The sequence below is a fragment of the Camelus bactrianus genome, chromosome 25 (assembly GCF_048773025.1).
Source record: "Camelus bactrianus isolate YW-2024 breed Bactrian camel chromosome 25, ASM4877302v1, whole genome shotgun sequence".
In the NCBI taxonomy this organism is placed as follows: domain Eukaryota; kingdom Metazoa; phylum Chordata; class Mammalia; order Artiodactyla; family Camelidae; genus Camelus; species Camelus bactrianus.
Window position 1 is genome coordinate 25,649,343 of NC_133563.1, and position 288,358 is coordinate 25,937,700.

Consider the following 288,358-nt stretch of genomic DNA (forward strand, 5'->3'; position numbering starts at 1 on the left):
TGACACTGAATAGGTGACCTCTGAAGACATCCCTCGTTGGCAGGCTGTCACCTGCTTGTCCTGGAGGTGTCTTGTTCTCATCTATGAAGGCTCCTTAAGTAGGGAAGCTTCTGCTCCTTAAGTAGGGAAGCTTCTGAACTATTATTACCCCCATTTTACAGATGAGGAACCTGAGTCTCAGGTGAGCAAGGTGGCTTCCCAAAGCAGCACAGCCTTTAAATGGAGCCACCAACAGCCTCTCCCTGGTCTTTCTTTCTTCTTAGACCTTGCTCTCAATCACTGCATGGAAGGTTCTCTATCGGGAGATGCAGGAGGCATTGGTAATGGTTGGAAGTCTCTGACCAGAAGAAAAGCCTGTGGGATTATCACAGATGAACTAGGATTTCAGAAGGAAGAAAAAATGTGTACACAGTGGTCATTCTCTTATCTACCATACAGGAGAAGGGCAATGGGCCATTTATATTTAAACTGAAAGCACTAAAACATACATCATTTTGTGTTTCATATAAAGCATTCAAATGTACACTGGTTTACTGAGAACTCTTCTTTGCAACTGAGCCACTGATGGGCATTCAGTGTTAACTATTCTTTTGATTTTAAATGCAACACATCTTTAGTCTTTCTAAAGCATATGATGTAGTTTCATAGAAATAAAAAAAGTCTTTCTTTTTGCACTTACAGTTGACAGGCTTATTTAATGTTGAGTTAAAATATGTAATCACAATAGTGAGTATAATAAATATTGACAGATTTGGGAACAAACACAATGCCCTGTTGGAAAACACACGATCCACCAGAAGAGAGGGCTTCCAACCAGTGCCCTACCAGCTACTAGCTTTCAGAGCACCCAAGACCTCCACCAATAGACTTTCTGTAGAAGATGGGCATGTTAGTGAATCTGGCAAATAGGTTTAGTGAGATTCAATTAAAAGAGCTTCTACTGATAGAAATACATACCCAGTGCATATTTGTATGTACCAGACACTTGAAGTGAATGAAACACTTGTGTGGAAATGATTTTGGTTTTCTGATTCTTTTTTTCTTCTGGATCAACCATTTCCAAAGACTGGTTCTAATTTGAATGGGTTCCATAGGATTTTAAAAACAACTTTGATTTTGTTTTCAGTACAGTTAAAAAAAATTAATACTTGGGTTGGGTTCAGAGTTTGGCCAATTAGTGTGTCCATTTTGGTTTGTGAGTCATATTATCCTGGTCTACATTACTCACAGTGAGCAATGATTCAAAGCCAGTGCTTTTTTTCTTCTAGCCTGGAGTCTAAATATGTTTCAGGCCTTTTTGTTCTGAGACATCTTTGTTCTAAGCAATCCTGAAGTTACATTAACGGGGAATGAAAATCATTTACAGGAAGAAATTGACATAAAACCCCACTGTCTCTTGATTCTGACACTAAAGATGGTCTTTCTGTTTCCTTTACATGGTATCGTTGTTGGCTGAACACATTTTGAACTCACTGAAAGCTGGCTACCTTAGGAAAACAAGACATCAGTAATTCTCCTTTAGCCACAAAGGAGCCATGGAGCATTCTCTTTAAAACCTAAGGACAGTTCCTTGGGTACTTGGTAGTGGCGGTCTGAGGACCACTCAACCACGGCCTGCCCTTTCTCCCCAGATCTGGGCACAAACTCAACCATTCAGAATGGAAATACGATCCCTGCAGAGCACCGTGTGGTTTGCTTTGCTTCTTCCCATGGCTCCTCTTTCGAAGAGCTTTCCTCCCACTGTCTTGTCTCCTTGTGATGTTTTCAAGATTTTGAGAATCCCCCTTCTAGCATAAACCATGTGGTTCCATGTGGTACTGAATGAAAGCTGAAGACATTGTATGAACTCATGTCTAACTTAATATAGATACAGGTGGATCTGTGTCTATATCTACATCTGTACATCTATATCCATATCATCTGCCTATATATGTGTGTAAATGTAGGTACGTAGATACATAGGTTGGTATACCCGCTTATATTTCCTAGCTCTGTCCACTAAGTGGGCCTAGAAGCAACGGCACCCCAGTAGCAATGAGCACACCAGTGCCTAGATTTTGGTTTCTAATATCATTCTCCCACAAAAGGACCAAGTCTTCTTGGACAAATGGTAGATTCCAGGGCTAGGGAAAGGACTATGCAAAATGAGCCTGGAGCATCTTACAGTGCCAGAAATGAAAGAAGTACTCAAGAAGCAAAGTGAGGGAATGCGTCAAAGGGACACAGGAACCAACTGAAGGAGCTGCCAATGGACAAAGCTGGAACAATTTGAGCAACAAAAATAAATAGTGTAGTATTGGATTATAACCCAAAGTACAAGATAAATATTCATAAGTCTATACTGATATAAATGAATTATTAAATACATAAATAAATGAAGGAGAACAGACAAGCCTCCTGAACAGAAGAATCCCAAATAATATAGATACTTCCCCTCCAGAAGTGGGAACATAGCTCTCTGCCCCTTAAGTGTGGGCCTTCACAGTGACTTCCTTTCAATGAGTAGAGTGGAGAAACCTGACGAACACTATGTGAGCCAGAAGATCAACCTCAACGTCAACAGTGATGTCACACTGATGGCATGTATCCTTGATATGCTCTGATGGGAGTGGCATTTTACCTCTGTGACCTTCCTGCCCCAAACCCATGACCCTAGTCCAACCACGAGAAGAACATCAGACAAAGCCAAATTGAAGGACATTCTACAAAATACCTGCCCTTTAGTCTTCAACACTATCAAGGTCAACAGAAACAAGGAAAGTCTGAGGAACTGTCACAGTCTAGAGAAACCTAAATACACATAATAACTAAATGTAATGTCATAGTCTTATCAGAACCTGGAACAGAAAAATGGCATTAGGTAAAAACTAAGGAAATGTGAGTAAAATATGAGCTTTACTCAAATATAATGTATCAATATTAGTTCACAGGTTGTGATGAATGTACCATATTAATGGTACATTTGGGAACCTGGGAATGACATGTATGGACACTCTCTGTAATATAATTATGACTTTTCTATAAACCTAAAATTTAGAGAAATAAAATAAATTAAAAAAATTTTAAAGTTTATTTTGAAAAACCCCACGCACCCACCTCCAGCCACTTTTCTTTCTCTTGACCCTATGTCTCTAAACATACTGGTCATCACTCTGTGCCCTGGTCATGCAAGATATTGCAGTGGCACAAACAGGCAGCCTTGACATCTCCCTGAATTCAGTGTGGCAGCTCTTACTTGTTGGCACAGATTGCTGAATACCGTTTCTGGTTTTCTGGCGCCCTTATTTCTTTGCTTATCTAGTTTCTGGGGGCTTATCTGAGGCATTTTTATTGGCTGTTATATGGTCTGAGAAATAGTTAGCAGCCTGGAGGGGTCCTGTGCATTGGTCTTTTGCTGCTGGAGGAGACAGATTCTACATTGCTGGGGCAATGACACATTGCCCTCTGGGTGAGGATGGCAGGATCTTCTAGGGGCTGGTACATCTAACTGTGATTGGGCTGATGTCTTCCGGAAAGCAGCCTGGGTGTCCCTCTTCTGCATCACCATCTATCTCTTTATATATGATAAAACCTCTGTTTCATTTTCTGGACCATCATTCTCATCTCCTTTTTCCTCATAATCTTCACTTTCTAACACTCTCTTTAGAGTTGCAAGGATTGCAATATGAGGTGCCAGGAGGGGCAGAAGCTACATTTTTAGAATAAGAAGCTAGTAACAAGACATTTTGTCCAGGGGAGAGTCTCTTAAATGGTCTCTCATAAGTAGACTAGATTACTTATAGTTCCAGGACCAGGCCATATGGTACCTTTGTGCAAGTGAGCCGAAGGCGCCCTCTCTAGGCCGCTGCAGTCTTGTAGGCAAAATCTGATGGGGGAACTAGGGCTGAATTTCAGGTTCCAAACATTGCCTTGGCCAAGCAGCCTTGTGCAGTAGACAACATACACAACCATTCATTGTGATCCTGAAATGTATGGTAGGTAGTAACCCATTGCCCTCGAGGAAGAGTGTTCAAGGTAATCACTTCTTATGCAGATACCTGGGGACAGGGTACAAATTGTTTTGGGAGTCCCCTGGAAGAAATGGGATTGAAAAGAGTCCAGCCACAGACTGGGTGAAGACATTCACAAGACAGATGTCTGGAAAGGCTTGTATCAGAATATTTAAAGAACTTCTATAACTCAATGATAAAATGGACAACCAAACAAAAATAGTAGGAAAAAGACACTTCATGTAAAAAATATTAAAATGACCAATATGCACAAAAAAGTGCTCAATATTATTAATTTTCAGGAAAATGCAAATTAAGACTATAATAAGATACTACTACCCACATGCTACAATGTCTAAAATTTAAAAAGAGTTCATGCAACAAGTGCTGGTGACGATAAAGAACACTTGATATTCCCATATATTGCAGGTAGGAGTGTGAAATGGTGCAGCCACTTTGCAGAACTATTTAGTAGTTTCTTATAAAGTTAAGCAAACATCTACAGCTCTATGACCCAGCAATACCCCTTCTAGGTACTTACCCAAAGGAAATAAAAACTTATTTCTACAGAAAAAAAAAAAAGAGATCGAATTGGAACTCACCAAATGGAGTGCTGGAATCAGCTCCTATTGGTTCATGGGAGCCAACTGTTAATTTTTCACAAATTTTAGGAGCTGGTTGTTAATCACAGTCATTATTAAAAATTAAATTATGTAAACTTACAAGTAAATTTTATTGATAATAGATGTAATGGATACTCAAAAGGCATTACTTTCTAATTATTTACTACATTTTATTATCATCTCTGCTCTTGAAGTTATTTACATCTATTTTATCCGTGCGATGGAAAGACCGTATACAGGTGTGGTACTCTCGTCTTTTCTGAACCCCGTGTTCAATGACATCAAATCAGTAGCTTGAAATTGGCTATGGTGGGAGTATTTACACCACGGAAATCGGCAAATGCTACAAATCAGCCACCCCTCCCTCAAGACAGCTAATTGTTAAACACTTACCAACACACCATAACCCTTAAATGGGATCCAGTGGGATCCAGTGTGATCCAGTGCTTCTAGAAACTGTCTGATATGGTCACATGATTCTGACTAAGGTCACCTTGTGGGAAAGGACACCAAACTCATCTAAGAAAAACTCAACCACGAGAAAGAAGGTGGGCTGTTCTGGGACTGTGCATGGGTGAAACCACACCCCCTGAACCTGGTCACACTGGGAATCATGAGGAATGTGGAGCTGTGGATAAGAAGAGGTAGAACCTTGGAGCCTGAATGTGGGACTCCCCGACTTGGAATAAAACCCAGACACCTTACTGTGCCCTGTGAAGTCCTGCTGCACCTGGGCCCTGACGACCTTGCCGACCACCACTCTCCATGCCCTCCCTCACCCAGCGTCAACCACACTGGCCACCCAGGGACTGAGACCACCCCACCTCCTTCCCATGTCATCCCGAGTTGCCCAGATCTGTCCTCTACTCTGAAGTCCCCTCCACCTAACATGTGGTCGATTCTCTGTTATTCCTTAGGTCTTGGCTTAATGCTTCCTCCTCTGAGAGGCGGTCCCTGGCTGCTGCGTTTAAAGTGATTCCCTTCCCCCCCTCCCCCCAGCCCCCATCACCACCCATCACATTATCCACTTTATTCCTTTACTGGTTGGTATCATGATCGGTGACCATCTTCTGGCTGGGTTTGGTTATTGGTACGTGTCTCCCCCTAGACAGGAAGCTCTGTGAGGGCAGGACCAGGCGTGGTCGGCTCACCTTTGCACCTTCCGTGCCCAGCACTGGGCCTGGCTTGCAGCGGGTTCTCAGTTCGTGCTTGTTGAATGACTGGAGTAAGAGTGAGCCAGTTGCCCTCCAGCCCCTTGGATTTGATGATCCTGAGTCCTGGTGAGGGAAGGGCCTAGGGTGAAGAGGAGACAAGTGACAGAGGGCAGTTTGCCTCGAGGCTGAGTCCGACCCCAGAAGTCGGGTGGGAGGTGTCACCTATGCAGCAGAGGGTGGTGTGCGGGTAGCGGTGGAGGTGGTACTTTGCTCATCTGATGTCATTAGGGCCCAGGTAGAGTCCCAGCAGCCTGAGCTGGCCCTGGTCTCCTGAAAGGAGAAGAAATAGGAGAGTTGGAGGTCAGAGAAGAGTGAGAAGGAAAGTGGTCAGTGCCTCTCAAAATGATGAGTGGAAAGGGCTCCCTGCCCTGGGCCCCCTCTGCGGGGATGGTGCCTGGCCCTCTGCTGGCCGCAGTCCTCCCTGTGCGGTGACGGATCCACAGGGCCAAGGAGACATACCACCTTACAGCTTGAACCCTCTTCTCTAGACCTTGCCCAGTGGGCCCTGAGCTGGCTTCCAGGCAGGATCAGGACTCTCCCAGGGTCCATGGCAGGGCTGTGGTCAGCACTCGATATGTGGGCATTGTCCTCATGGGCCCTTCACAGTGCAAGACAGCCAGGAAAGGAAAAAGCAGGGGGAGGTGGGCTCAAACCCACAAGTATAGGGGGTGGACCTGGTTGAGAGGAACCACATGGGGCTCCCAGGGCTGCTGGGAGGAGTGAGTAGGGGGCTGGAGCACCTGCAGGTGGTCATGGGACTCCCTTTGCTCCTCAGTGGGAGGAGGGGAGCTCAGCTGCTACCAGGTTCCCACAGGCAGGCGTCCCCGAGTCTACTTTACCTGCCGTGGCTGGCGTGTTGTCACGGGGGTGGGGGGTGAGCAGCGCTCTGGAGCCCAGTCAGGGCCTGGGACAGAATTTCACCGGGAAATGGATGGATGATGAGTTACCACGTGTACCCAGAGGTGGGTGTAATGCAGCTCTGGGGGAGGGATTCAGACCCCCTACCCACCTGCCCAAACATCTGGGTGGCAGGAGCTGGGATTGGAGGAAGAGAGTGGAGTGGGGGACAGGGCTGCACCGTGGGAGGGTGACAAGGCAGGACTGCTGTCACCCCTTCTTCCTTCTACCTTCGTCCTCTCCTTCTTCCCCTCTCTCCACAGGCTGACCCTGCCACCTGAGACTGGGGGCTTAGGGAAAGGGGAGGGGGAGCCTGGGCAGGGCAGGCACTACGGAAGGGAAGAGGAGGAAATTCCTGGTCTGAGCATGAGGGCAGGAAGGGCGGGACCCTCTGGGGACAGGCCAGACGAGAGTTCTCTGGTAAAGCCCCCTTACCTCCCACCAAGCACATAGAAACTGGCTTTTGCTTGTGAGGGTGAGCTAGAGTCAGCAGCTTCAGAGAGAGATGCCTGCTGCCGGGCCTGGTGAAGCTTTGGAGAAAGTATCCATGGGGGTGGGCAAGTGTGGCAAAGAGCCCAGGCATCAGGGTCGGAAGGACTTGGGTTCGGGTTCCGGCCCTGGCACTTCCCGTGTGTGCCCTTGAGCAAGTGACTTTGCATCTCCGTCTTCCTCAGCCTGTTTCCTCACCTGTGATGTCCCTTTTCTCTCTTCTCTGTGTCAGCCATGGCCTTCAACACTCTCAAATGATGGCTGTTTTTAATAGATCTCTTTTCAGTCCATTGGTTTGTTTTCCTGTCCTTACTATAAGCTTAGATCCCACAGACTGCTTATTTTTCTTTCTGTTTTTTAAAAGCAAAGGCCAGCTTTGACAACATGTAAGTAAACATGAGAATGTTTCGTCACTGAGCTGGGCTCTAGGAAACCATTTTGTGTGTCAAAGCTCATAATGACAGCAATGACTTTAGGTATAGAGAAACCAGTCTGTTGAGGACACAAAAATTAACACAACTTCTTAGTTTTTCTGATCACTGTTTTGTAGCCGCTAGAGAGACACATCATGGCATGTTTGGGCTGTATGCTCTATGTTGATGACACCACCAAAGTGATTTCCCAAGACCCAAATCTGATCGTGTTCCTCACTCACTCAAACATCTCTAGTGACCATCATTGCCCAAGGGAGCAAGCCCACGCTTGGAAGGCAAAACTGTGGCTAATGTGATCCAAACATACTCTTCGGCAGCTTCGTCGCCTGCCTTCCCAACCCTCTGCTTCCTTTCACCACATCCCGTGCCCCAGGAGGATGGATTTCACCACCTCTGAGACACATCCTGTTCCCTTATGTTTCAGAGCCTCTACACGTGTCTTTCTTTCTTTGTTTCTCTGGAAAGTTTCTATGCGTTCTTCAAAACCCAGCACAAATGCATCTCTGGGAAGCATTCCCCAGTCCCCCCAGGCAGAGCTGTGTGTTCCCTCGCCTGACTCTTGGGTAGAGAGCTTTACATGCCTGTATGAATGTACTTACAGCGTTGTGTTGAATATTGGAGGCCTCTGTCTACACTGCTGGCCTGGGAATGAATGCCCGAGGTGTGGCCGGTGTTCTCCTCACCTTTGTATCCCCAGAGCCCAGCACAGTGATTGGCAAATAGTAGGAGCTTAAGCAGGTGAATGAATACAGACCCATGACCTTATATGTACATCGTGTTATTTTTCCAAGAAAATCAGTTACTAGTGTGGATTCTGGAGTCAACCAGCCCTGAATTCAAATCTCAGTTCTGTCATTTGTGAATGAATTTAGCCAGATTACTTAATGTCTCAGTTTCCTCAGCTGATAAGTGGGAGTAACATTGACCTCATAGGGATGTTGGGAAGATCAAATACGAAAGTAAGCTACTTAGCAGCTCCAGGTGCAAGTAGTCATCTGATGAACGGTAACTGTAATTGTTGGACCAAGTGTCCGTGTTTTCATCACAGACCCCTTTGTGTGCAGCAACACGTGCCTATGAGGCAAACTGCTTGGAACAGAGATGCTACTGGTGCAGAATCAATCCATTTGAGCGTCAGACCATTAACCTTGATCCTGTTGGCACTGTGCCCAGCCTAGCTGTATTTGAAGATCAGGGAGAAGACTCAAGGGGGTCTAATGTCTAGGGCAGCAAGAAAAACCATTTAAACCAGGTAGTATATCAGTGAATGTTACCCCTCGTTACGTTTTGTATAGGCAAGTCCATTGTTTCCTTGCTGTTCGGTGATTATTAATAAATGTAACTGTTTGCATTTCGCAAATATGTTCAAATTTCACAAGTCATATATTTCCAGGACAAAAGCCAAAATGAATCAACCCAGTCTTTGGAAAAGCTGCTGATGGAGGCATAATCCGCTTCTTTAATTGACATTAAGGATTTGAAATTGAACACACAGAAGGCAAATGAATGAATTGCTTAATTTTGTCTTTCTGGCACTTTAATCATTCCATCATTACCCAGAACATATATACCCCCATGCATATTCTTCTAAATATTCTATTACGAATGCATCGTTTTTTCATCAACTGCAGATTTTATTTGTGCTTGGAAAGCATTCAGTTACCACCCTGAAGGAAAGTTAAGAGGCAGCGCAGATACTTGCTAAGCCAGTATAAGACCTACTCAAGCGTCTTAAAGCTGCTGCCTTTACTTAAACAGCTTGGCCTGGCTGCACAACTCAAGCCGCCAAGGAAATAAACCAGGACCTTTGAGAGGTCTTCATGCTGGCGTCGCATTTGCCAATCTGGCTTGGAAGGGGCTCTTGACAAAGGTGGTTCCTCCTTGTGCTCCTGCCGCATTGACTTGTTTCAGTGCAAGAGGGCCACCAGCAGTTTCCTGAAGTCCCCAGAGGTGTCTGAGCGAACCATGTCGGAGAGAGACTTCTGATACTTCTCTTGGAACTTTGCTTTTATCCCCTGAAGGTCCACCTGGAGGAGAGATGACAGTAGCGATGGGGACATTCATAGCATTTACACCATAAACACAGGCGGCCACTGTTCTGAGCACATTAGTCTCATTTGCTCATTTATGCCTCAAAACTATCCTTAGATTTGGGGGTATTAGTATTCATATTTTGTGGCTGAGAAAAGGGAAGCTGAGTTCAGCTCCCCAAAGGTGGCAGAGGTGTCTGCGTGTCTATGTTCCGGTAAGACTTTATTTAGGGACACTAAACCCTGAATTTCAAATGATTTTTATGGGTTACAAAAATACTATTTTTCTTTTGAGCTTTTTACAGTTATTTTTAAATAATCATTTGCAGGTAGCGGTACTGTTACCAAAGCAGGTGGTGGGCCTGAATTTGATGACTGCAGGTCACGAATTTGATGACTCTTGGTATAACGTTAAGGAAATTGTCAACACAATTGGAAATGAAGGCTTTTTTTTTTTTTTTTTGCCTCCTGTACCCTGATCAGCAAGGATATTAGGGCCAATCAGCAAAATTCCAGTCATTCTCAATTTGTAGGACTTATTTTGAATCTACAGTTGACCCTTGAACAATACAGAAATTAGGAACATTGACCACCCTCTCCATGCAGTAGAAAATTTGCATGCTGCTCTCTCTGCCTCAAAAACAAAGGAATGGATAAATGACTCCCCGAGGGCAGGAGGCTGAAACATCTTGGACAGACTCAGGCCTCAAACCCTAGCTCTTTTGATTCTACATATTGTGATCTCTAATTGAATACAGACTTTCCCCCACACTTCGTTAATTTAAAGAACCATAAAATGTATAGATAAACAAGATTATACTGTATGGCATTGGGAAATATATAACAAGATCTTGTGGTAGCTCACAGCGGAAAAAAAATGTGACAATGAATATATGTATGTTCATGTATAACTGAAAAATTGTGCTCGACACTGGAATTTGACACAACATTGTAAAATGACTGTAACTCAATAAAAAAATGTTAAAAAAATAAAGATCCATAAAATGAAGATACAGGTACTATATTTACTGAAAAAGCATCCTCGGATAAGCGCACCCACACTGTTCAAACCCGTATTGTTCCAGGGTCAGCTGTAATTCCTTGAAAAACTTGAAAAACCTGGGTGCTGGAGGTGGGGAGAGGACTCAGAAGAAAAACAAATAAAAAAGTTGTCCTGCTCGAAAGATTCTTACCACCTAGCAGAGGCGACCTTACCTGCTGCAGAAAAGACACAATTCCGGATGGAACAGAGTAAGTCTCATAAAAGAGGCATGGAGCTCTCCTGCACCAGGAGTTTTGTCTTGTTTTGTTTTTTGTATGCCATTTTTTGGCATTGTTTTGTTTTGTTTGTTTGTTTTAATTTAGACTCTATCTTGCTTTCTAAACAGACCCACAAGCCATTGTTCAGATTTCTGGTTCTTTTTTTCTCCTGCCCCAATTAAAGGGCTGAACAGGAGGTGGTGGAAGAGTGAGGAACTGTCGGAAGGGGATGCTGAGCAGACAGGGGACTAGCGCGGGGCGGGGGTGTCCCCTGCTGCCCTGACTCGTTGGCTGCTTGGCTGGGGGAGGGGCAGCAAGTGGGGAGGGGGTCAGGGCAGGGGTGGGGTGGGGCTCACCAGGGCTCTGTTTCAGGACCAGGAGACTTTGGGGATTAGAGGATCCAGCCAGTGTATGTGGTTGGGTTTGAAGCATTCTGAGGGAATGGCCCCCCGCTGTGGAGATGACCCAGGACATGCGGTCAGGATGGAGATGGGGCGGAACGTTGTGGAATAAACGCTCCACGGCTCACACTGGAGTGAACTGGAGCCGAGGGGCCCTGGAAGCCATCTAGCCCTCTGGGGCCTTCAGAGTCCTTGCCGGGCTCTCTCGCCAGCCTGCTCCTCAGGCCGATCCTGAGCGTCTCAGGATCTGCTCCGGAGACTGGCTGGGGGTGGAGTTACTAAGAGACATGGAGACAGAGAAGGCAGAGACCTGGAGAGATAAGGGAGAGAGAGAGAGACTGGGAGCAACCGAAGAGAAACGAAGAGGGTGGCAGACAGACGAGGGGCGGGAGAGAGGAGGAGAAGGAGAAAGGGGCTTTAGGAGAGAAAGAGAAATATGAATCATGGAGGAGGAGGAGAAAGAGGGGGAGGAGAAATTCCAGGAATAGAAATAAAAATGAAAGCACCGTCTTGTTGCTGAGTTATACTTCAAAACAGTGTCAGATGTTAAGTGTGATTTGTCAAAAAGCTGGGGGGCCGAATTTCGGTTGGTATCTTTCCCCCCTTATTTAACAAGTTTCTGAGGGAAGATGTCTGGTTTTTAAGTGCTCAGTACCACTTCGCTCTCCAAGGCTTCCCTGCTGTGGATGAAATGCCAGTTCCTCTTTTTTCGGTAATGCCTTCTGTCTGGGGCCCTATATTCCAAACCATTCGCTGTGAGTCGTGACAGCTGCTCCCAAACTTCGGCTGCTCCTCTTCCTGTCCCTTTGTCATACTCCTGCTTTCTCTGAGGGGGGCGATATTACTCCCAACGAGGGCAAAGTTTGGTTTTTAGAGGGCAAAACCAAATCTTAAAACTTTTACGAGTGGGGAGGGTCTCACTCAAGTGGTAGAGCGCATGCTCAGCATGAAGGAGCTCCTGGGTTCAATCCCCAGTACCTCCTCTAAAAATAAGAAAATAAATAAACCTAATTACCTACCCCCCCAAAAAAAATTAGAAAGAAAAACCTTTTGCGTAAAATTACCTATATACAAAGGGAACATAAATACGCAGTGTATACAGAGTTAATGTTTCTTCAAGGGGAGTGACAATTAGGAAAAAACTGGGTCTAAAAATGCTTCTTCCTGGGGCGATCCTTAATTTTAAAAACGTTGAGAAACGCTGTCTTGTACTGATGTGTTTTTTGTGTCATACTGTGCTTGTGGGGTGTGTTTGATGAAGTAAAGGCCTCGCTTGGGAGTTGGGAAATCATTTGCTCGTTGTCTCTGCTGCTGGGTGACCTAGCCTGTCACTAACCATTCAGTGTCTCTGGTTTATCCGCCCGGACCAGCCCCTCCGGGTCCCTCCTGCACACTGCCACGGGCTCCCCAGGGCCACAGATGGCAGAAATAGAAGCAGCCATCGTTTTTGTATTTTTATAAAAAGAAGCAGATTGAAGCACAGCACAGTGTCCTCCACAAAGTCTGGGAAGGCAAGGGCTGCCTCTGTTTCACTTTCTTTGTAAATTCACAAAATGGACTTGTGGATGGCGTCCACAGTGGCAACAAACCAGAAGGTGCAGCCCAGCTCCTCGGAGTCAAGCAGGTCTTACCTCCGCCCTGGTCACAATGATGTCAATGAGCGTGTCCTCATCGGTCCCCGCACCCTTCATGGACTTGTACAGACGGTCAGCAAAATAGCCCTGGAGGTCCCGGGCACTCCTCACTGGGCAGGACGAAAGGAAAGAGAACAGGAGGCGTTCATGTTTTGTTGAATAACCCCGAGACCCTTGGAAAGAACAGAGCTGGCCCACAGTGTCACCTGGCTGCCCTTGTAGCTGACTGATTTGTGAGTCAGATTTTTGAAAGGCGTGGACTTCACACTGTTGTGTAACGGGATCTGGAAAATTCCCCTGGGTCAAGGCACCTGGGCTCTTCAACCAGAGCCCTTTCAGACACATGGGAACCTCTCCTGTTCCCTGGAGACTCTTTGGGAGGAGGGTGAATGCTGTGACCATCCTCAGGCTCTCCCTGCAAAGGTCATGACTCTCGCCAGCAGAAATAACTTCTCATCTCTAAGTACAATCTCTGATGATGCTGAAGGCGGGTCTGGAGGGGAAACACAGATTGGCCAGCAACCTTGCTGTCATAAAACTTCATAATCTTGAAGATTCACTCCGTTGGACTGTGGTTTGCTTGCCTGTGCTAAACAACCTTCCTTCCCCTTGCTTTTCCCTGGGTTTGATTTGTGAGCCTCGTCTCTGCATCTTTTCCTGGTTTCCCACAATCTTCTTAGTTCGCGACCTGAGATTTGGGCTTGATGAAAATGTTTGATCCTCTCAACAGAGCATCTTCCTGTGATGCTGCTAATTGTGTGATGCTCTTTTTTGGTCCCGTCCTAACCAGAAAGGAATAAAGCATGACCTAAACCACAGATGAATAAAGTACCAATCAGATGATGGGGTGCATCTCTGCTTCTGGGGCTAAATCATGATTCCTCCCCATTCCTCCCAGGCTCATATGGGTCCATCATGACCAGCACTTTGGGAGATCGAACCCTTCACTGTTTATGTTGTTGACATTTGCCTAGAACACTTAACATTTTTGATGTCAGTGATAAGTAATGAATTCAGCGTAAGTGTACAATGTACATCCTTAATGTGTCCTGTGATGAGAACTCTTGTTTTCTAGGTAATTACCGGTGTGATTGATGCTTACAAGGGAGGGGGAGGAACAGGATTAGGGAAGCAGAGTCTGGGCTGGAGGGTCTGTCTCCTTTGACAGGTCATGCGGCAGCCAGCAGAGTATCAGTGGAAAAGCCCAGATGCAGGTGTCTGAATCCAAAAGTTGCTGGATTGGTGGTGGCTGTGGGGATTGGGGGGAGGGGGAGGCTGGCAATTTGGAAAGTAGCATATTTGAGACTCACTGTGACCCCCAGACTTTCTGAGCTAGTGTCCTCACGGGGTTTTCCCGAGGACCCTCTCCTGTGCATTCATACTGATTGATGCTGAAGACATTGTCTGCCTCATGTTAGTGTGTTCCATCCCTACACAGACAGGTGATTTCTGCCCTGATGTTTCTTCTTCTTGATATTTTAGATAAATCTTAAAGTTTTCTACTGTATACAGTCTGTGCCTCGTTGTTAGCAGCGGCAGGAATCCCCCAAAAGTTCGGAGGGGGTTAGCTCAGGAAGGTGAGGGAATAAAGCTGTTTGTGGCGTGTGGAAGGCGGGGCGGCCAGCCACTTGCTGTCTTCTGCTCCTCCTGGTCTTCAAAGCAGGGCTCCTCAAACGCCAGGGAGCATGAGACGGTCACGTGGGGACCTTGTGAATGTGTGGCTCCTGGACTCCCTTCCTGGAAGTTCTAAGTGCTGACCTGGAGTGGGGCTCCGGAAACTGCATTTTCACACCACTCCCACAGGTGATTCTGATCCAGGAGCTCTGTGGACCCCACTTTGAGAAGTGCTGCTTCAGAGCCTGCAAGCGGTGGGAATCCTTTGGTCTCACAGCACCACCTCCTCAATTTTAGCTGCAGACTGGCATCTTCGTGATTTAGGTGGGAGCAGGGTGCGGAGTGTCTGGAGAATATAGTCATGAAGGCATGTTCCACTCTCTCTGTGGTTCATCTCCAAGGTCTTTTTTAATTTCTTTCATATCTGCTGCTACCGGAGTCACTAACTCCTGCATTTCATGGTCCCCGACTGCAGGGATGAGCCCTTTCCTTGCTCTCTGCCTGCTTTGCTCTGGCTGGTTTTGTTTTTGTCTTTACTGTAGGCTGACCTCTTGATTGGTGTGTGTCCACCATGGACTTGAAGCCTCTTAAGAGCAGGAATCGGACCTATTTACCTCTGATACCCTCACCTGGTGAAACCCCTGGCCCAGGCAGGTGCAAAGTAAATGTTAAAGGGTTGAATGGTTTTATTACCACGATTACTTAATATTAATGAGGATTAATGTTCATCTTCTGACTGAACTCTAGTGCTTTCCTATTCTTTGTTCTGCAAGTACAGGAAGGGTTTGGAGCCTTGTGGCTGGGCCCTGAGTAATCTCTCCTTGTTCTTAAGACACTCATCCTGAAAGCCCTAAGGACAGTTGTCCACGTGTAGCCAGTGTGGGTCAGGAGTGACATCAAGACTGTTTAGGGCTCTGTATTGTATCATAATAGAAGTCCTCCTAATTTGAATGCGAAATGAGGGTGGATTAAAAAAAAAATCAATTGCTGACATTGCTCCAAAAAATCCCATCAAGAAAACAAAACAAAAGAGTTTGGCAGCAAAAGCGCATTTTTTAGCTTCCTGGGGCCTCTTTTTCGGTTCTTCCTCTTCTTCTGGGGATATTCTCTCCATTTCTTGTGCCATTTGGGACAGTGCCCTGGCCTCCTCGCCACAAGGGAGTGGACAATGGACAATGCCTTCATTCCAGGGCTTGCAAAAGGGATAAAGGCGCCTGCCAGGCACAGCCCCGTGCCCATCTCTCTGCTATTTCCTGCCCGGGGGCAACACCTGGAGAGAAGGTCCTGGTGTTTGCTTGGCACGGTCAAGATCTGGTCTCCCTTCCTCTTGCTTTCTAAACAGACCTCATTCATTCCAATGTTGAAGGGAACCAAATGGAAAAGGACACCCTCGAGCCATCAGGCATGTGCAAACACTAGCTCATGGACTGGAACCTGAGTACTTTTGAGTGCATGTTGTGTGAATCACAGGCTGCTCCCTGAGGCTAGATAATGGTCCCAGGCTGTTGACGGATGCTCTCGGGGACCCACGATCTTCGTGGGACTGTAGTGGATGCTGTGGTGTGGCACCCAGATGCCTTTCTCAGAACTGAGTGTTACATGCTGGCTGCTCACAGCTGAGTCCCTTCTCAGGACTTGCTCTCTAGGGAGGGAGCTGCCTTCCCCAAGGTTGCAAATGCTCCCTGGGTGCAGCCAGCCAGCTGCTTGATGTGGGGTGCAAAGGCCTGGCCCCCTTGCCTTCACTTTGGGCATCCTGACTTCCAGGCTCCCTGGGGGACCAGCTGAGCTCCTGCTGCAGCTGCCTCCCATTCCTTCTCTCCTTCCCAATACTGCTTAGATGTGTGATTCCTAGAACCATTCCCTGAAAGCTTCCCGCACGTAAACCTCCATCTTCGAGTCTGGTTCAGGGAGCCCAGCCTAAGTCAGGGGCTTTCCCGGCTCTACTTTACCGAGCGTCAAGTAGGCCTTCTGCAGATCGCCTGACGTCTCCGCTTCGATGGCTTCCTCGATGTCTTTGCCGATGAGCTGGAGAGACAAAGCCCAAATGTTAGCCCGGGTGTTGCTTTTGGCCTTGGCGCACTTGAGGCTCTTTCCACTACAAAAAGCACTAAACTCTTGCAGATTTGGTCATGTGGCTTTAAGGAACTCCTATCTGGCCTCCTCCCTTGCTGGGCTGGGGATGGGGGCCCCCATTCGATTGGGGACTCTCATGGCTGAAGAGTTAGCCCAGATTTGACCCCTAATGGATATGACCCCAGGCAGGACCACTCCCTTGGTCTCAGTTTCCTCCTCTGTAAAATCAAGGAGTAGAAGAAGAATGAATAAATACTGTAACAACTTTGTTTATGTTTATACTGTCCTTGAGTTTCCTGTGTGTTTGTAAACATTCTTTCCATTTCCAATTCTCCAGGAGCCTGGGGTTATAATCACCTCCCACACCTTCCTCGATTGTGGACTGAGAATGGGAACTCAGGCGCCTACAGTCTGGGTGACAGGAGTAGAGGCAGTGAAGCTCAAGGTAAGGGCTTGGTCTGTGTTTCTGACACCAGGGGGCTACATGGTCTGGGAGTGGGGGGCTGACCATGTCAAATGCTGCTTTCCTTCGCTCTGGGGAGACTCCAAATGGCCTTACAGTCACCGCCAGCTCACACATTGTTCTGCACAGCATTACACACTAGGTTTCTTTCCAAATATTTATAGAAGCCGAAGTTCAGAGTAAATTGTGACTAGGCTTTAACACAAGTACCGCCTGGGCCAAGCTCAGGGCAGGCACAGAAAGAGAAAGAACTTTTTTTTATCGGGTTTGGGAAATGCAGTTAAACATTAGAAATACTGAAAATTCTTAGAAATTGTCTTTTCAGGATGTGACACAATTGTGAGTCTATAAATAACAGGGGCCTTTGAGGACACGCTGGTGGAGTTTACATAGTTTATTCTGAAAACGCGGGTAAACAAAATATTCTTTGTGATACAGGCACAATAGATGTGGGGCGAGGAGGGTTCGGATTTACTGAAACCCATTGCTTGATCTCCTCATCGGAGTTGCCCCATCTAGATGTCTGGTGGGTAATGGACCTAGATTCAAAGGGGTGGGGTTGGGGGCTTTCAGTCCTGTCCCTTTCTTAGCTCTTCCGGCCGTTTTGGGGTTTGATGTGGGAGCTCATATTTTGGAGGAAACTGCTCTCACTTTCCCATGAACAGCGTTCTTGTTCTGTAGACTGAGATTGCGTTTCAAGAGGACATTGTATTTACACAAACTAATGTATTACTAAACTAACAAACCAGAAATCCTTACAATAAACCACTTTCTGTTTTTATTGTTAATACTCGGCCAGAATAGTGTCTTAAAACTTTCTGTGGCATCTCGGCCTCCACAACAGATACAAGCAGGAAAGCAGAGCCGTTCTGGGGAGGCGGGAGATGGGTTCCCTTCCCCGGCCCTAGGTGGTAACACCAGGTTTCCGCCCCCTCAGAGTCTCTTGGCTGCCCAACTCCAGGGGGCAGTATTCACCCACTACCATGAGATGGTACCGCGCCTCTTCTCCACCTACCTCCCGCCTCCATCCCCTCCTGGTAGCTACCAAGGCACCTCCAGGGGCTCCACTGAACACAAATGGAAAACAACCCACTGGCCCAAGCTGTTGCCCCTATCTTTGCAAATGGCACGCTTCTCTCCTGCTGGAACACTTAATTTTTAGGGGGCTCTTTGGACAAAATCAGGTTTTCTAATCTCAGCACAAAAACACACGGCCAGGGTGAGTTCTAGACGAGCCCCAAAGGCTTCCAGTTTGCCAGGGAGCCTTGCCTGTGGGGAGATTATTAGAAGAACAAGGGAGACATTTCTTTCTTTTAGAACCAATGCCCTAAATTGACTGCCTCCCCACAGCAGAACCCTGTGCACTCTGGCTTTGGCTACAGCAGTTAAAGGGTTGAAGTTTCTAGAATGGGCTTAGGAACACTTAAAGGGGAGGGGAGAAGTGTGATGAGGAGGCAGTGTGCTGGGTCTGTGGGTATGTGTACATCTGATTTATACACAGCCCTGTTTAGGGAACTTTATAACTCTGTAAGCCTTTCATATTTGTAAATATGGGGATGGTAATAATCTTTCACAATGCAGTGGAGTTGGGGAAGCGTTGCTTGGGCTGGGGTTTCTGAGAGTGTCAGCAGTGAAGATAGGTTTAGGGGGAAATCAAGGGCAAAAACCTGAGTTTTTGTGCCAAAAATTAAAATTCATTTCTATGCGAGGACAACCTGTGCCACGTAATACACTTCAGTGATTTGACCCTAGTCTCGTAGTGCTTTTAGCCAGAGACCATGAGAAAATTTATGGAGCCAGGTTCCCAGGAGCAGGGTGAACTCCAAAACAATCAATGATAAGGATCAAGAAGAATGATGTTGCAGCAAAGCTTTTGGAACAGTTAGTGTTTTAGAGCGGGTTTCATGTAAAGAATCATCAGATCAATAGATTATCTTATTGTCCATTTGAGTTTTAGCTCTGATTTTTGACCCTGTTGGTTCACACAGGGAGACTCCTAACAACTGCCAGTGTTAATTGAGCACCTACTGCATGCTAGGCACAAAATGCTTTGGTTCCGATAGTTCATTTAATCCTTACTAACCCTGAGAAGTAGCTACTATTACTGTTTTACAGTTGTGGAAACTAAGGCACAGAACTCTTAAGAACTTGCCCAGGGTCCTACAGCTAGCATGCAGCCTAGAGCTGACTTCTAAAGCCTTAAAATGCATCAGGATCTGGAAGATTTGTTAAACCACAGACCATGGGACCCCAACCTCAAGGAATCTAATTCAGCAGGTCCAGGGCGGGGATGAAGAATTCTCATCCTAACCGTGTTGTCAAGTGATGCTGCTGCTGCTGTTTCAAGATTAACTTTGAGAACGATCGGCCTAGAGCGTATCCTTGGCCAGACAGTAGTTGACGTACACACGCACACACGCACAGTCACACGTGTGTGTTTCTATAATGACCCCCAAGGACAGCCACCCCAGGATCTCCAACCATGACTCCTCTTGTGGGAAGAGGGTCTGGGTCACGGAGAAGTCTTCCAGCTCCATCTCTACAGCTCCAGGCCTCGAGGCCAGGGGAGTGCGGGGTCAGCTGCCTTTGATCAGGACTCTGGGCACGATTTGAAAGTGGAGGGCCCTAAAGGCTTATATACAGTAATGATAAAATTCCAAAGTTTTATTGTCTTTTCATCTGCTGGCAACACATAGGAAACGCTATTTTGAGTGAGGAGCGGCCAGCTCGGGCTGAGGTAGGCGCTCCGGCTGGGGAATCTTGGAGTTCTCATCCACTCTCTGCTACTGACTTGCTGTGTGGTCCTGATAAGTTACAGATGGCTCCTTACTCACAACAGACTTTCCTTGTCCAGCAGTTGTGGGTAACGATGGCCGTTCAGCTTCCTTTAGAGTCACAGCCCTGTTGTGAAATTGAAATGCGATACAGGGCACAGAACGGCTTTGCATAGTTAAAAGCACTCCACAAACATAAGATGGGAGGACTCCCCCCCTAAATCTGATATTTCACAAAAGGCTTCTTGTGACTAAAGACTGATTTTCAGGGATGGGCTCAACCACAAAGTGCCTAGAAATAGCTACCTCACCTTGTTGGCTTAAAATTATCATTAGATGAAAAACCATTGTATAGAAGTAATTTATACGTATATTTTCAGGAGTGTATCTCTGAGGTCTTATCACATCTGTCTCAGGAGCAGTAGGCATTGGGAACCCAACTGTCAATTGGAATAATAATCACAGAAAACATCTGTATGTGTCCCACATGCCAGATACTGTCTTGAGCCTTTGACACTCATCTTACTTAACTCTTCGAATAACCCCATGAGGATGTGATGGTGAAGATCACGGTCTCTGTTTTACAAATGGGGATGGAGGAGTCTGGTCAGTTGTTAGTGGCAGAACCAGGATTTGAACCTGGACCCTCTGACTCTAGCGCTTTGCTCTTAAACTTGACACCTCTCTGCTTTCCCAGCCTCTGTTGCAAAGCGGGATTTCTCAGCCTCGGCACTACATTGGGGGACGAGTGATTCTTTGTTGTGGGGGGCAGTCCTGTGCATTGTGGGATGTTTAACAGCATCCCTGGCCTTGACCTCTAGATGCCAGTAGCACTGTTCCTCCCAGCACAGCCAGCAGTGATGACCTCGGATGTTTCCAGACATTATCAAATATCCCTTGGGGGCGGTGGGGAGGTGGCCAAAGTCACCCCTGATTGAGAACCACTGTGGTAAAAGACACCTCCTGTGCCTTCCCCCCCAGTTCCATATCCCAGAGCTCAGCTTCTTTTGGAAATAACTTGAGACTGAGTTTCAGTGTGAACTGCACACCCTAGTGCTCAATCACTTACAATTTGATAGGCTTCAAAGGTGGCTCGTAACTGCTTGCGACTCCTCCTGGCCAGGACTTCGTTGAAGGTCAGTTCGTCGCTGCCCCAGCGGCCTTCCCCTGCCTAAAGGGCCAAGTGCAAACATTTTGAAAAAAACTTTTGCAAAGAGACTGAATATGCAGAGCTGTGAACAGCCCTCCCTTACAGGAAACAATAAAATATGCACTGAATAGAAGCCAAATTGATTGACGAAGCAATTTAAACTTCTAGCCCACAAGTATACCTCACATATCTATTTATATTTATACCCTCCCTCGTTCCAAAATGAGTCTAAGTTGGTTAACCCGAGTATAAGAATAGAAACAATTCTTTTAATTTCATGAAGCCTGTGTATCTGAAAAATATTTTAAAGATCATACTTATTTTTCCCAAGTCATTCCAATTCATGTGAAATAAAGAAACATTTGTTGGAAGTAATGTTAACAAAAAAAAAAAAAAGAATTGGCAGAGACTGGCACGTCTGCACACTTACATCATACAATTCTTTGGCATCCTGACCAGCTAGATCTTTGTCCACATTATCTTCTTCATCACGATTAGCCTAGAAAAATCAACACATTGTTATTAACTTGAGCTCTTGTTTGACCACAGAGCACAAAAAGGGAAAGTCCTAGAAAGGGGGTGATTTCAGAGGAGTGGCCTGAAGCTAGACTCAGCCTGGCCAAGTGGCAACGCTGCTCTTTGCTGCCATCTTTTGGGCACAACTGATAAACAGAGTACCTTCTGTGACAATTTTTTCATTTTGTAGAAACCAGGGTCACTGACTGCTAAGCAACCTCATGATGCCCCCTAGAACGAGTCCATTGCAAAGCTAATAAGCTTCCTTCCAAAAATATCAAATTTCACCTCTCGGGGTCCCAGTCCGGAAGAGCCCTGAATGCTGGCCATTGGAAGGCCTTGGAGGTCTAACCTAAGCCCTTCCTGGCAGGCAGAATTCTAAGATGACCCCAGTGGCCCACATCCTTTTGATCCCCTTCCTTTGAGTGTGGGCAAGACCTGTCACTACGGTGAGATATCACTCCTGTGATGATGTTATGCTTATGTGGCAAAGGGGATATTTGCGGATGTAATTAAGATTCCTAAATAGTTGAGTTAATCAAAGGAGGTATATCCTGGGTGGGTCCGACTCAATCGGGTGAGCTCTTAAAATGTCAGAGATGGAAGTCAGAGAGATGCGCTCCCTCTGGCCTGGAAGAAACCAAATTGTCATGCTCTGAACTGTCTATGGGGCCACATGGCGGGGAACTGCAGGTGGCCTCTAGGAGCTGAGAGTGGTCTCTGGTTGACAGCTGGCAAGAAAACAGGGACACCAGTCATGTAGCCATGGGAACAGAACTCTGCCAACAGCCAGGGAGCTTGGAAGAGGACCCCGTGCCTCAGAGGAGATGGCAGCCCTGGCCAATACCTTGATTTCAGCCTGGTGAGACCCCAAGCCAAAGACTCAGCTAACCCATAACAGGACTCATGGCCCATGGAAACTGCTAGATCATAGATCTGTGTTGTTTAGTGGCAGTTTGTTATGCAGCAGGAGGACACTTATATACTCTTCCTGCTACAGCTGAAGTCTAGTCTGTGTGTTCTCTATTGTGAGTCTATCCACACAAAGAGTAATGAAACAGAGGAAATACACAATCTCATAAAGACGGATGTGTCGATGAGAGTGCAGATGCCATCTGGCTGGAGGCCCGGGGGCTGTGTCCCAGCAGGGCCAATTCTGAAAGCTCTGCTTTCCCGGCCAAGCTCCCTGCAGCGGTTTTTATGGACTTAGACTCGAGGTGAATCCTGGAAGTAAGTGCAGAGTTGTGTCGTGAAAATGGCCCTGCTTGGGGTCAGATGGGCTGGTTCTTGCTCCTGGGCTGTGTGTAAACCTGGAGGTTCCTCACTGGCAGAATGAAGTGATGATGCTTAATGAGATAACGCCTTAACAAAAAGGGATTGTAACTGCAAATGACTAGGTGGATTGTTATTATGAGGAAAATCCCCATTGAATCATTTCACAATAGCTGAGCTGACAGAACACAGGTCAAGGATCCCTCCATAACATTTTTAAGAAAAGAAGGGAATGTTTGTCATCTGCATTGCCTTTTTCAGCATTGTCTCATGTTGCCGAGAGCTATTTTCCAAGATCATAAAGCAGGTGAGACCTCTTTACTCTTACCTGTAGCAGGGATACCAGAATTTTTTTTAGGTTTCCACTTGTGTCATCTTTGACATCTGCTTCAAGGCTCTTGTCAAATACTTTAGGGGAAGAGAAATGGGGAGGAGAAGTCAGATTTAGTTTCCCAGAGGTATTTTGGAAGGAACATTCTTTATCTAAAGTCAGAACAAAAGATCACTTACACCTTTGGTAGGCTTCTTTAATGGCAATGATTTCCTAGGAAAGGTAATAAAAAAAAAAAATCAGTAGTCCAGGGCTGGGTTAGTTGATAAGACAGGCAGAGACATGCAAAAGGAAGAGGCAAGAGATTGTCTCTGGTCACAGGATACCTTCCTGACTTCCTCCACAGGGGGCCGTCCCTACAGGTCAAGGATGAGGCCTGGAGCAAGTCCCTGGCTCTGTGAAGGAGTCCTTTCGCATTCTTTCTCCTTAGTTAAAAGTCCATCTATTACAGCTGAGCCAACATCTTACTCAACCTCCTCACTCCCTCTCACTCCGCCACCCCCATCCAAGTAGCCAGAGTTAGAAGTTCAGTGCAAATTTTCCCAAATATTTTGTCTTTGCATTTGTACACATATATATGTGCTACTGAAAATATATAGAATTATTTTATCTGTGTTTAAGAAGTGGAAAACTGTACATATTATTTGTTCTTTGACTTATTTTTTTCACTCAGTACTATATCCTGGAGGTCCAGCCAAGCTTATACAGAATCAGTCACCTAGTTTTTTTTTTTTTTTTTTAATGGATACACAGTGTTCCATCCTACAGTAAGCCCCCGTTTATTTAGCCAGCCTCCGATTGATGGACGTTTTGCCTGTTTCCAATTTTTCTCTATTTCAAACAAGGCTTCACTCAGTAAACAATTTGCTGTGTGCAGGAAGGCAAGTCTCTCTCTAGGGTGTGTGCTGAGAAGAACTATTTCACAGGCACATGTTGGAGTTACTATGGGTTCGCTTCCAGGCCACCCCTATAAAACAGATATCCTAACAAAGCGAGTCACATGAATCTTTCGGTGTCCCAGGGCATATATCAAAGTTATGTTTCCACTATACTGTGGTGTATTAAGTGTGCAGTAGTGTTATGTCTAAAAAATGCTCATGCCTTCGTTAAAAAATACTGTGTTGCTAAAAAATGTTAATTATCATCTGAGACTTCAGAGAGTCGTAATCTTTTTGCTGGAGGAAGTTTGAAATATTGTGAGAATCACCAAAAAGTGGCAGAGACAGAAAGCGAGCAAATGCTGCTGGAAAAGTGGTGCCGATAGACCTGACAGCGAAGGGTTGCCACAAACCTTCCATTTGTAAAAAACAAAAACAAATCATAGTGAAGTGAAGCACAATAAAATAAGATATGGCTGGATATTTCAGTGGCTTGTGTCAAGTCCCCCCCCCCCCGGGAGCGGCCTCAGTTTACACTTGAACCAGCAGCGTATCAGAGCAGGCATGTCCCCCCGCATCTCCCGCAGACTGTCTAAGATGAGAGTCAGCGGGCAGCGACGGGGGGACGGTAGTGGGGGCAACAGAAGGTGAGGAACCAGGCTGATGTTGCTTTGGTGGGTGGGAGGGAGGTGCAAGGCGGGTGTGGGCTGAACACCCGTGATGACACAGCCCCCTCCCCTTTCTCCTCCTTCCAGCCCATTACCAGGATCTGCCTGAACCCGGGGACGGCTCTCTCCCTGCTTTTCTTCTTCTTACTGTCAAATCTATTTGATTGAAGGAAAACAAGATCTTTTTCACTGTTTGGGACCAGGACCTAAAAGAAGCTCAGGCTAAGGGTGAACCACATATGGACAAACGAGATTAGAAAAATAAGGAGTGAATGAACCTTATTGCCAAGGCAGGCTGCTGATGGCCCGGATATTGGATGCTGGGTTCTGGGACTTGGGTGCTTCTGGAAAGGATAGGAATGTTGAGTAAGGAAGTGGTGTGGCTGTTGGACTGAATGGATGCAATCCTCCTGTGCTAACCCTCCTCTGAGGCACAATCCTAAATGGAAACTCCCAAAATGGAGGGGCTTTATTATCCTGTGGGAAGGAAGAAAGTCCAGGGATGCTCAGGAAAGGGGTTTGCAGCTGTCGCATGGAGCACGGCGCAGGCTGAGCAGGAAGAGCCAGCTCGGGTCATCGGCACTCAAGGCTTAAGTCGCACTGTCGCCTCAGAGGGCTGTTACGGTTCTCCTTGCTGCCTGCTCCAGCCACTGCTTCTGTTTCCTACCTGGGGGGCCTCAAGGATGTTGGGCTTTTCTAGCGTTTTCCTTCCTGGACCTTCCCATTCTACGTGATGGGGGTTGTGGAAGAAGGAGGGGTCTCCAAATAATGATTTGTGGACCCTCCCCGATGAATTCCTTGGCCCTTGTGGCTTCTGGAATCAGAGACTTCTGTGGGCTTCTGCTAGGGTCTTAACAAATGCTCTTTTCAGCTCCGGAAATGGTGGCATGTGCCCAAGGGACAAGGGGCGAGGCGAGGTCTGCTGATGGGAGGACACGAAGCCTCTGGGGAGGTGGTGGCAGCCCCAGGGGGCTCACTGGGAGCCCCTCGGCACCACCCACCTCCCTGCCTCATATCTGTGCTCTGTGCTAGAGGCAGCCATGCTTGGACTTCTGATTGCATCACTCATGCCAGTGAACCTGCAAAGTTAGGCTGGGAGAGTAAAGTAGAACTTTCCTCCTGTGTATAAAACTGTGCATCTCTTTAGAAAAATGAAAGCTGGATTGACCCAGCTCTTCTGGAAGGATCTCTTCTGTCAAGCCAGGGGCAGCAACACCAAGACTGACGATTAGAAGACTGGAAGAGGTGCCTCTCCTGCGGGCCAAGAGGACACATCTCTGCCCAGACACTTGCTCACTCTGTGGGTGGAATGCGGGGAGGACGTGCCTTTCTGGGGGCCGTAACCATCTCTGATGGGCATGTGGACCATCTCTCGGGGGCGGGTCCAGGTCCTGGCCAGGACTCACCGTGTTAGTTTTCGTGCACAGGACCTCGATGAGCACCGCCTCGTCCGTGCCCAGGCCCTTCATGGCCTTCCGCAGCTGCCGGGCAGCGTACTCACTGGGGCGGTCCAGAAGGGCCAGAGCTGTCTTCTCGAAGTTTCCACTCAGTTCACCCTTGAGCACCTCCTCCAGGTCCTGTAGGAAGACAGCGAGAGCCTTGACTGGGAAGGACCTGAGAGCAGAGGGACAGATGTCGGCTCTCCCCACTGCATGGCCTCAGGGGCGACAGGACACCTGTTGTGAGCCCCTGGGGCACCATCTAGACAGGAGCTCTGTGGGCTGAGTAACCTGCTCTGGAGGACAGAGGTCACCGACTGCCCAAGGCTGGCAGAGAGGCAGAGAGAAGATCCCCTGCTCAGAGCTGGGGACCCCAGAGCTGAATCACAATAACAACCAGCATTTGCAGAACATCTTAGGGCTCAGGGAGCTTTCTCACTGATCCTCAAAATGACCCTCGTAGGACAGCATTGGCATTACCGACATTGACTGAACCTCAGAAAGATGGAGGACTCACCCCCAAACCCTTGGCTAGAGAGGACTGAAATGCAGGCTTGTGATCTCTAGGAAATCAGATCATTCATTGTCCAAAGTGGGTTGCTTTTGAGAGTGAAAGGGGACACTATGAATAATTGCAGGGGGACAACAGGAATAAAGAAGGACTTTCCTGGGCAAACCAGATGTACAGTCCCTTTGGTATTTTGTTAAATCCTGAAAGAGACGCATGTGGGAAAGAACTCAGATGAGGGGAGGGGAAGTACATGAAATTCTCATCTGCATCCTGTTTTTGGCAAGACCCTCTAATCACAAGTGAACCACCTGCTGCCACCTATCTCCCTCTGACTAGATGGTTGAATGAGGAAAGAGTCAAGAATGGGCGGTCAGTCCAACTGCAGTCATCAACGTCCCAACTTAAATGAGGGACCTCCAAGCAGTTCCTTCACGCAGAGAGACAGCCCCGTGTGGGTCAGACTGGAGGCCAACAGACCAGCTGGCATTTCAGGACCCCAAATTACAGCACTGAGTGGGTCTGGCTACTCTGCACCATGGCCTGATAGCTAACAACATAGTCATAGTAGTTCTGTGACCTCGGACATGTACTGAGTGTCACCAACTGTCAGTTTCCTTCTTTGAAAAATGGGGAGAATGGTAAGACTTACCTCTTAGGATTGTTGGGAGAATTAAATGAGACAATCCATGTAAACACTGAACACAGTGCTGGCACATTTTAAATATTCAGTAAGTCATTATTTATTTTTATTTTTTTAATTATTATTATTATTATTATTATTATTATTATTATTATTATTATTATTATTATTATTATTATTATTATTATTATTATTATTTATTATTATTATTATTATTATTCCATCCTGAATGGAACTTTCAGAGAAAATACAAATCAACCATTTCTCAAATGAACCTCTGAGCTCCAGGCCTGGGAGAAAAACCCAGAAGATTTTTGTCCAAGGCCCTGGGATCTGCAGTCTTAAAAGCAGGTTGTGACATTACTGCCTCCATCCCTGTGGCAGTTGCTGTATCTAACCCTGAGTCTTGTGAAGACGGGCCTCTGGTCAGTACTCTGGTGTGGATCCACCCAAAGACTGGAATTATTTTTTCAGATCAGATGGACATTATATAGAACTGCAGAGAAGAGAAACCCAGCTGCCTGCTCTTACAAACCACAAGCAAAAAAACAAATCCTTGTGTGTTTACATTCTGCTGGGACGCGGGAGCCAGCTCAGGATACCTCGGCTCTAATCCTGGTTTCCTGCTAACTAGCTGTGTCACCTTGGGATGGTTATTCTCTTTGGAGCTCAGCTGACTTGGAGATTTATATCTGGTCATCCCTCACGTCTTCCAGCTTTGTCACGTTATGGTTCTAGATCACCTCTTTGGCAGTCTCGGTTGTCTGAAGAAAGGAAGCAAATGACTGGCAGATGTAGGATCTGCCAAGATTTGTGCGAGAGCGTGACCAGTTTAACAGGGCCCCTTGGTCCTCACTTTGAACCCATTTGCTCTTACTTTACACGGAAGCTTAAGAAGCCTGCCTCTGACTTTCCGTATCAGCAGAACAGAAATAGACATAGCACTTGAGAGGCTGCTGTAGATAGACACGTTGACAAGGATGAAAGTTCAACGTTATTCAATTCAGTTCAATGCAGCTGAACTGAAGCTTCACTTATTTTCATCAGTGTCACCGAGTGACATTGACAAGCCTGATTACGAGGAGAGAAGCAGAAGAAGCTATGAAAGCACAGCTGTCTAGACCGTTTAACATATAAATAAATAGCTCCTCTCATGACAATGGATTTGCCAGGAGTGGAGGCTGGTCCTGGAGACAGAAGACTGGGATTTGAGTCTTGGTTCTTTTTCTTACTGTGTGGTTTTGCAGAAGGCATTTAAAGAGATGAGCTCCACATTTCCTCTCGCTAAAATGGAAACAATCATACCTATCATAGCTTCCCTTTACTGGTATGTGTCAACATCACCTTGCGTGATTTTTCCCCCAGCAGCCTGAGAAGGGAGCAAAATTACTATTTTCATTTTATCTGTGAGGAGACCAAGGCCTGAAGAGACAGTTGCCTATCCAGTGTCAAATAAGTAAGAAAATCCATCTCCATCTCTTTATCTACTTATACATAGTTATTGAGACTGTAAAGGTTTTATACATTTGGATTAGAATGCAACATAATCATTAATATTTACTTTGCAAATAACATTAATTAAGAAAATGTTAAATTGTGTTCATTATATATTAATGAAGAAAATAGAAAGCCTAATGCATTCTTAAAGATTTCTATGCACAGCAACACCATCAGCAATGAAAAGAATGAAAGAAAAGAAACTTAAAGAAAGAAGAAGGATTGATGCTTAATGAAATGGAGGCTTTTTGTTTGGTTGGGTTTTTTTGTTTTGTTTTGTTTTTAGCTTTTGAAACAATCACTTATGAAGAATATATCATTCTTGAAGACACCTGAATAAACAAACAATTCTTATATAAAGACCCACTTGTGAAAACTTAAACTAATTTTCAAATCACTTGCCTATCTATAAGTTAATATGTGGGACTAGATCAAACGAGTGGAAAAAAATGACTGAAGGATTAATAAAAAAGGAAGTCAATTAAAAATAAGTTAAAATATTGATTTTATAGGCTATTAAGTTAACAAAGCAATTTCAGATCTTCTGAAATCAGTTAGATTTTTGAATAGTTGTTTCATTTCATTTCTCTTGGGCTAACTCAATAAAGCTTTATAGAAAAAAAGTTTCTTCTGTATAGCACAGGGGACTATATTCAATATCTGGTAATAACCTTTAATGAAAAAGAATATGAAAATGAATATATGTATGTATATGCATGACTGGGACATTGTACTGTACACCAGAAATTGACACATTGTAACCGACTGTACTTCAATTAAAAAAAAATGAAAAAAGAAAAGACTGTCAAAAAAGTATTAAATAAAAGAGGTTTCAAACTTAAAAAAAAAAAAAAGCTTTAAAGATATTCCTCACTGCCTTGGGAACGTAAAGGAAGCAGAAGAGACAATCATGGTCAAAGCCACGTGCACGCTGGCCCAGGACCCTCAGCGTCACCTTGCCATACGTTGTCTTGTACTTTTGTTTTATTTGCTGCCTCTCATTCGATGTCCTGCTTGATAAGATTTCAATGATGGCGGCTTCATCAGTTCCTAAAATGCAGGAGAAGGAGAGAAAACCACAGTGAGCAAGAAAAAAAACCAGAGGTTTATTTTAGTCCATGTGGGGAAGCCAGGGTGGTGGTCAGAGGCTTTGCTGGAACCTAGATGGACCCTTTGACTTGAATGTCTTGTGCTGAGAACTGTATTCTTTTCACTCACTTGACAAATATCCATTGAGGCCTCACAATGCTTGAAGCACAGTGCTAGGCATTGTAGCAGAAAGAGGAACAAATATGGTCTCCGCCTTAATTTCACTCCTCAGCATATACTCAAGAGAAATGAAAACCTATGTCCATTCAAAACTTGTATTTGAATGCTCTTGGCAGCATCATTCATAATTGTCAAAGATGAAAACAATCTGGATGTCCATCAATGGACACATGGATAAATAAAAGATGCTATAGCCATATAGTGGAATATTACTCAGCCAGAAAAAGGGAATGAAGTCCTGACACTTCCTACAATATGAATGAACCTTAAAAACATTATGATAAGTGAAGGAAGCCAATCACAGAAGACCACATGCTATAATTCTGTTTACATGTAAGTCCAGAATAGGGAAATCTATAAAGACAGAAAGTAGAATAGTGGCTGGGGGTGGAGTAGGCAGAGGGGTGATCACTAAAGAGTAGGAGGTTTCTTTTTAAGGTAATGAAAATGTTCTAAATTGATGGTGGTGATGATTTCACATTTCTGTGAATACATTAAAAACAACAAAATTGAACACTTTAAATGGGTAAATTTTATGGTGTGTGAATTATACCTAAAAAAATGTTAAAAAAAAAACTAAAAAAAAAAATATGGTATGATCCTTGGTCTCCAGGTGCTTAAAATGGAGTAGCAAAGATTAAGATATAAGCCTAAATTGATAGACTGTTAAACCCAGCCATAAACATGCAAATCTCAGGAGAAAATTCCTTACTGGGAGCATGAGAAGCAGTTGTCTCTGAACTCCTTTGAATCACGCTCTTTCTAAAAAGATTTTTTCCCTGCTCAAATTAATACTTGCTCCTTGTAGGCAATTCGATTCATACCAAAATGATAATGAATAAGAAAGAAGGGGAGAGTATCCTTTTCTCAACATGGCGACAGGACTGGAACGATGACCCAGGTGCTGCAGGTGTGGGAGTGAGAAAGACTAATCAGCCAACCCTGAACTGGATTTCTTCAAACTGGATTCAAATCATGGCTCCATCCTTAAACCGTATGACATTGGGCAAGTTGTTAGCTTCTCCAAGCCTCAGTTTTCCCACCTGTAAGATGGGGGTGATAATGAACAAGGCTATTGTGAGAATGAAATGAGAGAATCCAAGGAGGGATTCATGGCGGTCCTGTGAGTGCAAAGGGGTCACGGAACCAAGTGTTCCTGGGCTGCCTTAGATCCTGGTGGGGCTGGTGCTGAGGCCACCCTCCCATGGGCTGTCACCCCAGTGACTGAGCTGGGAGGAGCATCCAAAGGCTTCTGGTCCAAACTCGTATTTACAGATGAGGAAACAAACACAGCTCACAGCCTGTTCTTGGTTCCCACGTGTACCTGACTGTTCCATAGTATTTGAATTCATGGACTCTTCTCTGCTTGAGTGCTTTCCATCTCTCCTCCGTCCCTTCCTTCAGTGCCTCCACCACCCGCGTCTCAGCATCCTCCAGCAGCCCTTCTTCACCTGCCCTTTACGCTCAGCTTCCAGTTCTCCTTGTTAATTGCCGCCACTCTTCCCTCACTCACTTGTGTCCACTGCCCTTTGGCAGATGAATCCTAAATTAGCGCCTCTAGCCCTTTTCCTTGGAGTGCAGATCTTATTTCCTGCTGCCGGTGGCCATCTCCCCATGACAATCCCAAGGCATTTCAGTTTCCCATGTAGCTAAACTGCGCTCATCCTGTCTGTCCTTAAATCCACTCCCCGCCGTGTTAATTTCATCTCAGTGTGTGGCATCATCTGAATTAGAAAATTCAAAGTCACTTTTGAGGGTCCGCCTTTGGCCTCTTTTATTTTCCAATACCAGCCCGTCCCGTCTGTCTCACCTAGGAGACAGCTCTTCCCTCATCATTCCTCCTGCCAGTGCCTAATCTGTCCTCCTTGCCTTTAGTCTCCCTGACACCAGGCTCTGGTCTCTGCAGCCTGCCCTCCATGCTGTCATCAGACCCATCATTTGGAAGGTTGTGTGTATTCATTTCTCTCCCTGACTTAAAAACCACTAGTGGTTCCTCATGATTTCTAGAATTAAGTGATTATTCCTTAATATGGCATTGAGACCCCCTACAGCTTGGTTTCAAACTGTTCTCAACCCATCTCTGCACACACCAGCCCAAGGCTCACTCACCTGACCTCGAACACATTTGTCAGTAGGTAAAGCATTTTTAGAAATTATCAAACATTAATTTTCTGCTCCCTCTGTCCCTTCAGAGTATTGCTTATATATATCTCTAGAATCTTTGCATGTTATATGAGATTTTATAAGATTATATGTATATGATATGTATAATATTGCATGTGCATGACATTCTGAGCCTAGTACCTGGGCCATCTGGAGTGGTCGCTAAACAGTAATGTTCACTGTTAGGTGACACTTCCATCTTCCTTGGGTAAGAGTGTGTTGGGTCTGTTTTGCCCATCAGATCTGCTTTTCTAATGTGTAGGGCTATGCATATGACTGGAGAAATTAAAGGTGATTTTAGGAATGAAAGATGAAAGGCCATTTAAAATTTTAATAGTTATATGTTTATTTTAATGTAAATTTTAAAAACATATATAGAAGTAAGTCATTAAACCCAAGGTTTTGCTGATGTTTTCTGAAGGATAGGGACTAAAAATGAGTTGATTAAAAGAAAAATGTTAGGTCAGTAGTATTCAGATGGACAGAAATCATGGAAGGTGGTAGTTGAATGGTTGAGTTCTGAAAGTATGATAGATTGCAAACTCTGGCAGCAAGGGTTAGGTCTTACTTAGCTTTGAATCCCTTGGCACAGTGAGTTCACAGTATATCATGGCTTCACTTAGTATTTTATAAATAAAGACCTTGCACTGATTTACCCACAAAAAAGTGGTGAGAAGCTGAGCCCCTGTAACTCCAGGCTGGTGTGCGTCCCACCCAGTCCTCTGCCTCTCTTGAGGAGGTCTTGGTGCCTCACACAGAAGGAAAGCTCTTTGAAGGCAGGGTCCCTATTTGTCCTCTGATTCTGTCCCCATTGTGCCCAACCCGCCGTGAGACAAGAGGTGAGATTGGGCGGTACCATGAGTCTCTCGGTGTCTGTGGAAATACCCAAATGTTTTGCCATCAAGTGTGATTTATGTTTAAATAAGACTTCAGGGAGACCAGGGGCCAGATGCACGCAGAGGAACTAAGGAAGGCCTGTGTGATTGTAGGGAGGAGGCGCAAGGACTGCTGGGTAATGCTGGGACCTTGCCTATCACAGGCTGGGAAGAAGGGGTGGGTGCAGTTCTCGACCTTGTACAACAGGGAACCAAGAACTCCCAGGCCCTGGGCTGGTTTTCATGACCTCCCACCCAGGGGTACCCAGCAGTTACTCCAGATTTTTTGACAGAGGAAAACCTCGGGGCTGCGGTCTAGTTGGAGGTCAGGGAGGTTAGCAGATTTGTTTGAAGCTGCATATGTGTTGAACACACACTACTTTTCCTTGGCTTACACATTTATTCAGGGACAGCTTTGGCGGAGGCTGATGGAGATTGCCAGTGGGCTACAGCCGGTTTCCTAACCCCACACCCAAGGTATTGGCTGAATCTGTCGCTACTGGAATTAGAGTTGGGTGAAAGCAGCTGGCTGGTTAAATGGAGATTTGAGGTTTCCCAGAAAAGTACCTCCCCCTGGTCCCCAAATACCCTCTTTGTGATTCCTATCATGAGCCCTGACATCTCCACTATTAGAATTACTTAGGCTAAGGTGTCCTCTCTCTAAAGGCACTTTCCAGAATGCAGATCACACACGGTAGCACTTTAACTTAAGAGGGGAATAGTTCATGGAGATGGACTCTCCCCTAGCAGCCCCCTGGTGTTAGAAGCTGCTTGTGTGGTGGGAGAAATGTAAGCTCTGGAGTGAAAGCTGGGTTGGATTCTGGTTCTGCCACATACCAGCTGAAAGACTCACTTTAGAGCTGTGTGGTGCAATCCCGTAGCAGATGTGGCTAGCAAGCACTTGAAATGGGCCAGTCTGACTTGAGAGGTGCTATCAGTGCAAAATGCTTGCTAGATTTCAAAGACTTAGTATAAAAAATGAGTGTGGACTATCTCAATAATTTTTTATAATAATTACTTGTTGAAATGTTGATATCTTGAGTCAAGTGAAATACAGTATTAAAATTAATTTCACGTGTTTCTTTTTACGTTAAAAAAATGTGGCTTCTGGAAAATTTGAAATTCCGTTTATGGCTTACAGTATATTTCTGTTCGGCAGTGCTATCCTGAGTCTCACCTGTACCCTCTGGCAGATGGAGGTTATGACAATCTGATGGCATAGGTGCTTTGAGAGGCTGACATAGGCTGCGAAATCTGTATCTAGACAATAGTAAAGCTCTGTTTGCATGTTATCTCTTTGTCCATCTTGGTCCTTAGCAATGTGTACATTTCCATGGGAACGGATACCCTGGCAGACCTCCCATCTGACGCTTCTCTTGTATCCCAGCTGTCAGGGAACACCCACTATTATGAGTTGAATTGTGTCGCCCCAAAATACGTTGAAGCCCTAACCCCCAGGACCTTAGAATGTGACCTTATTTGGAAATAGGGTCGTTACAAAAGTAATCAAGTTAAAATGAAATCATTGGGGTGGGATCTAATCCAACATAACTAGTGTCTTTATAAAAAGGGAAAATCTGGACACAGAGACAGACTCAGAGGGAAGATAATGTGAAGAGACACAGGAGAACCACAGTGTGAATTCAGAGGTTTGGGGTGATGTATTCACAAGGCAAGGAATGCCTGCAGCTCCCAGAAGCCAGAAGAGAGACGTGGAACAGGTCCTTCCTTAGTATCTTGAGAGGGAGGATGGCTTGCTGACTCCTTGGTTTCAGACTTCTGGCCTCCAAAACCATGAGACAGTAAATTTCTCTTGTTTTAAGCTGCCTAGTTTGTGGCACTTGGTTATGGCCGCCCTAGGAAACTAGGACACCCATTACCCTCAGCAGTATCTCAAGACTTCAAGAAAGGATTCAGAAAACCTCTCTTCACAGTCTTAAGTTTGGAGATTTCCTGCATTAGACTGTTCCTGGCCCTGCTGGCAGCTTCGCTGCCTTTGAATAGCATGTGCTCCCTAACTTTTGAATGGAGCCGAATTAGTTGAACTTGTACGACCACTCCTACCCAGCTAAGAGATGAGGAACCTGAAGGGACAAGAGATGGGGCAGACGCATTTTGATGCATTTTGACAGACGAGTTGGGAGCAGGAAAAATCTGGGTGATGAGTGTGGGAAGCGGTAGAGGGGGACATGGCTGAAGATAGGGGAGGGGAGAAAAAGGAATGCTGGCAAAGACTTGAAGTGTCGGATGCTGGCCTGGACTCCGGCACCAGCCTCACAGCCCTGTTTGGGAAGACAGAGCCAGGACTTGGGAAGACTGCTCTGCCCCAAGGGTTAGAGAGCTGTGTGCTGCTCCCAGCACAGCCACTAGCTTCGTGTCCCCAGGCTGTTCACTTAGTCTCAAGGTTTAGTTCCACCTTGACAGTTCTGGGAAGATCTAGCTCTTTGATTGCAGTTGGAGAAACAGAGAATTCTAGGATGAGCTCACTTGCAAAAAAACAGTAAGAGTTCATGGCCTACCTCCTTCCGGTTCACTTCCAACACTTATTTCTGTTGTTCCTCTGCATTTCCTCCTCCAGCCTCGCCTACATCATATGTATCCAGTTACTTCCTCGGTGACATTATTTCTTTTTAACCTCATCTCAAAAGGAATTTCTTTTTCTCGTAAAAATCCCTGAATCTGCCCGTTTCTTTCCACGTGGGCTGCTCCTGCCCAGGTCTAGGGCCTCCGCATCTCAGACCTGGAGCCTTACATCGCGTCATCCTGGAAGGAGCCTTCCCACCTCCCGGGTGGTCCATTCGGGGTATTGTGCCAGCCAGGAACCAGGGTCTCAGCCCTGGTTCCCTCTTCTCCCTCACCCCACATCTAGTCCCTGCTACGACCTCATTATTTCATCTCCTCAGTATCTCTCAGATCCACCCATTTACCTGCATCCTCCCCTCTGTCATATCACTCAGCGGAGCTGATACCCAAACAGGATTCCTGGCCTACTCTCGCCTTTTCCAATCAGCATTTGCTGTCCCCAGAGTGACCTTTCTGCTGAGCAGACCAGCCTTTCTGCTTCAAACTTTTCTCTATAGACCCCATTCAAATCCAGAATAACAAACAGCCTGGGCTGTTGCCTCCACCTGGAAGACCTTTAGCTTGGATCCTCACCTTTACTTCCATTCCTCATTCAGGACTCAACACACTGGACTTTCCTGGGACAGGTAGATGCTTCTCCTTCTGTCCCTCCCATTGCCTGTGCTCCTTCTCTGTCCTGTCTCTGCCACCCCACCTGCAAGTTCCAAGAAAGCAGAGGGCTCTGCTCATTGCTATGCCCACAGAGAAGGCACTCAGTATTTATCAGGCGACTTGCTGAATGAATGAATGTTTAAATGCGTGTGGAGAAGTTTGCACCGCATTATGATGGAAGCTGGTCTCTGCAGGGGAGTCAGCTCCATGTGCTGATCAGGTGGGCTGTATGTAGCAGGGACGCATAGAACATCCTCTACTCTGATGCCAGAGTCAACCTATATCTGAATAAGTCAGGAAAATTGAGTAAAAATAAGATTTTTTTTAGACTCTTCTTCCTGGAATGCTTTTAAAAAGGAGAGCAGAGCTGTCTGGGGGTGGCCCAGCAGCAGCCTGAAGGTTGGGGAGAGCCTGGAAATGACTAGATTTCCTTCAAGCTCTTTGAGTCTGCTTCTCAGGTTTATCCAGGGAGCTGTTCCCACTCCCCAACCAAGAAGCAATTTACTGAACAGTGACCTCATTTTGCATTTCACAGTATGTGTGTCATATAAGCAGAACCATTTCCTGTAAACATTTACAATGGTTTGAGGCCCTGGGGCCAGTCCCTAGTGGTTCTGGGAAAGACATTTTAAAAAATGAGAAGAGAAGAAACCTCAGCCGTGACCATGCATCGGACACAGTGGAGTAATTACACAGCAGAGGTCAGAACCGGGGCGATCATCAGCCTCGGGTGTGCCGGAGGGCCTCCGGGCTTTTGCTTTCACAGCAATTTTCTGGGAAGCCACTGAGCGGAGTTTTGGCAGGACAAAGGCTGCTGGATTTGATGCGCCCTCCACTCCACACCCGGGACTCATGTGCCCGGTGAGTGATCACGTAGGGCGTGGGTGGCCAGGCTTCGTTTCCCAGCAGGCGCCAATGACAGCCCTAACCAGCCTCGCAGAGCCCCGGGACCGCTGCCCCATCTCTGGAGGGTGAGGGCCAGTCTCTTCCACTAACTCCGCTGGGCTTCCCAGTCCCTCAGCTCCTCCTTTGGAAATGTAGGTGTCAGGAAGATAGATGAAGTGATGAATGGAGGAGAATCTTGTCCGCCTGGGTGGGTCATTGCTTTTTAGGTGCCCACTGTGTTAGTTTCCTGAGGCTGCTGTATCAATCACCACAAACACAGTGGCTTGAAACAGCAGCCATTTATCCCCCAATGATCCTGGAGGCTAGAAGTCTAAAATCATGGTGTTGGCAGGGCCACGCCCCCTAGTCTCTGGGATAGAACTGATCCCTTGCCTCTTCCAGCTCTGGTAGCTGTTGGCAGTCCTTCATGTTCCTTGGTTTGTGGCTGCATCACCCAAGTCTCTGCCTTCACCTGGCCTTCTCCCTGTGTCCCCTTCTCTTCTGCCTCTTTTAAGGACACTTGTTAAGGAATTTAGGGCCCACCCAGGTATTTCAGGATGATCTTGATATCCTTAACTTAATTACATCTGCAAAGCCCTTTTCCCAAGTAGGTCACAATCCACAGGTTCTGGGCGGACATAAATTTGGTTAGAGGGGCACCATTTGCCTCAGTACGCCCTCAGTGATGGAGAACAAAGGCTACTCAAGGGTGGGTCTACATGCTGCTCAAACAGATTTAATTGGCTTTGTGTAGATTTTGGATCTGAGCAAACAGACACTCCTCAAAGATACTGCTGGTTTGGTTTCAGACCACTGCGATAACGTGAACATCACAACCAAGTGAATCATGAACTTTTTGGTTTCCCAGTGCACATAAAAGTTATGTTTACACTGTACTGTAGCCTATTAAGGGTGCAATAGCATTGCATCTTAAAAAAATGTACGAACCTTCATTTAAAAATACTTTAATCATTAAAAAAATGCTAACCATCTTCTGAGCTTTCAGCAAGTCATAATCTTTTTGCTAGTGGAGGGTTTGAAATATTGCAAGAATTACCAAAATGTGACATAGAAACATGCTGTTGGGAAAATGGCACCAATAGATGTGCTTAACACAAGGTTGCCATAAACTTTCAATTTGTAAAAAAACATAGTATCTGCAAAGTACAATAAAGTGAAATGCAGCAAAACAAGGTGTGTCTGTATTATTCAAAAGGAGGAGATTAGCATAAAATAAGAGCTAATGTACCTATATACATGCATAACTGAATCACTATGCCGTACACTAGGAACTAACTAACGATGTAAACATTGCACATCGACTATACTTCAATTAAAAAAAATTTTTTTTAATGAAAATACTGCTAAAAAAAGAAAGTGCTGGGCACTGTGCTGCTTGCATTATCCTCAGCACCTCCATGTGAGGAGACATTATTAGCCCCATTTTGCAGATGAGAAAACTAAGTTCACAGCACCAGTAAGTGGCCGAGCAGGGGCTCAAACCCGGGTCTGCAGTTCACTCCCCTGCTTAGTGTGACCAGAGAAAGCACTGGGTTCAGGGTCAAGAGATCTGAGTTCCAGGCCCAGTTCTGCGGCTGTGTGGCTTGGGCAGGACTGCTTAACCCCTGTGGATCGCAGATGAACTAGCCCTTGCTCCCCTGTGTGTGGTTCCAGGAGCTGCAGCTTCAGCATCACCTGGGAACTTATTGGAAACGCAAATCTCAGAAACCACTCAGAATCTGCATATGAATAAGCCCCCTGATGACTCAAACATGCAATAGGTTTGAGAAGTAGCTGTGGCCTAGGTAATCTCCATGGCAGCTTTCCCCTTGAAGACCCTGTTTCTGTATTTCTAGGAGGAAGGATGGCAAATCTTTCCCATTTCAGAGAAGATAGTGGATGTTGGGGCCCATACCCTCTCAGGAGTAAGCCATTCTTTTTAGAGGGGCCCTGCTGGGATGGGGGCAGCAGCAGGGCACGGGACCCTGAGTGTCAGTGTCAGGGGTTCTGGGTTAACCAAGACCCAGACCAAGCCGGTACTTAGGAGCCAGGAAGGCATGGACACCAAAGAAACAACAAGGAAATCTGTCAGTTTTATGTTATTTGGAAAAACCAAATTCCATTTTATGGAATAGCATCTTATTATTTTGAATCACATGAGTGGGTGGGGAGTGCACATTATGATGTAGAGGGACTCTGACCTCACTCTGCCCAACACAGTGGATGCACGTGGCTATTGAGGACTCAAAGTGTGGCCGGTCCAGGTTGAAATGTTCTCTAAGTGTAGAACATCTACGGTATTTTGAAGACTTAATATGAAAAAAAGGATGTCATTTAGCTCATGAATAACTTTCATATTGACTACCTGTTGAAATGATATTTTTGATGCAGTATTGAGTTAACTAAAGTATATTATTAAAATTAATTTATGTATTTTTTTCTTGTAAAATTTGGCTTCTCAAAAATTAAAAATGACCTGTATGTCTCACCTTCGAGGCTATTGGACAGCATGGCTCTAGGCATTTAAATCCAGCCCTGGCAGGGCTGGTATATCAATGAGATAGGTACATGATCTTGCAGACAAGTCTTGCCAATGATACAGTTTTGCTTTGGCAAGCTCTTATTACAAGAGGTTGGAATTTTAGACCTTCATCCAAATGGTAGCTTTTCAAGATGGCTCTAGTTTCCAATCACCCCCTCCCCCTCATATCATAACTCTTTGACCTTGGGCAAGTGTTTAGCCTCTGAGCTCAGCGTTCTTATCTGTTAAGTCATTATAACACAACTTTCAGGGTTGCTGGGAGGGTCGCACAAGGTGATGTGTGTGCGGTACCCAGATTAGCACTTGGCATGTAGAAGGTGCTTTCCAACAGTAACCAGCATAAGAGTGGTCCCACCTCGTGGCCACACCCAAAAGGGGCACGAGAACACTGCATGACTTTGGCATTCAGTAGGTGCTCCATCTGTGCTTAGTGATCTCAACACACGTGGTGGCTAAGAACTCGGGGATTTATCACAAACCACAGCTGAATCATTCCCACACCCGCCTCAGCTCCTGTCTCCAACCCACATCCAGATGTCAGGCTCTCACTGGAGAGGCATCAGGGAAACACCTGTGAGGCTGGCTCAGCTGCTCAGGAAAAGTCAGTTATAAACATCCTGACACATCCAGGGAAACGTGTCTCCTGACGGCTGTTGTCCAAACACAAGATTAGCTAGGATGTGAGCAAGGAACAGCTCCTGCCTGCTGAGTTTCCTCTGATGCCCCCAAACCAAGCAACCTAGTTGTGACCATTCATTCCCAGCTCTCTCTCTGATCTATTCAACAATACTTACTATGTATGACTCCCTTCTACCATTCTCCTCCCAGACTGTCTCCAACACCAACTCCTTTGGGACCTCTCCAACATTTCTTGGGCAAGGAAGACTAGTCTATACTTAGAGAGTTCCTTATGCTGAAACAAAATATGTCTTCTTATAACTTCCATCCTGGATCCCAGTTCATTCCTTTGGAGTCACACAAAGAATTTATGGCCGTATTTATATATGGGTATATAGGGGCCATATTTATGGCCATGATACCCATTCCTGGAAAAATAAATCTCCACAGTTCACTTCTAAGTAAAAATCTGGCATCTGTCTTCTTAGAACACTATGCCAAGTGAAAGAAGCCAGACACAAAAGGCCACATACTGCATAATTCCAGTTGCATGAAATGTCCAGAATAGGTGAATCCAAAGAGACAGAAAGTAGACCAGGGATTGCCCGGACCTGAAGGGAGGGAGGAGAGGGTAGTGGCTTTTAATGTATGTGGGGTTCTCTTTTGGGTGATGAAAATGTTCTGGAGCATTCCATTGGATTTCCTCTGACACTTGAATTCAACATGTCTGAAGTATGACCTCCACTTCCACCTCCACTTTATATTCCTTTTCTGGATGAATGATAGTCCCTGTCTCATTCCCCGAGACAGAAACCTGGGGGTTCTTCTTGACTTCTCACTTCCCCTCACACCCCGACTAGTCTGTGACCAGCCCCTGTGGTGTCTGCCCATTAATGCCTCAAATCTTCTCCTTCTTTTCTGTACTCCCTGCCCTTACCAGCCTCATCATCTGTCTCCTGGTCCCCTTCTGACGTCTCCCTACCTCTGTTCCCACCTTCCTCCAGTCAGTTCTCTACGTTACTTTCTAAATGAACTCTTCCTTGATGCCACCTTGTCTCAGAATTAAGTACAAGTTCCTAAACATGCCACACATGACCCCCAAGAGAAGGTGCTTAATAAGCATTTGCTGGTTTGCTGAATGAATATGAGCTGTGTGTTAAAGAGCCCTGAAGGCCCCCATGGTAATGAGAGCTGCCCTAGGCTAGGAAGGTCCGCAGCTGGTGGTCCAGAGCAGGGAATTAATTCCTGCCTGGGCTGAATGCTGGCTCTCCCACTTACTCACTAGCTGTGTGTCTGGACATGTCACCTAACCCCTCTGTATCTCAGTTTAACCTTTTGGAAAATTAGGATTAAATGAGGTTTGCTATTGTCAAATGATGTAATGCATGCAACATGTATGGCAAAAAGAGTTCAATAAATGCTACCTGTTACTGTAAAGCTGCCTTTTCTGTGAAGTCCCAGAACTTAAGATAACATTGAAGGCAGGTGGGTTTGCTCGTTGGCCTCCTCCTCTTCCTCCTCCTCCTTCCTCTCCTACTCAGTGGGGCCCTTGTCTGTACTGGCCACCTCTGCCTTCTTTGCTACTCAAGAGCTATTCCAAATTCTCACCCGAGCTCCATACTCCATTGTCAAACCCATCTCTCTAGCAGATAACCTTGCCTCCCACTCTCTGTGCAATGTCCAGTTACCAGGCATGACCACCTGCAACCTTCTCCTCTTCCCGCACCCATGAGTGTATCTATTCCTGCTCTCCATCCCTCCTCCCCCTCCCACTCGAGGTAAATCCTCCCATCTGAGCTTTGGGCTCCACCTTGTTCCAGGCTTCTGGGATTAGAACCTTCTTTTACAGAGACCGCCTTGGGTTCCAGAGCCTTTTTTCATGGTGCTAGTCCCAGATGCTCCCTCCCTCATCCCACCTTGTTCCTGGGTTTACCTTACTGCTGACCTCTTGCTTAGTCTCCCGTTTGGGCCAAGCACTTACCTTAGGCCTGGATGGAAATGGCTTCTCCAGTGTTGATGTTTGATTCTTGCCCTTGGTCATTGTTTTATCTCCACTTGCTTTACTTCTAGACGTACCTCTCAGGTCCCTGATCCACTTCTCATCAGACCTGATGCCCCACTACCTCCCATGAAAGGCATCAGAGGGTTTAAATGACACCAGATTTGCATGAAAGCACTTCTCATGAAGAGTCCCCCACCTCAAGTTCAAATTAAATGTCATCATATTCCATTTCTAGCTATTATATTGAATCCTGAAAAGCAGTAGAATCTGATTATAACTTTGGGAATTTTTATAAAGGGAACCTTAAAAGTGATCAACTTAGCTTGGAATATACAAGAGAAGTGCGAGGTCATCTTCCTAAGATCATGGGAGAGTTGGACCTGAGATCAAGTTTAATCAACTTCAGAAGTAAATTAGCAAACAAAGTTATCTTTCATACCCATTCCTTTGCAGGCTTTGTTCAGCTTTTTGGCATCTCGATCCGCATCAAAACCCTGATGACTTTTCTCTTTGGCCTAGAGAAAATATTTGAAAAGGTAAGTGGACAATGCAGGCATTTAAGAATTATCTCTGGCTGAAATTGGCAGCTAACTGGAAGACCAAACCGTCATCTAAATGAGGGACCAGATGCCACTTTACATGGGGGTACATGTGGAAATCAGCTGGGGAAACTCTGGCCCTCGAGAGATGGCTGGTACTCCCTGGAGCCAGCTGGACTGGGATGACCACAGAGAATGGGCCCCTCTGTTCTCAAGGACAATCACTCTGGCCAGCTCTGGGAGGAGCGATTTTCACATCAACTCCACCTTTGTGTGTCTGTTTCTGAAACAGAGAGTAACACAGTGGGCCAGTGTCCCTGAATGCTGGTTCTCCGCCTTTGCCATGAGACATGAATATGTCTAGGGAATAGGTGTTGCCGGCCGGAAGCTGAGGGTTCTAGGATCTTATTACTGATTCACTTGTCAACCTGAGCTAAAGCTTTGCCATTCACACAATGAGAGACATGATGTTTAGCTGGTCAGAGCTACCATGTGGACGGAAATAGCAGAGTTATTTGGTTTTTATTCCTCTTTGGGGAGAGAAAGATCTGTATACATAGTAATGTTGCCCATACTTCAGTCATTGGCATAATATTTGCACTAATTTTTCCACAGCTAACGATGTCTGCATCATTATTATTTGCTTATCATTTTTCTTTCAGTTGAATTACTTTGTTTTTACTTAGAGTTATTTTTAAGAAAGAGACTTTCTATTAGCACTGAAGTAGAAAACCAGTGTTGTCTGCTGAAACAAAAGGTAAGCATAAAAATCAAGGCATCACTATTAAAAATTTAAAGACATGAGATTGACTGCAGTTACGCAACCAGTAGCTTTAAACAGACCCTGTGTTTCCTCAGTTCTTTGTCTTTCCCCACAGAGGTTCTCTTTGATGACGTGGGTGACTTACTTTGCATCCTTCAGTGAAAGCTGGTGTAAGTACCACTGTCCGCGCACCCTGATTCCCCTCTCCCTACTTTCATTTCATTGGGTACCTATAGGGAACGAGCGAGCAGTAAGCCACATCGAGCACAGAGGACGAGTTGCATTTATCTGCCTATTTCCTTTGGGGGGATTTCCTCTCTCCTCATTTCATGTGGTCTCACTGGGGCTGTCGGTCACGAGGCTTGAGCCTCCTTGTCCTGCCCTTGGGTGGACACACACCCAGTCACTCTGGCAATAGTGGCTGGTTCAGGAGAGGGGGTGTGATCCAAGCAGAATCAATTAGCCTTTTCCCTTGGTTGACACAGAAATATTGGGAGAGATCCGTTTCTCCCTTCTGAGCTTGCCAAGCTGAGAGAGCGTGAGTCTGGGGCTGTTGGCAGCCATGGTGTTCACTCCATAAAGGAAGCGTGAGTTCAGAATGAAGCAAAATAGAGACAAGAAGACTGGAAATATGGAGAGAGAGAGAGAGGGAGGGAGGGAGGGAGAGAGGAAGATAACGATGGATGGGCTGGAGGAGGGCTTGTGTCTAGGCTTTGGTTAATGGGGAATCATACAATCTTAGAGCCACGGGGACCTTCAGGGCCACCGATCACCCACTGCCATTTGGAACGTGAGTGCAAGGCCAGGTTGAAGTGTCTATTCCTGAAACAACCCGGGAGAGGGAGTCATATTTGTCAAGCAGCTGCCGCGTGCTTGATGACGGCTTCATTTACAGACCTTTCTTCATTATTTATGGGGAAGTGTCATCTGCTTTACAGAGGAGGACGCCTGGCTTCAGACAGGGGAGGGAAGGTGCGGTCTTGTGGGCTGCAGGTTTGCGCCAGCTCAGTTTGTCTCCTAAAGCTCATGCTTTTGGGTCAGTGCACCATCCTGCCTCACACTCTGACTGGGGCCCTCATGTTCAGCAGAGGCACAGCATGTTCCATTTTCCATTTCCAGTCTTTTGTGGGCTGTGAGGAAGCTATCTAGTGCTTCTGAAGGCTTGTGGGCCGGACCAGGGACATCATTTGTGGGGCTCAATGCAAAATGAAAATGTAGGGCTCCTTGTTCAAAAGTGATGAAGAATTTCAAGATGGGGACATCAGAACATTAACCCAAGAGCAGGGCCTTTCTGAGTGTGCGGCCCTTTGCGGCTGCACAGGCTGCACACTGACCAAGCCCTCTCTGCTTTATGATCACATTCTAAAAGGTCTGGTTGGGTGAGTGTGGGAGGGTGGGAAGTAGCAATCTCAAAGGAGTAAATTGTGTCTTTGCTTTTCATCAGGAGTATGATGGGTGGCTCAGAGCAGCAGAAATCTCCTATTAACAGGTTGATTCATAAACTGTTCAGTATTTTAGCCTTATCAGAGCAAAAGTTTGGTGGAACACTTCTTATCTATCCCACTTCATAAATGGTAAGTCAAAACAAAGACAGGGGATCTATGAATGGCTGTTCAGGTTATGCCCAGCCTGAGGGCCCTGGCTTGGGGGCGCTGGGGGCTGGGTACCACTGGGGCTACACTTGCCAAGCTCTGTGCTGGCAGAGCTGCTTCTCCCCTAGAGGGACTTCTCCCTCATTTGGACAAGGATGCTGCCAGGGCTTGCTGAAGCCATGAGGAGACTTGTTTAAGGTCACTTGGCCAGATAACAGCTGAATGGGAACCAGGGCTCAAACCAGGACTGTCTGACTCTGTCGGGTCTGAAATGACATTCCCTCCCGGTTTTAGTAAGATGGCTCCATGATACAAATATCACTGAGTTCTAAGAGTGGAGGGATGGGAAAAGAACCCTCTGGACACATGCAGTTTGTTTATCCAAGGATGAAAAATGAGTAAAAAATAAGCATCATTTAATCCAAAATAATAGTGATGCCCAGGGGCTGCAGTGGCAGAGTGTTGAACCCTGTGAGGAATAAAGATGATGCTGAGATTGAATTTTTTTTCTTTTTTGCTCAACAAATAATGCACCTAACCGCCCCCCTGGCTCCTTCGAGGAATGATTCTTGGCCAAGTTGATTATCTTTCTTTATCGGAAGAGAATTCCGTCTGGTTCCTTGTAACAGTAGGATACTTGATGTCAGAGGGAAAGAATCATGTGCTGTGATTTAAGAAAGAAAGAGACAGAAAGAGAAACCAGTCTGGGAGGAATTTTCCCCTCTGTGTGGCTGGGACTGCCTCTACAATGGATGCATTCATCAGTGGTGCCCAGTGTTGGTGCACGGGGTGTCCTTGGCTTGTTCTGGTGAGCTGGGTAGAACTTCTCCGGAATGTATGCGGAGCGGACGTGACCCCTCGGCTGTTCATTGTTAGTGGGCCAGGCAGCTGACTTGGGGGCCTCGGGCCTTGTTTGCCCACTAGGAGGTTTTGTTTTTGAAACTCAAGGCCACTGAGCAGAACTTCCACAGAAAGCAGGTCTGTAGGAACAGGAGGCAGACACAAAACGGCGGTGCAGGGGACACCAGGATGGGGACAGAGGGTTGAGCGTGTAAGGATTATGGCAAAAACACAGATGCTCCACTTGCTTTCAACTACAAGGCATAATGGAGGTGGGGCAACATTCCTTTTTTTGTTTTGTTTCGATTTGTTTGTTTTGACAGCATTTGCACGGACACTCAGGAGACACATAAGAAAGATACGATGTTAGAGGCTAATAAAACAGACTACGGGAGTCTGGGCTTTGAGCCCACGTGGATCCAAGTTTGAATGTGGTCCTGCCCCCTAGCAGCCAGGTGAACTTGGGCTGTAACCTCTCAGCCACTATTTCCTCCTCTGTGAAACAGGGGTGGTGTCTGCCTTCTGAGATCTGAGGCTTACAGGAGATAACATTTCTAGTGCCAGATATTTAGAGGAGCCTCAGAAATGCTAGTCATTCCTCTGCTTCATTGGACCATGGCTTGTTTTTTTTGTCTGGTAGTGCTATTTAGGTTTTCAAGCCTATTTTGACTTGACAAGTTAAAATATCAATATAAACTTGATATTGTGAGATTCTATCTATCTATCTATCTATCTATCTATCTATCTATCTATCTATCTATCTATCTATCTATCTATCTATCCATCCATCCATCTATCTATCTATCATCTGTCTCATAATGCCCCAGACAACATCATGTTTATAATAGGCAGCTATTGAGGGTGTAATAGTCAACTTTAAGAGCATAGATTTTAGTCCGACTGGGTTTGAATCCCAGCATGACTGCTTGTTACGTTTGTGACCTTGGGCAAGTTTGGGAACCTGTCTGTGCTGTGGCTTCTTTATGGCAAAATACAGATAATAATATCACCTACTTCATAGGTCTCTTGTGAGAGTTTGAATGAAGTCTGTCACGCAAAGCATCTAAAATGAAGCCCAGCAGAGAGCACATGCTCAATAAATGTAAACAATATTTGTGGAAGGCAGATCAGCCAATGACCTTTCCAGAATATTCTAAATTCTTTCCTGCTTGAGAGGTTTTCACCTTGTAAACGGCACTCTTAGGATCTGTTTTTCGTTCATCACCTACAGTTCGGATCCAGAGTTCCAGGCATGCATTTGACCCAGGGCAGTAAAGGTTTTTAAAAATTCAGGCTGTATGGAGTCCGGGTGACCTGGGATGACACCATGACATCACACTTTGACCAGCTTGATAGTTTGCTCCCCCTTGGGAGGGAGGGTCCCTTGGAGATACAGTGCTGGTGCATTGCTGCCCATCGCGCTGGTGTGTCAGGCTCAAAATCACACAAATCTGCCTGACTCTACAAAAGGCACTGCTTGGTGCATGAATACATGGGGAGCGTTCCATCTTACTTTTCCCCCTCCTTCTGGCATGTCTACATGTCACTTTTCTGTGTCTCCATGGGCCTGACTCTAAAACAAGGAAACCAATGATCCATTTTTCTGGAGGGAGGAGGCAGAGAAAATAAACTGAGATTCTGGGAGCCTAGGAAGCAGTGTCACTGGGGCAGAAAGAATGTTGAAAACACCTTCTCCACATGCCGTTTGGATGCAGTCATGTCTGGGATGCGGTAGAAGAGTGCCGGACCACAGTAAGCACCCCGACATGACGTGGGGGGTGCCAGCTGCAGCTCCTTGGCTGTAGGAGGAAGTGTGGCTCCGTGTCAAGTTCTGAAAGGACCTGAGTGGAGGAACAGACACCTGACCAAAGGCTTCTGACCCAGTGCAATTCACGGAAGGCTTAACTCTTATGATTGAAAGGGAGTATTTTCAGAAATTGTCCTCCAGCTCGCAGCAAACTCTGGGGATGCAGTGTGTGAAAAAGTTAGCTGAGGGATATGGTTTGCAAATTGGTTGCTCTATACATTATATAGTAACCAAGACTTTCTAGAACCCAGCCTTGAGTATGCTTCTGTTTAATCCACTGCACTCATCAGTGGGTGTGACCTGGTCAGGTGACCCAATCTTCTATTTGAATAGTATCAAGACTGCAAAAATAAGAATATACTGTCGCATGAGAGACATGTGAATTCGTTAAAAAGCAATACGCAGCAGGCAAATTACACCATCCTCTGAACAGTTCCTCCCTTTTTTCCTGCTTCCTCTCCTCCCTTCTCTTTCTCCTTTTTCTTCTTCCCTTTTCTCCTTCTTCCTCCTTTTCTCCTTCCTCCTCCTTTTTTCCTTCCCTCCTCTTCTTCAACAAACAAGTATTGAAGATCCCTTGTCTGGCAAGTCCCCCCACCACACCTGGTAAGGGGGACTCAATGATCCATGAATTGTAGTCCCTATGCTAAGAGAAATAAACATGGAAATAGACCAATGACAACTGCATTACGATATGGTAAGCACTTCTGCTGCAAATAGCTGAGAGGAGAAAGAGGAATGTTTATGGGGAAGTTGACATTTGTGCTGGTTCTTGAAAAGATAAGTAAGAGTTGGGCAAGCAAAAAAAAAAGAAGGGAAAAGCAGGGCTGGAGGTGGGGAGAGGATATTCCAGAGAGAGCCTACAGCATGATGTTTTCTGGGTCTGTGTGCGTGCGCACTTCCTATGACCTGTCACAGCACTGCTGCAGAACAAACATGATTGATCTAAATGTGACATAAAGACAGAGTGTGGGCTTGGGAGTCAGACCTACTGGGTTCAATTACGCTTTGCCCCTTGCTGGTTGTGTGACCACGGGCAAGCTGACCCATCTCTCTGAGCCTTTGTTGCCTCATCTTCAAAGTGGAGGTGCCCCAGCTCATGGGTGGTGTGCGATTTGGATGCAGTCATGTCTGGGTTGCAGCAGCACAGGGCCGGATTACAGTAAGCACTCAGGTGGTGGCACGTAGGAGGTGGGATGCTGCGTGACGTCAGGCTGTAAGGGTCATTTGTAAACTCTGAAATATTATCAAAATGCAATGGGAGTGGCATGTTAATTGTTTGCCTTCCCAGTGCAGATCCCCAGAAGCCTTGGCTTGCTGCAGTCTGCTTGGTAAATATTTAAAAGTGGTTGCTTGGTATCCAGGCTCTGAGACAGAAAGTCTCTGAGGAAGTGCCGGAGGGCAAAGGGCAGAGGGCTCTCTGTACACTGATCTAAAGAGAACAGCTGTTTGAACTGACTTAGAATCAGGAAGGAGCTGAGGAGACTAAAAACGAGGGCTGGGATTAGAACTAGGGCCTGAGCTTATGAAACAGGAGCAGAATGAAGGCTGTGCTGGGGAGAGCCTCAGACATGCCTGCATTCTCAGCGATGGCAATGACCATCGCAGCTGCTAGTTAATGGCCCCTTGAGTTAACGTTGGCCATTTGGGTTAAACTTGCCTTGCATAGAGTTGGGGAAACTGAGGTCCAGTTTGGGAAAGAGCCTTCTTTCTGGTCACGTTGGTAACCCCCTGCTCCAAGATATCTATGCTTGAACCTGGCATGATGCTATTTCTCTCCTTATCCCTTTCTAAGTCTTGGTTTTCCCATCTGAAAGATGGTAGTAGCAGCATTCATCTCGTGTGCATTGTTATAAGGCTATGTATCAAAATCACTTGGCAGGATGCTCGCATATAGTGAGGGCTTAAAGTTATTTTTGTTACTTCCTTCCATCTTGACCTGATTCCTTCTGAGTGTTGAAGGAGCCCCTGACATGGTGCTTTGTGTGGCAACTTTAAAATAGCTGATTACATAATTTTGTCCTAAATCAGAAGACATTTTGTGCTTGTAGATAAGCAGTAGCGGGAGCTAAGTGTGTAAGAGAAATTTATGGGATAAACATTTAAAACTGAGAATGATAGCCAAATATAAAGCACTTACTATGTGCCAGACACTGGTCCAAACAATTTACATATAACTTACTCAACCTTCACAACAACTCTATGAAGTAGGTATTATTACCTCCTTTTCTGCAGATAAGGAAACCAAAGCACAGAGAGGTTAATTAATTGCCTGAGGTCACACAGCTAGTAAGTGATGGAACTGAAAGCTACACAGTCTGAATCCAGAAACTCTACTATTGACTCCTCATTAACCAATTTTTTTGTCCCTGTAAAAATTATTTATTAAAAAAATTTTCACAGTAGAAAAGCTCATTTCAACCCTTAGAATGCTGTTTTTTATAGAAACACCAGTTGAGACTTGTGACTTGTCTGCTGACCAGGGAAGCCAAGGACCACTTGGATGGCCTTGGGATCAATAAATGTTCTTGATGATGAGACAATAGGAAGTGAAATGAAAAAAATGAAGGCCATTATCACTATTTGCAAGGCAAAACAGACAGCCTCTCCCCAGAGCAAAGTATGTTTGCAGGAGAGGCATATTGTCAAACTCTGCTCCCAATATTCCTTCTGAGTCAAATGGAATCATGCTTTCTGCTTCTTTTCTGTAAACGGGGACTAATACATGCTGTACCCAGCAGAATCTCAGGAAGATAAAATAAGACAGTGTGATTCACTGCAGCATCATTCACGATAGCCAAGATATGTGTCTGTCAAAGAAGATAAAGAGGATGCGATAATATATATATATATATATATATATATATATATATATATATATATATATATACACACATGCATATATTAAAAATGGAATATTAATATCACATATATAATGGAATATTATTCAGCCATGAGAAAGAAGGAAATCCTGCTATTTGTGACAACGTGGATGGAGGTTGCAGGCGTTTTGCTAGCTAAAATAAGTCAAAGAAAGACAAATACTGTATGATATCACTTATATGTGGGAATCTAAAAAAGCTAAACTCATAGAAACAGAGATGAGAATGGTGGTTACAAGGAACTAGGGGAAAAGGGGAGAGGCTGGTCAAAGGGTACAAACTTACAATTATAAGATGAGTAAGTTCTGGGGATCTTATGTGATCTAATCTAATCACAGCATAGTGATTATAGTTAAATAATACTGTAGTATATACTTGAAAGTTGCTAAGAAAGTATCTTAAATGTTCTCACCACAGAAAAGAAATGGTAACCATGTGCCTTGCTGCAGGTGCTAGCTGATGCTATGCTGGTAATCATTTTGCAGTATATAAGTGTATCAAGTCAACACATTGTACACCTGAAACTGACATAATGCTATACGTCAATTATGTTTCAGTGAAGCTGGGGAAAAAAGACAACATAAGAGAGTACTGGGCAGAGAGATTTCATGATGCAGATCGGAGCTGGTCAGGGAGGAGCTGGCTTCTCTGACTTTCTCCAACAGGATCTCAGGACTCTTCCTCCTCCCCTCCCCATCTGACCCCAAATCTTCCAGTTCCCCTTTCCCAAAACATCTTGCCCTTAGTTCCTGGGGATCACAGTTCAAGGACCGCAGTGTGCCAGGGAGTTGAATTTTAGCAGAGGCATTTTGAAGACTGAAAAGGCATGAGGCCAGCAGGGTGGCCAGTTTCTGATGTTTGCTCTTTTTGGGTGACTGCTTTCCAGCCTGAAAAACTGTCAAACACTTTCACAGGTATTTTGTCACTTCACCCTACCTGACAGAGCCCATGCAGAATGACTGCTGATGTGTCTGATCAGCAAGGGGCCCATCAGTGTGAGGTAGGGAAGGAGAGGAGGGATGTTGTGAGTGGATTCCTTCCTTTACTGAGTCCTCAGAGCGCCAAAGAAGCTTGGGGACTGAACACGGAGCTGTGAGCCCCTCCATTTGTTTTTAAACACTTGGTTGCCCATGATTGAGAATGAATCTACTTAAGGAAATTTGCTGAAGCCTTATCTCCTCTCCAAAACTGTTCATGACCATCTTGGAAAGGATTGAGGACTTTCTGCGAGTGGTGGGCTAGTGCCAAGGTGAATACTGTTTGACTACCCAAGATTGAGGGTTTTCTGGGTAATCCTGGGTTTTATATACGTATGTGTACACTGAGGGTTTGTACAAGTAAGAACTCCTAGACTTTATCCAAGGAGCAAAAGATAAAGGGAAGAGGTTTATCATAGATTCTTAGGATAGAAATTCAACCCAAGGTTTTCCAAAAAGGATGACATGGAACATTGAAGGTATTAAAGCCCATTGGATTTCCAAGTGGGAAGAAGTTACTTTTAAAACTTTCTAGATTCTTCTAATTAGTCAGCCTTTGCCTGGTAGTAGTGTGTCTTTCACACTTTTCCAGTTCAAGGGTTGGCAAAATGCAGACTGCAGGCCAAATCCAGCCCATCACCTGTTTTTGTAAATAAAGCTTTATTGGAACATAGCCAACCCACCCATATCCCCTTGATCAGTGGTTGCTTCCACACTACAAGGCAGGGCTGAGTAGTTGCAACAAAGGTTGAATGCCCCATAAAGCCTCAAATAGGTACTTTGCAAACCCCTTCTCTATTACGTGCAAACAGGTCTTTTTATCAAAAACAGGTGACAGAAACTGAGTACTTGGTATTTGGAGATAGTACTTGGTTCAAATTTAATACACTCTTCTTGCTTCCATTTGGTTATCTGTACTTACTTCAACTGACATTGGTTTCCCATTTATGGTACTAACAGAAACTTTCTTTTTAATATAAAACTTTATTAGCGTCAAAAAGATGAGTGGATTTCAAGAAAGTAGTTAATAGAGCTATTAGTAGAACAAGTGGCACATGTCTATTTGTCAACATTCAAGAAGTTCACACTTAAAGTCTGAAGTTTGGGAAACATTATTCAATGTAATTAATCCTCATTTTACAGATAAGCTGAGGCCCAGGTTCCCTTACTTGCTTATGGAAAAAAGTGGACTCCTCTCTCTCTCAGGACAATGTTCTTTTACCTTTAACTGGTCACTCATTTGTACTTTGAAACCAGTTAACATAAATGCAAAGTATTGGACTATTAAAGTTCATGAATTCAGGGCCAGAAAACATCCTGGTGACATTTTCACAGATACGCTCAGTAGACATTGATGGGCAATTTGAAACACAGCAGAGGGGTCATTCACATCTTTAAACATGAATCTTGGGTGATTAGTGGCATATTGTTTCATTAAGTTGATTGCTTCTCGGGCATGGTTTCCTTGAAACAATAAATTTGATAAAAAGTCTTGCTTTTTTTGTTTGTTTTAAATCAAAATCCACTTAAATGCTTGTCAGAGCAAAAAGTTAAATTGTTAAATAGAAAAAAATATATTTTATAGTGTACTCTGTTGGGTATATTAAGCATAGCTTCAATCTTAACAGAATATTTGGTTATTTCACCATATAGTTATTCTTCCATTTTAATTAGGACTCACCATGGTCACTCTAACAGCAAAGCTGATTCCTCCATTACCAGATCCTCTTCCCATTTGGATCTGCTTTCAAGGTCTAGTAACCAAGGAGGTAGACCAGACAGCTAGGAAAGTGTGTTAGGAAGCTTGAGCCTGGCTTAACCTTTGAAGTGTGCTGGAAACTCAGGTTGCTGCTTTTTGCTGTTGAGCCATCCTTTCAGAGATGCCGTTTTAAAGTCACGGGTATGACCACTAAAGGTTTGGCCATCACTCTAAACAGGTACAGATATTTGCATCTTTGTCAAATGAGGTGGAAAATAGAAAAAAATCCCCTTGGATCAGATCTCAGTGTGACTTACTTATGTATGCTGCATGTTCTGAAAATTGAGTGAAAATTTTCAGGTTAAAAAAAAAATCTGCCTCCTAAATTTGGGGTTATTTATATGTTGGTATTTTAAGAACACCTTTTAATGAAGATTGGCATAGTAGGTCATTTTCCAGAAAGACAAACATTCTTAGACTATGCTTTCTGGGTTATATATGTTGATCTGATTTTTACCATCAAAGATGACTCTGGGGTTGGGACCTGGCCTTAAGGAGATCTGAACTTAAGTCTCTTCAAGGTGTTGGGCACCGTTGTTCCTGAAGGTACTGGCAGTATACTCAGAAGTGCAAGCAATGGGATGGGTCTACCATGCCCTGAGCTCTGGGATAAGGAGATGAGGCAGCCTTTTTGGGGGCTACACCCAGAGGTGAGCAAATTGACTCATGATTATTTCGGTCAATATCTTTCCAGATAAGCCCTGTTCATCTAGGCAGGAAAACCAGTTACTCAGCAGCTTTGCTGCTGGGTATTTTTGCAGGGAAGTCCTTTTCATTCTGGCCATTAGAACTTAGTAATTAGCTAACAGTCTTTGGGGGGAAAACTGCTGCCTCTTGGCTGCTGTTGTCAGCAACAGGATGGCAAGGGTCAGTCTTCCAGATGAGCTGGCTTTTATCCTGTGATAAGAAAGGCAATCAAGGAGGGAGAGCCTGGGCCAGAGGGGCAGGAATGCCTGATTGCTGGTGGAAACTCAGCCAGATAAAGACATTGTGGGGACATCTCCTGCCCCCTAGACTCGCTTTCCCATTTAAGGTCTGTGTTTAATGAAGTGGTTCTCAACCAACCAAGAGCGATTTTGCCTCCCTGGGGGACACTTGGCAATGTCTAGAGACACTTTTCATTGTCACAAATAAGGGAATACTAGTGGTATCTAGTCCTAGAGGCCAGGGATTCTGCTAAACATCCTTCAGGGCACAGAACAGCCCCTCACAACGAAGGATGGTCTGGCTCCAAGTGTCAGTAGTGCCAAGATCTAATGTGCTGAGGGTCTACAACCCTCGCCCAGTGGCTGTAACAACTCTGTCAACATGTTACCTTTAAAGGTGCTGAGCTTCTGGTGGTAAATGAACCATAGCTATTGACTAAAGCAAGGTCCTCAATCACAAAGAATGAACTGCCGTGGTTACATAAAAGGGAAATTAGAAGTGGACCGTGGTGTTTTTCTTTCTTTGATTTTGTTTTGGAGGAGCCCAGATGACAGATCTGAAAGATGAGTACTGGGATAAGATAACTAGGAAGAAGAGTTTGAATTGGTCCAAAGTGAGAAGCCTGTCATCACCCCCTGCTTCTTTGTCTGCATCACAGCCTCAGCTGGCAGCCCCAGTTAACTCATTCTTAGGGGCCCTTCAGGACCATGTTGGGCCGGACAACTCAGAGCTTCTACTAGAGGCAGAATAACATGCGCTGTCTCAAAACAAGATTTCGTGTCCTGGGGGAAATGACTGTCAGCTTTGAGGTTGTCCACAGATTGCTTGGGGAGTGAGAGACCTCTGAAGAGTGCTAAACATCCAGATACCCAATTACTGCTGTATTACCTCAACAAAGGTGAACTTGGAGGATAAGGTGGTTATGGGAAGATGACAGCTATTTGTCAACTGTGAAAGGAACCGTGCCTTCAAGAGTTATGAAAAATGAAGCACTTTTCTCATTAGACAAGAATTATCCATTTCCTCCTTCTATTGCCAAAAGCTGTTTTCTTTTTGTTTTGTTCTGTTTTGTTTTGTTTTGTTTTTCAATGAGAGTGTAAATTTGGGGTTCATTGCTTACAGGAAAAAAGGAAGCTCGTGTACTCTGGGATTCTCAAGAGTCAATGCTAAGTGGGCAGATGGAACTGGAAAGAGAAAACCTGGGGGGCTGAGCCGAGCCGTTGCAGCAAGGAACAGCGCTGCAGGCCGTGCGGTAGGGCAGGCCCAGCAGTGTGCGAACACGTTCTGATCTGCTGAAAAGGAAACAGAGTGAAAGAGCTCGATTTGCTTTGGGCAAGTTTTCATCTTAGCCAGGATCAAAACAAGGAATGCCATTCTTTCCCCTGGAAAGAGTTTCAGTATGCTTTGGATCCAGACTTACTATTTCTTTAAAATTCTTTTTAACATTTTTATCTTCCCTTCCACTCCCACCACAATCCAAATCCCGTCAACGGGAGGGTGAATTATTTTACTGCCTTTCTGTCCAATCTTCAAGACTTCATTCTCTTTCTATCTCAGTCCATTCAATAGTAGTCGTCGTCGTCGTCGTAGTAACAGTAGTAATAAAAATAATGGTTATAAGAGAGCAAAACTGATAAAACAATGTCCCTCGACCCAAGGATGGGTAAGGCCAGCCTTGACCACAGTGCTTGTCCAAGGAGTAGATACACACCCAAGCCAGTCAGAATTTTTCCCTGACGTTGGACGTATAGATGCTTAGAGAAAGAAACTCTTTTCCTTGGGGTCATTAATCTGGAGCGACATGAGGGCAGGGAATGCTCTGTGGTGCCTGAATCATCTGTGGCCAGGTCTCCCTCTCGTCAACTTCTTTTGCCTCCCACACCAATGCAAAGAAAAAGTTCATTTTCAGTAGAAGAAAATGAGGCCAAGATGTAGAAAGGAGAGAGAGAGAGTGAGTGAACACTAGCTGACAAGATGACGCCCGTAGCTCTGGGGAAGAGTCATGATCCATCCCTGTCCTCCTCACCTTTGCCAGGGATTGGTCTAGGATGGGCTTTTGACCAGTTCTGGCCAATGGCGTAGAAAGGGATGTCTGCTTGGGGCGTTCCCGAAAGGTTTTCCTCACTGATAGGAGGGTGGTTCAGGAGGAGAAAGACTGTTTCTCCATCCCCTTCCTTCTTGCTTGTGACCCTGTGCTTGCAATGACAAAAGCCACCGTTTGTCCAGCAGTCTGCTAACAAATATACACTAACTTAAAGGCAGAACAAACAAAAACCGAATTTATACTCCCAGATGACCTCAATCCCAGACTTCTCTCTTGAGTCTCAGATCCAGTTACCTGCTGGGCATTGTACCCAGGTGAACCACAGATACCTCAGACTCAACAGATCCTCAAACCAAACTCATCCTCTCACCTTGCAGACCTCCGTTTTGCCTGGCCAGGGACTTGGGAGTCGCTCTGTAGTCCTCCTTACCCTTCATCTCCCGTCTCCCACCACTCAGCCAGCTATCTTGCTCTGACCCTCCATCTGTCCTCTTCTCCCCAATCCCAGTGTCACTGTTTTTGTTGGGGGCAGGGGCTCCTCATCTTTCTCCAGGGCTGCTGCCTTTCAAGTGCTTGCCTTGCCTTTGGTCATGTTTCTTTCCAGACCTTTGTCCTCCAGCTTCCAGCATGGTCCATCCAAAGTGCAGCTCTGATCTCATCACCCCCTTGTCTGAGATCAACTGGGGCTTCTCTATTGCCTAACATAGTGCTTCTCAAAGTGTGGAGCCCAGACCAGCAGCATCAGCACCACCAGGAACTTGTCAGAAATGCACATTCTCAGGCCCTTCTATTGAGTGTCCACTGAATCAGCATGGGGCCCAGCTTTCTGCTTAAACAAGCCTTCCAAAGGAATCTGATATGCAAAGTTTAAAAACAGCTACTAGCCTCGGGTAATAAAACCCAGTTTCCCTGGCATCATGGGTTGATAGTGTCCCCCAAATTCATGTTACTCAGAACCTCCGAATGTGGCCTTATTTGGAAATAGAGTCTTCCCAGATGTAATTAGTTAAGGATCTCAAGATGAGATCATTCTGGTCTTAGAGAGGGTCCTAAATCCAATGACTGGGGTCCTTACTTCAATTAAAAAAAAAAAAAGCAAATAAGCCTGTAAATGAAAAGGAAAAAAAAAAAAAAAGAAGAAGAAGAAGAAGAGGAGGAGAAAACAGAGAGACACAGGTAGGGAATAAGGCCCTCCACGAGATGGCAGGCAGAGATTAGGGTTATCCTGCCCTGAGCCAAGGAATGCAATGCGCTGGGGCCATCAGAATCTGAAAGAGGCAAGAAAGGATTCTTCCCTGGAGCCGTCAGAGGGAATGTGGCCCTGCAACACCTTGATTTCCAACACCGAGACTCCAGAACTTTGAGAAAATAAGTTTCCATCGTGTTGAGCCTTCCAGCTTGTACTAGTTTGCCCAGCAGCCCTAGGAAACCAATATGCTTCGCATGATGTACAAGGGCCTTTGGGTCACCCCTGTGCACCTGTCTAGCCTTGTCTCCTGTCTCTGCTCCCTGTATATTGATCTTTCTATCAAAAATATGAATGGGGCACCTGCTATGTGTCAAGCCCCAGAGCTACAGCAACGAGAAAGACATGGTGTCTGCCCTGCAGAAGCTCCCAGCCTCGGGGAGAGGATTTCTGGACGAGGCACTAAGGACTTTGGCAGGGCTAGAGGGTGACTTGCCAGCCACACCCACCTTCCTGTACCTCTTTGTGCTCCTGCATGACAAAGAATGCCTTTCTCTGCTTTAGAAACCCTCCTCTAACCATTTCTCCCACCCAGCATCACTCCCTCCTCTGTCGAACTTCAGAACTTTTTTACGATGGACACGTTTCTGTTAGTGTATCCATCACATATATGTAAATTATTTATTTGTTTGCCTCCCTGATTAGACTGTGAGCTATTTTGAGGACATGGACTGTAGGTGTTTCTCTTACCCTCTTTTTATCTACAGAGCCTCAAACAGGACCTGGATCATGGTAGTTTCTCTTAAAGAATATGTTGAGCTGACTGAAAGGGTGGAGAGTGACTTCCTGCCTCTCAGTGGGTAGGGGGCCTCTCGTCATTGCTAGTTCACTGTGCAGCCCTAAGGTGGGAGGTGGGAGAGAGCGCAGCCTGGCATGGGCGGTGGAGGGAGCAGAACAGGGTAGTTCTCTGGTTGCACGTGGTGTAAGAGGCCCGGGAGGAGGGCATGGGGCTAAAAAAGGCTTTAAATGCCATCATCAGGGCATCTTCACAGGCAGAGGGGTTCATAGTCAGACCTGGGGCACTGCTCTAGCGAGGCCCGTGAGAAACTTTTGCTTCAACACTTTTTCTCAAACACGAACGAACATCAGGACCACCTGGAGGGCTTGTTCAGTGGCAATTGCTGGGTGCCACCCCCAGAGTTTCTGATTCAGTAGATCTGGGGTTGGGTGGCCAATCATTTGCATTCCTAACATGGTCCTAGGGGTTACCAATGGTGCTGGTCTGGGGGCCATTTGGGAACCATCGCACTAGAGGAATATCTGATATTAGACCTGCGGTTCTTCACTAGGATCACTTGGGGAGTTTTAAAAAACGCAGGCGCTGGGACCTGACCCCCACATTGGTCGTGGGGTGTGATTGTTATAGAGCTTGGGACTCCAACTGAGCAAAACATTGGTTTGATTAAAGCTCATTTAGAAAATGTCATGAATTGATGAATTCATCAAACTTTGTGCATTTGCTATGTGGCAGGTATTGTGTAGGTAAAGGGGATGAAAAGATGAACAATACACAGTCCTACCCCCAGGGAGCCATCAGTCCAGTGCAGGGCAAGTGTATAAACAGTTCTAAAATTATGTGGTAGAGAAGTGATGGTGTTATACACAGAGTATTATGGGAGCACTGAGGACGTGGTTCTAATCTGGCTTGGGGACAGTGGGAGAAGGAGGAAGCTCAGGGATGTGGGTAAAGAGATGAGTGGTGATCTGGTTCAATAGTTGTAGAAATCCCAATAGGGGAGCTTCTAGTTGGTATAATATGAGCCCAAGATGTTCTGGGAAGAACTTCTACCCAAACCCAAATGCATGCTTCACCTCTTACTGGATGTACAACCTGGGACAAATTGCCTAACCTCTCTGTGCTTCACTGGCCCCATATTTAAAAGGGGACAATAATAATACCTCCCTCATGGAATTGTTGTGAGGACTAAATGACATACATACATGAAATGCTTTGTAGAGCAAAGGGCTCAAATTTCATGGACCACAGCTCAGAACTGCGCATAGACTAGCAAGCACTTGGAAAATGTTATTAGCATCATAACTTCAGAAGGCGCCCTTTAAATCTCCAGTTGTGCCCATCATCACTAGCACTTTTAGCTTATGTTGCTGTGTGGCAGAGCAGAGATGCCCGCGCGTGCACTGGTTTGCACTGGATTGCCCCGCCCCCTATGCTAAGTGACCACAGGCTCCTGCAGCTTTGGGGTTCTTGTGTCAAGTTTTCGGCTTGCCTGTTCTTCCCTCTGTCAGTGTACTTGTTCTTGGCAGCCTTTTTTCCCACCTCTTTGAAATGACTGCTTTTAATCTACTATAGCCAAGAAACCTCCAAAGCCCAGATTGTGTAATTGTGCCTAAAATGTAGCTAGACTTTGAGCGGGAGAGTTATCATTCCTAAAGAAGGTGTGCCTCAGTGCATGTCACATTTTGACATCAGAGGCCCTTTTTGTTTCCTCTTATATGCCTGATGGTGATCTGAAGGACTAACTTCCTGGGATGAAAGATTTCCTGATAGGAGGGGAATTACTGCACAGTCTAGGCTGGTTTCTGCTCGGGCTTCACTGTGATTCTTTGATTTGGGGGATAACAGTTGAATGCACACTCTTGGTTAAAGTCCGACTTATTTTTGTCCCAAATTCCCAGTCACATTCTCTCCTGTTTCTAGAGCCTCCCTTCTTTTCTCAGGAATCTGGACCTAGTCCCCACCTGGCGTGTATCTCCCAGGTGTTCCCGATCCACCTTCATCTGAACGTGCCTGGCGTTCCCCTGCTACCAGTCCCAAACTATTCTCCATTTCAGACAATGTTTGTGTTAGCTAAATATTGGCATGTCGTAAACATGGCATGTTCACAAACGCCGTGGCAGATCGCTGAGCAGGTGTTCTAAGATTTACAAGTTGGTTTTCATTTACCGGCACTCCTGACACTGTTCTTGTAAGGATCATGCTGTGCTCCAGTTCACTGTTTCTCAAAACTCTGCGCTCATTAGCATCGCCTGGGGGAGCATTTAGAAATCCCAGTGCCCAGGCCAACCACCAGACCGATTAATTCAAACTCTCGGTGGCTGGGACTCGGGCCTCAGTGGTTTAAGAACTCCCCAGGTGACTCCAATGTCCAGCCACGTTTAAGGACTTGCTCCCCAGTCCAGTGCTTCTCAGACTTTAACATGTATAAAAATCACCCGAGGATCTTGTTAAAATACAAATTCTGATTCAGTAGGTCTACTGAGATTCTGCATTTCTAATAAAGCACCCGGGCCACGTGGCTGTTGCTCCTAGACCAGGGTCTACACTTTAAGTCGCAAGGTAGGAGTCCTTTCTAGTGCCTCTTCATGCATCTAAAAAAATTTCTGGAAATCCATAGTCCTTCTGAGTTTGTGATTATTTCCACATTTATCAATGGCTTCCCTAAATCTCGCTCCTTGTCTATTACTCTGTCCATACCCTTCGGCAACACTCTATGACAAAGTCATCTCACTCTATGTGTCAGTATTCTATTTTCCTCTAGATAGCGAGTCTCTTGAAAAGAACTCACACGGTAGCATAGCAGATTTTCCTGTGGATCTTATTTTTCTGTCTACGCACAAAGCTCACTGGCTAAACCCAAGCAGATTTTCCTGTGGATCTTATTTTTCTGTCTACGCACAAAGCTCACTGGGCACAGGGACATGTCCTCCAGGCTAAGCAAACTCTTTGAACACTGCATGCTTTAGCAAATGATAATATCCCAGGATCAATTATTACAGCTCCAAACAGGCTGGTCGCAAACACTATGTCTTCAGTTCAAAAGAAATCATGAACGATGGCAAAAGGATTGGAGGAAAGCACAAAGCAAAAAAGTAATTTTCTGTTTTCAGAATTGGCTAGGATTCCCTATCACAGTACCTTGGAAAATGTAATTTCTTGGCCAACATTCTCTTGGCTTTAGAGCAATGTTTGTCAAACAGTTATCTGTGGACACTGGTCTGTGGACATACTCTTGGGGATTCACAACTTTCCTAGTAGGCTTTTTCTATAGTGTATTTAATGCTGATAATAACTAATATGTAAAAGCTGGTATGAAATGTATTGCATAATCAGGATGGCCAGGGGCTAGCACAAGATCTCAATGCCTGCATTTGTGTTCAATGCCAAATAGCCATACTTTAATTGTTGCAAGCTAATGATAAAAGAACAGAGAACAGAGGGAGGTTTAATATAAAAAGCATACATTTTAGCCAAGAGAAGTCCCAACTGTATTACAGGAAGTCTTACAAACAAAAGGTTCTCAGTTGTTTGGATAGAGAAACATGATAGGAGAACCAGGAAGTCACACACCACATCATATTTTAGGCATTCTGCAACTCAAAAACCCTCACATTATAGCAATCAGCACCGTTTTACACTGAGCACAGCATTTAATCTCAGCAATCTCGTTATCTATTACACTACATCAATAACATACTTTTCGCACATCATTGACTTGTATTGTACTAGCATTTAGTTTGTAAATTTGCTTTGGTTTTGTAGTTGCTTTAAAACTATGAGCTTGGGAGTTTTAAGTTTGTGCACATTCAAGTCACTTTCTAATGCAAATAATTTGTCGTGACTGGGACCACTCTTCGTCCTTTAAAAAGGTTTTACATTTACTTATTTAGAAACACAGTCTGAGGACATATCCACGCCTTGTGCACATGTTTAAATTCCAGTTGTATTTCCTACAGTGTCACAGAGGCATAGTGTGGTATCGTGTACTCTGTTGCAGGGCATCCTTAAGGGGACATTGTTGGGAAGAGAAGCTGAGTTCCGAGGTTACATTTTTACCTTAGCTGCAATTATTGTAACATTTTCTAGGGAAAAAAAAATTTCCCTGCTTGGAAGCAATCCCTGATGGGACCAGAGGACTGTGAAGGGTCCAGTATGACAAGTCATTTGTGAGTAATATGGGGCCCATGAGAAAGCCCATTGATACGATTGATTTGGAGGGAAAATAAAGTGCTTACTGGCTGATGGGACTCTGGCTCTCCCCTCCCTGACGGGTGGCTGCGAGGCTGCACGGCTGCCGAGGGTTGGGCAGGCCCTTTGGGCAACTGTTGACTGCCTTCTGGCAGGGAGTAAGACTGGCTCTGAAGATTCAAAAAAGAAATACATAAAAATGCTTGACCACTCACACAAGCCAGCTGCCCCATGGGGTTGACTTTCAAGGGATGAAAACATCCTCCTTAAATTAAGCTGCTAAGGCGGGGCCAGTGATTTTTCCTGAGGTCCTCTGCATCAATCAGAAGTATTGTAAAAGTGGGTTTCAGTGTCTCTGAAAGAGAATCTAAGTGGATTCCTTGGCTAGTTTGAAAATGCTATTTACAGATGATTTTAAAAAATAATGCCTCTCCGAAGAAGATGCTTGTAGGTTTGCAACCATCTGTGTACAAGTTTAATTTACAGCAAAGGAGAAAACCTTATAAACAAAGTTCTAGTTTACAGAAAAACTTTGGAGTTTTATTCTCTTCGATCCTAGTGAACAGACAATAAATCCTTCTTGCCATGGGAAGCAACAGTAGGTACCACAAAACCTTATTAAAACTATTCTTGCAAAAGCTTTAGGTATACCTGTTTTTGCTGTTAAAAAAATTCAAGATTTAACTCTGACCTGCCTTGTGCATAGTTGGTTCCAAATGGTAGTATTTTGGGCAGTTTTTTAGCCTTTAATCATTTATAGATATGCTATTCACACGAGCCTAGACATTTCAGAAGAAAAGGAAAATATGAAATCCATTCCATGAATATTTACAAATATCTGATGATTGATGCTGTTTAGAAGAAATACTGGGGTATCTTTACCTTTCAATCCAAGTTATATGGGCTTATAGGAGTACTGTCACCTTTGTCTATCGATACTTGCACCGTGAACCTGTATTCCCAAGACACTGATGGACACAGTTGAGGAAGCTTTGTGCAGCTTTGCTAGAGACTAACAGCTTTTAGTTATACATTCCTCAAATACCATTTTAACCACCTGCTCTCTGCAAGGCCCTGTTTACTACCTTGTTTTAAACACTTCCCTTTAGCTCCTCCTAAGAGATTTCTGACTAATGCAGAAAAAATACATTCCAAATGCATTTTAAAAGCGTGGTATGCTGTGCTGAAAACCAACAATTAGGGGTGATCACAATGGTAAGTATCAATCACAATTTCATAGTTTAAATTTCTCCACATGCTAAGCAAAATTAGAACTTGGTTTGATTCCCAAAAGCAATAAATACTTACATGCCGATTGCCCATTTTCGTTTTTTTCAGAGACAGTTGTTCTGTATTTCATTAAGAGATCAGTTCTTCTACAGGCCAAGTTTATAATGGGTTTCCTAGGGCATAATATCTCTTGAGTTTAATAAGTAACTTTTGGCACTGAATTTGAATACGTTGTTGGGGATGGGTAGGGCGCGGCCCCAGCTACAAATGATCTTAACCTGCCCTACCTGCCTTGTTGGCCATCTTTTTAAAATAAAATATTTATTAATAAACCAGGTGTAGGCCTTTAAAGTTGAATATCTTCTTCCCAAATAAAGGACTAAACCTGTCTCATTCCTGGATTATTAATGTTACTCTTTGTGTTTTTTTTTAATTTTAGGTGTTCATTTAAAATTTTGTAACTTGGAATGATAAAAGCATTAACCAAACAAGATTGAACAATCTTCTTATTTTACTAATATCACTATAATTATGACAGAGAATCTTTTTGAAGGCTACACTGAGTTATGCTAACATCATTTTTATAATATAGCTAGTTTTTAAATTTAAAAAGGGATGTGTGCAGATGGTACATTTTTTCCCCCTAATAATATGAAAAGGTACCATAAAAAGTAAGCCTACAGAGCTCTCAGTCCCTTCCCCCTGATGTTTAAGTGAGTCCTTCCAGAAATGGTAAGCATACAGAGCCATGTTTATCTGTCTCTCTGTTTATGGGGTTGTCTGTCTATCTCTGGCTTTTTTTTTTTCCCTCAACAAATGGGTTTGTACATTGCATTCTATTCAGCACCTGAGTATTTCATATACCAAGTAGATACAAGACACTGACGCATTTCTTTCTCAGTGGCCGTGGGGTAGTCTACTATGGGTATGAACCAAACCTTACCTAACCAGTTCACTATTCAAGGTCATTTAGGTTCTTTTGGTCTTTTGCATGAATATCTTCATTTATGCATCTTTGCATATGTGTGCATGTTTACCTGTAGATACAAAATCTTAGAATGCAATTGCTGGCCACAGTATGTGCATTAAAATTCCGAGAGATGTTACCAGGTTGCCCTACACACAGACGAAAAAATGCTGAATGACTTTCAAAGACCAGCTGACCCACAAGGCTGACTTTCAAAAGACAAAGTGTATACCCGCCTACAAATAATATGCCAGTGCTCCTGTCCCCGCATACTGGCCAACACTAAAGAATATCAGACTTTTTCACTTTTGCCAGTTTCAAAGATAAAAAATGGTTATCTCACTGTTTAGTTTACATTCTTTTCCATTGATAGTTTTATAATTATATACCTCATTCCTTAAAAGTCATTAGTATTAATTTTGCTGCAGTCTGCTTATGTCCTTTATTTTTATTTTGAGTTATTAGTTTTTTCGTTATTTACTTGTACAATATTTATCATAAAATCTAGGTCCCTGTGAAATGTAGCGATTATAATCCTCCAATTTATCTTTTGTCTCTGTTTATGTTTTGAGTGTGTATGTGCGTGTGAAGAAAGTATTAGTTTTTATGTATTTAAATATGCCAATCTTTTCTTCTTTGGCTTACTTAGAAGAAGTCTCTGCATTAAGATGATTAAGACTTCTTATACATTTTCTTCAAGTTTTTTTAATGACTTATTTTTCGAGGCTTACATCTTTCATTCATTTGGAATTGATTTTAATGTAGAATAAGGAAGGAATGGATTCCGCTTTAGTTTTGGTTATTCAATCGATCCTAGGTCGTTATTAATTAATTCATCTTTCCTATTCTGGTCTGAGATGCCATCCTTATTTTATGCTACATTCCTATGTAACGTAGTATGAAAATTCATATAGATTCTTTACATTCTGGTTACATATTTTCATTCTTTTTGTTCTTTAACCTTTATCTGTTGAGTGTCTTAGATGTTCTATTGCTGGGACTACAACAGTGAACAAAACGGTTATGAATTTTCTCCTCCTAGAACATACAGCCAAGTGGAGGAGATACACAAAGAACAACGCATGACAGATTGTTGTATGGGCTGGGAAGAAACCAAACAGGATGCTGTGATGGAGGCTAACGTGTGTGCGCGCACGCACGTGTGCACGAGAGTGTGTAAAATTTACTTTAAATAGGGATAGAGCTCTTCAAGGAGCTAACTTTTAGGCTGTGAATCAAAGGATGAGAAGGAGATCATCATTTGAAAAGAGAAAGTGTTCTTAGTTTGTGCTAAGGTTCAGAAATAGGAAAGAGCTTTGCAAATTGCAGGAAATGAAAGATGGCCAAAGAGACTGGAGTCTGTTGTGTGCCAGGTGGGATAATGGGTGCTGGAGATACAGTGGCACATAAGACAGAACTGCCCTCCAGTGCTGACAGTGGAATGGGGCAGGAGGCAAGAAAATGTAAGTTAACAGCTAACACTTTGACTATTCTCTATTATTTTGTCTTTAGTGTCTAATTTGTGCTTTCTAGTTCACTGCCTCCTTTTCCCAGCCCTAGACTTCTCAGGGCCAGGTCTTCCCTGCCACATCTCCGTGTTGGCTTTGTGTCACTACCCCCTCCCAGAACCCTTGATCAGTGACGGTCTCCCTCCCTCCCTTCCTCTCCCACCCCCGGCCGTTGAAGCTCAAAGTTCAGAAGAAACAGAGTAATCTGACGTGTGGCGCTCAGTGTGGAGATAAGTTCTGTGCAAGGGTACCCAATCACTGAACACAGGAAATTCCTAAGGAAGAGATATCATTTATGGCTCCAGGGAGGTGAAAGATAGAAAGCTTAGAGGCCAAGCAAGGAGCTGACACACCTTCTGATTTTTCCAGATCATCACTACTATAGCCAGCTCTTGATTATTTAAATCTACCCACAATCACATTTGGATGTGACTGAAATAGAACTATTTCTAGTGTCGCTGCATCCTTTTCTCCTTCCCTAGTTGGTTGGGGATGTGGGAAGGTGGCTGGAGTAATTCCAAGCGACAGCAGAAGAGGGGAAGGAAGGGAAATTCCTCTGACCCCCAGGCCATTTCTGGGAGGATGTCAGGGCTGGAGGTCCAGAGCGAAGAAAAAGAACAGCCTGGGAGAGAAGAGTGAGCAGACTTGATGGCGGGGAGCAGGGCACAAGAAGTGTGATGGGTGGAGTTTGGGGGGGGGAAGTTGGTATCATTATAAGTATTTAGTGACTCTAAACATTACAGGGGCTGCATGATAATCTTCTACTAGACTGTTCATTTACATCGCTTGATTTTGGTGGTTCTCAAAATTGTGATGCCAGCCAAACTACTAATCTCCTTCTAACCTTATGAATCTGAACAGCAAGTCATAAATCAGCCTTGCCAAAAGGAGTCTTTCCTTTTGTACCGCCCTTCAAGATGAAATTTCTAACACCTCTTAAAAATGTTATTTATACATCTGTGATGGGTTAAATTGTACCCCCTCCCCTCCATCAAAGACACGTTGAAGTCCTCACCCTTAGTACCTCTGAATGTGACTTTATTTGGAAATAGGGTCTTTGAAGATGTAACCAAACTAAGAGGGGGTTATTAGGATGGGCCAGAACCCATTATAATGGGTGTCCATATCAGAAGAGGAAAATATCATGTGAAGAGAAGGCCTTGTGATGACAGAGGCAGAGATGGGAGTGATTTAGCTGCAAGCCAGGGAACACCAGAGACTGACAGTCACCGCCAGACACCAGGAAGAGGCAGGGAAGGATTCTCCACTGCAGATGTCAGAAGGAGAGTGGCCCTGCAAACACATTGATTTTGAGCTTCTAGCCTCCAGAACTGTGAGACAGTAAATCTCCCTTGTTTTAAGTTACTCAGTTTGTGGTACTTTGTTATTGGCAGCAGCCCTGGGAAGCTAATGCAACATCTCCCAAAACAAACATAAAAGCCTCATCAGTTGCTGTGATTCTCAGAACAAATACATTATGCTGCATAATTTGTATTTAATAAAACGCCCATTTAGAAATACCTTGGGAAAAGCTCATGTGATAATAAGACCACAAGTATTTCAGATTATTTTTTAGCCCATACAGTATTCAAAATAACAAAAGCACATGGATGCTGAGCTTCTAAATATAAAAGTCAAGTTGAACATTTGCCTAGTGTCTGTTTCTGCTGGGAGAATTAATAGTATTTTATTTATTTAGTGTAATTTAGATAGAACCCAAAAATTATAGATGATTTTTGGACTGATATTTTCCTCCACATAAACAAAAGCAAAAAATGTTGCATTTTGTCATGTTTGTTAAAATCCCTTCTTAACTCACTGATGGGTTCACAAGGACTTACTGTGAGTTTGCCACATGCTAAGCTGCAGGGCATACGGGAAATCTAGAATACAGCTCTCACCCCTCCCTGCCAGATGTTATGTTCTAGGTGGAGAAATAATACATCTACATAAGAAGAAAACACCTTGACCTAATGTAGCATTTTGTGGCAAAACCCCAAAAACTAAAAAAAAAAAAAACAAACCATAGCACTGGGAGAGCAAAGACCTGAGCCAGTTTTAGGCTGGTCTCTGGTACAACTTAGGGGTGTGATCATATCAGTCACACTCTCTCTAGTTCCTGGGTTTCAACTAAGTAAATGTCATGAACTTCCTCTCTACATTTACTTCCAGACCTAAAATACCATGAACAATTTGGCTTTAGGAAGCTATTTTAGGACTCTTTTGGTTGCAAGTGACTAAAAATCTGACTCATAATAACTTAAGTGAACAAGGAATTTACTGGCTCACATAATTGGAAAAAATAGTCAGCTTCAGGCATAGCTGGATCCAGTGACTCAAAAATATATCCCCAGGATCCACTGTCTCTCTCCATTTGTCAGTTCTGCTTTTCCCTCCTCTCAAAAGGATCCCTTCCCTACCCCATCTCAAAGGCAAAATGGCTGTCAGTGAATTCATATTTTCCTCCTCACAATAAAAGAAGGGTAAAAGTACGGTAGGCTGGCCAAGAGATGTCCACTGCAGAAGCGCAAAAGGGACAGCGTAAGGGAAGTAAGAGAAGAGAAAGAAAAGGGAAAAGGGAGAGAGAGAGAACATGATGATGGGAGGAGGAGGTGGAAGTAGTAGCCTGGAGGGTTTTGAACCCTCTTGAACACTGAGGATTGGCCCTGGGGCCACCAAAAGGGGAGCAGAGAGCCCGTCCCTTGGAGCTTTCACTTCTAGCACAGCTTTCTGTGCATCCTCTCTGGCTGACTGCCTGTGGTCGGCTGCCACCAGCGCATTCAACAGCTGTCCAGGCACCGGGGCTGTGTCCTTCTTCTGATGGTTCTGTCCTGTGGACTTTGTCCCTGTGAGCTCTGCCTCAGCTCATCTGTCTTTGTGGCTGGTGGATGGGGCTCCATTGTTGGTGCTTCTCTGAAGATGAACCACCACTCTGGGTCCACACTGCAGGATTTCAGAACCCAGCACTCATTAATACATATGTATCCATCGCTTAGTGAGGAGTGTTACAGCGCCGAGCTAGGGGCAGAAGAAAGGAAAGCAAACAGCGCCTGCCTTCCAAGAACTTAAAATTAGTTTGCAGGGGATAGATATTAAAAAGTACATTTGGAAGCCAGGATCTGATTGAGGTGCTAAATGATTGTTATAGGCGAGCTGTGTTACAGAGGTTGGGGAAGAAGAAACAGGGCCCAAAGGGATGAGGAAGACTTAGTGGGGCACATGCTTTACTCTGGGAGTTGTGATGGGGCAAGAATTTGAAAGGGGTGTGGGGAAGGTCACAGAAGGGACGGTCCAGGAAGTGGTGAGTGCCATTTGGGGAGTGATGAGAAGCGACCAGGAGTGTGGTGTGTGGAGGGAGAGGGGCAGCTGAGGAGACATGGACAGGGAGGCTGGAACGTTGGTATGGATGAGAATGGCTGCCCTTGGATAGTGGCAAACGGGAAACTCTCAAGGGTTTAAGCGGGAGAGATGGGGACTCCATGCTGGCATTTTCACAATGGGACATCCAAGGAAGGAGCTACTCTAGCAAGGAAATATAGAAGCTGAGTTGCCAGGAAACCCCAAAGGGTAAAGTTCAGAGGGCAGGTGGAGGAAGTAGAACTGGGCTTGTCTGAGAAGTCAGGTCAGGGCACCATCCACCTGCGGGTGTTGGAGTCTTGAGATGTGCAGAGGCAGGGCACGGAGAAAGAGACTAGAAGGCTGAGAGTGGTGCTTGGAAAGCATATTTGTAGGGTGGTTAAGAGGAAAGAGCACATCAGATGGACCTAGAGATGATCATATTAAGTGAAGTAAGTCAGAGAAAGACAAATATCAGATGATATCACTTATATGTGGAATCTAAAAATAGATACAAATTTTATTTACAAACCAAAAATAGACTCACAGACACAGAAAACAAACTATGGTTATCAAACAGCAAAAGGTAGGGGAGGGATAAATTGGGAGTTTGGGATTAACAGATACACACTGCTGTATATAAAACATAAACAACAAGGACCTACTGTATAGCACAGGGAGCTATATTCAATTTCTTGTAATAACATATAGTGGAAAAAATCTGTACAGAAAATATATACATGTATGTATATGTATAATTGAATTGCCTTGTGTACACCTGAAACTAACACTGTAGATCAACTACACTTCAATAAAAAATAAAATAAAAAAAAAAGAGAGAGAGAGAGAAAAAGAGCCCATCAGAGAAGTCAAGAGGGTTCATCAGAGAAAGTGATAAAAAAAAATGAGATAAAACAAATGGATATGTAGCATTGTGGGATGCGGTCAGCCTCCAGGTCAGCCCTCACCCCACAGTACAGTTTTCATTTGTTTCTCTGCTGACACGTTCTCACCCTGGAATAGGACTGCCCACAGGCAGTGACTCTCTCCTTTTCACCTTTCTAGGTCTGCAGCTTGTATGGCACCTGTCACATGGTAATAATGGTAGCTGACATGTATTTGTGGAGTAAGTGACCAAGAGGAAGGAAGGAATTTTAATTTTTAAAAATTTTTTATTGAAGTGTAATTGATTTACAATGTTCGTTTTAGGTGTACAGCAAAGCAACATATACATACATATATATACATATATTTTCAGATATATACATATATTTGTTGAGTGAGTAACTGAGAAGAAGGAATTCTTTAGAAAGCTGTCACAGGCCAGATTTTATTATGACAAACCCCAAGAAGTATAAAAATTTCTTGAGCAGGAATTTAATTTATGCAGACATTCCTTAAATAAATGGATGATTTGTCTGGAAAAAGTGTGTGTGTGCACACGTGTGAGTTTTTCTCACCTGAAACCAGTGCAGGTTTGGAAGGATGGGATTCTCACCTACATACTCAAAGGTGAGCAGATATGTGTATGAAAGTGATTTTGTAATCCTTAAATTGTTTCCCACCACCATACTTGTAAAGGTGATGAATTAGCGCATTCTAATCCACTACTTAGTTAATGAATTAAATGAATTGAATAGATAATCCACTGAGTATCTATTACTTGCCAGGTGCTCTGCTAGACTTTGGGGGTTGGTGGTGATGAGGCCGAGTCCGGGTTCTGGTGGTATGCCCCTTCTGTGGGGGAAAATACAAGGTCTAGACAAAGACACAAACAACATAGTGACAGACTGTGAAAAGTGTGAGGCTGTGATAAAGAAACAGGGAGATATGCAGGTGAGCAGCTGGGGCGGCCACCTGTCAGGGGGCAGGAAGGAGAGGCCTGTGTGAGGAGGGGGCTGGGGGCTGAGCCCCGTCGACAGACACAGCGTTTGAAGGGCTAGGGCAGGCGATTTAAGGCCAAAAGAGGCCTTGAGGTCAAAAGGCCTTGGTACATTTGAATAACAGAGAAAAGATGTCCTTGTACAGAAAAGCTGGAGGGTGGGGAGAGTGGGATGAGAGTGAGGCAGGGAGATGGGCAGGGCCTTGAGGGTGAGGGACTTGGAATCTACTTGTAAGGAACTGCAGAATCACTAAAGAATTTTAGATAAGAGAGCAGATCTGATTTAGCATTTAAAAGACGTCCAGGGGGTAAAGGGGGTGGGAAGGGATAAACCAGGAGTTCAAGCTTTGCGGATACTAACTACTATATATAAAATAGGTAAACAGTAAGTTTCTACTGTATAGCACAGGGAACCATATTCAATATCTTACAGCAATCTGTAATGAAAAAGAGTATGTGATTAACCTTATAGATTTCCGGGAATATACATAGCACATGAACAGAAGCAGTCTTTTCTCAGATAGCTTTAATTTTTAATTATGAATTAATAATAAATGACATTTTATTTAATTAATTTAATTTTTAGAATGAGTAAATTTAATTTGTGTAAAGAAATCTGATTAGAATCAGGGCCAGCCTGATTGCGAAGGGGTAGAGCAGGTGGCTGCCTGCCCAAGGTCACTGCAGGGACATACAGGTCTCCCTGGCAACCTCAGTCCCAAGATGCTCCACCCCACCTTACATCCTTGTAATTAACTGATGACCCAAGTCCCTTCCTCTTGATGTGCTTCCGTTTTTATAATTCTAAAGCAACAGGGGTTAAACCAGGTACCTTACAAAGTCCCATCTGCTTTACAACGACTTTGATTCTATGATTCCACCTAGGACCATTTATCTAGACCTTTCTTATTAAAATGTATTAACATCGGTAACAGACTTTTTTGTGTTGCTGTGCCAAAAATGTGCCCAAGGCTAACACTGCCTGTGTTAATGTGGGAAAGAATGCTTCTATTTCCAGCTTTTCATTTCATGATTCTGGACAAAGCAGTGTCAGTAGCAAGATGCAAGACCTTCACTTTCAGACTCCTATTACTTTTATGGCATCTGAAAGCCTGTTCCATGTTATAAATTAAATTTTACTTTATAAGGGTACACAGCGATGAAGATTCCTAGGATAAAAGTTCCATGTCTTTTGAACTCCCCTACATTTTGGCTCTGTTTTTCTGGCTGGCTTCAAGACCTGAACTTTCTATAAAGAAGGTACATGTTGAAAGTTATTTGTTCTGAGGCCCTTTGCCCTCCCCAGGACCACAGCATGTGTGGGCTCCACTCAGGAGTCTGATTAAGCTTTATTTGATGAACTACACATGGCAAAAGGTAGACTAAGTAAGACATTGTTCAAATGTCCATAGACATTTTTTTCAGCCTGCATTTCAGATCTCATGAATGTTCGCAAACTCTTTTTGAAATAAAGGCTGTAGAAAATTATACAAGTCATGCACAGTGATAACAGATAAATAATTAATACAACAGGAAGTTAATAAATCACCTGCAGACCAGGATGCCATAGGAAATGCAGTTGCTGAAGAATGAAGAGATGAAGGTTATAGGTCACTTTTTAACAGATAACGAGGCTTCCTGTCCTTTCCCGATAGTCAAGATTACTTTTAGAGTTAGGATTCTTAAAGTAACAGATGGAATCAAGCCTTACTAGGAATTTAATTCATAATTTAGATATGCTAATTTATTTTATTTTTCATAATTTATTTTTCAAAATCCACCTTTTAATCCCACTCTTATATTTATCAGCCCCTAGAGAAGAGAGAATTGAAAGTTTTGCAAATTATTTTTGAGGTAACATGTCAAATGGTTCAAAAACATCGAAGCCTTTGAAAGTATCAGTGAGGGAAGAGGGCTAGCTGGGTGCTCTGTACCCAGATGTCTAGTAAATAGCTGAGAAAACAACATACAAAGAATAATTATGTGCTAAGTGGATGCACAAAATGAAAAGTGGAAATAATTGCAAAAGGTACGTTTTTTACCACCTCCCCTCCCCCATAACAAATACAGAAATCCCATTTGGGTGGACCCTCCTTTTCTATATAAAAGTGCCCATTTGTTGTTGTTTCAGTGTCACCGGCAGGGATTCTGGGGGTCGAGAGAAATCCTATTGGAGCAAGTGTTTAAAACTAAGTAGTACAATAAAGGCCATTTAAAGGAACATTTTTATTTGGTTGAAAAAAAATGCGCAAAAACCTTCCTGTAGAAAAATCAATTGCGGTGTATAGGCCTGTGGATGCCACTTGGCATCAACATCACAGGAGTAAAACCCCAGGTGCCTAATTATAGATGTTATATCCGCTGCAGATTTTTAAAAATTTGGTGGAATTTTGTCTGGAGCCACCACCCACGTTAAGATTGCCCTGTGGTACCTGAAGAGAATCTCGGTGCCTGAGAGGCCATTGGGGGCGAGAATGCAGAGTGAGACCAGAAGTCAGTGCACCCTGGGTTGCCAAGTGTGCTGGTTAGTTTTATGTGTTCACCTGACAGGGGTAAGGGGTGCCCAAGTAGCTGGTAAAACATTATTTCCGGGTGTGGCTGGAAGAGTATTTCAAAAAGAGATCGTCATTCAATTCAGGACACTGAGTAAAAAAGATCCTCACTTATCACGTGGTCAGGCACCACCCAATCCTTTGGAGGCCCTAGTAGGACAAAAAAGGTGAAGGAAGAACCGATTCCTGCTCTCTCTTTTTGAGCTGGTACGCCCATCCTCTCCTGCCCTGGAACATTGGAGCTCCCAGTTCGCAAGCCTTTGGACTCGGATTGAACTATAACCACTGGCTTTCTTGGTTCTCTCACTCGAAGATGGCAGATTGTGGGACATCTTGGCCTCTACAACTGTGCAAACCAATTCCTGTAATAAATCTCCTCTTATATACAGTGATCCAATTTTTATAATAAATCTCTCTCTCTCTCTCTCTATCCTATTGGTTCTGTTTCTCTGGAGAATCCTAATACGGCAAGGTTTGTTAAAGCTGCAGTATTGAGTAGAGAAATGGGTTTTGGTATTTCAACATGGTTATCACCCACCTCTGTGTTTCATTCCACATGACAACCTCTAGATGGTTGACAGATATTTGCCGAACTAAACCAAATTCACCTACCTCTCTGTGTGCTGGGCAATCTGCAAATACTGAAGATACAGTGGTAAAGATGCTATTGGTGTCACTGATTATGTAATGGTTGAAAATGCACATAAGCATCATTTCATACGATGGGGAAAGTGCCACGGGGGAGGCAGTGTTGGGCCTGTTAGACCTGTGTGCACCTGGACACTCATTCTGGTAGGGGCGGGGTAGTCACTTTGACCAGTGCGAAGCTGGAGACAGGAAGGAGCCGGCAGATAGATTCCTACCCCCTCCCCCCCATAACAGTTTTGAGGTACAGTACTTTCATACTGCATCTTGAGGGTATCACACAGGACTAAGTGACTGTGTTTTTTTGAGAAGTGGTGTCCTGTTTAGGAACATAGCATCTTATGTTTGCTTTTTGTCCTTTCCCAACTCATACTATTTTCCCCTCACTGTTGCTGCCCTGGGATTGTACCCCCTAATGTACCTAACCTAAGGCGGATGCGTAAGGAAGGAGGAAGCGGGAGAGGAAATCACAAAAGGCTTCCAGAAGGAGGTGACCTTTCAGTAGGGGTTCAGAAGGAAAAGTAAACAGGCAAAGTGAGGCTGATAAAGGAAGATGAAGAAACATGAGCAGAAGTACAGAGACATGGAACTGTGTTGTCTTCAGGGAATAAGGCTTCTACCTGGAAGGCTAGCAGAAAATGTGGAAGTCTTGAAGTCTTACTACTATTTCCATTGCTTACTACTGTTACTACCTAATAAATATTAATGTCTAGTAAGATTAAGTGACATTATTATTACTTAATAATATTGTTACTAATGATATTATTAGCTACTTGAAGTCTTACAAATATTACAGGGGTAGAGAGGCTGCTTTAATTTCTCTCTCAGTAAAACCTTCCACTGATGGGGAGGTGAGAGGTGAAGGAATTTAGGAATACCCTGGAGTTTGCAATGTGATGGTCTGAGATTGAAGCCGCTCACAGGCACATGCCCATCAGGGATGCCCCACAAATGAGTTTTTATTTGTTTATTTGAATTGGTGGCCCGTGAATTTCACATAAAACTCAGAATTCTGGCTTCTCTTGAACAATCAGATCTGACAGTACAGGGCTTCTATCTCCACATGAAAATAAATGGCTGGGACTGAACAGTAGATGCCCATGTGAGATGCAGAGTGAGACCTCAAGTTCCCACGGTCCCCCCACCCCTGACCTGTCTCACGTTGCTTGTCTGACTTGCCTGGTCCCTCTCACATGTGAGTTTGCAGTTCTGGGAATTCACTCGATACTGGGGAGTCTTGGGCCAGTTGGAAAATCCCTGCCACCTCAGCCTCCCAGGGCTGTGTGACTCTATAGCCCCCAAAGCTCATCTTTTGAGACGGAGAAGGCTGATACGTGGCTGCCTTTTCTGGTCACCAGCTCCTGATTCGCACTCAGGCAGGAGCACATCTGATGGGGAAGCCGAGGTCATGTACTCATGGCTCAGCTGCAAAGGCAGCTGCGAAAGAGAATATTGGCATTTATAACTTCCTTGATGGGAGGTGGACTCTGCCTCCAAGAAGGTTAATGAAATGTTTAGCTGTTGAGCAGTCAAATGAATGACAAAAGTCCACGAGAAAGGGGTTGGCTGTCTAACTGTGGTCTGTTTACCAGGAGGGCACAAAAGATGATTTGATGTGGAACACACACAAAAAGCATTGCATGATTTTGTGTGTATTAGGAAAATAAATTAAGATATCAAACCCGTGAAGGACAAGAAAAGTTTATAAGGAGTGTGAAGTGTGACAATTTAAAGAAAAATCTTGAGTAAAGGGTAATTTAGATGATACTTGGAAATAATAAAATTATTATTCAAATGATTGAGCTTTTGGAAATTAGTCTAGATAAATGTAAATCTTTACATTTCTATTTGTGCCAAGTGATAATATGAATGCTAATAATACAAAATTTTACATTTATTTAGTGCTGTGGGCAAGACCCTGTTCTAAGCACTTTACATTTGTTTGTTTACTTAAACATCACATCAACTTCATAAGACAGTAACTATTATTTTCCCTATTTTACAGATGGGGAACCTAAGGCACAAAGAGGTTAAGCAATGAGAGTTCCACTCAGTAAATAATCAAATGAGGATTTGAATTTAGGCCACTCCTCTCTATCTGACCATCAATTTGGGTGGATGTGGACTTCAGTACAATGATTGCACCAAAAATCTGCAGAACTGAGTTAGGATTTATAGTCAGAAATTTGGGGAGTGAACACTTTTAGAATGCTCACTTTCATGGCAAATGGTTTTGTGCCAAGGAAAGTTCTCAACCTGGGCACTGTTGATATTTTGAGCAGGTAATTCTTTTATTTTTTTTCCCATATGTGTGGGGCTGTCCTATGCATTTTAGGGCAGCTTTCCTGGTGTCTACCCTCAAGATGCCAGTACTATCTTCTCCAGCTGTGACAACCACACATTTCTGTTGACATTGTCAGATGTCCCCTGGGGACGACATTGCCCCTAGTTGAGAACTCTTGGTCTAGAGAATTCTGAAGTCTCTCGGTGAGAAGCCTAGAAATAATTACTGGCATGATGAATTGATGTGACTAAGCAGCTCTGGTATGTTTCCCAGGGTATACTGTATTCTTTCTCAGTATCATGTCATTATTCGTTAATAACAGGCGTGTCTCGTTTCTCATATCAGAAATAAATATACGGTACCAGCTTGTACCAGCTATTGGTTTTTCATGCACTATGTGGTGAATCTTTAACTTCATGGTTTACTTATAAAATGAACAACTAGCTTTTCATTTTTCAGAAGCTAGTGACCATAGGCTTGGAAAGAAATGACAAGTGACCTTAATCTCTTTAAATATTTAAGCCAGTCCACATCTCTTTCCTTGTCCTGGTGTTTGGTCATATAAAAATTTGGGGGAGGATGTTCTATGTAAAAACAGGACAGATTATAAATTAGGTCCATCCTCTGTATTTGAATATGTTTGTTAGGATTTTAAAATACAATGATCAATATTATGATCAGAATGTATTAATACATCATAAAACATTGACAAGCTAAAAGAGGACAAGTCATCTCTCAGGTGGGGCTTCCTGGTCATTAAATCTTTAAATCTTATTAGACACCAGAGTCTAGCAAAAGCGTCAGCTAATCCTTTTTATTTTAGTATGCCCAGGCCTCCGTGACATCTCCCATGCCATTCTCTGCCAGCCAAAACACCTTCCCTCCCACCTTCAGATCTGGCCAAGCATTAAAGCCCAGCAAAAAAAAAAAAAAAAAAAAAAAAAGCTATTTCCTCCATGGTTACTTCCAGAATCCTTAGTCAGAAGAGCCACTGCCTTCCACTGGACCCACATCTCCTCTTGTACTCATCCTTGTGTTCTGCTTTATGTTCCATCAAATTAAGCACCTGGATTCTCAACCCTTCTAGATTGTGAATTATCTAAGGATAAGGATCATGCTTTATTCGTGTCCATATTCCCATAGGCTTAGCATAGGATCTGGCATATAGAAATCACTTGACATACTTTTGTTGAAAGAATGTATCTTTTGGTTAAATTAATCCTCCTCTAGCATCAGAAATCAGTATTTGGCAGCAAGGCAAAGTCAGTTGCTAACTCTTTTTCTGTTTTGGGGCTGCAAGAATCAGGTGTTGAGTTTTCCCATCTTCTCCTCCTATTTACAGAGTAAGAGGTTTTCCTCTGGGATTTCCTTTAATCCCAGATATTAACTGCTTGGTGTTTCTTTCACATTTGGGAGTTAATTGCAATCGTTTGTGTTCATTTTATTGCTGGAGTCCTTGAAGCAATCTTGGCCCATACACTTTCGGTAGCCTGGGTCAGGCTTATCTGCCTAAAGGAATCCCATGGAAACTTTGATCCTTTGAAGGACTCACAGTTCTCTTTAGATACAGGTCCTCAGTAAATTACACAGTTTGGGTCCTCTAAGTTCTTCTTCCTTCTGAGTGGTCCATGGAACCTGCCTTGCTTCCCTTCTTGACAGGCCCTGCTGGTGTTTGCTGCCCGAGGACCCTGATGTGTGGATACTGACGTTCTCTGAAAGGCACGTGGTGAGGGACTATCCCTCTGGTTCAACCTTGCTCCTTATCTCCTCTGGGCAGAAAATAAGTCTTAGCTCAGATTAAAGCTGGCAGCTGCTTTGGGGGTTGAAAATGCTCATACGTGACTATTCATACAGACGAATAAAATTGGAGCCGCTTTATTTTTGAAGGTGGATCAGTTCATCCTTACACTCTTACCCCACTAGGGAGTGTGTGTGCAGGGGGTCGGGCCTTAAATCTGCTCATTAAGATACTTTTTTTTTTTTATTACTGAAGTATAATTGATTTACAATATTATGTTAGTTTTAAGTATACATTACTCTTAATTTAGTCTCTTTCTGCTTAAATATAACCATCTCATTGGGGTAATGGTTTCTACTCAGTAGTGCTCCCCGGCCCCCCCCCCCCCCCCCCCCGGTTCTCCTCGAAGTATGCCAATGGAAACCAAAATAAAATAATTCAGAAAATTCTTTCTTGACAAAGCCTGTCTTTCACAACTGCTGTCTTGGACAGACTCAAAAATTGTATATTTTTATTTCAAAAGATGAACCTCGACTTTGTCTTTCTTTGTAATAGTCCTTACCTTCTCAAGGGCAAATGGTTGATACTGGCTTTTTGATTAATTTTTCCCTGACTTTTGCTTTCCTGGGCTAACTTTCACTAGTACATGATCCAGTTGGCTTTTAATATCCTTTAAAAGAAAAAGAAAGAAAAACAATTACTATGCTTCGAGGCTACACAAATTCTAAAAAGATATGGTCACTAGTGACATTTAACTAAATCTTTGCAAATTCTGAAAGAAAGAAATTTACTTCTGTAGAGTGAGAGAACAAATGCTTAGGCCAAGGACGAGCCAATTTACATTTTCCTGGAATCAGTTGTAATTGCAACCAAGAAAGTATCCTATCTCTCACTCAGATCTCATTTATAGAGGTCGTGAAACAGTCCTTCCTTGGTTAATTTAATCCCTGATCACAGATTACACTAGTAGACAAACTTGTATTTCTTGTTGGGCAGCTAAAAGATTACGTCTTTCTAAAGGTATAAAGTTTGAGTGACAAATATAGAAAGAAACAAAAAATATTTCTTTTTAGCCAAGTTCTAAGCCACTGTGACAATCCACCCAAATGAGCTAAGAGATCTGAGATGGACCAATGCCATAAATTTCACACAAACTCAAATAATTTCCATATTAGTCCAATAGCATGTAATTCTTCACTTACGGCTCTCCCAGCGGTTATCAAGGGATGGAGAATTATTTCTTTGGTCTCCATGAATGTTGAATAGATGCCCGCTTATTTCTTATACAGGAACGCCTAGACTGGGGGAGTTATTTTTCATATTTTCATGGGCCATGGAATTACGGAGTTGCAGAGTTAGAATGGACAATTAGGAGTCATCTTTGTTAATCTCCTCATTTGACAAATTCATTTCAACAAATGCTTATTGAGTAACTGAGGCCCAAACAGGTTGTCAACACTTTCTGTGCTTTGAGTCACCTGGAAATATTTTTAAAATATGCAGTACCTGGGCTCCAACTGAGAAATTCTGATATAATTGTTCTGATGTGAGGTCTGGATATTGGTAAGTTTAAAAAACTTCTCAGGTGACTCTCATGCTCCTAAAACTACCCTATCCCCTAATTTTTAAATAAAGACATTGAAAATTTTATTCTGTGTCTTATCCTCTTACTGAAGTTAACTAATTTGATGAGGTAAAGGGCGGAAAATTAGAGCAACTCTCCAGATGCCTCCTCACTTCTATGGGCTTTCATATCCTTGTCTCTTTTACTCCTATAGTTATTTTGCAGGTAGTCTAACCTCTTTTAAAAGATACAGTGAATACCTACTGTGGAATTCACAAATCCTATTCAAAATGTGATTTTACCCTTCATCAGAGATATTGTGAAAGTATTTCCATTTAAGGATAAATCTTGGCTTGTAGCTGACTGATTTGTCCTGCCTACCTGAGCTACCAAGGGGCACAAAACTTTAGGCTCAATGGTGGCTTTGAGATTGTACAAACTTCAGCTGGACCACTGCTCAGCAGTCCTAAATACTTCAGTTTCCCAGGAGGAATCAAAAATATTTGGTGCTATCAGATACTGGAGACAAATTAGACAAAGAATTTCAAGGATATTAAGGCCCAAGAGAATGGTTTAGATAAAAGTCAATAGTCAGAAATGGGGGAAGTGTAGATTGCCTTGGGCAATGTGACCGTTTTAACAATATTGATTCTTCCAATCCAGGAGCATGGGATATCTTTCCATTTTTTAAAGTCTTCTTTAATGGTTTATAATTTTCCACGTATAAGTCTTTCACATCCTTGGTTAGATTTATTCTTAGGTATTTTATTACTTTGGGTGCTATTTTAAAGGGGATTGTTTCTTTACTTTCTTTTTCTGTTGATTCATCGTTAGTGTAAAGAAATGCAACTGATTTTTTTGTACATTAATCTTGTAACCTGCTACCTTGCTGAATTCTTCGATTAGTTCTAGTAGTTTCTGTGTAGACCTTTTAGGGTTTTCTGTATATAGTATCATGTCATCTGCATATAGTGACACTTTTACCTCTTCTTTTTCAATCTGGATCCCTTTTATTTCTCTCTCTTGCCTGATTGCTGTGGTTGGAGAATGTCATTCTAAGTGAAGTAAGCCAGAAAGAGAAAGAAAAATACCATATGAGATTGCTCATAGTGGAATCCAAAAAAAAAAAAAAAAAAAGAAAAACCATAAATACAAAACAGAAACAGACTCATAGACAAGAATACAAACTTGTGGTTGCCAAGGGGGTGAGGGGTGGGAAGGGATAGACTGGGATTTCAAAATGTAGAATAGATAAACAAGATTATATTGTATAGCACAGGGAAATATATACAAGATCTTGTGGTATCTCACAGTGAAAAAAATGTGACAATGAATATATGTATATTCATGTATAACTGAAAAATTGTGCTCTACACTGGAAATTGACACAACATTGTAAACTGACTATAACTCAATAAAAAATGTTTTAAAAAGCTGCAAGAAAATTACCTAGTAATAGGGCAATGTGTTAGTACATTTGGGCGCATTAATAAGATATAGCACCATTAAAATAATATTTTTAAGCATTTAAAAAAAAAAAGAAATGGGGAAGTGTAGAACTTGCAGGTTTTAGGGATAGAAATGTTGTGTGAGATCAGCCCCTAGTGGGCATTTTAGCTATTACAATTGTTCAGCCTTTGAGTTGAGGTGATCTGGCTTGATACTGGAATAGTATTCATTTCCACATCAGACCACGAATGTTCTAAACACAGACTGACTTTGGAGAGCAGAAATGTAACATCCTCTTTCTATAAATATATAATGTTAATCTTTCACAGGTTATATGGCAAAGAATCTTTCTGCTTTTCTCTGAGACTAACTTTTAAGTTGTTTTCCACCACATGTAGAAAAAAATCCTAGAAACTCCCTAGTGTAGAGATAAACAGTCCCACACAATCCTGTCTCTTCCAACTTCTCCATCCTCACATCCTAATTCTTCAGTGTTTCATTCACAGTGTCAGGATGAGAAGGTTTCCAGGTAGGGAATGGGGAAAAGCATTCCAGAGAGGGGTATACTATATGCAAAGACCCAAAGGGATGAAGCAGCATAGCATGTTTAGGGAATTCTAAATGTCTTGGTATTTTCCAAGTCTATGATGCAAAAGAGGATGGATGGCTGGGCCTTCCAGACTAGCTTTCATTTCCTGCACTTTCGACAGATGAGGGAACAGAAATATGTGTCTACCCCAGGAGAAACAAAGTACAAGCGAGGTGATTTTTGGAACTGACAACTTCCATAACAGAGGCGGGAATGGTGAGAACGCGGCCCGTGAGAAAGCCTTTTTTTTCTTATTGAAGTATAGTCAGTTTACAATGTTGTGTCAATTTCTGATGTACAGCATAATAGTTCAGTCCTACATATATATACATATATTTGTTTTCATATTCTTTTTCATTTATAGGTTACTACAAGATATTGAATATAGTTCCCTGTGCTGTACAGTATGAACTTGTTGTTTATCTACTTTATATATAGTAGTCAGTATCTGCAAATTTCGAATTCCCAGTTTATCCCTTCCCATCCCCTTTCCCCCTGGTAAACCATAAGTTTGTTTTCTATGTCTGTAAGTCTGGAGAAAGCCCATGTTCATTTAAGCCAGGAAACTGGTCCTCAGGTCCACTGACTAGTGTGGAAAAGGGGGCCAAATGCTGTGGGATTGCCCACATTTTCAACAGAATCCCTGAATCTGGATTTTTTTATGAGAATTCTGCTCCCTATGCAAATCTATTCATTCATTCAATACTACATGCTGCCCTAAGCCCGAGGACACGGCAGAGAACAAAGCAGACAAAAGCTCCTACATTTGAGGTGCCTCTAGTCTAATGGGGGAGATAAATAATTATTAAAACTAAGTAAATTATTAAATATATTAGATGGTAATAGTGTTATGGAGAAAACTAACATGGGGAGGTGGTTGAGGAGGACTGGAGATGTGTTAATTTTAAATAAGGTGATTGGGAAAGACTTAACTGAGAAGGTGACATGTGAGAGCTCAGATGTCACATAGCTGGTTCATTCATTCACACATTCAGTGGCATTTATTGAGCACCTACTATGTGCGAGGCATGGTTCTATGTACTGGAGGTAGACTGATGAATGAAGCAGCCAAGGTCCTTTCTCCCATCAAGATTGTATTCTTGCTGGGGAGACAGATAAACAAGAAACTAAGCAGGATAACGTCAGGTAGTGATTCTTTACAACAAAGCCAATAAACCAAGGTAATGTGTTGGACAGAGGAGGGGAGCAGCGGCTAGGTTGGACAGAGAGGTGGCAAAGGCCACTCTGAGTGACCACGGGCAGAATGAAGGGAGCCTGCTGCACAAAGGTCTGGGGAAAGGCATTCAAGGTCAAGGGAACAGCAAGAGCAAAAGCTTGTTCCATGGAAACAAGCCAGGCCATGGTGTTGTCTGAGTGTCAAGGGGTGATGCATTGGTTCATGGAACAGAGCAAAGCACGTTCAGTAGGGAAAGCCATGGCCAAGGTCAGGCGAGGGCAAAACTGTAAAACAGAAAATGTTTACAGTGACTTCCTCTTCTGTTTCTCTAGACACCATTTCCTCCTCTACAGGTGCTTCCTTGGCCACGTCTAATCCCTGAGCTCATTCTCTTTTGAGCTTTCCCTCAGAAAAGGATCTGATAGCTCATATATACTAAAAAGTGAAAAAAAGCTGTTATTCCTCCTTAGGGTATTTACACTTCAATTACAATGATTGAATTATGAAATTCGATGCATCAGCTGTTTAGATGTTGGAGTATTTTATTATTATGGGAGTATATTAATTTCCTATGGATGCAGGAACAAACTCCTGCAAATTTACTGGCCTAAAACAACACACATTTATTATCTTAGCATTCTGGAGATCAGAAGTCCAGAATGAGTTGGCTGGGCTATGATCCTTTTGGAGGCTCTGGAGGAGAATCTATTTTCCTTTTATAGATCCAAGAAGCTCTTGCCCGTATTTCTTGTCCTGTGTCACTCCAACCTCTGCTTCAGTTGTCACATTTCCATCTCCGACTCTGATGCTCTTGCTTCCGTCTCATAAGGACCCCATGATTACAGTGACCGCACGTGGATAATCTCCCCATCTCAATATCCTTAACTTAATCACATCAGCAAAGTCCTTTCTGCCACATGAGGTAATATATTCGCAGGTTCCAGGGATTGAGGCCTGGACATCTTTGGGAGCCACTATTCTATCTACCACTGGGAGTAACATTTTGGAGTCTGTGAAATTAGACAACCAGATAGCTCCCTACTTTCAGGTTGTCTCTGCTTATTTTTTGTTGGAATTGTGGGAATAAAATTGTTCCGTAGTCTTTCTGAAGGGCAATTTGCTCAAGCCAACTGGGTAATTTTCCCTAGTCCAAGTTGGTAAATCCAGATAAGAGCGACTCTCATTGTGCCTGTATTTTTGAACTCATGGTTTACCCACAAGGTTAATCTGAATGGCAGCTTCTGGGACTGCAGTTTCTGATCTCTCTGGAATTTTTAAAGCAAAGGTCTACTGAAGCAGAAATAGCAGGGGCTTGACTCAAGGACCTAAAAGGATGGACATGATTGTTTACCAAAAAGTCTCGATGATATAATGAGTACTACGTGTGGGGCCCAGTGAGTTGTTTTTGTTTCCTGGTGTCTGAGGGAGTGGTCCTTTTCCTGAACCTCCCAGCCGAGGGGTTGTTGAGCCCTGTGGGTTAATCTGTGGTTTCTCTGAACTGCTCTGTTTCCCATTTCTCAAAACTGGACACCTTGGGGGAAATGAGGCAGATCAGTTTTCATAAGCCAAACTCTGTCACAGTCCCTACTTAGAAGGGCTTGTTATTCAGACTTCTCCCACACATAGCTTTGATCCATTACCATTTCCTCCTTCAAATTTCTGCCTTTTTCAGCTGCTTAGTGGCTTAGGATCTTTTCTACTCCAATCTCCTATTCTACTTACTGAGTTAGCATCTTTTCTTTTCATGGGCAAATTTTCAAAAGTCTGTGTCTTACTGATTTAGCAGCCACCATCTCCTGTCTACTTCTGGAGTTTTTGATGTGTCCACACTATATTGAATATTTGCTGATAAACAAAAAAGAAGAATTTAGCATGCACTCAACTGTTTGTTGTAATTTCCTAAACAATGGTTTACAGGGATTTAAAAATTATATTGATTTTAATTTTTGTTGTTACTTACATTGTGTTAAATCAAAGTTAGACTTTGGAAGAATATGAGTTATTATTTACACTTACTTATTAAAAAAACTGTGAGGGGGATTTACGGTGTTGACTTTAAATGGACATTGTCTGAACTGGAACAGGCGGCAGGACAGTTCAGTAAGAGTCTGAATTGAGAAACTGAAAGAATGGTTCTAGCATGCTAGAGCCTTAGGCTCTGGGTTGGCTCCATCACTACCACCTGTGTGATCTTGGGAGCAAGTCACGCAGCCCTGTCAAGCCTCAGTTTCCTCCTCTGTTAAATTGGGGTCATAAGAATGGTATTCTTTCATAAGGTTATGAGAAATAACACTCTAGTATTAGTCAAAAGCTTGATACATAGCAGGCAGGCAATCAACATTTGTTGAATAAACGTCTCATGGTCAGAGTTCTTTTAACTTTGGTTACTTTGACGAGGGTCTGTAGACATAGGATTCAAAGCACTTAGTTATGGGCTCTTATATTTGGATAATATGAGACCAATACATTTATGGGAGGGCAGGGTGGACCATATTTGTTTCAACTCATCAGATATAATAAGGTCCCTGCCATGCATCAGACTGGCCAGCTGCTGAGCTATGTGCTAGGCATCATAAAAAGTTCTGAGTATACATCTTTACTACATCTGTGTGTAGTAAAATATTATTTAAAACTATGGTTTAAAACTGAAAAATTGTCACAAAAATACTGAACTTGTCCTGGTTGCTGCCAGTAACAATGATCATGGGTTTGCTAAGCCAGTGTAACGAATTCTGGAAGAAAGTGTTTCCAAAGACCTCACTAGAACTGAAATTAAGATAGGGTGAATTTCTGCCTTTAAAAGGTAATTCTGGAGGCATTTGTATGGAGCAGAAGCAGTAACCCAGAGGCTGAATGCAAGGATCTTTCTCCATTTCCTAGATTCCCTTTGGACTCCCCCACTTGTCAGCACCATCTGAATCTCTACCTTTAAAGAATGTGGATCTTTGCAGGGGAGCGCAACGTTTCTCTCCTACAAGATGCAGCCACTACCAGGAAGGGAAGGACACTAGACCTTTGCTCCACCACTCCACTGGGGTAAAAGCTCTGTCTTACACATTTTTTCATGAGCTTGGACCCCGTCCATCTGGCCTCATTTCAAGGTTGGCTATGAAAGCCCCCAGGGGGCTCACTGCTCTTGCACTATCTTAAGCCAGCTATGACCCCCTTCCCAAGTCGCTCCTTCTCAGGCAGCCCACCCAGTGCTTGTAACCACCTGCTGTAGGGTCACCCAGGCTCACTTTGGAGGAAAAGTGGGTCATCCAACAGTGGCAAATGCAAACCCAGTTACTTCATCCAGAGACCACAGAGGGACACGGAGCGCGCGGGCAGGGGGGCCCCTATCGGGGTACCTCCGGGCTCTACCTGGTTGCCTCGACCCCGGCGTGCAGGGGGCGGTGCGGGAGGCCAGTCCCGGGCCCCGCCCCCTCCCCGCCTCGCGCCAACGGGCGGAAGTGACGCACGCACGAAGCCATTTCCGGCGGGCCGAAACTAGGAAGAAACTTGGAGCTGCCGAGGCGCCTGGCCGCCTCTCTCCGCTGCTCCTGTGCCCCGTGGCCCGGGCCGCGCCCAGCCTTCGGGAGCCCTGGCCATGGGGCAGCCCTGGCCGTCCGCAGTGTGAGGTGCGGGGCCTCCCGCGGGCTCCTCACACGGGCCGAGGGCGGGCAGGCGGGAGGCAGCGTTCCAGCCGTGGTCGCGGTCGCGGCCGCCTCTGCCCGCCCGGGCTCCCTGCATCATGAACATAGACGTGGAGTTCCACATCCGGCACAACTACCCCTGGAGCAAGTTGCCGGCCAACGTGAGGCAGGTACGGCTGGAACCTGGGGCCGGGGTCCCGCCCCGCCGCCACCTGCTCGCCGCGTCCTCGGGGCCGGGGCTGGCGCCTCTCCGCTGACTCCTGGCCTTCCCTCCGCCAGGGTCTCGGGATAACCGACCAGCAGCCCAGGGGTGAGGAGGGGACGGCCTTGGGGCCACAGGGGCAAGATGGGGCCGTTGCAAAATGGGATGTCCACTGGATTCGCCTGGCGCCCTTGCCCGCAGTCTCCGTTCAATCAGGCACTGGGCTAGGCACCTTCGAAACAGATTTAAAACACGGCCCTTGCTCTCCAGAACTTCGGGATGGTGGAAAGAGGCGAGAAACAAATGAATACGTTACAGGGCGTTAGCTGCTCACAGGAACCTGCGTGATGGTATATGCGAGCGCTCAGAGGACAGAGTCAGCAATTGTCCAGGGGGTTGTCAGCGGGATGTGTAGAAGAGGCATTTAAATTGGTCCTTAAAGGACCAATAAGAGATAGACAAGAGGGATTAAAGATTTTCCAGGGAGAGGGAAAGTCATTTTTAAAAGTTTGGACGAATGAAAGCATGTTTTGAGAGTAGTGAGCGACTTAGTATCACCAGAGTCTGGAGGTGTAGATGTATTGACGTGTTTGGAGGTGGGGCTTTGTGAGTGCGTGGTTGTGGTAGCAGTCAGGGCCAGATTTTGAAGGGCTTTTGTACTTTGTTTTGTTGAACTTTGGCCTCTCTACAGGATGGCTTTATTAGAGATGTTTCAAAAACAGTGACAGGAGGTCCTTGAGAATTTTCAAATGCTTGAGTATCATTTTTTCCTCAGTTGGTTAATATATATCTGTTGAACACCTATGTGCTATGCCTTGTTTTAGGTGCGGATAATTTGCAGCAGTCAGTAAACAAAGGTCCTGTCTTCATGGAGTTTACATTTTAGTAAAGAAAGACAATAAACAAATAAATGAATAAATACATAATATGGCAGGTGGTGGTAAATGTTATGCAGGTAGTGATATGTGCTGCATAGAAGGCGCTGTTTTCCCTGGTTGTAGATTGACTTTCAAGTTTCTGCCGTTCTATGTGGTTGAGAGTGAAACTCTGTTTTCCATTGATGCTGGGCACTGGTATATTTGGAAAGTTTGTGATGGTGGTGGTGAAGGTATAAGAATTATTACTTTGCCTTCTTTCCCAGCTTGGGGTCTTAGTTACAGGAAATGAATAATTTGAGATTCTGGCAGTGCGTCATGTGGCAAAGAAAATGCTTTCACTTCAAGATTCCAAAAACACAAGAAAGTAGGAAGATAAATTTAACTCTTGGGTGGCAGCGGCCGCCCATGTGGCATTAATCTTGAACTGGAAGAAGAAAGTGCTAACCCTGAAGGAATAAGTTCTCTTGTTAAGCTTGAGTGAGGGCTTTGATGGCGCTTTTTGTTTCTAGGATTTTGTGACATACAGCAAGACAACTGGAAGAACCAACAGTCCTTCTCTTTATTTCCATTTTTTTCCTCTACTCTTCCTTTCACAAAAATAAATGTAGCATAAGAGAGGAAAGATGGATGATTCGATTATATCCAGCATGAATAATTGATTTTAATTAGTATTGGCAAAAGCATTTCTAAACCTTAGTCGTGTCTATTAAAAATAATCTCAGAACAGTGTTACAGTTATGTACAAATGTGACATTAAATTAAAACTTTCTTTGGTAAGATCACTTAAAAGAATAGCTGTTTTAGCTTAGGATAAGCTTCCACTTGTAGAAGATGTTGCAAAACCCATCTGCACAAACTACCTCATAGACTTTCTGTAGCCTTGCCACTGTTTTCCTAAGTTAGGCTCCACTTTGGATTACGACATCAGCTTTCTGTCTGGTCCCTTGCCCTCAGAAAAGGACCCTCCTATCTATTCTTCATTCTACACTGGGATGAGGCTTTGAAAATGCAAACCCAATCCTGTCACTCCCTGTCCCCTTAGATTACTTGTTGCTTCTTTTTGAATCCCAGATACTAACTCTTCGGGGAAGGTTACCCTAACCTAAATCTAGGGTGGTTGACCTCCAGGTGTGCTGCCCCAAAACTGTATTTCTCACCCCTAGTGATTATCCCACTATGTTGCATTTTCTGGTTATATTACTTTTTTTGCTTTTGTATTTTTAAGCACCTGTTGCATAGTTGGCTTTTAGTAAATATTTTTGGAGTAAATGAATGATAGCATCAGTCTGCGATTTTTTTTTTCCCCAGGAGCTAAATAAAGCTCAGTCAAAACGTGGGGAATAGTCCTTGTATGGAAAGCATTTGTTTTTTTGGCATTACAGATACTAAGTACCTTGATAAGAGTTTCCAGTAAGTTTTGATGAGTTTAATTTGGAAGTGACTCATATTTCCCAGTTCTGAAAGCTGGGGGAGGGTGATTCAGAGTTTTTAAAAAATGTTTTTCATGCCAATAGTTTTTATATAAATGAAGTGAAATATTTTTATGTGATACGGCTATACTCACTTTCAAAAATACATTAAAAAGTTGTGGATTGGGTCATTATTTCAGGATTTTTCTGTAGTTTGCCAGTATTCATTGTTCAAAACAATTCATAGTTTTATTTTAAGGGATATGTTATAATGTTCTGTGTAATCCAAGAAGGGTCAGTTTAAAAAATATTGTGGTGGTTTTTTTTTTGTTTTGTTTGTTTTTTTTTTTTTTTTTTGTAGAGGTGCCAATTAGGATTGGGGTTTGTAGGAGCAAAAACTTAAGAAGGAATTCTTTATGCTTTTGGCATAATCTGATGCACAATGAGTGTTTTACAGTCAGTTCCTGTGTCACCCCATCTGTTACAGTTCCTTTTATATGTAGCCCAACTTCATTTGTCAGACCTGGTCAGTATTTCTGCAAGGTCAACACTGCCTCAGAGTAAAATGACCTCCTTTAGTTGCCTCCTGTAGTGGCAACAGTGTTTTAAAATGAGAATGGTGGGAAATTTGGGGTAGGAGTGGAAGAGAAGCTGGTCTTCCTGCAAAAAGCAATTTTATTTTATGTACATGGGCAGTGAGGAATAAAATCAGTGTTTAATGTAGGTTTTAGTTATTTGTGTATACACACACATAGTGATCAGGACCAGTCATTACTTAATGACTAACGCAAAGACTTAGATGTTTACTAGATAGCGTATTCTCTAATTGGCTTACGAATAATGGACCCTTATGTTTTGTATAAATGGCTTGATGTACACGTTTATCCTGGAGTTACCAGGAATAGAGTTTTGAAGGGAGAAAATGCTTGTAAGTTAGGATAAATTAAGGGACTTACCTTGAAGCAGAAGAGCAAATCCTTAAGTTTGGAAGTTGCTAAGATTTTAGCAAATTGTCTGCTCTGTATGTGTGTGTTTGTGTTCCTTGAGAAAGAGACTTTTATTTGGCAGTAGAGCTAGAGGAAATCCTTTAAAAGTTTTATAGGAAGCCCAATATTTTGAATCCCCTAAATATCTTCAGTACTGACCCTGGCTTTGATGCTACATGAAAGATGGGAGAGTAGGTACTCTACTATGCACTTTACTCCTAACTACTCATAATGTTAAAATATGAAAACAACACAGGCACATACATTGTGGCAGTAGTGTGGGCTGTGGTTTAACCAGTGATAAATCAGTTAACGTAGATACAGGAATAAAGATTTTTAGTTTTCTCACATTATATCCCTTTCTTCTTAAAATGCTACTCACCAGTGGTTCCAGTTATGTGCCTGATTGTTTAGATGTGAGTTCATTTGTCTTGTAAAGGTTGCCTTGAGTGGAAATATGTGTATGGACATTTACCTTTCAAAAACTTATGAGTAAGAAGTGTATGAACTGAGTCCTCTGATCTTTCTGTCATTAATCTCTTAAGATGTTTAATTTTATTTTATAATGTGCTGGAAAGATCATACCTAGTAATTAGAAAAGGAGGGTAGCAGTCACATATTAAGTTTATGGTCTCACTTTGAATATAATGTTAGCTATAATCAGACACACTGATTCTTTGCTTTCATGAGTACCCAGTTTTGAACTTAAAATACCAGATTCACAGCTAGAAAGTGTTTTGCTCATTAAAAGCTCTATCGGAATTCTAAAATTGTCTAATGTTTCCTGATGAGGCTATGAGATGACATTTTAAGAAGTAATCTTATCATTTAGAGGTACATTTCAAATGTACATTCTCCAGAAATCTTAATATTTAATAATCATAGCCCTCAACTATAGTTATCAGACAGGGATCTCTCTTTAGTTGTCATTCTTAAATTTAAATAAATGAACTGCAAGAGGCGGTTAATCCATCCACACAAATCGGGGACAGTTAGGAAGGAAATCTTTATCAGTAGAACTTAGTTTTTTATTAACTTAAGTGAAGTTACGCTCTCAAACTGCTTTTATTTGATAGTAAATACTTTAGATAATTTCAGTAAGTCCTTTTAGAAAGGCAGACTGAAAAGAAACACGCTGAATTTTTGTTCTAATACCATAGCAGGAAATTAGTATAATAAAATTTAGGAAAATCTTCTGTACTCTGTTCTGGAAATTAGAGATTCCTGAATAAAATTAGGGGGCATGGTATTGAAATTTTATGGAGGAAAAGTACTATAGTTTAGAAACTATTTTAAATCTATTTGAAAATTTTTTTTAGAGTCTTGGAAATTCACAGAGAGAATATGAAAAGCAGGTTGTCCTGTACAGTATCCGCAATCAGTTACGATATAGAAGCAACTTAGGTAAGTAGACACATTTCTGCAGTGAGCTAGAACTGACTGTTGCTGAGTTATTATTTTCATAAACCTCTCTAATCTTTTATATATATATTTCATAGTCTGAAATTTTCCCATGTACAGACTTTAAGAAACTCTATACTGACCCATTATACCTAACAACAATTTGCATTAGCAAGTAGATATTTATTTCTAATTCCAATGAAAATAATTTTTTAGAGTATTGTTTAGAGATTCATTTTATGTATAGAATATTTATTTTGATTCAAATGTCCTCATTTTCCTTTAGGTGAGAAAATACGCCAAAAAAGAAGTACATTACTTCTTAATAATTTTTACTTAGAGTTTTGTTTTGGTCTTTATAAATTTTCCAAATAATGTAACTTTAATGAAGACTCTATAATAATTGGAACAGATTTTAAATATAGTTGTTTTCATGGTTTTTTAAAAAACTTTTTTTAATGTTTGCCTTTTCTGTGTCAGGTTACTTTGTTCTGTTACCCTGCTAGTCTTCCCTCTTATGTGTTACTCTCATGTTAAGCATAGTATTTCAGAGATAGGTTTTCTACTTAAACATTTTCCATGGAAGTCAGAGACCTTTTTACATTTAAAACACACAAACCAGCAAATAATTGTAAAAAAAAAAAATAGGCTTGATTTCCTAGAAAACTGCCATTCAGTTCGGCTGTCTTGTAAAGTATCATAGTAAGGGATTGGATAGATCATAGCTTACGTTTTATACCTTTTAGGGAGACAGTCCATGCTCACTTTCTTTGGTTTTTTGATTCGGTAGGAATTTTCTCTACTTATCTGTCCCATTATACGTTTTACTTATATATGTTGAAGTTTATTTCTTGTGGTATAATTGTTCTTTGTTCCAACTTAGATTATTTTATTTGTTCTCTTACAATTTTCATACTTTTCTTTTTAATTAATATTAGTTTGTAAAGTATTTCTCCTTGTATTTGTAATTATATGTAAGTATAGGACATATGAAAAAAACTGGAGAATTCCCCTTTTTCCCCCAGTTAAACATGTCAAGAAAGATGAACGAAAATACTACGAGGAACTGTTAAAGTACAGTCGAGAGCATCTCATGCTGTACCCTTACCATTTATCGGATATCATGGTGAAGGGCCTGAGGATAACACCATTTTCATATTATACTGGGATTATGGAGGTGAGTATACGTGAATCTTTAAGGATGGGGTGGGTGATGATCAGCCCTGCAGCATTTGGCCCAGTGGACAGTGTTTCTGAGTTTATAGTGTAAAAAAGTACAGTTGGTTACAAGGTTAACTGTTTTAACGACACTTGTACAAGTAGTTGTCATTATCAATGTTTTCACAGAGGGAAAGGATCTATTTTCATTCTGTGTTCTTGAAGATTTGTTGTCCCTTTGTACCACTGTAGCATTAGTCAGTCTAAAATTTGTTGCTTTTAATACATGATTATGGTTGAAAATGTGGGTGACAGAATTGAGCATGAAGCTCAGAGAAACATCATGTATTTAGCTATTCTCTAACAGTAGAAAGAATAAATGATCATAGAGACCCAACGTTGTATATTGCACATGTCAGAAGAATAGAAAAGTATTGGTAGCCCTGGCTGCTAATCTTTCCACTAATATTAACTATTAGATGTTAGCCTTTTTTGCGAAGGCAGTTTTTAGCCCTGTGTTGAATAGCTTTTAATACTGGTTATATACTATTTTTAAGCCAGCTTTATGTAAAGGTTGGCAGTGTTTATCTAGTATTCATTTGCTACTTAATTCCATTTGAGAGCTACTGTGCTGGGCTCAGTGGCCACTTGAAGAGCAGAGCACAGCCTAGGACAGAAGGAGTTCAGTAGTGAGGTCTGCTCCCTTTCGCATGTGCTGCCTTCGCGGGAGCTCCCTTTGCCTGTCTCCTTAAACTCCTTCTTCATAGGCACTTCTGTAGTCCCATGTCTCCTGTTTCCAAGGAAAGGCAAAGTAAAGCTTGAGGCCTGACAGCCCAGGTTTCTGTCAGTCTCTGTCCCTAGAACCAGGGTAGCATAATGAAGGTGGCAGCTGAGCAGTAAGTAGAGTAGTTGTTGCTGTCTCTGATTATTTTTCTGGTTTTGTCCACATGTTTGGGGGAGATAATAGAGCAAGGTCTTGTCCCATTTACCAGCTTTCAGTTACATCCATGTGCTTGCTGCTCTCTGGTATCCATTCTTAACACCATTGGCCTATAGCTCCTGGGTTGAAAACGGGTCTTAGGCCCACTGTAAACAGTTGGTTTATTACTGGAAAAACAGATGTGAGTTGGAAGAAGCTGGATACTAAGTTTAACTCTTGCTTGTTGGGACTCGGAGGAGCCAAGACTGCTGAGTGGTTAAGATCTCTATTGGCGGTGTGTGTCTTGGATGCGTGTTGATGGAACTGTGACATGTTTTCAGGCCTTTTCTCGGGGTAGGAGTCTAGGATCATGTATGAAGTGTGGAGAGGCTGGAGCCCTGAGCTGTAATAGAGGTATTCCTTGCATAGCTTTTACAGGGCAATGGTCTGTGATTCAGAGTGCTGTGAGAAACCCAGATCTCAGCTTCTGATCTTCACTTAGCAGGTTGGGTCCATGTGGAAAGTGCCCCTATGTGACATGCATGCTTTAGGTTACCAAACTCTGTTCTCAGCTCTTCGTGTAATAATTACTATTTTTCTCCTTGGCTGTAGTAACATACACATGTTTTTATCTAAGGATGTTTTGCATTTAACTGAAAAATTTTTTGTCTTTTTAAAAGGACATTATGAACAGTGAGAAGAGTTATGATTCATTGCCCAATTTTACTGCTGCTGACTGTAAGTACTTAATTATGCTGAACGAGGTAATGTTTACGGGGTGTCTTTGTGCATGCATGTTATTATCTGTCAGTATCGTGTTTTTAACCTGAAAGACTTAGAAGATGAGAACAGCAAGCCACATTAGTGAGAGGAATTTTATCAGGTGATACAAGTCAAGAATAAGATTTAGTTTAAGTCAAAGAGAGGAATATTTTAGAGTGGTAGAATCAGAAAAATGGAACTAGTCTCTATATTTCTAGAGGATAAAGTTCTTTCTGTTACTTGGGTTGTGTTGTGTACCAAATGAGGGAAGAAAATTTGTGCACAGTATTTTTACAGCATGCTACACAGTTGTTGCATAATTTGCAGGTGTTTTATTATGCTTATTTTGATGAAGTGCATATTTGAAAATGTGGCATAGTTCTGTTATGTTAGGAAGGAACTTTTGCTGAGAAGTACATTTGGACTTCCTGGAATTGGGGGGACTTCTGCTTTTTAAAAAATTTTCTCATTTAATGTCAAAAAATGTCAGCTTGAATTCATTTCTCCCAGTAGGTTTTCTTATATATTTTGCTTGAAGAATTCCATTTACTTTGATATTGTCAGTAAGCAAAAGATGAACATAAGCCAAAGATTTTTTCCAAAGAGACTTGTGAGCATACTGACATATCAAAATATATTAAGTGATTTTAAAGGAAAGGCCCTTTCTTTTAGGTCTAAGACTTCTTGGCATAGGAAGAAACCAGTACATTGATTTGATGAATCAGTGTAGATCATCAAAAGTAAGTTGTTTCCCTTTCTTTCTGACTTCATGACATGTCTTCTTTATCACACAATCTGATTACTTTTTTTTTAAGTAGTAGGAATAATGAATTGTGATTTCTTTGATCAAATAAAATATGCTTAATACAGAAACAATACAAAACAATTTGTCAGTATTCTCTAGGTTATAGCTTAAGTAATTTATTGAATTAAAATATTTAGGGCATAGAGCATTTCATTTATTTGTAAAAATTAATTTTGTTCTGCTGCTCTTTTTACCTGTTCATTCCACTCCCAGGGTTCACTTCATGGATGAAATCAGTGCACATTTTCCAAAAGCATTTTAAGCTGGGTTTCCTTTGAATGTCTGGATTTAGATCCAGATTTAATGATAGTGTTTTGAAGTAATTTATTTTGAAATAATTTACGAATGACTTTCTCCAGTCAATATACCTAGAATACTTTATATTTTAAAACATGAGATTTTAAAAAAGGTATTTATTTAGCCTGTTAGAAATAATCTTGTTATACTATGATTAATAAAAAAGTAGTAATTTTAGGTTGATTGCAAATTCTCAAATATTTGTATCATTGCAGAAATTTTTCAGAAGGAAAACAGCCCGTGATCTTTTACCAGTGAAGCCCGTGGAAATTGCCATAGAGGCGTGGTGGGTGGTACAGGCTGGATATATCACAGAAGATGACATAAAGGTAGATGTCTTTGAAAGTTAAACATTGAATTTTTATTTTTAAAATTATTTCATAATTTTATAATAGAGTTACTTTTTTTTTTTTTAGGTAACACTGTTTGGTTTTCCTGAAGGAAATTAAACTTAAATTCAATATTATAAATGATGTGTAGGCTAGAATATTGACGGGTTTCCAAAATACTCTTTTAATAGAGACTTGACTTGGTTTGTGTACAATAATCGGGGAATTTTAATTAGAAGATTCACGTGAAGTGACACGATGCTGCAGCTACCAACAACAATATGGGCTGACACTTTCCGAGCACTTGCCATGTGCTTGATGTGCCAGGCACTACTGCAAGTGCTCTTTATGTTCTAATTTGATTCTCATAACAGCCCCAGAGGTATGATTTGTAGCCCATTTCCCATGTGGGGTAGGTGAGCACAGAGAAGTAAAGTAATGGCTCTAGTCACAGTGGTCGCCACGGTCCAGAGTTTAACCCAGGCAGCCTGCTGTGCTCTTAGTCTCTGTGCTGAACTTCTGTACTGACGTGGCAGGTGCTTTGATAGGGCAGTAGTGTCAAGATCAAAGGAAATGCTATTCCCAGTGGTCAGACCACATCGGATATAAGCTTTATACATTTTAAAGAGATGTTGGTTTAGAGGAAAGGAGCGGAGCCACAGGTGAGGAGCCTAGAGACCAGGTCGTATCCGTGTGGCTGAAGAAATATAAGTGAGTGTGTGGACTTTTTTTTAATTTGCTTTTTTTTTTTTTAAACTTCAGAGGACGGAATAAATCCAGTGAGTGCAAGGCTTAGAAATTCTGCTTCAGTATGTTTACTTCCTAGCAGAGATGTCAGACTGTATCATAAGATAGTGATCTTCTTGTCACTGATGATCATGTGGACTGTGAATAAACTTTTGACTTGAGAGATTTAGAATCAGCAAATGGATCAGATTCCTATTCAAAGGAGACGAGTAAATATTAGTATTTGTTACTGAACGCATTACTTACCAGCAAGTATTTGCCCTTACGGTTGTGTATTTTGGCACCTTAATTGATGGTTATATGCGAAGCTTTTTTGTTTGAATTCTAGAGTAAAAAACGAAAAAAATAGGTAGTTCATTCAACTAATGACATGCAACCATTGATTTAAACATGAATAGATTTGAGGAGTCTTGCGAATTAGTTCATTTGGATGGAACTTAACTGGAAATATTTTGCTTTTCTTAGATATGCACTTTGCCTGAGAAATGCGCTATTGACAAGATCATTGATGCAGGCCCTCAGCTCTCGGGATCCCTAGATTACAATGTAGTACATAGTAAGTGGTTAGTAGAAATGGTCTTTTGTCAACATAAAAATCTCTTTTAAGCCATCAACAATTAATAGCAATTATTTATCCATTAGATAAGAATAGTAATATTTCTTAAGGCATGTTATTGTTTGAAATGTGACCTCAGCCTATTGTTTTCCTGTGTGGCTAAAATTACGTAGATTAGAAATCGATACAAATGAATCATAAGAAAAATTTTGCAGTTCTAAGCATTTGAGGGAAACTGAGATTTGAAAGCTTAGATATAATTCTTTTCTTCTATTTTACTTTTTTCATTTTCACATAGCATTAAGTTGTAAGAATCTTTACAGAAAATCAGGAATAAAGTTTTTATTTTAATTACGAATGTTTACTATTCCATCTAAAACAAGATACTTCTGCTTCTATAGGTTTATATAACAAAGGATTTATTTATCTGGATGTTCCAATATCTGATGACAGCTGCATAGCAGGTAAGTATGTGCCAATATTTTCCAGTGTTTTTTTGAAAGGTTACTGGGTGCTGGGCACTGCTTATCACCCTAATAATTTAGACACGTCATTCTAGGATCTTCAGTGTTAGAATTTTCCAAAGAAAACACTTCTGCTTCATATTGTAACACATTGTGGTGATTTTACTTAATTCCTTATTTTCATCTTATTACACGCTGTATTAAAATAGTAGAAATCTGAGATAAATTTCTCACAATCCTAAATCAAATCAGCGTTTTTATAAATTTATGTCACCTTTTAGACCTTGTTAGTGTATAAGTTTCTACATATATTCAGTAATCTGGAATTGTATATCCTGCATTTTTACCTGACCTGTGTCATATTTTTTCATGTCGCTATCATCTTTTTTTTGTCTTTATCTCCTCCCCTCTTCACCCACCTCCCCGAGTTAAGTCAATATTAAGACTCTTGTATATTTCAGTTTATTAAACCATTTCCCCTATTGCTGGTTATTTAGATTATTTTCCCCCTCCTCCCTTTATTTATTTATTTTTTTGCCTCAGTGGTGATATGGTTAACATCCTTGAACACAGAATAGAGCTTTTTTTTTTATAGATTAGATATCTTACCAATTTATAGAAGGGGCTTATAGTTCGATTATGCATTACAAGTGTGTTTTCCATCATATCTTTCAGCTGTTGTTCTTGTTTGTGATATCTTTCACCATTCTAAGATACTTAATATTTGTGTAATCAAATATAAATTGTCAGAAAATTCCAGAGACCTTACTATTAACAACTGAGTGGTGATAGGGCTTATTATAAAAATACTCCCTCAGATCAGTCGTCATGCTCTGGCGCGTCCTCACCTTCATTTGTTGGCTTGTGTTTATGGCCAGGCCTTCCTTGTCTTTTTTAAAAATGATTTTCTTTGCTATTTCCAAGTATTTTTCTCTACATTTATTTATTTTTATTAAGTTTTTTTTTGAGTAGGCAATAACTATGATATAAAATAAAAAATATGAAAACGTCTGCTTTCCCTGCCTAGCCCTAACCATTCAGGTCCTCTCCCAGTCACCACTCCTAAGTTTTGTGTATATTCTTCCAAAAACAGACTTGTGTATATGTATATGTCCTTTTTTGTGTGGTTATATTCTTACACAGATGGTATATTCTAGCTCATACTTTGCTTTTTTAACTTAATATATTTTGGAGATGTATATTATATATACATCCATATCATATATGGATATATCATTCCATATCTCTTCATGTAGCGTTGCCTCATTCTTTTTGCCTAGATGTAAATTGTATGTTTCTCACCTCTTTGTGCCTTGGTTTCTTCATCTCTAAGGTAGGGGTATAGTTTTGAACAACTCTTAATGTTAAGAAGATGAAGTAAAATTGTATATGTAAGGTAGCTGGCAGTATAGCCTGGCACTCAGTAAGTGTTCAGTAAATGTTTGCACTTACTATACACACAGCTGATAGTGTAGGAAAAGAATTACTTACATTAAAAATGGGATTACTATAATATTTCTAAAAAGAAGCTTGATCCTTAAGAGTTCTTGGATGACTGGAAATATGGGCAGCAGTAAATTAGAAAATGACATGAACCAGATCTGTAAAGTGAATAACCTGTCCTGAAATGTACATTGTGCTTTTTCACAGTCTTCATTTTGACCACCTGAATTTTGTCTTATTTCTCTCTCTTGGGGATAATTTAGTTTTGGGTACAATTAGGTGGTGTTTGGGTTAGGGGATACAGGGACGCCCAAATCCTGCTAGGGCCTTGGCACATGCCTTCTTCCCAGGACGTTCTCAAGGGAAGTGTGCCCACAGGGAAGAATGGCAAAGGAAAGCTTGGTGCCTCTTTTTTATTGGTTGGGCAGAGTGCTCTAGTAAAGTGGATTAGATAGGGCATCTGGACCAGAGAGATGGCGAGAAGTGAATATGAATAGACTGTCAGGTGGAGCACAACAGCCAGACAGCCTCTTGTGCTGAAGAGGGTGTTGACCCTCTTCCTGTTGAGGAGGATACAGACTAGAAGGCCCCAAAGAGCAAATTATACCGTTGACACACATGGCAGTCATGCAGATGAGTTTCCCTCTTCTCAGGATGGACTGGGGATGATGGGAGAAAGGTGGAGAGCCAGTACTTTCTGACCACTGGTTTTGTTTAGTGTGGCAACTCACAGTCCTTTCTCTTCTTTAGACCAGTCACCCCTGCTGCCTGAGAGGCATCAGACACACACCCATGGCAGGCTTCCCCATTCTGAAGCAGCCCCAGTCCCCCTGCCTTTCTACCAGCTTCGTGCCTCCAGCACTTCCCAGTAATGCTGAGAGGTCCATGGGGATTAAATTACTTGTAGGATTTATGCTCTGACATCAGAGTTGACTCTGTGTAGACAGTGTTGTGTTGTATGTGACCTTAACTTTGGGAGTTTTAGAAAAACTTCCTACAGAGTTGATAAAATGAATCAAAAGCTGAGCTCAGTTCCTAAGTCAGAGGTCTCTTTTTGAATAGATAATCTGAATTAAATTTTCTTGTTTTATAAAATTGTATAACTGAGAAAAGTCTATTTTGTTTATTTTAGTTCCTCCTCTTGAAGGTTTTGTAATGAACCGAGTGCAAGGTGATTATTTTGAAACTCTACTCTATAAGATATTTGTTTCAATAGATGAGCATACTAATGTTGCAGAGGTAAGTGTGACAACATCTTATGAGGGAATTAATCTCAAGATTATAAAATAAGTTTGTGTAGAGTAGGTAAAATTATTTAGATATAATTAAAATATTTTCAAAATCCATACATGGTTAGATCTTAGACCATATGTATATTGAAATTTTTTAGTTAATAGCTTATACTATTGTTAAATTAACTTTTTAAATGACTTTACAGTAAAAGCATTGTGTACGATTGATTGATCTAGAAATTTTTTTATTTTAAATGAGACAAAATTAAAGAGTGAGTTAATTGTTACGGTCATTGCCTGAATTTGTGCTACTCTAGGCATCTCAGAGCTATGGAAAGAAGAAAATTCTGATTTCAAAATTTATTCAGTCTTTCAGTTCTTAGTAATTTAAATTTTGCTGATTTTGGTTAAATTGCCTATTACAACTGTGTAACATGCTGATAATTCTAAAAATGTAAAATAATTTTTTATTTTCCAGCTCGCAAATGTCCTTGAGATAGACCTATCCCTGGTCAAGGTAATTTTTATACTCTTTTTCACTTACGATAGGAATGCTGAATGGATTATCGATTTTTGTCTTGATACTGAGAAACGGAGGCAGTGAGATTCTTTGTAGCTGTCAGAGGAAGTGTGCACACTCACAGGGTGCTTGCAAAGACATAGAAGAGTAAGATAAGGGCCCTGAGCCAGTATTCTGCCCCACGGACTGAAAGCAAGCGGTCACACGTCTGTGCGCTGCAGGAAGCAGCCCATCCAGTGTCTTGCAATAAAGTCAGTTGAAGCCAACGACTCCTGCTTCTTTGGGGGTGGCTCTAGGGAGGGCCAGGCCAGATGGTTGGAAGCATTCCGCTCCCACATATGTGAAGACTGTAAGGGAAGAATAGGCTACTGAAAATTGTTTTTTCTGGTTATGGTGTGAAAATGTTTGAGGATCACTACAAGCATAGTCTATAACAGTTTTTTCTCTCTACCTTCTGACATCTAGTTTATTTCAAAGGCTCATTTCCCTTCTGTTCCTTTCAGAATGCTGTGTCAATGTACTGCCGATTGGGGTTTGCCCATAAGAAGGGACAAGTAATAAATTTGGATCAACTTCACTCATCATGGAGGAATGTTCCATCTGTAAACAGATTAAAGTAACTCATTTATTTAGTATGGGATACTAGACTTTCTTTTTGGAAAAAAAATTCAGTTTTACTTACAAAAATTTTACTTATTCAATCTGTTGATTGAGGTGAACCCTATACATTCATGGGTTTCAACCTTGTGTGTGTGTCATAGCTCTGATAATCTTTTTTAGAGTCTGATGAAAACTAAGAACCCTTTCCCCAGAGAAAGGCTTATATGATATTTTACATATAAAGGGTTCTTGAATTCCCTGCATCCTATCCATAGGTTTAGTTAAGAATCTTTGCTCTCTGTGCAGAGCATTTTGGGGCTACACCTCAATTTGGAGCTTGAATATAAGACTGGATTTAGATGGATGTCCATAATTTAAATACTGACTTAAGTAGCTGTTTTTTATATGATCATTTATATGATTTTTTAAAAGTGAATGTTTTCTTCATCAATAGGAGTACTTTAGATCCACAAAAGATGCTCCTATCATGGGATGGCGGGGAAAGTAGGAGTCCTGTACAAGAAGCTTCATCGGCTACTGACACTGATACAAACAGCCAAGAAGATCCAGGTTAGCAGTAACTCAGTTTGAGTCTGTCTCTAGATAAGCCATATGCCTGCACCTCCACTCGTAAAGCAAACTCCAGGCTTATGGTTATTTTGTAGTTTGTTCTGGTTCATTCATTCAGTATGCAGTCCTTGAGTACTTAGCCATATGTTGGGCACTGTGCTAGGTCTTGGGTGTATAAAATTGACAGGAATATGATAGTTTCCTTCTAAAAGCTAAATCTGGAGAGTGTAACCACAGAAACCACCACAGTGTGAGAAGCATTAATGGTGCTTGTGGGGAGCGAAGAGAAAGAGCCGTGTTACTGCCCAGAGAGGTTTGGGGAGCCTTCATGGAGAAGATGGTGCTTGGGCTATAAGCTGGCGAGCAAAGAATGACCATAGCGTGGGCAAGGCACAGAGGGAGGCAAAGCATAGTGGACGAGGGGGCTGCACGTGGCTTTGTGTTGCATAGGGCACAGCAGCATGGGTTCCATTCCTCCCCTCAGTAGCTCTGTCACCTGAGCCAGGTGACTTGCCTGAAGAGGTTAGGCTGGGTAGTCTTACTGATTTGACAGTCATCAAGGCTTGGTTTATTATTTGTTTTTTAAAAATTCAGTACAAAAGGGAGTGCCTTAAAAAAAGGTTTTTTGGGTTTTTTTTTTAAACTTTATGTAGGAGAAAAGTAGGTTTGGGACTGCTTTTGACTACAATATTGCTTATATTTCATTATGTACGTTCCAGTTATTAAATAAAGCTGAAATGAAATACTTTCTCATTCCAAGTGGTAAGCAAAGAGCAGTTTTCATTTCCTTGGTTTTAAATTACAATTTTTTTTTTCAGCTGACACAGCCAGTATAAGCAGTTTGAGTTTGTCTACGGCGTATACAAAGCGTATTGCATTCCTGTTCGACTCAACTCTTACTGCCTTTTTAATGATGGGAAATCTTTCACCAGTAAGTCAGATCTCTTGTTTAAACATGGAAATGTTTAAAAGAAAGATTAATTATAAATAATTCAGTGTTTTATGTCTTTTTTAAAATACTAGATTTATTCCTGAAAATGCAGCCCCCTTTGTTTTATATTTTATATAGAGGAGTATTGTAACTTTTTAGTGAATGTAAGTAGAAGAATCAGCTCCTCACCTCACGCAACTTGAAGTTTAAATATATTGGAAAGCATAATATAAATGTAAGATGTTATACTTAACATTGAAAGAGAAAACTAGAACTTACTAATAATAGGCTCATATAAAAAGTACATTTTAGGTTTTTTGTTTTTCTTTATTGCAGAACTTGAAAAGCCATGCAGTCACAATGTTTGAAGTTGGCAAACTCTCAGATGAGTCTCTGGACAGCTTTCTTATAGAACTAGAAAAGGTAAATCTAGATAGCTTGTTACGGGATTTTGGAGTTTGGCATTTGGAACCTTTTCTTGATAAAACATCAGTTATTGATTATGTGGATTTTTGGTGTATTCTTGCTGTTCCTACCTCATTCCCACCTTAATACTGTGGCAGTCATTTAGACTTAAACATATTGAGCAGATGAATGAGTTTTGTGATTTTAAAAAAGTAATTTGTCTAATCTAACTCTCAGCATCAGAGTTATATGTTTAATATAATGAAGAAATAAGGTACAGAAATTATGTCTGTAGTTTTTTTAAATTACATTTTTGTAAGGTAGCCTTTAATTTTTTTTTTTCCAACATGATTCTCTAAGATCTACTCTTCAACAATTTTATTTGAAGTTTTTGTTCCACTTATCTGAAATCCGGACAGTGTCCCTGGGTATCCTATTTATGTTCACTCTCACTATCCCTTTTAGCATCTTGAAGACTTCAGGCATGTTTGTTCTTAACCATCTTTTTCCCCGTGAGTACAGCCCTAGTTTTCCTTAGCTCTAAATCTTGATTGCCCTCTTGGTGTTTTTCATTCCCTGGATATTTTATTCTGTCCTCTGCTCTTATGCAAACAGTTCGTGTTCCTAATCTGTTCCTTGACTAATAATTTTGGTATCTTCTGTGCTTTAATGATGAACTCTGTGTATACTGAGAGAGTTTTTGATGATTTTGTAATTCCTTTATATCTCAAAAGAAAAAACTTAAAACATTCTTTTCCAGTGCTCTTTCTGCATAAGATTTTCACCATTTTAGTGCATGAGATAATTCTTGTTATTAATTGGTCTCTTTAACTTTTATTTTTATATTTTCATTATTCCCTCAATGCTTTTAATATCTTGTTAACCCCATTTCTTACTGTGCATCATCTTTTGCCAATAAAATTTTTATATTCTAGCACATTTTAACATCAATTTTCCTGGTTCTTATTTTTCCCACCTCAACCAGTCTTTTATCAAGCATAGCAAATTGGAGATCTGTTTAACCCTTTATATATCTGTATATATATATTTTTTTACCACAGTCATTTTTGGGAAAGCCTTTCAGTCTGAAATTCAGTTTTTAAAAAGTTTATTTTTTAAGAAGTGTCATCTTGATTAAACTTAAATTGGTTGATCTTACTAATTTAATGCAAATCTAATTTAGTTATTTCCCCCTGTAGACCTGTCCTCTTATTTTCTTTGTTGTTTCTGGGATGTATGTGTTTTTCCATATTAAATAGGTGACTGGCTCAGTGTCAGCGAGCATGCGTTAAATTGATGTTAAGCCCAGTGAAGATAGTTTTGTCCACTACTTTGTCCTTACATCCTAGAGAGGTCATAGCACATAACATGGACTTAGTTGAGTGATTTTAAGCTGTATGTTCAGCTTTGTTGAATCACATACTTTATTGTCCCTTGTGATACAAAGTTGTGAACTGGGTGATAAGATAGTGGCATCTTGGGAGCACTTTTCTGGATGAAGCAGAATATATATATCAGAGTTTTTTAAGCACCCTGTTTGAATCATATATGGAACATATAATGGTGTGGTTTAGCATTACTTGATTGCTAAAGTTGTTGGTTTTACTTGTTGGGTAGTTTCTGTCATTTTCAAAGGTGTAGTCAGTTGGAAGCTCAACTAAGATTGAGGTTAATATTTGTTTAAATATTGCCTGGGCAAATTTTTTATTTACTGACTTTTAATAGTGTCCTAATATCTGTAGTGTCTGGTTATATATTTGAATGGCATGAGAGTGATATTTGTTGCAAAATTTATTTTCTCTTCATTTAGGTTCAGAGCACTGGTGAAGGAGAAGCACAGAGATATTTTGATCATGCGCTTACTCTGAGAAACACAATTTTGTTTCTGCGTCATAATAAAGATCTTGTTGCACAGACTGCACAGCCAGACCAACCCAATTATGGTATGATAAATATACTTGACTTTCAAGACATGATCCTATGGAACTTCTTTCTAAGAAATTAAACAGGTCATGCTCACTTATTTGATCATCACTTATTCAAAACATTTTGTGTAGACAGCACATTGAATTTATAACTGTTGGCATGTTTTGCGAACTTCTTTGCTCATCAACTGTTTCTTACCTTATTTTATATTTTCTCCTCTCATGTACCACTGACATTTGTAGTATTTAAATTTGTTTAGTACCTGCAAAAAGAGTTGGAGTGTTAATTTAAGTAGCTGAAAGGGATTTAGAACAAGCATTGCTTTTGAGAGGTGGAAACATGCCAAAATTTATTTAGGGGGCAAGAAATACCAAGAATGAAAGATTCATTGTATAAAGATAATAAACAGGGCCTTCCTATTCAAATGCTGCTATAATTACTGAAATATTTCTATAAAAAATAAGAAAGGGAATAGATAACCTCTTTTTAAAGGTTAAAGAAAGCAGTGATGGCAGTTTCAGTCTGTTGATGAACTCTAACGTGGCTGTTGCCCTACTGTGCTCTCTCAGTTTTGTGATAGAAGTTCCCAAACTTGAGGTGAACTGATGGTATTAGCTCCTCAGTTGTGGAATGGTACCCAGGAAGGTGTGTTCTTTTAAAAAATGCAGCAGTTTGGGCACCAGTGTAAGAATGTTACTCTGTGAATATAATTACATTGTGAAGTCCTTGGACATTCACAGGAGTTGCATTTTGGTATGTTGTGAATTTTTAGCAGCACTGTAATGTTGAATTTCCTCTGAAAGTTCTGTTTCCTGGCTACGAACCATCATTTTCTTAGTCATATCCATTTTCATTCCACTCCTTTCACCAGCATCTGACTTTCATTTCAGCTCACTTTTAAAAATTGAGAGTGGAATCATTCGTCATGTCGTAAGTTGTTGCAGAGGTGCAAACAAAGATGCTGGGTAGTTCGGCTGACTCAGACTAAACCCTCAGTATCTAGTGACTCCCTTCTTCAGTCTTGGAGGGTTTGGTTCAGAGTTATGCTTTAGCAGAATTATAAATGATTCCATGCTGGGGCTCTTTTTGAGATTATTCATAAGTAATTAAAACTGAGAATATCAAATCCCCAGATACCAAGAGTCTAAAGCACTTATTGACAAGCATTTGTTGTTAGTAGTCATTTTTTTAGCTACCAGATAGATCAATGAGTGGCACAATCTTGAATATGTCAAAACCTGGAATTTCTGGGACTTTTTCTAACTTAGGAGAATGATGGGTTAGAATATTTGAACTATTCTGTTTTAGCTGTCTTTTCCTGCCCATCATAGAATCCAAGAATGTTAAGAGTGCACTAGTCACCAGCCAGGGGTAACTCATTTTATAAAAAAATTGAAGCCTATCTTGGTTAAACCTCCTGCACATTTAGTCATTAAAGCCTGTATGATTAGTAAATGGAAGATCTGGGACTTGAATCCATGTCTGTTGAATTTTATTTTTTCTTTGCTCTGTCCCTTACATTATCTTCTCTTGAACACTAAGGATTTTATTGATTTATTCATAAACAATCCATTGCTTAATAGATTGGACTGAACTTTGTTTTTCACCATGAATAGTTATGTGTATCATCAACTAAGTTAAATGGTAAACCTAAACATATTCTGTATGAAAGTAGTTATGTATAATTCTAACCTTTACGGTAGATTTAATAGTTGACTATTTTCTGGTACCAATTGAAGCTTTTAATTGCTTAGAATAATTGATGTGTCTCCAAAGTTAAATTGTGATTAACTCGTTCCTCCCTATTAGACCAAATCAGCCATCACTTCTGTTCTTTTAGCCAGCCTTTATTAACTGGGGCTCCTCATTGGAACCATGAGCAAAGAAGATGATTAAGTGACTATTTCTCAGTTTGTCTTGTAACGGCGTATAACTAGTACCATTCCAGATTCACAGAAAAGAAGGTCACTCATTCCAGATAAAGAATAACTTAGTGCATTGGGGCTTAATACTCCCCATGTTGAGAAAGGTAGCTTTCTATAGGTGCTGGACATGATAACTTAATCTTATTCCTTTTTAAACAAGAAATTTTATAGTATCGGTGTTTTAAGCATCCTTTTTTTGAGTAGAAGGAATTTTTATTTCACCAATAATTTGTAGTTTGAGTGTATCATGTAGTACTTGGTATTCACTGTAAAGCAAAAAGCCTTGTGGTATTGTCATTAGAAGCAGACTTCTGATATGTGTGAAAAAGACTAGTTTCTTTGTAATCTTTTGGCTTTAGACAGTATGAGGCACTGCTTAAAAAATAAAGCAATGTGTGGTCTAATTTTTTTTCATTTTATAAGCATGATTTTTTCAGGTATTTTTGTCTTTAAAAGGACATATTTTCACTAGGATCAGTACAAGTGAGACATGAAAGCCACTGTTTGTAATTTGGCAGTCTAGTACTATGAAAGTGTCTAGAAATTAAACCACATTTGTAGAAAAGCAATCATAGTTGTAAAAACTTTTTTCTGACCACCATCAAGCTTTTAGACTTCCTTCCATTTCCCAGTTTTCATTAAATATTTTCTATACTTGACGTTGCCATTGTTGAATTTTACCTGAAGGTTAAGAAATCTTCTTACACCCTTTTGTTTCAGAAAAGGGCTTACTACAAGGACCTACCCTTTTTCGTATAGCTTCATTAAGATCACAGGCATTCCCCTTGCATACCTGTGAGAGGCCAGACACAGACCTTCCAAGTTCCCTTTGCATCATAAACAATTAGCTGAACTGCTTGTCCCCACTGACCAATCAGAACAAAATTCCTGTTAACCAAACTTTGGTTAAGCTGGTCTCCTTGTGATGTTAATTTTGATCACTCAGTTAATGTGTTTTCTGATTTCTCCACTGTATAGTTTAACTGTCCCTACACCCCACAACTAATAAGCAATCTGGGGAGACACTTTGAGACCATGCAGATATCCTGCTTCTCATCAGTGTTTCCTCCTAGATTTAGATCTTCTCTTGATTCTTGCCTGAACCATTCTTTACTGTGATGGTTGCAAATTGATCGTTTTTTTTTCCAATTCCACCACTTCTTCCTCATTTCACATCTGAGACCAAGCATTCTCTTATATTCTCAGTATGGATTTTTTTTTAATTCCTATTTTTTTCAGTGGTTTATAATCAGTCATTATTGTCTCAATTATTTTTTTTTTTGCTACAGTTGTCTCAGATTTTGCCAATAGGCTCCTTTCTCCTTGTGTCATATCTATATCTTAAAAATCTTTTTAAAATTAGTAATTCCTTATTTTCTGGCAAAACTACCTTACCTTGTATTTCTGCTCCAGCCTCGGAATCAGCCTTTTGCCTGGGGAGCCTGGTATCCGTTACTGGTGACGGGCATGAAAGGCCAAGGTCCTGGTGCCAGTCATGCTCAGGCTCCCAGGCCCTTTCAGCAGGCCATGTATTTTTTAGGTTCATTTTTGCTTAAAGGGCTAACTTGATCTTCTGAAGTTTCAAATATCTCTTTAGAGAGCAGTAGGATTGGTATTTTCCAAAAGGATTAAGAATGGGAACACCTAAAATCAGCTGCATGGTGAGTGAGTTCATACTTTATGGTCCACAGTCTAGGGCACATGTTTCTAAATGAGGACTTCTTGCCCCTCTGGTCAGTTCAGAACTTGGCTGGGAAGTTTTTGTAGAGATTGGAAATTAGGGGAGGGAAGGACACAGCTTTCCCAAGGCACTTAAGCTTTCACAAGAGGCCACTGACATGTTGTGGCTGGGGACAGAGAGGAAATAAATAAGGTAAAGCAAACATACATTTTTAAAGTAAAAGGTTAGCCTGAAGAAATGTCAGTAGAGTTACCTTTACAGACCAGGGAGTAAAGACTGTAGGCTTTAAATCTTAAAGAGTCTTAGTGGTCTCCTAGGAAGTAAGGCACTTTTTAATAGAGCTGTTCTACCCTATTAAAATTTTTCTTAAATCTCAAGGCAGTCATCAACATTTCATCTTAGACGTTTTTGTTTCACCTTGTCAGCCTTTCATTCTGTGTGTGGTTGATCATAATTCAGGTTTTCCTCTGGATCTCTTGCGCTGTGAAAGCCTTCTTGGTTTGGACCCTGCAACTTGTAGCAGAGTTCTAAACAAAAACTACACACTGCTTGTTTCCATGGCTCCTCTCACCAATGAAATCCGGCCTGTCAGCAGCTGCACCCCTCAGGTAAAGACCCACCGGGCAGGTCGCTCGTGCCATCATTTCATTCTTCCTCACGGTCGCTTGAAGGAGAGGTTTAACAGTCTTCCTGTGTTAATTCTCAATCTGCAGATACCAGGTATTAACATCACTGACTCAGAAAACCGTTTTGTATTTTATGCTGTTGTAAAATGTTTTGTTCAATTTGTGAGGTATAGTTGATACATTTTATATATTAGCTAGACACTTGTGACACATTCAATGAAAATTTTCTTCATGAATGCAGCATTTTAAAGAGAATGTCTTTGGAGGCTCTCAGAAGAAAACCTAGATTGCCTCGAGGGATTAAGTAAATTCAGTTAGGAAAAATGAAATATTTTAAACGTGTGGCTACGATGCTAAATAAACTGAAAAGCTGAAAAAAAAGATAATGTTTCAAAGTTAGTTATCTTGAAAATGATGAAAATGACTTCTGCTCTTTTGCTTTTTAAAAATAAATCAGTTAGATTAATTTGCATACTTAAGAAGGCCGCTGTGGCATGTACCATTTTCAAAGAGCAGGGACTGGGCCTCTGCTCTTCAGTGCTGCGTCCTGCTTGGTTCCCCAGGTGTGTAGGTGTGACTGTGTAGAAGAAAGGACAGGATTCTGGGACGAGGATGATCTTGTTGCCTGTGCTGATCTAGCTGCCTCAGTGAGCAGTGTCCCCTCAACCCTATTTTGTCCTCTTTGTTATAGATTTGTATTTACTGATTTTTAAAAAATAATTCTTTGTGTGCCAACGCTCCCCCAACCTCCCCACAAAAAAGACCCCAAAAAACACATACACACTTCCTCCTTTAACGCAGCCTCTGGGTGTAGAACTGAATGAATGGCCGTGAGCTGAAAGAATGGTAAGATGGGTGGAAGGATAGACAGTCCCTTTTGAGAAGAACTGTTAATGAGAATGATAAGTAACACTTTGATATAGAGCTTATTATGTGCCTCCAGGTTCTATTTTAAACCTTTTTGAACAACCTTAACAATGTCCTTGTGAGATGAGTGTTCTATTGCCATGTTGCAAACAGGCAAAATGAGGCACAAGAGAGCTTAAGTAACCTGAGGTGATGTGGCTGAGGGGATGGAACCAGGGTTCAGACCTTGACTGTCTGCTCCACAGTCTGCTCTCTGATTGCAGTGGTAAGACCTGCTTTCTCAAGTCCAGTATAAATTTGAAACTTTTTGAATGGATCATTTAAGATTTATCTTCCTAAGGATAATAAACAGCACTTGTATATGAGACATCCAGCTGTAAGAATATACTTGGTCTCTTGTGAAATTTGGCTTCTTTAGGTAACTATTTACTATGTTATCTTATCTGTTTTGTGATTTTAGCATATTGGACCAGCTATCCCCGAAGTCAGTTCTGTCTGGTTTAAACTATACATTTACCATATCACCAGGCAAGGACCGCCATCTCTTCTACTGTCCAAAGGTACAAGACTTCGAAAGCTGCCAGATATATTCCAGGTATGTTGTATGAAGTTCTTTGGGTTTTTAAAAATTATTTTTGAGGAGGAAAGAAATTGGTAAGCAGTATTACAGATGCCTTTCTCAATTGTTTTTTAATTTCTAAATGCCATGCTGTGTTTTATTCATTTCTTTCCCATAGGGTTATGATCGATTACTAATAACGTCTTGGGGTCATGATCCTGGGGTGGTTCCTACATCAAATGTACTCACTATGTTGAATGATGCTTTAACACATTCGGCGGTTCTGATTCAGGTACAGTTACCTTGTTTGAAACAGTCAGTTTTGGATTTTTACTATAAAGATCATGATTTGTCTAGTTTTCTGCTGAGTCACAGTCAGACATCAGTAATTTGACATCTGTAAAGCTGAAGTTTACGGAGTCCGAGATCTGGGTTTTAGTTCTGGACTTGGTCTGGGAGCATGGGAGTGGTAGAAACAACATGGGCTTTGAAGTTAGACCCATATTTGAATTCCAGCCTCACCTTTTGTTACGTGTGAGGCCCTGTTTTTTCTTTAATAGTAGCTTTATTGGGATGCATTTCACATACCAATCAATTCACCAATTACATTGTGTAATTCAGTGGTTTTTAGTGTATTCACAGATGTCTCCAGTCATCACCACACTCAATTTTACAACATTTTCCTGTACCTTTAGTTCTGACTGTCAGTTCCACTGTCGTCACTACTCCCCCCTCCAACAACAATCTACTTGCTGTCTCCCCAGAGTGCCTATTCTGGGCATTTCGTATACATGGAATCAAATAATGTGTGGTCTTGACTGGCTGCTGCTTTCACTTAGCAGAAGGTTGTCAAGGTTTAGCACGTAGCATGTATCGGTACTGCCTTTTTATGGGCGAATACCATTCCCTTGTGTGCTGTACCACATTTTGTTTATTTACCAGTCTAGGGACATTTAGATTGCTTCCACCTTCTGGCTATTATGAATAATAATCACTGTTACAAACATTTATATACAGGTTTTTGTGTGGGCATGTCTTGTGTGGACATGTCTTCTGGGTATATTGCTAGGAGTGGGAATGCTGAGTCATATGCTGACTCTGTTGAATTGTTTCAGGAACTGCTAGGCTGTTCTCTACAGTAACTGTACCGTTTCACATTACCTCCAGCGCTTGGTATTATCTGATTTTTTTTATTGTAGCCCCCCCAGTAGGTGTGACGTGGTGTGTAACATTAGAGGTACTCTTCTCACACTTAGTTTCTCACCCGTAAAATGGCGTATAAAATAGTACTATCTTCTGTGTAACAACAGAAAATAATGGTGATGGCTAGTGGTGAGGCGAGCATTTTTAGCCTTAGGATTTGTTGAGAGGATGAAATGAGTAGGTGTGTGTGAAGTGTGCAGCACACTGCCTGGTACATAATAGGTTCTCCATGAAGATTTTGTTAATTCACTGAACTAATAATTGTACTTGCCATCTTCTGTGCTAATTAATGTGGGTATACAAATAAGACATGGTCCCTGTCTGCAGGGAACTTAAGGCTGACGGGGAAAGTTGCAAAAGCAGTCGCTTAGTTTTTTGCTCAGTGCTGAACAGAGTTATAGCATATAGCAGAAACCTGAAGGAGAAGTACCCATCCCGCCTTGGGGCAAGGAGAAAGGCTTCAGGGAAAGCTCCTTAGAGAAAACGAGACCTGTGGTGAGCATAGCAGGCTGATTCAGAGGGAGTGAGACCAGGCAGGGGTCAGCATGAATAAATCCCTGGGGAGAGATTTTTTTTCTTTTTCTTAATAACTATTTCCCTGGTGCCTAGAATAGTGCCTGGCTCATAGAAATTGCTCATTGAGTGTTTGTTGAATGAATGAATAGTAGTGGCAGCATGTGCTGGCCTGTAAGGCAATTCTGAGGGGTGAGCTGCAGTGTGATGGGGTGGTGGTCAGAGATGAGCCTGGAGAAGTGGGCAGGCCCCGGAGGGTGGTGTACCTTAACTGTCCTGCTGTAGTCCTCAGGCTGTACCCCTTCGGTTGCTGGCAGCCAGTAAAGGGTGCTAAGCAGGGGATTAACATATAAGTTGTGATTTGGATTATCAGCCTGAAGGCTGTTGAGAATGGCTGGGTGGGAGACGATACCTGAAGAAGAGGTCCAAATTGATTCAGTGTTGGAGTCCAGATAAGAGATGAGGATAGCCTAGGTCAGGGAAGTGGAAATAAGACTGGAAAGGAAGTATTACAATAAATAGAATTGATCAAATGCCTGAGATGGGTCAGACTGCTGAAATTCACATCTTGATTCCACCACTTATTAGCAGTATTAGGCAAGTTAAATAACCTCCTTGAACTTCAGTGACTTCACCTGCAAATTGGATATAATAAAAGTTCTTATATAGTTATTGAAAAGAATGACTAAGGCAGATAATCTACACAAAATGCTTAGACCTGTGTTTATCGCATAGGAAGATCGCAAAGAAAACTGGTGGTATTGGTGGTAGCAGCAGAGAGGAATTTTGAAGTGTTTATTAAGGAGTTCTGCCTTCGCTAAAAAAGAATGCCTCCTTTATTACATTTTATGGAAAAAAGATTCACCTTGCCGGAATTTAAAACATTACAGGGGGCAGGATATAGCTCAAGTGGTAGAGCACATGCTTAGCATGCATAAGGTTCCAGGTTCAATCCCCAGTACTGCCTCCAAAGATAAATAAATGAATAAACCTAATTACTTCCCCCTCATAAGAAAAAAAAGATTAAGATTTCGATTAAAACCATGCTTTTATCATAACCGTCTTGTTTCGAGTTTAAAATCATAAATGGAGCAATGGAAATAGAAGCATGATGTTACAGATATATTCAAGTTGTTTATGAAGCATTTAAATAAGTGTGATTTTTTTCCCTAAAATTATTTGTTTCTTTTATATGATGATATCTCAAATTTGGATAATGAGTGGGTCTCTTTTAAAGGGAGAAAATGTATAGATCCCCAGTGTTAACTTAAATTTTCTATTATAATAATACTAAATATACATAAACATAAAATTAAATTTCTTATACTTACTATTCTTACACAACTGTAAAACCAAAACAGATTTTGGCAAAAACTTTAAAACTAACAGAATTTGAATGAATAACATTAATTGAATGTGATGGATGAAACTAAATGACTTATTTGTAATGTGGGAGTGGGGTGGTTAGATGCACAGATTTTTTTTAAATTTTTGAATTGATAGTATATTCACATGATTCAGAAATAAAACACATCAAAAGATAAAGTGTCACTGCCCTTCTAGCACTCTCTACCCAGTGCCCACGCCCAGCTCCCCTCCACATCAGACAGCCACACTGCGTTTCTGGTGTGCCCTTCTAGAGTTTCCTTTTGCACGTGCGAGGAATTCCACACTGATATACCCCATGCTCTTCCTGCTTAGCAATGGGAGATCTTTCTATTTCAGTTTGTAGAGAGCTTCCTCTTTTTTGCAGCTACATTGAAAATATGTATGTTGACTTATTTAACCAGGTCCCTACTGACAGGCATTTTGGTTGTTTCCAGTTATATAATTATAATGTTGCAGCGAGTGATTTTGAATATGTGTCTTTGAGTGTGGGTTTTGGAGTTTTGCATTCCTATCCATGGTGTGCCAGGTGATTACGGGCTCCCTCCACCCCCTTTCCCTCTCAGCACTGCAGCTAACCCTCGTGCCAATGCCCTTGATTCATTCAGGCTTCGCTTGGCTGACACCTGATTTGCCTGTTTTTCTCATTAGTCCATACACTCAGTTTGAGACGCATTACCTTAATAGGTTAATATAGACTTAGGACTGTTTTGTTTGCTAGAAAAAAACAGAAAATTGTTGAGAGCATTTTGGTGGAGTATTAATGTGGACTGCATCATCATGAGGCAGTCTTATTGATCATTTGAGTATCTATTGCAAATACAGATTTCCCATATACCTTTCAACTTGTGTTTCTTCATGTTTAGGGACATGGTTTGCATGGGACAGGAGAAACTGTCCACATACCTTTTCCATTTGATGAAACAGAACTACAAGGAGGTACCTCACTTTTGAATTGTATCCATTTGACTTCTTTATGATTAATCTTGTTGACAGTTTGGTGGAAACATAGCAGGAGGTGAATTCTTAAGATCTTTAAGTTCTAGGCTTTTAAAACCATTATGCTTTTAAAGAGTATTGGCAGAAGGTAGTTTTCTGTCATGTGCTTTTTCCCACAAAGAACTAATAGAATAAGACTCTTGAGGACCTGAGACTAAAAGAAATATAGTCTATCTTGGAGCTGGAGAGACTAAGTAGGTATCTACCTAGATGGAAAACTAGGTTTTCTATGTTTCATTTTTATTTTCTTTTTATTGTTTATGGGGGGTTGGGAGAGAAAAGAAGTCATAGGGAAAATTTTATTCTTAGAAAATTGATTTTTTCCCCCCAGGGGCTTTAATGGGTAATTTTGAAATGGACGCTGATGAATATTTGTATACTAACTTACAGTTGACAGAGAACTTGCATGTATGCATGTATTTCCTGTTTCAGCATTTGTTTTTGCTGTTAAATTTTATTTTTGCTATTAGAGAATATTTGAATGGATTGCAGACTTTGAGCTAAATTAAACTGGTTTGAATCAAGGGGGGAAAAGCCCTGTTAAATGTTAACCTCTGGAATTGGATGTGAGCTGCATACAGCACATTTGATGAAAGATGCTCAGAGACTTTATAAAAGCGAATTCATTCTTCCTTTTGTTTAATATAAAAATACCTTTTCTCTTAAGTATTAAGTATATATATTCAAAAGAAAAATATCCTCTGATTAAAACTTAACATATATTAATATAGCACTTGTGTTTCCTGCTCCGTGTAAAACTGTCATTCTGTAATCAGTTTTTCTTTTTCTTAGAGCCATTTTGCTTGAAATTTTAGAGAGCAATGAATGGTTCAAGTAATTTAAGTACATTAATTCATACAAGAAGTTACTTTTCTTCCAAAATGTTAGTCACCATTGTCCTCTTCTACCCCAAAGTAGGGAAAAGGAAGATTTTTATAAGTATCTTTCCCTTTTCTCATGGCTTGGCTGCAAAAGCCTAACATTTGAAATTAAGTGCTCTCTTTTGGCTGTTGTGAATGAGTAAGTATGTACAGAATTTGGAGAAGAGAGTTTTCTCTTCCAAGGAATAGCCTCTATTCAGAAATAAGTATTTCTCTGCAGCTAAACTTTGCTCTTTAATCCTCTGGTGCTTTATAAATTCTGTGGGAAAATTAATTGTTCACCAGAAGATACAGAGTAGTGGCAAAAGGATCTTAAAAATCGTAAAATCTCTCAAGAACTGATTAATAAATCTCTTGTCTTGAGAGATTATTGTGTGAATCTAAAAAAGGATGTTCATATTTGGGTGTAGAGCATTTTTCTCTTTTGTAAGTTCTTATTTATGAGAACTTGAGCTAGTATTTAAGTAATTTGTTAGGGATATAATTTCAGGTACATTGTTAGCTTTAGTTTCAGTAAGAATACTTTTACTTTTCTTAAATTTAAAAAAAAATGTGTTACTTAATGCATTTCCTGGTAGGAGCCCACTCAGTGTTTGAGGCAGAATACAGCTACAAAGAGAAGCCTAGAGAATTTGCCACTGACTGGCTCTGTTTGCTTCCTTAGTGGGTAATTTGTTTTCTTACAACAAATGCTTTCTAAATGCTATAAATGTTATATGTATACAGCATCATTTTATAGTCACAGATACTTTTTCATTGGAATCAATCTTGATTTAAAATATGAAAGTAGTTTTAAAGAGTCATTTAATAAAAGAAAAGCATAGTTAAGTTTTTGTTGTTTTGTTATAAAACTATTTACTTACAATGTGATGTCAACTCTTTGCTCTTAGAGTTTACACGTGTCAATATGGGTGTTCATAAAGCGTTGCAAATATTAAGGAACAAAGTGGACTTGCAGCATTTTTGTGGATATGTCACCATGTTGAATGCTTCTAGCCAGCTCCCAAACAGAAAACTCAGTGATGCTTCTGATGAGAGAGGTTAGCTAATAGTTGGGTTCTTTGAATTAAGATAATTGGTATTGAGTTTATCACAAACCTAGTATTTAAAAAGCATGGAGACCTTTGCGGGGATGTTTTGACTGACTTAATATTTTTCCACTGAAAGATAAGAAAATATTCTGTGATGTCATTTGGACAAAGAAGTGATGACTTGGGATTGGAATACAGAATGATGATTGTGTTTTAGCCCTTTACTGTTGTATTTATGTTTATAAGCTTTAAATTAAGTTCCTTTATGGGGTGATGGTTTCAAAACTTCAGTCTCTTTGTAAAGTTGTTTTCAAACTAGAACAAACAGTTTCTCCCTTTCATCTTTCCTCTTCGTGTCAAAGACATCATTATCTTAGCTGTGCAAGCCTTAAAATCTTATCTTTGTCTCATCCTTCTCCTTTCCCCCATTGTCCAGTTCTGTTTCCCAGTTGTGTGTATTAGTCTTTAGAAATGTCTCTCATACCCATTTCTTCCCCTCTCTCTTCTCCTTTAATTCTCTGTAACTGCCATTCTAGTCTGAGTCTTGATATTTGAAACATGTTTTATTGCGACCATTTCCTGCTTAACCTTCCTGGCCTCATTCTCATTTCTGTCTCCAACCTGTCCTGCATATTACTGCTGCTGATTTTCCTTAGGTACCTTTTTCTTTCTTTTTAATTTAAAAACTCATTTTCAAATCACTTTCTCATGCTTACTAATTTTTTCTGCATAATTTTGGCTTGTATGTCGCTTTGGTTATCATGGTGCCCCCTCTGGTCCATCATTCTAGGGAACCTTTCAATTCAAGTGTCCTTTCATTGATTGACTCTATTTGCTAAACCTTAGTTTGAAATCCTGAAGAAATTTGACTGACTGCTGGCCATCCAGTGGATTGGATGGCTCCCTTAGATATCCACTCCTAGTTCTTTTACCTTGGGCCAGAGGAATTGGGTTACTTTCAACAGTTGACTGCCAAGTATCACAGGAACTTTTTTAGAGAAGAGGACTGTGGGTTAGGCAGTCATTTCAAAGAATGTCTACCATAGCTGTCATTTTATTTCATTTGTTCCACACACATTTATGTAATACCTCCCCAGGTGCTGGAGATACTTATATTCTTAAGACCAGAGGAATAAAATCCTAGCAGGAAATCCAAGCAAGAGAGTCAGCCTACTGTGTAGTGTTAAAAGACTGAGAGAGGGTCTGCTTTTTGAAGTGCTAAAATAGAAGAGAGAAGGCATATCCCAGCCAAGTTGAGCTATCAGAGAGGCCTCTTAGAAAAGGTAAAGTTTGAACTGCATTTTGAAAAGTGAGGAGTTAGCTACATGAAAAATGATGTTGGGAGGATAGCAGCCTTTCAGGCAGAGGGAATCAGGCGATGAAGTAGCTTATCTTGGCCAAAAGAAAGATTTGTTGGGCAGTAATAGATGAAAGCAGAGAAGTTGTAGGTGAGATCTAGAAAGTCTTGGTGTGATTTTTTTCTGCTGAAAGATACAGGGAGTCAAAAAAGTATTTTGAAAAGGAAAGATGTAGTCAGACTGCATATTTCCATGGGGATAGACACGACGTTAGTAGAGATCTCAGTGAAGTCTGAACTTGTGTTCTGCCTTTTGAATCTTTGCTTCTTTAGGCCAGGATTTCACAACCTCGATACTATTTACATTTTGAGCTGGATGACTCTTTGTGGGGGGGCTGCCCTGTGCATTGTAGGATGTTCAGGATCCCTAGATAGCAGTAGCATCCCTGTCCCCATTCATGGCATCCAGACGTGTCTTCAGACATTGCCAAATGTTCCTTGGGGGACAAAATTGCCCCCCAGTTGAAAACCACTGCTTTAGGCTAAAGACTGTTCATTGTTTTCCATTGTCATTTCTGTTGCCTGAAGTCTTTTATGTTAGGATTGATTTATTGACAATTTATGCCAACTACTAGAATCCTAATATTGTGTATGCCCTTTACTTATAAGGAGAACCTGATTTGGCTTCTGGCTCAGATGTAAATGGGAGTACAGAGTCATTTGAAATGGTCATTGAGGAAGCAACTGTAGATTCAACCACAAAGCAAAACTCTGGTAAGATTTTTAAAACTATTTGCAATCTCAGACTAATTTCTGAGGTTTAACTCTTTTGTTAAATCATTTGGATGTCATTTGTCTGTTCTTATTATCCATAAGAGACTCTTAAATAAGTATTTTCTAGGAAATATTTTTTATATATTTAGAATAATAATTAAAGTATCTTAAAAATATGAGCTGAAATTAATGTTTAATTTTTTTTTTTTTTTTTGGTAAAAGACCACTTTGAGCATCTGATAAAAGCTGTGCCTTCTTCCTAGAAGCATGTATATATACTCAAAAAATATTCTTTTCTGTTTCAGAGAGTCATTGACTCCCCCCTGAGTCCTCTCCCCTGCTAAGCCTACTGGGGGATGTCAGTGAGGTTAGGAGACATGAAAATCTCTAGATCTCTTTTAAGAAACCCTGGTCAAACATAATAACGTATAAATATGTGTGTGATTAATAACTTTATATTTCCTTTTGTAGTTGCCACAACAGAAGCAGATTGGGTTCCTCTAGAGCTGTGCTTTGGAATTCCACTGTTTAGTTCTGAGTTAAACCAGAAAGTCTGCAGAAAAATTGCTACACATGGCCTTTGCAGAAAAGAGAGGTGAGGGTTTGTATTCGTTGTCATCTTTTCACCTTTAAGACTTTTTAAGCTCTCAGTAATAGTTATATCTTACTTTCTCTTATTTCACACATGATCATAGCAATCACCTTTTGTGTATTTGCTGACTGAATAAAGATAGCTAATTTAAGGATTTTGCTGTATTTTTCAAAATTAAAGTTTTTTTTAGTACATCAGAAATTAGGCACATACAAACCTTTTGCACACATGCTTTGGTAATTGCCCAGATTAGTCGCCCAGATTTGGCGAGGGTGTGGTAAAATGGGCATGCTTATGTGACTGTATGAACCTAGTAAAACATTTAACATCTAAATATGTAAATGTCTCTTAAAAATTTGTGCACTTCTCTCACAACATATATACACTCAAGTTATGTTACGTGGATAGTGCTTATCTCCTATAGTGGAATTATGGCTGGGTTTCTAAATTTTCTTCAATTTCCACATTTTCTAAAATGAGCATGTATTAACAGAAAAGACATGTAGTTTTATCTCATGCCAACTCTGATCCCATTGGGAGCAGTTGCTAAGAGGCAGTGTTGTAAAGGTCCTGAGACTTTCTAAAGAGACTATCTTTGAATCTCATTGTCATGGTGAGTGGCTTGGAGAGGTGATATCCACAGATCTCCTTGACATCTTAATTTGGGAAAACAAAGTTGGATAATAAATAATTCATTTAATTGGCTTAATGTAGCTTATGTCAGAAAATTAAAAGTACTCAACTGACAAAAAATTTTAATAACCATCCTCTGAGAATAACATACATGAATAAAAATGTAGAAATACTATGCAGCTTTAATGCTTGCCACTATAATTGTCACCAATTTACATATTTGAAAAAAATTTAGGTGGACTGATGTCTGTTAGATCTGTGAGACTTTTTATCAGGATGTGTTTTTAAATTAATTTGGGTATTTGAAGTTTGTATCATAATTACCATCCTTCAGAGTGCCTAAATTTTCATTTTAAAAGTTATCTATCTTATATTTAACATTTATACTTGTAATAGTTTAAACTTTTTCTTTTAATAATAATTTTCCGGTTCTGGTTATACCTGATATTTTATTTCAAAATAGTATTTTTATGCACTGTTACGCTCCATTATTAAAACAGGCAAAAATTTCATTAACGAGAACCATTGAAGCTGTTTTCTAAAATTTTTTGTGATTAATCAAGATGTATATACATATATAAATGCATTTAAATTGCTAAAATTAAACTCTTGTGAGATACTAGTTCTTGTCATTATATTTTTATATGTATTGTTTTAAACTTTTCCCCCTCTTTTCAGCCTTCAAAACCTCTTACATTCCAGTAGAAAACTGTCTCTACAAGTCCTTAACTTTGTTCACTCATTCCAGGTAACAAAACCCAAATGGTATTTGAATTGAACTTTCATAGTATGCAAAACACTTCCATGTTTGTCTTGAGTCTCCACAGCAGTAAGGCATGAAATGAGCATTATTTTTAATTTATAAATGAAGATGCTGAGATTCAGGAAGTTAATTGACTTGTATGTGATTTCACTGGCCAGGCCTTCAGGGTCTGAAGCTTGGACTGTTTGTTCTGTCCTGGTGCTTCATTAAACAGAATGAATTAAGCATCTGCTATGGACCATGCACAGTGCTAGGCGCTGGTTCTTGGGTCAGTACGCTTCCATTAATAAGTAGCGATTCTCTGTTGCTGACGGGGGTTGTCTGTTGTGATAGTGAAAGCTAGTGCTCTAGACCTTTTACCTTCCCCCCAAGGAAAGAAAGGATACTCTAGACTTGATTTGTAGATAAACTTTTAGAATAGAATATTTCTGTTCAGTATAACTGTTCTAACACTATGAAATCCAAATAAAATTGGAGTTTGGTTTCATTCATTCTTTCAGTAAATACTTGAATTGACCCTATGCCATACCCTTTACCAAGGTGCTGGGGAAACAGTGATGTTTAAGACACTAACACTAATGAAGCTTACGTGTTGTGTGAGACAACAGTCAAGTAAACATTGAAATATGCAAATAATCACAGATTTCATTAAGTGCTTTGAAGGAGCCATATCCCTTCAAATCTGATAGAATCCAAAGGTAGACCTAATTTAAATAGGTAGAGATGATGTATTCACAGAAGCCTTTCCCAGGATGGGAAAGAGTATTCCAGGCCAAGTTGAACAGGCGCAGAAGTCCTGTGTCAGGAAGACACTGGGCACGCGGGAAACAAGGGGAGGCCAGCGTGGCAGAAACCTTGTGAAAGTGGGGTGGTGGCGAGAAGTGGGGTTGCAGAGGGGGAGGGTACAGGGCCTTCAGGAATGTGGTGAGAAATATGTATTTTATGCTGAGTGCAAAGAAAAACTTTATTAAAGACTTTTAACACGGAAATGCCATTATCTCTGATTGACTGTTAAAAGGCTAGTTGCCGTTTAGAGAATAGATTAAAAACAGGCATAGAAGCAAGATCAATTCAGAGACCCTTGTAATAGTCCAAGTGAGAGATGCTGGTGGCTGAACACACTTTCATTTTTAAAAAAATGTGCCTATATCTATAATAAAGGTTTGTTTATTACATGTATATACTGTTATACATGTAATAATATAATAAATTATGTATATTATAAAACACAAGAACAGGAATTTTATCAGATGCAATAAGTATATATGAGATTTTAAAGGTTGTTACTACACCCTACTTTGGAGCGAGTCCTCCTCTTTGGAGACCATTGGCCCTGACTATGGTGGTGGCTGTGGTAAATGAATGAAGTAAACTCATTGGGATACGTGTTGGAGGGAGATTGACAGAACTTGGTGGTTAATTACATGTGAGGAAAGATGGCGGGTGTGGTGAGGAAGGGAAGAATGAAGAATGATTTTCATATTTCTTGGCTAGCTTGATGTGTGGAGTAGGGAGGGCTGGTGAGGAGCCATTGGGGGAAAAATTTGAAAGTTTGGTTTTGGACGTGCTAAGTGTGGAATTTATGGTGAAACATCCAAGGACAGATGTCAGATAGGTGGAGGTTTGAGCCTGGAGTTCTGGGAAGAAGTCTGTGCTGAATCTGTGAATCTGAGAGCCCTAGGAGCAGGCAGCTTGTTCTGATGCTAAATGATGTGTGAGTGTTTTTAGAGATTGTCATCGTCTTATCCCTATAGTCTCATAGCCCATTATTTCTATTTATTTCAAAGCACTTACCATAGTCTGACTTGCATTAGTCATTTTGCATCTGTTAATACCTGGCATTGATTATTTGGGGTTTGTGAGATAGATCTTTGCAACTTCTGTAGTGCTTAGCATTCCGTAAACTTTCTTAGGTAATCAAGGTCTAGATTTCTCATTAGCAACATTAATTTGTTTGGTAACTTGTTGAATATAGACTTCTTTCTCTTGTTTCTTGACCCTTTAGGAAGGTGCTTCAACACTGGATATTCACACTGAGGCCAGTTTTTCAAGTTTGCTTTCACAGTCATCCTGTGCTGACATGGGAGTTCCACTTCCTGCAAAGAACTTAATATTTAAAGATGGCATCTTAACAGAATGGAGTGGGCGGTCACCTTCCTCACTTCTTACTGCTAATCTCCATGTGCAATAATTTGGTTCTACCACTTGTTGCTCACACTTTCTGCCTTTTTTCTTTTTTAACATTAGCTTTATAGTGCCAGCCACTAAAAAGCACCCTGCTGCTGCAGTGCAATTCACGCTTAACTGATGTTAGAAGTTTGGGGAACATGTTCATGTTTTCTGAAGTTCTCCTCATTACTGCACCTCCTAATGCAACAAAGAGCTTTTTAGCAGCCTGCACTGTATTTTTTACCTTGAGACAATCTGCGTTTCTTTTATAAAACCGAGGATATACTTTATAGGCTTTATGATGACTGTTATGTTTATAAGCAGTCACTATGAATATTGCAATGGTAATTTTATATGTTAGTTTATCAAACATAAATCTTGTTTAATTTTATATTTTGTTACCTACTCTCTAGGGGATCATGGGAAGAGGTGGAACTCTTCCTCTGAAAAGGCTTCTCGGTATTTAAAGTAGCAAAACTATAAAATGGTAAACATCCATTATTGAGAGATGATCTGATGGGGCATTAAGAATTGCTGTGGATGTCTGTAAATTATGTATATCAGTTGAACATTACTGAAGGTATGTAAATCACATAGTTATGTATAGCTTAACCTTGATTTGTAAGGTCTTAACTCAGACTATGACTATACATTGACATCTCATAAGCTTTGGAAAATATTCTATTTTTAAACAGTGTTTCTATGTGGAATTCTGTTATCACTCACTTTGGACTTCATATTTTCATAGTCTTTATGGAAAAGTAGAATTTATTTTCCACTCTTGCAGTTGTGGCTGCTGCACGTTTTCACCCTGATTGACTTTTTTGTTCAGTAGCTTTACCCATGAATTGGATTTATGTTTTCAAACCAAGGGTTTTGATTTTAGCTTAGAATTACATATTAGAGACATTAAGGCTGTGTCTTCTGATCAGAACACTTTAGTGATAAGCCTGTGAGGACATTCTTAGGCAATCTGGATCTTAAATTTATGTGACTAGTCTTAGAGGAAATATAAAGAAAAATTGAGTAATTTCAAAATGTTTCTTAAGTCATTGATCCTTTTAGTATTTCAAATGTTAATTAGAATAATTGGAATCACTTTTTAGATTTTTCAGGTTCTTCCTTGGGAAGTTTGTGCAGTGTTATAGTTTAGCTCTTCTCATAGGATAATGGTTTGCTAGTTTAAAACTGTAACCAAACTAACTGGTCAGGCAACATATATCTAAAACACTTAAAGCATTAGAAAATTTGGAAATGTTATAACCTAAACATTTTTGCTGATAATTTTTGTTATTTATAGAACTGACATTTGTGTATTTAACATACTTCTGGAAATATATGCCTTTCTTAAAACTGTTAACATAACCATGCATTCAGTACCATGGCCTACCTATTGAATTGAATATTTTGGAGCAGGTTACCTTGGCACAGTCAGTGTTGTGTTTGGGGTAAATGCAGTAATGTCTAGTTTTCTACTTTGTCTTATATGAAGTAGAAACCAAGTGTATGTTATAAATGTTTGTCTATAAAAGGAAAAATACATACTAATATTAAAATTTCTTATGACTGTGAATCACTCATTTATTTTTCCAATAATTGATATTGTACATTCCTAGTGCTATTAGGTATGTATGTAACTTTTACAGTTTTTCAACTGAATGCTGTAAGTATTTCATTTAATCAGGGCTCTTTAATCTCATTTTCATTTGCTTTGTTCAGATTAACTGTAGTTATTTTATTTATTTCTGTATTAACAAGCTAAGCCTACGGTAATGACATACACTAATAAAGAATCAAATGTTTGTAGTTGTTGGTAGTGAACCCAGTTGTTGGTGAATTTAAAACTTAAAATATGGGAGTGATTTGCTGCTATACTTCCTTTGAGAGATAAAGGAAGAATTAGAACCTAATAATGATCATGAATTTTAGGGAAAGTACTGAAGAAACCTGTGGTCAACTCTGGTTTCTCATGTGAATGAGGAAAGATTCTGATTCCCAGCTGAAGACCTCTCATACTTTTAAGGAGGAAGAAGCTGATTTTTAGAGCTATTAGCAAAATGAATGCCACTTTTGTGCTTTACTCTGTGAATTTGGCTTTGTTTCATGCATACATTAACTTATGTAAAGATGCGTTCTTAAATTTTACGCTTTGATCCAGTTCAACAAAAAGGTAAATTACAGAATTTATTATTTGCCAAAGAAAATTTATGAAAGAATTTTTATCCAGTTTTTCTGCATATGCTTAAAGTAATTTCATTTGGCTTTGTGCTACCTCCCCTAGCTTCTCAGCCCTTAATGTGGCTTAAAACATTGGCAAACTTTAGAAACCAAGAGAAAAAAGAAATATTAAAAAGGGCATAGAATTTAGTATGGTATAATTTCATCTCTCACGTGGATCTAAAGAAAATACAACTTTGTCATTAAAAAAATATATGATCATCTGATTTCCTTGTTTCCTTTCTAATGTAATCAGATGATTTTGTACATTTGTTTTTTTGGGGGGAATATCAGTTTCTTTTTCTTGTTTTCTAGGTTTCTTTGCCATCCGTGTTTCTCTTTTATGTTCAGTGTTTCAAATACGGTTTGTATTTAAAGATTTTAAAATACCAAAACTGTTACTGAGTACAGTGAATTTTTTTCTGGTATGTTAATATTATACAATGAAATGTATAAAGTGTTGTCAATTTGATTATTGACATATATGTTTACAAATAAACTGTGGTGTTGATCAAGTTACTGTGAGAATGTGTATAATCTTCAGTAAGTCCTTTTCTTAATTTTAAATACAGGCATGCTTTCAGTGCTGAGGCTTTCCTATACTTTTTTTAAAATAACCTTTTAATTGTATAATTTCAGATGAGAAGAAAAATTGCAAAGGTAGTCCAGAGGTGTTCCCTATACCCTTCCACAAACTTCCCCTAATGTTAACACCTCATGCAAACTTTGGCACATCTGTCAAAACACAGAAATTAACATTGGTGCACTACTGTTTATTAAACTACAGACTATTTGGTTTTCCCCATTTTTCCTCTAATGTTCTCCTTCTGGTCCTTGGCTCCGTCCAGGATACCACATTGCGTTTTATTTAGTCATCACTGCCTCTTATCTCCTCCAAGCTGTGACAGTGTCTCAGTCTTACATAACCTCGACACTGTGAAGAGCACTGGTTTATTCTGTAGGATGTCCCTCAGTGTGCGTTTATCTGGTGTTTTATCACGGTTAAATTTGAGGTGATGCTTTATCAGAAAGGATAGCATGAGGTGATGTGCCCTTCCACACTGTATCATGTCACGGGGTACATGACACTAATAGGCATTACTGGTGATGTTCCTTTGTTGATTAAAGTGTCTGCTAGGTTTTTCCACTGCACAGTTACCATTTTCCCACTGTACATATTCTTTTTTTTTTTTTTCAGAAGTGAATCACTGACTGTAGCCCACACTCAAGGGGAAGGGGCAGTACCTATACATATTCTTCAGAAATTTTCTTAAAGATTTGTTCCTATTTTTTGATCATTTATATGAAAATGCAGTCATGGCTATTTTATACTTTGGGTTGAAGTCCAATACAGTTACTTAGTTGTGCTAATGGTTTTAGCTTTAGCTATTGGGAGCTCTTTGAAGTTAGCTCCTAAATCCTTTTGACAACCCTCATCTTTTTTTTTAAGACCATGATCTTACTTTCTAGCACTGCAAGTATTATCTGGATGCCAGCCCTAGAATTAGCTATTTCTCCAAGGAGCCTTGATTCCTTTCATTGGAGAATGGTAGGTGGAAACCAAGATTGGGGTGCTGGGCGTGCTTGCTGCTGCTGCATCTACACCTTTTCAGTGGAATGAGCTAAAAGCAGTATACATACATGAGAGCAGTGTACACACGTGTTGTAAATATGTGTGCTGATCAACCTATGTATAGGTACACACATTTGTAAAACAAATTCATTTGTCACACTCTGCATTCCATCTAGGATGTTGACATACATCCTTGATTTTTTTCACATAGTAAAATTCACTGCGCATGGACTTTGACAAGTGCATAGCCATGGGTCCACCACCTCAGTACTATATAAACAGTTCCATCACCCTAAAAATTCCCATTTGTACCCAGCCCTTCAACTCTTCACCTCAGCCTTCACAACCACTTACCTATTCCATTCCTATACTTTTGCTTTCTCCAGAATATCATATAAACGGTGGATTCGTACAATTTGTAGCCTTTTGAGTCTGGCCTCTTTTGCATAGCAAAATGCACTTTGAATTCATCCATGTTGTGTGAATCAAGAGCTCTATTCCTTTCTGGTGCTGCATAGTTCATTGTATGGATGTATCAAGGTTTATCATTTAACATTCATGTGCAGGTTTTAGTAAGAGTATATAATTCATTCTGCTTGGGTAACTACCCTAGGACTGGCATTGCCGAGTCATTGGTAAGTGTGTATTTAACTTTATAAGAAACTGCCAAACTGTATTCCACACTGACTGCCATTTTGCATTCCCACCAGCAATGAATGAGGGCTCCTGTTGCAGTGGTATCTCCTTGTGGTTGAAATATTCGTTTCCCCAGTGAAAAATGATGTTTGGCATCTTTTCATATGCTTTTTTATCAATCATATATTTTTGGTGAAGTGTCTGTTCAGATCTGTTGCCCATGTTTTTAAAATTGGGCTTTATTGTCGAGTTTTAAGAGTTACAGTCTTAAATATATATTCTGAATACAAGTCTTTTATCAGATAAGTGTTCTGCAGTTATTTTCTCCCAATCTGGCTTGTCTTTTCATTCTTTTAAGCGTGTCTTTAAAGTAAAGAACAAAAGTTTTTTATTTTGACAAAGTCTAGTTTATTAATTTTTCTAACGGCTTGTGCTGCTGTTATGTAAAAACTAATCACCAAACCGAAGGTGCAGAGTTTTCACTTTCTTTTGAAAGTTTTGTAGTTTTATGTTTAGGCCCTTGACCCATTTGAGCTAATTTTAATATATGGGTGAGATATATGTTTATTCTTTCTTCATTGTATTGCCATTACATCTTTGTCAAAAATCAGTTGATGAATCTAGAGACAAAGTAGACCGGCAGCGGTTGCCTGGGGTAGAAAGGGGGAGTGACTACAAAAGGGCATAAAGCATCTCTTTGGAGTGCTGGAAAGGTTGTAAAATTGGATTGTGGTGATGGGTGGTTGTACAACTCTAAGTATACCAAAAAATTACTGCATTGTACACTTAAGTCAAGTAAATTTTATCGTATGTAAATTATACTTCAATAAAGTGGTTTAAAAAATCAGTTGCCTTTTTTTTTGTGTGGATCTGTTTCTGGGCTCTCTATTTCTGTGTCATTGATCAGTATGCCTGTCCTTTTAATGCCATGCTGAAATTGGAGTGTTAGTCATCCAACTTTGATTTTTTTTGTTTTTATTTTTTTGAATTGATTTTTGGCTCTTTTTGCCTTTCCATATAAATTTTAGGATTAGCTTTTCAAAATCTACAAACAAGCCTGCAAAGATTTTAATCAAAATGATATTAAATCTATAGATCAAGCGGAGGAGGACTGACATCCTAACAAATATATCTCCATTTATTTATAACTTCACTCAGTTTTTGTTGGTCACTGTTTTGTAGGTTTCAGCATACATATCCTGTACAGATTTTGCTAGATTTCTACTTAAGTACTTTGGGGTTTTTTTTTGTGCTGTTGGACATTTTTTTTTTTAAATTTCAAATTGAAGTTGTTCATTGCTTGTATATCAGAATAAGATTGACTTTTGTATATTTTGGTTTTGCTAAGCACACTTATTAGTGTTTTTTTTCAGTAAATTCTTAGAGATTTTTTTACATAGATAATCATGTTGTCTATGAATAAAGACATTTTATTTCTCCTTTCCAATCTGTATGCTTTCTATTTTTCTTGCATTATTTCACCAGCTAGGACAACCAGTACAATATTGAATGTGGTTGTGAAAGCAGACATCCTTGCCTGATTCCTCGTCTTAATGGGAAAGCATTCAGATGCTAGCTATTAAGTATGATGTTAGCCACAGATTTTTAAATAGATGACTTTAAGGTTAAAGAAGTTCCCTTCTATTCCTACTTTGCTGAGAGGTTTTTTTTTTTAATATCATGAATAGATGTTGGATTTTGTCATATGCTTTCAAAGTGTATCTAATGAAATGATCAGCTTGTGTTTGATCCCTGATACCAAAACCAGACAAAGAACTACCAAAAAGAAAAAAGTTACAGGCCAATATCATTGGTGGACATAGATGCAAAAGTTCTCCACAAAATATTAGTAAATCGAATCTAACAACACATGAAAAAAGAGCATACACTGTGATCAAGTCGGATTCATCCCGGGGTCACAAGGATGGTTCAGCATATGTAAATTAATGTGATACACCGAATCACCAAAGGAAAGGACAAAAACCACATGATCATCAGTAGATGCAGAAAAGCATTTGATAAAATTCAACACGTTCATGATTAAAAAGTCTTACTAAAGTGGGTATACAGGGAACCTAACTCAACATAAAAGCTATGATAAACCCACAGCCAACATAATACTCAATGGTGACAAGTTGAAAGCCTTCCCACTAAAATCTGGAATAAGACAAGGATACCCACTCTCACTACTTTTATTCAAAATAGTATTGGAAGTCCTAGCCATAGCAATCAGACAAGAAATAAAAGGGATCCAAATTGGAAGGGAAGAGGTCAAATTGTCACTATATGCAGATGACATGAAGACATACAGATAGCCATTAGGCACATGAAAAGATGCTCAGTATTGCTAATTATCAGGGAAACGCAAATCAAAACTACAATGTTTCACCTCATACCAGTCAGAATGGCCATAATTAAATGATGATGATAAATGCTGAAGAGGGTGTGGAGAAAAGGGAATCCTCCAAAACTGTTGGTGAGAACGTAATTTGGTATAGCCACTATGGAAAACAGTATGGACAGTCCTCAAAAAACTAAAAATAGACTATGATCCAGAGAAAACTCTTTTAATTCAAAAAGATAAATGCACCCCAATGTTCACAGCCGCACTATATACAATAGTTTAGATATAGCTGAAGTGATTTACAACGGGCAGAACATATTCATGATCATTATTTCTTACGCTAGCCATGTTTTATGATTTTTAACATCTGGAGTATAATTCTTCCACAAACCTAGATTATCCATCAAGCACAGAAGTCTATTTCAGAAGGATAAGCTCTGAAAGAAAAAAACTTGACAAGAGAACCTTGTATCTTTATATAAAAGTCAGGAAACACAAAGGAGAGAAGATTAAAAACAGACCATGGTTGAATTTAATTATAAGAACTTTGTCTCAACATGAGTAATTTAACAAGTAGGTTCTTTGTGTAGCACCCCCAGCTCCCATCAGCAATCTTGAAAGTCCAGAGAAAGAATATGGAACATAGAACCTTAAGAAACAAAATACTTATAGATCCAAGTGATTTTCTTCATTTTCCGTTAATTAAAGGTGATTCTCTTCTTTAGAGACTCACTTCTTTGGGCATGTATCTGGAGGGAACTCTTATTTTGAAAAGATACATGCACCCCAATGTCCACAGCAGCACTATTCACAGTAGCCAAGACATGGAAGCAACCTAAATATCCATTGACAGATGACTGGATAAAGAAGTTGTGATATATTTATATAATGGAATACTACTCAACCATCAAAAATAATAAAATAATGCCATTTGCAGCAACGTGGATGGAATTAGAGATGGCCATTTAAGTGAAGTAGGCCAGAAAGAGAAAAAAATACCATATGATATCACATATATTATTATATTATATGTGGAATTTGAAAAAAAGACAAATGAACTTATTTACATGACAAACAGGCACATAGACATAGAAAACAAACTTATGGTTATGGGTTGGTGGGGTGGGGAAGCAGATGTGAAGACAAATTGGGAGTTTGAGATTTGCAGATACTAACTACTGTATATAAAATAGATAAACAAGTTTATACTGTATAGCACAGGGAACTATATTCAATATCTTATAACCTATAATGAAAAAGAATATGAAAAGGAATATGTGTGTGTATATATTATATATAACTGAACTATTATGCTGCACACCAGAAACGGACACATTGTAAACTGTCAATTAAAAAAAAAATGCTGAAAATAAATAAATAAATAAAATTTTTAAAAGAGGAGAAGGGTGAAGCCTTTTCTTTTAAAATCATAAATCGTCTCAGCCTCATTATATTTTGTTTCTTTTCATTTGTTTTTATTGTGGAACATTTTCAAACATAACCAAAGCAGGGAGAATAGAACAGTGAAGTCTTATCGCCCAGCTATGGCCAGTGATCAGTGTTTAGCCTTTCTTGTTTCATACACACAAACTGGAGACTACTTTTATATGCATACATATACATACACAAAAAGACTTACCTTTACCACCACTAGATTATTTTAAGGCAAAACCTGGATACCACATGAGTTATTCTGTAACTAATTCAGAATCAGTCTGAACTCTGAACGACTGGAAGCAATCATCTCCCTAAGCTAGAAGCAGCACAAATACCCCTGCCAAACCGTCATTATGGACATCTAAAAATGCAATTAGCAGCTGACGAAATTAGACGACAGAACAAAATGTAAGAAGTAATATATTATAAGAAGGGTGGGGAAAAATTATAATTATTTTTCAAATGATAGGCTTGTACACCAGGAAAGTGCAAAATAATTAGCTGAAGTGTTATTAGAAACAAAGAGAAATGTGATAAGTGGCTTTCTTATCTATAATCAACAACCAGCTATATTGTCGTTATGAAAGAGCAAACAAAAGCCTCAATAATACGTGTAGCAGCTATCCACGCATAAATACGAGATACAGTGAAATGCCTGGCAAGAAGCTTAATGAGAAATCCTCAATCTAGACATGAGAAACTTAAAGCACTACTAATCGACAGAAAAGAACACTTGAAAATACAGAAAATCACACATTGTTCCTGGATAGACACCCCTCAATATTGTCAAGCTGTCAATTTTCCCTAAATAAGTTATGAATTAAGGCCAATTTTCTTCCGTTCCCCCCCCCCTTTAAAACTTTGGAACCTGACAAACTGATTCTAAAGCTCATCCTGGAAGAGCAAACAGTGGGAAATTTTAAGGGGGAAAAACCCGAGGAAAAAAACTGTCCTTAGCAGGTATATGCAAGTGTATTATAACCTAGAGAGAGTAAGCAGCTCGGTATCTATTCAGACACAGACAACTCGGGAACGAAGAAGGCAGTGTTGACTGTAATGTCACTGCTGGCAGATACACACTGGGCGGCATTTGGGCCTTTTTGGTTTTGGTTTTGGAGGCACTTTTCCCCCTTATTCCACACACACACACACACACACAGAAAAACACAAACCAAGACCGGAAGCAATGTGAAACCATGCCCTACCTGAAGCTGTTAGCAAACGCAGAGTGAGGCCAAAAGATATTGAAACGTCGGAGTTCGGGGCAGAGAAAGGCTTGCCGCTGGGCTGAGCAAGGAGCACGAGTGGCTCAGGTCTCCCCAAAACCCCTGAACTCCCTAAAGGGTTTCAGCTGAGCCTTTTTAAAGGCCCGCTGAGGGGGGCGGGGGCGGCCCGGGGTCTGTGATCAGCTGTGCACAGTTCTCGGCTTGGTTGATGGTGAACAATCCTTAGGCGCCAGAAGGTCTGGGGGCTACGTGCGCTGATCACCAAGTAGTTAATTTCTTGCATTTGGTGGTGTTTTTAGCATCTGAAAAACTCAGGAAATATGCATGAAATACTATTATCTGGGTACTTCAGAGAGGAGCTGCCGCAGAGGAGACGGGGGAGGAGGCTGCCCCTGGAAGACCCCACAGGGTCCTTCCCGGATACGTTATAACCTAGAGTAAGTAAGCAGTGTGGTATTTATTCAGACACAGACAATTCAGGAATGAAGAGGACAGTGTTGACTATAATTTCACTGCTCAGAGATTCCTTCGAGCGGGTTCAGATGGGACCTGCTTAAAGCACACACAAAGCCACTGACAGATGAGGACCGAACAGGTTGGACACTTCACACGGAAGGAGAGAAAAGTCAATGATGAGGTGATAAGCATATTAAAGGAATATGATTTGTTTTTGTTTTTGGAAGCACTTTTTCCCACTTATTCCACACACACATACTTAACAAAAAACACAGACACAAACAGGGGCAATTTGGAACCACACCCTACCTGAGGCTTTTTCCATTTAACATTACCTAGTTAAGATTTTTTTTCATCTTTCAAATGTTCTCTGAAAATGGACTTTCAATGCCTGTGAAAAATTTCCTCATTGATATACTGTAGCCCCTGTCAAATAAATGGTCTTAAAACATCTTGAAGATCAAAAACTTAGACGGTTCCCTAATGCCAACTGAATAAAATGAAAGTTCTGCTTGTTTAAAATAAAGTCCAAGAATGAACGTTTTCTCAACCCCCAAATCTCCTGAAAACTGTCATGAACTTCAGTCCCGAGTAAATCTTAAGAGGTCCATTCTTAGGTCCAAATCATCAAGTGCGTGATTTTTCTCTTAGAGCGTGAGATAAAGGACAGAGCTTTGTAAACAGCAAGTCTGCTTGGTTGTTTTCGTATGTTTTGTTCATGAGAGAAAAACAAGGAAGGGTCTTCATTTCCTAAGCAGGGCTCTGCTCAATCCCAGGCAGGCCAGACAAGTCGAAACCTAGGCCATTCCTGCTGAACGTCTTTCGATCACCTTTGTCAATCCAGAGTGCCAAAAGGGCACAGCTGCCGGATTGAACTTTTCTTTTCATTTCATCTTTCAGTGTTTTTATTGTTGGTGTTTCAAAAGTCACTGCCAAGGTCCCTGGATTGTTGGCACCTGGGCTCAGGGTCCAGGCGGCCCCGGCCCTGGGTTGTTTCAGTAGCTTCTGTTTGTTTGTAGGCTTCTCTCTTCCAGTGGGTGGCGCTCTTTCCCTTTTGAATCCTCCTTTCTCTGAGGGAATGAACTCGCAGGAGGACAGCACAGTTGTGCTTTTCAAAAGAGTCAGCAGAATTCCCTTCAGCAGGTTCACACGGGACCCGCTTAAAGCACACACAAAGCCTCTGACAGATGAGGACCGAACAGGATGGACTTCACCACGGAAGGAGGGAAAATCACTGATGAGGTGGTAAGTGAACACGATTTGAATAATAAGTATTATGAGATACTTTGGGGGAAAACTGTTAAAGCTCGTTGTTTAGTCCTGTAGGGCGGCCGTAGCAAAGTACCAAAGACTGGGTGTCCTAAACAACAATTATTTTCTTACAGTTCTGGCGTCTGGAAGCCCATGGTGGAGGCGGCAGCAAATCTGGTTTCCTGTGAGAGCTCTCCTCCTGGTTTGTCACGGCCACCTTCTCACTGTGTCATCAGAATGGCCTTTCCTTTCATGGAGAGGGAGGGAGAAAAAAAAAAAAAGGAGGGAAAGTGAAAGAGAAAGAGAGAGGAGGGCAGAAAGGGAGAAACATCCCTAATTTTTCTTTCTCTTTTCATAAGGCCATCAGTCCTATTGAATTATGGTCCCTTATGACCTCATTTAACATTAATTACCTCCCTAAAGGTCTTATGTTAAAATACGCATTATTTTACACACATTAGGAGTCACAACATGAATTTTGAGTGGGTGCAATTCAGTCCATTACACTCTTTTTTTTTAGACTTTTTTTTTTTTTTTTTTTTTTGGCGAGTGGAAGTAATTAGGTTTATTTATTTACTTTTAAGGGAGGTACTGGGGATCGAACCCATGACCTTGTGCATGCTGAGCATGTGCTCTAACCACTGAGCTAGACCCTCCCCGCCAACTCTGTTTTTTCTCATGGTCTTTTTAAAAAAATTTTTTTATTGAAGTATAGCTGATTTACAATGTGTTAATTTCTGGTGTACAGCATAGTGATTTATACATAGATATGCATTTATCCCTTTATATACATATATGTGTGTAATGAAAAAGAACACATACATACATATACTTCTTTTCATATTCTTTTTCATTGTAGGCCATTACGAGATATTGAATATAGTCCCATTACACGCTTTAACAAATATTTCTGCAAAATTGAAAATGTGCCCACAATACCACAGCTCAGAGATGATCGCTACATATTAAAGGGGATGAGGATGAAGTCTCCACATCTTCTGCTCTTGGCAGTAGATCCTGGGATGGCCTCTGATGCCCAGTCCAGCTTCAGATTCTTGGCACGGACAGTGCTGCTCCGAGGCCAGCACTGCAGATCCTCCGTTAATCATCTGGACGCACGGAACGTTAGAAGATGAGCAACAGCAACAACATGGAAGACAGATGCTCTGAGAGCTGAGCTTAAGGCAGCGTACGCATGCAGTCTTAATAATGGCCTCTTCTTTACTTGCATCTTTACTCAAAGCCAGAGCAGATGAGAAGGGCATCTAGGTCCAGCCTCCCGGCACTCGAAGGCATCAAACAACCCCCAGCGATTGTGTTCTTGTCCTGTTCAAATTCTCAGGGGTTCTTAATTAAATGGTAGTTTGTTCACTTGATAATGTAGCATCCATAATCTACTTGTTTATATAAAGAAGGCTTAAAAAAGAAAAAATGAGGTCATTGTGGATATGTAAATCAGAATGTTCTGAAACCCAAAATTACATCTATTCTCTTGTGTGAATTAACAACATCAATCAAACAACCAATCAGTCAGGTTGCCAATCAATCATTTAGTTTCTCTTGAGCATTTTGTATCATGAATTTATTTACAAAACAAAAGCAGACTCACAGACATAAAAAACAAATTCATGGTTACCAAAGGGAAAAAGGCAGGGGCAGGGATAAATTAGGAGTTTGGGATTAGCAGATACAAACTACTATATATAAACTAGATAAACAAGGTCCCACTGTATAGCACAGGGAACTATATTCAATAGCTTGTAATAACCTATAATGAAGAAGACATGAAAAAAGTATATATATATATAAAATGCATAACTGAATCACTATGCTGTATACTGGAAACTAACACATTGTAAATCAACTGTACTTCCAGATTGGTGCACATGTGGGGGTCTGGGGAGAGTGGTGCGCTTGGAGTGGGTTTGGAAGTTTTGCCCTTCCCTTTACCTTGCCTTATGCATCTCTTCCATCTGGATGTTCATCAGTATCTTTTATAACATCCTTTTATAGTAAACAGATAAAACAGTGAGCAAACTGTTTTTCTGAGTCCTACGAGCAACTGTAGCAAATTAATGAAACCTGTGGACCTAAAACAAATAGACTGTCGGTTATTCCTCCAGCAAAAATGGCTTTATTTGGAATCAACAAAGAATTGCAATTTGGGGTGGCAACCATGGTGAGTCACATGTGTGCCCCCATACAAGGAGAGGAGGACTCTTATACAGAGGGGAAAAGGAAGTTGGGAGGGCTGTAGTAAACCGGGAGTCCACTGGGGGAATTAAGAGTTCAAGGTATAGTGATTTTTTCATTGTCTGAGTTGTGACATTCTCTCATTGCCTGAAGTCTTGCCAGGCAAGAGGAAGTCTTTTTTTTTTCCCATTGGGCTTTGCTATTGTTAAAGGATATGAGAGCTCCCCTGACTGACCCCACAAATTTATTTTAATTGAGGGTTTCTGTTTATTGGTTTTTACAAACCCAAGGAGGGGGTCATGGGAACTTCTGATTTATAGCCAGTTGGTCAGATGCACAGGTGACAGCCTGGACTTGCAGTTGGTGTCTCAAGAAGTGGGGCAGTGAGGTGTAGCAGTCCTGTGGACTGAGCCCTTCACCCGTGGGATCTGGTGCTCTCTCCAGGCTGATAATAGCAGAATTGAGCTGAACCGAAGGACACCCAACTGTTGTCAGAGAATTGCTTGGTGGTGTAGAAAACGCACACACATTGGAACTGGTGTCACAATTGTGGCCATCCACACAGTTCATCTAGACTATTCAACTCCGCCATTGAGAACAAGACGCACTTGTTTTTGCCAGAACAAAATGAATCTGTTTTGCCTGATCAACTGTCAGATGATTGAAAAATGCATGTTAAGTTAAAGGGAGAAGTTATGAGATGTCAACATCCAAAAATATGGGAGGTAAACTCATAAAAATGTAATTTGCATGAAATAAGAGGATAGATGATTCCAGTGGGCACATCATATGTGTTAGAAACACGCACTATGTGAGGAAACTGAAGTTGGTGAATAGACCATGGTGCAGGGCAATTGTAATTCTCACCCGAGTGAGGGTGGAGCTGGAGGGGTTTCTTGCTCTTTTGTCTTGTGAGGCTCTTGCAAAATACTCTGCAGTTGGGAGTGGTATTGGCTCAGGGCCAAAGCAAATTTATTGCTCTTGATTGTCCTTAGGGAATGATTTATTTAAGAGCTTCAACTTTTAAATCAATAGAACTTTGGAAAGTACTTCGTCTCCTCACTAGATAGTCCTTTGGTGAGAAGCAGTTGTATCAGCATTGATAAGCCCGCAAGTCTCGATGTGGTTGGGGAAAATATTAGAGAGTTGGCTTCTACTGGCAAGTTTAACTACTGATTGAATTAAATTAAAGGAAATTTAAGTCAGTAGATAGAGTTTGAACATTTACAAAGTGTAAGATATGGTATCTTTACAGTGTGGGGACAGAAAGATAAATAAACATCAGTCCTTGCCCTCAGATGGCTTATAATCTGGTTAAGCCTTTTACGTCCTATAGGTAGAGGTATCAAATAACATGTTTAAAGGAGGACAGAGGAGGAAGAGATCAATTCCAATTCTGAGAACCAACATTAACTTTACAAAGGAGGGATTATTTGAGAGATAACTGTGATTTCAGTAGAAGTGTAGGGGCAAGTACCTTTCTGGTGGTGACAACATAAAGCCAAGTTTGCAAACTCAGATGTCTAAGGGAGCAAGCACATCACAATCATGAGCGAAGTCAGCTGAATGTAAGACGCATTCAGGGAATAGTGGAGATTGTGGCCAAATGGAGATGGAGTGCCCCATTTTTAAAGGGATCAGCCATTTCTCAGGCTCAGTGGACTGTTACCTTGATCTGTTACTTTTTAAAATAAAAGCTGGAAATCTTTTATATATATATATATATGTATGTATTTTAATTGAAGTATAATCAGTTTACAATGTTTCAATTTCTGGTGTGCAGCATAATGCTTCAGTCATGCATGGAAATACATTTTCATATTCTTTTTCACCATAAGTTACTACAAGATATTGAATATAGTTCTCTGTGCTATACAGTATGAACTTGTTTATCTGTTATATATATATATTAGTACCTGCAAACTGTTGGACTCCCAATTTATCCCTTCCCATCCCCTTCCCCAGCCTGGTAACCATAAGTTTGTTTTCTATTTCTGTGAGTCTGTTTCTGTTTTGTAAATAAGTTCAATTGTCTATTTATTTTATATATAGATTGATGCAGGGAATCTTAAATGTTGCCAGTGAATTAGATAAAACCACAATCACCGTCATGTGACCCCAATCCATCTGTATCTAGTCCGCAGTGATTTACGTAAAGATGTAGGGGGAGAGAGACCATGCTTGGGGAACAAGCACAGCTGGAAGGTATGTGGATGTGAGTGGCTGCAAGGGGGGGGCAATAAGACAAAGAGCTGAGTGGAGCTGCGTCTCCCAAGACCTGAATGTACTTTGCAGGAGTTGGAATCTTTTTCTGTGGGCAGTAAGGAGCCTGTGATTATGGAGATGATTTGTTGAAAACTGTTTTATAAAGACTTATCTGGCTGCTTATAGAGAAAAGAATGAAAAAGGCAGTTGAGATGGGAGGGTAATTGGGATGGTTACGGTAATGATGATGATGGTGGTGATACCCGAGTCCATGAGACGATTTATGTAAAATGCCTCATAAATTAAACTAATCAATATTGTTTGTTATTATTAAGGAGTTAAAGGGTCAGACATTAAAGTGTCTAAAGTGAAAAAGTTAAAAAGTAATAGGAAATATACATGGGAAGAGGAAATTGACTGGTTTAAGACAAATCATTAGTGAAAAGATCTATTCCTATTGACAATTACTCAGTAAATGTTTTGGGGCCTTAACTTTTTAAAAGAAAAGTGATGCTATTAGTAATGATGATGACAATGATGATGATGCTAATAATAGTCACAGCATCCACCCTCTTCAGTGGCCCCGGCACAGTGAGGTACTTGATATTCACTCTGTCAAATTTTCCACCAGTCATGTTTATTCTCCCCATTTTAACACATGAGAAAACCAAGGCCCAGAGAGATTAAGAAGCTTGATCGAAGTCCAACAGCTAGGAATTCAAACCCTGGTCGTCCTGGCTCTCCATTCTGGGCTTATCTTCCTGTTGGCCTCATTAGCTCATCCCAGGATGCGGAAACAGGGGGACTGCAATGATCCCTGGAGATTGCCTACTCTAGGCCCTTCTTTTGAGAGAAAAGGAATCTGAGACCCAGAGCAGTGAAGTGGACTGCACACAGCTAGTTAATGATGAGATCAAATTCTCAAACTCAAGACTTTTACTCTCAAAGCAGTAGCCTGCCATCTACACCAGGCTGCATCTCTGGTGTGCAGCTCTTTTGAATTTCCATGCACTCCTACAAACACGCTGTTGGTTTTGTGTCAGAGAATTACAGGGCAAATTTACCCCTCCCGAGGATCCAGCTGGCATGCGTGCTGTGGTGTGTGTAACTGCTGCACACCCTGGGTTTATGGGTGTGCTTGCCTCTGGCTTCTCTTGGTGGTGGGAAGCTGTGACATAGAGTAAACAAATAAAGGAGTTCCCTGAAAATCAACCCCTGTGTTGATTCGCCGTCATAGTTGATTCTTGTGTGTTCACCACTTCCAGCATGAACGTCACGTGGTGCCTCTCCTGGGTGGGAGCAGGGATGACACATTAATATGCTCACAACAGGCAGCTTTTATGGAGAGCTAATCATGTATCAAGGTCCTTTAATTCTCACAATGAAGCTACAAGTAAATGAATTAAACCCATTTAACAGATGAGGACATTGAGACCCAGGAACATCAAGAAACTTGTCAATGTTTAAAAAAAAAAAGCATAATGAGGACTCACCCCCTGGTATGTTTGATGCCAAGGCTGACATTTGTAACCACCACACACACCTGCCCTGCACCTGGAGAGCTTTGCCACACTTCAAATGCCCGACAGTCTCGTGAGTTAGTGGCTACCATATTGGTCAGAGCAGAAAATAGAACATTTCACCATGGCAGAATCAGCCCTTTCCGAGGAGAACTGAATGATCTTAATAGTGTGTTTTCCTTGAGATGAGATGGACTTATCACATAATTCTCAGACGAATATGACTTTGAGGCTTGAAAACATTTAGCCTTTGGTTCTGTCATTGAAGTGAGTAAAGACACACGCCAGTGGGTGGGAGTGGTTAAGAAGCCTGACGGATGGGTCCATTCTTTGTGGGATGGTTTGCTTTTGCACCTTTGAGTGCACTGGGTCACGTGACTCTCAAGAACAGCCATGCACACCAGTGAGTGTTGATTCAGCCACACCCCCAAGTAGCCTCACCCACCAGATTATTCTGAAACCCAGAAGCCTGTGCCCAGGACGTGGATAAAGCCAGATACCAGGATTTTGTTGGTTCCTAGCCCAGAGGAGCCACCAAGAAGAGGAAGAATGGAGAAGCCACCTAAATCCAAGTAACATATTTCCTTTTCCTAATAGGAAGGCTTCTGGGTGTGGCCAGAACCAACAGGCTGGGAGCTGGGGGCGAGGGTCTGCCTTCAAAAAATCCTGAAGGGTTAACTAAGACGTTAGGCTTAGTAGGCAAAGTCATGGGCCAGGAGGGACAGTTGGGCCTGATTGTGCACTTAGAAGACTGACTTTTCCCATTCTGATGGGAAAATATATACTATTCATTGTAGAAAATTTGGAAAATATAGAAGCTAGGAGGACTTTAAAAATCACTCACAATATCACTGGAGATAACCACTGTTAACATATTGAACATTTAAAAAAATTTCCTTTAATTCCTTGGGCTGGACGACAAAGGGTTAATATTAAATGCTTTTATTTTCTGAAACCAGGGCCTTTCCTTATTTAATCACACTGTAACGCCATCTTAAGCCTGTGGTTTCTTTTCTTTCTCTGGCCATCTCCTCCTGTCTCAAAGTCTCTTCTCTCAGTTTGTAAATAAGAGGTGAGGTCTTTTTAGTCCTAAGTCCTCACTCGCAGACTTGCTGAGGGAGCTCTGCTGGGGCTCAGACTTCACCTTTGTGGCCACAGTGGCCTTGGAGGAGTTAGTTGTGTGTTGTTCAGGTTGGTCTTGACTTTTCCTTTGTGTGGTGTTGGTTAAAAGGGGTCTGAGCACACTGGTATCTTTTCATCTGTCAAGCGACTTGGTAGAGTTACATGGGTACACCATCAGCTCGGCTTGGGGGCAGGACGGGGACAATGGTACAGGATTGGGCTGCATTAAAAAATTAATCACTTATTAAATATTCCTATTATGGATACAGGTTTTTAACGAGGCCCTGGGTCCACAAAAATGAATCACCCCAGATTCTGCCCTCAGAGCACTTACAGATAGGTGGTACTGATGAATAACAAAATGGGAGGCTGATTTGGGTGATGTGAATATTGTGATAAGGGTAGGAGCCCAGATGGGGAGAGACACTTCATCCATTTTGGAGGATCAAGAAAGGCTTCCTAGAGAAAGTGCATCTAAGCTGAGAAGTGGAGAATGAATGGGAAATAACATTCTTGAATGTGGAAGAGGAGGTGAAGGTGAGAGAATGTTCCAGGCAGAAGGCATAGCATGAGTCAAGGCTGGGGGCTGAGAAAGCATGATGTCTTTGAGAGTGACAAGTTCAGTTGAGTATAGACGATATCCATTCTGCATATTTCGCTGGTCAGTGCCCTCACTAATAATGTTTGCTGCCAGACTGGCCTGTGCTGATCTCTGATGGCTTGTTTCCCTTCCTCCTTAAGTGTAAATGCCATTGTTTCTAAAGAAGACCCGGTCAAGGCCACCTTCCTAGATTTCCTCTGGTGGAAATATACTCTCTCTTCTCTGAATTTCCAAAGTGCTCTTGTCCTCTCTCAACTTTCCTTTTATACAACAGCTACTTCCAATGCCTCTCTGCTTTCCCGGACTATGAGCAGATGGAGGTCAGGGTTAGTCTGTCTTCCAGAATCTTACCAGGTGCCTAGAACAAAGCTGCATTTACACAGCTTGTGTGTGTCCAGGGAATGCTGGGTTCGTGATAACTGGTCTTCTGTGCTGCTGTCTCATATTTTTTTAGATTTTAGCACATTTTCTCCCTCGTTGCAATTATTCTTTCCCTCCATGTGCCTGTCCTGATCCTCTGCCACAGTCAGTCTCAGGATAATCTTCAGAAGAGGATAATGGCATTTGATTTCTTTTATGCATGCAGATTGGATTCGGTAGGATGAAGGTTTTAAGTGGCATTATAAATAGTGCCTGGAGTGAGGACTGTGCTGTGAGTGGAGAGAGAGCTGAACTCATGCAGGGAACACGTGTTTTAGTGTTGTGGAGGATTTCTAGCAGAGCTTATAGCCAACCATTATGCACTCATATGGCTGCATTTGTTGTTAAAATGATGAGTGGGCTCCTGGCTTGAGCCCACTAAGTGTCCTTCTGACACCTGAGACCCACTTACATCCAGCAATTAATGAGTTAATGCCTGGCATGGCAAGAGGTCTCCAGGATTCTGCACCAGTGCCATTTTGAAAGGTCAATACCCATGCCATTGATATTTTGGCTATCACCCCTGATTATCCAGTATGTGTCTGTCAGTGATACTGAAGTTTTCCCCTGCAGAAAAAAAAAGTTTTGGGGTGCGTTTTGTTAAAAGAGAGCTGATTAGGAAACCATATATAGAATGATTCCAACCACTGAGTTTATCATTTATTAGCTGTATCACCTTAGGCATGTGGCTTCACCTCTGCTTTTCTGTTTTCTTCACTGTAAAAAAGGGAAAATAATTCATTCCTTTATCCATCCATCCATCCATCTATCCATTCACCTATCCATTCATTCTTCATCCATTCTTCATCCATCCATCCATCCACCCACCCACCCATTTGTCCATCCAACAAATAACTGTGCCAGCGCCAACCTGGACATGTTGCCTAATGATGACCAGAAGGACATTTATGGAATTTAGTTTGGGGGACTAGTTTTGAAGGTCAGATGAGACACTGAAAGACTTTCAAAACTATAAAGGACTTTGCCAATATTGGGGGTCCTCACCAAATCAGTAGCAGCAGCAGTTCCTTGGTGTTTACTCAGGGAACAGACTAGGGCATTTTGGAGCATTTTAACATTCAGGAAGGCCCTACAGCTCTTCATTTATTCGGGCCATTTGTACAAATCCTGCAAGTGCCAAAAGGACTATGAGTCAGTTTCCATTTAACTAGTGTTTGATAAGAGCCTCCTTGTTCCAGATACTGTTTTTTTCCCAAAACAAAAAGAGCTTTACAGTTTTTTTTTCTTGATTGTAAATGTAATACACAGACTTTATAAAAATGTAAAACAATATAGAATAAGGTATAAAGATGAAAGTAAAATTAATCCAAAATCCTACCTCTCAGAGATTAATACTCATCTTTTTGATGAAAATCCCTTCAGGAATCTTTCTATGCATACATATATATATATATATATATATATTTTTTTTTTTTAAACATAGACAGTATTGCATTATACATGCTATTCTGTAACCTCCTTTTCCTCTGAACATTATCAACATGCACTGAAAATTCTATTATCGGGTGGGTGGTTGAGAAGACGTGTTTAATATTAAAAAGGACTGTGATTTCTGTTTTGTTCATCACATCATTCCAGGATTCTGTGTGTTGAATCATTTTCTTGCATTTTCTTCTTGAACTAATCAAGTTTGTGCTTAGGTTTTATATGGTGGCTCTTTTTCAATTCAATAGATAACATAGTGCACTGCCCTTTAATGACTACATGGTACTCCACTGTATATATAAAATACATTTATTTAATTAGTCCCCAGTTGATAGGCATTTGAGTTAGTTCTCATTTTTGGCTAATGTAACCATTCCATAATAAACATCCTGTGTTCAACTTTGACCATTTGCAAAGTGGAACAATCACATCTCAGGATAAATTTCTAGAAATAAGAATCTGGCTGAGGTCAAGGGTTTTTAAAATTTAATTTGTATTTGTATGAGGGGTTATTTAGGGACAAGAGAAACTGTGGAGGTTTGAGGCTTAGGTGGGGTGATGGGACTTAAAACTCATGGCACGATCATAAAACAGGGCAGACAGTGTTTAGTAGAAAACTGGAAGAGTCAGTGTTTTTAGGTGAAAGGGTCACTGGGTGTTGGAAGCAGTTTCAGAGAAAGTGGGTGAAGTGACCTGGGTTGGAGTCCTTAAAAACAGCTCGACCCTCATCACTGAGGGTCTCTCTTAGGGAGCCCTGCTTAAAGGCAGAAGGTAGAATAGTTTATTTCCAGTTTAACGAATAATTTGTAGCAGGAAATGTACTCCTAACGTTTAAAAAAATTTTTTAAACATTTTTTATTGATTTATAATCATTTTACAATGTTGTGTCAAATTCCAGTGTAGAGCACAATTTTTCAGTTACACATGAACATATATATATTCATTGTCACATTTTTTTCTCTGTGAGCTACCGTAAGATCTTGTATATATTTCCCTGTGCTCTACAGTATAATCTTGTTTATCTATTCTACAATTTTGAAATCCCAGTCTATCTCTTCCCACCCTAAAAAAAATTTTAATTGCAGTAGAAAACACATAATATAAAATTTATTTTCTTAACCATTTTTTAAGAGTATTCAGTAATGTTAAGTATTTACGCATTGTTTTGCAACAGATCACCAGAACATTTTTATCTTATGAAATGGAAACTCCTTACTCATTAAACACCAGCTCCCCATTTCCTCCTCCCCTCCAAGACCCTGATAACCACTGTCCTGCTTTCTGTTTCTCTGAGTTTGACTACTTTAGATCCCTCAGAGGAGGGAAATCAGGTAGAACTTGTCTTTTCGTGACTGGTTTATTTCACTTAGCATCAGATCCTCAAGGTTCATCCACGCTGTAGCATGTAACAAGATTTCCTTCTTCTTAAAGGCTGAGTAATACTCCATTTGGGGAGCACATGCCACATTTTGTCTATCCATTCTTCCATTGATGGACATCTGGGATGTTTCCATCTCTTAGCTATTGTGAATAGTGCTGCTATGGACACGGGTGTGCCAGTACCTCTTTGAGACCCTGCTTTCAATGCTTTTGGACACGTGCTGAGAAGTGGACGTACTGGATCATATGCTAACTCTAGCTTTAATTTTCAGAAGAAGCTGTGTGACTGTTTCCTTGCAGCAGTTGCACTATTGTATAGTCCCACCAACAACACACAAGTGTTCCAATCTCTTTATACCCTCGGCAACCCTTGCTGTTTTCTGTGTTTTTGTTATTGATAGTAGCCCTTCTAAGGGTATGAGGATTATACTCTTGCGGAGTATAATCAGGCATGTCAACAAACAGAACAGTGAGCTGGATCTGGAGCTGGGAGAGGGCAGGGGTCAGAGCTAACTGGTGGTGATGCTATCAGCATAGGCTTCAGTGAGGAGGTGACCCTTGGGCTGAGACTTGACAGATAAGTGCAAGTCACACCACTTAATATGCCACTGATTTGCTGAGAGACCTTGGGCAAGTCAATTCCTCTGTTTGAGGCTCCATTTTCCATTCCTGATAAGATGGACTGGGCCGGGTAGCAGAACAAGGAAGGCATAGAATCGTGCAAAACAGCCTGGCCAGTCTATTTGCCTCCCGGGGACTCAGATACTTTGACTCCTGGGTAAGGTCAGGGGTGCTTCTGGCCTAAATCGCTCAGAACTATTACCCCTAGGGTCCCTTGCAGAGAGGATTTTTCATGGCCGACCTGAACGCAGCCGGCTCCAGTGCACCGCTGGCCTCCAGTGCACTCGTTGGCCTTTGCTCCTGGTGGTTGCCACCTGTGTACAGTGGCTGGTGGCTCATGTTACCTCATCTGCAGGCGTGGGAAGCTATGAGACCTTGGCTCTTGGCGCTGGCTGCCAGCTGGGGGTAGGGGACATTTGTTCTGCACGACAGAAAGAAACTTCTGTGGCTGGAGAGTTAAGCGGGGTTTCTGTCTGAGTCACTCGAGGGCAAGTGGGCTTGAAGGAAACAGGAAAAAAAAAGAAAGGGAAAACCGCTGGCTGAGGAGAGAATCTCCAGGTGGCAGGCAGCAGGTGCAGCTGGGGCTCTGCGCTCCCGGCCTGCGCCTGGCGGAAACCCACTTGGGTTCTCTGAACCCCGACTGGACCCAGCTTCTGTGCTGGGGCTCTGGGCGCCCACGGGACCCAGAGGGGACAACTAGTCGGGGAAGGTAGTGCCCTCTACTGGCACGAGATGAACTCCAGCAGAGCCAAGGGCTCATATAAGCACAACCGGTCTGGACTCCTTCCCCTCACGCCCTTCTTCCCTCCTGCTCCCCATGGCCAGGAGAAACTGCCACGCTTCTAGATTCCAAGGTTTTGATCCACACGGTGAACTTGGGTTGTGTCTTACAATTGATGTGTGTAATTCATGTGTTAGTGTCCCCCTAAGTTCCCCACCCAAAAATCTGTTTATAAATTGATGGTGACCTTACTATTTTCTACTTGACCCCATTGGCTCTCATGGCAGCCCAGGGAGGTAGATATTAAAGAACGTTGGTAAAGATTCTGTAGCTAATGAGTGGTGGAACCTAGATCTGAACCCAGACCGACTCAACCAAAGCTCATCCTTTCCTCTAAATCATCTTGCCTGGTTCCGGTTTTTAGAAACCCAGTAGCTGAGATTCCTTGCCCCCTCATTCTGTCCTGCCCTCTCTGTTCCCAGTCTGGCCGCATCTTTTCCTGTCCCGCAGAGGGGACACTGCTTAGTGCGTTTCTGCCCTATGAGCCGATGATGTGCAGAATGGTGATGGAGGAAAAGTTACCTAAATCAGAGGCTTGAGCAGGTGCCTTTGGCCTCCAAAGTGTGGTCCAAAGCTGGAGAGAAAATGTCTAGTAAGAGCCGGAGCCCAGATAAATTTTACCATTTGCTTAGGGTCATAGGTAATCAGTAAACAGCAGGCAGAGAGAAAGGCAAGCATCTTGAGAGCCTAGTTTTATATCATGGAAGTGAGCTGGATAACAAGAGACATCAACAACCTGTCTTATTTGGAGGCAAAAAAAAAAAAAAAGATTCAAACTCGTGGCTTAGCTGAAATGATTGGGCAATTCAGTCATTATAGTAAATCTGGTTGTTGGGTGAGATAGGAGGTTTGACAGAAACACTTTTCCAGGTCTCAGTGGAACTGTTCAGCAACATGGCATCTGTACTGATCCTTTGGGATAACCAGGTGTACTTTGAGTGGTCAGGATTCGTGGATAGAAGTCACACTTCTTTATGCAAATATCCAAAAGGCAACCTGATTTTTATTTGTTACATTAAAACTTTTGGCTTTGAAAATCTTCACACTGGCTTTTGTGGAAGCACCATTTGTCTTAGTAGAAGATCTTATTGCAATGCTTGAGTGAAAGTAGTACTTGTGGTTAATAACTGGGTGGGCTGGCTGACATCATCTTGCTTTATTGATGCCTGCATTATTCAAGGCAGAATCCCAATTCCTGGCAAAATAAAAAGAGATCACACTTAAGGCTTCTTCTCCATGTTCTGCTCTTGTCTTGGTTGGAGAGCTGAATTTGATTAGTTTGACAGAATTTGTTCTTTGTGAAGCTTTACTGATTGCGATCTAACATCTCTCTCTCTCTCTATATATATATACATATATAGATATAGATATAGCTTATATATATATATATATATATCAGCTTTTCTAGAGCTGTAGTCTGATGATTTCTTTGCCCTTTTTTTTTTCCTTTCTGGAAATGCATGCAATGTGCATGTTATGAATAATGAAGGGCTTTATTTAGGTAAAAACAAATGATGATAAGGGTTAGACAGGAGTATTGATTTTTCTATTAATACTGGACTATGAATCAAGGAATCATTGATTTGTAAGTTACCTTTTAACAGAATTTGGAAAAAAAAGTTTCTCATCATATTTTTTCTATGGATTCATATTAAATGCTTACCTTTGCATACAAAGGATATAAAATAACACATATGAATGTTCCAGTAGGTTCAATTTTTTGGAACAAAAATGATATTTTAGATTAACTAACATCACAGCAGCCTGGTGGTGATTTATTGAAGTAGTTTATTATTGGTGGAATGGAACTTTGTTTTCTTTTTGACTGCTCTAAGCCTTTAAGCTTCATTTCCCATTCGTAAATTCTTCCAAAAGTGAAAGGCATAAACTTGCTTCCCTCGTAGCTAGGATGCAGGCAGTTGACCTGGGCTGCACCAATCAGATGCTTGCATTTGAGATTTTGAATTGAGAGCCAGCAACATAAATAAGCAGATGCAGCATAGACCATTCTGGTGAGGGGAAGAGCAAATGGCCTTTTTTCTCAGAGAACAGAGCCGTATGCCCTCTGGTTTCCAGTGTGGTGGATAAGCTGAAGTATCTGTACCCAGAGGTGGGGTCGACCCAGGGGCCATCTATGGTGTGAGATGGGCATTGCTCCTGGATTTGGAGTCTTCAAGCTTGGTTTTCCAGATCTCCTTAAAAATCTGAATCTCTCTCCTATCCTTCACATATTCCTTTTCTCTTCAATCCAGCCAGGGAGAGTTTCTGTCTGAAGTATGCAACTAAGAAATATGATTGAAACAACTGGAATATGAGGATAATGACAAGGAAATAGGATTCTTTCCTCTGTATCTCCTTTTCAGCTTTTGGAAGGTACAGTAGAACAAGACTCATTGCCAGGTCGTTCTTACAGCAGTGATCATTTACTTATACTGACTCACTTTTCAGAACAGCGATCTAGAGAGAGTGATGCACACCCAGGCAGGGCATTTCTAAGGGAAATGGGGGTGGCTCAGTACAATGAATGGCCTCTTTTCATGACTGTACTTCTCAAGGACGGAGAAGAAGGAAAACCTGTGGAATCCAAGAAGACTAAATCCCAGGTAGATTCATGTTAGGTCTCCTGTCCCTTTGGTGACCCTCGTTTGCCCTTTCAGGTGACTCTCAACTGTTTACGTAGGAAACACCTCCTTGGTACACAGAAATGCCTTTCCCCACTAAGCTTCAAACATGCTGAGCTTCTTCATTTCCAGGAAATTTACAGAAAAGCTGTAGCACAATTTGTATCACTAGATTTATTTCCTTCTCATTCAAGTGTTGAATCTCAAAGAGGAGTTGAGTTCCCATCACTGACTTTCGGCATTGAATGGAAACATTTGAACGTCAGTTCACTGAGTAATGGGGCAGACAATTGTAATACTTGTACTAAACACTGGAGTACAAATGCATGAGTCATATCTATACAGACGGCATATGCAAATATACTGTTCTTGGTTTTATAGTTCCATTTAAATATTTCTACTGTAAAAAAAAGACAGTGGTTTTGAAATTGTTAAAATAAATGCATTTTTGTACATCAAAGCTAAAAAACAAAACAAAAAATACAGTCAGTATTAAAACCTGTAGACAGTTTAGAATCCATCGCTTATGTTTAGTATCCTATTCAGTTTACCTGTCTCTTAAAGATGACTCCTATTTTAAATAATCAAAATCAAACAACTTCCTAAAAATAGGGACACAGCTTTCCATTAATTTCTTATTCTTCCAGGAAAGATGACATTATTTGAAGGCTGCCTGTGTCCATTGCTTTTTTCAGCCTGCTTTTTGGTAATATTATTGCACCTCCATTCGGGCGTCGCAAGAGAAGGGAAAATCAAAACACCATTTTGAGGCTTTTTAGCAATGCCAAGGAAAGGACAGGAGTCTGGTTAGCTGGATTTCTCAGATTGTGGTCTGTGTAAAACTCATGTTCCAATGTTCCAGTCTCCAGTTCAGGGAAACTGAATTACAAGTTTTGCTGTCAAATCAGGTTGGGAACCACTAGATTCTGTGGTACTTTTGTGCTTTTGATGAGTCCTATTTCACATAAGTATATGGTGGAATCTAAGAAGCCCTGTGAAACTAGGTTTACTCCAGCATTTTCCAAATGTATTTCAAAATGGAATCTCTGTATTTGTGCAGGTCCATTTGTGAATGGTTAAGATCTGGATAAGCGTTCCATTAGGGTGCGTCCTCCAAAAAGCAGATTCCAAGATGGGACTGGCTTGCTCAGGATTTCTTTGGGGAAACACACGGGAAGGATAAAGAGGAAGGAGTAGGGGAAGGTAAAGAGAATCTTCAGACCACGAGGCAGCTCTGACACCTGTGATGGAGCCCAGTAGCCCCAGGGGGCCCAAAGTGTTCTCTCACTAGAGCTCAAATCCCGTCTCCTAGAGTTTAAGTTTATTTCTCCTTGTTTGCAGGACACCCTTACCATGTGGCTAAGTCTAATTCAGATACAAGTAGTACACATCATAGCAACAGAAATCATTGTGCTGCACTTTCGATCATAAATGTTTGTTGATTGCACATCATAGGGAAAAACCAAATGGACAAGCCCGTAGCCTCATCTCTGCTTCATCATGCTGCTTACTCTCTCACGGTCTCAAGTTCAGCAACTTGACTGGAACGCTTTGGGCCCCCTGGGGCTACTGGGCTCAGATAACTTTTGCCGCAGGCTCTTCTTTTGTGAAGAACGGATCAGACAGGGGAGGTTTGGTTCCCTTGAAAGGATCAGGGATCAGGAGACGAGGTTCCAGCTCTGACGATCCCATGATTGGCTGTAGGACCTCAGACTACTTCACCTTTTTAGTCATCACTTTCCCCATCTGTAACATGTGAGGCTGGGATTCAGTGATCTCTGATGATCTTTGCTTCTGTTTGGGGTTAAATCTACAATGATCAAAAACGGGAGGAGGGGTGCATCAGGAAGCCTGTGTTCCACCTGTGAACCCCTGAGCCCAAGCCCATCTCTTTGGGGAAAATGACGGCTCAGTTGGGGATCTTGAATGAGGAGGGCTTGTGAACTACTATGTACCAAGTCTTCACTTACAAAGCCTCCTCCCAACCACCCCCGTCCCACCCCAGGAGATGGCCTTCCTCCCTCGGTGTCCTGCACCTTGGGGGCTCTTACACAGCTGCCTGGCCCATCAGTGTCAGCCTCCCAGCCTCCCCATGAGGTGCTCAGCGGAGTGAACCCAACATTCTTTCCTTTCCTGTGGTGCCACAAGACGTGCAAGATGGAGTAACAGAGGGCTGTGGATTAGTGTCTTGGGGCTGCCATACAAATGCCCACGAACAACAGCAGTGTATCTTCTCCCAGTTCTGGGGGCCGGAAGTCTGAAATTAAGGTGCTGACAGGACCACGCTCCCTCCGAAGGCTCTAGGGGAGAATCCTTCCCCGCCTCCTCCAGTTTCTGATGGCTGCAGGAGCTCCTTGGCTTGTGGCTGCATCACTCCCATCTCTGCCTCTGTCTTCACATGGCCTTCTCTGTGTCTTCTCCTTTTCTGTTTTTTGTGAGGACACTTGTCTTTGGGTTTAGCACCCACTCAGGTAATCCAGATCGATCTCATTTTGAGATCTTTAACTTAATTACTTCTGCAAAGGCTCTTTAAAATTTTTTTTTCTTTTTTTGCAAAAAAGGACACATTCACAGTTTCCAGAATGTGGATATAACTTTTTTTGGGGGGTGGCACCATTCAACCCACTACAGGCAGTGATTTCTGAGGCACTGGGTCCACCAAAATGCCTCATTTTTATTTATTTTTCTCCTTTATAAACTTGACATTTTGGGGGTGTGGGTATAACTCGGTGGTAGAGCGCATGCTTAGCATGCACAAGGTCCTGGGTTCAATCCCAGGACCTCCATTAAAAAATAAAAATAAAAACATAAACATTTGACATTTTTGAAATAACATCAGAACACAAGTCCCAATGAAATACCCCAGAGAGGAGGCAGTAGGCTGGAGGACCTTAGAGCATAGACTCCAAGGTCAGGTGACGTTGGTTCAAATCCCAGCACTTACCAGCTCCTCCGTCGCTCAGTTTTGCCATCCATACATTGGGCACAATAGTACTACCCACCTCTGAGGGCTGTTGTGGGGCTTAAATAGGATAGTACTTGTAAAAGCATCTAGAACCAGCCCCCAGTAAAGTGACAACGTATCACAAACAAGGAGAGGATGGTGAAAATGATTAAAAATGCAAGTCGGATGGCTGGATGGTGACTAGAAACTATCCAAGGCTGTGGCAATGCTTGGACCTGGGGTTTCTTTTAGTTTTGATCTCCCTGGGTCTCCTTGGCTGGGAATGAAACACGCTGGCAGCCTCTCCTCTCGGAATCTGCTCTGAGTGGCTGTGTTTGCAGATCAGAGTCTTGGGCTCTGGTGGCCAAGCCGAGCAGTGGGCATTGAATTTCAAACAGCGATAGGGAGCTGCCAGGCGGACCCAGCCGAAAGGGCATTTCCTGGGAGATGCCTGCCCCTCTGGCTGAGGCAGCCTAGTGCCCGATACCCACTCCATGCTACAGGGAAGCCTTTGTCCTCCCAAAACTAGTGCTGGATGCCGCACCTCCTGCCCTGCTGACCTGCCTCGGGTCCAAGAAGTTAGCGAGTGTGAGTACTTCCAGGCACGGTCAGGAGCTTTCACTGGCCAAGGTGAGACCCGTTGCTCTGTTTCTTATTATTGACCTGGACTCTGTTGCCGCATGGGCTGCTGGGAGCCATCAGGGATGCTGTTCTTCCGTTTGTTCTTAGAGCCCTGGGTCATGATGATTGAGGTCCCAAACCAAGTGCAAAGAGGCTGGGTTTTAGCAACGGATGCTGTGTGGCTGTGGGCAAGTTTCCAAACCTCTCTGAGCTGTGGTGTTCAGCATCTGGGAAGTGAGGATTGCATAGGACCCGGCTCTTGTAAGGTGATTGAAAAAAGTTGGCTCTGATTGAAATTTGGAGGTAGTATAGAGCGGAGGTTGGATGGGCCAGTTTGATTGCGGTTTACAGCTGTGGGTCTTAGGCAATAACATCTTAGACTCTAATTTTCCATCTGTAGAAGAGATCAAATACTTCCATCAGATGATTATTGGGATATTAAATGAAAAAAAATGTATGTGGAACCTTAATCCAATGCCTGGCTTATTCTACTGCTTAATGAACAGTAGCCATTATGACTATCCCAGAACACTCTGAATAATGATACTAAACGATAAATGGATGAATATATTGAATTACACATTGTACAATGGATAACTCTTCAGTCTCAGTGTGGTCTAGATGGAAAAGTATTCAGCTGGAGGAGACCCGGTTCCATCCCCAGCTTGGCAAATTTATAGCTGGCTGGCTTTGAGCAAGTTTCCTAACCCACTCCGTTTTCTTGTCTTGAAATAAAAATAATAGTAGCTGATTTCTTTCATTTGCCAGGAGCTGTCCTAAGGGGTTTGCATATATAAACTCACTCAATCCTTGACACTCTGTGAGGTAGATAGTATTTGATACCCATTTTACAGACTGCATCATTGGCTCCGGGTCACACAGATTATAAAGTAGGGGCCCAAGTCAGCCGTGAGCCTGGTTTTTACCCAGATAATGTGGAAATACTGCCAGTCTTTGTTCCCTCACAGAGCTTCTTTAGGGTCCCACGTGTGACGAAGTGCTTGGGGAAGGGTGGAGCATCATCCAGGTAGGACCCGTGGCCCCCATTTGCCTCCTTTGGTCTTGGCCCCATCTCTCTCTCTCTCTGCCCCCTGCCCTTTGTTTTATATGTGTGACATTCATCACTGTGTAAATGGAGATTTTAAGCAGGTCTAGGTAGAGATATATTGTGATTATATGTAAATTCAGTATAATCTCCCCCACTTCTGATTTTACTCCTACAGTAGATTGGAGATCAGTGAGTTTTCCCTCATAGTTTAAATGAAATAATCTTTACTGAGAATCTCCTGAGTTTGAGGTCTGGGACTAGGCATAACTTTAGACCTCTTTTATTCGGTATTTCCAAGTTCACTCCGGGAGGGACAGGACTGGGACATCGCTGCATGTTTGGGACTTAACACATTTGGACCCTGAGCTGAGGCTGAAACTCCAAGAGTTGTCGGCAGTACCAAGAGAAGTCGGCAGTGCCAAGAGAACCTCTTCCTCCCATCCAACAGGCTCAAACTCCAGCTTTTGCAAAAGTAATTTCAAAGGAAACTGAGCAGAGCCTTCGAGAACATCTTGGCTGAGTGAGGGAGAAACAGTTTGATGGGATTCTGTTGTTTCTGAGACCCTGTAAATCTCACACAAATGACTCCCTTGAGACAAGCTGTTCTACAAGCCCCTCCAAAATTGCCTTCAGAGTTATGTTTGATTGCATGAGCTGGTAGATGAGCCTTCGGGTTTCTTTCTTTCTACGCAGGACATCAGTGAAAACAGAAGCAATGAATTTCTGGTGGGGATTTTTTTTTTTTCCTCTGTGAGATTTGTTTGGGGTCTGGATGACTGCAAAGGCCTCATCCTTCTCTCTTAAACTGAAGGACTCAGTTGCATGACATTGGGCCGCCCCCACGCATAATTAGAGAAGGCGACCAGCTGCTGGGCTAATTGCTGGGATGAGGGTTGAGTGAAAGAGGACTTGGGGTTGGACAATAAAATTCATCCAGCCAACCCAAAAATATCCACTAAGCATTCTGTACTTCCTAAATTTTATTGTTCCTTCTGGTTAAAAAATTATCTCTGAACTTCCTTTAAAAAAATATAAATGTCTTTGAGAGGACAGCTCCTTGGCACTGATTACTTAGCCACAGGGGTTTGCAATCCTACTGTAATTTAGAATCACCTGGGAAACTTTATAAATGACTGCGCCTTGGCCCTACTGCTGACCAGTGAAATCAGACTGCCTGGGGAGGGATGTGGCCGTGGTGTGGGAGACAGTTTCAGAACCTTCCCCCTGTGAATCCGATGTACAGCCAAAGTTGAGCATCATTGCCCCAAACAAATAGGATTTTGAACAGGTGGGTAGTAATAAGATTATGGGGGGAGAGGAAGAAAATTTCCGAGTCTTGACAAGGCAAGATGTCATGTGGATTTATATTGTAACAATCTTCTGTCAAAACTCACATTATAGCTATTTCCATATTTGGTGGTTTGCCTTTAATATAAGTATTCCAGTCTTAGAAGTAAGATGAGTACACAGCATATACCCAGGGATGTATTTCCTAGCATACAACTTAGAAATTTACCCAAGGCTCTCTGGATAACCTCAAAATGGGGGTAAATCCTGGTTTGGTTTGGTTTTTAAGATAGACCCTGATCTCATGCAAATCCATTCTTTTGATAAAGGAGTTTTATTAACTATAATGTATTTGTTAATTCTTTTTTTTTTTTTTTTTACTTTTTTTAATTGAAGTATAGTCAGTTTACAGTGTTGTCAGTATTTTTTTAAAGTTTATAAGAATTATTGTTAGTGAACACAAATTTATGTGCCCAACACCCAGTAAGGCCAAACATACTGGAATGTCAGACTTTGGAGCAGAGAAAGGTTCATTGCAGGGCTGACAAGGAGAACCAGGGTACCTTGTGCCCCACAAAACTCTTCGATGGGTTTCAGCAAAGCATTGTTAAAGGCCAGGTGAAGGAGGGGCGTCTCAGGGTATGTGATCAGCTGTGCACAATTCTCTGCTTGATGTTGAGGTAACAAGGTGGCTAACGTCATCAATTCTTAGGTGCCAGAAGGTCTGGGAGCTAGTGCTCATCAAGTAGTTAATTTCTCCCATTTGGTGGTGGCTTTTAGCATCTGAAAATCTCAGAAGGTATGCATGAAACACTATTATCTGGGTACTTTGGGGAGGAGCTACAGCAGAGGAGAGGGGTGTGGGGTCTCTCCCAGTTACATTATCATATAAAGAAATTGACAAATCGAAGTGTTTTTTTTTTCCCCACACTGGATGTTACAGACTGGGTTTGGAGGGTGCAGTGCCAAGGCCAACTGTGTCCTGTGTTTTCTCAGATGGGAAGGAGAGCAGCGGGGGTCGGTACTGGTCACACCCACTGATACAATTAACTTAGCGTTTGACCTCTTGGCCTGAGCTGCTTTTATTCTGCGCTGAAGGAAGAAAAGTTTATTTCAGAAGGGGAATCTGGTGACGCGAGTGGAAAAACCACATGGAGACCCCAGTTGTGAGCCATTTCCTAATCCCAGCTTCCCGAGCTGTGGCCATGACGTTAAATTAGCTGTTTGTAGGGCTTTTAGCAGTTCAGCGTGAGGGTTCCATGAGGTCATATATTACATACCATCCCAGTGAGAAAAGCAGAGTTAACTACATCGCTGCTTCCTGCAGAAGAGGAGCCCGGAGCTCAGAGAAGTCCCGTGGCCAGCCCCCGTGGCATAGTTAGAACGTGGCATAGATGAGACCCACACTCCCGCTGTGGGGCTCCTCTTTCTGTGTCCCCGGCCGGCTGCCTCCCTGGCAGTGCCAGCCCGGGGGTCAACGTGGAGCGACGCCGCCTTGAACAGACGCGCTGAAGCCAGTTAAACACGTGCACTCTTTAATGCTCTTGCTGTTTGGATGCAGATATCGGAGTCATGGTAGCTTTCACCCTGAGGAGGCCAGGTTCGTATGGGGGTTTCTGTGTGTCTCGTGACTTGGGGTGGCCCTGGGAGGAGGTTCAGTAGATTCTAAACCAGAGAGTCCCATCCCTTCTATGAAGTGGGAGGGTTCCCGTGCTGGGATCCTCGGCAAACTGGAGAAGGGGTATCATGGCAACTGCCCTGGGGGCTTACCAGGTAAGTCTTCCTGATTTACTGGCTGATTCCAATCTATTGACTGGAAACCCCTGACAGCCTGTCATTTGTAAAGATGGGTGGTAGTAGCATCTGCCTCGTGGTGTGGAGTAGGGAAGCTAGGAGATAGTGCGGGTAAAATGGTGTTCCCAGTACGTGGTGAGTGTCAAAGTGTCGTCGCAAAGCCCGCCTCTGCACCCTGAAAGACAGATGGAGACTTGGAGGCAGAGTTTGGCGAGAAAAAGGAACAGCTTTATTGCTTTGCCAGGCAAAGGGGAGTCACAGCAGATTAGTGCCTTAGAGACTGTGAATCCATCTTGGAGGTGGGGTCTTCAAGTTTTATAGGAAAAAAGTGGATGGGACAGAAAAGGTGATAACAATCAGGGCGCTTTACAGGGTGCTGCTACGTTCCCCTTAACCTCCATGGATCTTTCTGGCATCACGGGGGAACTGCAGAGGGAGGGTCTGCCCATTCTTCCGAGATTATCAGCCCATTATCTTCTTCCTGGAGTGTAGCCTCTTGGTTAAAACTGTTGTAAAGGATGTAAGGGAGAAGTTTGGGGGATACTTAGCACAAAAGCAGTAAGGGAGAGAAAGCAAATTGCAGGATTTCTTAGAAAGAATCAACAGTTTTAGCATCAGGGAAGTTAGTTTCCTACTCTTTCAAATGATGTTTAAAAAATTTTAAACTCACTTGGGAATATTGTAGCACGTTTTCTTATCACAGCTGTAATAATTTATAGCATGTTTTACATTGTATGAGCATTGTTTCCTTTTTTTGACTGTCATCCTGGAAACTGGATAAGAAATAGCATGTGTTAAGTGTGACTGAAACATGCTCATCTGAGTTAAGCATCCAGCCCCCAATTCTGGAGCTAATGGGTGGATTCAATCAAGCACGGTCGTGAGCTGAGTCTTGTGTCTCTAACTTACCCTCTGCAGCCCGATCTGCCGATGGCATGATCTTTCTGGGCTGGCAAGCCGTGCCTTCTCTCTACTGTGGATGCCACGGGGCTGAGGAAGAGAAATCAATTTTCATCAAGAATACTTTTCCTGCTGGGAGTCATGCTGGGAGTGCCCTTGATGACTGACTCAGGGTTTCCGGCAAACAACCTTGTGTGTTTGTGATACAAACAGCAGTCCACCCAAGAGAGTGGAGCTGGTTGTAAACCCTTTGGGCGTTACTGGAAGGTTTCCGGTTTCCTCTGTAAGGGGTCTGAGCTGTGTCTAGAGCCTGCCTTCTCAGTGCTGGTTCTTCCCCAAATCAATTAAAGGTCTCTGAAGGTGGTTCTGGACATTAGTAGCTTTTAAGCCTCCTCAGGTGTGGCCAATGGATGACAGAGTCAAGAGTTCTTAGTTTTGCATGGATGCTTGTCTCTAACGGGTGGGACATCTCTCCCTCCTCCCATGCCCATGACAGCACTCCAGGGCATGCCCTAATGTCTCAGTCACTGGCTGTCCCACGAGAGAGTTCAGAATGCTGAAGCCATCCAGGATGAAGATGCCAGCTTCCTAAAGGAATGTCAAGTCTTCCTCGGGTAAAGACTGTCAGTTATTGGTAGCAACTTCCTGTTTTCGGATGGAAGTAACTCAGCCTTCTCAAGTAGTCTGCAGACCCCACTGGCCAAGTTCCCGGGAACACCAGATTCTGCCTCCATGCAGCAGTGAGCCCTTGGGGACCACAATGGCAGTTCAGGCTTTGGAAGATACTGGCCTTGGGGCCACTGCTTAGTTGCTCTCCTTTGAAAAACAGGAAAGCAAACAATAATATTGAAAAATTCCTCCCTGACCTTCCACTCTTCCCTGCAGCTCCAGAAAAGGAATTCTCTCAGGAGGCTGGCAGAGGTCAGGGATGCTCCTGGTGTCAGTTAGAGACAGTGGACTGGGGCCTTTTCCTGGGATGAGAAGTAGGCCCTCCAATAGCCTCCTGCTCATGGCTAATATTATAATAGTATTAGTGGCTGATGCTCTGGGCATATACCTTGTGTTAGCTGAGCTGTGCACTTGTAGTGTGACCTCAATAATCCCAGGGCCTCTTGACCATGGCAGTGGTCTGGGAGCCCAGCTGTGGAGAGAGTGTTTATTTTGCTCAGGGGAACGGGCAGGTGGCCCAGTGGTTAGAGGCTGGGCTCTAAAATCAGACAGATCTGGTTCTAGTTGTAGCTCTGACACTTAGGAGCTGTGTGACCTTGGAAACATTACCTACCCTCTCTGGGCCTTGGCTCCTCATCTGTGAGGTAGGAGAGGGCTGCTGTGATGATTAAATGATGTCTTTCCTTTTCAGTATTTGGTACAGGTGAGTAAAGAGAAATTGAGAAAAAGCCACTAGTGCTGTTATTATTTGTATTAGGCCTCCTTTGAGTGTGGTTCTGGGTGGACCTCATGAAGTCTGTTCAGGTGGGGTTTTTGTGGTTTCTGCAGAAGTAGCGCTGTCTGGAGAGCACATTGGGTCCTCCTCAGCTTTTGATGCCCGTCCAAGGTGGATGAGGAGGACGGTCAGCTTCCAGGAGAACTGTGTGTGTGTGAGTGTGTGTGTATTTTCTCTTAACTTGTCTGAATGAGTCAAAGTTACTATTACTGTATTTTTTAGTTTTTCTTCCTTTTTTTTTTTAGGAAAGGGATGTTTGGGCTGAAGCTGAAGAAGAAGAAGAAGAAAGCAGAAAAGGGGTTAATCCTGGCCAACAGTGGTGCCCAAGGTGAGGCTTTTGAGGGGTGGGGAGGGACCACAAGCGTGGGGCCTGCAGGTCGCACAGAATTGACCCCTCCTTGGCTGAGAATGGGGTCCACTCTCCTTGGTGGTGAGATGGGACATGTGCTGCTTACTGGGTCTTCAGACCCTGCCGATCCCAGGTGCTGGCCCAAGGCTTTCTCCCCGGCGCTGCTGGTCATCTGGTTGTTGGGTCAAACAGGGGTGAGTGTACATCTCCTGGGCCACGGAAGGGGACCCCACAAGGAAGCAATGACAGGGTTCAAGCTCATGTTTCTGTTCTGATTTGCTCTGTGGCCCAGGATGAGTCACGCAGTGGCCCTGAGTCCCAGTTTCTGCCTTTGTTGCTGCAGCTGCTGGGCTGACCACACTCGGTCAGATTTTGAACATCAGAGAGAGGGGAGCAGCTGCTGGCGGGAGGCTTTACATATATTGTCTCATTTAACCCTTCCATCATCCGACCAGAAGGTGTTGTCCCCGTTTCACAAATGAGGTTACAGGGATGCAGAGACTGTTAAGTGCGGGAAAGACTAGCTGCAGAATTGCAGGAAGAAATGAAATGCAAAGCCATTGTTAAGAACGTATTAAGACTATCTGGGTGGCAACTGCAGAGCATTAAGCCAAAGGCAATGAGGTCTTTCTGATCACAGGACCCTGTGGAGCCACGCAGGGCCACACAGACCCATGAGGCCAGCCCTAAGCGTGGGAGGCACAGAGCCAGGAAGCCCTGGCGCTGGGGTGTGAAGCAGGCTCTCTGACTTTCTGTGTTTCCGATGCACCACTTCCTTCTCCAACAGAGCAAAGCTCCTAGTTAGTGTGCCCCATGCCCCACCTCAGGTAGACGCTCATGTTTATTGAATCAGATAGGATCAACAGCTTCCGATGGACAGGTCTGGAGACGTCTGCTGAGTGGTCCTGACGACAAGCAGGTCAAGGCTAGCTTTCTGGACCAGTTCTAAACCAAAATGGTGCAGGGGGTCTATTTTATCTTCACCCCTCTTGTCTCCTGGTGGGGGGCAGTGGGGTGTGCTTCATCCTTCACTGCTGTCCCCTACAGGTGCAGTGGCCCCCAACTCCACTCCTCACCCTTAGGTAAAACCTAATCTTACAATAGAAACATGTGGAAATTCATTCACGTTGAAGTGTCGGTAATGATGATTAATCATCCATGGATGAGAACTTACATTTTAAGTGGAGACAAGGCTTAAAGCTGAACAGACGTACTTATCTATTCAGTCAAACTGAAGGAATCAGGGAGTGGGTGGAAAAGACTTTGGGGTCTTTCCTGGTGTCCTTGAAATTATGATCCTGCTGTAGGTCCTGCAGACACAAGGTTGAATAAGAAACAGTCCCTTCCTTCCAGGACCTTATGAAAATATTTATGACACACTTAATAAGACCCTGCTGCTTTTTACTTGACATACATCATTCATGACTCTGAAATGTAGATTCCTTTGCCCCTGTTTTACAAGAGGTTCAGAGACGGTAAGTACTTGCTCAAAGTCACACAGCACATAAACGGAGATGCTGGCTCCTGAGCCAAGGTCAGTCTTACACCAGAGCCTGGGCTTTCTTAGCCCACAAGCCAGTCTCCAGTTAGGAGCCTGTACTGACTGCACCGGGAGGGAAAGGTCAAGCTGGCAGAGATTCAGGGCAGTCAGCCACAGATGTCTCAGAGGAGCTGGCTCCTGTGTTCATTCTAATTCGGGTCTTCAGCCCACAAAGCAAACAGGGCGGAGAGGAATCAGGCCCCTCCTAGAAAGTAAACGGCATCCAACCTGCTGGCCAGGGGCTGACCTGTAGGAGACTGACGAAACAAAGGCTATGGAGCAGAGTGCAGACTGGCCTTTCCCTCCTGAACTGACTGGGGAAGTTAGGACTCTTCTGGGTGAAATGTCGAGAGTATATAAACTAGCACATCGGAGGATAGCCCTGTGGAGGGCTCTTTTTTTTTTTTTTTTTTTTTTTTGCCCCTTCAGATTTATTCTCCAGGCTTGTGCACCTGTTCTGTGTCCCAGGAGGCTGACCTCTGTGGATGCCTGGCCCAGCTCCCTTCCCCCACGGGCGCCCCAGCAGGAGGTCTGAGGGGGAGGAGAGTGAGGTCAGCACCCAGTGGCTGGATGTGTCCTTCAGCTGAAGGGTGGTTGCCCCTTTACATGGGGAAGCCGACTGGATCTGACTTCCTCTCCTTCCAGGTTCTGGTTAACTGTTCTCTCTCCTCACTTTGGGGGGCCCTCCAAGTGGTAACAGCGTGGCTGCCCTGAGCCGCAGGTAGCTCTACGACCCTTTGCGGTTTTCCTACACCCATGCCTTTGTAAAGAGCCCTCAGATCATCCGGTTCTGGATGGGCCATCTGTTATCCACTGGGGCCCTGATGAGGTAGCCGCGTTACAAGTGGAGAAATTGCTATAGAGAAAGCAGACGACGTGCAGAAATGGAGACTGTTGGGGAATCTCTTTCAGTGTGGGCCGGGAGGGGTTCTCAGGGGAGGTGACGTTCAAGCTGGAACGTCGAGGATGAGTGGGTGGGCAGCTCGGGCGGAGGGCTGCCTGTGAAGGAAAACTCCCAGCAGGAGAGAGCTTGTTAGAGGAACTGAAGGAGGCCCGTGGGACCAGAAAGCAGTCAGCCGGGGCCAGAGGGACAGGTGGGCCAGGAGGAGGAGATGGGAGTCAGGAAGGACAGGGAATCAGAGTCCTGTGTGGACTTTAGATTTATTCTAAGTGCCATGGAAAGCCATTGAGGGGTTTTGAAAAGAAAAACATGATCTCTTCTTTTAAAGAAAGTCACCATGGGTGCTCCTTGAAGAGTGTGTTGGAGAAAACGTAGTATCTCAATGAATGAATGAATGAGTGAATGTCAGGTGTGGAAGAAGCCTTAGCTGCCTTTCTACCTCCAGGTCTGTCTCACCCTTTAGAATGTAAACCCCTAGAGGGAGGGGTCCGTGTTTTATTTACTCCTCCATCCTGCACAGCTGACCTAGCCCAGTTTCTGGCATTTATAAGGTACCCGAGGGCATTCACTGGAAACCTGACTCCATAAACAGTTGTTCTTTCTTGAGGCCCTTGTGGTCAAGTAGGGGAGAAGGCTTAATTTCATCTTCCTGCTTCAAGGAGTCCAGTCAGGCGCTGGCATTCCTTCTGGGTCCTCTGCAGGCTGGTGTGGTCTTTTGTCTCCCGAGTGAGAGGGGTCAGAGCAGACGGTACTCGTTGAGTCATCCTTTCTGTAACTCCTGCACACCTATGAGGCCCTTGTCCATCAGCTCCCGAAGGCATCATTGGCTGTATTATTCCATCTGTCTTCCAACTCGGTACTGTTTTGCTTGGTTTGCTGATTAAAATCAGAGGACCAAAATACGTCAAAGCTGGAAGGCATTTAAGAGCTTATTAAGTTGCCAAGTTTCCCAGCTGAATCCCATGAGCCCGAGGTTCTAAGAAATGGCTTCAGGGATTCCCGAAGAGGGTGGTGAGGCTGGCAGGAGGGTCCCCGCCCTGCATTCCACCCATGGCACATGGAACACTTGTTTCCTATATTGAGGTTTACTATAAAGTTACATTTATGGAAAGGGACCAGGATCTGATCTCTTTGGGGAATATTATTCAACCTGTGACACCTTGCTACTCAAAATGAGCCCTCAGACAGCAGGAATGGCCTCACCTGGGACATTGCTTATGGAAGTGCAGGATCTTGGGCCCAACTCTCCACCTACTGTATCAGAATCTGTGTTTTAACAGCTTTCCAGGATATTCTTAAGCAGATAAAACTTTGCTAATGAGGTTCTGAGGGAATAAATTAGTGCTCAAAGTCCAGTGTGGCAAGGTCATGACTTGAAAGCACATCTGTAAATTCATAATCCATAATCCCACATTCCCAGGCATGTCAACCTACTCTTTTTTTAGGAAACAGATAGAAGATGCATATTTTTTAGTGTGTGTCTGGACTTCCTGTCAATGAGATGTTAAGGTTCACGTGCTCAAGGACTGTCTTCTGGTCTCCTTGTCCTCCTGTGGTGACTGGCATAGTGCTGGACACAGAGTCCAGGCTCAGATGGCCACCATGTGTCATAGTTAATAGACTTTTCCCTTTGTTTGCTTCTCTAGATGGTCAAGGTGAACCACAAGCACTACAGGAGGGGCCTTCTCACCAGGAAGGTTTGGGAGGGGATTTGATTCATGACAATGCTTCCAGCACCCCTGTCCCCTCAGCTCGTCCGGAAAGAAGGTACAGTGTCGCCCCAGGTGTCTGGCTTACTCACGCTTGTTTTTCCTCTGAGATGAGCACAGAGCTTTCATGTAATAAGTGATCAGTACAGATTTGCCATTTTATTAATGAACAGGTACCTTTGAAATCTACCCTTTCCTACCTGCAGTATTTCTTTTAATCCTCAGAGCAGCCCTATATGGTAGAAATTATTATTTCTATTTTTAGATGAGGGAATTAAGGCTAAAGTCACAAAATTGGGGAAAACAAATATTCTGATTCAGGTTGGCCTGACGGCAAAGCCTTGGGCTTTTTACTAGTTTACCCTGTTCTCTACTGGGCTCAGAATCAGCAGAAATGGAACAAAGTCAAATGCATATTGTTAGAAGGCAAGAAAACAAACTCCAGTAGGAATTCAAGCTCAGTTTATTCCCCACCCATTGCTGCTTCCGAGACAACAGGGGTTCTTCATCTCTTTCTATCATTACCCACCTGCAAATGCCCAGGTGTGGCACATCTGTTTTCAATTACTTATGACAGCCCAGATAAATGGAATCTCCTGGAATGTGAAATCTCACTGAGATGGCATTTTGGTTGTTTCTCTCAATTTTCTTTTTTTCAGAAGTAATCGTGAAACTCAGAGTTGCTATAGATACCCGAATTGGCAAAGTGGTCCTCTGGATAGGATCAGACAGCAAATAAGGGAGATCTTTACTTAGACCCGACTCTGCCACTGACTGAGGCATCTCAGTTCTCATTCTGTAACATGAGAAGTAAATGATACTCATAATTATACAATAAGAGTTGACATTTATTCTTGCCAGCACTGGGCTAAAAACCTTTCCTTGCGTTACATCTTTTAATTGTAGCAATCACTTCATGTGATAAGTACTCTTACTAGCTCCATTTTTAGGATGAGAAAACTGTGTCACGGAGAGGTTGTCCCTTGTCAGTTTATACTCATCTCCTTCAGAGATGGGGAGAGAATATGTGATATACTGTAAATCAAAGCACTTAGGAACACCTGGCAAAATAAAAGCATGGCTTATGGATCTAAGGTAGATTTTTACCTAATGAAGCACGTGTGTTAAACTTTCTTTTAATAGATCAAAACTGTTGACTAAGATCCACGATGGGGAGGTCAGATCCCAAAATTATCAAGTAAGTGATGACCTCTTCCTATCCAGCCTCCCGCAGCTCTTTGGGTGTGAATGAACGGCCAGGTCCGGAGTGCACAGACGCTGCTTTTGTGTTGCAGATTGCCATCACCATCACGGAGGCCCACCAGCTGGTGGGTGAGAACATCGACCCGGTGGTGATCATCGAGATCGGGGACGAGAAGAAGCAAAGCACAGTGAAAGAAGGAACCAACAGCCCCTTTTACAATGAGGTAAGTCATGGAGCTCACCATTTCCCACAAGGCAGTGCATCTTGGAGATGAATCTATACAAGACATACAATTCAATCTCCTTTCCCTCCCATTGCTGTAGAGTTTTCCAATGCATTGATAGATTGTAATTTACTAAACCAATCAATCTTTCATTGATGGATATTAAATTTTTTTTCAGCCTTTTGATATGACTTAACAATATTTATATGGCATAACTGGGGCAAGGGGTATAGGCATTTAAAATGTGATATAATCAAAATGCTCTCTAAAGAGGTAACAATATATACTGTAAGTAACAGTGTGAAAGAGTTCTTGTTCCCCTTGAAGGCACTTCCAACACTATGAATTGTCAAAAAAAAAAATGCAGTAAACTCTTAACTAATTTTTTTATGAGAGTGATAATTGACAAGGAAGGCAAGGAGAAGATGTATAATAAAATCAACAGAAAATTCCCAAATCCCTTTTGAGCTGTTAAGTCCTTTCCTCTTTATCACTCTTGCCTCTGAGCCTTTTAGCGTGAGTTAAAGTGGCAGGTTTCTCCTTCCTGTTCAGCTCCCTACCTCCGTAACATCTTTTGGCGCAGTTGTGATATGAAATAATGTGCATGAAAATGCTTTAAAACTGCAAAATTCTACAGATTTGTTAATGATTATAATTAGTATTCACCTTACGCTTTACAAGTCCTGGATCTAAATGATATTCAATTGGGCCAAGAGTAATCACTGGGAAATCAAGTAAAAATGTAGAAGTTGAATTATAAATCTTTGTTACAGATTTGGACTCTCATTTTTAAGTCCAAAGGCCATCAGAGGTTGAAGGAATAAATTAGTAGAGGCTGGGGAGTACATCCTAGCTAGAAAAACGTATGTGGGCTCAGAGGTCTAGGGAACCTATGTAAGGCATTTGAGTCTGAAACACGCAAAACTCAGCAGAAGGCAATACACATCAAAACTAATTTATTGGTCCAGAGGAACCCATAGCATCTCATATACTAGAGAATAAAGAACTTCAGGTAAGTGAGTTTTGCACATAAAAGAAATTCCGAACACCAAAACTCTTAAAAAGTTTTAACATATATATAAAAACTTCCTGAAATGTTTTACATAGATTCCTGTTCTCTTAAACAGGAGACACTGAACATATCGTAACTTTTCATTGATGTCAAACAGCTGCCATTTTGAAGGTCTCCTTGGAATATAGTCTATGATGACCTCTTCCAGTTTCCACATTTTGGTTTTTCCATGTTGCCCTTTAAAAGCAGGCTGTCAGTGGCCACTTCTCCCTCTCTTCTTGCTGTCATGTTCATTTCTAACGTCCTGATGTCATTCCTCCATCCTGCGGCTCAAAACCAAAACAATCCATGAAACAGCTTCCTGGTCTAGCCTCTCCCACCCCCATCAGACTTCAAAACACACAGCAGAGCACTACTCCAGTCTTCTACGTCTTGGGATCATTACTACCTTTGGGAGGGACTCAATAAAGTTCCAATGGTGGAACATCTACCACTTGAACTTCTTTCGTGATACCTTCAGGAGAACTCAACTTTGGTCCCAGACCCAGCAATAACTCGTTAAATGACTCTAAGCATGTTTAAGACATATTTTCATCTTCAGTTTTCTTTATCTATAGAACATGGAGACTGGTCTAAATATTTTCTTCTGCTCTGAAATTCAATCACTTTCTTCAGATGAGAAATCTCCCTTGTTTATAATTTTTTTCCCATTCATTCCATTCTTTCCCTGGCCAATCTTGGACACTTCACAGGTTAAGCTAAAAAATTCTGAGAAAGTCAAATTTTAATCAAATTCACTCCAAAGTAAAACTGCACTGAGATACATTTTCCCTCATCATTATTTATAGGCAAATAAATAAATAAATAAATAAATTTTAAATGGACAGTTCAAGGGTTGGCAAGGGTAGGGAGAAATGGCTATCTTCATATGCTGTCAGGGGGAATGTAAAATGATTTATTTCCTTTGGAAAAAAATTTCGTGCTATCAAGAATTTACATGCCCGTAAACCATGACCCAGCAATTCCAATTCTCATGTCCATTGTAGAGGAAAACTTTCATATATGTTATGCAAAGATATGATTGGTGACATTCTATTTTTTCTATTTGGAAAAAAGTTGAAAACAAATTAAATGACTTTCAATAGGGGGTGGGCCAGTCAATTGATGATACATTTATTTCTATTGAGGACGTTGTAGCGATTGGTTAGAACAATGCAGATCTAAGTCTATTCTAAGAACAGAGTACATGTCAGCCTGGAATTGATGGTTAGAATGAACTTTATGTTTTCTAGTACTTTGTCTTCGACTTCATTGGGCCCCAAGTGCATATTTTTGACAAGATCATCAAAATCTCAGTAAGTATATCATTGGTGGTGGGAGTGAGGGGAGGTGGTAGAGATTCTAGGCTTTGGGAACTTTCTAGGGCAGCTTTGTCTGCTCAGGGATGAATAGATTCAGGAGTGTGAGAGTGGGTTGATGAGTCTGAAACCAGCAGGAGAGAACTTGAAATAAGTGCGGAGTAGTTTGGGAAAGAAAACCTTCCCGAGAAAAACAATGCTTGTTGGGAGGAAGTTGTAAGCTACCAGCAAGCCGTCATGAATTGAATTCTGTAGCTCACTAATGTGGGAATGTGAAATACACATGGGAAATGTAAATGGCATCTTAATGGATTGCCATTTTGAGTTGATTTCTTTCTTTATATAAAAAAAATGCTAGTGTTTCTCTCTTGGGGTGGCATCCACACTAATAATAATAATCAGTCAGACCCTCTTTCCCCTCCTGGTTGATCACTAGTAGAGAAATAGGAACAAGAATCAGGAACAGATTATCAGTCATGCTGGATCAGAAAATGTGTCTTGGAACAAGTGGTTGCCATTTGGCCTCTGAGTGTAACATCAGGACCTGCCCATGGTGAGCTGGGTCTGCTGTAGACCCATCCTCAGCCCTGCTGGGCAATTTCCTGCCTCCATAGATCAAGTCTGGAGAGCTGGGACAAAGAGAGCTTCTTGGTCTAGCCAGGTGCCTTATCCACTTTGGCCCGCCATGCAGAGGACAGGAATGAGAAGGAAAAGTGCCCATGCTGATGTCCAAGTGAGGGTGGGACAGGCCAACTGGGACCCTTACCAATGTCACACCACTCAGTAAAGGAGCAGAGAGCGGCAGATGGCTGACTGCATCTGCCTCAGCAGTCTGAGAAATCGCTGCTTCTCCCGTGAAGAGGGCAGCGAGGGTGTGTGTGCCCGAAAGTGGCGGGGATGGGTGGGGGGTGAAGGGTAAGTGCTCTCTTCTCAATAAATTCTGAGAGGACAGAATTCCTACTTTATGTGCCAACATAAGACGTGTGGAGAATGAGGAAGTATTTTCAACAGGGACACCAACCCTAATCAGAATTACAACAATGGTAAAACTTGTCTTGAGACTTCCTTGCCTGTCTTTACCACCCACTCAATCTCTACTCTATATATTCCGTGTACACGTATTATCTATAAGTGCTGCAGTAAGGCTTCGGTAATAGTGGAACCGTGATGTTAGCTTTCCTGGGGTACTTGCAGCGTGTGACTCTTGAAGAATGAAAAGTCATCAAGAGCCAAACATTCTTCACATGTGAATTTCAGGCATGGTGACAGGTGGTGCAGGAGGTATTTCAGGACCTGGGACACAGCCCTGGGCGTTGTCCCATTGCATTGCTCAGGCCACCACCTGTTTGTGGGATCGGCTTTGTAACAGGCTCCTAGGAGACTGTCTGAATTGCAGATGAACAGTTACTAGTTAGAGTTTATATGGTATCAGAGACAAGGAGACAAGGGTCATGACTCTGTGGGGCAAATGGATTTTTAGACAGAGGGTCAAAGCTGGTATTGCCTATCTCTGTTCTTCTAACTTGGAAGAAGAGAATACTTTGGTCTCCCCAAATGACCCTTAGAGATAGAGACCAAAGATTTCAAAGCAAAAGCTCCCTTTGAGCGGGGAGGGTTTAATACCAGGTTTCTGCTAGTCCATGAACCAAAAGTCAGCATGTCCAGAAAACATTCAGCTGGGAGAAGGGGAAAGTGCTGTAAGCAGCTGCGATTGGGACAGCCAGGCTGTAGCAAACCCTGGAGGCACCATAGACCATCTTCCCTTGCAGCAGGGCCCTCAGCATTCTGTGTGTGAGATGCCCCAGTGTCCCCATAATCCCATGCTTGACCAGACCAGGGTTGCCTGGCACTCACACTAGGCAGATGATTTGAAGATGCCTCTCATGTTATTCAAAGATTTGTTTGGGGCTCTTGCATCCCATTGTGCCCACGGGGACCGAGACGTCTTTGACCTGAGACAAGAGCTTGAATCAGGCTCGTGTTCTTGCTCAGGGCTTTGGGAAGCGGCATTCGCAATGCAGACATGCAGGGTTTGGGGTGAGTTCTGTGTGCATGGACTTAAATAACTCAAGCCAAGCTGTCCTGACTTCCCCTCAGTTCTCTCACACCCTTGCAAAGTTGGGGCAAGGGAGAGAGAGTGGAAAGGGAGCTGGAAAGGGTTGTCATTTCTTCATTTTTTTTGAAATCAACTGAATTGATTGAATTTATTGTTTCTTATTGCCTCTGCCAAAAGGAGCAGTTTAGAAGCTACAAAAGTCTTCTATCCATCCATCACACAGTCAGTCAGTCAGTCATTCACTGAAAGTTTATTGAATGCTCATTCTGAACAAGACCATGTGGTGGGTAGGAGGATGTAGGAAACTATCCTTGAATCAAGGACCTCATAGAGTTTTATGATTAGAAGGAAGCTCGGAGGCCAGCTAGGCCAACTTGCAGTGGTGTGCAAATCCTTCTCCACCACGTCCACATGGGGTTCTCGGGCACTACTTGATTACATCTAGTGATAGGGAGGTCACTACTTCTAGAAAGCCCATTCTATTGCTGAGAAGTTCTGTTATAAAGTTTCCCCTTAGAGTGAGCTGAAATCTCTCTTCCTGTAACTTGGGGGCCATGCCTGGCTCCCACCCCCTCTTCTAGACAGCAGTATTTCCAAGAGTTCCAGACGCCTGAGTTACCGTTGCCCTTCTTCCACACCCCCAGCTTTCTCTTTTCTGGATTAAAGGTCAAACTACTCCTGGTTCTTCAGCAATTTCTCACATAATGTGGTTTTTGGACTCAGGCCTAGCGCTGCCACTTTCCTTTAGAGCTTCCTCATCTTAATAACATTAGCATTAAAATGTGCTGCTGAAACCAACCAGGCACTCTGCTGACTTCTAATCAGACAAAGTATTGAGGATGACAGCCGCCTCTGTCCTGACTACCGTACATGGCCAGAACCTTTCAAGGCAGTAGATGATGAGTTCTCTGAGAAAGCTGTGAGCCAAGTTGTGGGAGAAAGGGAGCACTTTCAGCTATGGATGATCAGGGAGGGCTGCTTGGAGGAGGAGGTATTTGCTTTAGGCATTGAAGGATGGGGAATTTCAACAGGCAGAGATGTGTGTTGAAGGATGGTCTGCACTAGAGTTCATTTTGGCTAAAAACAAAACAAAACAAAAGCCAACATTTTAAACAGTGAGATTTGTTGGGCATCATTCAATAGAGAGTTAGCTGACATCCTGCTAGGAGGGTGAGAAGCAGGTGAGATACGTTTGGACACCCGTTACAGCCAGCCCTGAGGTTTGATGTGCAAATGTCATTGTGCAAACATCATAGATAAGAGTGAAGGCCAGGCAAGGCTCAAAGCCTAGTATCCTCTTTGATGGGTCATGAACCCATTTCACAGACTCATCCTCAAAGAGAAATCTAGTGCCTTCAGACTCATACTCCATCTCTCCTCAGGTCTTTCACCACAAGCTGATAGGAAGCATACTGATCGGCTCCTTCAAAGTAGACCTGGGGACCGTGTACAACCAACCTGGTGAGAAAGCCTTGCCTCCCAATCTCTCTCTCTCTCTCACTCTTCTCAGGTTTACCACCCCTGGAGTTCAACTCATTTATTCATTCACCCATTTAACCATTCACTCGGTAACACTGAGCACCAGTATTACAGAGTTGAGCATGACATGGCTCTTTTCTTCGAAGCCTACAATCTAATGATAAAACTATCTCATGTGCCCATACTTCTGAGCAGTTGTTAAAAGTTTTTACAAATTCTGACTAATTGGCTGCTGGGAGATACAAAGAGGAAAGGGGGAAGGGTGTAGAAGTGAAGGATATGGACTCTGGAGCCAGAGTTCCTGGTTTCACATTCTACTCCACTCTTTCCTAGCTGTGCAACCTGGGGTTAATGACATGAGTTCTCTGTGCTTCAGCTTCTTCGTCTGTAAACATGGAGACGGAAGAGTATTTCCATTTTACAGTTGTTGGACGATTGAGTGAATAAATGTACATAAAGAGCCTGGTATAGAACCTAGCACAGAATGATGACTATGGCATGCCATATATGGGTTTTCTATAATAATTATTATTATTCTAGATTTATCAGAGAAGCTGGATAGTTGGTCCAAAGTCAAGAGCTAATAAGTAATGGAGCCCACAATAAACATAGCTCTTCTCGTGAAAGGCCATTCCAACATGACCCCAGGGGGGCCAGGCAGCGGACATAACTGTGTGCAGTGGGCTGGGTTCATTACTGTCAGGGCTGCTGGGGGCTGTGGGAAATGGGGCGTCACAACCCACATGGAAGGACTAGTGTCTACTTAGCTCCTTTACCACCTGCTGTCATCTGAAAATGTGCCTTCTGTATTGCCAGATCTCACATGTTTGTTTTAAAGATAAGCCTGAAGTCTAGATTTTGTAAGAGATTCTGATGTTTGGACTCATCATGCAGGACAAACAAAAAGATCCTTGAGTGGTATTTATGGGCTTGTGACGTCACACATGACTTCTACACTCCGACGATGTCCTCCCGTCCAGTCAGAGCTGGACTCTTGTCTAGGCAATTTCCACTGGGATGAAGGCAACCCAAATCCCTGTGGCAGGTTGGAGAAAAAGATGAAGTGGGATGGAAGCCGAGGAGTGGAAGGAAGAGAGGGAGGCAGCCTGAGACTTGGAAATAACCGCCATGACTAGTCCCTCAGGAAGGATAAAGTGAGGGAAGCTTTGGACTGGGAGAGAAGTGGGTGGAGCGTCTGGGTCCATGTGCAGGACATCTGAGCTGTCAGGATGTCTTACAGGTCACCAGTTCTGTGACAAGTGGGCCTTGCTCACGGACCCTGGCGACATCAGGACTGGCGCGAAGGGGTACCTGAAGTGCGACATCAGTATGACTGGGAAAGGCGACGTCTTAAAGACCAGCCCCAAGACCTTCGATGCCGAGGAGCAAGTAGAAAAGTGAGACAGGTCCATCTAGGACCATGGGAGAGAGATGGCGGGTCCCGATTTCCACGTCTGTTTCCTCCTCTTTTCCTTACGGGTCCGTGAGAACTGCCAAGTTCAAGTTCTGTCCACCTGGGACTCCGCTCTATCAGAGGCGCCATGATATGTCTTATCGAAGGTGTCACTATGCTTGGGGCCATCAGCTCCTAGGACAAGAACAGCCTGTCTTCCTATAGTAACTCATAATGGATAAGCTTTTCCTGAGCTTATTCTATTGATCTGAATTTAGCTGATTTTCCTTGGAAGGAAGAATAATTTCAACCACTGGCTTGTGACCTGGGAAGACTTAATGCACCTCTTTTAAGTGTTTATTGTATAATTCCGGGACCTGAATGAGTTTGCCTTCCCTCTGTTCATACCCTGAGCTGTCATTTACACCAGGAAGAAAACTCATTTTCGAGATGAATCTTAATCTTTTTAGATTTTTCTCCTGTATCAGGATCCTTCCTTCTGCCTCCAAATGGCTTCTACCTTTTCTCTCTATTCTTTCAAGTGGGAGAGCTTTTTAAACTTTTTAATTTTGTCTCCCTAAAGGAACCTTTTGATTCCCCAAGGGTTTCCGTCAGAGAGACCCTGGGCCAGATTCTATGTGAGACTGTTCAAAGCAGAAGGGTTGCCCAAAATGAACTCCAGCATCATGGCGAACGTCACCAAAGCATTTGTGGGTGACAGTAAGGACCTCGTGGATCCCTTTGTGGAGGTCTCTTTTGCTGGGCAGACGGTGAGAAACCATTTTCTCTAATCCTAGAAGGCTTGGACCAGAACCCTGCTCCTGGACCAGGACACAGCTGGTCAAGTGACATGAAGTTAAAATCAAAATTAGGAAGCACCTTGAGAGAGAAAGCATGTCACTAAAAAGGCCTTGCATCGTGTGGCAGGAAAGTAGGGGAAGGTCACCTACTCCCTCGCCATTGGAGCTCACAGAGAGAAGCTGGGGGAGGTCATGGTTCAGGACCCAGGCAGACAGGCCTCCTTCCTCACCTCTGGCTACTTCTCTGAACTGTTGCCCAGTTCTCAGTCCCCAAAGAATTGCCACCTCCCTTCTAATCTGCTCCACAATCTACCCAGGTAGTCCTTGTCCTACATAAGCCTGGGCATTCCTGTCCCCAGCTGTTCCCTGCTCAAGAGCCATTGGAAGTGCCAGCGCCTGGGCATGTGGTCAGAGCTTAATCCTGGTTGGCCTGACTTGGAAGCTTCAGCTGACACACATTGTTTCTGCCCTTAAAATACATTTTTACTCTGACCCCTTCCCGTGGCATGGTGAACATTGGACTATTTCAGACTTGGACCCCTCTGGCCGTCATATAGGACATCACCTCCATTTTACAATGTGGAAATTGAGGTCCGGATTGGGGAAGGGATTTGCACCAGGTCCTACTTTTATAAAGCGTGGACTCAGGGTCCAGCTGTATCTGTTCCATTCCTGGAGATGCAAGGAGCAAGCCCTTCATAATACGGGTGTGAATTTCACCCCGACCCCAGTATGATGATAACTTCCTGAGAGCAGGACCTGTGACTATTCACCTTTCCCCTGATGCCCCACACAGTGTCTGGAGCAGAGTAGGACAGTTCATGGGGTGTAACTGAGTTTCATGGGTGTCAGGTGGAAGCAGGCTCATTATTTTTGGCCACTCACTGCATATTTCCATGAAGAGTCTTCCTGAGTCACTCGAGGGCCTCTTCTGTTTCGATGGCTCTCATCTCCTGGCTTTGTTTGTAGGGGCGAACCACCGTGCAGAAGAGTTGTGCCAATCCCGTGTGGCATGAACAGGTGGTCTTCAAGGAAATGTTCCCTCCCTTGTGTCGGAGGGTAAAAATCCAGGTGTGGGATGAAGGCAGCATGAATGACATTGTGCTGGCAACCCATTTCATTGAGCTTAAGAAAATCTCCAATGAACAGGATGGAGATAGAGGTAAGGCCTTACATGTCTGATTTGGAGATAGGGTCTCAAAATGATTGACTCAGGGTCCTCATCTTTAAAACAAGAGAATTGGAGCAGGCAGTGTGTTAGGCACCTTCCACCTTCTGTGTGCTCTGTGGCTTGGGTTGGTTCAGGGCAGCAGACAGAGCTGAGCTCTGGGAACCAGGAGGCTTGGTCCCCATCCCAGGTCTTCCAGGAATATTGCTGTGTGTCCTCAAGGAAGTCACTCTTGGGCCTTAGATTTCTTAACTGAAAAATGAAGAATTTAGATTAGATAAGAGGTTGGCAAAATGGTCCATGGGTCACATCTGGACTACCACGTATTTTTGTATGAGCCATAAGCGAAGAACAGTTTTTACATGTTTAACTGGTCCAAAAAATTTTGTGCCCCCGGCTCCCTGATGCAGGGAGATGCTGCTGACAGTGTTCTCAGAGAGCCAGGGAGGAACAAAAGGGTCCCAGCTAATCTTCTGAGTCGATCAAAAGAGCTTCTACCCAGGATAAAACTCTTTATTTGCAAAATCTAAATGAATAAGTGATAATTCTCTAAATATCCCAACATACTCTCCCTCCTATAAATCCCAAGGCAATCTTTCTCTGCACTAAAAATTGGCATTAAAGAGTTTTGCAAATATACATTCATTAGTGTATATATTTGGAATTTTTGTGTGTGAGTTTGTGTGTGTGTGTGTATACACACATACACATTATACTGCAGGCTTGGCTTAAGCAGAGAACAAAATTTACACATTTTTTTTTTGTGCCCTGCACAGAGTTACACCATAGAAAGACCTCAATAATTATCTACTGTTAAACTCTTCATGTTTGTAGAAAGGTTTGTCATAGGATTGCTTTATGCAGAAAGCACACTCTGCCCACCTACTGAATTTCTCAGCTAGACACAGACAGGTTTTATTCTCAATTTTTCAGAAACATCTTGATGGTGTTCAGGGAGGTGAAAGGAAGAAACGTTTCGGCATAAAACTATTGATAACAGTAAGACATATGGAAGCTTTTCCTTGTCCCCAGTGGGGGAATTATTAAGTAAATTATGATACATATACTTCTCAAGAGTAATGGCTGATATTCTTGAGCACTTCCTAAAGGCTTGTGTGAAGCACTTAATAGATATTATGTCTTTTAATCCTGATAGGTGAGATAGGTACTCATAGCATCTCCATTTTACAGATGAGGAGACTGAGGCAGAGGGAGGTTTAAAAACCTGCCCAAGGTTACACGGCTCAAAAATGGCAGAGCTGAGAGTTGAGATTTGAACCCAGACAGTTAAGCTTTGGGACTGCCAGGCCATACTGCCTGTCAAAATGGAACATTCTGTTGCCAAAGAGATGTTTGCATGGACACTGTATGTTTTCCCAGATGTTGTATATTAAGAAAGGAAAACACTTAAGCTAATAGTAAGTTAAGATCACCAGGTCTTTTTAGTTCTAGGTTTAGAACATATCTCAGAATGTTTACTTCTCAATCTCTGCTGCCATCACCCTGATCCAAGCCACCCATGTCTTCAGTTTTGAAGGTGAAGTGGTCCTTGACCCAGTTTGCTCACAGGCATTCTTAAAACCCATCACATAGCAGCCAGAATGATCTTAAAAACAAGCATCTGATTAGGTCACATCTTTGCTTAAACCTAGGATAAAGACCAAACTCCTTATCAAGGCTCCCAAGACCCACTCACCTTCCCAAACTCTTCTCACCCAGCTTACTCTGTGGACTCCAGCCTCACTGCCTTTCTCTTCCAATTCCTTCTGTCCCTAAGCTCCTTTCCGACTGCCACATGCTGTTCCCTCTGCCAAGAACTCCGTCTCCTCTCTCTCTGCCTAACTCTGTCCACACCCCCATCAGCCTGTTTTCAGTCCTTGCAGGACAAGATATAGCTCCTTCCTAGCATGTGTAATGTAAATACTTATTTGTCTAATGTTTGTACCTGCTTTATTCTCCACTGGGCTCTATTTAGGGTCCAGCATGACACCTGGCATTGGTGAGGATTCAATAAACATTTGATGAATGAATGAAGAGACAAGGATACATGTCAGCATTCATAGTATTAAAACAATTGTGGACAAGTGTAAACATACACATGGAAGAAGGACTAGAAAGGAATATAGCAAAATGGCAGTTGGGGTTATCTTTTGGTGATGGGATATCCTGTAAATATTTTCTCTTGTCTTTTCTATATATTTCATTCTTCTAAATGAGTGTGCACAGCTTTTTCACAAAGCAGAAAATAACCAACTTGAAAGCATAACCAGATAACTAAAATTTGGGCTCTTTCCAGGCTTTCTACCCACATTTGGACCTGCCTGGATTAACCTGTATGGGTCTCCCAGAAACCAAAGTCTGATGGATGACTACCAGGAATTGAACGAAGGCTTCGGAGAAGGCGTGTCATTCAGGGGCAGAATCTTGGTAGAAATTGCTGTGGAAATCCTCTCTGGAGGGGCGCAAGAGTCTAAATTCTCCAAGACATTCAAGGAGCTCAAGTTGTCTTCAAAGGACAAGGACTCCAAACCTTCCAAAGGCGCAAGTAAAGACAAGGGTGACAAAACTGATGATGGGAAACACCAGCAGGCTTCGGACAAAACCAACTCAACAGAGGTCGAGGTGGAGTCTTTCGATGTGCCCCCAGAGGTAGGTCTGAGCACTGCTCCACCGCACCTGTGAGCTGAGCCCGGAGCCCAGACAGCACCTGCCATGGGCCCCCAAAGACCCGCACTGGTCTCACTCGCCCTGCAAAATGTGTGTTGCTTCAGCCCTGATTTCCGGGGCTGGTCCTCTGTCTCTCCCTGTGCACATCATAGCCATCTGCTCATGATAAATTCCTTCCACGTCCCCTCAGACACGGATTCCCATGGAAACCAAAGTTAAAGAGAAATAAAACTGTTCCAGGGGAGCTGGTGGGAGTGGGTGGTGGGGTGATGGACTGAACTATATCTGTGGCCTAATTGTGTTTAGCTTTGTCAGCTTAGCTTATGCTCTGAATGCGAGCTAATGTGGGATGAGGGATGAAGAGGAGGAAGAGAGGGTGACAAGCTGGGATCCAAGAAATGGACACACCTACTCCCCTCCCCACGCCTGCGGGGAAACCAGCTGGAGGGAGCGCTTATCTTTGTTTGTGACTCAATGTAAATCCCAGCAGCATTTTTGCAGCCCGGGTCTGTGTTATGGGAGGGAGGTCTGGGGCTCCGAGAAGGATACAAATCATGAATATCCTCTCCTGCTTTGTTCAGCGATAGTACTTTGTAGCTGCAAATGAAGGAACTTTATGTCTTGTTGGTAGCACAGGTGGGTGGATTTTAGCCTGGATGAATCTGCCTCTGGGAGTGTGTTTCTCAGGTCAACCAGATAATCATTTCAGACGGTTAAGGGAGGTAATGACCCATCTCCCAGAGCTGTCTGTTCCTAGTACAGACTAGATAGACCGAAGGATTTTGTGTGCAGGTCACCTTGGAGAGCCACTTATTTTTACTGCTGAGATCTAATAAATCCTAAGAAACAGTGTCAGGGAGAGCTTATGGCACAAGTTTGGAAATCTTGGGGATTGGTCCTATTCATGGCGCTGGTACTGACACCTCTGGTGTTTCAGTTTACTTGTCCACAAAGTGGGGTGGAAATAGTCCCTTTGTCATCGGCACCTCCTGGGGGTGAATGTGGGAGTGGCGGTCACACGGTCAGTGGAATTCTGAGCACGTCCATGGGAAGCAGGCAATGTATTTGTTGTTGCCATTGTTACTGGCATTTCTGTGGTTTGCTCCTCCCACCACCAGTGGGCAGCTGCTCAGAGCTCTCCACCCTACTTGACTTCTTTTGGACTCTGCTGGAAATTGTGGGTAGCTTAGTAGCCACCTAGCCTGATAGCGCCCCCTATCTGTCCCTGCGGAGACCAGCCATCCTTTTCTAAACAGAGATTGCCCGGTGGAATGGGGCTAGAAGATTGCCTTAACCCAAGTCAATATCCTCAAGATATTTTGCTGAGGCCATCTGCAAAAGTGAACTCTAGCAGAAAGCAAGGGTGACTGGGAACTTACGTGGGGCAGAGTATATGTTTTCTATAAGGCCTGGGGACCATCTTGGCTATTGTGTAGGAGGTAGTGGAAGGGGGGAAAATTCAGGTATCAGTCAAACCCTTATTTTTTCTCCATCTTCTCTTAATCTTGGCTTTTCGCTTACGGTAGTTTCTTGCTGGATTATTAGTTATCTATTGCTGTATAACAGACTACCTCAAAATTTAGCAGCTTTAAACAATAAACATTTGTTTTCTCTGTGGCTGAGGAATTTAGGACTATCTCAGCTTGGTGGTTCTGGCTCAGAATCTCTCATGAGGTTCTAATTAACATGTTGGTAACGGCTGGAGTCATCTGAAGGCTTGACTGGAGCTGTAGGATCGACTTCCAAGATGGTGCACTCACATGGTTGTTGGCAGGAGGCCTCAGTTCTTCACTCCATGGGCCCTTCCATGGGCTGCTTGAGTGTCCTCATGGAAGCTGGCTGGCTTCCCCCAGAGTGGGTGATCCAGGAGAGAGCAGGGTAGAAACTGCAATGTCTTGTATGACCAAATCCATGGAAGTCACACACTGACTTTTATGCCATATTCGAATTACTGGAAATGAGCCACAAGTCCAGCCCACAATGAAAAGGAGGGGAATTAGGCATCACCTTTTGATGGGGGGCTTTTCCAAGAATTTGTGGATGTATTTTGAAACTACCTCACTGGGTTTCTACCTTCCCCAGAGCCTCAACAGCTCAGAGCTCACCCTTACCAACTTGGAGATATCCTTTCTTGCAGCATTTTCTTCTCCCTCTCCCCCTCCCCGCCTCCCCCTCCTCCCCCCACCTCCTTCTTTTTTAAAGCTCTCCAGGGTCCTCCAGCTCTAACCTCCCTTACTGCAGCCAGGCTCTCATTACATATCTGAACACAGGAGATCCCGTGATGTCAGCTTTTAAAACTCAGCCTCGTCGCCACCATCAAAGCTTATCTGCCTAATGTCAAACTCTGTGTTCATTTTTAAATCCTCAACATTGGTGAGAATAAAAATAGAATCTTAACTCCATGAAGTTTATGGAATAGAAGGGGAGATAAGACATACAAAGTTAAGTGTACAGCAAGTTGAAAGTGATAAATACAAAAAGTAGGTACAGATAAAGTGCTGTGATTTCCTGGAGCGAGTGCAGTGGAATGATTAAGATGTTGGCCTCCCAAGTAAGACAGCTGGGTTGAAGATGTGACAGTGTGGTGCAGTGGTTACTGCCCAGCCTCTGGACAAATATTCCCTCTCTTTGAATCTTTGGGCAAGTGACTTAAGCTCCGCATGTCTATTTCCAAACATAACCTTTACTTCCCAGGCTCATAGTAAGGATTTAATGAATTAACACAGCAAAGTGCTTATTAGAACAGAGTCCAGCACATAGTAAGCACTCAATAAATATTAGTCGTGTCCAGTAACTTTGGACAGGTACCAATCTTTCATGGAACTGCAGTGTCTTTGTCTTTAAATGGGTGTAGTAAAAAGATCTTTCTCCAAGGGTAGCTAGGAGAATTGCATGAGATAACGTAGGTTAAATTCTTAATGCCACATCCAACACATAATAAGAGTTCTGTAAACATTACTGTCATCATTTTCCTAGCTCAGGGAGTCAAGGGATGCTTCCAGAAGAAGAGCCATTTGGGCTGGACCTTGAAGGATGGGTGGGAATAAGACACGAATTATAATCTGTTGAAATACTTACCATGACTACCACTTGTGGCATTGATATGAGTAGGCTTGACACTAGGTGTTCCGCATGGATGACCTCATTTCCACCCCCTCCATGTAGGTGCTATTACAGACAAGGAGAATGACGCCCAGCTAGTGGACGTGGCTTGTCCAAAGCCAGCAGCTAGGAGTTAGCAGCGTTGGGATTTGAAGAACGTGGTGTCCTCCTTCCAGGCTGAGTGGCCTCCATTGCCTCCAGGTCTCTGAGTAGTTTTTCACCTCCTCCCAGAGGGTAAACTTGGCCCCAGGAAGGCGTGATAAGAGGCTGGCTTGGAGCCAGGGGACATACTGGCAGCAAGTGGGAGCAGTGTGTGCTCTGTGACTAAGCCAGCACTGTGCCCCCACCCTGTCCCACGTTGTCTGGTCAATAGAAACTTCCTGCTGATGCCGACAGCACAGGAGGCTCCTGAGTGAAGGACGGGTCACTTTTTGGAGACCCGCTGGCTTCCGAGGGACAGAGTTCAGGGCTCTTGATTGAAGGGGGGACTATTAACTTCAGAAGCCACAATGGCTCCGTTTCCTTAGATGAACCTAACTGCTTTTTCTGCTCAGTTGAATAAATCCAAGGGTAAGACTAGAAAGCAGACACTGTGTGACTCTGGCTCATTTCGCCTCTTTGCTCACAAATGTGGTGCCGTGTCACATCATGTCCTGGCTGTACAGGCTCCTTGAACCATCAGCCTCTTAGAAAGATACATGCACCAGGCTTACCTTTAAAATAAAAGGAGATTTGATTGTAAGGTAGAAGCTCAGAAGGTTGAGACCACATCATTTTAGATCGATGGCTGAATTCCCATTTGCAATTTGTAGGTTCTAGTTCCTGCCGGTCTGTTTAGAGGAGAAACGATGTGTCATTTCAGGCTGACATTGAGACTCAGGTTTCCATAAATTACCCTGGACCAGGTTGGCATCACTAGTTCAGCTTCCTACTGATAAAAAAATGGAAGCTAGGCAGATCAAATATATATTTTTCTTTCTATAGATTGTACCAGAAAAATATGAGGAATTTTTACTTTTTGGAGCATTTTTTGAAGCTACCATGATTGACCGGAGAATTGGAGATAAACCCATTAGCTTTGAAGTTTCTATTGGTAAGTACAGACAAGCGCAGTGCCTGGCTCATGGCATGGACTTTGTATCTATTTCTTAAATAAATGAATTAGTCTTACATGCAGATGGTAACACTCTGCTGGAGGGTTGCATCTCCAGAAGAAATGATATTCATTCATTTCTTGTCCACTCTAGTGTCAGTATGTAAGGGATAGATTTATTTTCATACTTAACAAAAGAATTAAGAAGTATAGTTAGGATTCACACAGACTTGGATTACTAATCCTGGTTCCATTATCCTAGGCTGACTTAATTGCTCTGGGTCTCAGTTTCTTCATATGTAAAATGGAAATAATGATAACCCCTCACAGAGCTGTTGCAAGTGTTTGACGAGTTAATGCACGCAACGTGCCGTGCATATGGTAGGTGCTGTTATGATAACTCCTAGCAATTTTCCTAGACTGGTATACATCTGGGAAAACCATTCCAAAAAGCAGTGTTCCTCCAGAGAAGGTCTTGACTTACATGTGGAAAGCTCTCCATCAGTGGAGCAGAAGGAAATGGAGATGGAATCCGGTTAATTTGTAACTTAAGTAGTTTTTACAAAAAGAACCTAAGATGGATGTAGATGATGGCTTAGTATCATTGTTAATCTTATTTCTTTGGTCTGACCATCACTCTACCTTTGTACTCAGAGCTTATTTCCCTGCCCTGGGAAGATGTGCTCTTGGGTCCCTCCTCAAGCAGCACGATTCTGCCTGTTGACTCCTGGCCCTTTTCATCTTGCTCCTGCCTCTACAGGTAATTTTGGGAACTTGATTGATGGAGGGTCGCATCATGGGAGTAGGAAGAAGTCAGCTGACCTAGCTGAAGAAGATGTCCTTCCGCTGCTGCATGAAGAAGGGGGTGCAGCCCACGAGGTGGCCATACCCATGGTCTCCACCACCCACCCAGAGAAGCCACTCGTGACGGAAGGGAACAGGTAGGCGACACAGCCGGCCAGAGTAGCCAAGGTTTCTGCAGTGGAAGCTTGACCAGTTTCTGGGACTGTTTGATTCAGTTCTACCCAAAAACTAGAAACATTTTTTAACCTAGCTGTGGGAGCAAGGTGCACACAGGGGCAATCTGGTAAGCACCACTCTCCTGAATTCTCAGTAACATGTTGACAGCTTCCAAGTGACACCTCCAGGTAATTCATTAAGTGCAGAGCAGTGGTGATGGTTATTATGATCATGCAGCTCCCTTTATTCAGTAACTTTGGAGCATAACAAGGTAAGAAGGTCAGAATTTAAAATTTCAATCCCAACTCTATTAACAGTTATTGTATTCACCTGAATAGAATGTAAATTCAACTTGGTGGAATGATTAAACACATCATTTCTAATCTTATTTTTGCCACCGTCAAACTCAAGAATTCAAAAAACAATTATCAGCCACCAGAAAAGATGATTTCAGAAAACAACTGGGGCACCTCCCTGCACCCTCACTGATCTTTAATCCATGTAAAATTTTCAACATGCAAAGAGAAGTAAAATTCTGGAACTCTGTCTTAAGAAAGTAATGTCAAGCACCAACCATGTGGTTTATGAGAAGGGAAAGCCACACGGAGTGAGAGTCTTCTGTGTCCTGAGCTTTATGCTATGAGTCAAAAGTACGATCTCACTGGATTCTCATAAGAGAACATTGCTGTCCCCAGTTACACGTGAGGGGATTGGATCCACATCACTAGTTCTCTTCAGTCTTTGCTTTTCTTGATCTGGCCACTTTCTCTGGGCACAAACCCATGGCTTACTAATCACTGTTAGGATAATAAGGACTTTCACAACTATTTCCCCAGGCAGCTCTTTCCTGAGCAGCAGCTCCATACATCTCCACTTGGGTGTCCCCAAATTATTCACCAGACTCATTTTCTTCACAGACAATTTTGTTCCTCTCCCATCTCATAGACTGGTCCTCCCATTCTGTGTCCTTCACGTCACAAATCAGAAAGTTGTCAACTGTTCTCTTTTCCTTTCCATCACATTCAATCACTGATGAAGTCTGGTACGTTGTGTTCACTATTGCTATTTCTTTCATCTGGCCGATTGACATCTTTGGCCCAAGTTATTTTAAACACCTCTTGCCTGGCTTGGATCTGCTTCAAGAAATTCACACTGTATCTGAACTGGTTACTCTCCTGATTGACATTATCCGTTGGCTGCCTGTGGCTTTCAGGATTAATTTCAGAGGCCACAGCTTGTTGATTCAACCTCCGTCTACTTTTCTACCGTAATCTCTGGTCGTTTTCCAAATGGACCCTGTTGCTTGCTGCTTCTGGCCTTTGCTCTTCCTTCTCCCTCCGCAGAACTGCTAGCTCCCATTACCTTTCAAGACTGAGTTCAAGTTACCTTCTCTGAACCCCAAGTCTGATTTCTGAACTCACCTGCATCGAACACTAATCACACTGCATTAAGTTGTTTTTGCACTTTTCCGTCTCCTTACTAGACTGTGAGCACTGTGAGGGCAAAGGACCCTACCTTATTCACCTTTATATCTGCTCATCTCTGTGCTGGCACATAGTAGATGCTCATAACAGTTTCTGAATGAGGTGAGGCATTGCTGTAACTGGGTTGGGCACAGGGTACCATGGAGAAGGCATGGGAGGAGGTGAAGAGTTAAGAAAGGTCACAGAAAAGATGACATTCTAAAGGACGAGAATGAGCATAAGGGATGGAAAGCGTGACTGTTTGGGACAAAGTAGGAAAGAGTAAGTGAAAATAATCACTGCCTGTCCTCTCATTTTTGAGTATGCCCTACATTTTCTGTCTTCTCTCTCCCATGGACCACCTTCTTTGGGGACTTCTTTCTGGCTCCCTGGCACCCATGCTTGGTCAGTGGTCTTCCTTCCACACAAACTGAAAAGGACCCCAAACTTCCCAGTCCTTTAATGGCTTCTCTGTCCATTCTCAAAACTGAGGACATCAATGGGTGGATCCTCTAACAGGATCTGCAGCTCCGGGAGGTTTTTCTGAGACTACTCAGTGGCACTCTGTGTCCTTTCCCTGGGACCAGACTGTATGAACATCCCCCACCTTGTTGGGCCAGCCCATTTTTGACTCTTGGTGGGGCTGTCAGGGGATGGTGTATGGGAAGGGTTTGGTAGGAGATGAGAGATCTTAAGGAATCCTTGGATAGACCTCATGTCAGTACCAACAGGCTGGCTCAAAGAGACCAAAATAATTCATACTGGTGTTTTGAGAACTTTCTATGTATTTCTGCCGCTATACTGAGGCTCTGCCCACATAGTGGCAAGCCAGGGTGGCAGCAGCTGTATTGGAAGGTTTTATAATAGAGCCCTGTACACATGTGTGCACACACACACGCAGATGCACACAGTGTCCACACACGTGTATGTGCGCACACACACGTACACACACACACACTCAATTTGTCTGTTTCCTCCACTGAAATATCACCCTGTAAGGGGTGGTTTAACATGACCCTTAAAGCATCACCTTGTGTTTGTTCTGGGTTTCCCCCTTTTACAAGGCACGTGCATTCACATATGATTTACGTATTGGGCTGGAACTCAAGGATGAGGCTGGAGCACAACGCACCCAAAGTTGGGTTATCATTTGATTCTCAGGGTTCCAGGCTGACCTTTGCCCAAAGTCACAAGGTTGGTCGTGCATCAGGGCAGCCATTCAAACTGGCAGGCTTCTCTTTCCACTGGCAACATGGTGCCCTCCCATCTGCTGTCTTCCACCTGCACTGTCATTTGCCTGAGAAACCACAGCATCCCGGACCAAGCAGACGCAGTAAGACCTGGGGACCTTGGGAACCAAAGAGACAGAGGCCTTGAACATCATTAGCACAAATAATCCAAACCAAAGAAACCTTGGAGCAAAGTAAAACATGGAGTGGGAATTTATTTAGTTGCAGGATTATCATTTTAAAAAAGATAAAGGAAAGAGCAGTTTCTAACTTTCTTTATATTTTATTTTCATTGTGTTCTCCTGCTGTAATAATAACCTCAGTTTCTGCTAAGAATTTATTTGGCTTCTCTTCTGAAAATGGACACCTGCTGGTTTATTTTCTGCAGAACAAACCATGGGGCACCTTTGCTAATTTTATGGCCTCTAGAAGAAATTTGGGTTGGAATGCTAAAAAAGAACAGCTGTGTACTCTTTCAGGCTGAAGTTCTCAGTAGCTTTTTGAAGCGGAAATAAAGCCCTCTCTCTCCCCTCACCCCCCCAACCTCTGTAAGCGTGTGACTCCAAACACTGTCCACGTTTATCAGGGCCGCCGGTCCTACCACGCCCACGCCAAGAAAGGTGCTCTGGCCTGCCTTCCATGTGTCTCTTCACACAGACCCAGGTGTTTGTGGGAAAATTGTAAGGGGCTGGGGGCAAACCTAGTTAAGAATATAGGTGTCACTAGGCAGGGACCGCCAACTTTTTCCTGCACCTCTCCCACCTTACTCCTGCCACACCCATCCCTTTCCTCCTTGGAAACCAAATTCTACCAAGTAGGTCCTTCTATTCTGTCTTCAGTCTCATCCTATTAACTGTCTTTTTTGCATCATCATTTAAGCATACCCAGCTGTTACTCTCAAACGTTCTCTTTGGCTCCACGTCTCTCCTTCCAGCTACTTTGCCATCCCTTAGTCCCTACCTTAGTAGCACCAAAGCTGGGCAACAATAAATATTGGATGGATGGATGGATGGATGGATGGATGGATGGATGGGTGGATGTCAAGTGTGGCATGCTGAAGTTTAATCTGAAGTACATGCCTTCATCTTCATTAATATTATCACCCTCTCACATTTCTCAAAAATTTTAGTTTACAAAATACATTCACATCTGTTACCTCAGTTGACCCTTCCATAGAGCCCAATATATAGACATTAAAGGGAAAAAAATGTTAGGCTTTCTCCTTTCTTTCAATTGGAAAGAGAATTCTCCTTGAAGAAGGCTTCCCTGAAAAATCCTGCCCTCTGGTGATCATTTCTAAGCTCTGCCCTGGGTCAGACGGTGGTAGATGTTACTGCCTCTGCGTTGCAGCCATGTCACTGTTCACTGCTTGCTGCTCATGGGTCCCCAAGTAAAGGTTAAGGGCAGAATTAACAGTTGGATCATTTTATCACCACCCTTCCCCCGACACACTCAGAACACAGGAAACGTGAACGTATGACGTGAGTTGCCTGAAAAACACTGATTGCCAACTAACTTCCGGACGCAATGTGTTTTCACAGGAATTATAACTATTTGCCATTTGAGGCCAAGAAGCCCTGTGTCTACTTCATCAGTTCTTGGGGGGACCAGACATTTAGGCTGTACTGGTCCAACATGCTGGAAAAAATGGCGGACCTCCTGGTAGGTGACTCTGACGGGTGATGGATTCGAGTATTGGGAATCTGGAGGCAAAAGGGATTTTTTTTTTATCCACCCAGTAGAGGGTCTTGACCTCAGTTTAAATACAAATGAATTGAGGCTGCTGCATATGGAGGACACAAGGCTCCCACCATGTGGACCCAGGGAAATGAGAATACATTTTGCAAAATCCCTAGACTTTAAATCAAACTATCCAAATTCAAATCCCCACTCTGCTTCTAACTGCCATGGGACCTAGGGCCAGGCCATTTTCCTAGTCTCCCAAGGGTAGGGGATTGACAGCATTATCACAAAATTGACAGATCTTGGCTTCAGCTAATATAAAATCCTAAGTCCTTAACATGGTGGACAATCCCCTCTAAGTTCAAGCCCTGCCATCTCTCCAGTCCTATCTCTCACGAGCTCTTCCTCCCTTCTTTATTCCAAGCACACTGGTCTCCTTCCCAGTTTCTCAGAGAAACTGAGTTCCTTTCTGCCTTGTAGCCACTTCCACACTGTTCCCTCTGTCTGGGCTGCTCTTCCCTTCAAGCTTTTCCGGTGTAACCCACTCAGCCTCCATGGCTCAGTTTCAGGCACTTCCTCAGAGACGCCTTCTGACTCCCTCCCTCTTACCCTCTCCCATCATACCCTGTCCCTTTCTTTCAGAATTATTTGAAGAATTGAACGTCTGAACGTATTTCAAATAGCGCCAGGATGCAAGAAATGCTAGGTTGTCCCAGCCAACCCCCAGGGAGGAAGGAAAACCTGAGAACTCTGCTTCTTTGGTGTCTAGCTCCTTCCCTTTGTGATTCCTTTCTTTTGCTCTCACATTTCTCCTTCCACCGCACACATCTCATGGGCAGTGTCCCCTGCCTGCTCTGTCCCACTGTGCCTCACCGGGGACCCTTGTCTGAGCCCTCTCATTCCATGAAAACCCACATTAAGGAAAGCGCGGATTTCTCTGTCCCACCTACTTTCTAGTCCTGTCTCTAATTGTGCAAAACAAGGTATGGCCTCTGGCCGGGAGGATTCCAGGCATCATGATGGTAGAGTCTGGAAGTGGTCATGAGGCCTGGTTTGGTGTCAGGCTATGTGGAGGCCATAGACTTGCTTTGTATGGCCAGTCCTCCTTCTCCTTCTGACAAAATAGTTTATTTCAAAAAGGCTTTGAAAGCAAATCAGAATTTTTTCCCCTAGAGGCCATGGTAGCCTTGAGCACTTGTTTCTAATTCCTTTCTCAGTGCCAAGGTCCCTGTCGTGCTTGGCATATCCTGGCTAGCTGATTGAAGGTTTACTGCATGCCATGCACTGTTTGAAGAAGCTCACACCTCCCCGTGGGGCTGTGGATGGGTACCATGGTTATCCAGTTTTATAGACGAGGAAACTGGGCAGAGGGACTTAGGCCACCGGATACAGCCTGGATTTGAACACAGGCAGTCTGCCTCCCAAGTCTAAATCGTTAACCACTGCACGGTGCTGCCTATACTTACAGTGACGAGGGAAACCTATACCCACCACTCATCCCTCCATCTCTGTGGTTTGCTTTCAGGAAGAAGGTATAGAAGAAGTGAAAGAACTGATTAAGATTTCAGAGGAAACACCAGAAGAGAAGATGAAGGTGGTGCTCAGTGACTTTATCAGCCGAAGCAGGTACTGGAGAGGCAGCTGGCGTCCGGGGAGCTGAGCTTATATGGAATCAGCTCTTAATCACTGTAGAAAAGAGTTGATTTTACATGTGTTCAGATGGGCATTTTATAGTGTTCTATCCATCTGTATTTTGTTCAGTAATTTAGCTGGCATTGTGGGCTCACTACTGCTTCCTGATACTTAAACAACTAAAACATAAAGCAAAGGGGGGAAAAAGGAAAAGAGAAGAGAAGAAAGACTTACTGAAGAGGCTCTTTATGAAACAAGAATGTTAGTAGTGTTAATGCAAAGCATGGTTCTTTGCATTTGGTAGATGCTCAACAACTATTTGGCAATTAGATGGATAAGTTAACTCCAATGCTATGTAATAGAATTTTTATATAACATATTAATAAGCACCAATTAATGACTCTTGTTCCAGGAGGTAGACAACACAGTAAAAGATTTTTATAAAATAGAGTGTATTAGTTACCTATTACCGAGTAACAAATAACCCTCAAATTTAGTGGCTTACACAATATTTATTACTTCACAGTTTCTTGGGTCATGAGTCCAGGTGTGGCTTAGCTGGGTCCTTTGCTCAGAGCCTCTCTCAGACTGCAATCAAGGCATCGACCAAGGCTACAGTTATCTCAGGGCTCGACTGGGAAGGATTCGCTTCCAAGATCACTCGTGGTCATTTGCAGAATTCAATTCTTCATGAGATGTTGGTTTCAGGACTTCAGGTCCCTGCTAGTTGTTGTTTGGAGATCATCCCCAGTTCCTTGCCATGCGGGCCTCTCCGAGCTGCCTCTCACAGCATGGCAGCTGACTTCAGCAGAGGGAGGAGGAGAGGAAAGTCAGAGAGGACATGCCAGGAAGATATCTGGAAGTCACGGTCTCTTAGAACCTAATCTTGGAAGTGACAGCCCATCTGTCTTGATGCGTTCTGTTAGAAGCGAGTCACTAGGACCTGTACACATTAAAAGGGAGGGAATTACACAGTTGTAGGAAGAGCAGGAGGCAGGGATCTTTGGGGCCGTCTTAGAGGCTGCCTCCCCTATAAGGAAGCAATTTGGACTGTCTTGAAATTAATTAGGTCAAGACTTGAGTGAAAATGAGGATTTGTCAATAGAATTAATGGAAAAGGAGTGACGATTCATTTGATGGAAAGGAAAAAACGAATAGACAAAGGGTAGCTAAATTCTGATATTCTTCTTTATACATTAAAAAAAGAAAGCAAAGCAGTAAATATGTAGTTTTTTTCTTTCTATCTTTATTTCTTTCCTGTTTTTTATTATAGAAGCAATAAATATCAGTGCTACTTTTGCTGTGAGCTCAGTGCCACCTGCAATTTCCTTGAAGCATCTTTAAAAAGCTCTATGATCTCGTATTTTTAGAAATTGTGGGCAAATTAATAACTCAATATTTTTTCTATATTAGGAGGTGACTTGGGGTGATAATCATTCCCCTTTTTCTTCAAGATTAAAACCAACTGAAAAAATATTTGTGAGGGTCAGACAGAGATCAGGTGTTCATTTTATATTTGGTAAACCGGGATTTGCGAGAGCAGTTTGAACCTGAGGTCAAGGAGACTTTGTGGTCCCCACACTTGTTTGAGGCTGAGCAGCTGGACTTCGGGGCTTCCCCCGCGAAGGGACAGACCACTGCCACGTGCAGGTGGGAGTCTGCATGCTGTCAGCAGCAGGCTGGGTCTGAGAGACGAAGAATGAACAGAACCATGTGCCATGGTTATTTACCTCGATTCTGAGGAGGAAATAAGTTATCTCTCCCCCTGTAAGGAAGGGAGGGGGGTTAGAAGTCAGAAGGATCCACCGTGTTTCCTAGGGCTGGTCCATCCTGGGTGTGGAATGGATTCCTTCTGCCTCTGGGAAAGGCAGATGTGTGGCCACAAGACTCCCTCCTCAAGGATTAAAATTATCCTCATATAATCCTTTTAATTCTTTTAAAAATTAAAGGAACATGCAATGACTAGTATGCCCAAAGACAATTTCTGGCAAAGCTTCCAATTGCCAGTAGGCAGAGCTCTGGTGGGGGGCCCCTTGCTGGGACATGCGACATCTTAGACTCTCTTTTTGTTCCTTTGTCATTGACTCTTTTCATCACAGAAGTAGTCCCTGCTCATCTTACAACAACCACAGGAACACAAATGCAAAGTATTTTCCGCTCTCTCCTATCCCACTCTCCAGAGAGAAGGGTTGGGTCTGCCCTCCTGGACTTTTCCCCTGTGTGTTCGTAGACACACACATTCATACAAACACTCTTATTTCTTCACATTGGTTGCACAAGTGCTCAGCAGTTTCACTGTCACTCAACAATACATCGCCGGCATCTTTCTCCAGTAGCACTTAATAGTCACCCCTAATGTTCAGTCACACGGTGTGTATCACATAGGATTTAACTAGTCCCTGACATTTAAGTTGTCCCTATTTATTTTGCTGCTGTGAGCAGTGCTACAATAAACATTCCTGTGTAAACGTCTTTTTGCAAAAATTTTCAGTTACTTTTGATGGATAGAATTGTAGTGTCATTTTTGAGTCGAATTACATAGACATTTAAATGTTGGCAGGTGCTGTCAAATAACCTCAAACATTATACAAACGAATGCTCCCCTATAATAATAGAGGAGAGTGACTATTTCCCCCTTGAATATTATCCAGTTTTTAGTAAATGAAAATGATATTGATTTTAATTTGCATGAAAGTTATTGCTGATGAGGGCAATCTCTTCTCTCCCCAAGTTTTAGGGCCATTTCTGTTTCTTCTTCAGTTGCATTCATAACTTTGACCATTTTCCTGTTGAACCCATTATAAAATGTTACTACTCAGTGCTTTGTACGATTTTAAAAATATAAAGACATAGCCCAGTTCTAAGTCTAAAATATTTGCTTTATATACAACTTTTCAGGAAGCTTTTGGTGTGTATTGAGTTGATAAGCTAAAGGAAACTGCATTAGCTTGTGTTTGCTGTTATGAACTTGGCCAGTAAGCGCAGTAGGTAAGCACTGAAAGAAAGTGGAGAAACAAACGTCCCCAAAACCAGTGTGGGGTCTGGGCATCGCTTCCCATTCCCTTTCGTCTCCTAGAAAAATCTCGTGCATCGTCACTTAGTCCTCAGTGACAAACCTTGCTTCTGCGGCTTCATCAACTTTCCCTTTGCGTTGCAGAAAGTGCAGTTGCAAATCGCTGGATTGATAGAAACGAATTTTCAATGAGTCAGTTTCAAACTTTTTATTCTTCTCTTCTAGTGCCTTTATCTCTGAAGCAGAAAAGAAGCCCAAGATGTTGAACCAAACCAATTTAGATAAGAAACGATTTACGCTCTGTTGGCAGGAGCTGGTATGTGAAAAATCTATTTCTAGTTTGAACAGAACTGAGACATGTGCTTTAGAAATAAACCTCATGAAGGAAGCATAGGTCACAGACCACATGAGGATAAGGTTCTAAAGGTTATACACCCGCGTGATGTGGCTGAATGAGTGGGAAGGGAATAAACAGGTGGGTGGGTTGGAATGGAACCAGCATTCGTTGACTGTTTACAAGAATGAGCTAGGAGCCTACCAGTCCTGCATCTTATTCTGCTGGATTTCCCCCTGGTTCATTTCCTTGACATTTGTATTTCGTCAAAGGCCATGGAATGGTCACAGGTGAGGCACTTGACCTTCTGCCTCCCAGGCTGAGAGACAAAAAGAAATAACTAAACTTCCTCTCCTTGGTTTCCTCCCATTATGAGTGTGTGAGAAGTTGTGAGGGCTCCCTGAGGACAGAGCCAGGGCTGATGCCTCTCTGTGCCCTGGACGCCCTGCCCAGTGCTGGGCGCTTCAGAGATGCTCGGTCCCTATTGAATGAGTGACGACTGGGAGATGCCAGACCAGGTCAGACCCTGATTGCCTCTCCTGAAGCTTCCGTGCCAGCATGGCCCCAAGGGACATCTTGTACCAGGCCATGATGAAATTACTCACTGTTTGACTGGCCAGGGACATTTTTAAAGATGTGACTGGGGCACAGAGAGATTAAATGATTTTTTGAAAAGTCGCAGCTAGTTCATCATAGTCTGGAGGCTAAACCCTGAGTCTCTAAACACCTGGCTCATCCTTCTTTGCAGAACAATAAATGAAGGTCTGTGTCTTCCTCTCCTGCAAGGGAGGCAGACTCCCATCAGGTGTAAGATCTTTCTGCTTTGTTTCTTCCTTAGCACCTCTGACTGCCCTCCCCCGTCTCTGCAATATCCACCCTCTACATGTTGCTCCCGTTCTGTGTCCGACAGCCCTTGGCCTGAACAAGCCCAAGATTTCAGTATCTTTGTAGCGGCCCAGCTGTCACTTCCTGTCCAGGCCTGGATTTCCAGCCCCCGAGTGGATGCGTCAGCTGCCTGTCTCGTAGCACGTCCGACTCAGCATATCCCACTCAACCCATCATCTTCCGACCTAGAGCTTGTTCTCCATCCTGTATCGGTACCACCAACCTCACTTGTTGCTCTAGTCAGAAGCCTAAAAATCAATTTGCAATCCTTACCTGTCACCCTAAACAGTCAGTTTGACCCCAGGCCAGGTTGATTCCCAGGACCCCAAAGACTCTGGCGTTTTGTCCATTTCTTCATCCCCAGAATCACTGCCTCAGCTGAGTTCCTTAGTCTTGCTGGCCAAAGCCATTGCACCTTCAGCCCACCTTCATAGCACAGCCAGAATGGTCTCTAGAACACAGACCTGCTTTGTTCTCTCTTGATTAAAAAAGTCACGGGAGTCTCTCAATCATTCATCAGATAAAGTCCGAACTCCTTCTGCACTATATCCAGGGCTGTTCACCATCTGGCTCCAGCCTAGCCTCCCCGCCTTCTCTCCCCTTCCCCCTTCCCACGTAACTAGGCACCAACGATTTTGAACCCTCACTGATTATGTGCCTTCATATGTAATTGTTCCCTCTGGACTGTCCTTTTTCTTCTTATCACCTGCTGAATTGAATTCTTTTTTTTTTAAGACTCAGCTCAAATGTCGTATCATCCATAAAGCCTGGCTTTGACCTCTCTGGTTCCAGGATGTTTGAAAAACTTTAGTAATTTGCATATATTGCTTTCACCTCACCAGCTGTCACAATCTCGGGGGAAGGAAGCACGTGTCCTCCCCTGTCCTAGGCCTGGGCTCCTGGGACAGTGCCACATGTTCTGTTCCTCCAATCACCATGCACAGAGGGCTTCCTGTCGGCCAGGCCCTGAGCCCCGTGCTGGGAACACAGGGCTGTGAGTACTTGGTGCTTGTCCTTGAGGAATTTATTGATTGACTGGTTTATTCATTCCCCAAAGATTTCTTTAGCACCTGCTACGTGCCAGGAGCTCTACCAGGCACTGAGAAGTCAGGGTAAGAACAAGACCGAGGAGGCCCCTGACCTTGCAGAGTTAACATTTGAGTGGAAAAGGCAGAAGACAGACAGATAACAAAAGACGAATAAAAATGATTTCAGTTTATGATTATGAAGGGCATTTTAAGAGGCCATGGTGATTTGGAGAATGTGGGAGAACGTATTATAGTGGTGACATTGAAGTGAAAAGAGGAGGAGAGACCAGCCATGCAGAGTCTAGGAAGAATGTCTGAGCAAAAGGAAAGCTTAAGTGTTCCAGCCTTGAGGAGGGACCAAGCTGGGCACATTCAGAACCTCCTGAGGACCAGGGTGCCTGGGGCTTAGTGAGCAGAGTCCTCTACGATGAAGCAGGGAGTAGGCAGGACCCACTCACGCAGAGCCTAAGAAATCGCTGTAAAGTGTTTGGGGTTTTTCCCTAAACACATAAATGGGAGCTGAAGGAATGAATCAAGATAAACATTTTTGGATGGTCTGACCACTCCCTGGGGCATTTCTCCAGCGATGCCAGCTTGTCCTGGAAGCATCCATTGTGCCTCCAGAAAGAGGTGGTGAGAGCAGGGATGAAGGACATGGCCTCTGGACTCAGCTCTGACCCTCAGTAGTTGCGTGACTCTATTTCCTCAGCTGTAAAATGGGAATGACAGTCCCTACCCACTAAGGTCGCTTTGGAGTACTGGGGATTCATGCAGCAGTTAGAACGTTGCCCTGCGCAGAGTAAGAGCTCAGTATATTTTAGCTGCTCTTATTATTATTGTTGTTGTTGTTGTTGTTGTTGTGTTAGTATCAGAAAGCCTAGATGCAGGTCTTGACTAACAGAGCTGCAGGACCCTGACAAAGCTCTGGCTTCTCCAGGCCTCAGCTTCTCATCTGTCAAATGAATGTGAGGTAATGTCACCGTCTCCATAGTCCTACAAGATTTCTATTAAATGGGCAGTGTGCACAGTAGCCAAGCCAGAAACAGCCCTCGTGAGAGGCTCCACGTGGAGCTTATGGGCGCCTTCAGGACTCTCCAGCAACCAGACTGCGCTGGTTGTCCAGATTTCTAGAAAGATCTACACTGACTTCTGTTTTGTTTTAGGAGGCGATAGCCAAGAAGGCCAAGGGGCTCCTCCAGCAGCAGAATAAAAAGTTCTCTCTTGATGAAATGATCCAGGAAGCCCAAAACTTTGTGGAAAAAATCCGCTTTCTAGTGGATGAGGTAATCAACTCTAAAGGCAAACTTCATTTGGAAGATTAGACCAAATGTGTTCCCAGTGGGGTTTGAATGTCTGAAAAGGATGAGCGATGGAACATTTTCTCTTAAGCCTGGCTGAGCTGAGCAGGCACTGTTCGTTTGAGGGATGAGACAGGAGGTTTTAAAATTAAGCTAAATATGTACAACTTTATCTTTTTTTTTTTTTTTAACAAAGCCTGAGTTTCTGATTCAGCAGGAATCAAAAGCATGCTCCTTAATAGGCTCAAGGAAAGTCAAAATAAGCATGGGAAGTTTGATAGGTTTTTAACCATAAGAAAATTGAAATGCATGTCATGAGAAATTAAAACAGCTTCTGTTTTTTAAGTTAGTTGTAAACAGTATCTTCTGGTGGCTACTAGGATGATCTAAACAAACAAACAAAAAAAGCCCTCATATTTGCTTCTGTCAAATAGCAGGGTTTTATGGAGGAAGGTTTTAGGGAGAGGTGCAGATTTATTGTTCTGTTGCTCTGGAAAGTTGTTTTTCTTGTTGCAAATCAATCATTCCCTGGACACATAACAAGTCATGAGGCAGGTGTCACTTTGGAATGCAGGAATTTTAATAAGCATCCGGAAGGTTCAAACCAGGTCTGTGACTGACTGACCCTCCATAGGGATGTCTCTGTTTCCACATCAAGAGAGGGAAGCCTTCTTAGGGTGCCATTGCACTGGAGGGTTAGGGGGTTCAAAAGAGCATCTGCTCCCAGTCTGAGGATGTCAAAGCTGAGCTGATGACAATGTACCTTCCTTTCGTTTTGCTGGCTCTGTTGGCTCGGAAACGTGCATCTCAGACACTCTTCAGCGTAATGAGCCTCTTGGCAGGCAATTCTGCGATTCCTATCTTGATTAGTTCAACTTTAAAGTCTAATTTTCTGTGCAGTTTAGTACAGTTTCTCCTGAATGACCACCTCAAGTGGAGCTACAATACCTAGCAATCATATTTTAGATATGAAGTCTCTTGTAAAATTGTTTTTCCTTCTTTAAGAGCAAATGGAAAGACATTCAAAGACATTCATGGATTTTTGTCTTTGTTTTTTTTCATATTCTGGAAATGTTACCTGGCTCTTAGGAGGTCCAGTGCTTGAAGCCAAATCATTTTTACAAGATTTCAAAGAAAAAAAAATGGAAAAAGAAAAAGAAAAAATTCATGGGAAGGTATAGAAATGTTTTTTCAGCAGAGGGAGAAAATTAGGCCACCAAGATGCCAAATCATAGGTCTGACTTGCATGTTGTCAAAGCATGGTGAGCAGTTTGGCTTCTGGGGTTTACATGATCTAAGACTTTCTCAAAGACGCCACACTTAAGTTGCTCGATTGCATAGGTGTTTAAGTACCTAAGTGGTTCATGTCACAGAACTTGTGTTTTGCAGAAGGGGGGCTGTTTTGGATAGGAGAACCCTGGAAGTGCATGTGTTAACACCACCTATCAAATCCATTCCCCTCTGCTCCCACAGCCCCAGCACACCATCCCCGACGTCTTCATCTGGATGATCAGCAACAACAAGAAGGTGGCCTATGCCCGCATCGCCTCCAGGGACCTGCTCTTCTCTCCCATCAGGGAGCAGATGGGTAAACACTGCGGGAAGATCAAAACTCATTTCCTCAAAGTAAGTCTGCACTATTTTTGACTCAAAGATGGGAAATCTCTGTGTTTTCCTGGGTGGCTCAGCATTCCTAGTGTGTGTCCAGATCCCTGAGTCGACCCCAAGACTTTCAAAGGTCTGAGGACAATGGGGACATCTTGCCTCTTCTTGATTCAAGATGTGTTTAGTAGACCATCCTGGGGCTGAATATTTTCCAGTTTTCCAATTACTATGTCAACAGACACATATAAGATTTTTTTTTAAATCTAGTGAATATATCCCAAGGTTACTTCAATTTTTACTTTGGTTGCTAGGATGAATGAACTTTTTTCTATTCATTTCCTCTCTCCCTTTCTCTTGTGTAATTTATCCATCGCATCACTTCATAAGAGTTCATCTATATTTAAAAAATAGATTTCAAAGAAAATTACAAGGAGAGAGGCTTGTATTTCATAGAATTGCTAGCTCAGGATTCCTGATGGCTCTACACTGTAAAAAAAAAAAAAATACGAAAGTTTTTCCATCTTGGTTCCCTACACCCTTCATGGAGACAAGATTATAATATAGGCACAATCACAATCTCTGGAGGAATTCAGTCTCTAAATCAAGATCTGAGCCTTTCTTGGAGACCTGGGTATTTTACCTTTACTACAAAGAAAGTTCTGTCCCAGAAGTAGACATGAGCAAATATGGAGAAAGAGTGGTCCAAAGCCTTGACACTCACCAGTGGCTGATATCAAGAGTGTGTGATTGGACCAATTAACTTTCCCCAGCTCACAGTAGACTGTCCTGCTGATTTGAGTTCTGATTTCTTGCTATAACATAATTATTCTTCTACTGATTTGGAAGGAGGGTGAGAAGGCTCAAAATCATGCCATGTAAAGAATAGCTGAAGAGATAACAATGTTTAACTGAGAAGAGAGATTTGACCACGTGATAGAGATTTTAAGTGTTTGTAGGGCTTCCACATGGATGGGTTGCGTGTGTGTCTGCATGTGTTTCTAGAAGATAGAACCAAGCCCATGATAACCGTTACAGGGACATAGTTCTCTAAATGCAGGTCCACAATGTGTTTTTTGTCCCCTTGATAGAAGTATTGCAGTGGCAGCTAGGTTAGATAGGCTTTAAGTGCATCCAGTGGCTGGAGTTTACTGTAGATGTGATTGTTAAGTGTTGTAGACAGAAGAGGCAGTACAGGGTAATGGTTTCATGCTTGGGTTTGGAAATAAGGTGATTCTGGGCTGGAATTTGTCTTCGTTTACTAGGGTGGTTGTAACAGTGTGCCACTGAGTGGCTTAAACAGCAGAAATGTGTTATCTCCCAGTTCTGCCTGTGTGTGTCTCTTTCCCCTGAGGTCCTTTTCATAAGAATCCTACTCCAGACAGACCTATCTGTTAACTCTATCTGTTAATGATCTGTTTTCAAATAAGGTCATATTCTAAGGTGCTGGGAGTTGGGACTTTGACATATGAATTTGAGGGGAATAACATTTTATCTCTTACTGAATTTCAGGGCTAATATTTATGAGCTTAATGATTTGGGGCAAGTTACTTTACATCTCTGTGTCTCCTATTTTTCATCCTTTAAACGATGATGTTGAAGATGAGGTGATTACCTGTGGGTGAGAGAACACAGGGTGTACATCCCCCAGAGGAGTCACTCAATAAATGTCATTCAAACTAATGGGAGTCCAGCGTCTAGAGGGCATTTCCGGAACTGTGTGTCCCCTTTACATCCAGAGAAGTGTTTGTGGCTCTCTGTTATTTTCTGTCAGGTGTATACAATGATTTCTAAACCCACCCTGTAAAACTGGAACTGAAAAGAGAAAATGTCACCCTAGTTATTTACCACAATTATTTCTTCAACTTTCTCCATCCATGGATGGACCTCCATTCAATTCTGGGGTCGCAAGAAACACTTGTGTTAAAAAAAAAAAAAAACCAGCAAATCCTTTCCAAAGGCCCTGTACTAAAAATACTAGAAAACCAGACTAAAATTACTCCCTCCTAAATATTTTGATGTATTCTGGCATTATTTAAAATTAGAACACAGAATAACTGTCAAAAAAGGAGTGGACATACTGAGAATTCAAACCTTTGCACTGTGGCCTTGGCTTACTTCTTTATTTGGATTTTCCTTTTGCCGTTGGGATTGCTTTGGGTGATAGCTCTGTAAATGTGGAATTCCATAGCCCTGACATGATGAAGTATCTTGATAAGATGATTCAGCAAAATTATTTTTATTCCTATTTTGATCATCACCCCTGCTTTTAACTCCCCCTCCCTCCCTCTCCTTCAATGCCCCTTTCTCTTTACTGAATTGGAAAATCTGAAAAAATCTGCACCAGGGAGACAAAGTGTTCACACACCTGCCACTCACCCTGGTTTCTTAACTGGGAATTAGGATGTGCAGTGAGACAAAGCATAGAATGTAAATCTCTAAAATTTCTAGGCCAGAGCTGCATCAGAGTTTAATCTATGGAACAGTGGTCCTTTGAGTGGCTCCCAAGTTGAATAAACACCCCAAGTTCAAGCTCATTTAAATGTTGCCACTGTAGCTCCCTCTTGGAGTTTCACAATGCCTGCTCACCAGTAGAAAACTCAAGGAAGTCCCACAGTCAGGAATTATCTTTTACTTTTACAATTGTCAACTGAAATACAATCACAAAACCTGATAGTGTGGGTTGAGTCTTACTTGGGGCAAAATGAGGACTATAGGCCAGGAGACAGCATCTCAGATAGTGTTCAGGAACTGCTCCGAAAGGCAGGGGGAAAGCTCAGTATTATATCTGACTTCAGTGAAGTGGGGGTACATGCAGTCAAGTACTTGCTTCTAGTCACGAGGAGCAGATGTCACCATTAATGATTTCAGTGCTTTTCTAGGTATAGGAGACACAAGAATTTGGGCTCATAAAATCTGAAAATATCTAACTATCTGTTATTTTCCTGTTCATCTCCATCCTGAACTCCTTTCAGGGAGTGGTGGAGGTCAGCAGCTGCAGCAGCTCATGATTTAATCCAAGCAGAGTTAGATGGCAAGTGCCAACATGATCCATTCCTTGCCGAAGCAGATGGCAAGCGCCAAATTTTCATTGGCACAATGCATACTGGTCAACCTCATTCATCTGGAATAGCTATCTACAAATTCTAGAAGATACTGTCCCTATGGGGGCCCAGTTGGGGGAATAGTAATCTCAGGGAAACAAAACTGCCCCATCCGAAGTCACATGACTAAATAGCAGTAAGTCTGGAACAGCAACCCGGATTTCATGGTCCCTGTTCAGTGCTCTTTCTTTCTCTCTCTCTAATTTAAATATATTCATAATGCTACTAAAAATACTGGAACAGAATTTGCTGAGCTCAGCCCAGTCCACCATCCAGAAACACAGATTTCTCCCCTCCATCAGTCTCAGAAAAGAACATTCGTTACTGAAAGGAAACTCTTCCTCTGGGAGGAGTTGGATGCACTTGGAGCCCAGCCAGAGGGTGGCACCCAGTCTTCTCTCTCTTTTCTCCTGGCATCACCTCTCAGGGCTGAGTCCACCCCTTCTCAGCCTCATCTCCACCTCTGTCTCGTCTTCTGCTCCGTACCCTTGAGTCCAGTCCCTTCTTCTCCAGCCTCTGGCTTTCCATCCCATGTTCCCTTGGGGGCAGCGGAAAGTGGTCACTGAAGGCACCCTTCTGGGTCCTGCCACCGGGTGGAAGCCTTACAAGGCAAACACATCTTTCAGTCACTAACACTGACTGACCAATTTCAACACCGTTTCCATGAATTATCGTCTTTCTCTCCTTTTCCCGACTGGCTAAGATTTCCCTTCCTTTGAGGCCAGCTGGCATTTCGCCAGGACCCCGGAGGGAGATGTGTGGGGCGTGCAGGAGGCTCAGACTTCAGCATTCCGTCTCATGCGGTTTTTACACATTGGTGATCATAGTTTTTCGATGTAGTTTGCATTCTTCAATTATTTTTCTCTGTTTTTCCCCCCTCCCTGCCTTACCATGCTACTCTCAAAAGGGAAGAAGTTTAAGTGGTGGGTTAGGCTTAAGGAGCACATGAGGGAGAATGGAGAGTGGAAAAGAGGGGTCAGCAGGGGAAGACACAGCCCAGGCTGAAAACTCATATGAAGTTAAACGTGGGATGTTGATTCTGTGAGCACCCAGGAAGGTGCTCAGTGATGCTGCTTGAGTCCCAGCTTGGATTCCAAAACTTGTCTTGCAAGCAATTTCAAGGGGTGTATTTTTTAAAAGATACATAAACTGCAAACTTTCGGAATGCAGCAGTGGTCTTTGAATAACATTTTCACAAGCTGTTAGCTGAGCTTTGGGTTCTAACCATGAATTCACACATACAGCTCGTTTCCATAGCAGTAGAAATGAAGGATGTTTTGTGTTTTTGTTTTCCTGTAAGAAGCAAAAGCTATCAGCCTGGGGCCACGCAGTATAGTAAGTTAAGAGTCTTGCTATTCAAACACTTAAAACTGCGGTTTGTACACCAACAGGGAGAAATGCAGAATTTCAAACCTGACCTCAGACCTACATTTTTTACCAGATGCCCAGGCAATTCACAGGCACTGATCCATGTCAGTGTGTGAGGAGTGCTGGCTTGGAGGCTGGGCTCTGCAGCCAGCTGGAGTAGGGGTGAGACCTGGCTCTACTCCTGCCTCGCTCTGTGATGTTGGACCATTGTCTCAACCTCTCTGAACCTCCTTTTCTTCCTCTTTAAAATACACATAACAAAAGGACTTTCTTTTATAGTCATCATGAAGATGGATGATAACCTATGGCTCGTTAAGAGTTTGCAAGTAACAGGAACTTCTCTGCGTTGGGAGGAACATTAGATCAGGGCCTGGGACAGTGTAAGTGCTCAGCACGTGTAAAATATGATTATTATTAGAAAAACAAATAAATAATTCAACAAATATTTACCGAGTGTTTACTGCCAAGCACTCTTTTAGGCATTGAGGATGTCACTGTGACCGACAGACAAAAATCCTGCCTTTGTGGACTGATGGCCTAGTGCCATATACAGATGGCAGAGAGATTGCTTTAATTGGAATGAAGTAACCTCAGGCTTTCAATAACTATTTATTTGATTGAACAAGTGCTCAATGCATTTTAGCTATTATTATTGTAGAAGCGATGCGTTGAGGATTATTTGTCTTATGATTTTTAAAAGTACCAGTTGCAGGCTGGTTGTCTTTACTAACATCAAAATGACCTTTCTTGTTTTTTATAAGCTGGATCAATAATGGCATCCCACCCTCTAAAGAGTAAAATCTAAACTCTTTCCCATACTGAGCAGGATTCTGCAGCCTCGCCTGTGTCACTCTCTGTTCCAGCTCTTTCTTGGCTGAAAGCGCTGGTAAACACTCACCAAACATCAGCCCATGTCGCCACAGCTCATTCCTGCTCCTTTATCTTTGTTCACCCACTTCCCTCTTCCGGGGATGTCTTCTCTCCTGGTCCAACTCCAGAGCGCCAATTAGAGCCCACTGGAATATGTGAGTCTTACAGAGGGGATGGAAGTGCCTGCTGCTCCTTCTCTTCCCCCTTAGCATTTTCTCTCTTACACTTGACTTTGCATTTGGGAAAGTGAATGCAAGTTGGCCTCCTTGTCTGGATGTGAGCTCTTGGAGGAGAGGCCGGGGACTGTGTCTCTGTCATTGCGATGCCCTCCTGGCCCCACTCCCGCAGCAGGCCTTAGTGGCACTTGGTGGTAGTTGTTGAACTGAGTTGCTCAGAATCCTCTTAGGGAACTCACAGAGCAAGATAGGAAGGCAGGCAAAGAACCAAGCAGTTTGGGATTCTGGGGCTTTCCACGGGTGTCAGGGAAATTGTCAGAGCAAGCCACAGCCTCTCTTAGTAGGATTTTGTGATTCTTGACAGAAAAGAAGTGGGTCAGAAGAAAGGGGGAAGTGTTGATGGGAGATCCTAAGAAACACTTGGGGCACTTAGAAGAGTCAACAAAAGGAGAGGTGGCCACTCCCAGAATGGAGGCCTTGTCAGAAATCCTGAATGAAGCCAAGCCGGGGGCCTGGGACCCCTTAGATGGCGGCAAGGAGCCCCTCTTCCTAGTGATGGAGCTTCTCTGTGTTGAGCTGTGTTCTTCACATGCTGAGAACATGTGGATGCCCCCCCCACATTTGTGTACACACAGCATGCACACTAATGCACACATAAACACACAGATTCAATCTAACATAAATATAACTACAAGTCCAAGTCTATTCAAAGGAGAGAAAGCAGGGCAATGAGGGAATTTGAAACCACACTGGGTGAGGAAGGGATGAAGGAACGAGAGGTGTTTAGCCAGGAAGAAAGAACACGGTAGGGCAGGGAGGTTCCTTCAAGCCCGTGGAGGCCTGGCCTGTGGGAGAAGCATATGAGTTCTTCTGAGTGAAGCCAAGAGGTAGAGGCTGTGGTGGGAACTCCAGGCAGCTGGGAGCTCTAGGAAGGGAGATTGGAACTCAGTGTGGGAAGAGGCAGACTGTGGGGGTCCAGAGTCCAGAATCCAGATCTGGTCTAATCTCTCCTGGGTTTGAGTCCAGGCTCTAACACTTGAAAGCTGAGTGATCTTAGGGAATTTACCTAACCTCTCTGAGCCTGAGTTTCCTCCTCTATAAAATGGGGGCAATAACCCTACCTACCCGCTAGGTTTAAATGATCTAGGGACGGGAAATGTTTAACACAGGGCCTATTTAAGCTTCAGGTCCCATTAAACCTGGAGGCTTCTCTAAAATTGTACATCAACTGGTCTCATTTTAGTATAAGATGAACCCCACAGAGCTGCTCTCTGAACATACCCCCAGGTGTGTCCTCAGAAGGACCTCTTTTCTTAAAGAGTGAGGCCCATATTTGCTGCTACTAACGAGGTGGTCTTCCTTGTAACCTTTCCCCAGCTTCCTGGAAAACGGCCAGCTGGGTGGCCAGTGCAAGCGAAAATTGACCTGTACCTGTGGCTGGGCTCCACCAGACACTCCGGTGCCATTTTGGACAACTTGCCAGCAGGCTACGAAGCCGAAGTGTCCTCCAAAGGGGCTGGCGCCCATCAAACCCCAGCCAACCTGCTCTACCGAGGTATGATGCCCCTGGGCCAAGAGGGGCATAAGATGTCTCTGGTGGGCTTCTGAGCAAACAATAAGGAGGCACGTTATCTTAGGATCAACTTATTTGCCTCTTTTAATACAGTTTCTAACTGTTCCTCCTAACCTTTCAATGTCCCATCTAAAAAGAGCCAAGTAAGTCATTAAACACATCTGGAATAAACATTTCTCTTTTTCTGCTAATGGAGAGAATGCTTTATGAGTTTCTTGGTAGGCAGATTATATAGATCGAGTTTGCATTTTAAGTGAAAGATGTCTTTTAAAGAAACATCAGTAAGTTCTTGTGCCAATAGGACCTGTGGAATTAAAGCAGATTTTCCCTTTTCATGGCTTTGGGGTTTTGACTATAAAAAACAGGTATTTATATTTCCCAGTAATGACTTAATGGAAACTGGTATCACTGGGGTCATTCATGTTTCTCTAGCTTGGTTTGTGACTTGGCCACTTTTAAAAATTCGTCTTGCAAAAAAAAAAAATTCAGCATGCTTTATGTAATCCTTTCTTCTGTGTAGATATTTCCTATGTGCCATCATGTTTACATTTTCATATAATTTTTTTAACATTTTTTATTGAATTATAGTCATTTTACAATGTTGTATCAAATTCCAGTGTAGAGCACAATTTTTCAGTTATACATGAACATGTATATTCATTGTCACATTTTTTTCGCTGTGAGCTACCACAAGCTCTTGTATGTATTTCCCTGTGCTACACAGTATAATCTTGTTTATCTATTCTACATTTTGAAATCCCAGTCTGTCCCTTCCCACCCCCCGCCCCCTTGGCAACCACAAGTTTGTATTCTATGTCTGTGAGTCTGTTTCTGTTTTGTATTTATGTTTTGTTTTGCTTTTTTTTTTAGATTCCACATATGAGCGACTCATATGGTATTTTTGTTTCTCTTTCTGGCTTACTTCACTTAGAATGACATTCTCCAGGAACATCCAAGTTTATATAATTTTTAATTTTATTATAGATATTAATGCCTTATAGTTGCATTTTGCTTTCTGTTTCTGAGTTGCTTCAATTTGTAGGATCTTTGCTGCTGAATTCACGTAGAGTAGAACCCAGTTTTACCTTCCCTGCAACTGAAGTTGAGTTTTAAATTGAGCCAGTGTTTGAAACAGTGAAGAACTGTCTCTAAATCCACGTCTCCTGTGTTGCCCAAGGCTCCTCTGACTTGGCTGAACTTGACTGCCAGGGCATCTCAGTGGCTCAGGAGTTAGAGAAGACATGGTTCTAGAGATGTTTATCCAGTTGTTCAGCTCCTGGTTTCCATGCCCAATATCGAGAGACAAGAGCAAGGAAAGCTGAGCCCCGTCTTTCTGAAAAATGCACGGTCCCTACTATGTGCCAAGCATTGTGCTCAATGCTTTATACTTAAGACTTAATGTATTTCTCACATCAGCCTGGGGTGGTTTCTTCATTTTATAGGTGGAGAAAGGATTTATCAGAAATGCTTAGAAATTGCCCAGCATCACACAGCTAGTAAATGGTGGAGCAGACTCTCTCTAAACCCTGCTTTATTTTCCCTGTTTCCCCTCCTGTCTTCAGAGAGTTTTCATCTTTGGGTGAAAAACACCCACATCAAAGTGATCTTCTTATTTCTATAGACACTCTCTCTAGAGACCGGAGTCATCTGGACATACTTGCTGTTACAGCTACTCACAATTCACAGAGGAAAGCCTTTTCCCAAAGCTTTCTGGTCCCCTGTGGCCTGTTCCTTTCATAGGGTGACCTCTGAGAAACTTTCTCTGCTGTGCTCTGACACTGATGGTTTTGGCTGCCTTCCACACCTATTGGAGAATTTTGTTTCTTCATTCATTTTATGCTTCAGAAAATATCCATTCAATGAATAATTAGTTTCCACCAGCATATGGATGGCATGGTGGGAAAACTAGCGGTGGATGGAGAGCCATGGGAGAGGTGATCCTGGTCCCCTAGTGGGGACAATCAGACACGTCTCTAATAACCACACATAGCACAGAGCTGGGCCCAAGTATGAGAGCCAAGAGGAAGCCAGCCTTATTAGTTTAAGGAACAGAGCTGGTAAGACTCAAGGTTTTCAGAAAAACCTAGACTAAATGGCACCCCCTGGAGTTGTACCTATGTGGCTGCAGTTGGGAGCTTTGCTAAAATTCTGGGGTTGTCACTTCAGGGCAGCTGGTGGACATTCTCAGGGGATGAGCCATCTGCAAGTTCACTTCCAGGTGAGAAATTTGCCCAACTATGTAACGTGTGAAGGAATATGTGGGCTCTCTCTAGGCATGCCCCAGTCAGGAAGTTCTAAACCATCTGCTGAACATTCCTTTGTTGGTTGTCACCATTTTAAGGATCTGTCTTGGGTAAGGCGGTAAAAGGGAACAGGCCAAGGACCATCAAGTCCGTGAACCAAGGAACGTGATGAATCCAACTCTGACTTGGGTTCCTCCACTGAACCCTGGTCTGCCCTCTCCTGCAGCCCGCTCTCTGCCTCCTATCCCGTCAAGCAGGTGTGCTCACTCCTGCCTTTGACAGCCCGTGTCCTCTCCCTGGATCTCTCACAGGACACTCAGCCCTGGTTCCCATCACTGCGACTGAAGTGGCTTGTTCTATCTGCAGCCTCCTCCCTTGAGCTCCCCAAGGGCAGGGGCTGTCTTAGCTGCTTCAGAACCCTCAGAGGCCAGAACTGTACCTGGTACACAGTGGCACTCAAAGTGACATTGGCTGGCTGAGTGGCAGAATGAATGAATGGATGACTCAAGACTTTATTGAGTTTATTAAAGCAAAAATGATTTGTGGAATAGTCCTTTTCTAACACACACACACACACACACACACACACACCAGTGGAAACAGGAGACTTACTAGGAGGTAAAATGTGGTATTTAATTTAATTTTTTTATATTGAAATATAGTTGATTATATCATTTTCAGGTGTACAGCATAGTGATTCAGTCTTTTTGCAGATTATACTCCAGTATAAGTTATTACAAAATCCTGGTTATGTTCCCTGTGCTGTACAATATATCTGTTTTATACACAGCAGTCTGTATCTGTTAATCCCATGCCCCGCATTTGTCCCTCCCCCGCCTTCCCTCTCCCCTTTGGTAACCACAAGCTTGTTTTCCATATTTGTGAGTCTGTTTCTTCTTTGCATATAGATTCCAAAAAATTGGCATTTTAGAAAGAGACTTGGATTTTAGAATCTGACAGAAATGAAACGCAGGCTCTGGCACCAGTTAGCTCTGCAAACTTGGAGACGCATTTGAGCCGTTCTGTGAGCCATTTCCCTTAGCTCTAAAATGGAGATAATGACATATATTTCGCAGGGTTGTTACAAAGATTAAAACCCACAAGGTGGTGAAAACACCAAGGGAAATGACTGACTCTAAAGTACCCATGAACGTGACCTCTTCCCCCATCTTCCCTGCATCCGTTTCGGTCTCAAAGGTGGGCGGTGCCTGGGGTCTCCTTTGTCTGTCTCTGGATACACCCACAGATGCACATGCACACACTCACTCACACACACTGTTCCCGAGAAGCCCACTAATGCTCGCCTCTTTCCATTATTTGTCCACAGACCGGCACATCTTTCAGATGAGAGCTCACATGTACCAAGCCCGGGGCCTCATCGCAGCCGACAGCAACGGACTTTCAGACCCTTTTGCCAAGGTCACGTTCCTTTCCCACTGCCAGACCACAAAGGTAACCAGGGAAGCCCTCCTGCTTTCTCCCTGCAGCCCGCAGCTGATCCACCACAGACCCCAGGAAAGGAGAAGGAGGGGTCCGTTGCAAATACCTGTGTCTCTGAGTATGAAAGTGTTTCAGACTCAAAAGCAGGTGTGCAAGGAAGGACAGACACGGGGAAGGTCTACTGTTCTGATGTGACCCGTTGTCCTGAAGCCAAGAGAGCAAGTACCCGAGGAGAAGGAAGGGTGGGAGGAAGAGAGGGATGAGCAGGAAAGGCACCTGGCCCCCAGGTTGCCTGCTGCAGTGACGGGCACAACGCCAAGTTCAGTGGACATGAACGAAGGAGAACAGCACAGATGACCTGCATGGGGCTTCTGACCCAGTCTTCATGGAGGGGTCTTGGTGGCGAGGAAAGCTTTCCCGCTTTGTGGTCAGGAAGCCCTGGACTTGGCACTGTCACTTTGCACTTCCAGCTGGGGGACTTTGCACACTTTGAACACCTCTGCCATTCAGTGCGTCCCTCTGGAAAGTACTGCTTCCTGATGGATGCTGTGAGGATCAAAGGAGATGGATCTGTACCTGTTTCCTCTGTGCTTTCTCCCTTTCCTGTACACTGAGTGCCGACGTGTGAAAAGGGGTCCTAATCAGTGAACACCCAGTAGGCGCTTTTCTCATTAGGGCATCGTCTCTAAGGATTTCCTCTGTTCTCGGAGCATCACTGTTCTGAGAGAGGGAAGCTGAGTGAAGGATTTGCCCACCTCTGGGAGTTTAGAGGTCTTCCCCTCTCACCCTGGGTTGAGAGAGGAAAGGAGTGAAAGAGGAAGGGGTTTCTCTTGCAAGAAAAGAAGTGGCTTGTTTCTGCAGAGAGGAAGGGGTTCCTTTAAGGCGTTCAGACAGAGTTAGGACACAGAGACCTGAGGTTTCGTTCCAGCTCATCTACTCTGTAGCTGCGTTTACTCACCCAGCCTCAGTTTGTCTTCTTACTATAGGGCTGTTGTGAAGAAGCAAGAGTTAGGTGATGGCTGAACGGTGGCCAGCGCATTGGCTGATGTTAAGGGGGCTGACGTTTCTTTCCAAAGTGAGGCCGTGACCTGGGAGACCGCGTTCTGACTTCTGACACTCAGATTGAGATCCCAGCGCGAACCAGGGCCTCATCCCTTTCACCAGCACCGGTGGAGGGCTTGCTCTGTGCCGGGTCCCCGGCTGGGCTGGCGGGACACGGGGACCAGGCTCTGCTCTCACACAGTGTATGACCCGGGTGTGGAGGCTGGCAGTCCTTGGGCAGACGAGTCGGCCACGCTGTGATAAACCCCACAGTGCTGGACCGCCAGGAGCCCCTGGAGTGAGAGGGGTTGGCTCTGCCTGGAAGGGAAGGTGACTCCATCCTCATTCAGTGAATGAGCATGAATGCGAGAAGGCTTCAGACCACTTCCTGTCCCCTGTGTTTTGAGAGGTAGATAGTGTGGGGATTCGGACTGTAGCCGTAATGCCCGGGTCCACGTCTGGGCCCTTCCACTTGTCGGCTGTAGGACATTAAGCAAAATCCTTTTTGTCCTCAACTTCATCCATAAAATCGGGATGATGATATTGTATATAGCTCTCCGAGGGGGAAGCCCCTGGGACAGTGTTCTGTTTGTCACAGCTTCTATGTGACTCCGTGTTATTACTGTCATTGGGGCTTCCCACCAGAAGCTTCGGGGATTCTTAAAGCGGGGACCCCTGGAGGCCTCCTCTGCCTGCACCACTGAAATCCCAGGCCCTCAGAGGTGACCTCAGGGCTCTGGGTGGGGCAGGCGGTTGGAGTCAGCTCCCGGGGCTGCTGTGTAATTCTCCTTCCACTTTGCATTTCCAGATAGTAGCTGCATGTGAGTTAGACTCCTGTCTCAAAGGAACAGATGACATTTGCTTATCAAATAATCATTTGAAAGGAAAAACAGGTTTTGGTAAACCCTGGACTTTGCCTTTATTCTTTTGAACCCAGTACCTAATTTTTGTTAATAATAATAGCTGTCATTTAGTAAAAACTCCCTCTGTGCCAGGCATGATGCTAAGCACTTTGTGTGCATCTTTTGCTACATCTAACTGCAGCCCAGAGGGAGGTATTACTGGTGTCCCCATTCTGCAGATGAGGAAGGAAAGGCTTAGAGACCCTTGCAGTAGAAGATGGTGGAGCCACAAGGGAGACCCAGGTTAGTCCAATTCCAAAGTTCACCTAACCACTCTGGTTCTGTTTTGGTAAGAAAGGGTTCTAGTTTCCCTCTCCTGTTTCAGTGCTGGGCTGCCTCAGAGGGACAGATGTGTGTGTGATCTGCTCCACTCTTGCACTCTTCAACATGGGGAGAGCTGAGCCTGGGGGCCCTGCAGTCATGGCTGAGCTGTTCCACTGTCCACCAGGTGGCACACGTCTGAACAGACCACGTGTTGCTCAAGGAGAACTGTCTCTGAAGGGCTGGTCCTGCAGGTGACCCTTTATCTGGGACCTAACAGTACCAAACACTTCAGAAGGGGAATCCAGTTATTCTGGGCATCACTGAGGACGTGGGACTTGGAGAGCTTGCAGTGGTAGGATGAAGGGAAAGGAAGACAGCTCCTAAAGAGAAAGGCTTTGGGATAGAAAGGGAGAGAGACTCAGTGGCTAAGAGGGAACCTTAGATGAGAAGGAGGGGGAGCTTTAGGGGGTGGGGAGCGTGCTACCTAAGGTTTCAAATAATCATGCTGATGTTGAGTCCTGAGGACACGGGTGGTCTCTTGTTAGACGCAAGTACCCCAGTGCTCCAAGATTGGCACGTGGTAGGAGGTATTTGGTCAACGTTCACTCATTTATAAACAAACTGGGATGGGCAATAAGCACTTACTGAGCACCTACTGTGCGCCAGGCACTTAATATGTTTTAACTCAGATAATGGTCGTGACAACTCCACAAGTTAGGAGAGGTTGAAACCCCTCTGAAATGAGTGAGACTAAGGTTCAGAGAGGTTAAATCACCTGCCCGAGTTGGACATAGGCAGGTGGCAAAACTAGGGTTCCATTCCTGGGGGTCTGATTCTAAAGCCACTCTCTATCCATGGTATCTCACTCTTTCAAAGTGTTAACTGTCTCCACAATCTCCCACACAAAGTCATTTAACACGGTTATAACCCGTAACTCCTTAAGGAAGCCCTGAGGAGATGGGGCTGGCTGCGGGCACCTTGGCAGAGAAGTGGGAGAATGTATTTTCATTTGGGTGAGCCTTTCCCCCAACCCTTGGGGTCCTTTTACGCATGAGAGCAGCTCTGAGGACATTCATGCGAGCAGTTACTGGGGACCTGCTGCGCACAGGATGCTGTGTTATGTCTGACACTGTGCCTGTTACTTTGAAGGAATAAATATATGGTGAAAGGATGAATACTAGCCTCTGGGATCTTACCAAGTGGTAATTATAGCCCAAAGTGCCAGGCAAGCCATCCAAATATTTCTGTAGGAAAGATGCTGTGAGGATCATAGATGACTTTGCTATCACACTGTTGGGTACATGCTGCAAAAAAGATCACATTTCTATCTTCAAAAGAAACATAAAAACACATAGTTCTTGTGATGTCAGTCACTGACACTGTGTAACTTGGCATTGCAACACCATGACTCCTGTTCACAGGCTGGTGGAAGCCATTCTTTTCCTGTCCAAAAAGTTAAGATTTTCTCTGAAATGTCATGTTAAAAACCTCACTGTGTCTGAGGCATAAAGTACTCTAAAAGCAAAAAGCAAGGAAGGAAGGAAATTGTGGAATGCATGATATTTTTATATCTCATAAAAAAGAGCAATAAAAATATTCTTTGGCGACCACAATGCAAATGATTTAATGCCGTGACTAGAAATGACTGTTAATGTAAAACTCTGAGATGACAGTTTTTCTTTGGACTTTAGAGCCTGAGCAGTTAGTTGGTCCAGGTCAGATCTCTCTCCCATCCCTCTGGGAGTGAATGACAAGGGGTAAGGGTGCAGTTCCGAGGCGGTGTGGAAGTGTCCTCGGGACCCAGCAGCCACGGTGCGATCTGTGTTACCCTGTGAAGTCACCCACTTGCCTGCACAGCCTGGGACACTGTGACAGTGGCCTTTTTCTGGGACTGAACTCGTATATTTATGTAGCAGTTTCTGCCCAGGGGCAGAGTTCACGCATCCTGCAAACCCTGGCCTTTAGCTCTGTGGAACTGGCATGTTTCCAAACATCCAATGAAACAGAGGATGCAGTCTCATCCATCACACCCTACCTTCGGAAGTTACCACTTGAATGGCCTGGCGGGGGCGGGGGAGCTGTGAGCCACTTCTAAGTGAGATACTCATGGTTCTGGACCAATTATGAGGTTGTTGTCCTCCTTTGCCCTTTGGTTTCTCCATCTGCATAATGACTGTAGCCAACTTCCAATGTCACAATTTGCTGTGGAGGAAAGAACGATGTCATGCAAGATGGTGATAGTTATTTTGAAGACCTAGGTCAATTCAAGGCAGTCAAATAAATACGCACAAAACAGTGGAACTCCATATAAGGGATCTTAAACTGAAATCCCACTTTCAAGTATTTGATGACAAAATTTTACTTGCTTGTAAGCAGAGGTCAACCCCACCCTCAGTTTGCCTTTCCAATAAAATGGAAATAATTTTAGCGTCTACTTGGAGAGGGTGGATGAAGTTAGCAGCCTGGGCTTTGGTGACAGATGATCCAGGTTGAATCCCGGTTCTGCCACGTACTGGCTCTGGACAAGTAAGCCTTGGTTTCCTGGTCTGCAAAACATGAATAGATGACCATATCCATCTCCCAGAATTGTTGGGAAGTTTGGATGAGACAGTGCATGTGAGGTGTGGCAGCCAGAAACTTACGCAAGCTCCTCCAGGGCAGGGCGTCTGCATCCCTAGGTTCTGGTACTTAGCAGAACATCAGTTTCCATTGTCTGAGTGTTGAATGACTGAGCAGTGATGACCAGGATGTGTCCTCTTTGCCCTCCGTTAGTATCTGCTGAATGCACCTCGGAGCCCTCTCCAACCCAGTCGAATGATCTTTTGCTTTTCTTCTGGCGTCACCTTCCAGGTCATTTCCCAGACCCTCTCCCCCACCTGGAACCAGTTGCTGCTGTTTAATGAGCTGGTGCTGCACGGAGACCAGAAGGAGCTGGCGGAGTCCCCGCCTTCAGTGGTGGTGGAGCTGTATGACAGTGACGCGGTGGTGAGTGTCCCAGGGCCCTGCTGACTCTTCCTCGAGAAAAATGCCCTGTTCCCTAACGTGCTTTATTTCACCAGGCTGTGACTGTGCCCAGGGGCAGTCCCCTCCTCACAAAAATCAGGAAAAAACACTATTTTACAGAACCAGGAAAATTAGTGGTGATCATTTGCTTTTAGTAAAGGATTTTTCACTTAGATTTCCCTTCAGCTTGCAATTACAATAGGAAATTGTTCACAAAAGTCCAGTCGACTCGAACTTATTCAGAAATATAATTATATAAATCAATCTGCTGTTGCATCCAGCCCCCCGCTAGTTCTATTGCCTTTTGCTGCTTAATAAAAATGTCCATGCCTTCTGGAAACAGAAAATCTTGACTGAGCTAGCCTGGCTGGAAGAAAATGAATGTGTTGTGACTGATTCAGCCTTTGTTACTGGGTCTTTTTTGTTGTTGTTGCCTCTAAGCCCTGAAACAATGCATCCATCTCTATCTCATTTCTGATGCTATGTTAGCCAAGCCTTTTCCTCTCCAAAGATGTCTGCGTTCTAAAATGCTGGGCAGATTCAAAAGCTTTTTTTCCTGGGGGATATTTTTTTCATAACTAAAACAAATCTTTTTCTTTATTAAATTAAGAAGTCTAAAGGGAGAGGCAAAGGCTTGTTTTCTTTAATGCCTTTACTTCCTCTGGAGATTGCATAAGCTCAAATGTACTAAGTTGTTCCAAGAAGCCTTCCTAAAGCCTCTTCACCTCCTCAGAGCATCCTGACAGCTCTGACCTTGATTCAAGGTCAGGAGGAAATTAGAATGGAAGAATTGTAGAAGGTGAACAGGGACCTTGGGGAGCACGATGCCCCCTCTTGCTTTGGAGAAGAGGAAACAGAGACCCAGAAGGGTCAAATGCCTTCCCTGTTCAAGGTCACAGGTAGCTGGAAGCAGAGCCAGAACTTGAACTTAGCCTCCTGTGTCCACTCTTTCCTGTACTTGTGGGAGTGGCTGGTGTGGCTGCATCCCTTTATCTACTTTTCCATGTCACTCTCTCTGGGCCCCATTCCCCCATCTGTAAATTGGAGCTAGGTGGATATGTATTCCACAGTTGTGCTTCGAGTATAGATCTTCTGTAGAGAAGGCCACAAAATAAGTACCTTTTAAATTGTGTCCCTAACAACATGATTCCAATTCTAAGTATTTTTACTTGACAACCAATAGCAACAATCAAGCATCTTCGAAAGCTCCTCCTAAACCCACTCCCCAGACCACATGGATTTCCCTTTGCCCCTTTGCTTTTCAGACCCCCTTCTAGATCTCCATTCAGCAGCTGCCTTCCTGAGCCCCACCCTCAAGCCAAACTCTGCACAGAAAAATAAGCTTACATTCTCACATCTAGAGGAAAAGGGGCGGGGGACAGTTTAGCTCAGTGGTAGAGTTTCTGCTTAGCGTGCACGAGGTCCTGGGTTCAATCTCCAGTACCTCCATTAAGAAAGAGATAAATAAACCTAATTACCTCCCCCAAAAAAACTTTTTTAAAAAAAAGAGGAAAAGGAAATGTGGGAGAGAAAGAAAGTATGAATGCATTTGTACTTTCCTCCTTGAGAGATACCTGCAGACATGCAGAAGGTTCTGTTCACACCTGTGGGCTGCAGCCATCACAGTCCTGTGGTGACGATCAAACTTTGGATTCTGACTCTGCAGGACCCGGCTTCCAGTCTAGAGCTTTCTGCTATGCCCAGTGGCTTGTGCCCTCATTCAGGTCTGCTGGCTCTGTAAGAAATGAGTTTATATTTGGCAAATGGGTTGCTGGCGTTTATGTTTACTCTTTTGTTTCCAGAGCTATTTGTACTTAATTTTTTTCCGAGGTAGGATTATGGAGAAAATAATTATGTGGCCAATCACTCATTTCATATTCAATTGCCCTGACTCCAGCCATATCTGAAACAGATCTGATGCTACCAGTGGATACCAGTAGGCAGCTCTGTTTGTTTTTAAGTGTGACCGAGCTAAATCCATTTCCATCCCAGCCAAGCTTCCTTCTACAGCTGGGAATGCAAGTGCTGGTTTGTGAGTCCAAAAGCAATGAAGCAGTGCAGGTACTAAAACCCAGCCTTAGCCAAAGAGAATATGGGCACTGTTCTTGGATGTGAAGGTCATTTATCTAACTCAGTAAATATGTAATGAGTGCCTGTCCTGTGCCAGGAGACACAGCAGTGACTAAAACAGACAATCCTTCCTGTATGGAGCTTACATCACAGCAGTTCCCAGGATAAATAGCGAAGTAGCCCTATGGTCCAGCCCCACGCTGCTTATGGGGGAACATGGACTTAGCCTCCTGGGAGCAGACAGGAGGAGGCCGGAGATGGCACCATCCAAAAGTTCTTAAAGAAACTTACCACCCAACATACGTGCAAAGCTATTTCAATATTCTTTTACTACCAAGAAAAATAGGGCAGAATCACTCTATTAAACATGCTAACCTTCATCATCATCATCATCATCATCATATTATTATTATTATTATTATTATTATTATTATTATTATTATTATTATTATTATTATGTATGGAGTACTTACTATATTCCAGTCATCGTTCAAAGTACACACATCATTATATTAATCCTCATGACTCCATGTACAGGTATTATTTTTAACCTCTTTTTAGGGATCAGGCTCAAAATGTTGAGTAACTGACCCAAGACCATAGATCTAAAAAGTAGAAGATTTGGGAACTCCAACTCACATTTGCCTGGACTCCAAACTTGTTTCCAACCACAATGGTACCCTGCCCTGGAGAGTTTTTGGAATATTTGGTGCCACCTTATTTCTCCTTTTCCTCTTCATCTACCCTGAGTGATTATTTTAACTTTATTCCACTGAGCTAAAAACACTGAAAAAACAGATAACCCCTAAGAAAGCCTTGAGCCATGAAGCTGCTAAAATGACCCTCTTAAGAGTTTTCTCTGGGAGCCCAGATGAATTCCACTGCTCCCCAAGCCTGTGGAAAGGGATAAGAGGGGCTTAGCAGAAGAAGAGAAGGAGACAGACAGTAGCAGGAGGGAGACACTGAGGCTGACAGTTTTGTGAAGATTAACTACAAAATTACATTGATGTAGATCAGAACCAGGGAGGTGAATGTCAGGACAAAAATTCATTCTTTTTTCTGCCTTAGGGAAAGCCAGAATATTTGGGAGCCACAGTGGCTGCTCCTGTTGTGAAGCTAGCCGACCAGGAATATGAGCCCCCAAGGCTGTGCTATCACCCTGTCTTTTGCGGGAACCTCTCTGGAGGGGACCTCCTTGCTGTATTTGAACTCCTGCAGGTAAGTGAACCAGCAATGACGGCTGCACTAGAGGTCTATCTGGTCTACCTGGCCAGAGACGCCACCTCACTGGAAGTGCATTTCAATGAGGTTTAAGCATGGTCCTTCCCTATCATCCTGTGTCTGGAGATGTCTCCTTCTGGGGATCTGGGAGATGCCATTTAAGAACTCAGATGACAGGCTGGGAGCGGGGGAGGGGAGGACTAGAGAAATTGTCGTCTTACAAATCTTAGGTTCTAGGATTCCAGGATGATAAATCAAGTGAGAGTCTACTAGAACCAGCTCTCACCGGATTCTGTGTGTTGCACAGAAACATGGACTGTTAGAACTGGAAGTGGCCTTCAAAACCAGCTGGTCCAGTCTTCCCTCAGTAGAGAGTCCAGGCGATTTTAGGCTGTCAAAGAGTAATTTTAGGTTGAAACCAGGTAGTGTCAAGTAACATTGAATCGATATTAAGGGAGTTTTGCTTTTTTTCCCCTCCAGATTTTTTGAGATATAATTGACAGATAATGTTGTATAAGTTTACAGTGGATAACTTGATAATTTGATATATGTCTATATTGCAGAATGATTATCACAATAAGGTTAATTAACACATCCATCACCTCACGGAGTTGGCCTTTTGCATGAGTGTGTGTGTGTGTGTGTGTGTGTGTGTGTGTGTGTGTGTGTGGTGAGAACTTTAAAGATCTACTATCTTAGCAGCTTTCAAGTGTACGATACAGTATTGTTAACTATAGTCACCACACTGTACTGTACAGTCCCAAGAATTTATTCATCTTCTAAATAGAAGTTTGGACCCTTGACCACCCTTGCCCACTTTTTCTGCCTCCCTACCCCTGGCAGCCACCAATCTACTCTCTGTTTCTATGTTTGTTTTTTATTTTAGATTCCACACATAACTGATATCATATACTATTTGTCTTTCTCTTTGACTTATCTCACTTAGCATAGTGCCTTCAAGGTCCATCCATATTGTTACAGATGGAATTTTGCCTTTTTTGATCCTTCTAACTACGTTTAGAGGAAAGTTTGATGCCCATCTAGCTATAATACCTCTCTTAACTTGCACCTTTCCTTTTCAAGAAAGATCACAGGCTTCAGGCTCAATGCCTCTAAAAAAAAAAAGATCAATGTTACCTACAGGAACATTTCCCAAAGTCATCTTCTTGGAACACCAGCTCCTTCAAACATAGTGAAAAGAAGGTTTAAGAAATGCTACCCATGACATATTCCAGTAACATTGTTTTGTTTTCATTGGTTTTCTTTTTAAAGTTACTTACCATTTGTGGTAAGTACTCCTTGTTTTACTTAGCCACTTGAAGCTTCCTTTCTGAAAACAAAACTGTATCTAATGAAAATGTTTACTGGCTAATAGCACAGGGGGTGAAAGCGGCAGAGAAATGGCTGACGTGGGAAACCAGATCCAGTACAGTGCTCCCATTTTACATGTCAGGAAGCTGAGGCTCAAGGTTAACTGGATGGGATTCAATCACTGCCCTTTTCACTCCACAAGGCTTCCTGATCCATCAATCCTCTAATCCATCAATGAGGGGCAGGCCAGCTGATCCCCACAGGGCCCTGCAGGGCTGGGCTTTTTCCCAGTTCCGTGGTCCCACCTCTGATCCCCTGTCCCTCCAGGGGAGCTGAGGGGACTAGCCCAAGGTCCTGCTGCTTCCTGACAGCGGGGTGGTTAGAGGCGGCATTGTCAGAGGCAAGCAGCCTAAGAGACACAATTCATTAGGGCCTCATTAGGACTTCCTCTCGGCTGATTACTTGTCCAGAAAGTAATTTGGTCATCAATGCAATTGTCTCAGCCCGTGGATCTCACACATGCTGAGAAGACGGGAATGGGAAAATGTCTTCATTTGTCACCAGCGGCTCTTGGTTTCCACCTGTGAGTGGTTTACCTTCAGCCGCTCCATCTCCATTACTGCAAGGCTTCCTGTCTCAGGGAAGAAGGGTTTAGCTCCTGGGTTCTTCGATGCCCTAGACTGAACTCATTATCTCCACTTTCCTCCCTCTGGAGCCCCGTGGAAGGGTGTGAGGATGAAATGAAGTAACCAAAGGCTTCCTCTTGGCCAAGTCAGAGAAACACCCCAGAGAGGAAAACCTCCTGCTCCAAAGCAACGTTTAATAGAACATCTGGCTTCCAAGGGTGGCTTGAAGGGTCAGCTGGCCTAACATCTAAGACTCAGAAAGGGAAAGGGACTCATGCAGGGTCACACAGCAGAGCCTGGTTTCTGGGCTCAGTCCACTAATTTCTGCCCTAAGCCTCCAGAGAGGACACTCTCCAAGGGCTGAAGGGTAGAATGACCACAGTGGCCGGGATCGAATCAGGGGAGGCTTTTGGAAAGATGTATGTGTTGAGCCAGGGCGTGAAGGTAATGCGGGGTGGCTCACATAGTGAGAAAGACACTTTCCGCAGTAGATTTTCTAAGTATCTTGATGAGATTTCAATAAAGCACAGTGATTGTCCTTCAGTTTTGTTAACTCCAAATGCACAGGAGACAACACTCTTTCATCTCGGAGGTCTGCCTTCAAAAGACTTCATTTTCTGTTTCACTGATTAAAACGTAGTCTGCATGTGATTAAATGAATCTCTTGTAGTGGATAGTGGGGGCAGAGTTAAATCTCAGAGGTTCCGATCAGAGCCCCCTCTCCATTCCCGGCTGTAGTTCCGTGTCATTGGATCGGGTTGTGAGGACCCACTGCTTGTCCTTTCCCCTCTCCCTCTCTACTGTGAGTGTACTGAAAGCTTATTAACCTGTTAATTTGTGGCACATTGCAAGCGCTCACTAAATGTTGATTACCCTTGTGAATGAATGCATTTGTCAATTAAGAAATAATTAAGTGTGCGAAAATGCACTGTCTTGGTTTATATTTTAAGCTAGACACATTCCTCTGGTTAAAACAGTGACAGTCTTTCCCACGAGGTGACTGTGTGGCTGTGTGAGTTTTCCCTACCTCCCCGGACCTTCTAACGTGCTTGTTCTGTGTGGTAGGTCCCTGCATCTGGGCTGCAAGGGCTCCCTCCCCTCGACCCACCCGATGTCGCTCAGATCTACCCGGTTCCTGCCTGCATTCGGCCAGTGCTGAGTAAATACCGCGTGGAGGTACGGTGCGGGGAAGGATGGGGTTGTTCTTTGAGACTTCAGGGCACGGGTGCTTTGCAATCATGCCTGCCTTATGTAAGCGGACTCATTGGGGTGGAAAGGAGACAGCTGATCAGACCGAGCCCTCTAGGAGAACACGGTTCCTTCCTGGAAGGATGTACCCTTGTTCTCAGGCTGGCACGTCTGACTTTGCCACACCTGCTCCCGCTGGCTCCGCCCTGGGTCTTTGATTGACAGCCCTGCCGGTCCTCTCCTCAGGTTCTCTTCTGGGGAGTCCGAGAAATGAAGAAGGTGCAGCTCCTGTCTGTGGATCGTCCTCAGGTCCTCATCGAGTGTGGGGGACGAGGAGTAAAGTCCTGTGTGATCCAGAGCTACAAGAACAACCCAAACTTCAGCATCCAGGCGGATGCTTTTGAAGTGGTGCGGCCTCCCCCTCCCCCCAACCTGCTAGTTCCCTTCCTTTTTGCAGATGGGACCCACTCCTTCCTGAACCTGGCTGAGGGAGAGATTTTAGAGTTTCAGGCGTCTACTGCTTACAAAGAACGACTGTAATTCATTGAGAAGCCAGAATTTCAGAGTGTGATAAAATGAACTTTTGTTCTTACTGTTCTGTTTTTTAAGATTCCAGGTTAGAGCATAGAGGAAATCAAAGTGGGTTGACAGCGGTCCCCAAAGTGTGGCCCCCAATTCATTAGCATCGCCCGGGAAACCTATTCCAAATGCAGATTCTCAGGCCCCGCCCCGGTATTACTAAATCAGACACTGTTGGGGGGTGAGGCCCAGACACCTCTGGCTTAACAAGCCCTGCAGGTGATTCTGATACACACTGAAGTTACTGTCATGAAACTTAATGGTTAGATTTTTTTTTTTAATTATTGGCACATAGCATGTCAGCAATTTACACGTGAACTTAGGCTTCTAAAGTGATGTTTGGCACCTATGCTTTTGTTTCTTTCAATACTTTTCTGTGCTTTGACTTGGAGCCAACTGTGAAGTCAAAGTTTGCTTTGACACCCATGGACACATGTTCTAAAGCAGCAAAGACTAGAATTAAAGGATGGGTACTGTGTTTGCAAACCTTTCACACCAGACAGGTGTGAAGTGGGCGGAGTGCTGGCCCCTCACCCTCAGCTCCACCTTCAATGGGTCAGCTTTCATCTGTTTTATATCTTGGGTCCGGATAAATGTTCATCTGAGATGAGACTTCGGATAAATAATGACAAAATAAGAGAACTGAAGACTTCTGCCATAGAGAAGTTGAAAGTGTGTGTGTGTGTGTGTGTGTGTGTGTGTGTGTTTGCAATTTACACGTGGGGTGAATTGTTAGCGCCATCCCTCATGCTTTGAGGAGGCAATGTTCCAGATTCTGGCAAGCTGCAGGGGTGGCCTGGAGGGTTAAGACCAGGCAGGAACAGGAAGGATAGGTGACTGGCTGACTTTGATCGTGCCCCCAGATAGATCAGCAGGGCACAAGCCAAGCAGCCAGGCCCAGCCCAGGCAGAGCCCCACTTCACCCCGGCCTCTCCCCACCGCAGGAACTGCCTGAGAATGAGCTTCTGCATCCGCCCCTGAGCATCTGCGTGGTGGACTGGAGAGCGTTCGGGAGGAGCACACTGGTGGGAACTTACACCGTCAACTGCTTGAAACAGTTTTTGTGTAAATCGAGGGAGTCCATTGCCCTCACCTCACAGGTGGATGGAGCCCAAGTTGCACAAGGTAGGAAGCTCTTTCTAGATTCTGGAGCTGTAGGCTACAGAGCCGTGGGTGCCTGCAGGTGCCTGCTCTGGGCCCCAGCACAAAGAAGATGGTCATACCCCATGGTCAAGTGGATGTTTCTGAAGAATTTGCTCCTGCATCCCTCTAATTCTTCAGCTGCCAAATTCTAACTTTAAGCCTGGGTCAGCTCCTCTAAAAAGGCTTATCTGAATGTGACTCAAGCTCCCTTCTGCTCCTACTCCCTGACATTTTTCTTTGCTTGATGTTGCTGTAATTTGTTCTGTTTGGGATTTCAGGTTCAGAGTCGAGTGAATTGCACTTCTCAGTTCATGCTGTACAGTCATCACTGGTCTGTGCAAAGCTTCTCTTTTATTCTGTCCACCGCCCCCCTATGCCTTATTCCCCATCCCCACTCCCAGTCTCCTCCCCGCTAGAGGCCCCATGCTGCCGATCCTTGTAAAATTTAAATCCATTTTATTGATATATATAACATGACACTATAACGTTCATTTGGTTTCCCACTTTTTTTTTCCACTCAAAGCAATGTTTTAAGATCTATCCATATTGCTGTGGGTTCTTTCAATTGTTATATGACCTCCTGTATCCCCCATTGGGCTGCCTCCAGCTCCCCACTTCCACAGACTATGTTGTTGTGATGTGTGTTGTGATGAACATCCTGCACATGTTCCCGAGGGAGAATCCTCTGTGGGATTTTCCTTGGAATTTACACCCAGGAATGAGATGACTGTCTCACAGGGAATGTGCCCATGTAATTCCACTAAGCACCCCCGGGGGTGCTCCAGGGAGCTATACTGGTTTGCACCCATCTACACCAGTTCACACCAGTCTATATTCCCTCCATTACTGGATCTGGACTCCCATTTCCCTCCTCCTCAACAGCACCTTCTGTTGTCCAGCTTTCTGAGTTTTTGTTTTGTGATGTTTGGTGTTTGGTATTTGCCACTTGGGTGGATATAAAGTCGTATCTAACTTTAATGTTAGCTTGAATTTCTCTGATTACTTCTGAATGTGCACATCTCTTCATGTGCTTGTTGCCATCTTCATTTTCCCTTCTGTGATTTGCCTGCCTGTATGCTTTGCCCATGTTTTATGTGTTTCCTTTAAGTGTCTTTTTTGTATATTCTAGACGTTAATATCCTGTAGCTTATAGGCATTGCTCACATCTTCTCCTGATCGGATAACTGCTAATCTTGTCTATAGTCTTCATCTTTGAGCAAAAATCTTTAATTCCGATATAATAATATCTTTCCAAATTTTAAACTTTATGATTTAGTCTTTTAGAATCTTGTTTAAGAAAGCCTTACTCACCCCTTGGTCACAAAGATCTTATTTTTTTCATGTATCAGTATTATGTTTTTATCTTTTGCACTTAGATCTTTAATTAATGGACAGATCTTTAAATGGCTTAAGGTAGGGATTCAGGTACATTTCTCTCCATGTAGTACATCATTTTTCCCCTCGGTGTCTACTAACTTTCCCCATTGCTTTGTCTTGCTGTCTTTTTCATAAATCAAATTGACATACAACCCAAGTCTATTTCTAAACTTTCTATTCTGTCCCACTGATGTCTCCATCTCTGTGCCCAGCATTTACTGGGTTGAATTTGCTATTGAAAAGTCAGCAATGGCACGGAGGCCCTGGCAGTAATGGAGGCTCCCAATTGGGAAATGTTCTTATGTACTGAATTCTACAGCTCAAAATAGAGAGGAAGAGGACCCTTGACAGCAAATGACAGTGTTATGACCTTTTTATTCGATCAGCTGTTCAGTTAAAAATATCATAAATTCCAGGGACATGGCCTTACTCCCTGTCAAGCACAGGTACTCACGTGCCCAGAGTTCTGTCAACGTTTGGAGCATTCACGGAACTCTGGAGCCTCCAAGGGTTCCCTGAGTTAACACACTGGGGGAGTACAGTCAACACAGAGGACTTGTGCCCTAAATCTTGATAAGCATGATCCGTAGACCACAATTATTTAAAATTACTCTGAGAGATTAATAATAAGTACAATCATTTATTGATTAACTATTATGCCCTAGACACCTTACATCATGATCTCACTTATCTTCCAATGATATGGATATGTTCATACAAACAGGGGGAGGGAGCTTCAGCGATATTAGGATTTTGTCATATTTGAATCCAGATCTGTCTGATTCCCAGTATGAGGTCCCTGAAATGATCGCCCTGTATCGTAGTCCAGTTGCCTGACACAGTGTACTTTCATTTCAGCTATTTCAGATTCGCTAATGGCCACTGAGCCCTCTGGGACCCTCAGCTCTGCTCAGGAGCTCCCAGCAGATCATATCTTTGTGGATGTTGAGCCTCCTCCCACAGTGGTACCCGACTTGGTGCAGGTCCAGCCAGCCACCCTTGTTGACATCCCTGACTCTTCCCCTGTGCTGGAGCCTGAAAACAAACCTGCAGCCCAGGAGCCGCCAAAAGATGGAAAAGCTAAGGTCAGAATGTCATCCCTCTTTGTATTGACAAGGCACATTCGAGTTTGCTTAGGAGGTCCTTTGACCTGCTTGCTGTGTGACCATGCAAGCAGCTTCACATTTCTAAGCATCAATTTCTTCACCTGTAAAATAGGGAGACTGATACCCACGTCACAGTATTGTCATGGAATCAGATAAGTCAGGGTATGTGAAGTTCAAGTGCTAGTCAAATGTGACAGCGGTATTTAATTGAACAGAAACTCCTCAATTCATTAGCTCGGAAAGACAGTGGTTTCCTCATCTAGGCTTATTCTACAAATATTTTGAACCTACTTTGTGCAACATAACATGGGAGCAAAAAGATGCATCTTTGGGATTCTAAACAGAAGTGAGACTTATCCTCAGCTGAGCCTCTGGAAGGAATGATGGATAAGTACACAAAACCATAAAATGGGGAAGTGAGTCATCTTTTAAGTTATAATTTTGAGTGCAAAATCCTGATGTATCTATTGATTGACTTAAAGAAGAAAGTAGTTTTAAGAAAGAGCTAAGAGACTGCCTGCCCAGCAAATGGTAAAAGCTGAAATAAAAGGCAGAGTAAGACAGATTAATGGATATTTGCTCAGACTCTTCCCACCTCATCCAGGCTCATCGTGACTCTGACACCCCACAGGGTTCTCGCCACCCCACCGGCATTGTACCTGCATCTTTCTGTTGCAAATCTCAGTTTATGTGTTTGTTGACCTCATAAAACTGTGGGCTCCACCAGGTCAAAAATGATTTTTAAAAATATCTCTGTATCCCCTGCATGGGATAGAGTGCTTGGCACATTGTAGGAACTCAAGAGAGGTACCTCCATCTGAGAGCAGACGGATGATGAGTACACAGTGAGTCTGCCGTGGGACGACTGTCTTCTCCCCAAATGTCTCTTTTCTGCTGTATATGTCTCACCCCGCCTCTCCTGTCCCGCCATCACTTGTGTTGTAGGTGCCGTTCATTTGCACCTGTTCAGATCAGAAATGATGCTGAACGGGGAATGTCTACATTGTCCCTTAAGCCTCACAACACTGAACTAAGCAGGTATTATTGTTCCTAATTGAGGAAACTGATAATCACAAACTTTGTATTAATTGCTTGGCAGCTAATTAATTCCCTTCTACTATATCACATTGTATCATGCAGTCTGACAGCTTCTTCCACTGAATTTGAAATTTCCCAAATGTGGGGATTGTGTCTAACCCTTACATCCCCAGTGTCAACCACAAAATTTCATATCTGCTCCATGAATGTTTGCTGAATAAATGCACGAATGGATGGCAGATTATGAAAGTTATTTATTGAAGGGGCAGAGAGAGCCGCAACCACAGAACCTGTTGACGCCTCCGCCACCTCCCACGGGCTCCCCACGTGCTCTCTGCCTTAGTAAGCCGGTCAGGCACCGGCATGCGGATCCTTGAGACCTAACTAATAGTCCATCCCTCATCCCTCTCCAGGATGCCAGGATGCCTTCGCGGAGGTCTACTAAAAGGAAAAAGAGGACCATCGCAGATGAGTCTGCCGAGAACGTCATTGACTGGTGGTCTAAATACTACGCCTCCCTGGAGAAAGCACAGAAGGTAGAGGCTGCCCCGGCCGTGACAGTCAAGGGACTCAATAGGAACCCAACATCCTTTACCACCCCCCACCCCACTTTATCCTCTTTTTAAAATTCCACCATAGGTAGACCCTACACAGGTGTGGTTCTGTTAACTGCAGAAGGGTACAAAGCCTGGAAGGACCAGGAATCCACAACTATAGTATCCTTCCTGTCTGGCTGGGGCTGGCCCTAGGACACAGGCTCTGTTGTAAATGCTGAAAGGATGTGCTCTCTGTCATTGGCATCTAGAGAATCTGCCCAGCAATCAGTATGAGAGTGGTCCAGCCAGGTGAAATAGGTCTCTGGACAGGTGGGCATCAGCGATGGGGACCTCAGGTTCACCCAGAGATACCGAGGTCAAAGGGCTCCAGGTCTCCAGCAGAATTCTAAGTTCATATGGGAAACTATCAAAGTAAAGGCAGAGGTCCTGGCCTTAGTAAATGGGAATCATCAGCAGGTTGCCAGAGCAGGCCCTTGGGTACATGGAACAAGGAAGCTGGAGAACCAGGGGGAGTAGTTCTGGAGATTCAGGCAAAAACTCAGTGTCTGCATTTGGGGTTTTTTTTTGGAGGGGGTGTAATTAAGTTTATTGTTTACTTTTTTAATGGGCGTACTAGGGATTGAACCCACAACCTCATGCATGGTAGACATGCATTCTGCCACTGAGCTGTACCCTCCCCCCTGAATCTGGTAAGACTCCTCCTCCATGAGTGAAAACGGAAAGGAAAATTATTCAGATGTTATCATCATATTGAATTGACTAGAAAGTCTCCTGATACTTTATTTGGAAAGACTGCATTTCCTTCATCTAGGACTATCCATGAATATTGACATATAGTTAAATAAACAAACCGACTGTTAGTCTCTGCCTCCAAACTCCCTCCTTTTGTTATCATGGACACTAGCCCTTTCCCCTTTCATGGCTAGCTTCCCCAATCCCGGAATAAACCCAACAATCCAACATGCCAGCAGGGAAAACTCACAGTTGCTGATTGGGGTGATGCTCCAGGAACGTGGGAGAATAGAGGGTGAGTGGTTGCTCCCCCCATGACTGAGAGGAGGCCGCACATTGAGGACAAGGACAGCTTGGTGGCAGTTGGATGTGTGGGTGCCTCTTCTCTAGGGCAGGGCATCTCGCTGCATGCATGTCCCGAGTCTATGGTGAGGCTTCCTTTGGGGGCTCCTGAGACCTGTTTGCATATTTTTTTTAATGGCATCTCTGAGAATGCAGTGGGCAGAGAGCACTGAGTTAGAACTGTTAGTCAGGATTAGTGAATGAGGCATGACAGTGTCAGTCATCTTGTCTCCCTCTTTTCTTAAAGGAAAAAGAGAACAACTCCAAGGAGAAAAAAGGAAACACAGGTAAGTGGCTATTCTGGGGACATGTGAACACAACATAAGGCCATTTGAGTCAGAAAATGATAAAATGGAAGCCACGAGAGCAACACTGAGCCCAGCACCCTTATTTCCCAGGTGAGGAAACAGTCTCAGAAAGGTGGCAACACTTTAAAAAGGTCATGTAGCTGATTTGAGCTGGACGGGGACCAGGTCCCAGGTCTCCTGAGTCCGGTTCAGGGCTGAAATCCACCCTTTGGCTCAAGTCCCCACATTGATGTTCCTAAAGCAGCAACAGCAGAGTGAAAATAGAAGTGAGCTGGGATCGCAGGCCAAAACCAGCATGATGAACTTTAATAGAGGTGACCTGGATTTAGGTTCCAAAACTCAGTTGACAAGGATTGAGTAGATCTGGTTTGGCAGAAGCTCCAATGAAAGAGGCCTGGGGTTTGAAATGACCACAAGCTCCATGTGAGCCAATGGTAGGTCTTGGCCTAAAACCAGCAGTAACACCAAGTGCTACTGCAGGTGACAATGAGACAGGTGGGACGCCCCCAGCCATGCTCAGCTCCACAGGCCACTCCTCATTAGCACATTTAATTCTCAGACCAACCCCATGACGGTAGCAATAGAATCTTGATTTGCAGGTAATAAAACAGAAGTACAAAAGAGGTTGAGTAACTTGCCCAAGTATATACAGTTAGAAAAGAGCAGAGCTAGAAGTCTGTCTCAGGTGGCTTTTCCCCCCAAGCCTGCTCATAAAAAATTAACTATTAAGCTCTCTAAACTACCTTTGTGACTTTGTGTAAGACCCTCGACCGTGTTTGAGCCTGAGGTTGCTGAACTGGAGGATTCTCAAGTTCCTAAGCAGATCTGAGAGAGACTAAAGCTTTGGATTCAATCCATTCTGGGTCTGTTCTTTGCCAGCTGAGTGACTAGGCACATTCCTTACCCTCTCTGTGTCTAGCTGAGTGAATTCCCACAGGTGGCAGGGAAGGCGGCACTTTGCCGGCCCCGGGGCATCCGCTGACATTACATTGCTGTGTGAGTGGCAACTTCTCCTGCAGTGCACGGTCTGCAAGTCTCTGTGTAGAAATCTTATAGTTAAATGTTACTATTTGTTTTTAAAGAGCAGGATTATGACACACGCCAGAGTAAAGGGAAGGAGGGAGCTTAACTTTGTCTTGTCTCATCTCAACAGCCATGAGAAATCTAACAATTTCCACTGAATATCCACAGAGGCAAAACCAGATGAGGTAGTGGTAAATATAGACGGCCCGAAGAAGAAGAAAGACAAAATACTCAAGAAGAAACCCAAAGAAGATGAAATCCCCAACCTGGCGGTCTTGCAGGTGTGTGGACACAGCCATCTTGGCCAAAGATGGGGGCTGAAATTCAGAAGGGGGAATTCTTTGAGTGCTTCAGTCAACACCAGTAATGCCTTTGAGCTTACTTGGTCTTTGTTATAATCACTGATGCAGAGAAACAAATTTAACAAGCATGTCAGCCAAGATAATGGAGCTTGCTAATTTTCCATTTTGTACATTCTCATATTGAGAAGGGGCTTAACTTACATTGGTTAACCCAGTTCCAGCAAGGTAATTTACAGTGTGTGAGTTCCCCTGGGCTCACCTCTTGGAGCTTGACCTCGTCATGCAGATGTGTACGCACTTGAAATTGCAGCAACTCTTACTAAAGTCCGCTCCGTCAGACCAATCCTTACATTAGCCAGAGGCTATTAGCTAGAGGCATGTAATGGATATGAAAATTGGGAATGTGAAAATTATGTACCTAGATAATGACTTCAGGTAAGTAAATTTTGATGGGAAATTTGAATAAGTTATTTCACTATATTACCAAACCAAAAACTCAATTCAGTTTTGCATTTCTAATGTGTATATGGAATTTCCTGCTTGGAAAATTCACGCCTACATGCATCATAATAAAAACAAGTATTCTATCGCTTTATACATGTTAAGAATTAAATATTTAATGGACATTTATTAATTTGAATGTCCTCAAAACATTGTAGTCTATATCCAACAGTGAATGACATCTTAACTAGCTATAAAAAGTTTGTCACATTTATACTTCTATACTATATTTAAATTTTTTTTTGGTTTAGCTACACTTCTTGGAATTTCAAAGTTTGTCAGAAACATCTGAAATTTCAGAGTGGTAGTTCTAGCAATCATATTACTTACTTTGCTAAAGATAAATTAATAGATTTTTAGTGTTTTTTTTTTAATTTAAGATTTTTCTAAGGGGTGTATATGAAGGCTGGTTTGGAGAATCTTGGCATTTCTCATTAAATCGATCCCAGGCCTTCCTTCCTCTGAGCATACTCTTCTCTCTTCTTCTTGAAGATATATGATGGGGATCTTGAGAGTGAATTCAACAATTTTGAAGACTGGGTGAAAACTTTTGAGCTGCTCAGAGGCAAATCTATGGAAGATGATCATGGCCTTGATGGAGACCGAGTCATAGGAAAGTTTAAGGCAAGTCCCAAACCCTTTCATTTGGCTCTCCTGTCCATAAATGTCAGATATGACTCAGTTCTGTTGGATTGTGGTGTGGGATGCATGCAAGGAGAATCCTTAATCTTTATGTGAGACTTTCTCTAGAACCCCATCAGACCTAGCCCCAGTCTTTTGAGATATTTGATTTGTGGTCAGTGAGGTGGGTTGGAGCTCAGTCTGTGGAATATAAGGAGCCGGAGTCATTCCCTAAAAGAATCACTGAATTTTGCTTTGCTTTCCCCACCCCTCACCTACCAAATGTATGATTTATGCAAACCTACCAGTTGAATTATTCAGCTAGTCGAACAACGCAAACGCTTCGCCTGGTACGCTTACAGCGTCAGCGTCACAACGCTGTGGCTGACGCCTACTATGAGCCTGCTGCATGCCCAGGCCCTTTATATGCAAGTGATGGTGTCGGAAGTAGCGTGGGCATTGCAGTCGACCAATCTGGATTTAAGTTCTTGTCCTGATACGAATTAGCTTTGTGATCTTGAACAGTACTTGACCTCCCTGAGCCTTGGTTGCAGCATCTGAAAATAGAAATCCTGCAGTCGGGGTTGAATGAGATGACGGGAGAGAGCACTAGCTCAGTGCCCCACATGCACAAGGCACTCGGGGCCCCACCTGATGCCCGTATTCACTTTCCTCACATAACAGCCCTGTGAGGAGGGTGCTGCTGTACAACACTGATTCACGGGTGGACCACAAAGAGGCTCAGATGCAGGCGGGTTACCTGACCTGCCTGAGGACACCAGGGGCAAGGCCGGCGCCACCCCGGGTCCTGTTGGGCCCTGGGCTGTGCTTATTTTCCCAGCGCTACGCCCTCTCTGGTTTTTGGTGGGGCATCAGACTGTCTTGTTTCAAAGGGCAGTGCCTTGTGGTTCCAGGGCTCCTTCTGCATCTACAGAAGCCCTGAGGATCCCAGCCTTGAGGACAGCAGGCAGCTGAGGATCCAGCAAGGGATTCCACCCAACCACCCCATCACAGTCCTGATCAGGGTGTACATCGTGGCGGTGAGTCATCCTGGTTTACTCTGAGGGGCTGTCTTAGTCTTCTCGGGCTGCTGTGACAAAATACTCCAGGCTGGGTGTTGGAAACAACAGTCATCTCCAGTTCTGGAGGCTGGAAGTCCATGATCAGGGTACCGTCTGAATCGGTTTCTGGTGAGACTTTTCGCCGTGGCTTGTAGATGGTCACCTTCTTGCTGTGTAATGTGGCCTTTCCTCTGTGTGTACACACACACGCAGAGAGAGAAAGAGAGGTAAAGAAGAACACACAGACACACACACACACACACACACAGAGGGAGGAGGTTTGGTGTCTCTTTCTCTTCTTATAAGACCACCAGTTCTACCAAATTAGGACACCACCATTATGACCTCATTTAACCTTAATCAGCTCCCTAAAGGCCCCATCCCCAAATACATTTGCATTGGGAGTTAGGGCTTGGACATAGGAATTTTGAGAAGACACAATTCAGTCCATATTACAGGGGATTTGAAGTTTGATTGGTAACATGGACATTTGCTGGCTTTTCACTCAGGGAAAATATTTCCCAGGCTGATAGGATTGCTCTGTGTAGCTTTATTTACTCTCTATGGTTGCCTATGGTTGCCTGATAGCTGGGCAGGAAACCAAAAAGGACTGAAGCAGGAAGCTCACAGGCAGGACAGTTAGAGGGAAGAGCCAGGGCAGAACAGGGCAGCGCTCCCCGTGGCTGCGCCTCTGCTCTGTTGCAGTCAGAAATTTCATTTCCAAACTATTTCCAAGAAGAATATTATTTGCCCCAGGCTTCCTCCTTTCTGATAACGAGAGTGCTAAACTTTAATTGTGAAACTTTTGGGCGTGATTGCCAGGAAGCCAGGGGCCAAATCAGATGCTCAGTCAAAGCAACTGTGTGCTAGACCTTAATGGTTCCTGTATTTGTCTTGACCTCTGGACCTTGGAGCTGATTTTCATAATCTTACTCGATTGCAGTCCTATTTCATATTAACTCTTTGCTTACATTTTTAGCAACATAAGTGAAACATAAAACAAAGATGAATTGTTCCCTAACGCTAAGGGAGAACTAAACATTCCCTCTCCATCACGCAGTTCTGTTTTCTTCGTTTTGAGCAGCAGTGTCATCACTGCCAGGACCACCAGGTGCCAGGCATATTCTAAACACTAGGGATATTGTGATGGGGAAAAAAAATACAGTCCCTGCCCTCAAGGTAGTCACAATCTAGTTGGAAAGATGAGAAGTACTTGTAAGCATCATGGACAATACCGGGCAAAACCCCCTATGGGATAATTTAGAATAACCTAGCATAACTTTCTCAAAGTTTTGTTCAGGAGGTAACCATGTCTTGGGGGAGATAATTAATACGCATTCCTATGGAAGTGGACCATATGTTCAAAGCAGTCTGAGAAACTGTGCACATAATAATTTATTTCCCTTCTCTACCCCCTGAGATTTATGAAGCTCATTAGCACATACAAGGCTCTGAGAATTCCAGAAGCAAAGAAACCCTATTTAACTGTTAAATCCTTAGCAGCATTTTCAAAACTTACTGCCCACACCTATTTTTCCTCCCTACAGAAAACCTGCGGAACTCAGGTTCTATGGGACATAGATTGAGGGACCAAGAAATAGAGTATGAATAGTAGGAAGGAGAGGGAGACATTTGTTGGACTACAGAGATTGGAGAAGAATTATGATTTATTTATTCATTTAGCAAATACCTACAGCACATCTCTCTTATGTCTGGTACCCTTTAGACAAACTCGAGGAGCACAGATCAGTTTCCTGCTCAGGAAAGAATGTGAAGGAGGGTGGGCTTGGGCTGGAACTTGAGGACAGGCAGGTCTTGAACAAATGAAGAGTCAGAAGCTGGCCACCCTGGGATGCAGGGAGTAGGATAAACTGTGGACACTGTTTTCCATTGATATTTCTAGCAATGGCGATTATGTGTGGTTTGCTCTCTCACACTAAGATTTAATTAACTAAATGATAAGTTAATCTGAATATCTTTTAATTTAATAAAACACCAAAGAAGTAAAAAAAAAAAAAAACTACTACTTAAAAGTTACATAGAGGAAGAAATCAGATCCCGCTACCTCTGCAACCCCCTCCCCAGAAATAACTTACTTCCCTTATTCGTATACATGCTTCTTACACAAACACATCTCTGTCTCTTGTCTACAGCTACATCCAGCTATTTATTTAATGGGGCCCTGCTTCGGGCATTATGTATTGACCTTCTATGTTCTTTTTTTTTACTTAGTAATGTACTTGGACATTTTTCTAAATCAGTACGTATAGGTCTTTCTCATTCTTTTTCATAGCCACCTAGTGTTCTCTTGAATTACCATAGTATCCATGTATTCATTCATTCAACAAATATTGGGAAGACTCTAGCGTAAGTCCTGGAGATAATATAATAAACAAGACAGACAGTACCCTTGCTTTTATGGAGAGTATAACTTAGTTGGGGGTGGTGTGGAGATTAGGAGGGTATAAACATAAACAGCAGACAGACAAATAAACAAGACATGTTCACAATAACTGCTTTGTAAAGAATTAAAATTGGGTGATGTGACAAGAGCAAATGCAGGAAGGGGCTATGTTGGATTGACTTTCTTCTTAAGTAATTGACATACAGGATGTTGACCATTTTTAGCTGTTAAACAATGCTCTAATGAACATCCTGGAAGACAGAGCTTTGTGTGCTTATGCCGTTCTGTCTGTAGGATAGAGTCCTAAAATGGGATTATTTCCTACTCGGCTCTCATCTCTGCAGTTTCTCCATCTTTCCTGTATCATTCCCCACATGCTCCCTACCCTGGTCCTCCCGGTGGGTTTAAGGCCCCACTTATCTAGGACCAGGCTTCACTCTGAGAAACAGATCATCACTCAGCTGACTAAGGCTAAATGCAAGACTGACAGGGTCATGGATTCAGAGCCCATTAGTTCTGGGAGAAGCTTTTAGATCCATCCCGTAATTTTACAGATAAATCTCAGGAAGATGACATGTTTTGCCCAGGATCACGCGACTATTTAGAAGTAGAACCTTAATTCAAATTCACGCCTCTGCCTCTTGGTCCAGCAGATTCCTCATTACTCTGTGCCAAGCATGACTTTCCACTGGGGAGATGACTTCAGAGGAAGTAGAACTTGGGCAAAGCTGATCACTTTTCACAGCAGAATGAAGAGGTTAAAACAGTGGCTCATCTAGGGAGCATCTAAAGATCCCCTAGTCCAGGGCCAATTAAATCAGAGTAGCTGGGGATAGAACTCAGGCATCAGTAGCTTTTAAAACTCCCAGGTAACCCCAGTGTGCAGCCAGTGTTGAGAACCACTGGACTGAAGGAATTTTTTTCTCTCCTCTCCAGGCATTTAACCTTAGTCCAGCTGATCCAGATGGCAAATCGGATCCCTACATCGTGGTCAAGCTTGGCAAAACCGAAATAAAAGACCGGGACAAATACATCCCTAAACAATTGAACCCAGTATTTGGAAGGTCAGTGCCCATCTGGGTCTCATTGTATTATCCTGTCTCCATTTGTTCCTATGGTTTTTTTGTGGGTGGGAGGTTGATGTGGATACGTGTGTGGATCTCAGAAAATGGTGCAGGAGATCGAATGCTGACTTTTGCCCGTGATAACAGCCAGTCAACCATATAATCATGGAGAAGGGCTGAATTCTTTCCCTGGTCCCTTCGGCAACTTGGTGGTGTATGGTGATCTCCATGCCTATGGTTTTCCAGTAATGATTTCCCTAGATCGGAAATTTAAGAAGCACCTTGAATAGTCATCAGTTTCAGCCTCCTGCCTTGGCAAGAGTTCCTTTATACAAACACGGTAACTAAGGCCCAGAGAGGTTTAGAAAATTGTTCAAGTTCACACAGCTCATAAGTAGAAGGGAGGGGGCCGGATGTTTGGCCTTTGTCTCCTACCAAAGGGATTTTTCCATCACATGATTTTGCAGCTCACTTGAGGCGACCCCTGAAGTCACAAAGGGAACTGCATCCCACACCTGTGTTTTGTTTTCCTGCAAAGTATTTTACAATGCATTGCACTCATGTATATTTAGGTGAACCAGGCATTCTCCAATTCACAGTAACCCTACCACCTCCATTTTTCTTCTAAAAGAGTGTATCACACATTAGTGTTCCCTGCGTGGGTTTGTGCGCCTGACAGCTGTTAACCCTGGAATAAAGCAGACCTGGGTTTCACTCTGCCACATACAGGCTGAGTAACTTTATGCGGATGGCTTAACCTCTCTGATCCTAGTTTTCCTCATCTGCAAAGCAATAATAGTGACAGTTGACTTTCAAAGGCCTTTAGAAGATTAAATATGACAAGTACCTGGCCCATTGTCTATGATATCACGTCTTAGATACTCAAAACACATTACATTCCTTCCTCTCCCCCTTGACAATCATTTTAGCAACATATACATCTTATGTGTGTTTAATTTCTTTTTTTCTGGAGTAACAGGGAGCATGGGATGAAATCTCTATCCAGCTCATTTAAATTCATTTACACACTTGTGATTGCTTTGGACCCTCTGACATTTAATCGGCACCATTCTCTTTTGCCGTATTGCTTCAGAGGAAATAAGGCAATAAATGTCTTGCCTGTACGGATTAAAGAGAATGATTAAAACGACGTGCTGAGGAAACTTACCCTTGCTTCCCTGATCCGGAGATGACCTTTATCATTACCTGCCATTTATGTAACTAGCACTTCATTTTGCCAAGTGCTTTGTAGTCACTTTTTATGAGCTGCTCTCACCACAATGCTGTGAGTTAGGCTGGTTTTATAACCTCCGTTTATGGCTGTGGTAAACAAAAGAAGAGGGTGATGGAATATTCCCTCTGGTCGCTAGCATCGCAGAGTCTCTTCCAGAAGCCCTCCATGCTGGCAGCTTTGCTGGATGTGTATTTAATTGTTGCTGGCTCAATCTCGCAGTGTTCCAGCAGGGACAGCGGAAGGCTCTTGTGCCTGGCTGGGGTCTGGGGAATCTCTCTTTGCGACCTCAGCATAGGAGGATGTCACAGGCTCCCCCTTCCAGGTGCCCTGGCACCTGGTCTGCTTTACTTTTCTTCATAGCCTCTGACATGAATTGATGTGTTTCTGTTTATTGGCTGTCTCCCATCTCCCCACTAGAATGTAAGCTCCATTCAAGCAGGGACTTTGTCTAGTCTGTTCAGTGCTGCACCTTCAGCACCTAGGACAGAGTATGGCACAGAGAAGATGCTCATTAAGCATTTGTAGAATTGCAGATGGACAAACAACCCTTCAGTCAGGTTTCAGTGGGACTTCGCGGGACCCTGTCACTCTGCATCATCCTAAGGGGATACATGTCTGAAGACTTTGGTGGTTCCTCATTTTCTCATTAATCACAGTGCCTGGCACATGGTGGATGTGTCATAAATTGTCAGATGAACAAATGGTTCAACAAAAGAATGAATGAATGAACAAAGAAATAATGGGACATCTTTGCTCTGAAGCTTAGAGGTACTGAATGTTTCTACAAAGCTCAGTTTTTACCTGTTTCATGATGCCTTCTCTTTTCTCAAACCAACGTTGTATCTAGAGATCCTATCTCATTGACAACCACATTGGTATAAGCTTAGCTTTTCTCTGAGTGACCAGAAGTTTTTGGTAGTTTTTCTAAGGACAGCTCTAATGAAAATTCAGGACAGCACACAACTCAGGGAGATGGATCAGAGCAGTGGAGCCCCCTGCCCTCTATCATGGTTGCCAGGGGCAGTTAAGCACTTAATAAGTCCTTCCCTGGTGCAGCAGCGTGTTGATGGCCAAGCTCAGTGATAAGCAGCTGGGGGCTTGCTGGTGAGATGCCTCTAGAATATCAATTAGCTTCAAATCTAAATCTTGGAGCTCCAGGGAGTGAATACTATGTTTTCAGATGGAAGAAATGAATTTCTCCTCTGCAGAGCCATTTCCCTAGCCTGCTAGAGCTGCCTCAGTTAGGATCACTGGAGCTGGCCAGCACCCCTGCTGGTTATATGTGTTGTTGGATTCTGTTTGTTAATATTTTGTTGAGGATTTTTCCATCTATGTTCATCAGTGATATTGGATTATAGTTTTCTTTTTTGGTAATGTCTTTGTCTGGCTTTGGTATCAGGGTGATGGTGGCATCATAGAATGAGTTTGGGAGTGTTCTCTCCCCTTCAATCTTTTGGAAGAATTTGAGAAGGATCAGTATGAGCTCTTCTTTGTATGTTTGATAGAATTCCCCAGTGAAAGCCATCTGGTCCTGGACTTTTGTTTGCAGGGAGATTTTTTTTTAATTGCTGATTCTATTTCATTTCTAGTGATTAGTCTGTTCAGATTATCTATTTCTTCTTGATTTAGTTTTGGTGGACTGTATGTTACTAGAAACTTGTCCATTTCTTCTAGGTTGTCCAATTTATTGCCATTTAATTGTTCATAGTGTTCTCTTATTTTCTTTTTTTTTTTGTATTTCTGTGGTGTTGGTTGTGAATTCCAGTCTTATAATTCTGCACTCTTATGTTTTCCATCTTCAATAGGATTTTCATTTCAAATAAACCCAGCTGGTATTCCCTGATGAAGCAACAATGGAGGGGAAAGGGAATGGCAATTTATTGGGCACCAGTTAAATGCCTGGAAGTAAACTGTGTGCATTAAATAAACAATATCACATTTAACCACCGTGTTATTAATATAAAGAATATAGATTTATCCTCATTTACACATAAAGAAGCTGAGAGGGATTAAATAAGTTCCCCAAAGTTTTACAACCAGAAAGATGCTGATTCAAAAATGGAGATTGGAAACCAGTCCTGTCTGAGACCAAGTTCCAATGATTTTCTTCTTCATCTTGCTATGACCCTAGTTGAAGGTTGCAAGATGTGGCCCACGAAAGAGATGATTGGCTACGGGAAGTTGACATAAGAATTGGAAATTATTTGTATCTCAATGAAAAATTAAACCAGATAAATATCCATTAAGTATTAACTAGGTTGCTGATTGTTTACTGAGTTCGTATGAACTATAGGCAGGCAAAAAGTGAAACAGGGAGAAGTTTCCTTTATCTCCAAACGTTGATGCTCCTAAAGCCTCTGCTTGGATGGCAGGTCATTTGAGATCCAGGCCACGTTCCCAAAGGAGTCCCTGCTCTCTGTGCTGATCTACGACCATGACATGATCGGGACGGATGACCTCATTGGCGAGACCAGGATTGACCTGGAGAACCGCTTCTACAGCAAACACCGAGCCATCTGTGGCTTGCAGAATCAGTACGAGATGTAAGTCTTCCTCTGGTAGAGATGCTGTCGGTGTTCTGAGGATGCAGCCCATGCACTGGGAAGGCCAGTCAAGGCTCAGCTTTAATATCTCAGATGGGCTCCATGGCAGCAGGGCAGGTTTGGGGAAACTGCTCACTGCACTTGAGGGTATTTGGGATCGGGGAGGTGGTGTTGATTTGGATACCAGGGCAGGTTCTTCAAGAGTTAAAAGCTGGATTGTATTTGTTCACTCCATCAGCTGGGCCTGGTAGGCAGAGTTCCCAGTGGAGAATGATGCTACAAGAATAATTAATGTCACATAAATGCCAATATCCTAGTTAATTACAACTAACACTCATACAAAGCACTTTACATGGAGTATTTCATTTAATTCTCTCAAAACCCATTGAAGTGTTATCCCCATCTTACATGTGAGGGAGGAGCAGGTCCAACTGTCTCTCTGTTTATAAAGATTTTGAATTCTGCTTAATTTAAAAATGCAGATTACCAGCTTTATTTTTTTAAGTGCGATATATTTGATGCCTGAAAAAGAAAACCTCTTACAAATATCAACTAGGAAAATATAAAAACATCCATTAGATTTCCGTGGTGTAATTTTAGAAATATCTTTTCGGAATATTAAGTAATATAGATTCATTGTAGAAAATTTAGGAAATACAGAAAATACAAAATAATTCTCAAATTATTTTCCATAGAGATAACTGATGTAAAAAAATTCTGATATATTTCCTGTTAGTATTTTTTTGATGCTATTTTCTGCCAAAGTTGGACTCACAATATCCATGCAAGTTTGTAAGCTTCTTGTTGCATTTTTACCCCTGTATTATAAGTATTCTATCACACCATCAATTATTATTTTAATAGCTCTGTGGTGTTCCATTGTATGAAATTATTATAAAACGATATAACCAATTTGCCTTCCAGAGCTTTAGGGCATTTATATTTGTCTTCTTTATTCTGTTAGAAATATTGCTGCTGTAAGCATTACCATACAAAAGCCATCACAAACCCCTCTGATAATTCATTCAGTATTCATCCAGAGACATGGATTTATTCCATTAAAAGGAATAAATTCCATTAAAAGGAATGCACACTTTAAAGACTTTTAATACATATGTCCAAATGGTTCTCCAGAAGGATTGGACCAAATTAAACTTTCATTAACATAGTCTGAGCATTTATTTCCTCCATGGCATGATTTTCAATGAGTCTCTCCTGCTGGCCTGTTCTTCTTTGAGCCCAGAAAGCCAGATCAGTTTTGGGACCCTAGTGAACGTATAAGCCTCCTGAGGGTCTTTACATCATTCTCAGGTACCTGAGAGGGTACCATTCAGAGAACGATTAGCTGTGCTCACTCTGAAGTCAGGAAAGGAAGTCACCGGCAAATATGGGGCATCTTTTGTTCAGAAGAATTTCCTGACAGTGGAAATAACAGGGACCAGAATAGGTTAGTCAGGGAAGTTGTAACCTTTGTTCACTGAAGTTTTAAAAATAGACAAGAGCACCTGTTTCTGGGGAAGCCTATGTATATGGCTCTGAGCATGGCTTGGATGATCTTTTCAGAATCCTCATATCACTGGCCCAATGTAGCAAAACTGCTTTATGTTCTGATTTGTTTAAATACTTAAATTAGATTCTGATGAATCCGGTGTCCCAGGGAGCATTTCATTGCAAGTTAATAATTTTTAACCAAACAGCCAGTTTTTAAGGGAAGAAGGGTTTGGAAAGATTTAGAAACTCACCACCAATTAGAGAAATGGCACCTCAAGGCTTCCTGCCTGTGAGTAAAATCACATGAGTCTACCTATGATTTTTGGCAGAGGAGGAGAAAGGAAGAAAGAAGCAAAGAAACTGAAGGGATGAGTTAGGCTTTCCTGTTAGAATAAGTAGCTGTTCTGTTAGGGACAGAACAGAACAAAACAAAAACTACCTGCAGAGAAGTCCGTAGAGACAGAAAGCAGACTGGTGATTTCCAAAGGTTGTGTAGGGCGGGGGAATGAGGAGTTAGTGCTTTTTTTCTTTTGGGGTGATGAAAATGGGAACTAGATAGACGTGGTGGTTGCACGATAATGTGAATGTACCAAATGCCAGCAAAGTGGTCAGCTTTAAAATGGTCAATTTTGTTATGTGAATTTCACTTCAGTTTTGGTTTTTTTTTTAGGGTGCATTTCTTTAAAAAAAAAAAAAAAAAAAAAAAAAAAACTAAACCTACCTGCAAAGCAGGTCCTGCCTTTCTTACAAGCATACATATACAGAGGTTTTGACCAGAAAAGAGAAACCAAAAACAAAACAAAAATGAAAACACTAGCCCCAAGCATACAGAACGTCAAGTTAAACCTGAAGGAAAGCACACTCGCTCGTACTTAAGCAGCGCATTTATAGGGACCTCGGCTGTGGCTCCCGGGAGGTCAGGCCTCACCCTCTGCTCTTCCTCCACTTTTCAGAGAAGGATACAACGCCTGGAGGGACACGTCCAAGCCCACTGAAATCCTCACCAAGCTCTGCAAAGACAACAAGCTGGATGGGCCCTACTTTCGCCCTGGGAAAATACAGATAGGAAGCCAGGTCTTTTCTGGAAAAACGGTCTTCACTGAGGAGGACACTGGTAAGTCCCCATGACATATCCTGCTGATGTGGCTTTCTTCTGTAAAGCCTGCTTCTAGTGGTGGTGATGACTGGAGACAATGGTCATCTATGGTAAAAGTAATGCATGCTCATGGCAGAAAAAATGGAAGAGTAAGGAGGTGGATGAAATTACTCGTAGTCCCCCAGTGCAGAGATAAGCATGGTGCACGCTGCTGTATTTCTCTACAGTGTGTGGTGTGTGTGCACACACAATGTCATGTTTTTACATGGTTTAACATCTAGCATATAGTCTCATACTCTGCCTTTTCTCTTTCCAATAGATCATGACAATTCTCCTTTGTTCTTTGAAATGATCCTTGATAATATTCTATTTTATGGCTGTGACATTTATTCACATTGTGTCCAGATTTTGTAGTGACACTTACCACCACCGTGAACCTGCTTACACATATTTTTGCATATTTCTGATGCCTCTACACTACACGTCATGCAAGAAGAATTGTGTCAGAAGGTAGACAATATCTTAAAATGAATATTACATAAAATAACCAATTGGACACAGCCCAAATTACCCCCATAAGTGTTATACCAACAACTCTCCTATTTCAACACCAAGAAATAGATTTTTCATATAAGCAACATAGGAAGATCCCAGATAGGCTTTCCTAAATTTAGGATGAGGAAAAAAAGTCACCTTTACTTTAATGATACAGAACAATTCTTATACTGCCACCCCTGTCCATTTGATGCTCAAAAATTGCCTATACGTGGGGCAGTGCTTCTGATGCAATAAACCCCAGTTAAGTAAATGCTACAGGACGTTTTTAGACTATGTTGATCTCCCCACTTTGACACCAGGGTTTCTTTTTACCTTGTCCTTTTGGCCCCAAGAACCTCTTAGAGGTTCGTGCATGCAGGGTTGTTGACATTTAGATAGTGTATTAATGATATTGATGAATTTCTGTTGAGAAAAATACTTTATCACAATATACTCTGAAGCCAATTTAGTCCCTTGGTCAGTAGTCTACATTTCATGATTAAACAATCTATTTGCCCACCAAAAATCTAAAATTATGTTCGTCAAGATCAGTTCTTGACTGACGAAACTTTATGACAGAGATTTAGTTCACTGATTTCTTGTTGATCCATATCAACTAATACTGACCGTAATTATTGCTATTGGGAGATTTCTTTTGTGGACTTTTTTGAAAAACCAGGTTCAACTTTTCCTGTGTCAAATTAGGCCATTCTCAACTGTGTCAAGTAGGTTTTATTCTTTCAACAGCTTTTGTCTTGTTGGCGAGTACTATTTCTACTGATAGTTTTTTTTGTCATGAATTACTGCCTTTTGGGGGGAAGTGACAGATCAGAGAATCATTTCTGTGAGTGGGTGTTGGTAGGAGAGAAATCCCAAGCAATGATGAGAAGAGACAGAAGACACCCATGGGCACATATTGTGCCTGTTTTACCACGTTGCTTAGGGCCACCCTGGTCCCCCACGCCCTCTCTCACTGTGGTGCAAACAGTTTTATGTCTCCAGGACACATACTCTCTCTAGTCCCTTGAAGCCAAACTTGTGATTCATAGACTCTGAAGGGAGTCGCATACGTACACCAAGACCCTGACTGCTCTCCAGGTCTTCTTGTCGACCTATCTCATTTCCCACTCTCTCAACTTTCCACCTGTCTCCCCTTCCCACCATTCTACTCCCCACCTCCTTCCAGTCTCTCTTTGTCTTGTTTCTCTCTTACTGTCTATTCTCCCTCCCTGGTCCTTGCTATATTGAAATGAACCTTTAAGGGAGTGTTTAAAAACACACCTCACAGCCCATCACTGTCCCCTTACAGGAGCGCACATCTGACAAGTCTCTGTTTTTCTCTCTTCCATGCAGATGAGACGGTGGAGTCTTATGAGCACTTGGCCCTCAGGGTTTTACACTCATGGGAAGATATCCCGGAGGTTGGGTGTAGGCTGGTTCCTGAGCACATAGAAACTCGGCCACTCTACCACAAGGATAAGCCAGGAATGGAGCAGGTAGAGGCCAAAACAGTTCTGGTCCCAGTGGGAGTGTGCATCCTTGAGGAATGTGACTTCTCCTCTGAAAGTGGATCTTGTGCACCCCATAGCAATGGTTTTCAACCAGGGACAACCTTGCCCCTGCTACCCCGGACATTCAGCAGTGTCTGAAATATCTTTGGGTGGGTAGGGCAGCTACTGGTGGCTACTGGGTAGAGGCCAGAGATGCTGCTGAACATCCTATTCTGTAAAAGACAACATCCCACATCAAAGAGTTATTCAGCCCAAAACAACACTGAGGTTGAGAAACTTCCCTAAAGTCAGAGTTGGATTTACTGCTTTTTCCTTTTTATGATTTGAGTTAGCCAACTCTTTCAGAAGAATCCTGACATTTGAGAAACTTCAAAACCCATCTGATATGGCCAAGACCTTGTCCAAAATCTATCAGTAACCACACAGCCCACTAGTTTTCCCAGAGAAGCAGTAGATGGAGGCTTGCCTTGAAGAATTGGCAAGAAAAAGCTGCATGGGAAAAATAGAGATCTGGGTTACAAATTAGAAGGGAAGAGAAGACAAACTTTAGCTAAAAGCTTTTGATGTCCTAGGCCCTTTACATAATCATCTCGCCTCATTAGGATGGCCATTGATTTATTTATCCAAATTGTGGCCATTCTGAGAGTGAAAAAGGACACTATTAATAATTAAGCTGATACAAGAGACACACACCAGGATTTTCCTAGACAAACAGGAGTGTGTGGGTCACCTTACCCTCATTTCTTAACACAGCTGCATGATGGAATTATTATGATCCTGACTTTTAAGCTGAAGAATTGAGGTTCAGAGTGTTTAAGTAACTGGCTCCAAGTTACTCTGCTGGTAAGTGGTAGAGCTGGGATTTAACCCAGACAGTCTAAGTCCCTTCCCAGCTCTGGACCCATTCACTGTGTAACTTGGACAAAACACAGGAGCTTGGCTGTAATAGGCCAGGAACACCCACACTGCTATCCCCCCAGTGCTGGGGCATGAACTTCATGATAGCATGTGTCAGGGAACGTCTTGGAAGGATAAACTTTCATCAGCTGTAGGAGCTTATGAATATTTCCTAAGATTTACCACCAGATGTTTGAAATCTTTTGTGCACTGTTATCCTTCACTTTATCTTCAGATGTGACTTCTTGATTAAAGGTGCATGTAAATGACTCTTTGCAGAAACCTTGGAATATAATCCTCCATTGAATTGGCTCTTCTCTTCCAAAACACTGACTCTGCTTACATTGTCCCTTCTCATGGAAATTCTCTTTTTTTTTTTTAAATAACCAAAGCCCCATGGGCAAGATATTTTCTCATTTGCCAAGTAGGAGTGGCAACATCTACCTAATGGGGATATTGGGAGAATGAATGAGCGCATGCTTTTCAAGTGCATAACACTGTGTCTACACATAGTAGGTTCTCAAGGTTCTCAAGTAGTAAAGTGTTGTTAATCCTTCCCTTCCTCTTGATATATGCTCTAATTTTTAATAAAATATAAGTTCTGTCTTTGTCAACAAATATTCTAAATATAACATGGATAATATCCATATATTGTATTATATGTACCTAATATCCATTTTCTAGGAAAGGGATCTGTTAAAACCATGAACAGTCAGTTGTCAATGTGGTAACCACCAACCCCCTGCCAAAAAAAAGAAGCTAACGAATGTCTTCTTTTCTTAACAAGGGCCGCCTGCAGATGTGGGTGGACATGTTTCCCAAAGACATGCCTCAGCCTGGCCCTCCTGTTGACATTTCGCCAAGGAAACCCAAAGGGTGAGTAAGCTGAAGCCCCACGTTCAAGGAAAGAGAGCATGGTTGCAGACTAAAAGATCGTGACCTTTGATCAGGTGTCTGGTACATGACATTGGCCAATTGACACCTGCTAATCATGCCTCACTTTCCACCTGGCCGCCAATTACAGGAGGGGCTGAGTGGTGGTGATAAGTCATTGAGGTGGTGATTGAAATGGCGGCCCCTGTCTTGTGGTAGGAGCCACTGAGTTTCAACATTCTTCAGCATTCTGAAAAATGTTGGTTAATGGAAGGAGGATCTGCTCCGAGAAGTTCATGTCCCTGGTGATTTCAGCTGGGACACTTGGTTTTGATAGAACGATGACTTTAAGTACTGATATTTTTGAACGTGGTAAATTGAGGAAGTTTATGGATTCAAAGCAATACCAGAATCACACAGACACCAAGAGACTCAGCTTTCAAGGTCTTCAACCTAAGTCTGCTTTCCCTTTTGCCAGATATGAACTGAGAGTAACCATCTGGAACACAGAAGATGTCATTTTAGAGGATGAGAATATCTTCACAGGACAAAAATCAAGTGATATTTATGTTAAAGGGTAAGATCATCAACAGCCTCCCTTTCCTTCCCGTCCTCACCTCTTTAATCCCCCAAGTAAACCTATGCTTTGGGGAAGATCCTCCACCCACATCCCACAGAAGGAGTCCATCTTACTTAGCCTTCTTAGATAAGGTCACTTTCTTTGTCAGATATTTGTCTTAGTCATTATGCTAAGAACGATTATCTCATGAAAACATTTTTGTGAGGGAATCTTATTATATAAACATCTCTTTCAGTTAAATGGTAGATGCGTAAACTTTTTAAGTGACATTCCAAATACCCTTACACCAGAAGGAACTATCGAGGTATAGTTCTATTGATGAAAGGTTAGGTGTTAAGAAAAATTATAAGCCCAAAACAAAAGCTAAAATTTACACCTTCCTGTTTGCTAGTTTTACTGATTGAAAACAGAAACCAACCTAGGACTCAGGAAACTAAGCATTTTGTCTCTCTCTCTTGTATCTTGGCTATAATACAAATGCCTTTGTAGGCTTTCTTTCAGCCCCTAGTCAGGGAGGGAGATGAGGTGGCAGGTAATCAGAAACAAAAGTGATGTAAACATGTACCCTCAGATAAAACTCATCTCAGAAGCAGGAAACTCATCTCAGTCTTGTCTTGGTATCTCTTTGATACCTTCTTCCTCACTGACACTCCCATTTCTAATCTGCCAATACGTCTTGTTCACCCACCCAAATAGCTGTCAGCTCCATCCATTCTCTCCCTCTTCACCACACCACCATCACTGTCTTCTCCTCCGCCATCTCTTGCTGGGGCCATTGAAATCCCACCATCCTCTTCCCTCCATGACTGTAGCTCCATGAAGGCAAGAACCATCTCTGTTTGCTCCCCGCCACTCCCCTAGCATTGAGCTCACTCCTTGCCTCATACCAGACACCACACATCTATTGGTTGACCAAGCACCATCTTTAGCTGAATAATTGTGTCCGTACCCCAGGTGGTACCACTCCTCTGGGGAGAGAAGGATCCTTACTCCCACTGCCCCAGGGTGGGTTGGGATGGGGGGAGGGCGATCGGCTTTCAGAAAACAAGTGGTTTGGCATTATCAGTTAGCTTGAGTTAGAAGTCCCTATTTTCTCAATAATTAATTCACTATGAGTAAAGTACTAGGAGGAGATGTATTCGCTGTAGCTTACTTTATAGCGGGCATGGATGAGAAAGACCAGATAATGAATACAATAGATCACTTGGAGTATGCAAAGCATTCTACATCTATTATCTCATATAATTCCTTAGAATTCCTATGAACTAGATACTGTCATTGCTTCCATTTTCCAGATGAAACAGAGGCACAGAGAGGTTACATAACTTATCTGTGGCTGCACAGTTAGTAAGGGGTAGAGCCAGGTGGGTGCAGTCACTCTCCTACCCCACACGCCACACTGATACAGGCCTACTGGGTCTTTGAGGCCCAGAACCAGAGGGGAGGAGGTCAATTACAGGCTTGATGTCACGGGTCTAAACCAGGCCAGCTTTAGAGGCCTCAATGTAGTGGGTGCAGAAATGGCACCCCTTGCACAGAAGGCTCCCAGGGTCAGAGGAAATAGACTATACTTTCATTTCACATTTCCTGCATTTTTCCCTCCTTACTGCATGGGGCTTCAGATCTGCCCAAGGACAACTGAAGGCAGTTCCCCAACCTGACTTAGAATGAGAGTCTTGTTTCTGGTTCAGACCCTTCGATCCTGATTTACCTCTTTCAGATTCAATGGACACTTCCATCCGAATCGAACTTATATCATCATTTTAAAACCATGATCCATGACCACAAGGAAACTAGTTAAAAATCACTGTTGATTATACTGATGCCTGAATAATGGGCCCTGAGTGTTTCATTCTTTTTCTGTCTTTGCTCAGGTGGTTAAAGGGTTTGGAAGACGACAAGCAGGAGACAGACGTGCACTACAACTCCCTGACTGGCGAGGGGAACTTCAACTGGCGCTTTCTGTTTCCATTTCAGTATCTCCCAGCCGAGAAGCAAATGGTCATCACCAAGAGGGAGCATATCTTTTCCTTAGAGAAGACGGAGTGTAAGACGCCCGCTGTGCTGGTGCTCCAGGTTTGGGACTTTGAAAGGCTGTCCTCAGATGACTTTCTGGGTAAGCCATTGGCTTCCTCAAGCTCACATTAATGTTAAGGGTTTTGTCCCAGCTCCTGGAGAGCTTGGTCTGAGTTAACCACAGGGATAATAATCTTGATACTACTTATGATAGCAAAATATTGAAACATTCCAAATAGCCATTACTAGGGAATTGGCTCGGTAAGTTATGGGGCATCCCTACGGTGGAAGATACATCTTCAAACAGACTTATGTTGAGCTTTGCTCTACCGCTAAGAGGCTGTGAATTTTGAACTGATTGCTGGTCTCTTCTGTACCTCGGTTGTAAAATGGGGATAATAGTATCACATGCCTCAGAAGGGAGCTCTAAATGTGATACTGCATTTTTTTTTAAATGGGAGGAGGGTATAGCTCAGTGGTAGAGCAGGTGCTTAGCATGCACGAGGTCCTGGGCTCAATCCCCATTACCTCCATTAAAATAATTATATATATATACACACACACACATACACAAATAAAAATAAACCTAATTACCTCCCCCAAAACAATTTTTTAAAAACTTAAAAAAATATATTGGTGCTGACCAAAGAAAAGTCTCAGATCCCCACTGAAAATGAAAGTTTCACTTCTCAGAAAAACGCACATGCATGAATTTATGCATACTGCTTCAGAGGCTCCAGACACCTTCTAAGGTCCAGTCACCAAGGTCAGGTTCAGACGCCTGGCTCTCAACACTCCCAGGAAGATCTGAAGACTGAGAGACCCTCCCTTTCCTGCAGTCTCTATTTCTCCTGTTGAGTCAGGGAGGGGAGCCAGTGCTTCATACACAGTAAGCATTCAGTAAGTGATAACCCTGCCGCCATTAAAAATATTAGAATATTTAATGATTTGGATAGTTATGCAGGGTGCACTCAGTGGAAAAAAGAGCACAGAAAAAAATCCCCCTTCGGTTAAAAATACATTTATATAAGAAAAAGAGATAGAGATAGAGATCGCCCAAGAGACAGAGAGATAGACTAACGTAAGGGTATGAACTAGTAAGTAGAGCAATGGTCAACTTTTGGGGGATGAGATTAGAGAAAATGTTTCTATTAATTTTTTGCTCATGTGCATGCTCTAAATGTTCAAGTTAACAAATACTACTTTTGTAATAGGGAAAGGCTATTGAAGAGAGAACATTCACATGGCACTATCTTACTCTGCCTTAGATTCACTCGCTGAAGATACATTGTTGAAAGCTAGTGACTACAACAAAAAAGCAGCAGACTCACAGATACAGAGAACAAACTAGTGGTTCCCAGTGGGAGGGCAGGGGCAGCATAGGGGTGGGGGAGTGGGAGGTACAAGCTATTGGGTGTAAGATGGGTTCAAGGGGAATATAGCCAATATTTTGTAATAACTGTAAATGGAAAGTAACCTTTAAAAATTATATAAAAATTTTGTTAAAAATTAAAGAAAGAGAAAATACATTGTTTAGAGCCCACTAAAGTCCTGGAGAGGAGCTACCAAGACAGTAAGACTTAGTCCCAGGCCTGGAGGATTTTAGTGGACTCAAAGTGGTGTTGGGGGGAAAGGTTCTTATCGGCTAATCTGTGCCAAGCCAGGGAAAGGCTCAAAGGATAGGCAAGTAATCCAGGTGGTCCTCAGGGAGCAGAGAAGAGGGGCAGCAGATGACACCTGAAACAAGGGCTTGAAAGTTCCATATTGGTAGCTCTGCCCTTGTCTTCTGCCTGCTGCCACATTATTAATGCTTTAAATGCACCAGACATGCCTTGGTCATATTTGTGCCCCCAACACCTAGCACATGCTGTTGAACCCATGTGGTCCTGACTGAATGACTGGTGAGGGGATGGATGAACAGGTGGGTGAATGAGGATGATGATGGCTTTTAACGCCCTCCTATAACCGTTAAGGGCATCTCTTCACAGGCTCCCTGGAAATGAACCTCAATAGCTTCCCCCGAGCAGCTAAGTCTGCCAAAGCCTGCGATCTCACCAAGTTTGAAAATGCAAGTGAGGAGAGCAAGATTTCCATATTCCAGCAAAAGCGTGTGCGGGGCTGGTGGCCTTTCGCTAAAAGCAAAGAACTCACAGTAAGTGACAACTGTAGGAGATAAGGGGGGGTGGGCGGCAAACAGGGGACCTCATGCTCTTTAAATGAGTCATTTTGTAAACTTCGAGTCAAATGCCTTGAAATGTCATAGAGCCCTTCAGGGCAAAGTTTCTGCTGAGAAGCAAGAATTTTGAAAAATTTATAAATGCATTAAGACTTCCATATTTCACCATCCTTGATTTAATAGTGATCTATGTCAGGGTAGTTTTCTATCTTCTTGGCTTGAACTTATGCCCCTGGCATTATTTTTTTCCCCAACATTTCTTGAAATTATGCATAAAGTCCTGGCTAATGTACCATTTTAATGCAACTGCTTCATCCCTTCACCCTCAAATGCAAGACTCAATTTAAAAAGTGATCTATCCTTTTAAAACTTCCTTGAGGGGATGACAGCAGAAAGCAGAGCCATTTACTCCATTCTCTGCCTTGCCAGCCTGGTCCATATTATGTGTCACGTGCTATAGGAATTCAGACCTTTCACAAATAGTGGGAAGAAAGTTTCTCCTGCTCTTTTTTTCAGCACCCCCTCCTCTCTGCCACCGTCACTCCTCTGTAAGGGAGGGTGGATGGTCCCTCCTTTACAGACGTGGTAGAAAGTTGGATGATCCCAGGATAAAATAGTGTAATGGAAAACCTCAGCCTCGGGTCTGTCACTTCCTAAGGTACTTCCCCTCCTCAAGTCTCAGGGTTGGTTTTATTTTTATTTTCCTCACTTAAATCCAATAGACTACCAGTTACTTCTCCAGCAAAAATGAGCTATTTGAGATCAATGAAGAATTGCCATTTGAGGTCTGCAACCATGGCTAGCCACGGGCAAACCTCCAGCAACAATGGACAGGAGAACTCTTTTATAGAGGGGAAGAGGAAGTTGGGAGCCCTAGAGTAAACAGAGTCCATGGCTTTTCATTGGCTGCATCATGACTGTCTCTCATTGGCTGGAGAAAAGAGAAACTCTTCTTCCCATTGGGCTCTGCTATCAGCACCTCCTTCTGGCCTCTCAACTCTATTTTAATTGAGGTTTCTGTTCATTCATTTTTACAGTTTCTGTGTCTATAGAATGAGTAGCTTGAACTGGGTACCTCCAAGATGTGCTTCCAGTAAAGACATTTTCTAATTCCAACTCTGTATGAACTCCCCTCCCGTCCCTTGAAGCCAGCAGTCAGAACATCGTTATCCTCTTATTCCAATTACCAGCAGCCAGGAGGGATTTGCTTATGGGCACTACCACCTGCCAGGCTTATTTTTAAAGCTGCTTATCTGTATAGCCAAGCAGTGTAATTTAGATATTTGGATCACACAGCTCCTAGTGTGGAATATGGCTATCTCCTAAGTGAAAAACAGCTCCAAGTGCAATTGCAAAAGAATGAGTACCCTTGGGAGAAGGAAAGGGAATATGCATTGAGCATATTCTTCATGAAACATATTCTTCATGAAATCTACAGATTTTGTGTGCATTATCCTACTAAAAGCAACCTTTAAAGAAATTACTCGGTTAGGAGATAGAGATCAGGTTTCTTTTACAGGTTAATCTCACAAGTCTACAGTTAGGTTGCCCAGGTATGTCCCAAAAGCATAACAACTAAAATTAAAAGGGAGGTTTCTTTGCCTCCAGTTCAGTGTGAAAAACAACCATCAGCATTTACTATGGCTAGACACTCACAGGCGAGGGGCTGAAGGTCAACCATCAATAAGACACATTCTTGCCATCCATAAGTTCACAGCTTAGCTGAAGAGGCTGGTAGACAGACAAATTATCTAAATAGTATGTGGCAAATTCAGATTCTCCAGGAGCAGAGAGGGGAGGTATTTTTTTTAAGACAAAGTGTATAATATGCATTTATAGGAAATTTGAAAGACACAAAAATGTCGAAAGGAAGAAATACCATCCATATGCACATAACCCAAAGAAAGCTGTTGCTAACGTTTTCACTAGTCCCAACATGCGTAGATTTTGGTTAATTTCGTAGTATAGCTACATTAAAAATAGTGCCTTATTCATTTTGCTTTACAAGGTGTTACAATGAGCATTCCCCTAAATTTTATTATGAATATTATTATTAACTCTGTATTCTCAAAATAGAAATACCAGTTTAATTATGTATTTTTCCTCAACATATATTCATTTTAAAAATTTAAGCATGCAGAGAAGTGGAAAGAATAGGACAGTGATCAGCTATATATTTACCATCTAGATTCAACATTTGTCAATATTTTGCTATATTTTGTCTATATATGTGAATATATGGATGTGACATATATATAGTACACACACACACACACACACACACACACACAGGCAGAACCACTTAAGAGTAAGATGTAGACATTCTGACACCGTACACCTAAATAGTTCCATATGTATCTCCTGAGTTAGGATACCCTCATACAGAACCACAGTGCCACCATCACATGTAGTTTAATAATTATTGCCTAATATAATTTGATATCTGTATCATACTCATTTCTTCATCTATAACAAGGATGTCCCATTGTCCTCAAAATGTATTTTATAGCTGTTTTTAAAAAAGAACAAGGTTCAGTCATGGTTGATAAGTTGCTTTTGCTTATTATAGCTCTTTGATCTATCTTATTTTAGAACAGTCCTCCACCCCATTTTTTCCCACAGGACATTATTTGATGAGGCTACACCTGATTTATCTGGTTGCTTTCTCGTGATGTAATTCATCTTGTTCTCTATACCCTGTTTTTCCCGTGAACTGGAAGTTAGGTACAACAGCTTTACCAGGTTCAGGTCGAGCATTTTTGGCAAGCATACTCACTACGTGATGTTGCTTACTTCATACTGAATCACATGCCCTCGGATGGCCGCATGGGCAGTGAGGCTGTGTTTGCTCACTTCACCGCTTTGGTGACCATGAGATCGCTTCATTGAGAGAAGGTATATTTTCTCCTTTGCTATTAGCAAGTGACCAGTGGGGTGACAGTTTGGCACCGTGGAAAATTCCTGCTCTGCGGCCACTTCTCACCCAGTGATGATCTGGATTAATTATTTCATTGGTGCTGCAAAATGATTTTTCTAACCCTTTCTTCCTTCTTTCCATCCATATTTATCTATCTATCCATCCATTCGTCCATCTATATACCTACCTACCTACCTAATCTATCCACCTTTCTATCCATCCATGATCTATTTCTTATCTATTGTCTCTGATTATATAGTTCTTTTTTTCATTTATCAGTTAGCATTCATGTGTTAAAAAGAGCTTTCTCTCATCAAATGGGAATATATCATAGTCACCACCTCCCCTAAGAAAAAAAATGCAGGATAAACTTAATTCTCTCCATTATCTACCAAGTTCTGAATCAGGAATTGGTGTTAAGAATCACCTCTAGTGATGATAAATGAGATTTTTTTTCCCCTCTTGCTTTATTTTTCTTTGTATCATTATGGACTTATGAATTTAAAAATCCATGTTCACTGAAAGGAAAAAGTATAATCACTCAGTAGCAAAAAAGACCTCTTGCACCCAGATCCTGGTTTCTAAATACCAGTTCCTACTAAAAGAAACCAGGCATCTCTGGAGAAATGGTGAACTCCAGGTCTGGGGCAGATAAATGCAAGATAAGTCTGGGACACCTCATTGTGACAGACAGGACAATTTGAACATGCAAAAAAATAATAACTATGCTTTGTGTGTTAAAGCTTTTTCTGTGTTTTGAATTATTTCCTTAATTTAGCTACCCAGAATTGGAATTCCCAAGTCTAGAGGTATGACTATATATGGTAATACGCACACACTCACACACACATATGTATGTGGGCATGTACATATGTGTGTATATATGTATACGTATGTGTGTATGTATGTGTGTATTCCTCTTCCTACAGGAGTTTGCCAGTGTACATCCCCACCATTAATGCATGAGAATGCCTCATCTCATGCAAGTGCAAGGTGTCTTTTAGGAAGCAATAGTTATCGCTGAAGAAGGCAAGTCCTTCCTGAACACAGTCACTTCTCAGCCTCCCCCAGCATCCACTCTCCAGGCTCAGTGAGGTTTGAAGCCCATAAACAATGGATGCAATACAACAAAGCCAGTCTTTTCAGGACCTTCCCTTATCATTTTCTTCCATCCATAGATGTCATTAGGTTAACAGATAGTTTCTCAAACTGTCCGCTTTTTCTAGCTCTGATTTCAAGTTACATTTGGAGCATATTATTAGCTTAAGACCTCTCCTTGGTGCTTGGTTGAATACTGATGATTGAAATGGGACATGGAACCCTCTGTGTGGAGAGATATGGAATGAGGAGCAACGCCTATCAAAATATGTCAGTAAACACCTTCCCCCTGCCGCCTTTGTGATACCAGAGAACTGCTTTGCGACCACTCAGGCAGAGCTGTGACAATGGGGACAAGGTTCTTCATGATATTAACTCATGACTCCTGTGCCTCAGGCAGAATTCATTTCATATTCTCTGCCTCTTTTTCCCCTTTGCATTTTTTTTTCCTGTGGGAATATGGTCTGTGGGACTTATCTGGCTATTTTCTGAATGGGCAGAATATATTTCTCGTTAAATTATGTGTTTCTGTCCATGAAACAGTGTTGAGGTTAACAACTATAATTGTGCAAGTGTTTACTATTCACCAGGCACTGGGTTGAGCACTGTGTATGTATTCTAGCGTTTATTTTTCAAAGCAACCTTCTGGGGTACATGCTCTTAACATCCCCAGTTGGGAGGCAGCCTACCATAATGGAAAGAGCATGAGCTTTGGAATCATACAGACCTTGGTTCAAATTCCAGTTGGTTGGCTTATTACCTATGTGACCTTGAGGAAGTTATTTGATTTTTATGACTTCGTTTCTCCATCAATAGAAAGGAGACCTACTTCGCTTGCTACTGTGATAGATAGACAGATGATAGATAAAAAGAACAAACCTGGGACCAAATGGGCATTCAATAAATCATTGCAATCACAGTTAGGGTTATATTACTATTACTGTACTGTAGCTAGATGTGTAGAGGAGTGACAAGAATGGATAGACGCTTTGGATTCTTTCCTGGTTTTCAAATACTTCCTGAGTGCCTTTATGTGCAAGTCATTGCCTGCGGAGCCAAGATTTCTCAATAGGATTGAAGAGTACATATATGCATATTTTTAAGGAACATTTCTGGGCCATAGGAATTTAATGCCTTCTGAATTGGGTCATGGCACTAGTCTAATGAATGGATGAGACCACTTAGATTTGAACTCATGACTTCACTTGTAGTAAAAGCCCACTGCACTTCTCTCCTAATTCAGACAATCCTGCCACTGCCTCTCCTCTCCAGCTTCAACCTCACCCCCACATACTCCACTTCTTTCTCATTTTCTCCCATGATTACATTTTCATGACAGCAAGTAATCAAACCTGTCTGTTAAGAAGTCCTGGCTTTTTCAGGGTGAACAGATAAGTTAACATAAGACCATTGGTTCATCAGAATCTTAGATCTTCTTACTGGGGTAGAAAATCAGCTCTGCCTCAGAAGTCAGGTAATGCCCCTGCACATATGATTCAGAAAAGACAAGCTTTAACGGCGATCATAGGTGCTAAAGTACTTTGTTGCTGCAGTGAGTCTCCTCCCAGTTCTGTGTCCCTCCTATCACCTTGAATCTTGAGCCACAAAACCAAAGGAGGCAGGAGAGAGACAGGGCGTCTTCTACCAAGAATGGCAGCTCCAGATCAAGGACCCTATTTTTCTTAACTGTTAAGTCCCCGGGGCCTAGAATAGTGCCTGGCATATAGGGGGCCCCCCAAAATTAATGAATGAACAAGAAAGGATGACTCTCACCTTTTGCAGAGGTCCTGTCTCATCCTTTGATAACCCAAGACTTACATCCGTGCCACTAACTTTGGCACAATAATCTGAAGAAGCTTATGACTCAGTTTTCAAACTAGAGATGCTGTTTCTTATTGAGGGAGGAGAAGGAGAGAGAATGCTAATAAAAGGATAATTCCAAAAGACTTAGAGGGGACAACAGAAACAAGGAAGGATGACAGAAAAGTCACTTGGCAAATGTAGGGCCATACCCACCCATCTCCTCTTGAGAGTCATTGACAGAGAAGACGGTGTCAGATTCAAAAGGGTTCTGCCACTCAAATAATTAGTCCACTTTCTGATGACTGTGTTCTATAATTCATATTACTCCTGCAGATATTAATAGTACATGTGGCTGAGTATGTGTGTGTCTCTGTGTACCTGTGGGACCCTCTCTTGTCACAAAACTTCAAGAGTAACATCATTTCAGGGCCTTTGTTATCTGTCCTAAAAATGGCTTATCTCAAGACTAAAAAGCTATTTCCTCAAAATAAAACAGCAGGATAGTCAATCCTTCCTGATTTCCTCCCATGTGATAACACTTCTTCTAGAAGGTTGGCATTGCCCCCAGTAGTTCTTTGTGACTAGAAACTGAGAATTTTGTCTTTGTGTAGGGCAAGGTTGAAGCTGAGTTCCACCTTGTTACGGCAGAAGAAGCTGAGAAAAATCCTGTTGGAAAAGCCCGAAAGGAACCAGAGCCCCTGGCTAAGCCCAAGTAAGTGAAGCCATAGGGGAAGCATCAGAAACAGGAAAGGCACTTTGTGGTCCTCATATCAGAGGATGAAGGCTTTCTCCAGAGGAGCCCTCTGGGAGAAGTGAGAGATGAGGAGGCAGTCAATAGGTACCATCCAATCCATGTAGCTTTTTGTTTCTGTAATTGAAAAATATTCTAAAAGCATTACAGAGTCTGTGGCAAATGGAGAGAGCACATTTCTATAATACTAGCACATAAGCATTTGAAGAATAATTTCATAATTTTTTCTACTAATTTTTTCATGTGCATGTGAATTTCACGTGAATTTTTTTTCTATTCTCTCTCTACTCATGCATACAAACTGTCTTCATGTTTCATTTATCCTTTGCTGGAAAATTTTGCTTCATTGCCATAGTTGTCAGAATTAGGATTTTTTAAATGGCTGTGGAATAGTCCAGACTTGATGCCCGTAATAGTCGGTTGCCACCCCATAACTGGATATTTAATTTACTTCAACCTTTTTCCCATTATTATAAGATAGTGAAAATGTTTCCTCTTTATAAATTACTTTAAAATAAAATAAATTTCTAGAAGTAGAATTACTAGCAGAAACGGTCACCCTATTCAAGTTAATCCATGGTTATATATCAGTTGAAAAGTAGACATATATAGATATGAAATATGTACACAAACCCTTTCAAATTATGTTAATCTTATGCCTCCCTGGATCCCAAGTGTCTCATATGAGTGAGTGGCCCTTCTCTGTACTTCCCTTTCATCTGTCATAATTTTAGGAACATAATGGGTGCTTCATTAATTCAAAATTTATTAAGCTGCTGCAATGTGTACCTCAGAAAAAAAAAAACACCCAAGAAATATAAGACATAAATTCTGCCTTCCAGAAGCTTTCAGTTTAGGGAGAACACACAGACTCATAAAATAATTATCAGAGTGTGGAAGACAAATATGGTAGGTTCAGAAAGGAGTTAAGTCAAGCGATCGGTGAGATAGGAATTAAGAAGAGGGGAATCGTTACAAACTGGGGTGATCAGCACCGGCTTCATGGAAGTGACGGGGCTTGAGCCAGACAGGGTTCGACAGACAGAGGGCCCTCAGACCTCTGGCTGGGTTCTAACTAGACTCTCGCCCTCCTCCAGACCAACCTTTAAAATGATGAGAAATCATCACCACCCACAGTGTTAGCCTGCTTCTGCTTCAAGGCACCTCCCATTCCCAGGCCTCTCTTTGTGGCCTCCCAGAAAGCGGGCGTCGGAAGTACTTCTTGAGGTCTTGAGATTCCTATGTATTGACAACACAGCCCCTCCCATGTTCTTCTCTCGCTTCCTCCTCAGCCGCCCGGACACCTCCTTCTCCTGGTTCTTGAGCCCCTTCAAGTGCCTATACCACCTTATCTGGAGGAATTACAAGAAGTACATCATCATCGGTTTCATTCTGATCATCCTCATCATCTTCCTGGTCCTCTTCATCTATACCTTGCCTGGAGCCATCAGCCGCAGGATCGTCGTGGGCTCATAGAGAGATGGGAAAGGAGCAGTCCCTTTCTACTCCAACCTCTGCCACCATCTTTCCAATTTAAAAGCCTTAAGTCATGTTTTTTCCCCACAGGCAGCATAAAATCATGGTTCCTTCATCCCAGAGTAATCAATGGTGACCTCAAATTAACCCAGATGAATGTTTTCTTTATGTAATTGGTTTTATTCTGAGAAGTTTAATTCTGGGTCTCAGATTTTATTAGAATTACTCTCCTTTAAATAAAATTTTTACTGCAAATAGACTGAAAATATTTTAGCAAGTTACTAGATATTTAACCTGTGCCATATATGTAAACCTTGTTTGATCCTTACACTTTACGGAACACATTCACTTATTCAGGCTGAGAAACTGGCTTGGAGAAAATTTTATATAAATTACCTAAAATACTTGATTGTTTAAATTTCCATCTAGAGATGAGAGGTTGCTGGCTTTCCATTAAAATAAATGCTTGTAGAATGTGCTCAGTAGCAGTAGTGAGTTCTGGAGAAATCCCTTGGAATTTATGCTCTATGGCAATTTCCAAGTGGGGATTTTAGGAATATGAAATATGATTTTGTGTATGGGATAGGGAGCCCCATGGTACTAGTAATAATTCTCTTTAGCCAGATATATAGTCTCCACCAAATATGGTGCTCCCCAGACCGTGACAGGAATAACCATCCTTGGCTTAGTCTCACCATCATATGTGGTAGGTTCAGTCATGACTCTCAAGCATAAATTAATTTCAAAAGCAGTCTTAGAAACAATCTCCTGGATTTCCAGTCGAAATGGCGGAGTAGTAGGACCATGAGTTCACCTCTCCTCATGACTACAATAAAACCACAACTGGCTGCTAAACAACCATTGGAGAAAAAGACGAACCTAGCAAAAAAAGATCTTCTTCAACTGGAAATATAAAGAGGCAACCACAGCAGGACAGTAGAAGGGGCGTGCTCATGATATAATTGGGCCCCATGCCCCCCCCCCCCCCCCCGGTTGGCAACCCACAAGCTGAAGAATAATTAAGGTGCAGAGGCCCTCCCACAGGAGTGAGAGTTCCAAGTTCCACATCAGGCTCCCCAACTCAGGGTTCTGAAATTGAGAGGAGGAGACCTGAGAACATCTGGTGTTGAAGGCTAGCTAGCCTTAATTCCAGGAGCCCCATGGAACTGGGGGAAATAGAGACTTCACTCTCTTGGGAAGCACACACAGAATCTCGCACACACTGGGTCCAAGGGCAGAGGCAGTGATTTCATAGGAACCTAGGCCAGACCTGCCTGCTGGTTTTGGAAGGTCTCCTAGGATGGTGGGGGGTGGCTGTGGCTCACCCTGTGGACACAAAAGCTGGTGGCAGACATTTGGGGAGAGTTCATGTACACAAACTTTCCTGGAGGCTGACAAGTTGCTTGGGTTATTAGCCCCACCCAACAGCCTGGAGGCTTACATGCTGGGAAGCCTCAGGCCAAACAACATACTGAGTGGGAATGCAGCCCCACCCATCAGCAGACTTCCTGAGCCACCTCTAGACACAGCCCTAGGCATGGCCTATAAAGCATTCCATCCAAAAGCAACAGAACACACATTCTTCTCTAGTGCACACAAAACATTGTCCAGAATCAAACACATGCTGGCTCACGGAGCAAGCCTCAGTAAATTTTAAAAAATTGAAATCACACCAAGCATCTTTTCCGACCACAACACTATGAGGTTAGAAATCAACTACAAGAAAAAAACTGCAAAAACTGCAAATACATGGAGACTAAACAATATGCCACTAAACAACCAATGGATCACTGAGAAATCAAAGAGAAAGTTAAAAAATACTTTGAGACAAATGAAAATGAAAACACAAAACCTCTGGGATGCAGTAAAAGCAGTTCCAAGAGGGAAGTTTACAGTGATACAAGCCTACCTCAGGAAACAAGAAAAATCTCAAATAAGCAACCTAACCTTACACCTAAAGCAGCTAAAGAAAGAACAAACCAACTGAAAAGTTGGTAGAAGAAAAAAAATAAAGATTAGAGCAGAAACAAATGAAATAGAGACTAAAAAAAAAAAAAAAAATCAATGAAACTAAAAGCTAGTTCTTTGAAAAGATAAACAAAATTGATAAACTTTTGGTCAGACTCATCAAGAAAAAAAGGGAGAGGGCCCAAATTAATATAATCAGAAATAAAAAAGAAGTTACAACCGACACCACAGAAATACAAGGGGTCATAGAGGCTACTATGAGCAACTATACGCCAAAAGGACAACCTAGGAGAAGTGGACAATTTCTTAGAAAGGTACAGCTTGCCAAGACTGAATCAGGAAGAAAGAGAAAATAAGAATAGACCAATTACCAGTACTGAAACTAAATCAGTAATTTTAAAACTCCCAATAATGAATATATGCATGTATATGCAAGACTGGGGCATTGTGCTGTACACCAGAAACTGACACATTGCAACTGACTGTACTTCAATTAAAAAAAAAAAAAAAAAGAAAAAGAAAATAAAAATAAAAACTCCCAGCAATCTAAAATCCAGGACCAGATGGCTTCACAGGGGAATTCTACTAAACATTTAGAAAAGAGTTAGCATCTATTCTTCTGAAATTATTCAAAAAAATTGCAGAGACAGGAACATTTCCTAACCCATTTTATGAGGCCACCATCACCCTCATACCAAAACAAAGATAGCACAAAAAAGGAAAATTACAGACCAATATCACTTATGAATATAGATGCAAAAATCCTCAACAAAATACTAGCAAATCAACTCCAACAATGCATTAAAAGGATCGTACACCATGATCAAGTGGGATTTATCCCAGGGATACAAGGATTTTTCAATATCTGCAAATCAAAACAACGTGATACATGTTAACAAACTGAATAATAAAAACCATATGATTATCTCAATAGATGCAGAAAAAGCTTTTGATAATATTCAACAGCCTTTTATGATAAAAACTCTCCAGAAAGTAGGCATAGAGTGAACGTACCTCAACAAAATAAAGGTCGTGTATGAAAAGCCCACAGAATACATCACACTCAATGGGAAAACCTGAAAGCATTTCCTGTAAGATCAGGAACAAGGCAAGGATGCCCACTCTCACCACTTTAATTCAGCATAGTTTTGGAAGTCCTAGGCATAGCAATCAGAGAAGAAATAAAGGGAATCCAAATCAGAAAAGAAGTAAAACTGTCATTGTTCACAGATGACATGATATTATACATAGAAAACCCTAAAGAAGCAATCAGAAAACTACTAGAGCTCATCAATGAGTTTGGTAAAGTTGCAGGATACAAAATTAATATACAGAAATCAGTTGCATATCTATACACTAACAATGAAATAGCAGAAAAAAGAAATTAGTTAAATAATACCATTTACCATCTCACCAAAAAGAATAAAATACCTACGAATAAACCTACCCAAGGAGGCAAAGAACCTGTACTTTGAAAACTGTAAGATACTGATGAAAGAAACTGAAGACAACATAAACAGGTGGAAAGATACACTGTGTTCTTGGATCGGAAGAATAAATATTGTTAAAATGGTCATACTACCCAAGGCAATAACAGGTTCAATGCAATCCATATCAAATTACCAATGACATTTTTCACAGAGCTGGAACAAACAAACCAAAAAAAACCTTAAAATTTGTATGGAAACACAAAAAACCCCAAATAGCCAAAATAGTCTTGAAGAAGGAGAACAGAGCTAGGGCAATCACACTCCCTGACTTCAGACTATACTACAAAGCTACAGTATGGTACTGGCACAAAAACCAGACACATAGATCAATGGAACAGGATAGAAAGTCCAGAAATAGGCCCACACACTTATGGTCAATTAATCTATGACGAAGGAGGCAAGAATATACAATGGAGAAAAGACAGTCTCTTCAATAAGTGGTGCTGGGAAAACTGGGCAGCTACCTGTAAAAGAATGAAGTTAGAACATTCTCTAACACTATATACAAAAATAAACTCAAAATGGATTAAAGACCTAAATGTAAGGCCAAATACTATAAAACTAGAGAAAAACATAGGCAGAATACTCTTTGACATGAATCACAGCAATCTTTTTTTTTTCAAACCAGCTCCTAGAGTAATGAAAATAAAAGCAAAAGTAAACAAATGGGACCTAATAAACTTAAAAGCTTTTGCACAGCTAAGGATACCATCAGCAAAACAAAAAGACAACATATGGAGTGGGATAAAATAATTGCAAATAATGCAATTGACAAGGGACGGATTTCCAAAATATACAAACAACTCATATAACTTAATATCAAAGAAACAAGCAACGCAATTAAAAAATGGGCAGAAGACCTAAACAGACATCTCTCCAAAGAAGACATCCAGATAACCAACAAGCACATGAAAAGATGCTCAACATCACTAATTGCTAGAGAAATGCAAATCAAAACTACAATGAGGTATCACCTACAGCAGTCAGAATGGCCATCATTCAAAAGTCCACAAATGATAAATGACAGAGAGGATGTGGAGCAAAAGGAACCCACCTACACTATTAATGTGAATGTAAATTGGTGCAGTTACTATGGAGGACAGTATGGAGGTTCCTTAAAAAAACAAAAATAAATTTACCATATGAAACAGCACCCCCACTCCTGGGCATATATCTGGAGAAAAATATAATTCAAAAAGACACATGCACCCCAATGTTCACAGTAACACTACTTACAATAGCCAAGACACGGAAACAACCTAAATGTCCATCGACAGATGACTGGATAAAGAAGTTGTGGTATACGTATATATATATATATATATATATACATACATACATACATACAGTAGAATACTACTTAGCCATAAAAAATAAAATAATGCCATTGGCAGCAACATGGATGGACCTGGAGATCATCATTCTAAGTGATGTAAGCCAGAAAGAGAAAGAAAAATACCATATGATATCGCTTATACGTGGAATCTTCTGGCCATAGATGTTCACACCCTAGTAACCATATCCTCTGTTTTCTTGAAGTGCTGAAAAGAGCACTGACAGCATTGACAATGTTTCCCAGTGTGATTAGTTACATAAACTGTGGTCCATTTTCACCGTAGAATAACACAGCCACCAATAATGATGTAGTTAAAATTACTTGATGGCATGGGATATATACATTGAGTACATTGCAAGTAAAATAAAGAAAACTGTATATAGCATGATTTAAAAAGAAAAGAATGTATATATATATATGATACACACACACATAAATAAAATGTCTGGAGGAAATGTCAAAATGTTAACAGTGATTATCTTTAAGTAACAGTATCTTTTCTTTCCCTTGTTTTTCTAGCTCTTCTAAAACTTGTAAAATATGTATTATTTTGAATGTTAAAAGTTTAATAAGCAAATATAAATGTGTTTATTTTAAAATATTTGAGTGTCTCTTACGTGCTGGGCAGTGGGGATACAACAGAGTAAGACAAACAGCCCTTGTCACCATGGATTCTGCATTTCAGTAGCTCCTCAAGATACCATTCTATCTTCAAATTATGGCTCATCCAAGAAGAGCACTGAGTAAGGAATTTGTTTCATGGATGAGGTTTAAGAAAAAGCATGACATATATTTGTGGTGATGTTGAAAAGGAAAAGAACAGCAAGCATTATTTTAGGACAGATTTGGAAGTAAGGTATTATATTTTCTGCTGGATTCAGGACAATAAAATGACACGTCGGCTCTTGACAAAACAACACACACTGTTCAAATCCACAATAAAAACCAAGCTAAAAATGGAAAATCCCTCTAAGTCAAACAGAGCTCATCAAGTTTTCCTTGATGTCAAAAGACCCTGGCATGTTGAAGAGCCTTTAGCAGAAGTATTTGAAACACTTTCAGATCAGCTGGCATCATAAGAAGTGGTAAGCAAGGATAATTTTGGAATCAGCTATGTCTGGTGTTCTATACATAGGTTATTGCTTATGGCCCATCTTGTGTTTAAAAAAAAAAAGTAAAATAATGTGCTAGACCTAGTTGTGCAGCCCTGGCCTTAAAGATATTACAGCTTAAGAATTAAAAAAAAAAAAAAAACTTAGAGCAGAAAACGTGTTTCCCAAGTAGTTGTCATGATTCCCTATTTGTGTTCTTAAATGGGATTAATTTAAATCTATTCACTTGAAACAAATTTCTACTGTATAGCACAGGGAACTATATTCAATATCTTGTACTAACCTATAATGAAAAAGAATATGAAAAGGAATAATGTATGTATATGTATGACTGAAACATGCTGTACACTGGAAATTGATATATTGTAAACTGACTATACTTCAATAAAAAATAAAAATCTATTCCTTTGACAGATTAAAGTTGTTCTTACTGCTTAAATATTGTTCAGACTGGTTTTGCTTATTTATTTTAATAACATTTGAATCCTTTCCCTCAAACTAACCAAGCAAAACATAGTTAATATCAACACCACCACCAAACAACCTACAGGATACAATATCCAATTCTGTGTCTAGTAGTTGAAACATTTGATAACTTTCTAATGGTCTTTTCCCTCAAAAGACACATAAATGGAAATTGGGATTGACTTCACAGCTGGGGCTAGTCAGTGTTTATTCTTTCAACAGATAATTATTGAGTTTCTTCCTTGCTCCAACTGCTGAGATCAACTCCAGGAACTCAAAAGTACACAATCAGATAAAGTAAATCGCTGCTCAAATGAAGCATAGAGTTTGAAAGACAGAAGATATTAATCAAATCATCATGCACAGATAATTACAGACTGGTTGACTGAACAGGGGCAAAGTACTGGGAGCAGAAAGAGCACCTCCAGGAGGACCCATTCCCAGTCTGGCGATCAGGAAGGCTTCCTGGGGAAGTAATGACAGAAGGAAGATGAACGATAAGGAATAAAGTTGGAGAAGAAGAAGACCACTCTAGGCAGAGAAGGTAGCAGGTGCAAAGGCCCTGAGGTGGGAGGGAGCAAGGCACATGGAGGGGTCTGAAGGACGGTGGGTATCAAGTGAGAGGCAGAGGATTCTCAGATGGGGCTGGAAAGCCATGTAATGGCCACATCCTGAAAGGTTCAGTCTTTATTTTAAAGGCAGTGGATAGCAAAGGATTTTTAAGAGGTAGAGAGGAATGATTAGATTTTTATTCCATGCGGAGAACAGATTGGAGGTACTGTAGTCCTCCCCACAAGAGAGGATAGTTGCTTTCACTCAGTAATGGTGGCAGAGGAGGAAAGTGGAGGGATCGGAGATGATCTCTTTAAGATTCCAGGGTGGTCTAATGGGGAATTGGGGGTCTGGTATTGACTCTGCTTCATACAAGCTGTGTGACCTAAGGCAACTAACTTTACATGTCTGATCTATACTTCCCTTGTCTATTCTATAAGGAGGTTCATACACATGGTGATGAGAAGTCCATGGCATTTTCTGGTGCAAAGCTAGTGTCGATGGGTCTGTAGCGTAGAGAGGGACAAATTGAACACAGATTATGAATGGCTTTGAATGTCAAACTAAGAAGGTTGGACTTTATGCAGCAGGAAGTGGGGATCCCCAGAAGGGTTTAAGCAGAGAAGTGACAAGAACCTGTCTGTGTACTAGAGAAGTTCTTCTTCCTCTAGTGCAAGATGGATGGGCAAAGATGAGATCCAGAGGCAGAGGGACATCTTAGGAAGCAGTAGCCGAAACCCAGGTGGGAGATGAGAACCTGTGTCAGGGGAGCACGGGCATGTAGAGGAAGAGCCAGATTCCGGAACGTTGGTGAGGTTCCCCAGCCACCCCAGCCTCCATCCCTGGTACCCCAGATGCCTACCAGAGGACAGGGAGTGGGAATCCTGGCTGCATCTTTTCTATCTGGGCGGGTCACTTAATCTCTCAGAGTCTCAGCTCTCTCATCTGATAAAAAGGTATTATTCCCTACTTGGCACGAGTTGTAAAGATTGGAAAAAAGTGAAAGTGTCTAGCATGCGCCTGGCATGAAGCCAGTCCTCGAAGGACAGTAGCTAGGGTCACAAGGATCATTCCTACAGGTGGAGTCGACAGGAGTCTAGTTGATCTGGAAGTGAGGAAAGAGGATCAGACCTATGTTTCAGAACCGCTCTGGCACATGGACTAAGGAACTTTCAAACAGTAATACTCCCAAGTGTATATATTTTACATTGATTCTATAACAGATTACAACAAACCCTGTGGATTAAAACAATTCAGTTTCATCATATAGTTCTGTAGGTCAGAAGTCCAACACGGACCTCACTGAGCTAAAATCAAGATGTCAGAGACATCCTGGAGGCCCTGGGGGAGAATCTGGTTTCATGCCTTTTCCAGCTTCTAGAGGCTACCTGCATCCCTTAGCTTGTGCCCCATTCCTCCATCTTCAAAGTCCCTTTGTGCCTTTCTTCTGTAGTCACTTCTCCCTCTGACTATAGCCAGAAACGTTCTGGCTTCTAAGGACCCAGGTGATTACACTGGACCCACCCAGATAATCCTTAACTTAATCACAGCTGCAAAGATCCTATTGCCATGTGAAGTAATATATTCACAGGTTCCGGGGAATTGGACATGGACTTTTTTTTTTTTTTTTTTTTTTTTAGCAGAGAGCAGCATTTTTCTGTCTACCACAGAGTTTCACCCTGGTACTTTCATTCAGCCCTATTTGAAAACAACTTCAGTAGAGCTTTGAAATTTGGTGGGATGATTATGGTGTATGAAAGAAGGAGGTGCCACAGACACTATTCTCTCTGGAACAAGATGTTTCCTTTTGTTGTTCAGCCTCTCAAGTGACAACTGGCTCAGGAAAAAAATGAAGGATCCATTCCATCATTCCCTGACTCATTGAAATCCCCTCAAGCACAGCAAATGAGGCATGTTTGGAGCTGGTTATGCAAGGACCCTGCCATTTCCTCTCACATCTCTGCCTCAGGAGTTTCCAAATAAGCCTCTTAAGTGCAGCTTTCTTTTAACACAGCAGAAGTTCCTTCCAAATCATGAGAAAAACCTGTGTCTCTGCTCGCTCTAGTTTATAAAGGGCAATTTGAGAAAAAAGGACTCTACTTTTCACTGAATTGTGCTAGTGGAAAGGACAATGGGCTTTGGAGACTGAGACAATAACGCTGAAACTGGGGCACAGACACTAGCTGTGTGACCTTGAGCAAGTTACTCAACAGCTCTGAATCTTATCTTTCTGATGTGTAAAATGAAGATAATACCCATCTTATAGGATTGTCTGTGTTTGGGTATTTGTGATGGTGGGTCCTCCACTAGGGGTAGAGGTGGAGGATTATAAAGTGTCTAATATACTATCTTCTATACCATAGTATCCAAATTAATGATCACTTATTATTTAAGTAACAAATAACTAATATATGCTGAATGCTGTTATAGATTATGAATACATACATCTTCTCACTGATTCTCCCAACAGCCCTATATTGTACATAAGGAAACAGCCTCAGGGACTTCCAAGATAGCCCAGCTCACTTGTAACAGATCTAGGATCCAAGCCCAGACCCCTGTCTCCTGCACCACACCTGCCCTCCTTTATAAGAAGCTGCCTAATGAGTGATTGAAGTGGGCAGGGCGGCCTCCAGTCAGAAAATTCCTCAGTGATTTTTTTTAAGGTCTTTCCATGTCCTAGAGGTTCATCCAGAACCCCTGAAACCTTTCACACATGTTTCACACAACGACATGGATGCATGTTTGAGCCTCTCGTTTTACTTGGACCACTACATTTGGTTAGAGGATGCAGTCGGCGTCTCTCATCCATGCTCCCCTCAGATCTTTTCAATATACTTTTCTTATTTGGCTGCTCCTTACAGTAAAAATCCCTCCCTACTCAACGCAGAAAACAACTTCTTGAGTGCAGACATTTAACTGAACTCTTTATAAGTCAGGCATAGAACTTAGATTTGGAAAGTATGCAAAGTAACAGGCAGGGTAGAAGGCACTCAGTCATCCCAGAAACTGCTAGCTACTTACCAAATATCCGTTTTCTCCTTCCTGCTGGGTAACGGAAGCCCGGGGGTACTGGGGGCGGCCGCAATGTGCTGAGGTCAAAGAGCGTGTCTTTCGGTCTCTTGCTATTGGTTGGTTTTATTGTGAGCGTAGCTCAGTGGGTAGGGCTTACAGGAAGTCTCACTAAAGGGGATTCACTCAGCTGACAGAACTTCCGTGCCTTTTCCTCTTCCACCTTTATCCCACCTGGACTGTGGGTGTGATGGCTGGGGCCCATCAGTTACCTTGGATCATGAGGTGCTCCTGGCTATGGAAGCCACCACAAAGAATGGTGGGGCAGACAGATAGAAGGGGCATGAACCCTTCCTGATTGTGGAGGCAAACCATTTCTAGATGGACTGTCTCTGGACTTTTCTTCATGAAAACAAAATGAACCTCTCTCTTTCCAAAGCTACAGTTATTTGGGGGTAGTGGCTGTTTCCGTTGTTACATGCAGCTGAACCAAATCCTAACTAATACACAGAAGTTTCCTTGACCTTACCAAAGTGGAGCCAGTTTCTACCAGTCCCTTATCTGAGTCATTTCACACCTCACATCAACAAATGTCCTGGTGTCTAGTCCCTTTGTGAAGACAACTTACCATCCTTCAAGTTGGAGCTAAAACTCATGGGGACTTTCACATTTGAGGCACTCTGCACTTGAGGACCACATCAAGCAGTTAGACTCTCCAGCTGAAGGTTCTCTTTCCTTCCTGAGCATCTCTTACACCTTACCTTTTTTTCCCAAAAAAATTATTTATTTTTAATTTTAGTAAAATATTTATAACCAAAAAAATACCTTTTTAACCATTTTAAGTGTACAAGCTTTTCTTCTACATTTTCTTCTCAGAGTTTTGTAGTTTTGTTCTTACATTTAGGACTCTGATACGTTTTGAGTTAATTTTTGTATATGGTGTAGGGTGAAGCTCTAATTTCATTCTTTGGCATGTGGATATCCAGGTTTCCTAGCACCATTTATTGAAAACTTCCCCTTTTAAATGGTTTTCTGTGCTTCATTAACACATAATGCTCTTTATTGTAGCCAGAATGCTAACTATCTTCATAGATAATCTGCTTTAATTCAAATGATGCCCTATGAAGAGTCTGTGACTGGGATAGGCTAAGATATATTATAGTAGCAAACAACCCCCTGATCTCTGAGGTTGATCCTAAGAATACAGGTTTGGTGTTGGGTCTGAGCAACTCTCCACATGTTGCCCCAGGATCCTAGGCTGCGTTGGTTTTGTGGATCCTCCATGTCAATCATAACTCCTTCACTTGGGGAGTTAGGAAAATAGAGCCGTGAGACTCCAACCCTGCCTTCCACTTGCAAGTAACACAGGACATTTCCACTCACACTTTATTGGTCAAAGTAAGTCACGTGGACATGCCAACTTCAGAGGAGAAGGGAACTATAATCCCCTCCCTGTGCTCAGACGTAGAGGAGAATCAGATGTGGGTGAATAAGAGTAATGCTTTCTGCATGTGGGTATGATTATTTGCAATTTACAGATCAAAAAATTAGGGCTTGGTAGCTAATTACAAGGAAGTTCTGTTTGGTTTTAAACCATCTTCTCTCCTTATTTGCAATACAATAGCTAGTACATTATAGTATTCTGGATACAGGCTGTTCTCCCTAAAGAATGATCTCATACTGTACCAGGCTTGGTGATGTTTATGATGATTGAATGAAACTGCTTGCTAACTGTTAGGCTGAGTGACTTTTAATAAAACAACATAATTCAGATTGTAGTGAATCATCTTTGTGGCTTTCCTGAGCTCCTTCACCAGAACCAGCTCCTAAAAGTCCACCTGGAGCTTTTAAGAAATACCCAAGTGGCCCTTTACTTCTGCTGGCACTCAGGCAGCTCAGCGGGAGTCTTAGCAGTTAAGATCCAGGCATGTAGAGGCAGCAATCATGGCCACTAAGTGGAAGCCAGTTTGCACTGATGTCAATTTTTAAAATAAGCAGCGTCAGGAGTACATGATGTTCTGCTCATTTTGGTCCTCTCCACCTTTCCTTCTGCCAAGCCCCAGGGCACTTTGTTTGTACCCCTCCTATGATCCGGACACAATTTATCTGTCTCCAGAATCAATATGTACTTGTCACCATGCCTTATTCACCTCTGCATACTGAGTTTCCTCAAGTCCTATCAACTGATGGGTAGAAATGTGATTACAGTAATAATAAACCCCAAACTGGGTCTCTCTTGACCCAATTTGATCTATAGGAACTCAGCCTCCTAAAAAGTCTTATTCCCTCATTCAGCCCCAGAAGCTTTTAAATAAAACTTTAAACCAGGCCTAGGACAGTTCAGCCACCATCATTTCACCTCCAGCTACAGGGGCAGGAACAGATAATTGGAGAGAGGCAGAGCCTAGGGTGGCCATGGGACAAGTGTTGTCCAGTGACAGATATTAAGAAGTCTGCTGAAACAAAATGACAACCTATAGAATGGGAGAAAATATTTGCAAGTGATGCAACTAACAGACATTTAATTTCCAGAATACATAAATAGCTCATACAACTTAATAACAAAAAAACCAAACAACCCAATCCAAAAATGAGCAAAGACCTAAACAAGCAATTCTCCAGTAAAGCCACACAAATGGCCAATAGGCACATGAAAAAATCAATATCGCTAATTATCAGAGAAATGCAAATCAAAACTACAATGAGGTATCACCTCACACCAGTCAGAATAGCCATCATTAAAAAGTCAAGAAACAATAAATGTTGGAGAGGGTGTAAAGAAAAGGGAACCCTTCTACACTGTTGGTGAGAATGCAATTTGGTGCAGCCATTATGGGAAACAGTATGGAGATTCCTCAAAAAACTAAAAATAGACTTACTGTCTGATCCAGCAATCCCACTCCTGGGCATATATCCAGAGGGAACTCAAACTCGAAAAGATACATGCACCCCAATGTTCATAGCAGAACTACATACAATAGCCAAGACATGGAAACAACTTAAATATCCAGTGACAGATGACTGGGTAAAGAAGTTGTGGTATATTTACACAATGGAATACTACTCAGCCATAAAAAAATAAAATAATGCCATTTGCAGCAACAAGGATGGATCTGGAGATGGTAATTCTAAGAGAAGTAAGCCAGAAAGGAGAAAGAAAAACACCATATGATATCACTTATATGCAGAATCTAAGAAAAAAGAAAAAAGAAGACACTAATGAACTTATCTACCAAGCAGAAACAGACTCGCAGACATAGTAAACAAACTTATGGTTACCAGGGGAGGGGGGAGAAAGGGGTGGGAAGGAATAAATTGGGAGTTTGAGATTTGCAAATACTACTATATATAAAATAGATTAAAAAACAAATTTCATCTGTTTAGCATAAGAAACTATATTCAATCTTGTAGTAGCCTATAATGAAAATGAGTATATGTATGTATATGTATGACTAAAACATTATGCTGTACACCAGAAATTGACACATGTAAACTCACTATACTTCAATTAAAAAAAAAAATCTGTTAGCTGAGGCTTTTGAACTGCTCTGGTTTACCTGACAAAAGGGATGAGGAGCACAGCTCTTTTCTTTTATCCAATCCCCTGATCCCTTTTTGGAATGTAGATGTGATGCTTGGAGGGGCAGCAGCTGTCTCTCCACATGAGGACTGAAGCCAACACCAATGATAGTGCATCAAGAAGCGTGAAGGAGCTTTTAGCTCAGCAATAGTGCCCTTCAGACTTCCTGTTACAGACTGGAAAACAACCCCTAACCTATTAGTCTGTGGCTTGCAGTCAACAGCAATCCTAAATGACCCACAGTGGCAAGGCACGTGCCCTCAAAATTACAGATGATATTCAATTGCTTTTAAGGAAAAACGTGCCCATCAGAGTGAAAATGGTAGAGGAAAGGCAGAGCAAGAGGCAGGGACTGGCCAGGTTTGGGAGCAGAGGCAAAAGTTCACAAAAAATTTAGACAATGGTAGCTCACGTTTAACCCCCTTCCCTCCATCAGCCTCGAAGACACACAAACAGAGGCTGGAGCAGGGGTGAAGCTAAACCCCTATAAAAACTCAATCATTCAGTGCCTTGCTCAGCTGGTAAATTGACATTTAGTAAGTTAGCTTTCAGCGAATGGATTTTCACAAAGCCTGTAGTTTCAGCTGGAACCACTACACTTCCCGGAGCTGCCTACAATAGCTGAGTGCCCCTCTGTGCCAGAGCTGGGCTGTGGCCAGGCTCAGAGGGGACAGTGCCCCCCCCCCCGCTCACTGTCAATTCCAGGAGGGCTGTGTGGTCCCAAAGCCCTACTGGGATCTCAGCTGAGCAGCTCTCTCTCCTGTTCCCACTCTCTCTGGAGGATTCAGGCATCAGCTGGAGTTGGGCACAGAGTCAGACCCATGGGGAGGTCTGGGCTTCCCTCATATCCAGCCTCCCCTCTGAGGACTGGTGTTTTGACACTGGTCACAGTCTCAGTACCTTCCCCTCCTCGCCCAGGTCTTATACTCTCTCAGGAGGCTCCTTGGTCCTCTGAGGATCAACCTTGTGCAGGTGGGAGCCACAATTTGCCAGACATGCCTGCATATGACTGACCCGCAGCCAAGGCTCAAGCTAAGAACGCAAGTCCCAAGTCCCCAGGGCAGCATCATGCACGTGACAGAAGGTCAGGAGCCACTTGTGGAATAAATGATTATAACAATCATTGCCCTCCGTGGAGGGGCTACCATGTGCCTTGCACTGAGCCGGACTGTTCACTGACTACCTCACTTCCTTGAGGCTACAATGAACTCTTCTTCTAGAAAATAGGAATAAGGGACATAAAATTGACCTTCAAGAATTAAACCGTGAGATAACCCCCTGGAGGAAACTGTTGAGCCTGAGAAATCGGTCAGGCTCAGCTATAGCTCAGAAATGGCTGGGACATCTTTCCTGAAACAAAATAAAAATCTTTATCCAAGGCCTGGTGGTTACATGGTCATAACCACCCGCTTTTGTTTTTATCTGCTCTGAATGGCTTTCTTTGGGGGGATCATCTCTTTCCCACCTTCAGTCCATGAGGTTTTAGGTAGAGGTAACCTTATGCACCTCCTCAGACAGGCATAGCAAACTTAGTCAATAAATATTCAAACCAAAGGGCACAGTGATTCATTCAGAGTGTTTCATGTGACCCAAGCCAAGTGAATAAGAGTCATTCCCATCACTATCACTGATCGGAGGAAAACTACCGTAAGATCCTGCCTGAGGATACACTCAGCCCAGAGGAAAACATCTCAGAGCTGAGAGAGACACAGAGAGGAGAGAACTAGATCCAGCCATGCCTGAAAGCACGCATCTCCCCCTGAGCTTCCCAGTGACTTTAGCCAACATATTTTGTGTTCAGCTAGCCTGAGTTGGCTGGATCTAAAACCTGGTCAGAGTACCCAGAGAGCTCTTTGGGGAGAAGACTTGCTCACTAACTTCATGTATTCTGGTCCCACCGGCAAAGTTTTCTCTATGCTTGACAAAGATCATACAGAAGCTTTGACTTCCCAGTCCTTCATCCCCAAATCCACCCATCTCCCAAATTCCTCATCTAGATAAATAACACTGCCATCTGCAAAAATCCTGAGAGCGTTCATGGATTCTGCTCTTTCCCAAACCCTCCAAACGCTATCAATCAGCAACTCCTGACAATTTGGATAGACCGCCAAGATATACTCACGTCCTCCTACTCTTTTTCAATTCTTCTGCCACCATCATCATTGGCCTAACCTTCCCTGGCTTCCCCCAGGGAAGCCAGGGCAACCTTTTAAATGTGAAGATCAAATCAAGTCACTGCCCTGCTTTGAAACTTTCAGTGACCCCTCCTGGCTCTCGGCTCATGTGCTGGCCCTGCAGCCTCCATGACCTCCACCCCCAGGCCTCTCACCTCCCCACTCAGCTGCTCCAGCCTCACCTGCCTCCTTCCTTCTTCCTCTCCCTGGACCCTCCCCAGAGCCCTGCAGCCCCACAGCCTCTGCCCTCGCAACTTTCCACCCGCTGAAATATTTGTCCCCTGGCACTCCCCATGACTGGCTCGTTCTCCCTTTTCTGGTCTCAGCTTATGCAACACCCCCTCAGAGAGATGCTCTGGTCTTCTTGCTTTGGGCTCCTTTTCCTTCACGAGAACAGCAGCTCCGTGAAGAAAACTGTCACCACCACCCACCCCAGCTCTCTGCCTGGGTCCAGCACTGGATGCAGTCTACTCAGTCTCCACAGCACAGTCCCAGAGACCGGGGGCTGAAACAACAGAAATTTATTTTTCCACTGTTCTGGAGGCCGAGTTCAAGATCAAGGTGTCGGTGGAACTGATTCCCTCTGAGTCCTCCCTCCTTGACTCGGGGATGACTGTCTTCTCCCTGTGTCCCCACATGCTCTTCCCTCTGTGTGTGTCTGTGTCCAAATTTCCTCTTCTCGTAAGGACACCGGTCACACGGATTAAGGCCCACTCTAACGACCCCATCTTAACTCAATAACCTCTGTAAAGTCCCCGTCTCCAAGTTCCATCACACTCTGGGCTACTGGGGGTTAGGACTTCAACATGAATTTTGGGAAGTGACAATTCTGCCCATAACAGGCATAGAATGGGCCCTCGAAAAGTATTTATTTTGTAAATTAGTGAAGTGACCTCATCCCCAGATTAGCCAAAGTTGTCCTTCTCTGCTTTCTACTCTTCACAGTCATCTGTTGGAGCTCTGACCTCCCAGGTGACTGACTTACCTTTGTGCTAAGTGAGCATTCTATTCCAGGCAACAGATCTATTTTTCATTGCAAACGAATAAATCAGAATTCTGGTGTTGGCTTCAGTCTGGTGCACTTGAATCAGCGTGAGACGGCCTCCAAGGTCTCGTTACACCGGCGCTCACAGCAGCATCCTTGGGCCTTCAGAGCGAAGAATCAGGTCCTGGATGTGGCGCAGGGTCTCAGGGTCTGGTTGGATGGTCCTCCTGACTTTGGTTTTAGTCTGTGCCCGCATTTTTATGAGCCTTTTTTTCCCACCCCACACCTCTTGGTTTCTGCCTAAGCAGCAAGCATCCTAGACCACCAAAGCCAAGAGCCCCCGGCCCCAGAGAATCCAGCAGAGCCCGTCTCCAGCAGGCTTCTCAGCCTGCCTGTCCTCAGCGCAGACAGCAAGTCATCTGCTTTGCTCCCAAGGCAACCATCCCCAGGTCCGGAGAAGGAAGCTGCTGAGGGACAGAGCAGCAGGTTTGCCCGCTCTTTCCTCCCACGGGGGACGTTGTGGGTTGAGAGCTGGGTCCCAGAGGGAGGACAGATGTGGAGCCAACATGTAAAAGCAAATAACAGCTGACCTTTTCTTTGCCGTCCTACAAAGCAGAAAGCAGCCCCACACCCACTGTCTCCGTGTTCACACCAAAGCCCTGTGGGAGGGACAGTATGGTCAGTCCCATGGGGAAGAGGAGGATGTAGGTGAGAGAGCATCTGTTTTGAAGGAATCCTAGACAGGGGAGGAGGCAGGGGAAAGGAATACGGCGGGACCAGAAGGAGGGAGAAGGGCCACAGTGTGGGGTGGGGGTCAGAATCTGGAGAAACACCTACTCAGAGAGGGTCAGTGTCGAGGCCAAGGAGGGTGGGAACCTTGGGGACCCAGCTCATGCTCAGGCAGAAGGAGCTGTCAAGACACTGAACCTACTCACGTGGCAGGTTCAATCCATCCCTGAGGGACAGGCCCACAGGATGGGTCAATTTTGCTTTTTATAGACTGTATATTTTTTAGAGAAGTTTTAGGCTCTCAGTAAAATTGAGCTGAAAGTACAGAGAGTTTCCACACACAGCCCGACTCCACACCTGCACAGCCTCCCCCACCATCGACACCTCCCACATCTGTCACCACCAATGAGCCTGCCCTGACATCATTATCACGCAAAGTCCATAGTTTACATTAGGGTTCACTCTTGGCGTTGAACATTCTGTGGGTTTAGATAAATATATAATGACATGTATCCATCATTATAGTACCATACAGAATAGTTTCACTACCCTAAACATCCTCTGTGCTTCACCTCATCATCCCTTACTCCCTCCTAATCCCTGGGAACCACTGCTTTTTTTTTTTTTTAACTGTCTCCAGAGTTTTGCTGTTCTAGAATGTCATATAGCAGGAATCATGTAGTACATAGCCTTTTTAGATTGACTTCCTTCATTTAGTAACATGCATTTAAGTTTCTTATATATCTTTGCATGGCTTGATAGCTCATTTCTTTTTTTTTTTTTTTTTTTTTTTTTGAGGTGGAGGAAGGTAATTAGGTTTATTTATTTTTTAACAGAGGTACTGGGGATTGAACCCAGGACCTCATGCATGCTAAGCATGTGCTCTACCATAACTTGAGTTATCCCCTCCCCACTACCACTCATTTATTTTTAGCACTGAATAATATTCCATCATCTGAATGTACCTGTTTATTTATCCACTAACATACTGAGGGACAGCTTGGTTGCTTCCAAGTTTTAGCAATTACAAATAAAGCTGCTGTAAACTTCTGTATGTAGACTTTTGTGTAGATGTAAGTTTTCAACTTTAGGGGAACACGATTGTTGGATCATATGGTAAGAGTATGTTTAGTTCTGTAAGAGACTGCCAAGGGTGTGTCGGTTTTAATAAAAGTTGTTCAGACGTGAAAGCGCTCCTGAAAAGATGGTGTTGGCTTCTAAGGAGTCGGATCAGGGGAGGGTGGGGAGCCGAGGAGCCAAAGAAGGGCTGGGAGGCGAAGAGAGTGAAGACTGACATGCCTGCTTCACAGTTGCCAAGGCTGGGTCTAGTTAGGGACTTCATCTTTGTTCGACCTTGATTCAGCCTTCACTGAGCCAGAGCGACCAACTCCAGTCACACCTGCCCTTACACAACTCACCGGCGGGTTGTCAAAATCACAAGTCATTAACCCCAATTCACTGATTTTCCAATCAGCTTCCCCTGCAAAGAAATACCTTTCTCATATTTCCCATTTTTGTACAAGGCATCCAGCTCATGCTCAGAAATACCAGCTGAGGTAATAACACAATGAGCCAAGTTATTCTAAAGCCCATCCTAGCAACCACACCAAAAAACTTGGTCTTCTCATTACTTTCCAGGGGTCTGCCCACCCAGGCACTGTTGTGTTGGAGACTGGGACCACACATTCCTCATTCCCCTTTCCTCCAGGCTGTAATCAGCTGACAGTAGACACAACCAGCCAAATGGGGCGAGAGAATCAGTTTTATCAATAACAGCAAGGTCTCCATAACTTGCTTAAGGTCATGGCTTTCCGCTAAATCATCCCGCAGCTCTGCCCTCCAGCATGGCAGGATGAACCGCTTGCTCTTTGCTTTAGGTGCCGCTAAGGGAGCCGGAGAATGGTGAGGTCATGAGGTTCTCTGTGGGCACAGACCCAACCAGGCGCTAGAGCCCTGCCCTGAATGAGCAGTGACTTGAGCTCAGTAACCTTGCCCAACAGAGCCATATGGCTGCTGGATGCCGCCTCCCCCCCCCCCCCCGCCCTCGAGTGGGGGAGTCAGTGCTCTTCCTTCCTGCTAACGGGGTGGGAGGAGGAGGCAGAGACAAACCCACCAGCCCCGCTTGCCTGGACTGAAGCATTCCTGAGATGTGGGACTTTCAAGGCTAAAACCAGAAAGTCCTTGACGATTCGGGACAAATTGGTCACTTTATACTTTCCTCAAGTCTTAGCAAGTGTATTCTCGCTAAAGAGGGGCCAGCAATGTGGAGAGAGGGAGAGAAGGGCTTTCTCCTCCAGAGGCTCCAGCGGCCCCCCTAGGCTGATGAGAACCGGGGAGAGTAGGGGACTGGATGTGGGTGAGGATTAAACTGGGGATCTAAACACAACAGTGTAAACATAACAGTGTCCGAACCAGCTCGGTTTGCCTGACATGCAACAAGCCGAATGCTGAGACAGCGAGGTTTGCCGCAGAGAAAGGGGTTTACTCACAAGGTAGCCAAGCGAGGCGACGGGAGAGCGTCTCAAATCCACCTCCCGAAAGGCGCGGGGCTCAGGGCAGTTATGGGTAAAGGAGAGGCGTGGGGAGCGTGGGGAAATGTGATTGGAGATAAGAAAAAGGTGAGGGGATCGTCTTTCTGCTCAGGTGCAACTAGGCTACATGCTTCTTCAAGAGATGCGTGTTCAGAAAATGGCAGCGTTAACCTGTTCTGAGGATAGAATTTTTGGCCGCCTGACGTCAAAAGGTCACCAAGCGGACACTCAAGCATGCCCAGCTGGAGGGTCAGTGGTCTCCAACTGACTACAAGTTCCTGAAAAACCATTTGGGCAAACACCTTATTGTTCAGGCTGCATGATGCTTAGAGGACAAGCAGCTTTTTGCAGCAACAATCAAAGCGAGCTTGATCAATGAAGGCAGGTTACAAGTTTAATGGATTAACTGATGATTACCCTCAGTTACCCTGCTCTCTGTGGCAGGTCTACTGGTGATTTCTATGTTCCTTAAGCTTTTCTATTTTTTTCCCCAAACTTTCTACAATAAACATCTGTAGCATGATAATCAGGGGGTGGGGGAAAGCCCTAAATTATTGTTAAACAAAAAAGATTAAGGAAAGACCAGTAATTTAAATAGTAAAACCCATTTTTAAAATGTGATCACTTTGTCCTATACTATAGATGGGGTGTACTCTGGAAGGCAGTTAAATTTATTAACTGATGCAGAGCAATGAGTAAAGAAAATGAAAAATACGTTCCAAATTTACCTTGGATGACCTTTGGGTTATGCAGTGGTAGTGCTGCAAGTTTTAAGCAGTGTCTGTTCCAATCATTAATAATATTTTACCTGGATTCTCCCCAAACAGACTATATTATCTTATTCCTTCCCTGTCCTGTTCCCAAATACCTTCACTGACTTGAGATTGTGATTGAATGTTATGCTCTCCATTTAAGCAGCATTTCCCAGCTTTTGAGCAAGCATGGTTGAAGATACAAATCGCTCTATTACCCACCTAACCGAGGGGAGAATCTAAAGAGATGGATTTTTGCTCTCGATTCAGCTACTCCCTGAATGTTATGTCCTTAAATGTCTCCAGGACTCAGGTTCTTCATCTAAAGAGTGGAGCAGGGAGGCACTTTCCCCTCAAGCTTCAGAGCTCCCCTGGAGCGTTCAATCACAAGCTGTGAGTGTGGAAACGCTCTATATACTGTCGGATACTGTCTACATATTTGCCAGTAGGGATCAAGGGACTGACATTTTGCCTTAGGCGCCAGGAAACATAGAAACCAATTCAAGTAGAAAATAAAAAATGTGTTTGTTCATTCATTCATCCATTCATTTGTCCAAAAGTCATTTCCTGGTCACCACCATTATCTCTGTGCTTGGAGCTGAAGATTCAAAGCTGAGTGAGGTAGTTTCTAACCTGGGACTAAGACTGAGGGGTAAAGTATTCTGTGGTACTGCAGGCTCCCAGACCCCCTCCTACCCACTCCCCCTTAGTTCTGCGCTCTGGGACCATAATGAGACCCTAGTTGGACCATAATGAGACTCAAAAACAAAGCTTCCACCCACTTCTCCACTAGTGACTGACAGAAACTCACATTTTTCTTTCCTTTTACCCAAAGGGAAAAATAAACTCTTTGAAAGTGATGAAAGTCCTTCAGTCAGGAAACTGGATTCAGACCTAAAAACCCAGACAGTAAACACTCAAATTAGCAGGGAGTAAAGATCTTTTCTAAATAGCTTCTGTGGGGCATCCACTGGAGAGGCTGAAAATAAACCCTTTGAAAAACAAAGCAGATGGGTCTTCATAGAAGTCCATAGCAAACTCCATTTCAAGCTTTGTCTTGGAGCAAAGAAATAATGAAACAGACATAAGCAGACAACACTCAGATAGAGAAACCTCCACTCCTTGAGGACTGAGGCTGAGGGAAGACAAGGATGCTTCACTTTCCCATGGACCAGATCTGCTTCCCAACCCCCATGGAACTGCGGTGGCTGCTGGAAGCCACCCAGCTCCCCAGATACCATTTCTTAGCCTCAGCCCCTCCTGTTCCACTCCGACCTGCCTTCTGAGTGTCTGAAACTCACCCCAGTATAATTTCAGTCTTTTAGGTTAAGACATTTTCCCTGGTATATAATCCATTCCAGGTACTGGTAAAACCGGGCAAAATTAGGTGAGTCAAATTTCAGGTTATTTGCAGGAAGAAAGGAGTTAACAGTGGATCGTCTTGAATGGAGAAGCCCTCTCTCCAGGATGTCTATCAAGAGAGCACTCAAGCCTGGTGTTTCTCAAACTTCAGTGTGCCTGAGAATTAACTGGAAGGCTTGTGAAAATAGAGTGCTCCTCCACCTCTACTTACACTTGGTTAGATAAAGAATTACAGGTTCAAAGTTCCACGTCCTTTAATTGCTCTCTCTTTGTTCTTAATATACACTTAATTCCTTGAAATTGCCAATCAAGTATATTAACAGATTTCTTCAATAAAGAGCTTGGTTTTCTATTAGATAGCCAATATATTTTGGAAAATTTTCCAAGAATATTCAGAAGCCATGAACCTTAACCCCTTGTGATTTATTATCCTCGTAGCACAATTATCTGATGTAAAGAATAGCCTGTTGGTTTTCATATTTGTATAAAATAAATCATAACATCACTGTATCACAAAAAGAAGGTATCTATTCTCCACACTTGGAGGCTGACCTTCCATTGTCTCCTAGTATCTGATGTGGCTAAGATTTCTCTACCTTATTTTAATATGTTATTACATAATTTTACTTTTTAATTTTAATTTTTATTAATTCTCTGTGGCTATTTTAAGAATAGTTTTATGATTTCTATGTGCTTTTGAAATGAGGGCATTTTCCCCATGCTCTATCATCTTGAGTAAGAAATATGACCACGTGTTCTCAGTCCTTTTTAATTCACAGCAAACTCCAGGAAGGGAGTCTCAGAACATCTCCAAAAGCTCAAAGATCAATTTGTAAAATTCCTGTGGCTATCTTTTAGAGAAATCCCACACTTACCATTTCTAGTATCTCTCCGTATTCAGGAAGCATGGTGTGTACATGGTTTGTCTAGATGCTTCTTTATTCCCTTGGTTCAATTTAATATATAAAGAAGAAAGAGAAGGGAAATTAAGATATTTGTTCAGGGTCTGATCTGAGGTGAATAACAGTATATATTTCCAACTTTTCAATCTCACACTGTAGAATATTTATCCCAGGAAAATCAAATCTATAGCTTAATAACTAGTCTGTATGTTCCATGGGAGCAGGTTGACAGTGTCATTCATGGATCTCTTGTACCTAGCATGGTGCCTAATGTATAGAGCCATGTACAACCTGGTTATCAACTGAATGGACACCCCTAAGGAGCAAGCAAGATGTGTTTCATTAAATCTATTTCCAATCAATCAATCAATCAATCATGGCACATGACTCCTTCCAACCCTGAGAAAACAACAACATAAATATAACAAGCTGACGAGATAACAGGTGACATTTAAAATTATGTCCTGAAAATTTCACTAGAGGATTGGGTAAATATCATGCTAAAGTAAATCAAAATTAGAATAAATAATATTTGTGGAGAGATATAGGCACAGAGCAGAATTAAGTTTTGCTGTTCATAACACAGTGTGATTAAATCAAATGAATCGGCCCTTCCAGATAATAAAAATTGTTAACTGCTTCAGAAACTTAATTACATAATGACCAAGGAAGCACTTCCATCCCACAGAATGGAAAAAAGAAATCAACCAGCAAACCCTTTTCAGGGTTAACACCTGCAAGGCCCCCCAAAAGCATATGAAGGACAAATATTTCTGAGTATCTGGCCTGTGGTGGAATCCAGATCCCAGAGCAGGGTGATGACTTACCCAAATTATCCGCAGTAAGTTATACAGGCTAGATTTCCAAATAAGGCCTTGACATCTCTGAGTTGGTTTTTCTATAAATATTGATGGTGAGTTTTGCTTTCATCAATGGTGTGGTTATATTAATAACAAAGTAGAAGTCAAGATAAAGAATTATTGCCAGAGAAAAAAGAGGACACTTCTAAATAATGAAAGTATCAATTCATTAAGACACAACAATACTGAACAAGTTTGTACCAATTCACAAAGGTTTAAAATATCTGAAGCCAAAGCTGACCAAAACTAAAAGAAAAAAGAAATCCTCAATCACAGTTTGAGATTTTAATATAATTTTAATGTTTTTTTAATTCTCAGTATTGGATATAATTATCAATGATTATCAGCATTCTCAACCAACTTGAACTAATGGACACTTATAGAATTAAACCCAGCTGATAACAGCAGAATACACATTATTTTCAAGTGTACAAGGAGCATTTACCAAGATAGACCATATACATATCCATAAAATAAGTCAATATACATTACAAGATTAAGATCTTACAGAGTATATTCTTGGCCAAAGTAGAATCAAAATTGAAAATAATAACAAATCTTCTATAAAATCACTTGGCAATAAGAACCCATTTCTAAACAATCATGTGTCAATAGTAGAATCAGAAAATCTTTTTAACTGAATAATAAAAAATACAACATATCAAAATATGTGATATGCAGCTAAAACAGTACATAGAGGGAAATATGCAGTTTGAATACTTATATTACAAAAGAGAAGAAAACTAACTCAAAATGAATTAAAGACTTACACATAAGACCTGATACTGTAAAAATTCCTAAAAGAAAACAAAGGAAGAAGCTCCTTGATGTTGGTCTTGGCAATAATTTTTTTGGAGGTGACACAAAAGCACAAGCAATGGAATAAAAAATCAACAAGTGGGACTACATCAAACTAAAAAGCTTCTGCACAGTGAAAGAAGCCATCAACAAGATGAAAAGGTGATCTATGGAACGGGAGAAAAAAATTGAAAACCATATATCAGATAAGGGGTTAATAACCAAATATGTAAAGATCTCATACAACTCAATATCAACAACAACAAAAACTGTAGGACAATCTATAACTATCTCAAAATAAATTTTAATTTTAAAATTTTAAAAATATTTAAAAATACAGACCAATATCACTGATGAACATAGATGCAAAAATCCTTACCAAAATATTAGCAAATAAAAATATTTAAAAATAAGCCTAAAAAGATATTTTTCCAAAGAAGACATCCAATGGCCAACAAGTACATAAAAAGATGCTTAACATCACTAATCATCTGGAAGATGTAAATCAAAACTTCATCGGCACCTCACATCTGTTAGAATTGCTATTATCATAAAGACAAAAGACAAGTAAGTGGTGGCAAGGATGTGGAGGAAAGGAAACTCTAATACACTGTTAGTGGGAATGTTAAGTTTGGTTAAGCCACTACGGAAAACAGTATGGCAGTTCCTCAGAAAATTAAAAATAGAACTATTCTACGATCCAGCAATCCCACTTCTGGTATATATCCAAAGAAAATCAAATCAGGATATGGAAAGATGGATCTGCATTCCCATGTTTATTGCAGCACTATTACATGCAATATAATATTACATGCAATTATCTATAATAGCCAAGACATGGAAGCAACCTAAGTGTCTGTCAACAGATGAGTGAATAAAGATGTGGTACATATAAATACAATGGGATATTATGCGACCATGAGAAAGAAGGAAATCCTACCATTTGTGACAACACGGAGGGACCTTGAGGGCATTATGCTAAGTGAGATAAGTCAGACAGACAAAGACAAACACTGTATGATATCACATATATGTGGAACATAGACCTGCTGAACTTGTAAAAAACAGAGTGGAATGGTGGTCACCAGAGCTGGAGGGTGAGAATTGGGGAAATGTTGTTTAGGAGCACAAAGTTGCAACTAATAGATAAATATAAGTCCTGGAGATCTAATCCACAGCCCCGTGACTATAGGCAACAATAACGTATTATAAACTTCAAGGTTGCTAAGAGACTAGATCTTAATTGTTCACACTAAAAAAAGAAATAATAATTATATAATGTGATAGAAGTGTTAGCTGATGCTGTGGTGGTAATCATATTGCAATATATAAATGTGTCAAATCAACATGCTGTACACCTTAACACTTACACAATGTTATGTGACAATTATATCTCAATAAATAAAAGGAGAAGAGTTTAAAATAAATTAAATAATTTAATTATCTAAACTCTCTTAAAAAGTTAGACAAAGAAAAGCAATTAAACCCAATGTGCAAGGACGGAAAATAACAAAGATCAGAAATCAATGAAATAATTAACAACAGTGGAAAACAAAAAAGAGAAAAGTTAACAAAAAGTCCAAAATAATAACAGAGAAAGCAAAATTGCTAATATTAGGAATTAAAGAGGGGACATAACCCACAGACATTAGGAGGCTAATAAGACAATATTATAAACAACTTGATGCCAGTAACTTCAGTAACTGGACAGAGTCTTTGGAAAATACAATTTACCAACACTTGTTAACAAGAGAAAAAAATGAATGACTCAAATACTGCTATATCCATTAAAGAAATTGAATTCATAGTACAAAACATCCCCAGAAAGCCAGACTGTGTTGCTGGTAAAGTTGGTCAAATATTTAAGGAAGGAACCACAGCAGCATGTGTCAGGTGGTTGAAGAGACCCAGTAGCAGGTCACTGGACTTCATTGTCATTGCTGCCAGGCACATGAATCCCAGTCTCCACCCTTTTCTTCCAAATTCCAAATTCCAGGGAAGAAATTTAATTAGCCCAGCATGGGTCAAGTGTTTGCCTCTAGAAAAACCATCCATGGCCAGTAGGGGTGGGGAGCATGAGCAGTTACATAGTGCTGACCAGGACCCCGGGACTGGAGGCTGAGGACTGGGCGGGCTCCCAGACGAGAGGGGTTCACCGCAGGCAATCACCCCTAGAGCACCTGCTGCACCTACTGGACCCAGCCTGGGAAACATTCAACCTCTGTGACTGGACACACAGAGTCAGGGAAAGAAAAACTAGAATCCAAACTCCCTGTGTACACACAGTCTTGTCATCTGGCTCAGACGGAAATCCAGTCCCAGTCACCATAAGGTTTAAGGTACAACAGAATGTTGACCTAGTAACACACTGAAGAGGTCAACCAGCAAACAAGCCAGGGAGTACAAGCCAAGATAATGGAGCCCGTGCTTGGACCCTCCATCATGTTTCCTTAACCAGTCCCCAGGCTCTTGCAGTCCTAAAACAACCCATCTGCCCCAAAACAAAAATAGAAACAACGACACTTTGATGTCACTGCAGCAGGTCCTGTCTTACAATCTCTGAGATCACTGTAACAGGCTTCCAGGGGGGAAAGTTCCCGGTTAGAAAGGAGCAAAAGGGCCTGACCCACCTGTCAGTGGATCCGGGGTGCCTTATTTTGTATGAATCCTGCCTGCATAGTTTTATCACTTTGGAAGATTATTGGGGGCCCCCTTTGCTCTCCGTTGGATGAGGAAGCAGTGGGGTGCGGCCATTCATGAAGGGGCTTCTGCTTTTCTTTGGCTCTTATACTCCCAGCATCCCTGACCCTTCCTGCTTTGCCTTCCTCTGCCTTTCGTTGAGATTTGTTGTATCTACTGATGTTGAGATGAGAACCAAGATCACAAAGCAGAACTGCTATGTAGCTTGCAAAAGGTGACTGAAGAGGGCAAAAATACATATTTAAGGAGGCTCCTTTTTTTTAAAGGCAGAGTGATCATTTCCTCTCAGTATAAAATTATGTAAATCCATTCTCCATAAGGAGGGGGAAAGATGGTCTTTGGAGAACGAAGCTAAACTAATTTTAGCTCAATTTGCATTTCTAGTACATTAACAACTTCAATTTGGAGTGTGGCGCAGGGGGAGGGAGGCTGACCCAATTACACATCTTCAAAGGGGGCCGGACTGAGCTGTGCTTGTGAACGCTGACATTGGGGATGATGGGTGTGCTATGGCCACACAGCTTGTAGGATGTCACCCCCCATCCCCCTCTCCCTTGAGCCAAAGAACCTTTGTCCCCAGTTGCTGGCAGAGGACTCCTAAAACCCTTGGGATTTCCTAAGTGATAAGAGTACTAGGAGCATCTTTTGTTTTAATATTTGGTCTTTGACCCCAGCTCCTGACACAAGGTTCCTGAAACCCTTGTAATTCCCTGAATGATGAGGGTTCTTTTCTTCTAAAGAGGTGACTCTGGGTGGGCCCCTGGATGGCTCCTGGATGAGGGCTGGCCACCAGAAAGACCAAGCCATCATTAAAAGCTTGGAATCTCTGCCCTGCCCCTCATTCTCTTGAGAAGGGAGAAGGGCTGAAAATGGAGTTAATGATCGATCATGTCTACGTGATGAAGCCTTCATAGAAATTACAAAACTGTAGAAAGCTTCCAGGTTGGTGAACACATCCACATACTAGGAGGGTGACACATTTCAGCTAAACACGGACAAAAGCTCCTGCGCTTGGGACCCACCCAGACCTCGCCCTATGTATCTCTTTATTGGCTGTTCATCTGTATCCTTTATCCTATCCTTTAATAGGCTGGCAGACCGTGTTTCCCTGAGTTCTATGAGCCACTGTAGCAAATTAATTCAATCTGAAGAAGGAGTTGTGGGAATCTCTGATTTGTATCCGAGTCGGTCAGAAGGTGTGCATAACCTGGGGACCTACTACTTGGGATTGGCATCTGAAGTCAGGTGGGTGCAGTCTTGTGGGACTCAGCCCTGAAACTGTGAGATCTGACACTTTCACCGAGTGTCTCCAGGATAGTGTCCAAATTGAGTTAAATTATAGGACACCCAGCTGGTGTCGTGGAGAGTTGCTTGATGTGGGGGGAAAATACTTCACATGTTTGATGACCAGAAGCATCAGAAGTGAAGTGTTCTTTGTGGGTAGTAAAGGAAGATTCGCAGCAGGGAAGACTGTAGGTTTTTCCCTCCACAGGTAGTTATCACTGTTAGTGTGGTTGAGCCCCGCCCCCTCCCCCCCCATCATCCACTATCCATCCATCCATCCAGAGGTTATCATCAAAGGGAAGTTGTGTGAAATAGATTACAGGGACACCCTGAAGTTCTGGAAGTTGATGGGTCCCTGAAGTCTTCCTTACTTCCTAGAGGGAGTAAATCAAATGAAATTCAAAATGCAGTTGGTACTCTACTGTTTGTAAATAGATAAAACCCACAGGGAATTCTTTTACAGAGAAAAGACTCAGGTCCTCAAATCTCTGATTTATAAGTTCAGGTTTTCACACCAAACAATAGACTCTAAGATGGAAAGGGACCCAGTGCTCCAAGCTCTCCTGGGAGGCTGAGGATGCAGAGGAGGAAATAAACCCATATGTGGTTTTATGATGATTGAAATGAAACAAAATACCCCTAGCTTTAAAAAAAAAATCACTCCTACCCTTTTAATAGTGAATTTTGTCAAGTTGCTTTAGAAGTATAGACAATATCTGAAATCAATTATTAGGGGAAACTTACTTTTCCTCCTTAAAAATCTATTTCTTCCTTATTTCTAATCTTTAACATAACCCCCCTCCCACTTTTGGCATAATAACCAAAAATAGTATGGCATAATGCAAAGTTAAAAGACAAGGAAAACTGAATCTGATTTCCACATGTTATTTAGCCTCTCTGGCCTTTACTTTCCCATCTATAAAATGGGGACAGAATCCTACATTATTTGTGGTGCTATGAATAACTGGTCTGCTAAATAAGGATGATGGTGCACTGTGATCAAAAGGCACTTTGATTGTTGTTCTTACACCCTGTAAACTTTATTCACTGGCTACTGGGGAGTGGGGTGGGGGGCATCTCCCAATGCCTGTGAGTGACAGATCCTGCAGGACCCTGCCTATTCTGCTCACACTTAATCAGCTGACAGTCTAAAGGCTGCAAATACAGTTGTAGTTCAGCAATTACAAAGCCCAGCCCTGTGTAATATTCCAGAACTCTGAATGTGACTTAGCTCCAAGGAGATATAAACATATAATGGAATATTACTACTCAGCCATAAAAAAAAATGAAATTTTGCCACCTGCAACAACATGGATGGACCAGGAGGTATTATGCTAAGTGAAATAAGTCAGACAGAAAAAGACAAATACAATATGTTTTCACTTATATGTGGAATCTAAGAAATAAGACAAACGCATGAATATAACAAAACAGAAACAGACTCACAGATACAGAGAACAAACTAGTGGTTACCAATGGGGAGGGGAAGAGGGGCAAAATAGGGGAAAGGAATAAGAGGTACCAACTACTAGGTATAAAATAAGATCCAAGGATGTAACTTGCAGCACAGGGAAAATAATCAATATTTTATAATGACTTTATGTGGAATGTAATCTATAAAAATATTGAATCACTATGCTGTGCACCTCAAACTAATATAATACTGTAAGTAAATTATACTTCAATTAAAAATTTTTTTTCTCCTTTCCAAGCTCAGGCCAGCTTCAGTGAACAGAGAGGAAGGAGGGACTGTCTTTCTGCCCTTTCACTGTTCATCTGCTTCTTCTCTTTCAGATCAGCCAGGCCAGGGACAGAGCGAGGAGCTGGGACAGAGGTAAGAGAAGGGAACAGTTTTCACTAAGCAAGTGATTTTGTTCTCTCTCTCTCCCTGGAGGTAGGTAAGACATCAGAGAACACACACCAAGTCTCACTAGGCTTGAGGTTAGAAGGTGGCATTTCCACTCTCTTTATTAATTTTCTCTCAATCTTTCATAATTTCAATCCAAGTAAGGGAGTCGATAGACATAGCAGGTCTCTCTCACACTGGCTATCCTCGTAACCAGCGTCCTGATACCTTTAGGAAAACTGAGTCAAAAGAGTCTCCTTTTAACATCCTGTCATGGAAAGACTAGAAATACCATATCTCAAGTGGCTGGCTTATAGTAGGTGCTCAATAAATTATTGATTTGTATAATCCTTCTTAATCAATCATTTCTTCCATTTGGCAGATATGAGTGGACTTTATGGGAAAATCCCCACAGGTGGTGTTTAGACGCATCAGAATCCTTTTCTAAAAATTGCTCTGGAGTCAACAAATTTAGACTTCCCAAAGGCAATTTCTTGTTAATTATTCAGCAATTTAAGACATACCGTAAGTGAAACCACATGCTTTAGAAGTAAAAACTATTCAAAAACATCCTGGGGTTGGCACATCCAGTGGTTGTTGGTGATGTTCCAGAATCAGAATTAAAACAAGACTCCACAGTGGGTTTGAGGTTCCTCTTTTAAAAAGTATCGCTTTCTCAAGAATGAACATATTTATTCTGCAAGTCCATGTGGAAGTCTAAAATACAAATTTAAATAATGGTTCAGAAGTCTCACTGAAGATCTGCTTCCATCAGCTCTTGGAAAATACAGGAAACATGCTAATTCTGGTTCTACCACCTCTGAGCTTGGCAAAGAAAGATTTGGACTGTTTTCCAGCCAACCAACTCAATCAAAAAGCATGAACCTTCCAGGAAACCCAAGCCTGCTAATTACCCAGACCCCATGCTTACGCATATATCATGGGAACAGTGTGGTGTGTTTGCGTCCTGCCCCTCTGTGACGCTGTGGTCGTTGAGGTTCTCCTGCTGAGAAGGCTGAATGTTTTGTTTTTCTGCTGGCAACGTCACAGAATGGCAACTGCTCTCAGCCCACTGTAATCTGGCTGACTCCAACGGAAAACAACACCTCTTCCAAAGCTGGAGTTTGCTTTGGTAGCCAGAGGGAACTGAAGTACAGATGCTTTCTTCTCATCCTTGTGGGACCCTTTTGTAGGACCTGGATAATCCCCTTGTGTTGTTTGGCTCTGAAATCCACCTCCCTTTGACAGTTCAACTTCAATCTCCCATTCTCTGCCCTTCACCCCAACCCCTAGGGGCACTCTGCTCCCTGTCATGACAGCTGGCAGCCTTCTAGGCCACTGCTTGTTGTCTCTACTCTGTCTAGCATCACCTCACTCGACCACCAACACTAGGGTCAACTTATGGAACTCCAAC

General features: G+C 42.6%; 3 protein-coding genes across 8 annotated transcripts; 2 read left to right on the forward strand and 1 right to left on the reverse strand.

Moving 5' to 3' along the window:
• Window positions 1–9,153: 9,153 nt before the first annotated feature.
• ANXA13 (annexin A13) lies at window positions 9,154–64,120 on the reverse strand. 2 transcript variants are annotated; one of them, XM_010972615.3, is made up of 12 exons: window positions 63,994–64,120; window positions 62,733–62,855; window positions 42,825–42,900; window positions 29,753–29,847; window positions 26,117–26,287; window positions 23,344–23,377; window positions 23,162–23,241; window positions 21,476–21,544; window positions 20,965–21,066; window positions 16,535–16,610; window positions 12,969–13,081; window positions 9,154–9,673 (listed from the first exon to the last, which is right to left on the reverse strand). In XM_010972615.3, exons 1-12 carry the CDS (start codon window positions 64,006–64,008, stop codon window positions 9,554–9,556), a joined length of 1,074 nt encoding a protein of 357 aa, XP_010970917.1. In that variant the 5' UTR covers window positions 64,009–64,120; the 3' UTR covers window positions 9,154–9,553. The 2 variants fall into 2 exon arrangements, with proteins under 2 accessions (XP_010970917.1, XP_010970918.1); XM_010972616.3 differs by lacking the exon at window positions 62,733–62,855 and having other exon boundaries at window positions 63,994–64,106.
• FAM91A1 (family with sequence similarity 91 member A1) lies at window positions 43,839–126,412 on the forward strand. Of its 4 annotated transcripts, XR_012502249.1 has the most exons (25): window positions 87,062–87,411; window positions 92,036–92,120; window positions 93,143–93,294; window positions 94,875–94,932; window positions 95,629–95,696; window positions 96,274–96,387; window positions 97,600–97,690; window positions 98,092–98,154; window positions 100,730–100,836; window positions 101,308–101,346; window positions 101,853–101,965; window positions 102,404–102,519; window positions 103,338–103,450; window positions 103,787–103,873; window positions 105,666–105,798; window positions 109,847–109,995; window positions 111,341–111,475; window positions 111,618–111,731; window positions 115,408–115,480; window positions 117,312–117,461; window positions 119,419–119,523; window positions 119,995–120,118; window positions 121,427–121,496; window positions 123,517–124,260; window positions 125,610–126,412. XR_012502249.1 is itself a non-coding variant. In XM_074353021.1 (24 exons), exons 3-24 carry the CDS (start codon window positions 93,211–93,213, stop codon window positions 123,700–123,702), a joined length of 2,292 nt encoding a protein of 763 aa, XP_074209122.1. In that variant the 5' UTR covers window positions 43,839–43,857; window positions 92,036–92,120; window positions 93,143–93,210; the 3' UTR covers window positions 123,703–126,412. The 4 variants fall into 4 exon arrangements, 3 of the variants coding, with proteins under 3 accessions (XP_074209122.1, XP_010970919.1, XP_074209123.1); XM_074353021.1 differs by lacking the exon at window positions 87,062–87,411 and adding an exon at window positions 43,839–43,857 and having other exon boundaries at window positions 123,517–126,412; XM_010972617.3 differs by having other exon boundaries at window positions 123,517–126,412.
• A 29,056-nt stretch (window positions 126,413–155,468) lies between these two features.
• FER1L6 (fer-1 like family member 6) lies at window positions 155,469–257,366 on the forward strand. 2 transcript variants are annotated; one of them, XM_074353023.1, is made up of 41 exons: window positions 155,482–157,230; window positions 160,014–160,096; window positions 164,205–164,325; window positions 165,411–165,465; window positions 165,563–165,694; window positions 167,999–168,061; window positions 171,503–171,581; window positions 172,840–172,996; window positions 173,576–173,762; window positions 174,762–174,954; window positions 177,257–177,609; window positions 181,714–181,822; window positions 182,583–182,763; window positions 187,016–187,136; window positions 188,683–188,783; window positions 192,028–192,118; window positions 195,213–195,332; window positions 196,821–196,973; window positions 203,845–204,022; window positions 207,611–207,735; window positions 212,781–212,915; window positions 216,072–216,221; window positions 219,227–219,337; window positions 219,596–219,757; window positions 220,873–221,053; window positions 223,307–223,533; window positions 225,006–225,128; window positions 226,471–226,510; window positions 227,723–227,835; window positions 228,850–228,981; window positions 229,893–230,018; window positions 233,380–233,507; window positions 237,114–237,284; window positions 239,729–239,889; window positions 241,762–241,904; window positions 243,604–243,692; window positions 244,168–244,266; window positions 246,144–246,385; window positions 248,274–248,437; window positions 254,891–254,991; window positions 256,323–257,366. In XM_074353023.1, the coding sequence occupies exons 1-41, from the start codon at window positions 157,169–157,171 to the stop codon at window positions 256,504–256,506; spliced, it is 5,646 nt and encodes a 1,881-aa protein (XP_074209124.1). In that variant the 5' UTR covers window positions 155,482–157,168; the 3' UTR covers window positions 256,507–257,366. The 2 variants fall into 2 exon arrangements, 1 of the variants encoding a protein (XP_074209124.1); XR_012502250.1 differs by lacking the exons at window positions 254,891–254,991; window positions 256,323–257,366 and having other exon boundaries at window positions 155,469–157,230; window positions 246,247–246,385; window positions 248,274–248,409.
• Window positions 257,367–288,358: the final 30,992 nt, after the last annotated feature.

Excerpts from the sequence above, each read along its gene's own strand:
- FER1L6 (XM_074353023.1), top strand. The coding sequence starts at position 157,169 with ATGCTCTTGCTGTTTGGATGCAGATATCGGAGTCATGGTAGCTTTCAC. Across the intron at positions 195,333-196,820 it reads TCCGCTTTCTAGTGGATGAG|CCCCAGCACACCATCCCCGA; the intron begins GTAATCAACTCT and ends CTGCTCCCACAG. Across the intron at positions 254,992-256,322 it reads GAGCCCCTGGCTAAGCCCAA|CCGCCCGGACACCTCCTTCT; the intron begins GTAAGTGAAGCC and ends CTTCCTCCTCAG.
- FAM91A1 (XM_010972617.3), top strand. The coding sequence starts at position 87,340 with ATGAACATAGACGTGGAGTTCCACATCCGGCACAACTACCCCTGGAGC. Across the intron at positions 102,520-103,337 it reads AAACAGCCAAGAAGATCCAG|CTGACACAGCCAGTATAAGC; the intron begins GTTAGCAGTAAC and ends TTTTTTTTTCAG. Across the intron at positions 121,497-123,516 it reads ACTTTGTTCACTCATTCCAG|GAAGGTGCTTCAACACTGGA; the intron begins GTAACAAAACCC and ends TTGACCCTTTAG.
- ANXA13 (XM_010972615.3), bottom strand. Across the intron at positions 26,288-29,752 it reads ACAAGACAACGTATGGCAAG|GACCTGGAGGAGGTGCTCAA; the intron begins GTGACGCTGAGG and ends GTCTTCCTACAG. Across the intron at positions 21,545-23,161 it reads TTCTGGTATCCCTGCTACAG|GCTAATCGTGATGAAGAAGA; the intron begins GTAAGAGTAAAG and ends TGATTTTTCTAG.